This window comes from Neofelis nebulosa, chromosome 3 (genome assembly GCF_028018385.1).
Source record: "Neofelis nebulosa isolate mNeoNeb1 chromosome 3, mNeoNeb1.pri, whole genome shotgun sequence".
NCBI lineage: Eukaryota > Metazoa > Chordata > Mammalia > Carnivora > Felidae > Neofelis > Neofelis nebulosa.
The window spans coordinates 175,389,402-175,653,488 of NC_080784.1; the positions used below are offsets into that span (position 1 = coordinate 175,389,402).

General features: G+C 44.2%; 1 protein-coding gene and 1 long non-coding RNA gene across 7 annotated transcripts; one reads left to right on the forward strand and one right to left on the reverse strand.

Annotated features, from left to right (window-relative positions):
* Window positions 1-4,005: 4,005 nt before the first annotated feature.
* On the reverse strand, window positions 4,006-220,865 carry TBC1D1 (TBC1 domain family member 1). Of its 5 annotated transcripts, none has more exons than XM_058722868.1 (21): window positions 220,364-220,863; window positions 124,653-125,171; window positions 121,708-121,797; window positions 118,260-118,364; window positions 117,144-117,276; window positions 111,275-111,366; window positions 104,878-104,988; window positions 97,802-97,930; window positions 96,297-96,383; window positions 92,376-92,656; window positions 90,283-90,444; window positions 89,370-89,489; window positions 88,285-88,424; window positions 51,265-51,450; window positions 44,792-44,953; window positions 38,717-38,875; window positions 24,380-24,624; window positions 22,223-22,382; window positions 15,142-15,311; window positions 8,425-8,598; window positions 4,006-4,507 (listed from the first exon to the last, which is right to left on the reverse strand). In XM_058722868.1, exons 1-21 carry the CDS (start codon window positions 220,778-220,780, stop codon window positions 4,304-4,306), a joined length of 3,846 nt encoding a protein of 1,281 aa, XP_058578851.1. In that variant the 5' UTR covers window positions 220,781-220,863; the 3' UTR covers window positions 4,006-4,303. The 5 variants fall into 5 exon arrangements, with proteins under 5 accessions (XP_058578851.1, XP_058578854.1, XP_058578852.1 ...); XM_058722871.1 differs by lacking the exon at window positions 220,364-220,863 and adding an exon at window positions 156,941-157,139; XM_058722869.1 differs by lacking the exon at window positions 89,370-89,489.
* On the forward strand, window positions 157,252-229,544 carry LOC131507701 (uncharacterized). 2 transcript variants are annotated; one of them, XR_009259638.1, is made up of 3 exons: window positions 157,252-157,420; window positions 209,933-210,025; window positions 228,705-229,544. It is a non-coding gene; the product is annotated as an uncharacterized LOC131507701 (long non-coding RNA). The 2 variants fall into 2 exon arrangements; XR_009259637.1 differs by lacking the exon at window positions 228,705-229,544 and adding an exon at window positions 217,431-218,639.
* The last annotated feature ends 34,543 nt before the right edge of the window (window positions 229,545-264,087 follow it).

Sequence of the window (264,087 nt, forward strand, 5' to 3'; positions counted from 1 at the left end):
ATATGCATCCAGCAGTGTAAATTCAAACTTTCCCAGTAAGGGTTTACAACCAACATAGTTGGTTACTCAGTTTAGAGCTATACAGGCAGATAGTATGCAGTCTGGAGACCAAGGATATTCTGTTTCATCTTTTGTTATCAGTTTCAAATTGTCCAAAGAACAGACCCTTGTGGCTGTTCCACAGCTCTTCCATTTCCCTAATTGTTCTAATCCTTTCCAAAGATGGCAGCGAAACCCTTTACATAACTGGTAAGTTTCACTTCTATAAAACCAAAGGCAATTCTCTGTTGTTTTAAAAACGTTACAATGCAAGGGTTTTCAAAAGTCTGAAGATAAAAAAGAAATGGCTATTGGGAGCAAATACTGTACCTAATTTAGATGCTGGTGAAGGAGGATTCCTCAGCCTACAAGTCCACAGACAGGAGTGAGCTGGAGAACTCCCCCCACCCAACCCCCTTGGTTTTAACTCATGAAAAATCAAGGCCCCCTGAAGACCCTGCATCTTAGGAGAGAAACTGATTTGGGCTCCTAACTAATACAGATCATCCTCGTGAAAATGAAGCAGAACTGGGGCACCTGGGTGGCTTAGTCGGTTAAGCATCCGACTTTGGCTCAGGTCACGATCTCACAGTTCGTGAGTTCGAGCCCCGCGTCATGCTCTGTGCTGACAGCTCAGAGCCTGGAGCCTGCTTCACATTCTGTCTCCCTCTCTCTCTGCCCCTTCCCTACTCATGCTGTGTCTCTGTCTCAAAAATAAATAAACATTAAAAAAAAAAAAAATGAAGAAGATCTTTGTGGCTCCGGATCTTGCTTGATGTCACCAGAAACGATTCCCAGAAACCACTGGAATTAAAGGTGTTGACTATTAAGCAGTCAGGAGACTGGGGATCCATTCTGATCCTGCAGCTGACAATGAGGTGATTTTGAAAACCTCTCTTCACCTTACGTAGTTTTTTCCTCTATGAGGTGAAAAGTGGTTTTCTAGTATGAAGTAGAAGCTTCCCTCTGGCTTTCTCAGGCCAAGATTATTTTGAGCTATTCCAAACCCTTACAGCGGTGTCAGGGGCAGACAATGTGGCCTGTAAATTGTTTTATACCACATAGACTTTCTGGATCTTAATCCGTAGGACCATTTGGTAACACTTGACAGAGGCCAGCAGATGAAGGGGGTGGCTGTCCCGGATGCCAGCAGTGATCTGCTGTACTTTTTAGTCTCCCAAGATGACACCACCAGTGACTTCCACAGTCACAATCAACCTATGAATCTGAACTCTATGGATCACTAATCATAGATACTTGGATGGAGGGCCTTTGTGAAATGCCCACACATACATGCTATCTTTCGAATCAGGTGGATTCCACAATTAACTGTGGCAGTTTATACCAGGTCAACTTGGTTAAGCCCGAGCTACCTTTTCCAGGGCCCCCTTCCCTAGTGGTTCTAAGTCAGACATGGCTTAAAGGCATGCATGTGTGAGATCTGGAAGGCAAAAGTGAAGCAAGGGCCACTGTTCTCTGAAGGTCATCATAGTTAAAAGTGACAGACAGACACAGGGGTGCCTGGCAGTCTTCTGCTCCACCTCTGCTTCTCAAGTGTTGACCTTGGGTGTTGACCTAGAGTGGCCCCAGGCCCATACTAGACACCTGCCTGCAGATACAGCCATTCCTCGTGTGGCAGAAGAGAGCCCCAGAGAGCTCCCGTGTGCCACCTTGGCCAGGCCCAGTCTGGCACCCGAGTGTGTGTTGCTTTTCTCAGATGGACCAACTGGTGACCCCCCCTGATTCAAGTACCTCCCTCTGCACCTTCTTTTCTCCAGCTCCGCACACAGCAGTGTTTGGTGGGATTCCTGTAACCATCCTATAGCCCATGGAGCTTGGGGCAACTCTTCTCTCCTGATTCACCAACCAAACCGAACGACGGACACTGTTATTCTAACCATATGTAACTCCTAAGAGCCACCCGAGACTGAGTGCTCTATAAGTCGTGTGTTTCTGAGGGCTCACGATGCCCCAAGTCCAAGAGAACATAAATGGCATCAAAAGAAAGACAACCTTCAAGTACACACATGTGAGCATCTAGCTGGGTGTTGGGGAAAAACAGAACATGACATTTACTTGGTTTAAGAATTTGCTTCCACAAATCCTCACGCGGTAACGTGAATTGGCTCTGCGGATGTTTCTGGCTGAGACTCTGTCCAATCTGTATCCACGGGCCTGTGTTCTGTCTGCCCAGTGCAATCTCACAACAGCACTGGCTGGCACCTGCAACTCATTCCTGTTACTACTCACGCTGGTGTAGAGGTGCTACAATATAACGAGCACTTGGTTCACAATACTGGAAACAAAAGAGGCCGATACCAAAACCTCAAATGATTTCACTTCCGGTTAGGTGATCATTCCCACTTTGACCCACTGGTGCTCACCAGGCATTTTTTCGCCCAGGCTGAGAAGCAAAAATCCGAAGTTTACAAATAAAACAGACACCATAAAGCGTGGGCATGGATTTATTGTTGTCTTGTTTTTTATTGAACGCAGAGTCCATGTTTTTGAGGAATAAGACATCCAAAATTCAACATTATTAAATATTTAAACAGTAAAATATGTGGAAAGAAGCCCTCAATTGTTAACTCCTCGAAGTTCTATCTGGTGGAACGACTTGGGACAGAGGCTCCTGGGCTGGTCATCTTGGTTTGTGAGGAGAACTGCTATCCCCTGATACGGGAAAAGGACAGTCCCCAGTGTCAGCCAACTGTTAGGCACTGGGGACAGCATGTTTGTCACCCTTTGAGATGTCTGGGGAGATCTACGATGATCTCCAATGCGAAAATCCTTCCTTTCACCTCAGGCTTAAAGAGATGCCTACCACTGAGAGAGTCACTAGAAGCTTTTGTGGACTAGAAGGGGTAGAAGGGCTACAATGCCAAAGACCAGAGTGACCCTGCCCTCACAAAGGGATATGTGCCCACAGAGCTCCTCTCTCACCTGACAGCCCGTTCTGAGAGCGCTTGTGAAGAGGCCTCGCACGGTGACCAGACGAAGCCATGCCAACCGTGAGTGGTCTCTGCTTGTTGAAGGCACAGGGCCCTCATCATCCCGAGGGAAGGGACTGTGAGTTACATTCAAAACACACCTCTGGGGTGCCTGGGTGGCTCAGTCAGTTAAGCGTCCGACTTCGGCTCAGGCCATGATCTCACGGTTTGTGTGTTCGAGCCCCGCGTCGGGCTCTGTGCTGACAGCTCAGAGCCTGGAGCCTGCTTCGGATTCTGTGTCTCCCTCTCTCTCTGCCCCTCCCCTGCTCATGCTCTGTCTCAAAAATAAATGAAAACATTAAAAAAAAAATTAAAAAAACACACCTCCTACCTCTGGAAAACTTCTCTCAGCTGCCATGTATTTGATTACAATTTTGGGCTGATTGCTTTTTTGAAAGTCCCAGAATCTCTGGCACCCATGAAAATCCCGACGTGCCCAGCTACTCCTGCAGGGTATACAATTCCCAAGGGTGGAGACTCAGAGGGACACACAGCTGCACTGTATCATACAACAGCAAAAATAAATACACGGCTATAAATGGCGATGAAAACCCGCAAAGAAATAAACATCTCAGAGTCTACAAATGCAGGCCGCTTGCTAGTAACACTTGGTTTGAGCCTAAAAACTGGTGATCTGCCCATAAAACATTTATCTATAGTGACTTGATACTTAAGAACGAAGCAAAAAGTGAAAACTAATTTTTTTAAAAGGCAAACTTCATTAAATACCAAGGACAGTGATAAAGTCAAGATGTCCTAATGGTTATCTGGGGCTTCCATAGCCAGGACAGACAAGGGCGAGCCACACAGCCCGCCGGTGACGTGGAGGCTGCAGGCCCACGAACCTGCTGTGGAAGAGCGACGGGCCCACATCTGTGTCAGAGGACTCCTCTCCAGCCCTTCCTTCCGCCTCTTGAACTTGACAGCACTAAATGCTCTCTGCGAGCACAGTGATACTGAAAGAGGAAACAACACAGAAACAGAAAGGTGCATTTATTCACGTCCATGCCATCTAAACCTATCGGGTACAGTAATCAGGACTGGAGAAGGACGAAATACAACCTAAACGACAACAGAAACACCGGGACATCCATCCCCATGACTTGCAAGTTTTAGTTCAGGCCAGTCTGCAGGCTGGCAAGCCAGTCTCCTCCCTGAGAAGCACGCGTCGTGCCTCGTTCTCTCCCTCCAGCATCTTCTGTCCCTCTCAGTTAAGGCCTGGACAGTGTTGGGGCAGGGCCACAGTGTCTCCTCGGGAGCCGTCTCCTGTGCAGTCAGTCCCCGGTGGGCCCGGGCCGCGCGAGGTCAGGCTCCGGGCCGCTCGGCTCTGCCGCCGTCTGCCTCCGAAGCTCCCCCACCACCTGCAGCAGGGCGGCCCGCTCCAGCTCCAGGGCGAGGGTGGCCTGCTTCAGCTTGCTTTCGCTGCTCAGAAGCTTCTCGACGGTGGCCTCCAGGCTCTGGATCCTACTGTTTGCCACCTGGGGAACAGAAGAACAGAATGTGGACTGTCCAGTGATAACATGAGGGGATCCACCGAATGCTCTGCTGTCTAGCCTTGAGGACACCTCAGAGGCCTATTTGGACAGAGATAAGTCTATGTGTTTGTCATCAGTTCTTCTGGGCACACAGGAAAACTACATTTCCCAGGTCCCCTTGCAGGAAGCCTGGGCCACTCTGCGAGCCTCCAGCATTTTCTTCCCCTGCTGTGGTGACTCTGAGACAGTGGCTTCACGGCGCAAAGGGAGCCTGATCCCCATCACTGACGATAGGGAAGATGGTCTGATATGGGCAAAGAACGCTTCGTGAACAAGAGGTGGAGTTTCGGGGACAAAAAGACTCCTGCTGTGCCAAGCCACTGAGATGTTGAGCTTTCTTTATTACTGCAGCACGGCCTGGCCTATTTGTACGGATACACATACTCATACATAGACCGATTTCACCCTGATCAAACGGTTTCCATGTGAAGGCCCCAGCAGCATCAGTCCTCGAATCCAAAACCCTCTCTGTCTTCCTGACAGGAACCAGACACCAGCACATCCAGGAACACGGGCATTTCCCCCAGAACTCGTGCGGAGTGCTCAGAAGGTCCGAGCATCTGTTACAAGGTCCACGAGCGTGGTCTCACTGCCCGGTCAGCACCACCAAGATCAGCGGTGTCCTCACTCGCACCCAGTCTGCATCCTCGGCACCTGGCACCCAGTGTCAGCGAGGCAGAACTTCCCAGGTGCTTCTAACTACCGTCCCTCCTCTTCCCAATCCAGCAGGGCCGGCTTCTCCGGCACCAAGGGGTCTCCAGTGAAGCTGAGGGGCTTCCTGAGAAAACCACAGGAAGTCCGGCCTTCACCTGCTGCCGTCCCCGAGGCCTTCCCGGCCCATCCCTCAGCTAACAGCTACATCCTGCCGTGCTCAGGTCACGAGGTCCCTAAGCTGCTGCTCTCAGCCCAGCCCCGCACACGCTCCCCTTTATTTTGGGTGGGGAAAATGGCACATGTATTTTTTTTTTCTCTCATTTTCAAAACAAGGGAAACAGGTTTTTGAACAAGACAACACTTGTGCCAGACAGACAACTCACGACTCAAAGTCTAGCTCTGGCTGTGCCGTTGAAACACTCAAAATAGAAAGGAGAAAGGACTGAGAGCCTAAGTCTGTCTGCTTACTGGGCAGGTGCTCACGCTCAGTGCGCACCTGCAAGGAGTACTCTGCGATCCTCACATTCCCACCCAAAGTCAAGGCCTGGGACAGGTCCACCTTGTTCTTCAGGCCGATGGCATTCCCAAGTGTGCCACCCAGTTAGCGGTGAGCGGTTCTGCCTGACCCTTTATGTTCTACGTGAACGTCGGTCTCCTCAGTGAGACTGAAGCACTTTCATGGAAGGAAGCACGTCTCTTCCTGCACATGGGTGCCCCAGCACCTAGTTCACTGCCACTCGATGACTCATAGCGGCCTAGTATAACAAACGTGCATCCATTATCATCCGGCACCATTTGTATATTAATGCAATCGTCTTGTATGTGCTGCTGGACAAAGCGGGTTGAACACTTTGCTCTCCAGCAGCTAGATAACATCAAACGTTTACCAAGAAAATCAATGGGACCTTGGTATGTCTGGAAACTATATGAACAGAGCAAAGCTAGAAAACAGGTCAATTTTGATACTCTGGCAAAAAACCCCAAAGATTTATGGTCAAAAACTATTATACTGAACACCTATCCACACCTATGCTTGGACTCTGAAAACTGTTTAAAAAAAAAAAAAAGGAAAGGAGGTGCGAGTCTTACAGAGAATGTGTAGTCTAGCTGCACGACAGTAAACCCACGTGACTCACACATGGCAACGGGAAAACGATCTTCAAGCACCCCCAAACACCGCAATCCCTGCCCCAACTCTTGGACAGCAGCGTCTTCTGAACCTTGGTGGCCCCTGGCACGCCAGCAAGGCAAGGACCCCAAATGCTGGGGGGCGGGCACCTCTGCAGTCTTGAATGATACCCCCAGAAGTGCAGAGCCACTTGCTCAAAGAAAGACCATTCCAAGGAGGGTGTCAGGCATGACAGCCTGATGCCTTTCTTGAGGAATTTAGAGATCTCAACAACTTTTCACAGCTTCCTCTTGTCACGAAAGGGGTATAGTATCACAGAGGCAAGGTGAAATTACGTGCACCCTTCACCACAAAAAAGATCACATGGGCATTAGCCCAATAAACTGAATCTTTTATTTCCATACTGCCTATCTTTTTTTTTTTTTTTTTTTAATTTTTTTTTCAACGTTTTTTATTTATTTTTGGGACAGAGAGAGACAGAGCATGAACGGGGGAGGGGCAGAGAGAGAGGGAGACACAGAATCGGAAACAGGCTCCGAGCCATCAGCCCAGAGCCTGACGCGGGGCTCGAACTCACGGACCGCGAGATCGTGACCTGGCTGAAGTCGGACGCTTAACCGACTGCGCCACCCAGGCGCCCCATACTGCCTATCTTAAGGAGCCGAATGCTTCAAATGCAAATCTGAGCTTTGTCAGAAACATTCCAGCAGGTTCTATTTCAGAGACATACTGTTTGTTTGGAAGTCACTTAAAATCACCACTTCAGCTGCAGACCATTACAGGCCAGATAAGGCTCTTTATCCCCTGGAGCCTCCCGTCAGGTTACAGCTGAGACACCCTGGAGACACTGTATGCAAGCACATTTTTGGTTAGGACATCTCAGTCTTAGGGGGAGAAAAAGCAGCCAAATTTCAGAATGTGCCTGGTAGTTAGGACTGGTTTCCCTAAAGCATTTTTCTTTGTTCCTCTACAGTAAATAGCCACCGGGGTCTCCTGGGGTAAGTCCCTGCTGGGAGGAATGCATTTTGGACAAGGGTTGATTTATTAAGCTCTCAAACGCTGGCCTTTCTCATATCACTGCCAAGCCTGTGTCTGCAAAGCGGCAACTTTCTATGGAGAAAAATAAGAGGCTTAGGTCAGGATGGAAAGCTTATTATAAGGACAGCCCAGGAACACCATAAGGTACACACTTTGGGGAAAAATATGTATTTGCCTTTCCAACAGCTCAAAAAATTTTTAAAATACCCCCCCCCCAAACAATTCCTTAGTATTAATAGCATTACCACCCATTTATGGCTCTAAAGAAGTACACCATGTGGTTACTTTGTCCCATTTGATTGGTAAAGGGGCTGTGCTAAGCAGTTAGGGATTCCGTCTACGTCGTACAGATGAGGGAATCGGGACACAGCAGGTCAGCAGTGCGTGCCTTGTGGCAGTCTGGGCAGGGACAACACTGGACCTAGCAAGAGCTGGCTTTCTGGACTGCAACCCCTGGCCTGGCCCATTTCACCCTTCTGTACACATCGTCTGTTTGCCTTTCCGCCGTATGTCCTCATGCACATTTATCCATGCTAAAATGGAAGCTTCTAGAGGGAAGAACAGTGTCCTTCATTAATCCAATACTTGAAGTACGGACTCCCAAATCATGACCACATGCTCTGGTTTATTTTGTAGGTAGATTTCTGCGTTACTGCTCTCCACGACCTAGCTGTTTCACTCACAGAAGCCCAAGCCTTTCTCTGGTTATTACTCAAAGCACAATTGCTGGCATTCAGCAAAGAGTCCCTCGGCATCCTGGACCCAAGGTCGTCGCTGTCCCTCTCTCCTAAAAGGATCAAGTGCAGAGACAGCCTCTCAGAAAGTTCCAGGACTGTCTGACCCCAGCACAGGATAATCTGTCTGCTTCCTAATAAAAAGGCCCAATTCTCCTGGGGTACCTTTGATCCCAACTATAAACAGACCAGGGGAGGGAGAGAGGTCCTGTGGTCGTGGGAAAACCCAGCCGGCTGGTGCTTTGGCGCGCTAATGATCTACTGTGCTTTCCAGGCTCAGGAAGCTGCTTTATACACGTGCTCACCTGCAGTTGCTCCAGTAGGTCAAGGTTCTGTTTGCGCAAGCTGCTGTTGGTCTTCTCTAATTTGTCCATTCTTTGGTTGTCACTGAGAGGAGAGGAATCGATAAGTTCTTCTTGAAGCACATGGTACTCGACTTCATAGGCTTGTAACTGCTTAGAGATATCCATCTCAAACACCTGTTATACACAAAAAAGTCATCAGGCACTGAAAATGAGAAAAATACATGTGCACACACATGCAACCATGTCGACAAGCATCCACTAAGTACCCACTCTATGCCTGGTTCTTACGATTAGTCATTTAAAAAAAAAAAAAAAAAAGGAAAACCCTCTGCATTAGTAAGGAAACAATTTTACTTGGGAAGAAAAAATAAAAGCAGCATTTAGAAATAAACCCAAGGTAACAACAAGTGTGGGTCTCTGATACTCATTTTCCAGAAGCCAAAACTTTATTTTTCACAAGGCTTATAAAAATATATTTTTAGTTCTTATTTCAGTACTTATTTCCTTTTTCTCTGAAAATTCTATTATGTTAGATACATCAGCTATGGGTCAAAGAGAGAGGAAAAAAACAAAACAAAAGAATCATAGCCCTATTTGCCCAGTCACCGAGTCAAAGTTTAATTATAGTTCAGTTGGGTTTTTTAGAGTTACAAGAACAGCTAAGTAATGGAACTGTTTACTAAAAAACCCTCCTTTGCACACAAGATATGCAGAAATGAGCCAAACCCCAAATGCCGCCCACACAGATGAGTGCATGTGAAACATTGCCTTCCTGCCTAGAATAGTGACAGTGATCAAAACACACCCGTGTGAACAGCAGCCCCAAAGCGCGCAAGTGAGTTGTTCAAGTTTGTACTTTCTCCTGATGAGTGAGCTGCATGGAAGCTGGGCTCAAGAGGGGGTCAGGAGGCAGACGCTGCGGCCGCCCAAGGCGCGTCCTCTCTTCCCAACCTTTGCTGTGGGATAGCCCCACGGGCCGTGCCTCTCAGCACACAAGTGACGTTCCAACATGACTGTGTGTGCAGGTCTGAGCCTTTAGTCACGTTGGGACCACAGATGGCCAGCACCATCAGAACACACATTTAGAGGACAAAGTTAGACTTTAGAAGGGCACAAAAGGACTCTTCACTGTCTTTCCTTAAGAAACGCCAACATAGTTAAAATCAATGAAAACTCATTTCCCTTGATGGCACCCTATCAGCATTCAAACACAGATGAATCCGACCTTCCCTGAAAGCAATTTTCAAAATCTAGGTTTACTTTCACACCATTCCCAACAATCTTCTCTTCCTTGTGATTTAGTTTTTTACCTTCCTGCTTTTCAGTTTAATTCAGTGGACAGTACCAATTAGGCACAAAAGTCATTCTATGCCGAGAAACTAATACACGGTGTGTTCGTGGCATGTGTGTGTGTGAAAGTCTGCTGCGCTGGTCGGAGTCTCTGTTGTCCCTCAGAGTACCTGTGAGGTCAGCAGGGATTATCGTCTCTATGTTACAGTCAAGAAAACGGACTCAGCCCCTTGAAGCAGGGCTCCACTGGCGACGCCCTGAATGACCTCTCCCGGCCTCAGTTCCTGGCCTCTGACATGGGGGTGACAGCACCCACCTCCCGGCATCGCTGCGGGAGTTACGTGAGACAACTCGTGGAGGTGCCCGGCACATGCTGGCAAGGTGAGCAGGTGCTGGCTTAGCTAAGGAAGCTGCTTCCACATGCTTCACATTCAACCCTGGGCTTCAGCAAAATCGCAAAGGATGCCGCATCACGGAACCTCTGAATAGCTCAGAGTAGAAACCACAAACATTAAAACCGAGATTGCTGTGGCACTGTGTATAATTATAAATATGAGGCAGAATAAATGTCATACCCACACTTTTTTTCTTCCACAGAGATTTTTTAAATGAGCTACTAATCTGGAAAACCTGGGAACAAAACCTGTGGCCTTTAATGCAGATTGACGACCTGCTAAGGTTAATGGCCCTCAGCTGGGCCCAAAGCTGTAAACTCTTTCAGGACTCCATCAATCCCCAGGAGCCATCCTGGGTCGTAATCACTGCTGCTTAACTGCACCATTATCTCCTGGCGGCTGAAACACTTAGAGCCCTTGATTCTGCAGTTACGCCCTAGAATTGATCTCAAACCATGGCAGAGTGTGACTGGTGGAGAAAGGAGAGCCCAGGTCCTCGAACAGTGGTTTTTCAAGTTGCTCTAGATTCTGCATTTCTGTAATTACCAATGGCTTCGTTATTCTACGTGCTCGACATGTCATAACCACGTGGACCCATTCATCAAACACTGGATATCTAGTTACTCGCAAAGTTTCTGTTGTTTTAAATGACAACCCTGAACATCCTTGTACATATGGCTTTTCCCATATTTTGGATTATTTCCTAAGGATACATTCCAAGAAATGGGATTACTGAGTCAAAGGGTATGAATATTTTACCGGCTTGTGATACACATTGCCAAATTGCTTCCCAAATGGGAATCATCAACTCACAATGCCATTAACAACAACATACCAATGTGCCAGATACAGTATGGCCTCCGCACTGGCTACTGGCCTTAAGATTTTTCATTTTGTTAATCTAGTAGGTAGAGCGTTACGTGTTTTTTAAATTATGCATGAAGCGAAATATTTTCACAGGTATTTGCTTATTAGATGTATCTCCTTTTTAGTGAATTGTCTGTTTATGTTCTTGGCTCATTTGCTATTGGAGACCCAGTGAGTTTCTCTTTGCAGTCTGTGGACATTCGGTAGAATGAAGCCATTAACCCTGATGTCTGCAGAACCAGCCACATACTTTCCACCTTCCCAACCTCCAGAACCCTTCGCTCCCCACAGCTGTCTGTCTGTCCGTCTCAGTGGCATACCAAGGGCTGGAGGGTGGAGCAGTGTGCCCGGTATCGGCAGTCAGGGAGTACAGTGCCTGTAGTGAATTTAAAAATAATAAACCCAACTAAAAACCGGTCTGCTTTTTATTATCACCACATGCAAGCAATTCTTAACAATACCAGTGGTAAAATATTCCTCCTCACTGTACCCCACCCTTTTGGTATGGCACTGATTGGCCTTTTAAAAAGTGCTCATTTTCAACAGTAAACTGCCTAAGCGGTGAAGGCCCCTCCCGGTGCAGAAGGGGCGGCCTCAACACGGTGATTTTGAGGAGCGTCTTCTGAACAAAAGGGACCTTGTTAAGATTCTGGTTTCTATCCTACAAGCTCAACTAGAACAGGGAATTGTCTAGTGTGTTTTTAATGAAGTTGCCCATAGCAGAGCTTTTCAAATGTTCCAGTGTGTGTGAATACCCTGGGGATCTTGTTAAAATGCAGATTCTGACTCAGCAGGTCTGGGGTGAGGCCCCAGATTCCGCGTTTCTAACAAGTTCCTACATGATACAATGACACACGGTGCTGGTCTGGGGCCACACTCTGAATGTAGCCCAAAGGATGTTGAAAACAGGCTGTTTGCTCTGTCTCCCAAAGTCCCTCTCCAACTCTGTTGTTCTTCCCTGCACGGCAATGAGGCTGCAAAGGCAGACGGCACTCACCGTGACAAGCATACAAACCGGACCTCCTCCTCTTCGCTTCTGTTTATCCCCAGGGTTTCCCCCTTCTTGGGTCAGAGGATTTTTATAGCTCACATATGACAGACAGTTAAGTCACACTGGGGAACTGCCACAGAGACTTTAGAGACCCTTGTCCTTCTGCCCTGGACACTGTCCACTCTGGACCTGCCCTGCCGTGGCTGGTCCCCGCCAACCCAAACTAAGCCAAAGCTACAGAACCCTATCCTTAGCGGCCTTCCCCACCATGTCCTGGATGCAGGCTGCATCCCAGGGGCTCAAGCTGAGGCCACCTGTAGAAAAGGTATGTAATGAGATGGAGCCATTAGCCATCACAGAGGACCACCCAGACTCTGCCCATTCGTACACAGGACCGAATGCTCTGTCATGTGCAGTGAATAGGTCTATCACTTCCACCCTGTGGACCTCCAAGAGTTGAGCTTGGGGGTCCTCTGAGGCTGCAGGAGTCACACTGTACCCCAGGCCTCATCTCTGCGTAGAATTTGAAACCAGAGCACCCTCTGGAGGTGAGGGGCAGTGAGCTGCCTGGCATTCTAACAGCTTCCCGTCAAGACTTCTGGCAGGTTGAAAATCCGGGCCCAGAAACAGATTTTGTGTTGTCTGCCCTGCTGCTCCCAATTCCCAAGCGCCCTCCCCTTCAAAGCTCACTGCAGAGGCATCTAGAATTTCTATTCTCACTCCCCTGCCTGTGATCAGGCATCAGCAAAGTGCGGCCTGTGGACTGCATCTGTCCCACTGCATGTTTTCATAAAGTTTTATTGCAACATAGTCACTTCACTCATGTACATATTATCTGGTTGACTTTGTGCCTCAAAGACAGAGTGACTAGTGACTGCAACAGAGACCTTCTGGCTCACAAAGCCCGAAAGACTCCCTACATGGCCCACGACAGAAAATGTGTGACCTCTGTTCTTAGCTGATTCTTTGGGCCCAGTTGAATTCAACTCCCCCAATTCTCAATCAGCAATGTTCACTCCACCAGCTCGAGGCCCGGCTCCCATAAGCCCTTGCACAGGCACTACTGTGGCTCTTACCACATTTGAAATTACTGGATTACATGTTTATTTTCTGCACAGGATGGGCTCTGGTGTCAGAGACACCTCACATTCTTGGCTTTGCCACTGCATTGGGCATGTTACTCTTTCTATGCCCAGTTTCCCCCCCTATAAAAATGGGGATTATAAAACATGCCCCAGGGTTTTCAAGGAGTCAACAGAATAAAGGATGCCAAGTTTAAGACAGTTGCCTAGAACGTATCTCTCACACTCTCTCTCTCTCTCTCTCTCTCTCTCTCTCTCTCTCTCTCTCTCTCACACACACACACACACACACACACACACACAATGTTCTCTCTCCACGCTATGTCCATTTCTATTCTTTCAATGTTTAGAGAGAACTTGATACTGTGAATAAATATTCTTTACAGAAAAGGAGAAAAAATGGGATTCTTTTCTGGAGCTCAATATCTAGGAGGTAAACTGAATGTCAGTTGAGACTGCCTGTCTTAGAGCCTGGAGCCAGGTGCAAAGTGAAGGCATTCACTGGCACAGACTTTAGGTAGCCAAGGCTTTATGCCCCAGCAGCCATAAAGTAGACATATATGCAACGAAAGCTCTAACAGGGAGTCCGTCCGTGCACATGAATGCCAAAAGTTAAAGAATCAAAAGAGCTGAGAATTCAGTATTAACACACTGGTGAAATAGAGAAAAATTCTGTAATTAAATGACACCCGGAGACACTTGGCGGTGTTGAGTAGCTACTAAACCACCTGGAGGCAAGAGAAACCTCCCGTCCTGCTTTGCAGCAGGGCGACTGTGGGCCAGTGAGTTTACCTCTCCAGGCCCTGAGATCCTCATGGGTTAAGTCCATCTATCCTCTCAGGAATTTGGTCATGATTAAATGAGATCATGTGTATATGTAGATTCACACAGCATCTGGCAGAAAGTAGGGCCCGAACAAGCCAAAGCTATTCACATGGAGAGAAACGTGCCAGGGAAGCAAAATACCGAGAGATGCAGAGCCTATCAATTAACTAAAAACGGAAATGCAGAGTGGAAAGGCAGGGAGTGCCCTCTCACACAGGCCCAGGAAACGTGTGGAGACCCAGAGCCACACGGCTGCCACCTGCCCCCACCCCACCCCAGGTCAGGACTGCTGCTTTCTCAGTGCTCAACACTGAAGGAGGAGCAGCCAATGAGACCACAAACACGCCATGTGGGTGCAATCCACTGGGGTCGCATCATTTCTCTGGGACTATCAGACATCCTCAGAATAAAGATTTGTTTAAAAAAAATAGCTTTGTTTCACTACTTGTTTTTACCTGACTGCTCTATGTTTTCATCGTATTTTGAGCAGGTGAGATAAGTTCTAGGCTTAGAAGGGGACTGACTATTGGCCCTGATGCAGAAATCCCTTCCAGAGCATTTTCTAAGCCATCCGGCCTCTGGACACTTCCAGTGGTGATGTACCCTCTGCCAAACAGCTCAGTCCTTCAGAGTCAACAATCATTACTAGTAGATTCTTCTTTATACACAGTCAAAATCTGCTCCCGCCCCTAGCCCAGACCATTTAACAACTGGCCTCGGTGTAATTCTGGCTCAATCCACCCTCACCTCATGGTTCGGCTATCTACTACAAGTGCTGAGGTCACAGATGGGGAGCTGACTTCTATCTTAAAAACCACATCATGGAACAAACTTCTAGAATATATATTCTCTATCACAACTTTGCTACCAAAGGGTTGTTTTTAGAGAATTCCAAATAATACCACGCAGCAGAAAAAATCAAAGCATGCGTAAGAGCCTACATTGAATAGCACGTGTGTTTCAGAAGAACAAGCAACTAGGGGTGAAGCCTCTTGACTACAAGAAACTACTGGTGGCTTGCGGTTATCCACCTGAACACCGTCACCGTGTTTCCATGTGGCGTACCCCCGTCACATTCACGCACCGAATCACTGAACACACATCCGGCTATGTGTTTCGTATGTGTACACATGTGTTTCCCACATGCCGGGCATCACACAAGATACTGCCCAGGATACAAAGTGGTAGGAAATAGGTCCCGATCAAAAGAAAATTAAGCTCTCCGTATCCAGGATGGCTTAAGCCTGAAGGTCGGATCGAATCATACCTGACTGATGGTCTTTTCCATTTGCACCAAGCCCAGGTTGGGAAGGGTGTTTTTTATAAAGTCAACTATGGTTTCTAGGTTTTCATGTTGCAGAATCAAGGGCTTATGGCTTCCCAACAGACTTAATGCCACTTTAAATATGACCTCTGATCCCTGAAGAAAGATCATATCTGGGAAAACACAGAAATGCAGAAAGTTAAAGCAGACCAATTTCTGATGAACTAACATTGCATTTTCTTTTCCACACATCAGAGCAGGATGGTGGGAAACGTAAGTCCAAATTGCAAACTTTATTTCCTTTTTAAGTGCCTGATATTTCAGATAAGGTTGTCAAGACAATATTGCAAATAATAGAAGAAATATAAATAAACATACTGCTAAGATTTTGTCATAGGTTAAGATAAATCTTTTTTGTTGTTGTTCTAAAAACATATTAAATTCAAACATGCTTCAGAAGTTAAACTGAGAAAAAGAAAACTTTTTATCACTCTTTTTCTAGAAATGCTCTGGATTTTAAAGGAGTTACTAAAACACATTTTTATGGGTAAAACGGAAAGGTTTTTAGATATAAAACATGAGAAATTTTTAAAAATGCTCCTCTTTCCTGTTTTGAAATAAAGAATTGAATTAAAAGATCTCTAAAATCTATAAAATGTCTGCAGAGTTGCAAAAGTACATTATTAAATACTTGCAATACACTACATTTTAGCATAATAATGGAGTGAAAACCATCTTTGTTCAGAGAAATTCAAAGAACTTTGTCAGAGTTATTTTCTAGTTCTTGTCATAGCTTTTTCTTAGAACAGCTGGCACATGTTAGCAACCCCTACATGGGCTGTACACGGTGCGAGGGAGGGCAAGTGGCCCGGGGAACTGGGCGAGCAGCCAGTCCAGGCCTGGTGCCCCCTCCTCACGAGCTGAAGCCACTCGAGAAAGAGTCAAATTGTTCTGAGAATAAAACATACAGCCCTACCAACGAACTGTTCGGTGACTATATTCAGGCAAGTTACCTAACAACTGGAGTTAACAATACAAGAAAAAAATACAACTTTAATGATGAGAGCCAAAAATCTAATTAAAGGCCACCTGTCAATTTGGGGGGTGGGGTGGTGGGGGTGCTGCAGGACAATGGAAGAGACAAAGAAGTTGTCCATCCCATCAAGTTGGGGAAGGCATTAGCAGGTGAGAGGAGGAGTCCCCAGCCTTGCTGGGTGTCTCTAGGTGGCTCAGTGCGATAGCACACAAAAGCCATCAAGAAACAGGAGAGGCTGGAAGCTGCTGCACACACAGGGAAGATGTCTGAATCGGAGAGGTCTGTGCACAGTGCACAGGGCACACCTAGGTGCCAGCCGGCCGGGTGAGCCCTGGAGATGCTCTGTGACCTTCACCGAGGCCTCAACTGCAGAAGCAGACTCGGTGCCAGGGTGCGTGCCACCTGCCGAGGTCCGCCCCACTCTCTCACAGAGCTCAGAGGCACACTGTTTCACAAACATCACAGTGCTCACGGCTCAGGAGGCCCCAGGAAGCTGGAAAGGACGGAGGGTTGCCTCCTTCTTAGGTGTGACTCTAGAGGATGGGAAGATAAATTAGCGAAGTGATGGGATCTTTGAAATGTGAGCTTCTTAGGGGAAGTATTACGGGTATCGAGACCGCCCTGTGGAAGAATATTCTTGTGAAATGTCTGCTTTACAAAATACACAGTCTAACCATGTAATTCACCACTATAGAAAATAAAAAAGATCTAAAATAGCACTATAACTAAGATGTATTTTTAAACAGAAATGACATTTCCCCCAAAACAAAACAAGGTAAAGGTGAAGCTGCTGTGGTTTAGCCAGCGAGACCTCCTTTCAATACATCAACATTTATAGCCGAACAAAAATTGACAGCATCTATCAGAATACCAAGCCATCCTGTGCAAGGTCCTAGAAAAGGACTATGGCACCGGACCGAATGCCACAGCTTAGTGCCTTTAGTCTCTGAGAGACGCGTACCTTAAAGTTAGAGTGCTGCATCTAAGCCAATTAAGATACATAATTATTGGTGAAGTTTTAGGACCATTATCAAATATGCAATCAATATCAGCAATCTCTTTTCCTTTAATGTTTATTTATTTTGAGAGAGTGAGCAAATGAGCACGGGCAGGGGAGGGGCAGAGAGAGAGGGAGAATCCCAAGCAGGCTTTGCACTGTGAGTGCAGAGCCCGATGTAGGACTCCATCCCACAAACCATGAGATCATGACCTCAACCGAAGAGACTCTCAACCGGCTGAGCCCCCCAGGTGCCCCATATCTGTGATCTCTTAAGGTTGACGTCGGGTCTTCCAAATTTTGTTCTCCTAGGATCTTGGTTTTTATAACAAATCTACTTAGGAGAGTGCTCCCTAGCATTATAAACTTAGACTTTTCTGGACTATATGAAGAAAACAAAGCAAAACAAAAAGTTGGGGGAGGCACTTTTTTAAAACATTTTTTAATGTTTATTTATTTTTGAGAGAGAGAGGGAAGGAGAGAGTGGAACGAGTGGGTGAGGGGCAGAGAGAGGGGAGTGAGAGGATCCAAAAGCAGGCTCTGTGCTGACAGCAGACAGCCCGATGCAGGGCTGGAACTCATGATCCTTGAGATCATGACCTGAGCCGAAGTCAGATGCTCAGCTGACTGAGCCAACCAGGCGCCCCCCCAAATTAAATAATTTTTAAATAACAGTAAAGAATTATTTTCATTTTTGTTCATCTTCCAATCTTTACATGTTTACATTCTAGAAATTTTTATTTTTATTATTATTATTTTTAAAATATTTATTTATTTATTCATTTAATTTATTTATTTAGAGAGACAGCATGAGCAGAGGAGGGACAGAGAGGGAGACACAGAATCCAAAGCAGGCTCCAGGCTCCAAGATGTCAGCACAAAGCCCAACACAGGGCTTGAACTCACTGACCGTGAGATCGGTTGGCTTAACCAACTGAGCCACCCAGGCACCCCCATTCTGGAAATTTCAAACAAACAAACAAAAAAAATCCAAAAACAATAATCTCCTTGAAAAGTGAATTAATTTCCTGCATCTGAAAATCAGATGCTCAAGAAAGTGAGCTGCGAGAGCCACCCAGCAGCCCCACAGAAGCCCTGCTCACCACACTGCAGCCAACTTCCCTTCTCTCCTGTTTCGAGCCACCCAGAAGCAGGCAAAGGGTTTTATCAGGCAGGAAGTAAAGGGGGCCTGAATTTCGGCTGACTCCACCACTTTGCCAATTATTTGCGGAGAGCAAGGCAAATAGCTACTACTTTCCTTTGAAGACACTTCCCTGTTATTGTGTTAACATGTGTTGGAACTCTATTTGAAACCCCCCGTGATATAAAGATGCAGTTTCCTACAGGGGGAAACCATCAATGCAAAGTGTGTGGCCAGTAAGCCAACTTCTCATGCATTTCTTTTCCAGCCACCTTTGTCTTTTTGTCAAGGGCAATCCCTCTCCTTGACTTTCCCCTGGGAGCCTGGAGTCCTCCAGGTATGAGAGCCCTACCTTCCTCCCAGGACCAGGTGGGGGGAAAATGAAGGATGACGGCAGACACAGTACAAGCAGATTTGACAAAAACTCACTTCCCTAACTCTGTGTCACGTTCCCTGGGGAGCTTTTTTTTTCCTGGCCATTTAAACCATCTTGTTTTCCTAAATCTTAGTCCTAAAGCCTCTCTGAGTCCTTCCCTGTAGTACAGGTGGCTTCTGTGTGTGTGTTTTTTTTTTTTTTTTGCAAACCCTTCATTTTTACACTCCCACCTCCTCCCTCCTCTACTTGGCAGTGTCTCCCTCAGCAAACACCAGGAGCTGAGCACCACAGCCGCCGCCTCCAGCAGGCGCGAGCCGGTCCTGTTTCTCAGATTTTTTTTTTTTTTTTTTTTTTTTTACAAAGGTAGATGTGATTTGAAGGTGAACAGAGTAAACAGCTCTCCCAAGCCCCCTCTACACCCAAACTGGAAACATACAGGAGGAGGCTATTTTACCTTATGGGACACCCCATCAGAAGACAGACATTCAGGAAGTGTGATTACCATGTGAAGGTTAAGGCACATGCATCGCTGGCTGGTGTGCCTCCAAAGAGCATATACTTAATGTGAAGCAACCTGTTAATTAACATACGAGCTATGCTGTCCGCAAGCTGAGAATCCTGTACTTACATATGAAATGGTGAATAGTTGACAAAGGTCCATTTGTTTTTATGGTTTATTCAGGCCTAAAGGCTTACAATGAAATGGGCTTCAGGCCAAAAAAGACTAGCGTATGAATGGCAGGTTTGGGCAATTAAAACTAAGCTATCGAGCGTCACGGAGCTAAACAAACACGGTTTAAGTCGCCGACCGACGCTAAGTACAGAAGTGGTTTCTAAAAAACCTTTCTATGGAACCTACTAATAATAAAACGGTTTGGTTTTAAGTACTGATAAATGGAACAGACTGTGCAAAACAAAAACAAAAACCCCAACAGTTGTTGCAAAATGACATAACACAGTCCTGCCTCAAGTTCCTACTTCCTGCCTACAATCTGGGGAGCCTCAGCCAGCCGGACATGCACCCACTTAGTACGGCAGGGGTCTGTGGGATCCAGGAGTTACAGACACTGGCATCATTATGCATAATGTATAAGAGCCTCTGAGACTCACCACTGATTACGTAATATAAATACCCTGCTTTTGATGGCTTTAGCTTCTAACTTATGAAGTCGTCAGAATGAGCTTTAGAGATGCGAATATTCTCCAGGGGGAGGGCTGTTTCCGAATCATTTTGTTTGCTGTCCTCTTACCTAAGCAGCCTAAAGGAAGACTTTTCCAGACACAGTTCTCTGGCCAGGGTACCCCAGAACTACTTGCAAGTGGGGGCGCGGGGCAGTGGGGGGAGAACTCAGTGCTGACCCTCCCATCCAAATCCCCTTGGCGGAATGCAACGGTTTCTCACAAATGGTGTAATTCGGTTCTTGAGCTATTTTCAAACCATTAACATCAACTCTCCCCACCCCCACTCCCACCTGTTTCAATCTTCACTCCTCTCCTGTTTGAAAAAATCAGGAGAAAAACTAAAGTGCACTAATTATTTTAAGTTCCAGAGTAAGAAAAGTAAAAAGAAAATATAGACATTTTTGGCAAGAAAGACTACAGCCTACAGCTAGAGATCGTATGGTTTCGGTGATTCTTTCATTAGTAAACTAAGCAGACAATTCTGAGGTGGTTTGTTTTTTTTTAATTGAGGCTTTTAATTATCTTCTTTTTAAACTATGGTATAAATATAAATAGTTCATGAAATCTCACTAATGATTTATTTAACCAGGAGAGATTTTTTTTTTTTTTTTTTTAAGTATCTCTTTCGTTCCAATGATTTTTTTTTAAGGGACATAAAATAAGAATCAGTTTGGGGAGGGAGTTATGCAAAAGGGGATGCAGGTAGAAAATATTTTCAGAACATGGATTCTTCTAGTAAAGCCAAATGGTAAATAAAGTCTTTAGAAGTCCTTGTGGATAGGAGTAAGAATAAAAATCTAGTACCCTGGGGAAAAGAGGAGCAAAGACCAACTCAATGCCTACCGATGTTAAAAAGCAAATTTCAGGCATCTAGAATTTGCATCTACAAGTTGTCTTTCCCAAGCATGCCAAAGGAGTGCTCTTGCAATGTTTTTGGACATTCTCTTTGAGATGGTCTCTAATTCTAGAAGCAAATCTGAAAGAGTATGAGAAGACTACAGATTTTTAAGCTATCAAGTGACTGAACATCAGTGACACTTTATTTTTTATAATTTTTTAAAAGTTTTATTTATTTTTGAGAGAGAGAGAGAGAGAGAGAGGAGGGGAGGGGCAGAGAGAGGGAGACAGGATCTGCAGTGGGCTCCGTGAGCTGATAGCTGAGAGCCTGATGGATGTGGGGCTCGAACGCACGAACCATGAGATCATGACGTAGGATGCTTAACCGACTGAGCCACCCACGCGCCCATCAGTGACACTTTTAAAACACTCGATGTTGGGCGCCTGGGTGGCGCAGTCGGTTAAGCGTCCGACTTCAGCCAGGTCACGATCTCGCGGTCCGCGAGTTCGAGCCCCGCGTCAGGCTCAGGGCCGATGGCTCGGAGCCTGGAGCCTGTTTCCGATTCTGTGTCTCCCTCTCTCTCTGCCCCTCCCCCGTTCATGCTCTGTCTCTCTCTGTCCCAAAAATAAATAAAAAACGTTGAAAAAAAAAAAAATTAAAAAAAACACTCGATGTGTGAGGATTATCAATTTTTTAATAACCTCCGCAGTAAGAGAAGAAAATTAAAAAGAACCTGAATTCTCAAAATAGTTCTTTCACTCTGAAGCAGGGAAAACCCAGTGTCTGAGAGCTGCCCAGGCTCATGGGGGTCACTGGGCTCCTGAGCCTGAGCAGATGTGATTATTACCTCTGCCATCTCAAGGCCACTTGGAGACTTTGCATGTGAATAACCGTTTAACTTTGACAGAGACAATCTTCTCAAAAAGTAAATCAAGAAAGTAGGAGACATTTGAAATGTGAGCTGCCTGCGGTCCCAGTGGGCACAGTGGTGAAGGGCTGGGGGCTCTGGGAAGATGAGGCGGGGGCCACGTGAGGTGCAGCAGGGAGGGGCTTCCACAGTGAGTGGACAAAGGAAATGCAGAGCCAAGGGCAGGGAAGAAGAGACACGGGAGGAATGTAGAAAAGAACAGGAGCCCAGAAGTCATGGGACAAAAAGTTCCAAGGAGCCATCAACGAACAGAACCGCAGGTCAGAGAGGTTGCGGAAGATGATTCATGAGAGACACACGCCTGGAATACAAGCATGGGGCTCCCTGGCCACGTCTTTAAGACGTCTGCTCCGGGGACGGCTGGCAGTGAGAAGAGTGGGTCTAAACCCCACCAGGTAAGTATCAGAGGTGAAGCAGGTCTTGAAATCCACAAAACCCAACACTGACTAGATTCAGAGCATCAAATCACCCCATTCTTGTAGAAGATGCAGGTATACAAATGACGAGACTCCCCACAGGACGAGACTAAATGTTTCCCATCTGACAGGAGAAGGCTGGTTCAGGCAAACAGATTACACACACTTACCGAAGACTCTGGCTACAAATCCCAGAGGGAACTGTGAGGCAAACACGGTGAGAAACCAGGGGGCGGCATAGAGGCTCGGGCCGATCTCATGCTCCTCGAGGTGATTGTAGAGGTCTCTGTGGTAATCGTGAAGAAGCCTCGAGAGCTGGTACATCTGGATCTGTGGGGACACACATGCACAGGTGTCACAATCAGATTCCTGCTACGTGTGTTCAGTTACTCATCCCACTCAGGCTGTGAGAGATTTATCACGGTGTCAAACACTCTATTTGGATTGTGATAACCACTGATCTCCACTACCCTTATCCAACAGGCACATCCTGGGTGCCCGGTGCCTGCGAGGTCCTGGCCAGGTGTGGCCCAGCACACTTACATCCGGGCTCCTCCTACCACTGCCTTTCTACCGTTCCTTGTGTTCCTTGGCTAAGAGAATCGAAACATCTGTCTGCTGGGAACATTTCAAACTCTCTTATAAATACACATTCCTAGCAAAACTCAAACCCAGGGGAATCCGAAATGTAAAGCCAGCCTCTCTGCTAAGAGCAAAGGGGGGCACATGATGGCACTGTGGAAAGGCTCTATTACACCCGCTCACTTAGTAAATTCACTCTAGACCCCGACTGCCCCCTGAAATATACACAGATCCCAGGCAAGTTAAAATAGGAAGACAAGTGTTTATCTCAAGATGGAGAAAATAACTTTTCCAAAGGGTCCCCTCTTCAGAGACTGCTATGGTTCTGGCAGGAAGCTCATGATGGGTCCCACGGCTCACAGGGGTCCTAGCGTCAGCCCAGATTTCTGCAGTCGGTGATGGCTGAGCCCAAAGAAACAATCTGGAAAGGGTCAGAACCCCAATCAGATGCTATAGGTTGGACACATACTTTCCAAACTGGCAAAAACAAGTGTTTCCAGAGGCCCAGACCACACAGCCATCTTCAGTAGTAGCTGTGGCTTTTTTGGATCGAAAGGAATCTAGTCACTAAGGCCCCCAGCCCAAAGATGGCCGTGTGCTTCAAGTTAATGCTAAATTAACTTGAAAATTCTGCTCTCTCAGATGGGAGATGCGCCTATATTGAAGCTAATGGGGAGCACATAGAAAGAACCTGACTGTAGCTGTGGGCAGTCTTCTGTGGGTCCAAATTTTTTAGTGAAATAGCTTTGTTTTGTGGGAATTTTATGTTCATGTGGTTCGTATTCACAGGTGGAGGCGAAAGCATTTTTAAGCACCCAATTTGGTGCTCCAAAGAGTCCTTGGCTCTCACGTATCCTGTCCAAAAAATACTTTCTAAGGCTCTGATATCCGAGAACTTGCTGGTAAGGGAACGTGTATGCATGTGCTCCAACGTTTCGGAATAGTCCCGCAGCAGGGCCCGGAGCTCTCCCTACCTCTGAAAGGTTGCAGTGGCAGCACTTACACACACCGCTCTTTGGTTTTCTTTTGCTCTGGCCTGCCCCCTGCCACTTGTCCATTCAACAAATACCGACCAGGTGCCTACTTCATCCCAGGCACTGTTCTAGGAACTAGGGATGAAGCTCCAAGACAGGTAAGATCCCTCCCTTCTCATGGTATGTTTTAAGAGAAGTCAGAAGATACACAGGTCAACAAGTAAGGAAACAAGATAGATACTTTCAGGCAGTGAGTGTTTCATGGCAAAAGAAACGAGGCGGCATAACACAGTACATGTGCCTGGGGAGGGGTGAAGTGTGGGACACAACATCAGGTGGTCAGGAAGAGCTTCTAGCAGGATTCGGTATTTGAGCTGAAGCCTGGGTGTGCTGAGGGGGATCCCTGGCAGAGGAAGTGGCTGACACAGTGGGAGGCAGAAATCAGATCTCCCGAAGGGGGTGTGATGGAGGGTAAAGGGAGGGCCCAGAGTCAGACAGGGCCGGCTTTAAACCCCAACCCCGCCACTCGCTAGCTGGGTAACCTGAGCCTCAGTCTTCCCATCTATAAATTGAGCTGATGAATAGCGTCTCCCTGAGGGCTGCTGAGGGGAGAAGGGCAATATGAAACGCCTAGCACATGGGCAGTGCCCGGCAATGACAGCTACTCTGGTGTTAATGGACGGTGGGGAAAGTTCCTCACAGAGACCTGGAAAGGGATCGTAAACATTTTTGGCATTTGTCTCTGGCATACGCGTAAGGAGCGCTCTCTACCTGTAAAATAATCATGTCCGGCCGGTACTGTTTCCGCAGTCCCATTTCAAACATCAGGAACTTGAGCATGTGAAATGCCTCTTCCTCACCCATGTGAAGCAGCAAGATGCCCGCTACAAAGCTGAGACCCTGGCAGTACCCCACTTCCTGGTCGAGAAGCGAGTAGGCCTTCAGAATGTTGTAAAGTGAGAGCTGGCCCGCCCCCAGCTGCGCCGAGAAGTACGGATGTGTTGGAAAGGTTCGCCCTGCAAAAATAATACACGTTAGTTATAATAATCAACAAAAAGAAAAGAAAGAAAAGAAAGCAAGCTTATTGAACCAGAAATCCGATGTGCTTCAGGTTAAAGAACAGATCTTTGGAAGGTGGATTACAAACCAGCTCTGTCAACAAGAGTAGGTGGTTGCTCTTAGAGTAACGTTAGCAAGTAAAAAATCGGCAATGATCCGTGCCTTCTTTGACGGTGCTTCAGGTGAAAGAAATAAGAACCACCTTTGGTCCTGCAGTTATCTGGATTTCAATGTACAACAAAAAGAAAACTGTCGATCCTCTGAACGTACCTCTACTCTCACAAGGAGGGGACAGCTGTGGCTCTGTTACCAGCTTGTCCCACCTCACCCACCTGCAGCCACAGGCCTCGCCTTTCTATGGACACGCCCCAACCAGCTTTTCCATGTTCTGCCTGCAAATGCTTCACGCCACATGCATATTTCTGTACTCTTAAACCACAGGCAGCGCTTTGAAACAGACCGAGAAGCAGCAGGTGTTTTCTTTTACACAAAACAGTTACCTTCCAGAAAGAAAAAGAAAGAAAAAAAAAAAAAAAAACAACCCAAACCTTCAACATCCTGATTATTTTCATAAAAAGCTGGTATTCAGATAAGGTTTAAGGACTTCTTTTGTCCCGTAGGCTTTTGTGGCTGATACCTGTCAAATACCACCTCACCCCCCTCCTTCTGGAATGCGCATGACAGGGAAATGTGCTCCCAGGGAGAAAAGTACTTGATTGAGAGAGGAAACGTCTAGAGCCAAGCTGAGGGCCAACCTTGGACCCAGGTGAGAATTACAGCCTTGTCTGGATCAGTAAAGGCAGAAGGTGCATCTAGGCCACAAGTTCATTGTTCACCTTATTCAGCCTCAGCAAAGGGAGGATGCATTTATGTGTTCTTCCTCGGGCTCATGAGAAAGCACTTAACTAATCCAGATCGGGTTGTCTGAACTTGACTTAAGAGGACAGCCACGGCCTAACTACTTTCCTGATCTCTTGTCCTGCATTCATTCAGTGCCCGCTCTACCTCTTCCCCCAACAAATCGTCCCCAAACACACCCTGAACACGTCACCCCCCACTGCTGGAAAGCAATCAACAGCCCCCCCGTGCTCAAAGAACAAATCCTACCCCCCCAGCCTGGGAGCTCTGCACACCTCCTCACCTACTCTCCCCGCCTCATCCTCTACTCCAGGGCATGGCCGGGGAGCAGGGAGGGGGTGTTCAGAGGCTCTGAACCTCCCTGGGCTGCGCGCAGCCCTGCAAGTGTGTGTGAGAGCATGAGAGGGTGTACTATGCCTCCTGTGCATTTTCCTAGTCTACAGCATGTAACAACTGTGGTGACAGGCACACATGTAATTAAAAATTTTCCTTCAGCCATATTAAAAAGCAACAGGTAAAATTAATTTTAAGACTGTTTGTTTAACCCAACATAAACAAATGTTATTTCAACAGATAATCAATACACAAATTACTGAGACATTCCGCGTTCCTTTTTTTCATATGAAGCCTCTGAAACCAAACTGTACTCCTTGTACTGACAGCACATCTCAGTTTGGAGCTGCTGTATTGCAAGTGCTCAGTAACGCCTGTGCCCATTGTATTAACAGCGTGAGGTATCGCTTTCCCTGGATTCTCAAAGGGATCAGGGCAAAAGTAGACAGGAAGCTCTTCACTCCGTTTCCCCCACCTGCTTCGAAGCGGACGGGGCTCTTCCCACCTCTGCGTATTTTGCGCGTGCCCCTGCTCCAGCCCAGCATGCACCCTTCCCTCCGACCTCCTCTGGGTCTCAAACAGGTACAGGAGGCGGAACACACAGACCTCATGTGGCATGCAGGAACGCCGGGGAAGATCGGTCACCTTTCAATCTGTCCGTGCTGGCGCTTCTGCTAGTCGGGCCGCCCTCTCGTGTTAGATGCTACCCCTCACAGAAACAAGAGCCAGCACTAAATGGCCTGTGTGTGGAGGGGGCATTTTTAAACTTACTTTTATGATCACAGTTGACATACAGTGTTATTTCAGTTTCAGGTGTACAGATTTGACAATTCTGTACCTTACTCAATACTCAACACGGGAAGTGTAGTCACCAGACGACGTTATTACAGTACTGACTACCTTTCCTGTGCTGTACTTTTCATCTCTGTGACTTATTTCATAACTGGACATTTATACCCCTTCTTAATCCCCTTCACCTATTTCACCCACCCTGACACCCCTCCCCTCTAGCAAACACTGGTGTCTCTGTATTTATGAGTCGGTTTCTGGGGTTTTTTTTGTTTGCTCATTTTTGTTTTTTAGATTCCATATGCAAGTGAAAGCATGTGGTCTTTGTCTTTCTCTGTCTTATTTCAGTTAACATTATACCCTCTGGGTCCATCCATGTTGTAAATGGCAAGATCCTAGTCTTTTTTATCGCTGAATAATACTCCATGTATATATACCACGTATTTATCCATTCATCTATCAATGGTGGACATTTCTCATTTAATCCTTGCAAAGACTCCTACTAAGATGAGCCCAGCAAGCCAGGGAGTGACTTCTGGCAATTAGAGCACTCAACAATTATCAGATTTGGGGCGGGGCATTCACAGGCATCGTGTCCCGTGTGATCACAATGGCTGTGTGCTTAGAAAGGTCTCGTGCTGGGTTTAATGCTCTGCTGTCCCACTGTCTTGAAATTCTTAATAATTTTTGGACAAGCGATTCTGCATTTTCATTTTGCAACAGGCCCTGCAAACTGTACACCCTGTTTGAGGCAGGCGGTCCCCTAGGAAGCTTCAGGGATTGCTCCAGCCGCCTTCCCCGCAGCTTTCCCCCCAAACAGTATGTTACGAGAAAGCAAACCTTAGGCCAAATTCCGCCCAACACATGACCTTTATCAGCATGCTGACGTGAAAAAAAGAACCACATGAGAACTTCTCATGCTCTATCTTCAGGCCTCCAACAAGCACCTCTTGGAAAAGGTTCAGCTGGAGGAGGGTCCCGGGACAGTCTGACGGCAGAGCCAGGCCACCAATGGTGTCACACCAAAGCTCCATGGAGCGCAGGACCCAAAGGGCGCTGGCCTCAAGCTCTGCTCCGCAGTCGCTGGTGGCAAGGCCCGAACACTTTCTGATCAACTACAGATCTAGAATGTTATCCAATTTCACCAAGAAAAACTTCCACGTAGCATCTCCTCTGCTAAGAACAAGCCCTCAGATGCACACTTGGAGAGCATCTGAAGTACATATGCAAACACCTCTGGACTGTGGGTCCCTGACTTAGGAAACTTCAAAAAGCCATCCACACACTCTACGTGGGGACAGGACTTATCTTAGAAGCCCATATATCACACTGATAATACTCCATGGAGCGATTTAGGAAGTCACCACGCAGACAGTAACATTACCCGCATTTTACTGAGAAAAACGCGGTGGGTGAAGGCCCTTCAGTAAAATCACCCAGCTATTAAGTGGCCAACCGAGGATCTGAACTCCGGTCCCTAACTCCGGAGACAGAGTTCTCACACCGTAGATGTCAAAGGAAAAGGTATGGGAATCGGGGAAAAATAGCTATTACCACGCACAGTGTCCCCAGCTCACAGTACGAGTTGCCAGGAGAGCCAAAGTCCTGCCTTCCTTTTTTTCATGGAGACTTCGAGTCCTCTGCCGCCTCAGCATTCCCCTGGGGAGTCCCAGCTCCTCCAACTCGGTTGGTGTTTTCTGCTTTACTTCTCACTCAGCACTTTCACACAGTCCCTTGTACCAGGCACTGTTGTCTCCATTTGTTCCAGCTGTGTGACCTTGGGCACTTGGTGGATCCCTGAGAGCCTCCCCTTCTTGCCCGGAAGGAGGGAGTGTGACTGCACTCGCCGGGGCTGCCGTGAGGACTAGACACAAGAGGGTGTGCGTGCCTGCTGTGACGCCACACATAGCTGGCACCGAATAAATACCCGCCACGGGGGCGGGGTGCCCCACGTGACCACCAAGCCTGGGTTCTGACGACGACGGTTATTCATGGGAAAGGTCTGTTCAAGCAGCAGCACACATTAGGCCTGCTTCGTGCACCAAAGAACACGCAAGCTAGATGTGGGCTTTCCAAAGTCCTCATGTGAGCACGCTAACAGAATCCTTCCCCCAGCCCGGCCTCGGTGCTCCCCTGGGGACAGGAACTGTGCCACGGAACTGAAAGATGCACCTTTTTTTTTTTTTTTTTGCCCTTAAGAGACTCACAGTCTGGTAGGGGAAAAAAAAGGGGAGATAAATCCAGAAAACTCAAATATTCAGTGACCACAGGTCTTACACAGGGTGCTGAGGACGGGAGGTGGTGGTCCTGCCTTCATGAGGCTGTCACCTGAGAGAGACGATTTCACATGACTGAAGATACTAGCGGTTCTCTGCCATCGCATGGGGACAGCGAGCACTGGAAGGACAGGCACGGAAGGACAGGCACAGAAGGACAGTTTATAGAGATGAGCCCGAAAGCCAAGAGGCCTGGCCCAGGCCCAGGCCAGGAGTCCAGGAAGGCTGTTTGGAGGAAGTGACTCTTCAGCGGAACCAAGCAGGGGAAACAGGTGTGAACCAAGCAGGCCGGTGGGGAAAGCACACAGGCAGCAGTGATCACACAGGCAGGACCCCCAGGTCTGGGGTCGGCCCATCAGGAGAGAGGACGGGAGAGTTAAGAGCAGGGCCTGTAAGCAAAGGGCTTGGAAAGCAGGCTTAGCCCATGGGCCGTGTGAGGGCCATGGAGTCAGCACAGGTCACTGAGGGGTCAGAGACATGATTCCTCGCTAAAGAAAACTCCAGGAGCCGGCCTGCAAAACAACCCAGGGCAGGCAAGGGCCAGAGGACGTCAGCCTGGACATGAGCCAGGGAGCGGTCACAGGCCCTTACCCGGGAGAGCAGTGGTGGGGCAGTGTGACCAGCACTGGACTCTGGACCTACTCTTGGGACAGGCTTAGACTGAGGAGAGAGGGGAGAGCAGGCCGCGGCGTTTCTAGCCTGGGAAACCAGGTGAGTCATCAAAATGAAGAACTAATCAGGAAGAGCAGACAGGGTAGAGGGTGGGGCAAATTCCTGTTGGGACCTATAAAGCTTGGAGAACCTCATAAATGGAACCAATTCAGTATAGTTCTGCAGTCACTCGACCAAAACCCTTGAAGGAAATGCATTTCACAATTCAGAGTCTGAATTTTAGACAGGTGACACATTGGTTGTATGTTACGTAACCCTAGCAAGCGGGGCTGAGGATCGCAGCGTCATCACACTTACGATTCTGCAGCGATACTAATGCAAAGCCACACTAAGGAGAACAGCAAAGTCTATGAAAGGCCTCATGGCAGTTTGAGTCAAACTTTGCCTCCAAAGAGTCCAGGACTCATGACGTTCTGCCAAAAAGGAGTTACAGAAAAACTTTTGGTTTTCATCAGCCTTTTGGGTTTTGGAATTACAGATCTAGGACTACAGACCTGTGTTAATTTCTATCACAATTTACAACAAATTAGGTGAGAGAATACATCACAGAATATTTTTAAGAGAAAGTACCCTTCTGCTTCCAAATGCTTGAATTTGGTTTAGCAAGCGCTATTCACTATTCAACCTTGTTCCCGGAGGACTCACTTTTAAAAATGTTTTTAAATGTTTTTATTTATTTATTTATTTATTTATTTATTCATTTATTTATTTATTTAAAGAGAGAGAGAGAGAGAGAGAGAGAGAGAAAGAGAGAGAGAGAGAGAGAGAGAGAGAGAGAGAGAGAATATCCCAAGCAGCCTCAACACTATTTGCAAAGAGCACAACATGGGGCTCGATCTCATGAACCGTGAAATCATGACCTGAGCCAAAATCAAGAGTCAGACACTTACTGACTGAGCCACACAGGCTCCCCTGGAGGACTCAATTTTATGAAAGTGAAAACAGGGTAATTACCCATACAGAAGGGACCGGGTAGGAAGTAGAAAGCTAGGGGACACTTGTGAGGAACAATTAGGTTTTATTTTAAGCCCTCGGAAACTTCACAAAAAGGGAAGGAAAGGAAAGGTAACACGTGTGTGGGGTAGGGTGCACATCTTGGACCGGGATGGACAGAACTTGGTTCTCAGGCTCAGTCTTAATTCACCCATGCAACCTCAACAAGAGGTGTTATCCTTCCCATTCTTAATAGTGGAGAAAAAACAAAACAAAACCACCACAATGTAGAACTTAGCTGAGCGTCTTACATAAAACATGACAGATGAGCTCTGATGAATGGAGAGAAAATCTTCCTATGTGGATCTGTCCACGAGGCAGCATGGTCAAGTGTAGAGGAGTAGCCCACAATTCCAACCGCAGCATGTGCAGCTCGGAATGGACCACCAAACCCGTCTGACACATATTTTCCTCTTCTTTAAAGGGCAGAATGCATACTTTGTGGGGCTGGGAGTACATACACGTTCAATGCCCCACACAAGTGGGTGCAATTAATGGTGCTCAAGCATGGGCAATGGTCCTCAGATCTGCCACACGGAAAACATACAAAAACCCAGCTTCCAACCAAGACAGGAGGAAAAAAAAAAAAAGAAAAGAAAAGATACACACAACAGCTCTGTAGCAAAAATGCACAACTTCTCTTTCAAGGTAGAGGCACAACTTTTTCTCTGACTATAAGGTCCCACCTAAGTTTGAAAACCTCATGTTCTAACAAACTTCTGAGGCAAAGTATAGGCCTAGCAACTGATTTCCATGGAATTTAGAATTTCATCAACACGTGGAACTGAACGCTGATAACAATTCCAAATAAAAACAGTAATAAACAGCATCACCATCTAGATTCACCAAAACACCAGTGAGCCCCAAACTTCCAGATCTTCAGGAATTACCCAGACTGGTCTAGTCTCCCATGTTGCAGTGTCAGAAGCTGTCATTGATTTTCTTTATGCAAGAAACCTGTCCACACAAACCTGACTGAGCTGCAACAAACATCCCAGTGTTACCAATGCCATTCCCAATGCCATTTCCTGTCTCACAGCGTCTGGGACTAGGCACAGCAAGAGAGGCCCCTGCACCGACTCCTAAGTAGGGACAGTCACAAGCTTCTGGTCTTAAGCTCTTGACTAAAGGGACAAGAAGAAGGACTGCCCATCTGACTTTGTAGTGCAGTCTATGTACTGAATTCTATTTGGGGGGACGCTGTTTCCCTATATTACATGTTTCTAGGTCAATAGTTCTCAATGTATGGTTGGTCTTTCGAGGGTCCATGTGGTCCTTCCTCCCTTCTCCAGCTACGTATCTATCTATGCAAGGTTGGCTTTGTCTTCATGTATTTCAAACAACATAAACGCAACAGATTGAATGCAGAAACAAAAATGAGAATCAGTTAATTCTATTTATCCAGACGTTAAAACGTAAAACAGTGCCTCTAAATTTCTTTTATTTTGGAAAATGCATTGTTCATAATGGTATGTTTATAGGTATGTGTTTATCATAGTTCTTTTAAAAGAACACCGCAGCTCACCCACGCTCTTGAGTACACACCCAGGAGAGGGAGGGAAGGGAGGAGGCGAGCCTGGTGAGCAGAAAATGGACCAGGCCAATTAAAAACGTTCTTGGAGAATCTGCATCTGCATTCACGTAATCCGGTACTGAGTGCTGCAACCCTCCAACCCCATTTAGAAGGTACTAAGTCAGCGCCAGGAAAGAGCCCTGCATTTTATAAAGACCACGTATCTGCATGTTAATCTGCCGCTGGTGACTGGAGTCTTGGGCAGTGCACACATCAGGACTTGTTTAGCCCCTTGGACCTCACTGCTCACTACGCACATTATTAACTACAAGTAAAATGCTGCTTACCATGCATGTTTGTTCAAAGTCTGTGCAGATTCTAGAAGAAGGGTCTGACTCAGTGAGAAGGGTAGAAGCTGCATAGTGAGCACTGAAAGAAAGACTCCGGCTTGGGAAAAGTACCTTGCTCCTGCCAACCCTGAGGGAAACGGGGTAAAAACTGTGAAGCCCTTCCTTCCTGCATATGCATCAGGCTACGGTACCTGCCTCTTTAAACACCATTTTATCATCTGCTATGAAGTAGAGAAACGTAGGCCTTCAGATTTCTCTCTAGGGCAGGGTGTCCCTCACATATAGAGCGAGGAGACTGCTGAGTGACCAGAGTCAAATATGAACAGAAAGAAACTCCTTATTTGTATTAAAAAGACACGGAATGATTTTGTGTCTCATACGTCTACGTGGTGACGTGTGCTGGAAAGACCTAGAAGGAGACCCACAATTCAGACGTATTTCTAAATGACCTACAACTTAATTTCATGTAGTGCTCAACAGTCTAAGTGTTGACCCTGCCAAGGGATGGTTTTCCAGGATGAATCTTTCCTTCTCTGTCACTTTGAGGGTGAAGATGGGCTTTCTCCCAGCAGTTTCCAAACACTAATGACATCTGAATCACCCAAGCACTTGTAAACATGCACACTCCCGGCCCTCATCTAGAAAAGTCTTCTTCAGTGGCCCATCGGGGATGGTGACCTCAGGAATGTGTTTCTCACAAGGCCTCCAAGGGATCCTCAGGTGACCCGTGCCTGGTTCCGGGAGAAATACCATTCCAATGTCAAGAGTATCCTGCCCAACTCTCTCCACAGCTCACTTGACTTAATCCTGGGGAGACCCATGAGCCCGTCAGCATTGGTTTACTTCGCTGCAGCTGCTACGGGAGGCCAGTGGTCTCTCACACACCAGGCCACCTGCAAAGTTATTCGGTCTGCAATTGACAAACAAGTTTCTTTCTTCACTGCTTCCACGAGGGACCTGGCGACTCCTGCGTCTCCAGGGGGTGGTACTGGCAAACCAGCACTCTGACGTGACCCTCTGCCTCTCAGCTTCCTCATCTGCACAAGGAACAGTAACCCTAACAACTGAATGATCTCCAAGGCTCCTTCCCTGATGACAGCTGTGATCCCAAGGTCTTCTGAAATGGTTGCGTTTTAGCTCTGAGCCGAATTTGAGAAATCCTGGAGAAAAGATATGCTCTCCGCAACTCCTCACAATTTTAATGAAATAATTTGGTCATCGGTTGTTTCGTGTTGGTCTTCCCCGCTAGAATGTGTCTTTCTGAGAAGGCATGGAATGTACCAGGTGCTCAAGAAGCATCTGTGGAATGACTACTGAATGACACGGGGGCAGAGTGGGGAGAGTGCATACAGAGTGCATCTTCTGTATGCAGATTATTTTTAGGAAACATTTGGCTGGGTCCAGTGACCGTCGGAACTGGCTCCTCCCGTGTCTGTGCACATCTCTGCTAAATTCCACAATCAGTGACCTCAAGTGGGTGGCTTAAAATTAGCCCATTTACACTGTGGAAATCTGCAAATTCTATCATCAGGCCTCCTTTTGACGGGCTTGGGGGAGCTGTTTGCCAGCACACCGGTGACTGGCTTGAAGAATAGAGGGAGACATGAAGCCACCCTGCTGTATCACATCCACATTTAGTCCTGTCACTCTGAGGTTCAAGAGTGATCAATATGCTATTTCGGGGATCAATACGTTCCCATAATGTGGTCTTGATAATACCAGAGCCAAGGACAGACCTGCTGAAATTATGCATGTAGCCGTTGGTGCTGTGACTGTTCAGCTGTGACTGTTCATTTGATCTCCATCCTGCCCAAGTCCCCAACTGGACACAGAGGAGTGTTACATAGCAAGACTGCTGTGCAACAAATTCTAGCTACTTTTCTGGGTTTTGCCATCAATGCTTTTTAGCTTCTCACACAGGACTTCAACCCAAAAATGAAAAGGCTACCAGCACCCATCCTCTGCTAACAAACAACCCCATCTCCTACCCAAAGCGCACAGCACTCAGCTTTTGTGGCACGGCCAAGTGAGGCAAATACCAAACAGGGAGGGAGAAGGGAAAACCCTGTCTGCCCTTCTCTATTTAGTCTTCTTAAACACTCTCGGCTCATCCTTCACTCTGGAGGCTCTTCTCCTCCTCATCTTTTATGGATTCTAAAAAAGCAAGGAGAAAATTCTTTTTTATAACACTTGGATTACAGCTCCTTTTCTTCAAGATACCAGGCAGGCTTTACACCTTTGGTTACAATATGTTAAGTGGAAGCAAAAATCAGTACGACAGCTCCCATGCTGGATCGTGGACCCCACCATGTCCGTGGATACCTGCTTTGCCTCTCGCTGCAGCACGGGCATGGCTAACCCCGTGTAGGTGTCACTGATGAAGGGTCTCTAGAAGTCCTTCAGGGGCACCTGGGTGGCTCAGTTGGTTAAGCGTCTGACTCTTGATTTCAGCTCAGGTCATGATATCATGGTTGGTGGGACTGAGCCCCATGTTGGGCTCTGTGCTGAGAGCATGGAGACTGCTTGGGATATTCTCTCTCTCTCTCTCTCTCTCTCTCTCTCTCTCAAAAAAAAAAAAAAAAAAAAGACTCGAAGTCCCTCAAAAATACTATTACTGGTCACCAAAGACTCACTAGACCTCTGTGGAGTATATAAACTATGCCACCGCTTTACTAACCTATAGAACACAGATTAATAAAACAAGTAAATGATGTGGGGGAGGATCGGGAGCAGTTTCCATCTGTGTTCTCAGATTACCTGTTCACATTTTGTTCTGGCTAAATCCCTCCTATCAGGGGAGAGGATGGAGAGCCTCGTAGGTGCAAGTTCTGAGTGCTGAAAGGTATCCAGGCTGGGATGCCAGGGACAGGAGCCCTGAAATGGTAGAAGACCGAGGAAGGGAGCGTGAAGGGGGTCTCCAGCTAGCTGCTCACTGTCACCGGCAGCTTTTAAGTGTGGCCGTGACCAGAGTGAGAGGCACAGCCAGAAGGCAGGATGTTGGTTGTCATGTGGTCTACTCAGTAGGGAGAGCCAGAGAAGAGAAAAGCTGCAATTACCTGGGGGCAGCATGAATTATTGTAGGTGGAACCAGGCTTAAGAGGCTGGGGCAGGTTCCTGAACTAAGAATGAGTCGCTAAGCATCCTCTGCTCTATTTTCCCTGGGCTGGGTGTGGTTATCCCTAAGGTGGGGAAGCTGTGTTGGCAGGTGGGAGGCAGATCCAAGAAAGACAGAAGCTACAGGGTGTCCTGGAAGGGACACGATACAGACACTAAGATGACCTAGGTTCCAGAACTTTCTGCCACCGAGCAGCTTGTAAGTTGGACAAAGCACACTACCTCTCTGGGCTTCGTTTATCATCTCTAAAGTGGAAATAATATGTGTCCACATTCACATAGTGTTGTGTAAAGTTGAAACCCGACAAGGCTAAGCAATATGTTTTATAAACTATGAAACTGCCTGACTACCTATTATTCTTACTCTTTGCAGGGAAAAACCTTATAAAAAGCTGATTACATTAGCAGCTCATTTCAGAAAATAAAGCAAGCGGCAGGAAAACAAAAACCCATGAAGTTCCAAAATACCCCAATCAACAGGCATTCTGTTGTGGCCAGGATAAAGATGCCGCCTTCTAGGAAAAACTGAAATACGGATTTGGTTTTGGGCAGCACTGCACACCTTTACTAGGCCTCGCGTTAGCCACAGTGCAGACTAAACAACTAGGTGGGCACACGCTGCCCCTTGGCGAGGAGTGAGGGGGAAGCAGTGGCAAAGTCTGCTAGAACTCCCGCGTGAGCGCTCCCTGAAACCCGACTGAGCAGAGCCCGTGGGCTGCACACCGGGGCCCACTGCTGGGTGGTCTTCCCAGCTCAAGTCAGGAGAGCAGTCTGGCTCTGAAGGCTCCCTGGATAAAACCCGGAGACACGCACAGAGGTTTCTTGAAGATGCACTGCTGGAAAGAGCTTTTTCAGGCCTCGGGCGTGCATTCGGAGGGCCCGCAGTAGAGGCCAGGCCAGGACTGGGAAAGAGGTGAGGCAGAGAGGCAGCCAGTGCGGTTGGGGAGGGTGGCTGCAGCCGGCCTCTGGGGGTGCGAGGGGGTGCTGGGAGACAGGCAGGGACCAGAGGATGTGAGTGCAGCCTGGCCCTGCCCATGAATGAGAAAAGGCAGCATCTCAACTCTCACGAGCCCAGTGCTGACCGGAGGACAGCCTGCAGTGGGCTCACAGCAGGGGCGGCACCCCCACCCCAGGCCCTTGAGCTGACCTGGCCTTCTCTTCCCCATCTGCAGAAAAGTGAGTACAGGAGAGCAGCAGGAGACAGAGAAGGGAACATCTTTACTGAAGAAGGGAGAACATGGTCCCGCCTCCTCCTCCCACCCCACCGTGGAGTGGGGGGCAGATGCAGAAAACGGCTATGCCTCCCACCCCCTTCTACCTCCTACTCTCAACTTATTTTTCACTTCATTTCACGTGATAGGAACACAGTGTCATTTTTTTGTTACTCATCACATCAGCAAACACAGCTGCCAGGTCACAAAACTGCTTTCCTTGGGGTCAGTGGGCCAAACGGGCTCCAGCCCCACGCCTTGTACACTGTCCCCACGGAGTCATCATGGTCCGTCAGCATCACCCTTCACCCGGCCAGCCATTTCCACGGGAACACATGGGGATCATGGGCTCAGAGGGCCTCAGGACAGAGGGGCCTTACTGTGGCACACAGCCACAGCGGGGTGAGGTCCTGCCAGTTAACTGTGTGTCTATGGTCGAGAACGGACCTCTCTGTGCCTCAGTTTCCTCATTTCTTAAGAGGATACAGGGCCCATTTCCCAGGGCCGTTACGGGGGTCATGTGAGAGTGGCACGCCAGTGCGGTGGCTCCTGTTCAGCAGCTCAGACTTCTCAGCACCTACTACGTGACGGGCTCTGTCCCAGGAGCTGGGGGTAGGAAGGTACATCAGCCCCAGTCCAGCCCGCAGAGCACGGCATTAGACAGAGAAGGGCAGTAGGAAGGCGCTGCCCATTCATTAAGGACACTGGCTGGGGAGGGAGGGGTAGAGGGCACAGGCCCTGCAGCCACACTGCTCAGCAGCACACCAGCTGTGTTACTTTAAGCAAGTTACTTAACGTCTCTCAGTGTTTCAATCTTCTCAACTCTCAACAGAGATAGAACAATAGGTAGCTGGTCCTGGTGTGAAAACTAAAAAAGGCGAGTTAAGTAACTTTACACGGCATTTGGCTCAAGGTAAAGTTACATAGTAGCTTTAAGTAACAACGGTAATTGGAACAATAATGAATGTGTAAGTATCATGGAGCGGGACAGAGAGGCTTAGCAGCAGCACCTCATCGTCTGAAGACACAGTTTCTCAGAGGTGACATCTGAGCTCGGACCTAATGAAGAACTTGTATGCAGTTGACCTTTTAATCTGCTGTGTGGCCAGACAGATAAGACTCGATGCTGTCTGATCTAGATCACACCCCAGATTACTGGGAAATATCCTCACCTCCCGGCTGCTGCACGGCCACTGCGGGGCCCAAAGCACAGACGGACCCTCGGGCGCCCTTGGTGGCAGCAGCAGCCGGGATGGACGTTCCAGAAGCAGGACCATGTCCTCTAAAAGCCACAGGGCCGAGCTCCTGCCACGTGGGGCCAGAAGAGGATGCACCCCACCTGCACCCACAGCCACGGACAGGTCAGGGGCCCTTTCAGATACCACAGCTACATCCCAATTCCACGAGTCCTTCACCGGGGCACCTGCGGATACAGCCAATACACTATGTCCATCTTAGCATTTTTAACACTGTTCAAGAGACCAGTGCCACCCCGTTTCCAAAACAAAATGGCCCACAACCCACCCATAAACTGCTTTCCACAATTTTTCTCGTAAGTGCTGTTTGTAATTAGTAAAGACCAGGGGGCGGCTCCTGTGATTAGACCAAGCCTTGGTATGGACACTTCTGTTTTCCAGGACGTTCCTTTGGTTGACGATAAAACTGCCTATCAGTATCTGAATTACTGAACTGAACGATGATCACGAGCGGAGCCTTCGTGCGGAGTGGAGTCAACAACAGAGAGAGAGACTTTTTATACACTTTCAAGTACATGACTCCAGGCAGCTGTGATTACTCCAGGGCTTTTCCATTTGAACGTCTCAGCAGTAAATTTTGATTGCTAAACCTAAAGGCGGATCACTAAATAACTCAGACAGTCTCTCCAGACTTTTCAAGTGAGTGGACCTTCCATTTTCGTGTCGAACCAAATGCAGACTTACCGAGGTCAATAAGAATCGCGTGCTGTTGGGAGGTGAGCCGTTTCAAGAGTTCTTTGTATGGCGTGTCCTTTGGCTGCTGCTTACTGGGAAACTGGTGTTTGAGGTGGTGCTGCTCTGCTAGGAATTTCCAGATCTCCCCCCGGTGATGACGTGGCACACCTTCAGGAGAAGGGGCAGGAAACAGAGAGATTTTATGCTCAGAGTACGACATAATAATAAAAATGAGTTAGGTTTCACTCCACTGACAACCTCTTGTTTCATATGAATTAGCAGCGTCGAAAGGGAAAGGAAACAACTAAAATTTTGTCCTGCCTGCTCCCCTTCCTTCCTTCCTCCACACCCCCGTCCTTCCCCCCACCTCCACTGGCCCCTCGCACTTTCCTTACGGCTTTCAAATATATATGATGTTCGGACTGTGCTACACTTGGGCGGGGGGGGGGGGGGGGGGGTGGATAAGCTGAATATGAGCCCCCATCTGGTGCCAATTAATGTTCGAGGGAAAGACTCCCAGGTGTGTAAAACTACAATGCAAAATGTTGTCTCATACGAGGGTTCAGATGAAGGATGGCAAGATTTCACAGAATCCTTCACTTGTGCCAAGATGTAAGACTGTGGGAAGGGTAAGGGAGAGAGAAGACACGTCGGAGGAAGAAAACTCTCCGTGTTTCTCTGCCTCGGGTGCAGGGCGCATGTGTGGTGGGGGCAGGTGGCAGTGGGAAGGGGGAAGGGATTTATTAGAGACGAAATAAAAGGCAAGCTACCTGCACTTTATGTGGCAGCTCTGGGGAACCCCGGAATGTTTCTGAGCTGGGGAGGGGGCAGCCTAATTGGGGAATACGGATTAGACACCGTCTACAAGGTGGGCTAAGAAAGGGACAAGAGGCCGGACTGGCCGCCGTCCACACAAACGTGCCTCGGGCAGCATTCAACTGGGACAGGAAAACAAGAAAAGCCACCCGAGAGCCTCTACTCCACGTTTTCAGTACAACTGATTTGACTACGCAACATGATTAAAAATGTCCTCTGAGGGGCACCTGGGTGGCGCAGTCGGTTAAGCGTCCGACTTCAGCCAGGTCACGATCTCGCGGTCCGTGAGTTCGAGCCCCGCGTCGGGCTCTGGGCTGATGGCTCGGAGCCTGGAGCCTGTTTCCGATTCTGTGTCTCCCTCTCTCTCTGCCCCTCCCCCGTTCATGCTATGTCTCTCTCTGTCCCCAAAATAAATAAAAAACGTTGAAAAAAAAATTAAAAAAAAAAAATGTCCTCTGAAACTAGGAGAAGTTCTCTTAAAGCCAATGACGTCATTTAAGGCAAACTTTGCAGGAATATTGACGGTTCTGATTCAGAACTTTTTGGTTCACCATTAAGCTGTTACAAGGCCCGAATGTAGAAATGGGGAGACAAGGGAGCCTGCAGAGTAAGACACCAAATCTGTCTCGTCTCTGACAGGAGTCCTCTGGAGAGAAAAGGAGCCTCTGATTGAGGGACTGAGGTCTCCTTCCTTCCACGAAAAAATGGGACCGCTTTGAACACTTTCCTGCTCATCAGAGCGTCTGCCCAGAAAGACAGTTTTCCTGGTTTTCCACTGGCCACATCTGACGGAAGTCTGTACCCTTGGCAAGACAGCAGCGGCAGGTTAGACCAGCACGAGGTTGCCAGGTGCTGTCGCCATCCTAAGTACTGCATCGTTGTCCCCACGACCCACTGAGGGACGCTGGATGATGGCCCTTCCTGGTAAAGACAAGGAAGCTGAAGCCCACAGGAACAGGTCCCTCAGCCGAGATCACCCAGCTGGGTAGGAGCAGAGCAGAGGGAGGGACTGTCGTCTCTGTCAGAGCAGTCAGCAAGCTGCTACTCGGGTGGGGACCAGAGAACATGTATTTTGTGTTCTTCTTGCCTGGCGGTTAATAATGAAATCATCATTCGTGGATCTGAACCAGATAGTGGTCAATTTCATTTATTACCAGATCCACAAGGAACTATTTAGAACAATCACTCAGCCATCTCCTAGAAATATCCTGGGTACGGTAAGCAATTTGACTTTTCCCTTACACAGCCCAGTTGTAAAAGAAAACAAAAAAGGCGAGCCTGTGGGAGAAATACAGGGCCACACTTCACTGTGACCACAACTCACACCCTTTCTAAATGCTGGTCTTGGCATTAATCTCATGATCCTGTGTAGTGGGTTGAATGGTGGCCCCCAAAGATGTGTGTCTGCATCCTAACCCCTGGAACCTGTGAACATGATTTGGAAAAAGAGTCTTTGTAGACATAATTAAGGTCTGAAAATGAGATCAGCACCCTTATGATACAAGTGGGCCCTCTATCCAATGACATGTGTCATTACAAGAGACACAGAGAAGACGAGAAGAGCAGGCAATGTGATCATGGAGACAGAGAGCACAGTGACGCAGCCACAAGCCAAGGGATGCCCAGTGTGTCCCTGTCCACACCCTGACCCCAGACTTCTAGTCTCCAGGAGTGTGAGAAGAAAATTTCTGTTTTAGCCATCAATTTTGTAATAATTTGTTACGGAAGCAATAGGAAACTAACACACCCTGACATCTGCCTTTTTAGATTACTCCATTCCTCTCTCCCCGCTTCGAAGAATATCATTGTGTGTGTGTGTGTGTGTGTGTGTGTGTGTACACACGCACACACAAGCCCTTAACATTTCAAACTATAATAGAAGTAAATGTGGCCTGAGAAACAGTCACCATGTTAAGTGATTTATAGTGGGGCTTTTTCACAAACTATTTTTTTAAAACTGGGATATTTTCCCAAGGTATGAGATAACCAATTTCCTCTTATTACTAAATCATTCCCATTATCTTATCAGACGTTTATTTTTTGGAAGAAGAGCATATCGCTTGTGTCATTGGACAGTACCACATATTCTCGTATTTAAGAGAGCTTAGGTTTTGTGATTTAAAAACAAAGAGTCATGCGAATTGGAGCCAATGTTTTTGCTGAGAAGGACTGGAACAGCCTTCCCCATGCTCAGTTTGCCTCCACTCGTACGTACCCTGGGCCTGCAGGCAGGGTTCCGGGTGGACAGGAGGCCACTCTCCCCCTGAATATAAACACCTTTTTATTTTTACTGACTTCAAAAGTAATTTGTGCTCACCACTTAAAAAAAAAAAAAGCCCTTCTAAAAATGCAAAAGGTATAAAGAAAGTGAAAAACCACTCACTCATAACTAGAGTGAACACATAATTCACCACGCCAAAGCAGGAAGCATTTGAAAGCAGAGAGGAAGGCTATTTATTATTTCACTGGGACAAGCTGTAAACCAGGGCTGTGCCAGGCAAACCGGATGTATGGTCATCCTATTACTCGGATATCTGCAATTGTGTCATGCATGTGTCACACACTATGTGCATACAGAAATATACAACTGTACATGAGACCACACAGTATTTTTTTTTTTCATTTACTTATCTCAGACATCTCTTACACCAGTAAATACAAATCCACTGTGTCATTTTCGAGGACTATGGCACAGGGCAGTCACATGGCAGGAGTTTCTGGTTCTGTTTTAGCTACTGGCTACACAACACCATAATATGCATTCTTCCTACTGCAGTACATTTTTGACTGGTTAATTTCTAGAACAGGTTTCTATATGTGGCATTGCTGGATCACAGGTAAGCAGTGTTTGCATCTGGCCTGAACTGCCAACTGCTGAGGTGCCCTCTTCACAATCTCAATCCTAGAAAAGTATACTCCGGTTCACAAAGCTCTACCTTGCTATCTTCAGTGAAATCATTTAAACCCAAACTAAGCTTTGAGTTATTTAAAGCTCTACAGAATTATTCTTCCTTCTCCTAAGCTGACACACTAATCCTGCTGCTCTGATCCAATTTTAACTTGGAAGGCTTATAGATCCCTTTTTCCATCACTTAGGGGTCCTCAGACCATTAAGAGGAAGGGCCTCATCACCCACACAGGGACTATCTTCTCTTTCAAAGTCTCTGTAGTAACTTGGCTTCTACCTAAGAGGCCAAAGGGGTGGTTCTGACCTCCCCCCCCCCCCAAACTTGTTTTTTATTCTGAGCTACAAGATGAACTGTGGGCATTTGTTTGGAGTCATTACATCTTATGTGTTAAAACCAGCCGAATAACTGAAAAAGCCCCTTGTGCAGTTAGAAATAGAGTTTCTGCCACAGAAGGTATGATATGACCATGTCAGTGGACACAAGAGGGTTAGCCTCAGCTCATCTCAGTTTACAAACTGTACAATCACCTATCCCAAACTTCACTACACAGGTTCCAGATGCCTGGAGTGTTTCCATCAGTTCCCTCTTGTCAAATACATAATGGAAACCAGTATCTCCAGGTGCCAGTTTCCAAGAAACTCAAACATTCAGAACAGCTGTCACAGACCCATGCGATTTACCTTTTGTACAAGCAAAGCCACCTGAAGACCATCATATAGTCAATAGTGAAAAGGGAAAGAACAGAGTCCTTCTTTTTTCTGCTCTCTCCCTTTTCCAAATGGCAATCTGGGGCCACTTGGTGCAATGGTAAGCCTCCAGCAATCACCAGGGGCAAAAGAACGTGAGAACTGGAAGAGAGTTGTGAGACCCTCTGTAGGGTCTATGCCTCTCACTCTAGCTGCCAGAAGGCTGGAGCCCAAGAGGGCGAGGACACCTGCCAAAGGTCACACGGGAAGCCACTGGCCAATTAAGAGTCTGAGTCCTCACCACCCACCACACTTCTGCTCTCTGAGAAGAGCACTGCCGAGGCAGGTCCAACCACAGGTAGTGCTGTGTGGTGGTGAGAACTCCAGGAGATGGGTGTGTGAACAGGCCCTGGGACCATTACAACAGCGTCATGTTTCCTTATCCATAAAAAGGGGAAAGTCGTAACTAGCAATCACTACATATTATTACTGAAACTGACACAGTCAAGTTCAGATAAAGGTTAAATAATGCCCACAGACTACAGTAGGAGTAAATGCTTTGGCCCACTCACTCTCTTGAGATAAGTAACACTGTGCAACTTCTTCTGCTGAGCTGCTAACAAAGTCCACGGAAGAAAACTAAGCTTCATACATATTTGAACTGCTTTGTCTGAATTCTTGGTTATTCTTGACTAAACTGACCAGAACGTGATAACCACTAAAATTAGACTCCAAAGGTCTCTGATCTTGCCAGCAGATGCTAATATACATTTATTTAAAAGAAATGGTTGTTTTACTTGAACACTAATAATCATCAAAGTTAAGCTGTAAAATGGAACTACTCAAACTATTTGTGAAGAACCAGTTTTTGTTTTCTTTTAAAATGTTCCAATCCACTGCTGATACTGTTATAAAATACAGTAAAAATGAATTTATATAAAAATGAAACAGAAAAAAAAAAGACTGATAAAAGACAAGTCCACTTTTTTTTTTTTTTTTGGATCTCCCTTGTCAAATTACTGGAAAAGTTTCTAAATGTTTAGTCCCAAGTCCTATTCTTAGGCCAGTAGCAGTGTGGACTGTCACACTGTCAGTAAACCACACTAAAAACCCACAAACACCGCCTACCCACCCGGGCCCTCCAGGGTAGCAGGGATGTGCAGTGTGCTTCCAGGTATCAGCTTTTTTACTGCTCACAGCAATCACCGTCATCGCCCACACCTCACAAACAGGGAAAGTGGAACTCAGAGAGGCTAAGTCACTGGCCTAAGATCACATGGCAAATCAGTAGGGCTGGGATCTAAACCTGGGACGACCTGTCCGAAGTCTGTGCATAAAACTGTGTTGTTTCCCCAGAGAAGCCATGCAATCAGTTTTTGCTTTACCATCTAACTTAGATATGTCATCATTACCCAGTTTGTAGGCAACTAAGCCCTGTTTTCCTATCTTCTTCCTGCCTCCTAGGCTTCTGGGCATTTTAATTAATTAAGAGGAATCATGAAAGGTGATGAAACTCACACAAATTAAGATATGTGGAAACAGACCAGAGAAAGGTGTGGTAACTACGAGAGAAACAGCCACCAAAATTGGGCCTTGATGTTTTTTTATTCCATACCTCTTCCCAACATCAATGGGAGGTAAGGATGGCGGGATGGATTCCCCATAAAGCTTACCTTGCCCAACAGCCGAATGCATTTTTTCCATGTCAAACTTAATTTTTGATCTTCCTGGAGTGCTAAGCATCTTTTCCCACACTGTGGTCACTTCTTTAAGACAAGGAGTGATTTCTTCATAATCAAGCTTTAGGCGCTTGTTCAGCAAATCGCTTTCAGAGGCTAGAAGAGATCATGCAAGAGCATGTTAGAGAATGCTATGGCTACAAGTCTTCATTTCCTAGCATCTAGCATCGCTACTGGAATGGTGAGCAGTTACAGCCAAGCTGACAGGTCCAGACTAAAGTCACTGATCCTGCGCCACCCCATTTTCCTTACCTTAGAAAAAGCTGAGTATGCCTAGTAGGTGTCCTTGATTTATTTCTCTGACCCCTGCACAACGCCCCGCCCTGCCCCAAGAAACCTGTTGGCTCCACTACTAAAATATATCCCATACCTGTCCAGTTCTATCAATCTTCACAGCTACCCTACTAAACTGCAAACATCTTAAGGACAGGAGCTATGCGTTAAGATTCCTGGTGCCTGGCATGGTTAGAGATGAACACAATTTCTTCATCTGAACCGGGAGAGCCTCTCCAAGGACAGTTCCTCCCTATTTAGAGCCAAACCTTCTTAGGTAGCCTCTACCTCGTCATGTTTCTGCTTCCTGCAGCTCAACAGAATAAATCTTCCCTTTCATATGACATCGCCCCAAATGTACGAAGGTAGTTGTTATTTCCCACCAACTTTATTCAGCTTAAACTGCTTAAGAATTATACCTGGATTACCAAACTGGGGTTGGGCGGGGGGAGAGGCAGGGAATCGATAAAGGAAAAGTTTAAATTGACGATTCTCAGGATTAAATCTGACAACTTCACTCCCACCTAAAACCATGATATTCTATTTCAACACAGTGGTGATGTCGTGAGCCCCCAAATCCATCCCACCTCAGGTCTCAGATCTTGACAATACATAGCATTGCCCAGCTAAATGAGCCAGTACACAGGCCTCTGCAGAGACGATCAACTGTGGTCTTTATGATAATAATAAACAAATATATGTCCTAAGTACTTTATATTCAGCAGCAGTTAATCTTAATGACTCTCTGAGGCAGGGTGCTGGTTGAGAAAACCAAGGCCGAGAGGCTGACCAGCAACTCCCAGGTCCCTGAGCAGGAGGTGGGGCGGGCCTGGGGCCCTTGCCCTTCTCCATCGCACTATGGGGCTTATGGTTACACATCTTTTTTCTGCGACTAGGCATGTATCCATCAGGGGCCTGAAATGTTTGACAGAACCCAGGGGAACTTTCCAGGCCTAGAGTTTTTTCGAGTGAAAGATTTTCAACACAAATGTGATCTCTTTAACAGATACAGGGCCATTCAGATCTTTTTCTTCTCATTTCAGTTTTGGCAAACTGTACCTCTCATGCAGTTTGTCTATTGCATCTCAACAGTTAAGTTTACTGACATACAGCCATTCATAGTCCTAGAGAAACTGCTAAGTCAATGCAGACATCACATAAGTATGTCTTCCCCAAGCCCCCTGAGAGTCCGCATGCTCTCCCCGCCCCCAAGTGTGTCCTCCCCCAGCTCCCTGAAGGTCCCAGTGCTCCCCCCACCCCCGCTCCTCCAAGTGTGTCCTCCCCCAGCCCCCTGAAAGTCCACACGCTCTCCCCACCCCCATCCCCACTTGATTCAGGAGTAGAGGAGGGGCCACAGAAGTCGGAGGTGTTGGAGCAGGACCCAAAGTCCCCCTCCCCCCCATACCTTCCTCCAGGTCCAACCACTACACCGAACTCCAGTGCCTATTATTTTTAAAACGGGAATTACAGCTACCTCATTGAGTTAGTCTTGTGAGGATTCAGTGAGATGAAATATACCAAGCATCCAAAAATTTCTGCTAATCAGCAAGTACTCACAAATTATCAAAAATATAAAGACAAATAAGGAAAGGTCTAAAATGTTGCTTTACAAACTAAGTGCTGATAACATGAAATAAAATATTTTCTTTTTCCGTGTTAGAAATTGAGCAAAGGCTAACTCAGTTAATCTAGTTAACTCTACCCTAATGGTAAGACCTTATTCTTGTGATGCATGGATTATGTACTTAATGGACTCGATTACTGCCTTCAAGTACAAATGCAAGAAAAGATGGTGCTGAAAACGTCCCTCATCCAGCCTCTCACTTCGCGGACACAGAAACTGAAGTTCAGAGCAAGTACAGGGCTTGCCCTAAGTTATTTACTGGCTGGTGGGTAGTCAAGTGACTCCAGGCCTGGTGCCGCCTCTCTTGCGATTTTCTACCTACCATCTTTATTCTTTTCCTTCTCACTTTGAAGAACACATTTTTTTAAGGTCCCATTATACCACCTTGTGGCAAAGCAGGTTCAGGACTAGCCTTGCTGGCCAGTGACTGCAGGTAGCACTGGGCTCTCAGTGCCAAGGGACATTTCTCTGACAGTGAGCTCTGCTGTGAGCCTGTCTGGCTGCACTAAAGAGCCCAGCAAGCTATGCAAGGAGCCTTCTCTGAACTCAACAGGACAATAACATCTAGCCAGAAGATTCCGCTGAAAAGGCTTAATCCATGTATTTTACTGTTGGCCTAAGCACCATCCTGCAGTTTGAGTATCCTAACATTGCTGCCTAAAATCCAGAGCCTCCAAAATGTCTTATTAAGCAACGCGGATGGTACACGCTTGCAACAAATGTCAAAGCTCCCAGACAAGGCCTTTATGTACAAGACCAAACTGTTTAAAATATTAAATAAGGGTCTACAAACCCACGATTGAGTATTTCTGGGGCTATGGGACACCAGGACTACGTGAGAGCAAACGTAACCTTACAGAAGATTCATCTAAAACACTTATTACCATCTACCATGAATGTATGAGCCTACTCAGACTTCGGACTAATGACGTTCAGGTCTGATTTATGTCTCTTACACAGGGTGGGCTGTAGCTGCCTGTCCCCAATCCTGCGTCGCTAGTGACTGCCTTCACAAATAAAATGTTCTTCCAACTACCATCACCTCTTTTTTTTTTTAATTTTTTAAATGTTTTTATTTATTTTTGAGAGACACAGAGAGACAGAGCATGAGTGGGAGAGGGGCAGAGGGAAAGAGAGGGAGACACAGAATCTGAAGTAGGCTCCGGGCTCTGAGCTTTGAGCACAGAGCCTGACACGGGGCTCAAACTCATGATCTGCAAGATCATGACCTAAGCCAAAGTTGGCTGCTCAACTGACTGAGCCATCCAGGCGCCCCAATTACCATCATCTCTTAAAACTTTAGTAAGGAAAGGCTAAGAGGCTGGAAGCATCAGTGATTAAGTGACCTCCAAACTTGTAGGGATGTTAGAAGAACCACAGTCTTTATTTATTTATTTTTTTATAACCAACACAATGCGTTTGCTTAACCAGGAAAAACCCTTTAAAAAAATATCAATTACATTTCAGTTAAAATACAAAATTCAATGTGTTATCATACCATTATGCAGATATAGTGTAACACTTTAATCTGAAGCATGAAATTTTGAATTACGTCAGTGAGATAAGCAATAGTGTTCTGACCCCAAACCATGGTTGTACTGAACCACACATCCTGTCCTGCATTGGGCTTCTCACATCTTCATTTGTAATAGGGGAGGAATGGCCTTGCAGAGGGACATGGTGGAGACTGCTGGCTTGGGAGACAAGCAATGTATTTTGGTCCCAGAACCATTAAAAGTTATCTGGGGAAATTAGAATTCAGCTTTCAACTGCCTATAAGGGACTGAAGAGAATTTAGATGATGTGGTTTGGTTCCTGCTCAGATGCAATGCTTCCCGAATAGTAACAGATACTTAATCCACATATTCAAAATCTAGGATGGGGCGCCTAGTGGCTCAGTCGGTTAAGCATCTGACTTTAGCTCAGGTCATGATCTCGAGGTCCGTGAGTTCGAGCCCTGCGTCAGGCTCTGTACTGACAGCTCGGGAGCCTGGAGCCTGCTTTGGATTCATATTCTCATTCTCATTCTCATTCTCATTCTCATTCTCATTCTCATTCTCATTCTCATTCTCATTCTCATTCTCATTCTCATTCTCATTCTCTCTCTCTCTCTCTCTCTCTCTCTCTCTCTCTCTCTCTCTCCTGCTTTGGATTCATTCTCTCTCTCTCTCTCTGCCCCTCCCCCACTCATGCTCTGTCTCTGCCTCAAAAATAAATGAACATTAAAAAAAATTTTTTTTTAATCTAGGAAATAGGCTTAATTAACCATGGAAGAACCTCCTCACACGTTCTTCTCATTTCTTTCTCAAACAGCATGCAATCTAGCTTAAACACTAGATCAATTACAAGAACCACATCCCACACCCAGCTACAATTTAACTTTCCTTTAAAAAGAAGTTAAACAAACAAACAGTGTAGCAGAATGACTGTCTCTCTAGTACATGGTATACTCCTGGTTGGTTCATGTCAAATCTTGCTTCTGTATTTAATGAGAAAGTTCTGCCCCCATCCCACCCCAACAAAGCTTACAAGATGTTTTTTTAGGCAATTCACGGTCAGGCTCTTATTGATGATGAAGTGTCTTAGCAATATAGGTACCGTACTCACAGAAACAGTCAATGCTTTCTGAATTAAACAATTTATTGTGCTTTCACCACAATGGTGAACACATATGTTGAACTTTATAGAGACAAAAAGAGAAATTAATGCGAATAGCAAGAATGCAAGACCTCACAGGATGGACCACCGCCAGATGGAATGAGGAAGCGGTGGCAAGATGCTGGCAAGGCCCAGTGAACTTGATGCAACACCTGGCCAGGTGTTCCAGGTCACCTTAGGGAACACTTCCCTGTTCACTCTTGTCTGTAATCATCATTTACACAGCTTCACAGAAGCTTTGCTCTCGTGGCACACTGATCAGTCTCTTCGATGGCAGCCATGATGCCCCCCAACGTCCCAAGAAGCCAGCCGGTGCGATGCCCATTTTACAGCTATGCCCTGATTTTCCGTGGCTGTCATTTGCAAGCAGACTGGCCCGGAGAAGTGTTAGGACTTACGGCCTACATGATGAACAGAACTGCCTCTCTGCTCTTCAACAAAGACCCCAACCCAATATATGCATGAATATGAGTCCTGTGCTCCAAAGCAGTCATGTAGCTGATGTACCCTCAGTGATGTGATCACTGTCAAGTCTCTTTCAAGCATCTGCTTTTAGAACTGCCTTCAAGAACACCCAAGAAAATGGTAGAAAAACCGAGTTGGAAGAAATCTTAGCAATCACTGCAGTAAACTCCCCTCACAGTGGCACCCTCTCCCACAGCACTTCGAGGGTCTCTCAGCCTCAATACCGGGTACAGGGAGAGCCCACAGCACCTGTAAGTAGCCCACGCCAAATGCTCAACTACTTTCATATTCAAAGGTCTTATTACTTTGTATCTGGCTTCGTGTTTTTGGTCAAAGATGACATACGCTGGTGGACTATGAACCTTACCAGATTTGGTGCCTTAATAACCTTCAGCTCTATATGCAGACATCAAGATAAAAGACGAAGATCTGCGGCCAAGGAGTAAATTCAATGAAATGTGCTCTAACTGCCAAACTGCTCTGGGCTGTGGCGGCACAAGTGAACCGCCTGCACAGCCTCCTTTGGAAAGAGTATGTTCAGATTTCCCCATCAAAATGGCCAGTATTTTATATCCAGTCAGCTCTCTATACTCCGGGACCCACGTTCTTTCCACCATACCACCCACTTCACTTAGCCGCTATGAAGATAATATTTTTTGGTTCAAGCAACAGTAAAGAAAACAGGAAATGAACAAAATCTAAACTTTCAAAGTTCAAGTCGTATTTTGATACTGACATAACCCCAGGCAAGAACTTGGCTGGCGTGAGCCTCAGTTTCCTCTTCAGGCTAACACCTGCCTTCTGGAAAGCTGTCGGCAGCATTAAAAGAGTCTGTCTATAAAATATCTCAATCTGGTTCAGTTAGAACTCAGCTAATGCTGAAGCTTCGTCCTCTTTGCTTTAGGTTACCTGCAACCCACTCAAAAGGCACATAGAGTGAGGTTATGAATTTCACTGATTTGTGCAGGATTAGTTCACACCTACCACCCGGCACAGACTGTAGCTGGGGACAAAGTAAGGAGGGAAAGAGAAAACAAAACAAAAAAACACTCTTCAGAGAGTTGAAGCTTACATTTGAGGGTTGTCTCTTGGAAGTTCCAGATGTTATGCCGCAAACGACCATCCAGGAATAATTTAATGCGCTGGGTGAGGTTATCATGAAGCCTCCAGAAAGTAAAAAGCACTAACTCCACTTTGAAAAAGTAAACAGATATTTTGTATATATGTGTGTATGTATGTATGTATGTATGTATGTATGTATGTTAGAGCGTCTTGGTTTGTTTGTTTTTTTAAAGATGGCATTCTTATGTGTGATGCGATTCACTTCAGAGCCAAGACAAATTAAGATTATCAGCCCTGTTAGTTCTAAAAAATATGGCAAACCAACCTTGCAGCTTCTGATTTTCCTTCTCCATTCTGAGCAGCAGGATCTGCTGTAGAATAGCCTTTTGCCATAACTCTCGAAGCTCACGAGATGTCCTTTTCCTCTCCTCTGGGACAGGGCCAGCGGGCCCATCTTCACAAACCGGTTCTAAAGGAGATCGTGGCGGTAGCTCTCCCAGCTCAGAGTAATCTGGGGACAGAAAAGGACATTTCAGAACGGTAAGACTTATATTTAAACATAGTGGCAGATCAGAAAATTCTGCTCGCTCGCATATCATGAAATGGTATCACCAGATTTAAAATTCAAGTTTTAATATGCATTGAAATAAATTGGGTGTGAACTACAACCATCAAATTATACATCAAACAGTAAGCAAAAGTTGTAGGAGCTGAAGAAATGTTCAAAGATACCTACTTTCAAAGGTGTAATATTTCTATTTTCTTCTGAGTTAATGACTGTATTATTGGTAACAGCAAACGCTCTAGAGTGCTCACTCTGTACCAGATCATCCTGGGGGCTTTATGGATACTAGTTTATTTAACACTCAACCACCCTCAAATGTAGCTACTGTAATTATTCAGTTTTAAAGAAAGAAAAGCAAACGAGAGCACATCTGACACTTGCCAAATGTCACACAGCCTGGAAGTATAGAGCCAGGACCAGGGGCCCAAGGAGTCTGGCCTCCACGTGCATTCTTAACCACTATGTTACAAGGCTAGGTATTTTGGAAGAAGATGAAAGCATATTTAATAGCCAATAATAACAGTGACCATTAACGGATCCTCTACCAAGTGCTGGGCACCACGCCAGGAGTTTTATACAGACAGACTCATTTAATCCTGATGACAACGCCAGAGGCAGGGATTAATCAGCCTGAAGAGAAAACTAAGGCTCAGCCAAGCAAAGTAACTTGCCCAGCGTCAGGCAGTGAATACACAGGTGTGTTGGGATCGCAACCGATGTCTGCCTGATTTGGAAGTTCACGCCTTCTGCTAGGTATCTCTACAATTCAGGTTTCCTATGTCACCGGTTTCCAAATTTATAGTTAATCTCTTCACATTTCATGAATGTGTATCTTTCTCAACTGCAGACCCCACTGCTACACAAGGTTGTTATAACTCACAGATACCTTACAGACCAGCAGAAAGAACGCCCCACCTGCTCACTCTGAAACTAGCCGAGAAGAGCAAAAGCTCCTGTGTGAGCGGACCTCACCTGAAGCGAAGGATTCGTGGGAATGTCAGTCTAAACTGAATCTAAATAAAACCATGGTCTTTAACACATGCTGTGAAAAGCCGTTCAGACAACTCAAATCTCACAACCACCCAGATCACAACATTCAGTCTCTTCCAGTGTTCCAGTGCTCCAACACAATGCCACATGACAATTAATTTCCAGAACAGCTGTTAGCGTTGACTTCTCATTATCTTTGTCTAAGGTTGGGTTTGATTTGCTGCTATGAAATCTAAGAAATCAAACATAAGCTACAAAACATTTCATTTCCTAAAGTCACTTGTCCATCTTAACTCCTCTTAAAGGTACTGGATTAAAATAATTTATGATAAGCATTAAGAATGCTCTGTGGTCTCTGCAAGCACTTAAATACTTATCATCACATTTCTATCTGTTTATTTATGATCCTATTAAACAAATGAATACATTAAAATTCTTCTCTTCGAGGTAGTCTGTGCACATTTGTTCTTATAGAAGGGTGCTCACGTGTAATGGTCAGTATAAAAGCAGGAATCACACTTGTCTGTACAGAATGATCTCTATCTTATAAATATTATGAGAAGCAGTATAGTTCAGAGATTAAAAGGTCAGGCTCTGGAGCCAAGCTGTTTGGGTTTTCATCAAGACTCCACATTTTTTGATTTTGTGATCTTCAAGCTGCTTAACCTCTTTATGCCTCGGTTTCCCAATCTGCTGGGCAGGAATAACAGCACCTCCCTCACAGAACTGTTACAGGGATTGAGTTAATACATATCACATACACTACCTGAAACAGGGGTGAACACACAGTAAGAATACAGTGAATATTAGCTATGTTTGCTATTTTTGCACACAAAAAACTATTGGAAGGAAACACATCAAGATTTAGCCACTCAACTGTAAGCTCTAAGAAAGCAAGACAAGGCCACCTTGTCCCTGAGGGTTTCCCTGGCATCCGGCATAGTCCCTGACACCCAGCAGGTGCCTGGCACACAGCTACTGACTAAAAGAACAACTAGATGGGTACGACGTCTGGGCGTGCTTGCTGTTTTTGTCTGTATTTCCTACATTTGTGACAATGAATAATTTTCATAATTAAAAAACTGAGGAAAAATAATGCAAACCTGTGATGATGTAAATCAGAGATTGAAAAATGTTCTGCAAAACACTCAGAAAACAAACCAATCCCCCCCAACAGCTGTTAGCATTAGTCGTTCCTGAACACAACATAGCTCAAGTTCTTCCTTTTTCAGAAGGAATTCTGGTCAGTGTTCTTATTTCATCTTATTCTGCAGCCTCAAGTCTTCCATTCGAGCTCTTGTCTTCCCTTCTTTCTTTTACCATCTTGGCCACTGAAACTCCGCTGAACAATGCGGTGGTGATTCAAGTTCTGCTTCGTCTCATATTGAAGGATTTATACGCCCACTGGCTGGCAAGGGTCTTGTTTCCAAAAGGTGATTGCTGGGAGACGGACTCACTGTGGGGCGGGGGGGCAGGGCAGGGAGGGGGGCAGGCTCGCCACACATGATTTCACGTGCACAGAGCAGGCAGCCAGGGACCCACCTGGTGACGGAGCACAAGGAGCAGTCGGTCTAGAAATTCTTTCCCATTCTCAAACCCCGCTAATCAGTCAAGGGCTCATTCGCGTAGCCTCCTGCCTCCAACCTGCCCTCCCCTCTTCAACGCCTTTCTCCTCTGGAGCATCTTGCACAGTCCTACTGACTTTCAGACGCTGCAAGGTAATGAACAGAGCATAGCCCAGGCTGGACTTGATGGAACACGTCTGGGAGTTTCGGCTGTTTGGTCCCCAGGTCCATCACTCTCTGCCAGTTGGGTTGCTGACAAAAACCAGAGTCTTTTGAAGCTCCAGTGTTTGCTATTTTCTTCTTCCAAAGAAGTAGATCTGCAAGGAGTACAGGCATTGCCTGGCGATGAGGACACGCACTGCCTCCCTAATGTGCTCTCCTTGAGCTTGGTTTTCTTATTATCTGTCATGGCTCAGCTTGGTAAGCATTTACCATTGAGTCCTCAACACAAATACGCACGTCTGGGTCTCACGACCATCTCACGAACCAGGTGACATTGTCATCCCCATTTTACAGCCAGAATAACTAAGGTGCAGTGAAGTTTTGTAACCTGGGCCAGGCCGCATGGCTGGCAAGGGTCAGGGCCACGACGTGAAGTACAAAACGTTCACCCAGGGCTCTTCTGACTTCCAGATGCGCAAGCATCACGTGGGATCTTGCTAAAACCCAGATTCTGGTTTAGCAGATCTTTGGGGAGGCCGAGAGTTTGCATTTTTCAGAAGGAATTCTGGTCGGTGTTCTTATTTCATCTTATTCTGCAGCCTCAACTCTTCCATTTGAGCTCTTGTCTTCCCTTTTTTCTTTTACCATCTTGGCCGCTGAAACTCTGCTGAACAACGCGGTTCAAGTTCCCAGGTAATGCCGCTACCGCTGGCTCTCAGAGCTCCTTCTCCACAGGCAGCTTTACCCCTGGCCCTCCCTCCCACAGCCCCCTGTACTGGGCACATCAGCTCATCTCCCTTCGCTGCTACCACTAGCAGCTAAAACTTCGTGCAGGCACTGTTGTCATCGACTGCGTGAATCGAGGCGTTCACACGTGCCCACGGCTTGTCCCGGCCTCAGCCGGGGTGCCAAGGCCAAGCGCAGCATACAAAGAAAAATGACCAGTCCTGGTGTTACTTTCACCTCTGAATTCACGAAATAAAAGCTAATCCACTGTAAAGGTCACCAAATAAACCTAACAGCTGACAGCAGGCTTTTCGCAGCCTCAGCACGATTGACATTTTGGGCTGGATAATTCTTTGTCACGGGGGACTGTTCTGTGCATTTTAGAGGATTTAGCAGGTTCCCTAGGCTCTACACACCAGAGGACAGTAGTATTTGCCCACCCCAGGAGTGACCATCAAAAACGCCCTGACATTGCCAACTATCACACCTGGGGAGGAGAAGGAAAACAAAATCATCCTCAGCAAGAACTCCATGCAAAGTATAACTCCCCATCACTTAATCCTCTCCTAAACCCTGGGAATGGGTAAAAATATATTCCCCCTCACCCAAATTCTTTTTATGTGGTAACAATTACTGATGTTATAGTTTATAATTAACAATTTTTAAACATATTATCCTTTGTTCTAAATCTGGCCTGTATAATTAATCCTAGTGGGCTGTTTTCTTATCAATGCAAAAAGATCTAGATTTGGGTCAAGGGCATAGCTTTCTAACAGTCTTTTCTCATGGGTGCATGCACACATGGGCTTGAGGTACAGTCCATGTGTATTCACATGCATGGGGTTGAGTGGAATGACAGGGTCAGGGCAAGAATAATATTAAGATGTTGGACAGTCAGCTGAGAGCCTTGTTCTAAGAATAAATATGTGCATTATTTTTTTGAAGTTTATTTAGTTTGAGAGAGAGAGAGAGAGAGAGAGAGAGAGAGAGAGAGAGAGAGAGAGAGAATCCCAAGCAGGCTCCTCACTGTCAAAGCAGAGCCCAACACAGGGCTTGATCTCACAAACCATGAGATCATGACCTGAGCCAAAATCAAGAGTCAGACACTTAACTGACTGAGCCACCCAGGTGCCCCAGTATGTGCATTATTTTAACTTGGATAATTCCTAAGCCATTTTCACCAGTATTTACTGAGTCACTTATATGTACCTGGGATAGGGTATGCTAGATGGTCTAAGAGAGGTTCCTTTGATGTTTCTAACATTCTTTAGAACAACACTGGGGATCTGGCTTCCTTTCCTGACCCACACTCTTGCTGACCCGCTGCTGCACAGAGGCTGACAGGGAGGAGTACGGTCGAGGCTGGCCCGGGGGGCTCTTCCACCCCCAGGCCAGTCTGGCGGTCCCTCTTTGAAAACCTCTGTAAACACTTACACCTTTTGGGTGCCAGTCCCTCGGTACCAAATGTGAGAAATGAGATTTGCCCCTGACTGCCCCAACTGTGGTGCCCACAGGCACTGACAGACATACTTATGAACTCTGCAAGGCCACAAAACCAAGGGCCACAATAACACACTAGCAAAGGATTACACTTTACTATTTTGACATGTCCTATAATGACAGGATGTAGCATGCTTAAATCATAGAGATTTGCAGAAACGATGGGTTTCAATGGGTTCTGAGAATTTCAAAACCAGCTACATTTCAGAGGCCTTGAGAGACAATCACCTCTACTGAAATCCTTGCTGTGACCTTCTCAACAGAGCCACAAATATGATTTATGTTGGTGTGTCAATATTTTAGCTGCCAAACTGTTTTCCTGCAACCGCACTGCCACATTCTTTACTCTCTCTCTGCACACAGATGTGTGCGCACCATCGGTATGCACACAGCCGAGGCCGTGACAGGGCAGGGGAGGGGAGACAGGACCACGCACGCATACAGCCTCGCATCTGCCCGGATCCCGACTCAGTAAAGCATGGAAGGCAGGGCTCCTCGCTGCTACTTGCAGAAGACGCTGTTGTCGGGCTTGCGCTGCAGCTCTCCTCCTTTTACAGACAGAACATTAAATCACACATTAAGTGCCTTGTAAGACAGGGGAGCTCCAGGAAGAACATGAAGAGATGGGCCCTTATTCTCCAGTATTCTGGATTTTTGTGTTGCCCCATCAACAGAGCACTTTATAACTCTCTCCATCTCAAAACTCCTGATCTGCCACACCAAAAGAAAAAGAAATGTTTAAAATTCCAGTGTTTCTGAATCCTCTGTTTTAACAACGTGAATAGGCCTTGGAAATGAGAATTACAGAAAAGTTAACAACAACAGGGATTAGCGTCTGCAGCATCTGTTGTTACCAACAGCTGAAGAAAACGTCTTAAAAAAACAAAGTAAAAGAACCGTGTAGATTTAAGAAAGGAACAGGCAGTCCTCCATGAATGCTGTCAAACTGTTTACAAAGCACGAGCTGCTTTACCCGCTCCTTGGACAGGAGGCAGCTGCCCGGGGGGCGGAGGCTTCCATGTTCCCTGCTCTGCCTGTGCGGGCTGACACAGCAGGTGCACGTGAGACAGTCACCAAACAAAAGAGGTCATTTACCCAAGGCTGCTCTAAACCCTACCATGACTTCTTTGGATATTTTATGGAAAACAGTAACAATAAAAAGGATTTCATCGTTTTCTCCAGTCACATTATATAATGGTCTACCAGTAAGAAAACAGGATTTAAAAAAAAAAGACAACATTTGGCGTAAAGAAATGTTTCTAAGTTTTTTGCCACCTGCTACGTGGCAGATATGAATGGGACACAGTCCCTCAAGTTTCAACAGGGTGACTGGGAGAAGTACATGACTGCTAGGAAAGACAGAGAAAGTGTTCGAGAAATTTAGCAAAAGAAATGAATCTCTCCTGTTTGTCAGGTAGAGCGTGAGCTCTGGGGGCACATGTCCGGGAGGCAAATCCTAGCTCCACCACTAACCTAGCTTCGCTATACGCCTGTTTCAACTACAAATCTGCATAACGGTGTCTAGGTCTCTGGAGCAGTGTGAGCGTTAAATACGTACCTATGCCTGGCACAGAGCAAGCATTCCATAAAATGGCAACCAACATTCTTCCTACCACCATCATCAGGATCAGGTTTCTGGAAGCGGTGGTGGTTCTTGAAGGACAGGAAAAGTCACACGGGTGGAAGGGACGGGAGCCATTTCAGGCAAACAGGGTGGCAGAAACAACGTGTACAGGTGACTAGCGATTACTCAGCCAATGACCCATTTCGGCCAATGAGCAGATGGTGTGTATGTGACAACAAGACAAGAATGGTTGAGCCTAGATTACAGAAAGCATTGAATGGTTAGTGTATTAATCAGTAAGGAACTGGGAATCACGGAAGATTTGAGGTTTTTCCAGTTTTTAAGGACAGTGTATTTCATGTATGCATTCTTCAGCAGGGGAAGGTACCACGGCTGTCAGGGGATGCACAGCTTAGTGAATCAGAAAAACAAAGGGCTACTGTAAAAAACCATGTGCAAACTGCTGGGGCCGAGGGAGCTTTGAAGACTCAACAGTGAGCCTAACTCTCAGCCTGAGATGCACTGCAGGGGAGGGAGGCTGTGTGCTGAGAAGTTGGGCACACACACATTATAAAAAAGCAGCAGACAAGATATGCAGAAACTAGAAACAGAAGCAAGGATCCTGCAGGCCTCTGGCTCTATACCCTTCTGTATTAACTCTGTGGGGGGAAGTCTCCAAGACTCTATGAAGAGGACTTGGGAGTCGAGGAAGCCAAAAGCCCTGAATGAATCCACCCGCTCAGGAACTGCGAGGACAGCTCCAAGGAGCAGCAGTGAAGGCGGCATGGTGGTGGAAAATCCAGGGAAGAGAGCCAGGCGGAGGGTCCAGGGCTCAAGGCGGACAGGGGGCTCCTCCTGGACAGGCCACCGCACCCCTGGCCGCCCCCTTCCAGGCTGAGCTCTGAGAGCAGAGGCACACAGCACCCAGGTGGCGGGGAGGTGGCAGCAACGAAAGTTAAGGCCCACATAAGCTTGAAAAGAACGAAGAAAATGCTGTAGATGAATTTTTATATTTAATGCAGGAGATAAAATTATCCTTTGAAATAAATAGCATTTGTTTTTGCATCTGCAAGGAATGACACGGATACTTTTCAAAGGGGCTGAAGGTCAGGCCTCTTGTTTCTGGATTGAAGTCAATAAGACTATAAAGAGGAACATATATCCAGCCTGTCGGAATACAGAACACTGAGCTTGGTCGTAGTTTGCTCTCTCCTATTACCACTTACAGAACACTGGATTTCAAATTGTGGTTCTTGCGATTTTCTGAGACCTCTCTGAGTGGAAAAACACCAGCACCAGCACGAAAGGTCAGTGCCAGTCGGAGGGGTGTCCTGGGACTGTCCACCAGCAGCCACTGCATTACGACTGCCCTAGACACCCTTGCTTGCTTCCTGCCTTCTTCTGGACGATGAGGGGGAAACGGTCAAGTTCACAGGAACACAAACTCAGGGCTGAAAGGGGCGCTATGAGCTGACTTAGCTCAACAACCCCCTTCCCAGATGGGGAAACTGAGGCTCAAAGACATACAGACTCACATCGTTTTGAGCAGTTACCGTGTGCCAGGCACTGTAAGTACCCAGTGATTTCATCCTCACAACCACCTGGTAAGCGAGGTCTGTTTTTAACCCCCTCAATGGCACGGCCCGAGATACAGAACTGATTAGCTGGTGGAGCCAGGACTAGAACTCAGACTCCAGGGGCTCAACATGCTGGGAATGAATGCAGAGAGCAGAAAGAGAAGGCACCTTATGGCATCGGTGCTGCCACTTACTACCCAGGAAAGAAGCCCCTTGACTCCCTGTGCCTCAGTTTCCTCAACCAGAAATCACAGAAAATAACAGCATCCACCTCCCACAGCTTTGTTGCACAGACTAAATGAAAAATCCTTGTGAACACATAACATCGTACTTGGCCAGGGGTAATACTGAATTTCTATTATCAACAGTATCTATTTTACTCTAAACCTGGCAAAATCCTTCTTTTGCTTAGACTTCTCCACAATCAGACTAGGGCTGGGGAAATCCGGTTTCCTGAAGAACAGTGGGGAAGACAGACACTTATTCTATGAGGGAAAGAACAGTGTTGCCCCAGGGGCTCCCCCCAACAATAGGGGGCCCCTGGTCACTGTCTTAGTGTATCCAGGACCGTGCATGTGAGGCAGGGAAGCGCTGGAGAGGGATGGCCACCCTTACAATGGCTGGGATGCCCTGTTGGCCTTTCTTTGTCTGGCTGACTCCCTCCTCCTTCAGAGCTCAGCTCCAAGGTCACACCCTCTGGGGAGACTCCTCCTGCCACTCCCTGCCCTGCCAGACCTTTATGTGGCAAACCTCAACCGAGCTCCCATAATTCTGAGAATGGCATCCCTGGGGTTGATGATGACAGTCCTGAGCACAGACAATAAATTCAAGAGGAGCTCAGGGAAGCAGGAGATCAAGCAGCATGGAGCATCTTAGGAAAAGACGAAGCAGAAGGGAAAGAAATAAAAGAGGGACAATCTGGATGGAGGGGACAAGGACACACGTGCACAGAAGGAGAAACAAGCAACTTGCGTGGAACCCACAGTTCTGGTTCAAGTGTCAGCCTCAGCTCTTCTCAACAGTTTTAGTCTTAAATTGCAAAAACTATAATAAAATTTTACATAAACTTTATACATCTACACGTGAGTACAGATACCTGATATGTATACATATAACTTTATTTATAAAGCTTTATAACAAACATTACAAAGAAGGTGTTAATCACTCCTGTGACCAATCTTTTTATCCCAAGAACAATGAAATGAAACCAACCTCTGTCCCCAAGGAAGGAGCAGAGTAGGCCACCGTGACAGGCCAGTGTGAGAAAGGCCACCATGGAAGACCGACCTCCAGGAGAGATGATCCCAATCTGACCCTTCAAGGGGGCGGGGGAAGGGACAGCATTGGAGACAGCAGTCAAGCGCTAGGTGCCGAAGCATGACCAGAAAGGTCAACTGCCAGAGCGGGAAGGTCACTCCACGCGAAGGGCAGGAATGAAAACGTCACGACGAATTTGGGAATTTCAGGTAGTTCCCCATGCCCCTGGGAAAGTGTGTATGTTGGGGAGGGGGAGTCCACGCAGATGGCAAGAAATGAGTCAGGTCCAAGGGTGAGCGGCCGCCTGTGCTAGTAAGCAATACCGCCATCCTGACACCAGCTCCAGAGAAGTGAAAAAATTACAAGCTGCTGGGTTCTGTTTCAGAGAGCCAGTGGGCATTTAACGTGGGGAGGCACTCTGCCACCCACACTTAGCACTCTGATCTCGGCCAGACGGAGCCTTTAAAAAGTGTCAGGCCATCCGACATTCATCATTGACATCCATGACGACTGCCGGCCAAGACCACCTGCTTGGACTTCACTGTGGGTACAGAGGACAAATGTCTCCCCGACCCTTTCTCACAACAGCACACACAGTCACCATCCACAGAATCCAGGCCAGGGGTTCCGTCTATGGGACCAGATCTGAGTGTGGTCTCCACAACAGCAGCAACCGTATCATTTGACTGCTTGGCAGAACTGTAAATTCTCGGCCCCACCTTAGACCTACTGGTTCACGATTTCCAGAGTGGGACCCAGTGATCTGGGATTTAACGTCTAGAATTCTACACACATTGAAGTTCAAGGATGTCTGGTCTCGCATTCAGCATTTTTTTTAGCCACTTAAGTTGTACTTTTACCTTAATTGGTGGCTTCACATTATACGACACAAGGAAACGGAGTTACCTTTTAAATAGATTATTTCAAATTAATTAAGGACTCTATCCATTATGGATAACCTGACCATTAAACAAAAATTTTAGATACAACATATCTTGATTTTCAAACGCCAGTCAAACCTCATTTTAACCTTTGTCAAAGGTAATGGTTCAAAATAAAATACCAGTTTCTCAAGAACTGCATTCAGAAAGTCATCCCCCTCCCCCACTGCTGACCCAGATCAACTACCCACACTATTACTGTGATAATAAATTTCCTTCCAGAAAACTTCCAGATATGAACAGAAATAGTCAGAAACATAGGCTGATGAGTCACCCAGCAGAAACAGAAAACTGTACTACTAAAAGCTAAGATCGCGACTTCTCAATTCGTGATATTTGACCATCTGCAGAAAAGCAGCTCATCTGTTTACAGCACGGCTTCCAGCACCTTCTCCCTGTGAGCCTCCCTCAAAGAGGAGAGTCCCTGCCCCATGCCCTGCAAGGAAGATGTGCTCAGTCTCGGGGCGGAGGGTGGGAGGGGGCACTCTGCAACTGTTCCTACTGGAAGCCTGGAGAGGAAATCCCTCCGCCTCCTCCCAACCACAGCACAGGGTGGGGGGGGGGGGGCGGTCAGAGTTAGACCTGGTACGGGTTAGTGGCTAACTGTGGAAGGAGAGCTCTCCAACTACACCCCGTGGAGCTGACAGCAAAGCCCGTGCAGGGGCCAGGGCAGTGGTGGGGGGTGCAGCAGTCTCGGCTCAGCTGCTAAACAACACAGCACCGGTTGAGCGGCCACGACAACAAGCATCTGCTGCCTGAGGTTCTGGAGGCTGAAAGTCCAAATTCAGAGTGCTGGCACGATCGGGCCCTTGGGGAAGGCCCTCTTCCTGGCTTGCCTCCTTCCTGTCGGGCCCTCACATGGTCTCCTCCTCCTCTCACTTATAAGTAAGCCATTGGTCCCATCACAGAAGCGCGACCCTCACGGCCTCATCTAAACCTAACTGCCTCCCAAAGGCCCCACCTCCAAATACCAGCACATTAAGTACTGGGGGAGTCAACACGTGAATTTTCAGGGGACACATTCAATCCATAGCAGGAGCCAGCGTCTTTCTGAACTACCCCTTCCCTCCAGTTCGGCAGAGCAGTTGGATTTCATGTTTTTTAGGGCCTCTAAAAACTTTCCTTTAAAAAGAGTTCAGTCAGGGCCACTGGAGTGCCTCAGAAGGTTATGCCTCCAACTCTTGATTTCGGTTCAGGTTATGATCTCAAGTTCCACTGAGTTTGAGCCCTCCATCGGGCTCTGCACTGGCAGCCTGTTTAGGATTCTCTCTCTCTCTGCTAAATCTCTCAAAAACAAATAAATAAATAAATAAATAGAGTTCAGTCAGGGAGCACCTTGGTGGCTCAGTTGGTTAAGTGTCTGACTTTGATTTCAGCTCAGGTCATGATCTGGAGGTTTGTGAGATGGAGCCCCTTGTCAAACTACACTGACAGTGTAGAGCCTGCTTAGGATTCTCTCTCTCTCTTTCTTTCTCTCTCTCAAAATAAACATTTTTTTAAAAAATTAAAAAGTTCAGTCATTAGCTAAGAAAAAAGTTTTCAAGGTACAGGTAACAAGGTTTTATTATGACTGGAAGAACAGGATGGGATGGTGTTTTGAGTCTTGATGGACTGGCAGAAGTCAGAACATTTTTTTTTTTTTTTTTTGCAGGGCAAGGGGAGACCTGGAGGCAAGAAGGAGCTGCTTGGCAGAGGCACCGAGGCACTCCAGCTCAGAGCCACCCTTCCTCCTGAACCCACAGCACCTGCTACTGACATCAGTGTGGCAACTGGCTTGTGCTGCCAGGTGACCACCTTGTACATTTCATGTCATGGCATCTCGTATAACCCAGGTCACGGGACAGGGCTTAGAAGTGGACTCCCACTCCCTCACCCAGCCTGCTTCCTTGTCAATGCAGGACAACCTGACTTACCCCCGAAGGAAGAAGACTGCAAATGGTACTTCCAACCCAACCTGTTCCAGGGCGCCAACCAGGCACCGAACAAACGTGCCTCCATGTCCCCAGACTGCCTGGCGTCCTACTCCAGTGTGCGGGTGATAAGCCCAGATTTCAGTGAAAGTCACTTGAACACTCGTACGATGTTGAAGAAAAACAGAACAATTCCACAGCCTCAGGACATGAGACAAACAATCTGTTGACATAAAATCACAGAAAACAGCTGATCCTGGAACAACGCAGGAGCTAAGGGAATGACGCCCATGCAGTCGAAAATCCACACATAACTTTTGACTCCCTCAAAACTCAACTACTAACAGGCTGCTGGTGACTGGAAGCCTTACTGATAGCATAAATGGTTGATTTAACACACATTTTGTTATCTGTATTATATACTGTATTCTTATAACAAAGGGAGAGAAAAGAAAGGGTTAAGAAATTCTTAAGGAAGAGAGGATACATTTATAGTACTGTGCTGTATTCCTTGAAAGGAAATCTGAGAAGTGACTGTGTGGTTCAACCCCATATTGGTCAGGGTCAACTGTACATTCAAGGTGAAAAACATTAAAGTTTTGTGAAGGAATCAAAAAATCAAGATACAGTTTCTGCCACACAGACATTTACAATATAAACAGGTGGATTTAATGTATTTAATTTGTACCTAAATAATATTTATTAAGTTTGGCATGGAAAAAGACCATTTTATCCCGACAAAGTGGTAGACCCCCAAATTGTTGGTGTTTACGGCACAAAAGAGCGTTTCGTCACTACAAGACCACAGCAAAACCCTCCGGGGAGGGGTCGGGAAGGCTCTTCCCCTCAGCAGTGCAGCTTTCCAACTCAGAACCTTGAACTTGGCTATATTTGCACTCAGCCCTTCTCCTCCTCTCCTCTCCCTTGGTATCTGTCATGTCTCCCTTACTGTGCTTGCACACCCCTTTATCCAGCCCCAATCCACTTTCAGCCCGATTCTTGGTACAGTGCTTCACATACAGCTGTGCACTCAGAACATTTACATGTTAAATAACACAATAAATCTACCTCAGTGTGCCAGGGGTAGGGACTGCATTTTGCACGCAAATTTTGGACTTTGGTTAAAGCCCGTGTCACTGTACCCTGATGATGTGAGATAAAGTCCGAGGCATATAGAGAAAGGGCCATGCTGAGAGGCAGAGGAAAAGCTGCTGCGGCCGTGCAGATGGGACCCTGAAGGGCAGCAAACGGTGCCCTGAAAAAAGTATGCTAACTTATTACAGGGCAACTGGAAATACCGAAAAATAGGACAGAAGATGAAGACGACTATAATCCCACCTCCCAAAGGTAAGTTCTTTTAATATATTCACGTTTCCCTCAGGTCTTTTCTTGGATGTGCGCTGCACATATAAAAGTGCCTTCTACCTGCAGGAATTTGACTACAGTTCTGGGTTTTTGTCCGCATGGCACGATCTCTCTTCGGTCCACAACCCGCCTCCCTCTGAAAGCAGCATCACAACGGGGCACGAGCATCTGAAGTGCCTGGCACACACCAAGCAGGAGCAAGACACAGGAGACGGTGCGATCGTGACCCCAGCCCCATAGAAAGGGGTCAAGGTGGGCAGGCACACTTAGGACTCCCCTCTGGAGAGGAGTATTTGGAGCTCTTTAGCCAGAAATAATATAAAATGAGGTCACATCACAGTCCCCTAATGCCCAGAGAAGAGCTGGGAGACCTTTGGTGGGAAGTGGTGGGAACGGGAAGCCCTGTCACGTAAAGCGGCTCAGGAGAGGGGCACCTGGGTGGCTCAGTCGGTTAAGCGTCTGCCTTCAGCTCAGGCCCAGATCTCATGGTTCATGGGTTTGAGCCCCGTATCTATCTATCTATCTATCTATCTCTCTCTCTCTCTCTCTCTCTCTCTCTCTCTCTCTGTCTCTCAAAAATAAATAAATAAACTTAAAATAAAACAACATGGGGGGAGGGGGGCGGTGAGTTCAGGAGAGGGGACTGTGGGGATTGTAAGGATGAAATCTATGACCAAAGAGGCAGAAGAGAGGAAGGAAAGGTCCCAGAGGCACACACAGGTGACCTGCACAGGCAGCAAGGAAACCTCGATGGGGCTTTGCACGCAGGACAGCCCTGCAGGAGGACTGTGACTTAGCCCCAGCTACAAACTTTGCTGCCCTCCCCTCCCCTCTTCCTCTCACGCATCTGTGGCTAAAAACTCGAACCCCACCCATCCCATTACACAATGCTTATCTGGATATGATCTAAGGTCAGACTCCATGAAAGGAAGCCCATGACTTAAAAGTTAGGAAATACTTTTGTGCTTCGCTGGGGAGAGGGGATGGGGAAGTCCACACTGTGAAACAAGAAGTTTACGGCAGCGACCCCGGTTCTTCCCCCGACTTGACACAGTGCTCAGTGGGCTATATGTGGAAATGTGACCTTTCCACCTGGAAAACCCCGGCCTCGCAGCCTTCCTTATAAGGGCCCATATCCTGAAGGAAGCCAGCTCAGAAAGCAGCACTCTTTTCGGGTGTCCATGACTGCTGGGAAGCTGGGAAGCTTGGGCTTTTGCTGTGTAAAACTTTGGGCTTTGTCTTCCATGAGAAAATGGAAACAAACTGTGTGATCGCTGAGACGGCTTCCATCTCTTAGAAGTCAGTACCTTGATGTTCATTCAAAACCTTAACAGACTTCAACCAATCTGGTTTATGAGTTAAAGTGGATGTGTCAAGTTCGAATGTTCTCTGAAAACTGTTTTTGTAGTAAGCAAATTTTTTAAACATTACCAGAGCTGACTTCACCCCAAAAACTCATTAAAGAAGTAACGTGTCCTTTTGAAAGTCTCTCCTGACCATAACTGAACATGGCACATCCCAGGATTCTGAGCTTCCATTTGGAATTCATAAGAAGTAAGAGGTATTATGTGTGCGCGGGACAAAACAAATGTGAAATATTGGCTGCTCTGACTGAACGAACGAAAGTAATTTGCTAAAGACTCACACATCTCCACTCTCAAGGATGGACACTTTTCTAAACATCTGGGCACAACACAGGATACCAGGTGCTGTGCACACAGCCCCAAAGCGGCATCTTAAATTCCAAAGAATGTCAGCACGGCGGGAATTGACCCTTGGAGAGCCTGGGAACCGTGTGCTTAGCCGGCCAGGTCTCAGCTCTCTGCACTTGTCAACCCCTGGACATCTGGAAAGCTGCTGGGATGATTTTAAAGAGTGCAACATCTAGGACATTTCTTGGCAATAATTCTGGTCTTTTGTCTCTCCCCATCAAGGGACTGAAGAGAAACCACTCCCTGTGTCTGTCAGCACTCTTGGCCTCCGTGTGGCTTTTCTACCTGTGAATCCAGAGCACGGTGTGGCTCGGCAAGGTGGGTCCTGTCGCCACAGGTGTGCACCTGGGGTGGGGCGGGAGCAGGACCCAGGTTCCTCTGGCTGTGACTTCAAGTGATGACATACACTCTGCCAGCAAGCTGAAGCTATTGTGCAAACCACGGGCACCCTGCCCAGGAGGCTCACGGAGGTTCTTTTTGGCAACGTGCATGTCCTCTATGTGCCCGAGTCTCTGATTGCCCAAGAACATCCCTGTGCTTGTCCTACAGTCCAGTGATGATAAAAGGGAAGGTGGTGGGGGATGGAATTAAAGGATGGCTGCCATCTGTGGTGGGGACTGAGAAGGCAGCTGTTTCTGTTTCCTTCGAAAACCTATTAGGAACAGACTGTCTACGCTCTTTTATGTAGCCTCCGTCTCTTTGGTACTTTCTCTCTGGTTGCCCTAACATCCCGGATTCCATGAGGTGGGTGCTATGACCACACCCGAGAGACAGCAGAGGACTCTGTGGCAAGTGCCCTTGGCTAATGGCTCACAAATGGAGGAGACAGGACTTAAGCCCAGACCCAGTCTGACCTAAGGATCCATACTCTTCAACTCAACAACAACAAAAGAACAAACAACTCCATTACAAAATAGGCAAAGGACTTGAAAAGACATTTCTCCGAAAATGATCTACGAATGACCAATAAGCATATGAAAGGATGCTCGCCACCACTATTCATTAAAGGAATGCAAATCAAAGCCACAATAGAGATATCACCTTTTACCCATTAGGATGGCCACTTTAAGAAACCCCAGAACACAACTACTGGTGAGGATGTGGAGAAGCTGGGGCACTTGTGAGTGCTGGTAGGAATGTCAGTGGGGCAGCTGCTGTAGAGCAGTCTGGCAGCTCCTCCCAATTACAAATAGGATGACCACGTGATCCCATGATTCCAGCTGTAGGTACATATGGAAAGGAACTGAAAGCAAGATCTCAGGCAGTTACTTGCGCACCCATGTTCACTGCATCATTATTCACAACAGCCAAAAGGTAGAAACAACCTAAATATCCACTGACATGTGAATAAACAAAATGTAGTACACACACACACACACACACACACACACACACACACACGAATATTATCCAGCTTTAAAAAGGAAGGAAATGCGGTCATATGCTGGATGACCCTTGAGGGCACAATATTAAGTGAAATAAGGCATCACAAAAAGACAAATACCATACCGATTCCACTTACATGAAGTAGCTAAGGTAGTCAAACTCCTAGAAAACAAAGTAGAATGGTGGTTGGCGGGGGGGAGGACGGCAATGAAGGGTTAGTGTTTAATGGGTATCGAGTTTCAGTTTTAGTTCTGCAGAACCACTGCACAAAAATGTAAATTTACTTAACACTACTGAGCTATACCCTTAAAAATGGTGAAGATGGTAAATTTTATGTGTTTTTTTACAACTAAAAATTTTTAAATATTTTTTTAAATCCATGCTGTTAACCAAAATGCTGCGCACTGATTCTCCAGTTGATCATGCCTTTCTGCAACTCTGCAGGACCCTTTTCCTCTCAAGCAGCCAGAAGCCGAAGCCATTTGCAAAAATATTCATTACAATGGGAGCTACCAACTAGCACCGAATTTCAGTCTATTTCTCCTCATGACAAAGAAAAACGAGGACCACAGGTTGGAATGAGGCGATGAAAAAAGCTCCAAGGGCCCATTTTTAAAACTCTGGCAACTCAGAAAAGGTGGGTGTGCAAGGAAAGAGTCTTGATGTAGATGAAGATCTGACATTCCAGGATATCCTCCCAAAGGTCACTCCAATTCAAAACATGAAGTCAGAACATTCCCAAGCTCTGTCTCTCTGCCATACAAACACGTGTCTCTCCCTGGGTCTGAGGTTTTCCAAGGCCATGCACTTTTGCCTTATTCGGGCCTGAGCTTTCGTTCATTATGCAATGCTGCCTCTCATGGAAGGGGACAGTTACTGCCTACCCCATGTTACAAAGGAGGAGACTGAGATAAGGCAGCAGGCCCAAAGTCCCAGGGTTGGGCCCCCCCCCCCCCCCCCCCCCCCCCCCCCGCGCTGGCACTCCACACCCAGACCCACCCACCTCCACAGCCCCTAAGCACCTGCTGCCTTGTGGTTGGCCAACACTGGGTATTCCTAAATACAATGCAGATGAAGGCCCTGTGGGTCATATGGTCCTTGAGATCCAGTCTTCTCATCTGTAAAATGAGGCACTGGGTAAAGAATCCCTTTTCTTTCTAACATGCAAAGCTCCAGATCATCTAAGTTGTCCACTATATCCAAGAGACTTTACTGAGCTCCACAGACTCAGGGTACCATAATAGGAGCATGAAACAGAGATATTTAACATGGGAAAAAGTCTTGAACCCCAACATCCAAGTCCACCATCTTGGGCAAGAACCAATACAGATATACGTGCCAAAGACTACGGAGACAGACTTGTACTATCCCCAAAATAATGAAGTAGCAAAAGGATGATTATGAAACCATTTCTGACCCACAGCAGGTAAAACGGTTACCGGTTACAACCAAAGGAGTTATTGTGACACACTGAGGGCAGGACAACCAGGCACTGTGGCGGAGAACCAGTTTATGTTAATATGAGCAACCAGAAAAGGCAAAAAGCCTCCAGGGCTTTTTTGAGAAGCATCCAGGGGCAATGACCTGGGTCATTATACCACTAAAAATAGACACCATGTGTTGGTAAAACTGGACAGCCACATGCAAAGGATGAAACCAGGGGCGCCTGGGTGGCTCATTTGGTTAAGTGTCTGACTTCGGCTCAGGTCATGATCTCACAGTTCCGAAGTTCGAGCCCCATGGCAGGCTCTCTGCTGTCAGCACAGAGCCCGCCTTAGGTCCTCTGTCTCCCTCTTCTCTGCCTCTTCCCCACTCGTGCTCGCTCACACACTCTCTCTTCTGTCTCAAAAATAAACAAACATTTAAAAAGGATGAACGTAGGGGTGACTGGGTGGCTCAGTGGGTCGGGCGTCTGACTTCGGCTCAGGTCATGATCTCGCAGTTGGTGGGTCTGAGCCCTGCATCGGGCTCTGTGCTGGCAGCTCAGAGCCTGAAGCCTCCTTCGAATTCTGTGTCTCCTCCTCTCTCTGCCCCTCCCATGCTCATGCTCTGTCTCGCTCTATCTCTCAATAATAAATAAACGTTAAAAAAAATTTTTTTTAAAGGATGAAAGTAGACCGCTTTCTTACACCATATACAAAAATTAACTTGAATGGATTAAAGACTTGAATGTAAGACTTGAAACCATAAGATTCCCAGAAGAAAACTTAGGCAGTAAGCTCCTTGACATTGGTCTTGGCGATATTTTTCCGGCTCTGACTCCAAAGAAGAGGCAAACAAAAGCAAAAACAAACAAATGGGATGGCATCAAACTAAAAAGCTTCTGTACCGTGAAGGAAACTGCTATCAAAACGAAGAGGCAACCTACTGAACCAGAGAAGATATTCGCAAATCACATATCCAACAAGGTGTTAACACTCAAAATACAGAAAAAAACTCATACAACCTAACAACAGAACACAGTCCAATTAAAAAATAGGCAGAAGGGTGCCTGGGTGGCTCAGTCAGTTAAGTGGCCGACTTTATTCAGCTCAGGTCACCATCTCCCAGTCTGTGAGTTTGAGCCCCACATTGGGCTCTGTGCTGACAGTTCAGAGCCTGGAGCCTGCTTCTAATTCTGTGTCTCCCTCTCTCTCTGTCTCTCCCCTGCTTGCTCTCTGTCTCTCTCTCTCTCTCAAAAATAATAAACATTAAAAAAATTTTTTTTAAAAAAATAGGCAGAGGATCTAAAAAGACAATTTTCCAAAGATGACATACACATGGCCAAGGGGGACATGCAAAGATGCTCAACGTCACTAATCACCATGGAAATGCAAATCGTCACAATGAGCTATCACCTCACAGAAGTTAGAAGCGTTCTTAAGAAGACAAAAAATAAAAAGTACTGATGAAGATGTGGAGGAAAGGGATCCCTCAGTACACTGTTGGTGGGAATATAAGCTGGTGCAGCCACTATGGAAAAAGCATATGGAGGTTCTTCAAAAAGTTAAAGATAGAACTACCCTATGGTCCAGCTCTTCCACTTCTAGGTACTTATCTAAAGAATACAAAAACACTCATTTGAAAAGAGATGTGCTCCTATGTTCATAGTAGCATTATTTACAATAGCCATGAAAAGGAAACAACCTAAGTGTCCACTGACAGATGAAGGAATATGGAGTAGGTGGTACATGCACACAGTGGAATACTACTCAGCCATAAAAAAGAATGGAAGCTTGCCATTTTTGACAACATGAATGAACCCTGAGGGTACTGTGTTAAGTGAAATAAGTCAGAAGAAGAGAAACAGAATGACTTCACTCATATGGAATCTAAAACCAACCAACCAACCAACCAACCAACCAAACCAGACTTCCAGAGTGATGGTTATCAGAAGGGAAGGAGGCTGGGGTGGGCAAAATGGGCAAAGGAGGCAACTGTATGGTGACGGATGGTAACCAAACTTTTGGAAGTGATCACTTTGTAATGCATACAGACACCGAATTATATTCACCAAATGGATCTTGTTCTTTCCCTTTCCTTTTGGGATCAGGCTTCCCCCCACCTCCCTCTTATTTCCAGGTTGGGAGGGGGGGTGGAGTGAAGAAAGGGAAACAAACCACAAAAGACTCTTAACAACAGAGAACAAACTGAGAGTTGCTGGAGGGAAGTGGGCAGGAGGATGGGCTAGATGGGTGATTAAGGATTAAGGAGGGCACTAGTGATGACCACTGGGTGTTGCACATTACATGATGAATCACTGAATTCTACTCCTAAAACCAACAGTGCACTGTATGTTAACTAAAATATTAAAAAATAAATAAAAGTAAAAGTAAGATGAATTTTTAAAAAAGACACCATGATACGTTTGCTTTTTCTATTATCACTGATGTGACTTCTTCAGAAACAATAAAACATACTGTCGGGAACCTTAGAATGACTTCAACTAGAGTTTAAACTTTAACAAACTATGTTAATTTAGAAACAGAACATACTGACTTGGACTAATCTATCAATTACAATTCAAAAAAAAAAAAAAAAAAAAGGTTTTTAGTTGTACAGCCAGAGCAATCCATGAAGACAAAATGTAGGATCTTTGAAGCTACAGAGAAAAAGGTTCCATGGGCTTTTAACTTTCTTAACTTTTATTTATTTTTTAATTAATGGTCAAACCATTCTCTGAAACAATAAGCATAATGTATTGCAATTTTATTTCTGCTGGAACTAGAGAAATTTGGAATCTCAAAGATCATTAGGCATCAAAGTGCTTTGAGACAACTGTGCAACTTTCTTGGGACGGCGAGCAGGTAGCGAGTGGCCCTCGGGAGGCAAAGGCATCTGAAACACCAAAGATGACAGTGGCTGGAGAGCAACAAGAACACCCTTCAAAGAAGGGTTATGAGGCGCCTGGGTGGCCCAGTCAGTTAAGCTCAGGTCACGATCTGACAGTTCGTAGGTTTGAGCCCCACACTGGGCTCTGTGTTGACAGCTCAGAGCCTGGAGCCTGCTTTGGATTCTGTCTCCCTCTCTCTCTGCCCCTCCCCCGCTCACTCACTCACTCTTGCTCTCTCTCTCACTCTCTCTCTAAAAAAAATAAATAAACATTAAAAAAAAAGAAGGGCTGTATCTCTAACTTTTAGGCTAGATTTCTCCAAATTAAGGCTGTCATTTTATTACTAGTTATGCCAAGTTTAATAATTCCATAGAAGAAAAAGGAGAGGGAAAAAAAAAAAATCACCAAATGAGCATCTGTAGTTCAAGTCCACGAGAGAGAAATGATTTTATAACCAGGCCCATTTCCAATGAATCTGAACACTTGTTACTATCATGATCTGTGACAGGAATGTGTTTCCATTATAACCCTCTATGAGACTAAATATATTTTAAACATCTTTTTTTTTTTAATGTGTATTTATTTTTTAGGGGGGTGGGGGAGGGAGAGAGAAAGAGAATCTGAAGCAGGCTCTGCACTGCCAGCGAGGAGCCCAATGAGGGGCTCGATCTCACGACCACAAGATCATGACCTGAGCTGAAATCCAAGGACGCTTAACCTACTGAGCCACCCAGGCACCCTCAGCAGAGGAATTTTTGACAGAAGGTCACCAACTTCTTTCCAAGTGCTTCTAGTAATAAGAAATATACCTGCCAGACGCAATTTCACCTACTTCCAGACAGCCATCAACTGTAAAAAAGCTAGTGAGCTCCAGTCGGTTTCATGGTTCTCCCTTTGGTTGGTAAACAACATAGTTAACAAGAATACACGGATTTGTGGTAGCTGGAGGCTATGCCTCCCCTCCCAGCGCAGGCCCCACCCTCTTCCCTCACGGCTGGATACAAACTTGAGTAGGTCCCCTCTGCCATGCTGGCACCACGCCTCTCTCCCATCCCTCCTTGGAGGAGCCTCCATGAGTTGGGCCAATCAGCTCCCAAAGGTCTGGGAGTAAAGCAGATTGGCAGTTAGGTGACTGGATGCCTCTGGAGCTAAGAGGTCATACAGACGTGGAGGCTGGTGTGACCCTACAGAGTGATGAGCCAGCTGGGAAAGCTGGTGTGTAGAATAAAGAGAAAACCGGACGAAAGAAGAAAAATTACATGGCCCCAAAGAGAGGGAGCCAGAGAGACTTCCTTGGTTCCTTACAACTTCTAGTTTCCAGCTCTTGCCCTTATTTTCATTTCTAAAAGCCTCCTTCTGATTAAGCTTGCTTGACTCATTTTCTGTTTCTTGCAACAAAACCATCATTGACTGACTAAGGCTCATCTGTTTCCTGAGCATTCCCTGAGCGCCGCCTATACGCAGTGGGCATCTGAGGACAGCTGAGCGCTGCAAACAACTTCCTCTCTCAAGAAACTAGAAGCTGGTGGATCGGCAAGAATAGAACATAATTAGGGAGAGCAGGTTGGTGATAATCAGGGCTGGTTTCACGGACGCAGAAGCGAATGCAGCTATGACAACCAAGAGTCGAGTCCTCTTACCACCGACTGCCTATATGACCTTACGGAGGTCCCTTTCCTTCTCTGAGTCTCCGTTTCTTCATCTCTAAATGAGAAATTTGAAACGTGACTTTCAAAGTCCGCATGTGCTTTTATGATTCCTTAAAAGCAGTGGACTCAATACCTCTTACATATCCAGTAACAATATTTTTAGAAGCCATGTTGGTTGTGGAATGTCTATAACCCCTGCCCAAAGTTTACAATTTCAGTTAGGAGACGACACAACACAAGCACCAACCTCAACGCTGCACTTCCGGTTCTGAGCGATGGAGTCAGGGCAAAATGAGCCCTCAAAGAGCTCATCATCTAGAGCAGTCAAGTGCAGGCCAAGAGAATTTGACGGAGGGAAATGTCCTAAAGCCAGCCACTGGCCACATGTGGCTCTAGAGCACTTGAAGTGGGGCTAGAGTGAGGAACTAAATTTTGTACCGTATTTAAGGGCAATTAGTCAACATTTAAGGTTAACCAGCTTTATGTGGCTAGTGGCAATTACCAGCACAGATCTAGAGGTCCAGATAGATAACCCGAACACAAAGTAGCTCTCCAGCAGGGACAAGCATCAGAGAAGGAGAGGCTGATTATGTCCAAGAGAAAGAGGAAGAGACAGGGACACTGAAGTGGCCTGGAAGGAGTAGGAGAGTCTATCAGTGCTGATGTGCAGTATGTTGGGTGCAGAGGGGACAAGAGAGTGAGAGGAGCATTCTGGGCGAAGGACACCATCCATGAGAAATCATGGCTGCAAGAAGCACAGCACATGAGTGAGCAGTGAAGCACTGTGCACGGGCAGTGCCACCGTCGCCCTGGCTCCCCACCCCATACCCATTCTCCCCTTCGTCCTTACAACAGGGGATATTGCATAAGGTAGCAACATGCTCAGGCATAATTCAACGTCTCCCAGCCTCCCTTGTGGTGATGAGTGGCCCCTGACACAGTTCAGATAATGAGACCAAGTGGGGCTCTACTTGGGATTTCTGCAACAGCCTTGCTCTCTTGATATAGAGGGACCACCTTTTTCCTCCTTGTTGGTTCCCTCTTCACTCAGCTTGGAAACATAGGGGAAGCTGAAGGTGGGGCAGCCATCTTGTGACCATGAGCCACGCAGGAGGATGAAACAGGAAGGATCCCAGATCACCGGTAAGATCATGGAGCCAGTGAACTAGCCTTGTTCTAACATTACCCATACTGCTTTTGTGTGTATGTGTGTGTGAGAAAAATCAGTCCCTCCTCAGTTATGCCAGAGTAGCAAGATTTCTAATACATTCGGTCAGACAGTCCCTAAATGACAATAAACGGCACCGAGAAGTGAGGAGCTAAAAAAAATGTGCAACTGGCAGGGCAGAGAAATCGGGCAGTAGGAGATGAGGAGGAACCCCCAACAAATGAATGGCAGCCCAGTGACTTTACTACGAGCCAGTAAAACCTCTGGTCTAACTGTACGCACCCAGTTCTGCACTGGGACCTACACCTGATAGGACACACTGCAGTGTTGGGAATAGTGGAAGAAAAGTTCCAGAATGCAATACGTACAGATTTCTCTAGGGGAGAATGATGAACACATTTTGCAAACAGTAATAGGAAGAAAGACCACTTTGTTAAGGCAGGTACTCCCACCTCCGACCCCTAAGTTCCTCAGTCTGAAGCCTTGCAAGGCTGAACAAGTCAACTGCCTCCATGACCCGCCCCAGCCCCAGCCCCCCAGCACAAGGCCAGTGCCAAGAAGAAAAAGAAAAACTTCCCCTCAGTAACTGTTTGGGGAAAGGTGACGCTGCAAAAAAAAAAAAAAAAAAAAAAAAAAATCTAAAACCCAAACCCACTGAGGTAAGACTACAATCTCTCATCACCAGAACTGTCCTTAGTCAAAAGTTCTCAAGCTAACACACCTGCTCAGGAAATGAACCATAGTACTTCAACTTCCTGTGAAAAACCTATGCTCTCTCAAGTACAAAATGCACAGTTTAGTACTACAAATTATTTTCAGAATCATAGAAGACCATAATGTAGCATTTCTAGATCAATAAGTGAGGCTTAAAATCCTGTCAGTATCCATTCCGCAAACATTTTCATTCATACGAAAGTCATAAAACAAATTTACTTGAGGAAAAAAATCCATTTAGAAAGTAGTTTAATGCGTCCCTTGGCTTTATCTCCAGATTTTACAAAATCAAGAACTCACCAAGTGTGCCAACAGCTGTAATTCTGGAGCCGCCAGCTCATGTCCAGTGGGGACGTACGGCTTTGCCACCTCTAGGAGATACACGTCCCTTCACTTAAAAAAGTGAGATTAGGGGCGCCTGGGTGGCGCAGTCGGTTAAGCGTCCGACTTCAGCCAGGTCACGATCTCGCGGTCCGTGAGTTCGAGCCCCGCGTCAGGCTCTGGGCTGATGGCTCGGAGCCTGGAGCCTGTTTCCGATTCTGTGTCTCCCTCTCTCTCTGCCCCTCCCCCGTTCATGCTCTGTCTCTCTCTGTCCCAAAAATAAATAAAAAACGTTGAAAAAAAAATTTTTTTTAAAAAAAAAGTGAGATTAACAGAAACCATTCAACCAGGAAGATTCTAATTCTGTTTTTGAAAAATATGATACAATAATGCCTAAACTGGGTGCTGTATTAGGGGCTAACGGTGAATTTTAGAGTCCTTCCAGACTAAGAATTGCTTTCACCTATCACACACACAGATTTAAGCAAACATTCCTAAAACGCAACGGTTCATCACTGAGTTTAAGAGACTGGATTTAGAACCGACACGGCTTGCTTCGTAGCTGTGTGAACCAAGTGCCGTGGGTGCCGTGGCCATATGGCCCAGCATTTCCAGCCTCACCTCCCAGGTAGCGGGCAGTGCCACCTACAGCACAGTCACTGTGAGAATTACCACCCAGCTGCGTAAGAATGCAAACACCACGTGTTTAACACACGATAAGGAGAATTATAATGGCTAGTATTAATATTTGATTACCTTTATAGCAAAAAAAAAAAAAAAAAAAAAAAGGATCTGTTGGCTGTTTCATAATCTGCCATTGAACACATTTCTAATTCTCAATCTTCTCTTCATTTTACTAAGAACCACTGAGGGCTTTTTTGGTTGGAGTTTAAATCAGAATAGGATGAACCCTTGCCTATCAACCACTACACTGTGAGATTCGGAGGGCTTCAAAGTGTGGTCACTAAACCCACAGCATCAGCATCACCTGGGAACCCGTAAAAAACGCAAATTCTCAGGCTCCCCCAAGAACTCCGGGACCAGAAGCGTTAGACCTGAGCAACAGTAATGTGTGTTGAGTCCTCCAAGGGGGTCTTGAGCACGTTCATTTTGAGAACAGCTAAAGGAAATGTAGTCTTGGGTCAATACCACTAACCTGTGGCCCTCTGATGGCTCCTGGGAGGGGATGAGAGAGGCTCCCCTGATCCCTCACCTTTCCAGGTGCTGCTGGGGGCAACACCAGAGTCCCCCGCACCCTCTCACTCAGCCTGAAGCAGAAGAAAGGTAAACAAGGCCAGCCAGGAGAGAAGCCTGCTCCTGGGGCATCAAATCCCACTGGCCCCCACTGGCCTAACAATCCTAACCGTCAGAATCACAGGTGACAACTCAAAGCCCCTCCCAGAGGAGGACGGGTTGACACCAGCTCATCCATAAAAACCCTTACCATGCATCCACACAAAAACACATCCCTGAATGTTCACAGCAGCACTGTTGCTAACAGCCAACAGGTGGGAAGAACCCAAACCCCCCCCCCCCCAGCTGGTAAGCAAACAAAATGTGGCGCATCCATACAAGGGAATATTAACGGACCACAAAAAGGAACGAAGCACTAATACATACTATAACACGATGAACGTTGAGAACACGCTAAGTGAAGAAAGCCACAAAGGACCACGGAGCATGTGATTCCACATCTATGACACGTTCCCAACAGGCAGTCTAGAGATACAGAAAACAGATGAGCAGTTGTCTCAGGTTTGAAGGAGGCGTGGGACGCATGGAAGTGGCAGCCATGGGCTTCCTTCTGGGCGGACTAAAACGTTTTAAAATTAGATGGTGCTAATGGTTGTACAACTCCATGAGTGTAGGGATAAAAACGATGAATTGTGCACTTTAAATGGGTGAATTGTACAGTATATGAATTATAGTGCAATAAAGCTGTTTTTTAGACAAAGCAAACCCTTCCTGCCAAATGCGTCCTCAGGGCTAAGCTAACCTGCCTGGGAGAGCTGTCCAGGTCACACGAACAGGCCGTAGGGTAAACCGCATAACCGTAGAAGGACCAAGAGGATTATGAGGGAGGCAGGCACCTCAGGTGCAAGATTCAAGGAGATGCTCATTCTTAGGACTGTGTAGGTGGAGGGCCTGTACCTGCGGGACCTTGACATCGAGTGCCTCCTTGAATTTTGCACGCAGCTCACCTGCTTGCCTCACCCTAGTCCTGCCCTGATTTTGAGGCTGTTTCATGTTCAGATAGGTCTACAGATTTTACTCCCCTGGAAGTATTTTCAAACTTCTTACCATTCCCTTGCTCTATAAACTTCAATGGCTCCCTAACACCTACAGATTAAGACTGAAAGGTGACAGATCAAGACCTTCCACTTTGGACTTCAATCCTGCAGGCACACAGGCACAGGCTCTGGAGTAAGATTGGCCCTGAGGGGGAAATCTCTGCCAGCTAGGGTGCTGGAAGCAGGGACTCAGAACCAGGCCTTCAGACCCCAGGGCCCCCAGTGCCCAGGCCCTTGGCCCTCTGCGTACCGCAGCCTTCCTACCAAGCAGCAGAGGCTGAGATGGGATGTTTGTCTCATCAACCTTAGCTCTAGGCTTTGCACCAAGTGTAAGGACCGACTGTTTAAACACCAATGGTTAATTAGGAAAAGCTCTGTCAGAGCTAACTTGCAATTGTTATCATGCACAAAAACAGCAAACTAAGGCAAAATCTTGCCATTCACTATGGCTTCCCAATGTCAGTAATGACGTGCCAAGAAGCACAATAAAGGGGAAAAATTCTAGTAGCTTCAAACTACAGGAATCCATGAACAATCAGATTTCTGGCTTACAATATTTTATCTTGAACCTGGTCTTTATTCACTACAGAAAAGCAAAGTTATATGGAGAGTAAATTAGTAACTATTTTAAAGAACCATGGGACTCTGGAAATCAGATACTATTTTTTTTCTTTCTTATTTTACCCACGCCCTAAAACTCTGTAGAAAAAGAAAAACATCTCAATTTCAGAAGGTGGCTCTCCATTCAAAGGAGCTGTAAATGAGCAAGGAAGATACATACTGTAACAAAAACAAGACCAAAAACAAAATCACAGGGAAGAAAAGGGATTTTTGAGCTTGGAAAGAATGTAGGACCATAAAGACACAGGGAACAACACTGCCACCAAGTGGTGACAGCACCTCAAGTCACCCTCTGAAGTCTAGACCAGTAATAACTGGGACAGCAATCAAAATCCTTTGTGGGGAGTTTTGGGGTTTTTTTGTTTTGTTTTGTTTTTTTGTTTTTAAGAATTCATGCCCAGGCTCCATATGCAACTGACTCGTGAGGTGAGGCAGAATGCAGAGGGGCAGGTGCAACCCATATTTTAAAATCTCCCCAAGTGACTTTGGTGCACACAGTGAAAGCTAAGAACCAGGGATCGTAACAAAAGGTCATACAGATGTCACTATGATGCTCATATTTTCAGTAAAGTTTTACCTGTAGTCGTTCCGCTTACACGATCCATTAAAATTTACTAATGGTATATAAATTCTTGAAAATTTGGCAATGTACAACACAAATAAATCATAGTTATACAATAGTTTCTATATTTTCACGACATAAAGTAATCGTTATAAAGATTTAGATTATATTCCTTAGTCTTGCCATTACTGTTTACATCTAACCCAACAGACTTAAGCTTATCATAAACTAGACACAGCTACAGTCAAACACAAAACTCTTTGAACAGTAGTTTCACTGGACTATTTATGGGTTTCCAATCAATAAATCTTATCTAGATTAGATGGGTTTTCCTATTTTCTCTTTTAAACGAGGCACGCAAAGCCTGATGGCTTCTACTGGTGGTCAAGTCTGTCAACACACAATGTAATCTGAAACGCTTCAATGAAAGGTATCAGACTAACACCAAAATTGTTCCTTTGCACACAGAGGTAATTCAGATGATTTTTCCTCTTTCCAGAGTCGAGAGTTACCTAAAAAAATATTTAACACGAAAAAATTATCTCTCGTATGATACACAATGAGGCAAAACCACGCAGTGTTTCTACTACCAAGTACCTGGTCGGAAGTTGACTTTCTGCATTTTTTGCAGTCCTGACAATTAGGTCAGAGCCCACTGCTAAGAAAACACCTGCACGGTCTCTGTGCCCTGGGGGCCACCCAAGACACAAAGCATCCCTGGAAACTAAGGTGGCAGGAAAGAGGCAGAGAGCCATATGCTTGGTTTCATTTGGCACATATCAAATTTGTCTTACCCCTTTTAGCACATGTTTATCACCGCATTTTTCCCACCAGACAAACTCGTTTCTTCTCCAGGCAGCACAAACCTCCTCAAAAAATGTCACTGGTGACCCAGATCTCCTGGAGGTCTGAGACTCGTGGGTGACTCCTTAGGGCAGCGTCAGTGACGCACAATAGCGGGAAGAGGCACGGGAGCCCCCATTCTAGGTCTAGAAGGTCTGGGCTGGATTCCCCGTGGTTGCTCGTTCTAAGCCCTTGCTACCCAGAGTGGACCAGCACCGTCAGCATCACTGGGGAGCCTGTTAGGAAGGGAGACCCTCCGGATCCATATGGACCCCCAGGACCAGAACCTGTCTCTGTACAAACACCTCAGAGGATCCTAAGCACATGAACATTCGAGACCATGTCCAGAGGAAGCCATTCAATATACAGGTTCATTCCTGACTTCGCGGGGATGAGAGCAGCTCCCCCACTTTATCTTCAGTTCAGGCCCGTGGTGGGATCACCCGTGGGAAGGCTCTAAAAATAAGAAGGCTGCCATCCAGACCTCAGCACCACCACCCCCTCAGAACAATTATGTCTGCGCTCAGCCGTGCCCGACAAATTCAGCCCGAAACACTTGCAACCCTCAGCAGCTTTGCCCTGTGGCAGATTTGACGGCATCCCCGTGATACCACATCTGTGGAGTGTATAGTCTACCAAGTGGGGACCTTTTACAAGCTCACCATCTCACCAACTCCTCAACCAAAGAACTCAGAACACGGAGGAGAGAGCACGTGCTTTCCTGGGGTTTCTGGGGCAGTAGCCATAAGTGGTCACCACAAACTTAAAGCATCACTGAAGAATTTTGCATTAAATTTAAGCAACCAGGCGGCTTTCTGTATTCTATTTTATGACCTACCTGTGTTTGTTTCATTACAAAAACATTTGCCTTGCCAAGTCTTCAAGTACGAATTGGTGGTTCCCCCACTTACGGTTTCCCTTCAATGCATTCATACACCTGACCTGCCTCTCTGAAGTTCAGAATGGAAACCATCCCTCCTAGACTTTGCTTAAGTCAGGCAGGGACTCCTACAAGAATTACAAAAATAAAAGTCTGAGATTTGGGAACGTTTGTGCTGGTCCTCCTAGACATGGGTGGGTAAATTTCTAAATAGAAATTGCCTACCTACTCCAGATGGGTCTCCAAAACAAAATTCAGATTCTTGCAACCTAATTATTTCACAGAGATTTTGTATATAGACAGTGAAACACCCTGAGTAAATGGCAGGCTGATATTGTTGGAGGCAGCATTTGTCCAGTTCTGTCTCCACCTCTGTCCACACTGCCTTTATAGTTTCCTCTCTTTTAGCACTATAGATAGTTAGAGCCACATTCCTCACTAACACCCATCTTCTCCAGGTTTTAGCCCACGTATTAAAAAATGAGAACCCCAAAGTTACAGGAAATTCTATTTCTCCTTCCCTTGTATCCTTAACACTACGCAAACGGTTTATAAGTCACTGGTGCTTTATTAGTATTTTGTAAGTGGGATGAAATGGGCAGCATGCTACAAATATCTGCCTCACTTTTTCAGCTCGAAAAAAAGGCTACAAAGGTTTCCTGTCCATTTAAGTTTGCACTGCCAGAATATAAACACAAAATAGTCACAGGCAGTCACTCTGAGCATCTGAAACATTTTAAAAGGCACCATTCAGGGCTCCCTGCAAACACATTTTTATGTTCGCCATGCCCAAGTCAGGGAATGAGCTCACAGTGGCCACCTGCTGCAGACAGCCGGGCTGCCCACGGGTCCAGCCCCCAGGGAAAAGCAGGAACAGAGGCCACAAGCCACCTCTAGCAACACACAGTCTGCGGGGACAGTCTATCCAAAGCAGCAACCTTGGGGCTGTAAGGTGTCTGAGGATCTGGAGGAGTCTCAGCTGCAAGGGAACACACAGAGAGCCACAATGTGGGTCCAAGCAGAAAGTGGTGGCATCGCTGTACCCTAAAGATGGGGAGCAGACAGTGGCAGAGGATGAAGATGACTTATCTGGGAGAAGAAAATTCACAGACATATACTGAGAAATCTCTCCCCGTGCCCTGCATACTCCAGACCCAATATGGACATGGAAGAAGAGATGGCTGACCAAAGGCGAGTCCATACATTAAAAGACTCAGAAACATGTGGATGCCCTGTGGACAGACAGGGAGACCCGTGGAGAGACAGAATAGATGTCCAGGGCAGGTGCCTGCAGGGGAGCTCACTCCCGAAGAGGGGGCATACCCGGGAGTGATGCTGTGCATCCCCGACTGCAGCCAGGCTTGTGTGCAGTTCACAGCATGAGCTTTGGGGCATAGACCCATGTGCTCCAGTCCTGCCTCTGTCTCCCACTAGCTCTGCGGTTTGGGGAAAGTGATTTAAGCCACTCCAAGCATCTGCTCCCTCATCTGTGAAACAGGTGTAATAAAAATGCCAACCTTCATAAGGTTGACTGGGAATGAAATAATTCATATAAAGCACTTGCCATTAATGATAGCATAAGTGATTATTATTATACCAATTCAGAGTCCTAAATGCTTTTATTCTCTCTCTCCTCTCTTCCTCTTTCATATAAAGTACCTACAATACAACCCAAAAATCCATACAGTATTTAATTCTAAAAAAAGAACATAAAGGACAAGTTCCTATAGAGGAGGAAGGGAGAGTCTGGTAAGAAATCACTAATGAACAAGTACTAAGTTTGTAAAAATCTGAGCAATTTACTTGCCTTCCTTTAAAAGTCATCAAACCCACAAGGGTTAGAGAAACCAATGATAGAAATCATGAATAAGTGACTGCCAAAGCACTCTACAAGGAGATAAGTGCTCCGGGAAAGTCAGGATAAGGAGGTCAGGAATGTCTGGTGGTAGGAGGGGAAGGTGCAGTGTGAAACAGAGTGGCCAGGAGAGGCCTTGTTGAAAAGCTAATGTTAAGCAACGATCTGAAGCAGAGGAAGGAGTGAATCATGAGAATATCGGGGAAGAGCATTCCAGACCCAGGGAACAGCTATGCAAAGTCCTCAGGTGGGGCATGGGTGGCAAGAGCGAGGGGCCCCCGCCGAAGCCTCCATGAGAGCAACCAGGTGGCCGATGTATTGTGGCGCTCACCTGGCATTGCATGGGGGCCTCTCAGGACCCTTCCTGCAGGAGAGGGAGGAAAATGGACAGTCGCTCCATAGCTGGGGAAGACTCAGTGATGAGTATGGACTGGGCAGGCAGGGCAGGAGCAGCGTGCATGCAGGGCTCTGCTGTGTTCAGTACTTAAAAGCCCAGAGGGCATGGCCCGCCAACTTCACATTGCTCTGGACAACGTACTCATCACGAGAATCAAGCTTCAGAACCATCCCAAGAGGAGGGCCTGAGTGGCTCCATTGCCAGCCTACCAGCACAGAGCCCGCTTAAGATCCTCTGTCCCTCCTCCATTTGAGCACATGCTCTCTCTCTCTCTCTCTCTCTCTCTCTCAAAAAATAAATAAAACGTTACAAAAAAAAAAGAATTAAAGAAAAAATTTCCAAAAGGACTGGCCAAAACCAATGCTCTAGCACTTCACAGGTACAAGGTGCTTGGGAAACAGCTTTTTAAAAAAAACCTCTTTCGAGTGCACCAAGAGAAATCATCCCAATTTTTAAATAACAGCTAATGCCCCAAAGGACAAGATCTAGTAAGAGCCAGGAATGTGAGTCAATTACTTAAAGCAGAAACAGATTCTGTAGGGGAGGCCACATTAAGAAAACACTGAGTGGCCACTCAAAGGAAGGAGGAGGCGCAGGGGAGGGCCTGGCCGAGCCAGCAGGAGCCCCCGGGGGGTGCAGGGCCCCGCAGCAGGGGCAGTGTGCGCTCAGAGGACAGGACTTGGGCTGGACGGGACTCAGCAGTCACCCGTATGAGCGCCAAGGAATGAGGGCAGTTAGGCTGGGGAAGAGCTGTAGAGGAAGCGGTGGTCTCCATGACCCCCTGCCATCTGAAGAACAGGAAGTACAAGTATGTTCCGTGTGGCCGCAGAGACCAGGGATGGAAGGACAGGGAGCAGGATGTGGCTCAATCCAAGAAGTTCATCTGAAAATTCAGAACTGTTCTAAAACGGGGCAGGCTGCCATGGCCTTACTACGCTCCCAGCCACCCAGCACCAAGAGTTTTAAACCCATTACTGTGGCACATTTCAATACATTAAATACATCACCACAGGCCTGTCTCCACAATCCCCGCGAGGCACGGCCACTACGATACTGGGGCGCTATTGTGAAACCTCGAAATCCCACTGCTGGTGTTACTGCTGTTCTCTTGTTTCAGCCACAAATCACAGCTCAGCGCCCCCTCCTGGGTCTCCCTCCAGTCCCTGCCCCTTCTTCCCCACCCTCCCCAACCCCTCACAGGGCGCTGCGAGGACCTGGGGGGGAAGAGAGCTCAGTGGTGGGCGGGTCTCTCCACCGAGGCAGGGGAAGAGTGAGGCAAGGCCATCCCGCTCACACTGGCAGTTAAGAGAAATCCAAACCCCTGCCATTAGGCAAGGCAGCTCCCCCAGGGGCTCCACGCAGCAGGAAGGCCCCACGGCGCCCCCATGCAGAGGGGCTGAGGCAGGAGAAGCAGGGGGCCCAGAGTACCAGAGGGACCTTCCACGCCACAGGAGGGAACTTTACACCTTCGCTTCACTGATTTTCTTTCTAATCTACGAATTCTGAAAGCACCTGGGTGGCTCAGTCAGCTAAGCATCCAACTCTTGATCTCAGCTCAGGTCATGATCTCACAGTTTGTGAGACTGAGCCCCGCGTACGGCTCTGTGCTGACAGCATGAAGCCTGCTTGGGATTCTCTCTCTCCCTCTCTACCCCTCCCCTACTCATACTCATGCACTCTGGCTCTCTCTCAGAATAAACAAACATTTTAAAAAACTGTCAGTAGAAACATCATGCTCCCTCACATCAGTCAGTGTGGTAACAGGCATAATTAATCCTGTATCACAGGGGAGAAGTTTCAACAGCTTCCAGTTCACGGCTCTTAAGGGGGAAAGCTGGGATTTAAGTGAGGCCACTTTGCTCCAGCCCTCGGAAGACGTCCTTCAATGAGCTCTAAATTCCTTCCCTAAGTGCACCTTCACAGCCACCCCAGGCCCTCCCATGCTGACAGGGGAGCTCTCTGCTCTCCATCAATTTGCGAGCGACCCTCAGCGGGCCGCCAGGTGGACTTTCAGGTACTCCTGAGCACTGTGTCCAGTGGGGGCGATGAAAAATACCATCTGAGAGCATCAGCCCTGTTCTCAGGTCCTGGGAGACCATGCTACCCAGGCTTCGGGATACTGGGGGGATCCGCTCAGCGCTCCAGCCTCTGGCGGAACAATCCATCGTCCCATCCATTCACTACAAACTTTTGCCCAACAGTGTTGGCTAGCCCAGAATTCATCAAGGAACCCTGTCAACTGCAAACGCCACAAACAAGAATGCAGTTTGGGGTGAAACATCCGTTTCGTACAGTATCTCCAGGCTTAACCAATTAAAAACAGAAGCTTCCAAAAAGAGAAGCTGGACACCCACGGCGGGGCTGGTGCTTCTACCTGCTGGGCCACACAAGGCCATGTTCTCCTGTGCTGCCCACGGCTCATTCCACTCGCCCATTTGACCTTGGGGTCCCCCCAGAGAAGCAAACATTTGCCAGCACTGACTAACCTTCTGACTCCAGTTCCTCAGACCCCGACTGGGAGACACCAGTGTCCATCTGGGAACTCGCCACACTTCCTCACACAGGCAGAGAGCAAGCAGTCCCGGGGCGGGGCCTGCAGAGCTCACTGCATTTCCTCAGCGGTCAAAGCGCACCCACGAGGAGTACAGCCCCCTAGGCTGCGCACTTTACAGGCCTGGTGTTTTCCACAGCTACCAGCCCAGCAGACCCCTTTGGCTCAGAAACGTATAGAGGGAACTAGGTCACACCATCTGGCTGTTGGACTTTACCAGACAATCTGCAAAAATGAAAATGAACCTTTCAACCTTCTAAACCGATACGCACTGAAATAACTCCATTTAATGACTTAAAAAAATCTCACTGCATTTATAAGGCCAGTCTTTCCAGCGTTCCTTTAATCTTGCTCCTGCTGGGAAACAACAGTATAGGAAGCTTAACACCAGTGCTCCAATCTCAATAACGGTTAACAAAAATAACTGTATCACTTTACATTTGTATGTCTTTAGGTTTCCAAAGTATTTTTGCATTTATAATTTATTGTCATCCCATGAGCCTGGAAAAGCCAACATTCACTCTAACCATTTTATGACTCAAGGTAAGTGAAGTTATAGGATTTATATCACAAAGCTGGTGGAGCCCAAACCAGGCTCTTGTTTAATTTGGCAAAGGAGGGGCGCCTAAGTGGCTCAGTTGGTTAAATGTCTGACTCTTGATTTCAGTTCAGGTCATGACCTCATGGTTCATGAGATCGAGCCCCGTGTCAGGCTCTGTGCTGAGAGTGTACAGCTGGCCTAGGATTCTCTCTCCTTCTCTCTCTGCCCCTCCCTAACTTGCATGTGCACTCTCTCTCTCTCTCTCTCTCTCTCCCAAAATAAATAAACTTCAAAAAAAAATTAGCAGAGGATGTGTTTTTTAAATTACATATTAAGGAGAGCTCTGAGGTAAGGGTAGGGGAAGGAGGAAGAGTGGGAAGCAGCAAGAAAGAGGGCAGAGGGCAAGGGGCATGAGGAGTGGGCAGGGGTCCTCCCCCAGGGCAGCAGTGTGGAAAGTACTCTGGAAACTCTCAGGGCAGCCTGTGCTGCTTCTTAACAGATGCACAGAAGTGCATCAAGGGGCAAGAATGAATCTGTGCTACACGTGGTCTGAGAAACTCAAGTAATCTTTGAAAGTCTACTGTTTTGCTTTGCTTTTCAAAAGAAAACAAAAGCTTTCTGATTAAAGAACATTACAGAAAAGAAATACCTGCTGTTGAAAAATCTGGGTCGAGAAAAAGCTTTCAGTTTAGAACTGGATTTAAACTCGTTTTTTACATTGTAACTCAGCATAGGAAGGCCCAGAGACAGACGGTCCCAGCACACTCCGCCTGGGAGACACAGGCGGAATGGGGGAGGGGGGGCACAAGACGGTCTTCCCCCGACTCCAGACCGAGGGGCAGCAACGGAAGAGGCACGGAGGTTCCGAGGGGAACCAGAGTGCCGGGTCGGGGAGCACCCCTGCAGCCAGGCTGTGCTAAACCGACACTCGGACTGCAGCCAGGGAACGCGGGGGCAAGGGAAGGAGGCAAGTGGGGCATCAAGGACTCCCACCTGCAGCTAAGCAGTCACCATAGCTCACAGATCAGACATCCTGACCCATCTGCCACAGCCATATGCTCACCATCCAGAAACACTGCTACCACTGAGAGAACCGGTTGAGACTTTCTTGAGTCTTCTGAAAACAGGGCCGAGACCCTCCACATCCCCACGTGCCCCGGGTGAGCAGTCGGCACAGCTCAGCAGAGGCGCCCTTTTCCACACAAGGTGCCGCAAGCTGCCGGGTCCACTCACAGGCTTCCCTGGAACCTGAGGATCCCCTGCAAACAGCGGCAGGCCTTGTCATTTGAGCTTCTTAGCGAGGCAGCTTTAAACTCGGGAGAATTCTGACTTGAAATCTCACTTCAGCTCTCCTTTCACCGAACGCACTGCTGTGACGCACGCCAGCATCCACCCGGTTTGTTTCCAGGGTGTACGGTACCTTCGTATCTGCTGGGAGAATCGCACGCTTTCTGTGGGGTCGCCACTCGGAGGAATATCTGCTGCCGCCAGGAGTGTCTCCGCGTCTTCACGGGGGTCCCGCGGACATCGCCAAGGTGGTTAGCTTTGGAGTCAAAGTCCCTGAAAGCACAAGATGATGGCTTTATGACCGACGGGGAGATATAATAAGGTATTTTAGCTTGACTTTTTGTTCTTAAACAAAACACTACATTATAAATTATCTTTGTATAAGAGGACATAATCAGATAATCACGGATGTTGAATCAAGCCCACAGGGGGTCAACGCTCCGAAGGCACTGCTTTCTCAGAGGATGCATTTCATGAAAAGAGCAAGATTACGTGCCCTTAATTCATTTCCCCTGTAAAAGGCATTAAGAAATACGCTCCACAGATCATTAGCTTCCCATTTCCTTTCTTGGTGCCACTTGAGAAAAGAGAAAGTGCTGACAGGGGCACTGGCACCAGGATCACCTTCCCCCCTGGGCTGCGGATGGGAGTGTTTTCTCGGCACAGGTGTGTACCTCCACAGATGGCCACAAACATGAGTAAAGTTCAATTACACAAGCCAATCCAGGCAACGATTACACGGTTACTTGACAACGACAACAATCTTAACGTTTATATTTTTAAAAGTACAAAAAAAGTATGTTTATCAACACAACACTTGTAGTCTAGTCAGTGATTTTCTTCCCCTTTGCAGGATACCGTGGGGAGCCTGGTGACTTCCACCTGCAGCTAAGCAGTCACCACAGCTCACAGATCAGACATCCTGACTCATCTGCCACAGCCATATGCTCACCATCCAGAAACACTGCTACCACTGAGAGAACCGGTTGAGACTTTCTTGAGTCTTCCAAAAACAATGCATTAATAAACTAGTCCTAGTCAAAACTGGAGAACAAGTTGACTTTTTTTCAAGTGACATTCGGTAAGAAAGCATAAGAAAGAAGATAACAATCCTTTAGCTAAAATGATTTAAGTGTCAAAAAAAACAGCTGAAAAATCCCTGTATATCAATAGTTCAACACTTGTACCCAGGCTTGATATATCTAAATTAAACCCTACCTTTTTGTGCTCATAAAATCAGAGGTGTTATTTTCATCTACAGGAGCCAGAAATTTTAGAAAGTTTGGCACAGAGGAAGAAGAACGAAGTTTTTTCCGCAGGGCATTACGGTAGGAGATGCTGAGAGTTTGGTTGCAAAGAGAGTTTAGGATAAAGAGATACAAACACAAAAAGTATAAAATATAAGCTTCAAAATAAACACTTCAGTTCTCACGCTAAGAAAATTAAATCAGGTAAGAAATTTAAGTTTACAAATGAGATTTAACTTTTGTATTCAGTCAATAAAATTCTATTTAAACGAGTGGAATCTACGAGTGACTTTGAGAACATCAGTCCATTCAGCCATGCGCGTGGATAAGCTCTAGAGACCTGCTGTACGACACCGTGCCTGTGGTTAGCAATGCTGGGCTGTGCACTCTAAAAATGCACTAAGAGCATCTCATGTTAAGCATTCTTATCAGAATACAATAAAACGTAAAAAATCAGTCCATCTCCCAAAATGACTTTTCCTTTCAACTGGAAAAAAATAACTTTGCTAAATTAATGATGAAGTTTCTGATTTGGCACAAACCCCAGTACATACGATCAAATGCAGTTGCTGATTGTGTGTGTGTGTCTGTGTGTGTACAGCAGGGCAGGGGCAGGTGAAAATAAGTATATAAGAAATGGCTTGACATCAAGGCCTGGCAATAGTAACTAATCCATAGTAAATTAAGTCAGTTCAGATGACAGACTGAAAATAAAATCAAAAACAGACCAGTGCGCGCACGCGCACACACACGCACACACACACGCGCACACACGCAGATGCAGTGGCCCCGGGTTCTCTCCCACATGCCATGCAGCTCATCCTCTCTGTGTGAACCTCCCGGGAAGACAAACCACACTGAACTTGCCGTGTGAGTGTGCTCACCTCTTTGGCACAGCATTCCCACTTTGTTCTCCGCTCGAGCTATGCTTTAGGTACTTAAAAAAATTTGGCGAGGAGGCAGAAGGGTTAAGACGAGGTGGAGGAGCAGGAGCTGAAGACTGACCTGAGCAACTTTTAGACTCGCCAACGGGTGGATGATTCACACTAAATAGCAATTAGAGAGAAAGCAGGGCGATTAGCGGGAAGAGGAGGGGACACCGGTGGGGTGGGGTGGGGGGGGAGAGACACAGAGGGATCAGGCAAGAACGGGCTAGGCTGCCGGTGTCCCCATATGTAAACACCAGCTGTCACGGAGCCAGAGGGCTGCTCTTCACTTCTCTTCTGCGTCCACTGTCTCGTTGGCAAAGGTAGTTTTCAGTTTAAAAAAAAAAAAAAAAAAAAAGGAGCATTCTTGACCATTCCTCACAAATGTGCGCACCCAACAGTACTTTTTCCTCTGTTCCCTTTTGAGGAACTGACAGCAATTTTTTTTGTTTTTTATTTAAACCAAAAGCAAAGGAAAGCAAAACAAACTCCAGAGTTTTTAAAATACTTTTCTTTTTAAAATGAACAATAACTGGCCTTGAGTTCAGTGTCTCATTTCTCGTGTATAAATGAGGGAAGAGTTCACAAGGGAGCGGAAAGCAAAACGGGTCTGCTGTGGGGGGGCAGGGGGAGGCGAGCACTTCTCCATCGTCTCCTCACCTCTGGCCAGCAAGACGCATCAGGAAGCTGCATTCTTGGGGGAGCAGGGAAATGTACTGTCAGGGACACACATTTCCTACCACCTCGGCTCGTGTGATAACTTCAAGCTTAGCAAGAGAACTAGGAATCTCTGGACAAGGATGTTTCCATGATCGCTGAAAATGCCAGAAAGAGGGCTGGGAAGGCAGCAGGGGGGCAGAAGTAATGGGTATACAGGGTTTTAAGAAGATGACAAGAACCCCATAAACCCTCCAACTATGCTTGTCTCTAAAATGTCTTATGTTAAATACTACCTTCTGCTGTGCCTCCTGCTTTGGGGTCATATATGCAACCAAGTTCTCAAAAACCATCATAACTATTCTCAATGGCCGACTGGAAAAAAGCCGAGAGACTTTGCTACGTCCTTCAAATACTGTTTCATTTCTGTACTCATAACATTTCAAAGACCTCTGTACAGACTCTGACTCTGCATTACCCGTGCATGACCCTCACGGACACACGTCAGTCCAGGGAAGGCAGCAACTACATGTAGGTGTGGCCCTTATATATATTATGAAGTGAAGGATTTTAAAAGATTTTTAGTTTTTTAAAGATTTTTAAACTCTATGACCATCTATGGTCTCTGACAGTTAGGGTCAAATTAATTGCCAAGGGACCCCAGAAGGAACTAGGAGAATTTCTACTACCACATTGCTTACCCATCTCTATCACCAGGAAATTCAAAACACTCATGACAGCCAAATTATTGAAATTAGTAAATCTGGTTAGCAAAATCTAGAACTCTCCCACGGAAGATTTCAGAAAGCCTCTGTTCCAACTGTGTCACCCACAGAAGCTAAGCGAATTTGCCCAGGTCACAAGGCCTGCCCGGTCGGGACAGAGCGACACCCAGAACCCAACACCGTGCGTCTACAGAGGCATCCACACCGCCTCTCGCGCTCTGCTGGGAACTGAACGCTGCCTCTCCCTCCCACCACAGAAATGTTCCAGGTTTACAAATGAGCGGACTCACCTGCTCGCCCCTTGGCCGTTTTCCGTCACAGCCAGCAGCTAAGCTCCAGTACTCCTGCCTCGCACGGTGCTGGAGCCGTGATTACTACGCGCTTAGAGGGCCATTTCTGCTCCGTTTTCACCTGCTTCCTCCTGATCCCTGTACTTGCTACTTGAACAAGTAATAAGGGTCTCTTACATCTACACGTTTCCCATGGGAGGAAGGTGGGGGGAGGAACAGAACACGCCTTCAGGCTTTGGCTTTTTAAGGCAAGAGCAGAACCTGACTCAAGTCTCTCTCTCACCCAATAAACCTACCTGGGCTGCACATACCTGGTTAACAACAGATATGCCCCAGCTATTTTTGCAAAAACAGATTTACATTTTTAAACAAATCTTACTTTCGTTCATGAGGCGTCTCTGTGCTCACTGAGTGATACCTCGTAAGTTTCCTCTGGGCGACCCCTGGAGACCCCTGTGCCGGTTCTGGAGGCTCCTCGCATTGCACAGGGAAGTGACTCAGGGTGTTCGCCCGCCTTCTGAAGCCCTGCTGGGGCGTCAGTGGGGCAGGCTCTTCAGCGGGCCGGCTCTCCGAGTCACTGGACAGGTCATCCGAGGAGCCGAGGAGCCTGAAGGAGCTGTCAGAGGCGGGCACGGCCTCTCTGTCACACCCAGATGGCTCCTGGTGGTGGGGGGACAGCAGGTCAGACACATCACAGGGAATCTGTGAGACTTACAAACCTCTCATCCCAGTGGCAGGAAAACATTTTGATATATAAGCACATCTGACTATAATGCCACCTAGAGGCCACCAAAAATAGAAGGAAATGAAGGCTCATTAAGTGCCAGCTCATCAGAGACAAAATGTTATTAGGCTGCTGGACCACTAGGGAGACTGCCCCAATGCAAGCTGACGGAGGGACTGTTGTAAGCAAAGCTGTAAATAATCCCGTCTCCCTGTAAAAGACTCTACTGTGCTTTCAAGAAGCATGTGGAGTCTTGTAGAACTTGTCTGCCCAATTTAAACAAATCAAGAAGTTCTTTATCTCTGCCGAGTGTGTATTTTATACCTGCATTTTAAGGCTCTCTGATTTTGATCTAATGTTGACATTCAACTTGGTAATCCTGAGGTTAAAAACTATATCCTATATTATTCTCACAATATGAAAAATCTCTCCTTAGGCACTTCTTGCCACGATTCAGGGCAAATCATTTAACTTCTTTCTGTACCTAAATTTTTCTCATCTATAAAAGGGTAGAATGAAGATTTATCTCACTGGGTTTCAAGAGGTAAGCAAGATAATACAAGTGAGAGTTTGCTGTAAAATGTTATACAAATATAAGTTACTGTACCAGGAATTCAGTGGATCTACTGAGTGGGTAACTCACACATCTATTGGGAATCATGACAATATTTTAATACCACTGCCTTTCAAGATTCATACTTTTTCAAAGAGATGTACCACTACTCAGGCAATCCTATGCTTAGTGCGGCAGCCAAGACATGGTTGGTGGCCAATATATTCTTTTCCAGGCAAAAAATGTAAAATAAGGGGAGGTATACCAGTTTGCCCCTGAGGAAATTGCTAGAAGAGATAAATAAATCAACATGAAAAAAGTAAAATGAAATGAATGCATGTCATGATGGACTGGAGAATCTAAATTCTATGTGTTCACTTAATATACAGTGGAGTACCTTCCAAATGGTAGGCACTAAAGATTTTCATTTTTAGAAATATATGTTTATTGAGAGGAGAGATTATATACATTTAATTCTCAAGGAATTAGATAGGAAAAACTTAATTCCCAACATACTATGAAATATTAATTACCTTTAAACATGGCAGAAATTTTCCATTCTTTAAGACCCTGTAGTTCCAAAGATCCTTTTAAGGATTTAAAATTTTGTCTAAGGGGCACCTGGGTGGCTCAGTCGGTTAAGCGGCCGACTTCAGCTCAGGTCATGATCTCGCGGTCCGTGAGTTCGAGCCCCACATCGGGCTCTGTGCTGACAACTCAGAGGCTGGAGCCTGTTTCAGATTCTGTGTCTCCCTCTCTCTGACCCTCCCCCGTTCATGCTCTGTCTCTCTGTCTCAAAAATAAATAAACGCTAAAAAAAAATTTAAAAAAAATAATAAAATTTTGTCTAAGACAATACATCATAGCAAACAATCTCCATTATGCAAGGCTGTTCATCTCAACTTTTATTAATATCCCTCCAAATTACAGGAAAGAGCTAATCCTCAGCTTAATCTTACACCTAAAAGGGCCACTCGGATGTTCCTCAACTCTTAGATGATCAATTTCTGGGTTAAGATCCAATTACATAAAAAAAGTATCTTTACAATAGTTTCTCAATCTCAGGATAAAAAAAGATGTAAAGAAGTACACATAAAGATCCTCCCACACACAACTCAAACAGCTGGCTTCTGAAAGTTGTGTTTCTCTTAAGATTACCTAGAAATTCAAGTTACATGCGTGTTCCTAGATCTGGGCTTTGGAGAAGAATGCAAAACAAACAATAAGACTTCCTGGAAAAGTCACTGGAGTGACATGAACGTCACGGTTATCTTTATTTGCACTGGTCTGGAATGCTTCTCCCTGTCCACTGCCACAGGTAGAATGCCTATACTTGAAAATGAAATTCAAAAGCACCACTGCTCCTGCTCCCGTGCTTTCTGTGCTTCCGTTGATCAAAATAACTTCCCTTCCACTTGTTCCCGGGACTGCTAAGTAACCACCCTGTCTTATTCGAAACTCTCAGGGCTCCTACTATATTCTGCTTGATGCTGGTATTGAGTATCTGTCATCTCCCAGATAAGTTCCTCAGGGCAGGGGCTTTGTCCCACTCATCTGTATGTGGCAGATAAACCATAGCATTTCCAAACTTGAAATAAACTGTGGGGTAGAACCAGTATGTGGTGGATGGAGGTCAGATGATGCTCTGTCCCCCTAGATTTTAACTCAGAAAATCATATTCAGAAGACTGGTGTCTAGGGCCTCGCTCCCCAGGGGGGAGAGCGGTGCACAGACCTCGGAGCTTGTCAGAAATGCAGCATCTCAGGCCCCACACAGGTCTACTGAATCAGAATCTGCATTTTCACCAGAACCCCATTAAAGGTGCACCTGAGAATCTGAGAAGCACCCTTTCAAGGCAGTGTTTCTCAAGTAATAGACTTTTTGTCCCAAGCAATAGACATTTTTAAAGTAAAAAAACAACTGAAAATAACATTATGTATCAGGTTGTCTACAGCAAATACTGTTTTGTGAAATTTTAATTTTGGGTATAAGTGTGTATGTATGTTTGTGAATCATTTTGCTACATTAAATGAGTTTCTTGCTGTTGGCTATGGTCTAAAAACTTTGAAAGCCACATGCGCAGGAGGAAACTCAGAACAACTTAAGAGTTCCTGTGGTCAGGAGCCGGCCTCCACAAAACTTCCCTCTCATTTGCATCTGTCAGAGCTCTGGTAGCAGAAGGAAAGCTGGCCTCCCTAGCACAAACCCCAAATTCACTTTCTGGTGGTTAAAAAAGCTGAAAATGCTTAAATGTCTAGAAAGTAAGAAATTAACACAAGGACAGAGACACAGGTTTGTTGCTGAACAGAACCACAGGCTTGCTCACTATCACAAAGCCGTGCTTGGTGACGGACGCGAGGGGTGGAGCTCAGCTATTTATGAAAACAGTAGTATTTCATTATAATCACAGAGCTAGCCCAAGGGTAAAGTTCGTTCAGGAACTCAGGTTCCATATTTCATGGAACTCCCAGACCCACTCTTGAGGTGTTCCCAATTTCAATTATTTTCAACACAGGGAAAGAAGTCCATTGGCTGCGTTGTGATAAATTATCTCTTAATGGTCTAAAATTGACATCTTGTTGGGGCGCCTGGGTGGCTCAGTCCATTAAGCGTCCGACTTCAGCTCATGTCCTGATCTCGCGGTTTGTGAGTTTGAGACCCGCTCAGGCTCTGTGCTGATGGCTCAGAGCCTGGAGCCTGCTTCAGATTCTGTGTCTCCCTCTCTCTCTGCTCCTCCCCCGCCTGCACTGTCTCCTCTCTTTCAAAAATAAACACTAAAAAGGATTAAAATTAAATTAAATTAAATTGTCATCTTGCTTCTTTGCTTACAGAACGGCCATCTGCTTTGTTATGTGAAACTTCTAAGTTACAGAATTGCAAGACCAGCCCTCCCCCTGCACCAAGAAGTCTGCAGGCACCAAACTTTTCATGATTAAAGACAGGAGGCTTCCTTCATTCCCTTTGTAGGCTCTGCAGGTGACAGATGAGCATGAACCACGTCACATAGAGGGAAACGCGCTTACTTTGCTGGTGTTACTTAATGTGCTAGACAAGGAGCTGTCCAGATCCAGACTGGCAGAATGTTCCTGTAGGCCTCTGGCTTTATTACCCTACAAAAAGAAAAGCAGTCAAGTTACGCTCCCTTAGGCTTTTGCAAAGGCATCAGCTAGAAGCAGCATGGTCTAGCGAAGCATCTCAGGAAAAATGCATCTAGTGAGAAATGCTGCTGAGCACATACGTGCATTAAGATAACCAACACTGCTGTCTTTTTTTTTTTTCTTAACCACACATCAACCTAAATGTTCTTGAGCACCTCGTGGATTAGTCATTTGGCAGGGACGAGGGGCAGAAAGAAGAGAGAATCTGTGAGGAAAAGCAAGAGCTAGAGCAAGCACACTCAACACCTCTCTCCCAAGTCACGAGCTGTCACAACCTGCCTGCTGTATGACAATCAGACAACATTCTACTTGGGGGGCTCCCAAAGGTGGCCACCTGGTTTTGGAAATGGATGTTTTTGAATTATCTCTAAGGATGCTGCAGAGTGCTCAGAAATATCTTCAAACAAAATAAAATTCAGTTTTCTTTCAAAAACAATTAAGTATGACTTAAATGGATTCTGTCATGAAATTAAAAAAACAAAAACAGAAACAAAACTATCAGACAGTGCAAGCTCCAGAATGATGTGAAATGTTGAAAGAAAATCAAACTCTGCTTTCTCAGGAGTGCCATGAAAGGTTATCTGAACCCGTTGGGATGGGGAACACAGCAGGTAATTTCTTAAGGAACTCCCACATTGGTATCTACGTATACTTCATTCTTCCTGTAGAGCTGCAGTCTGCAAACTTCTCTGTTTTAAAGAGCCACACAATAAATCTCTTATCTTAGGCTTTGTGGCAACTACTCACCTCTGCACAAAAGCAAACTAAGGAAACAGGTAAATGAATGGATGTGGCTGGGTTCCAAAACTTTATTTACAAAAACAGGAGGTGGGTGGCATTTGGCCCAAGAGCCACAGTTCACTGACCCGCCACAGAGAGTTCCAGACACATACCAGCAGCAGCCGATGGTAAATGGCTTTCTAGGCTGTGCCTGGTGGCACTTAGGGAGAACTGGACCCACACTTTACCGTACTCTGTGCCCTTCACAGAGGCCGGCCAATGAAGAACATCCTTTTGGGAAACAAAAAATACCATGGAGTATAAGAGAATTGGTTTTAACCTAAACCAAGTTAAAAAGTGTCAGTAACATTGCTGTAAGACAGAGAAGACATTAAAAAGCTTTTACCCTCCTAGATTTTATAGCAAACACTCAATGGCACAAAAGCAAAGATTTAAGGGGCGCCTATCTGGCTCGGTGGGTAGAACATGTGACTTGATCTTGGGGTCAAGTTTGAGCCCCACGCTGGGTGTACAAATTACTTACTAAATAAATAAATAAACAAAATTTTATTTAAAAAGGCAAAGAACTGAATCTTATGTTTTCTTTAAAAGTGATTTTCACTTAAATTAGGAGAGATTACGCTACTTACCCGGGACAAAATACTTTCTAAAGACTCTGTTAAAGATCTCTTTGCTTTGTTTTTCAGCATATCCAGCCTCAGTCGAGCGGCACTAGGTGGTAACTCACTTCCAATATTCTCCGCTGAAATCTGTGATGTCTAAAAAGTGAAACCATGAAAAGTTAAGTAAGTCACTTACAGCTTCCTTCCTTCCTTCCTTCCTTCCTTCCTTCCTTCCTTCCTTCCTTCCTTCCTTCCTTCCTTCAGGAATGATAAGTCTCCAGGATGCATCTTTTTGCCCCAGGCCATGATTCTGATCCTGTGCCCTCATCTGCTCCTCCACGGCATGGCTGCAGGTCCAGGAACTAGTTTGCCTCAAAGAGTTGCTCTGACCGCTCCAAATGAAAGGTGCTTGGAAACCACTCATTTAACAAAGTTCGAGAGCTCAGGCTCTGCGGTCAGATCAGAGATGTGTCACTCACTAACTGGCCTTGTACAAGTTACTTTCTCTCTCCTAGCCTTTGTTTCTAGAATCCTCTGTCAACTCAGAACCACCTGAAGATCTAATCATAATGCTGTGTTGTGAGATTAAAACAGGTAAATCATATAAAGCATTGAGCAGAGTTTCTGGTACAAAGGTGGCCATTATTAGCTCTTCAAAGTACATTATAATTTATCTTTGGGGGCATCTCAGAGGTTGAAACAAAATAAATTTTATCAACTGAAGAATCCACTCCATCACCCTAAATTAATGCCCTCGTTGCTTTCTGTGGAGCTCTGTCTCCTCCACTTCTTCCTCTCTCCCTCCTAACTGTGTCTGTCACCCTTTCCCTCTGTGCCCAAGCTTGTCCCCCTAACTGATCACAAGATGAAGCTGACAATGTAATGGCATTTGGATGCCAACCGCTAAATGAGGTTTAATGTTACTCATTAACAAAGAGGTATATTAAAAAAAAAAAAAAAAAAAAAAACAGGGGCGCCTGGGTGGCGCAGTCGGTTAAGCGTCTGACTTCAGCCAGGTCACGATCTCGCGGTCCGTGAGTTCGAGCCCCGCGTCAGGCTCTGGGCTGATGGCTCGGAGCCTGGAGCCTGTTTCCGATTCTGTGTCTCCCTCTTTCTCTGCCCCTCCCCCGTTCATGCTCTGTCTCTCTCTGTCCCAAAATAAAACAAAAAAACAAAAAAACAAAAAAAAAACTACAAAAAACCTCTAGATTAAATTGCTTCCTACCTCTATGGAGTCTTGCCTGATTGCTTTCTGCTAGACAATGATTTTTTTTTTTTTTTTTTTTAGGAAAACCACATGAACGAGCCCATCCTCCAATACTCTAAACTCCGACCATTCTTTGTTGTTACACATTCAAAGCATGCAGCAAAGTGTACAGACTAATACAACAAATCCCACCCCCACCCCCAGCTCTGGCCAAGTGAACGTGCAGGTGTCGAGAAGAGTGAGGAGCGCGGGCTCTGGAGCTCTGCCTGGGTGAGATGGTCCTCTGCCGCTTCCTAGCTCTGTGGCCTTGGACAGGTAATTACCCGCTGCCCCCTCGGGTCATCCACCTGCAGACTGAGGACACACAGGGAGCTCTCCTCACAGAGTGCTCACGAGCATTAGATGAATTAATGCACATGAGAGCACTCAGAACATGCCTGATACTCTGTAAATGTCAGCAATCGTGATTATTAGCTACTGTTTTCTACGTTTAATAGAAAACATGACAGACATCTCTGAAGCCTCCTGGAGCCACTCTCCATTTTTCATCTGCACAAATAAGCCCTCTCCTGAGTCTGGTGTCCATCAACTCATTTTTTTATAACTTTATATATACATATGTATCCATAAAACATATATGATGGTTTACATATAGTGGAAGCTTTACATGAATGTATCATCCTGTACATACTCTTCCATAATGACCTTTTCTCTTTCAATGCTGTTTTTGAGATTTATCCACTTTGACAAATGTTCTTTGATTCACTCACTTTAGAGTGTAGCAATTCACCATATGACAACACAATGTGTTCATGTTCCTGTGGTTAAACACAGATTCCCTTCTGTTTTTACAAAGGAGACTGCGCTTATCTCTCTTGAACAGAGCTCCCTACCACACAGGTGAAAGGTTTTGCAAGGGGAGTACTTAGAAATGTCCTTGCTGGGTCTCTACGTCTGTGTGTCTTCACATGTACCAGATACTGTCAAATTTTTCTCCCCTAAATGGTACTAATTCATAGTCCCAGTACATGACAGTTCACTTTTACATGGTATTAGGGGATTTTTGAATTTCTACCGACTTGGCGGATAGAGATGGTCTCTTAATTTGTCTTCCCCTGATTCCTACGTCATCAAGCATTTTTTTATTTTATTCAGTTATTTGCTGGTCAAAGACTTCATGTCTTGTTTCAAACAATGAAATCCTAATTCACCTATGACTGTCATATGTTTTTCAAGGCATAAATGAGAAAGAAAGGTTCTGATAAGAGCTACCTTTTGGCTTTGTCTACTCATCAGCGTTTTACTTCTGTAAGAATTAGAACGTGCATTAAAAGAATGACGACCAGCTTAGGACTTCCCTCAGGGGAGACCATCACTTATCTTTGTGTTTTCATAGGGTATACTGAGCACGCTCTGGATACTTCATGCTTGCTCGCCGAAGAATGAGTGAATGAGCAGTGAGCACCAGGCAGGCCCATGGGAAACACGTGCCTGAGGGAACAGACCCCCTCACCCAATAGTGACTAAGTGCCCGCCAAACATGAGGCACCACGGGCAGGTGCCTGACTCATTGCAGCTGGTCCTGTGCGATCATTTACCAAGAAGGAGCCTGTCCACACTTGAGGCAGCCTCCAGTGCAAAGGGAAGGAGCCACACAGGACCCTCAGGGGCCTGTCCTGGACTCACCGCCGGTCCTCCCACAAAGTTACGAAGCGGTGGGCTTGCTTTCAGACTCCACAGGTTTCCATGAAGTAAAAGCATTTTGAGTGGATTGTTCTGATATGTCAAGAAAACACTGGCTAGGAGACCAGTGACATGTAGCAGAAAACATACAAGAAAAACTGCACTGGGGTCTCTCTTTTTTAAACGAGGTCATACGGATGTCTGTTTGCTTCGTTCAGGGCGTCCTTCCTCTGCCGTCTGACACCATGCTCTTCTAGGTCTATCATATACCCAGTATAATTTCAGTTTAGAAATTATTTAGAAAATAATATAGTTATTATAGTTTATAGTTTTTCTATAGTTTAGAAAATAATATATTCCTGGTTTATTTTAATTTTTTTTTTTTTTTCAACGTTTTTAATTTTTATTTTTGGGACAGAGAGAGACAGAGCATGAACGGGGGAGGGGCAGAGAGAGAGGGAGACACAGAATCGGAAACAGGCTCCAGGCTCCGAGCCATCAGCCCAGAGCCCGACGCGGGGCTCGAACTCACGGACCGCGAGATCGTGACCTGGCTGAAGTCGGACGCTTAACCGACTGCGCCACCCAGGCGCCCCTATTCCTGGTTTATTTTAAAATAAAAACCTGGGGCGTCTGGGTGGCTCTGTCAGTTGAGCATCTGACTTCGGCTCAGGTCCTATTTCACCTGAGTTTGTGAGTTTGAGCCCTGAGCTGGGCTCGCAGCTGTCAGCACAGAGCCTGCTTCGGATCCTCGGTCTCCTTCTCTCTCTGCCCCTCCCCTGCTCTCTCTCTCTTTCTCTCTCTCTCTCAATAACATTAAAAAAAAAAACCAAATAAAATAAAATAAGCATCTAGAAGTTTCTCCTTCAAAGGTGATGCTGGTTCATAGATAATTTGGGTCCCCAGAGCAGACTGCACCGCATCATACGGCCCAACCCACGACAGATGGGCAAGCTCTGGGCACGAGAGTCTGGAGCCAAGTTTTAAATTCTGCGGCTACACTAAGTTCTCAGGTCAGAACCCAGCAACCTGTGGCGCCACAACATACCTACTAGGGGCCTTATTCGTCACAACTAGCACCTAGAAGGGGCTTGAGCGTCCGTCAAAAGGAGGATGGACAAAAGCTGTCGTGTTGGCACAAGGAAGGAAAGGGAAGCGCTGACACATACAACAACGTGGATGACGAGCAGGGACATCAGGTGAAGTGGAAGAAGCCAGAAACGATAAAGCACGTACTGTATGATTCCATCCATTAAAGTCCTACAACAGGCAAGATTAATCTATGGTAAAAATAATCAAAACCATGGTTGTCTGCAGGGAGGAGTAGTGAGGACTAGAAAAGAGGTCCGGGGGTACATTGTGCCATCCACCTTGATGGGAGTCTGGGCCACCTCAATGTATGAAGACCTCAAAACGCCACAAATGGTACACTCAAGATCTGTGCAACTTACAAGATGTAAATCTCCAAAAACTTATGAACAAATACTGAGTACAGTTAAAAATGTAGCTACGGACTAAGGTATTTGGGAATAAAGAGTATTAATATCAGAAACTTACTTTAAAAGTCACCAAAAACAAGGTGATATAATAGATAGACATACGGGAAAGTAAATATTACAAAATGCTACAAACAGTATAATCTGGATGGTGGGTATGTGAATGTTCACTGTTCCTTTCAACTTTCCTGCATGTCTGAAATCTTTCAAAATAAAATGTCAGAAAAAAACTCTACTGGAAAACGGACCCGGGCAAATCAGTGAGTACTTACAGAACATTTAACTTTGTTAGGTAAGCTCCTAAAAAGCATCATGATTATGATAATGTCCTTGGACCTCAGACACAATGGCTCCGCCATTCCCTAACACGCTGCTTTACTTTTGTTCCCACGTCCCCATCCCTAACAACGGTATTAGACCACCCGCCTCAAAAGAGCTGAAGAAGAAATGGAATCATTCATGCAAAAAATTAGAACCTTGTCTGGTATATGGCAAACATTCATTAAGTGTCAGATGAGTGAATACTGTAAGTTTTTTCACCAGCTCTATATATACAAGTGGAAATAATATGTTCATCGACTAAAATGCAACACCTTCTAACTTTATTACTTTACAGGTCTTTGCCCAAACTGATTCTACCTTTTCCATAAGAACAAAATCTCATTCAGTTTGTTTTCTATTTTATGAAACTGAGTCCTCTGGCAGCTATCCAACACTATCACTTTAGTCACTGAAAAGCACAAACAGATCACTGGCTCTAATGAAGTGCAGCCTTGAGCCTGTGCTCAGTGTCTCTCTCTGCCCACTTTTGAAGACCGGTGGTCAGAGAAGTTCATTGTCAAAGCCATGGTTCTACTCCTCTCTAGGTCAAGTCATGACATGTTTTCAAAGGGTATGGGGATTTTTAGGTGCAAGAAGAATGTAATGAAATCCATGTAGTTAAAGTACTCCGTAGCATAAAGAGACCAGGAATGCCCTGGTAAATCTCAGAGCTTCATCTGATTCCTCTAAAAGCAGCTGCTGTTCTGAAAAGCCTGATCCTCAGAGCCCAAGAGGGTGTCCGGTCTGGGGGAGACCCAACCACAACTGGGAATCGGGGCAACATCTTTACAGGCACGGATATGAGGGCATGGGATAACAGAATGTTCAGAATCCTCTACACAAAGTGCTGACAGTTCTGTTTTTTATATTAAATTCTCTGATGTTCCCAAATGGAAATAAAATTAATTACATGTCTCCTCTGCACTCAACTATGCCCAAATCAAAAAGACACTACTCTGTTCCCTAAATATGAGTCTGTACTTAGGTCAAAACTTTCCATCCACCATAAATGCTTCATTCCCCTCTAGCAGTTATAAATTATTTCAAAATTATCAATTTCCTGTTGGAACAAGTTAGGGAAAAACTATTAATGGAACCAAAAAAAAAAAAAAAAGGAATGAAAGCGAGACGAGAAATAGGTTGAAAAAAAGTAGAGAATTAACTGTGAGCTTAGGCTGGGTGGCCCACCCGAGTGAACCGGAAGGGCACAGAACTCCCAAGACTTCCCGTCTTGGGAAGGGAGGAGTGTCAACACACGAAGGCCAGACACATACGCACAGTGCACTGGTGTCGGGGTCCCTGCCAAGAGATGCTACAGTCGGCCAAGGAGATTAAAAACAATGTCAGACACTGTACGTAAGCCTTGTGAGCTCAGGAAAGGTACCTGATTGCCAGAGCCAACTGGAAGGTAGAAATCTGGGGAGAGCTGCCATGTGTGGGTCCGCGTGAAACTGGACACACAAAGGCAGGGGTGTCATAGGGAAGAGGGCAAGGGAGGGGGCAGGCCACTGAGCGCTAAAGGACCTAAAGGTGCCTTTAGGACGTGTCGGTTACGTGTTTGTTTTTTTTAAAAGGCAATATACTTTTGGGAAATGAAGGATGTTTTGAACATCCTTCAGTGATTTTTCTCTAGATTTCCTGGCTCACAAGGAACTTTAATACAAAATGCACATCTGAAGCTATAACAGTTACCAGGAATTGACTTACATAGAGTCCAAAAGACATAGGAAAATGGTCTGGGGCACCACGTGTACGGAATCCCAGACTTGGAGCACTTCAAAGACAGAGACCTGCAGGTAGCCCCAGCTTCTGACCCAGCACCCCGAGACAGATAAGCTAAACGATGCTTGTGGCCAGGAGAGGAAGGAAGGCAGGCAGATTCTGGACCTCCCTCAGGTGAAATGGAATCAATGCAAGTTCTAGATCTGAAGAGCACACATGCCAGGGTCTCTAACGTCATAACCTAATTTGTCTGAAGTGTTCTCCCTGCATTCACGTAGCATTTATGTCACAAAGACCCTCCAGGGACTTTACAGGATTCTGAAGGTGACCCTGCAACGTCATTCCCATTTTACCAGGGAGAAAGGGGAGGTGACAGAGACTGGCTCCCTCTCTGCAGGTCACGTAGCCTGTTGTAGCAGTACCTACTCTTAAATTTCATCCCGGAAGCTCTACACCAGCCCTCCTGTGGAGGCGCCTGCCCCACTCCCACCACGAGGCCGACACCTCCTCTAAGCATGGTCTCAGTATTCCCAAATTTCCCTCATATGTGCAAGAAATAAAAATAAGATACAGGGAGAAAAAAAGTTTCAGAACGTGAGAAAAAAACCTCAGGATTTTGTTTTACACAGCATCCTGGTAAAATTAAAAGAAGAGGAAAAAAAAAAAAGCCATACCTGCTTTATCTCCCCAACATGGGTGTGAACTTTTTGTTTCTCTTCATATAAACACCTCAGGAAAGAAATAATCAATTCATTCTCTCGCTGCTCATTCCTTGGTCGCAATTTCTTTAAAAAAAAAAAAAACCAATATATCACATTTATTTTTAACTGTTAACAAAACTGCTAAACCACGCCTTTGAAAATACAGCTTCCTCCCATCCATCAATGGGTGCTTTTACCCAATCATCTCACCAGGGGGCACCAATGATCCTAGCTAGACAGGGAGACACTTCCTAAAAAGAACAATGGAGCCAGTGAGCCCAATTCACTTTTGACCTCTGATGTCCTCATACCGAAAATAAATATTTCACATCCGATAGAGGCACAGTGGAAATATTTAAGAAATAAATAGTCTTGAAAACAAGAAAAGAGTAAAAACTGTGTAAACATCCAGAGGTCGGAGCCGTAAGGGCTACATGTTCATAAACTTTCATGGTTAGGGAACTGGAAAGGAAAATAGCAACTGTATCCAGGGTCATGGTTCCATATGCATCAAATGTGATGTTCACCGTGAAGCACTTCTTGCAAGGCCAACAAGTCGTGAACTTGCACACAGTATTTTATGGCATGGATTTCTTTTCCCCCTTTCTTTTTTAAGAACATTCTCCCTACACCTTTAATTCTTCGTATAGGTAGTAGCAAAGCAGACCGGACTAGAAATCAGGATATGCAGGTTCTAGGTACTGCCTATAAGTGTGACCACAGGCAAGTGATTAGCTTCCTCATTTGTTCAAATGAAGATTATGCACAAAATAAACTCCAAGGTCCCAAATTCTCTGGATCTGAAATATCTGTGTTCAGTTTTTAAAGACCATCTAATTTAGTGTATTTGTTTCTCTGAATATGAAGAAAAACCTGACTTATTCTGAAGACACACAAAGCGTCCAGTCTATAAACCTTGAAAATATGTATTTTTCATAACGACGATTATCCATTTTCCTGCTCCTCCTCTCTCCCCCCATCCCAAACTTCTAGCCTGCCCTTCAAAACAAAGTTGGGGTGTAATACATGAATCAAACATACAAGCATCCAGTCTGGGTCAGCTACACTCTTGGCAAACTCCTCCCCAAGTTAACCGAGAAACAATGATTTTACCCTTTGTGCCATAGCTTTTAGAAGCAAAGGTAACACTAACCCAGACCTTCTGGTACTCCCTCTCTTAAGAAAAAGATCATTTAAAATGATAAGTTGTTCCTGTAACTCAAGGAAAAGATAGCAAATGATTAGAAGGGGTTGTTTTCACTGAGGACTCCCTGTTCTTTCAAATTTCAGATTAAAGGATTAAATATCTTGGAAGCTAGAACAGATGCTCTCAATCTCAATTCCAAGTCATGAACCTTCATGTTATGAAGTTGTACGTGTTTTACGAAACAACTGGATTTTTTCCAAAGAAAGTTCCATCAGATCTTCACCAAAGGAAAGGCACGGTCAAGCACCACAATCCCAACTTTATACCCCAAGAAGATGAGCCGTGGTCCATAAGCCCAGGACGCAAGAGGAACTCATTGATTGCCAGTGGGAAGGCAAAATGATACGGCCACTCTGAGAACCAGTTCGACAGCTTCTCATAAAAAACTAAGTATGTTCTTACCATGCAATCCAGCAAATCACACTGCTTAGTATTTACCCAAACGAGATGAAAATTTATGCCCACACTAAAACCTGCACACCAATGTTTATAGCAGCTTTATTACTGCCGAAACTTACAAGCAACCCAGATGTCCTTCAACAGTGAATAAACAAAGTGTGATACATCCATAAAATGGAACACTATTCAGCACTAAAATAAAAAGAGCTATGGAGCCATGAAAAAACACGGAGGAACTTTAAATGCATGTTGTTACATGAAAGCCAATCTCCAGCACACCGTATGACTACAACTAGATGACATTCTGGGTAAGGCAAAACCATGGAGGCAGCCAAAGATCAGTGGATGCCTGGGGACTGGAGGAGGGGGAGGAATGAACTGATGGAGCAGAGGATTTTTAGGGTGGTGAAAAACAATTCTGTATAACCCTATAATGATGGATACATGCTGTTATACGTTTGTTAGAACGCACAGAACGTAACAACACTAAAAGTTAACCGTCATGTCAACTAAGGACTTCAGTTAATAATAATGTATCCATATGGACTAATCAGTAGTAACAAATGTACCACACTAGGACAAAATATTAGCAACAGGGAAAACTGGCCTGGGGGTAGGGCTGGGGTGTGAGGGGTCATATGGGAACTCGATATTTTCTACCCACTTCTTCTATAAAACTAAAACTGCTGCACCAAAATAATAATAATAATAATAATAATAATAATAATAATAAAGTCTTATTTTTTTTTTTAGAAGAAGTCCACGAAAGAGGAGCAGACAGGAATTATGAGAAGCCTCTGAACACACAGCCAAGAAGTGGAACCATTTCTTCTTCCATATCTTTGGTTAAATATTTGAAGCTGTTCTCAACAAGAAAAAGTGTATTCTTCTTAAAGAAATTCTGTGCAATAGCTTATATCAAAAGTATCAATAAAGGCTTAAAAATGAGTAAGAAGGAAACTTTTTTCCCTCAAAATACACAAGAATTTGTTCAAAGGGACAGAACATGAGACAGCTGAGCACAATGTACAAACACAGTCACTGCCCATTAAAAACTGAAAGACTGTGTCCGGGGCTCGTTAACCACCACAGAGGGAAGCCACTGTTCACGATGCCCTACAAGGTCAAGAAATAAGTTCTTCCTTAACATAATTGAAACATGATTATGGGCTACTCTCCTACTGAGTGAAAGTGGTTAGCAAAGTGCCTGCTCCTTAATACCTCTCATGTGATTTCACCACCCTCCACCGTGGCAAATCATTACTTTCCACAGGTGATTTAATTTTACCAAACTTCATTAGTCAGAGAGACAAGCCTGAGGAAAATGACGGGGAATTGAGCCGGATGACATCACTTTGTAGTCAAAAATTAACTTAGTTTTGACAAAACCAATCTGCAGTGTCAGAAGTGAGGACAGTAGGTACCTGGGGACAATACTCAGGGGGGATTCTGAGGGGCTGGAAATGCTCTATGTCTTCATCCTGGTGCCGGCTGCACAGGTGTATTCATCGTAGCACAATTCACTGAAGTACACACACCACCGATTTGTGTTTTTCTACAGTTATATTTCATTAAATACAAACCAACTGACTGTCAAAAATAACCAAGCCAATTCTGCTACATGCTTCTTGACCTTATTTCTACGAGAGGGCCTATGAACTGGTGGTAAAAGTCACTGAATTTCCAACACTCACTAATGAACACCACGATGCTGAGAAAGTCTGTGGTCTTCTGAGGGTACTCCTTAAAATGATGCTCACTTGGGACGCTACATTCTGACATCTTTTCAAAAAGTTATAATCAAATCTTAAATGAAATCATTTTAAAGCCGTGGAAAATCCAAAGAAGTTGATATTCTTTACAAAGTAGAGAAAAAGTTCTTCCATTCCTCTTTAAAACTTGTGAAAAATCATGTTCTTTAATCCATTACTGACATCTCTGAGTAGGAACCTACTCGACTTACCTACTCAGCATTAACTCAGCCACTCCCTGAAATACACTCACTCAGATGAGAAGACTTGGGCTTCTGAAGCACTTCCCTTCCTTGCCTTATTTCCTTGCCCTACTTCAGCTTGAAAGCCCTCTGGGGGACCGCCTGATCCGGCTCACTCAGCCAGCAGCAGGGCAGCATGGGAAGACGGCAAGACCCCGTGGGCCCCCTGCTCAGGAAGATATGCGGGAAAATTATACGACCTGTCTCATGAGCTCATAAATTAAAAAGTGGCTCTCCGTGTCATGAGTCTTCTCACAAAGGGTTAACGGGCCAGCACACTCAGGGGGCACAAAGCTCTCTCAGCGTGCTCACGGTCAGCTCCCTGCACTAGCGACCATCTCCTGCATCACGGCCATTACTGACGGCTTGCTCTTCATGTCCTGTGTGCTCTGCACTTCTTTCTTTGCATTAAGCATTTATTTACAAAAACACTGATTATGTATGCTTTAACAACTACATAATCATGTGCCACTAATTTCAATCGTAATTCCATTTGTCTTATGAAAATTTGCCCTTGGAGAGTTCTTCAGAAACAAAATTACTCTCCAGGAAAGACGGTACAAAGGAACGTATTAACCACTCTGTTTACAAAAGGGATCCTGACATTGAAAAGCCACCTTTTTTGTTATGATCGTTCTGAAATGTACGATTTTCAAACACATTAGCCGGCACTCCTACCTAAAAAGAAATCAATGACTTGGTTTATAAAATGTCATTTCAGAATCAAGAATGGTCATTGGAAATAATTCAATGAAACCTTCAGGCTGTTAGAGGAAGACATCCATGTCAAATTTGTATCATTCAAGGAAAAGCCACACTTACGACGATGGAGGACATAGTAAGAGCTGGCTTTTCACAACAGTGACCTTCCTTTGGTCTGTAAGCTAATCAACTTACAGAGCCTTCTAGAACAACACCTGGGGACCCCAAGATATTAACTACAGGCATTTTTAAAAATAAATAAACCTTGTTTCCGCTCGTCTCTAAAATCTCTTTTCCATATGTACTGGGTGTCTAAAAACTGACACGGGCCAAAGAGAATCTCAGAATCACATCCATTAGGAATTTCTCATTGCTGGACAATATTTTATTACCTATGCTGGTTAATCACACTGTTTTTGGTCAGATGAATCAGCATAGGTAATAAAGTGCTACATGGTGCTGTCTAAATAACAAATAAAACTCACACTGGGGGAGGAATGTGCATCTTCTAAGCTTGCTGCAAAGACATTCCCTGAAGTGGCTTTGATAGCACCAGACCAGCAAGCAGATAGACCAACACCAGAGGAAAAGGCCCGGCCTCCACTGTAAATGCATTAACAATCGGAAGCAAACTGTCCATTATGAATTCCAAGTAAAAATCACACTAAGTTTTTCTGAGTACTGTGTACTCAGAACTCTAAAGATCCTTTACGTAAAAACAAGGGGGCACCTGGGTGGCTTAGTCAGTAAAGAGTCAGACTTCAGCTCAGGTCATGATTTCACGGTTCAGAAGTTCAAGCCCCACGTCAGGCTCTGCACTGACATAGCAGATCCTCTGTCCCTCTCCCTCTCCCCCACCCCCCGTTCAGTTTCTCTCTCATAAAAAAACAAACATTTAAAAAAAAAATGTCATGTCTCAAGTCGATTCAAAAGAAAACAAAATTTAAAGGCAAGTGGAAATTGTGAAAATTACATTCTAAGCTATTTATGAAAGTAAAAAACCTCCCCGTGCTTTCCTTCTACAAACATGTCCCAATCCTACCACGGGAGAACAAGGGTGATGAAGAGAATTCTAATGGGATTAAAGAGAAAAAGACAGGTCTTCTAACTCCTCACGCTAACAGAAAACAGATCATGGGCCTGGTGGGTGGAGTCCTACAGCCAGTGTGGAGACAGACAGAACCTGGAACCCAGAGCTATGGGTCTTCTGGATTGGTTTACTGACTGCAAGGCCCTTTCACTCTGCTCCCCACACAAAAATATTTATCCTTTGTTCTGATGTGCCTTCCTCCCTACAAAAGTGCCAGGAAACCATAGAAAATGCCCCTCAGCTAAAGCAGACAGGAAATTTTTGATGAGCTCATTAAAGATTCAGAACGAACACACTACGGGCATGCCAGCACACACAGCACGGTTTCCCGGAGAGACGCCGCATCTACGCGCAAGGACAAGAGCGAGTTTCCAGGTTTAACAGAAAACTGACGAGCTGGCTTTTTTTGCATTTTTTTTTTTTTACAGTTAGGTTTGATATATAGCTCTAAGTAGATAACATCATCTAAATTTGTGTCCAACACTGAGTAAGAGGGGAGGAACGGTTAATGACCAAGTTCACGTACAAAATACTGTCTCTGCTGACTCCCACACTTCGGGGCTGAAACCCCGAGCAGGAAGGGGCTGGCAGGAGTTTCTTGTAGAGCAGAGAAACTCTTGTAGAGCTTGGGGACCAGAGTCCAGGTCTTCTGTCCCCTGGGCTGAGGCTCTTTCCACTCTAGAATTTCCTTTCTTTATTCTAAAATGTTTTTAAGGGAGTACTCTTTCTGGGTTAGTTGCATTCACTGTGGAAACCAAGACCTGGTGTCAGTCTGCCATCCGACCTGCCCCCACCCCCCTCACCTACCTCCCACCCCATCCTCCACCTCTGAGTGGGGCTTAACTTTAAAGCAAGAGGAACCCAGGGCCACTTCCTCGGAGCTGTGACAGCTCTGGTTTGCGATTTTTCATAAGTAACATCTCTCAGGTAAGCTGCTTACCTTTTCCTTCAGTCTAGAAATGAAAAACTGGTACTTTACCTGAACCTCCTCAAAAATAGTTGCTTGCTCCTGATTAGTCAATGTTGTCAGATGCTTCTGGAGTTCTAGTTTGGTTTTGGAAGAATTCATTCCTATTAAGAAGAGATACAAGAAAACACTCTAAGTACAAGTTATAAGGCAGAGTAAAACTTCCATACTCGAGCTCTTTATGTTCTGAGCCACCTACTTCAAGCTTTTGACATTTTACAGACATTCTACTTGGTAACAATGTTAATGACGCCGATGGGGACAACGGACATTTTTTAGCTGAGCCCTCGTGCCAGGCACTGTCATAAACATTAGGCCCGTATTATATAACACTGGAACAATCCATGAAGAGGATTCAGTTATCCCCATTGTACAGTTAAGAAAACCGAGACCCAGAGGCTTATGTGATTTCCCAAGACCACCACGTTGGATTCTACCTTGCATCTGTGTGGTTCCAAATTACTTTTTTCTCCACCAGACCATGTTAACACACCTCACACAATCAGAACCTTGTCCTCAGAAAATAAATTCTTGTGAGTAATTATACATAAACCCTGATGATTCTTCTCAACGGAAAACAACTATGGCTCCGTGTGAAACATTTTCCTCTTCCTTGGTAGACTCCTTCCCAATAAAATGGATTATTCATGTGGCTAACAACTTTCATTTTATCACCACTGCCTTAGTAACAGTCGTAAGACCATCAGATGACCATCACAGAGGATTAGGAGGAAAAGTGACAAAGTCACAATTTTAGTGCCAGTGAGAATGTGATACTTCACAAAGTGCTTTCTCCACACATACATGGCTTAGATCCTATTTTGCCTTTTCTTGGTGCCGGAAATCAATGTCACACATGCTGAGAAGATCTGGAAACAAAGGCTGACCTAACCACCGTGGGAGAACTGCCGCCCTGTTACTTTGATTCCAAGGGCAGCCCTCGCCTCACCCACCTGCTGCAACTCCCTCCCCTCCTCCTGAGGCTGGGCACCCGGCAGGTGCCTGGCCAAGGCCACTCACTCCGGAGAACACTGTGAATGCATCTACACAGCTAAGGATGGCTGGGAGAGGACACCTCTGAAACGTCAGAAATCAAGCCTCTGTTTTTGTTTTTTTTTTTTTAATTTTTTTTTTTTTCAACATTTATTTATTTTTGGGACAGAGAGAGACAGAGCATGAACGGGGGAGGGGCAGAGAGAGAGGGAGACACAGAATCGGAAACAGGCTCCAGGCTCTGAGCCATCAGCCCAGAGCCTGATGCGGGGCTCGAACCCACAGACCGCGAGATCGTGACCTAAGCCTCTGTTTTAAGAGACATCTGCTGAGGTCTAGAGGAGCAAGGCAACTTGTCAAAAGTCAGGAGGCCAATTAGTAGCTGCCCTCCCTCCCCCCAACCCCCCCACTGCAGCTGGACGCAGAGCCCCCCCCCCCCCCCCCCCCCCCCCCCCCCGCTGACCGCTCTGGTGGAAGCTGTTCCTCAAACTGCAGGGGCTCTCTCAGCTTCCAGGATGTCCTTCCTCCCAGCAACACCACCCCCCCTTTTTCTGCCAAGAAAATACTCTAAAAATAAAAGCCAAGGTTTCCTAAGTGATTGCCACGCCACCACTACGCTCAACATTACGTGTATCACCTTCCTCAAAATACTCCTGAAGTGGGTACCATGTTTAGTAATCCCAACGCATAAATGAAGAAACTGAGGCACAGGAAAGTCCAGTATTTTGCCCTGGGCCATCGGCTAGGTCGGGGACAGAGTCAGACTCTGAACCATGTTTTTTGCCTCCACGAGCAACTCTTCAAACTCTCCACTGCCTTCCTTTGCCCAAAGAGTCAAGTCACTTGACACACAAGTAGGTTCGATACCAAAGTGAATTCAGAGGAAGGTGAGAGTATAGAAAAGACAGATGGGTTTTGTCAGGGCACAATTCAGGTGTTCTTCCGGCAAGCTGAGAACACAGAGATGCTTTTACTGTGCTGTAACTACTTAAATGTTGAATCAAAACGGTATTTAAACTTAGGAGTAAAATAAGCAGTCATCACTAACCAAAAGCCCTCCCTGCAGGCCTTGGACACAATGTAAGCATCCTATTTTGGAAAAATGTGGATTGTCCAATGAGACACTCACACGCAGAGGGAGCCCCTGGGCTCCACGAAGAATTTAACTAATTATATGAGAGACTAAGTCCACACTTCTAACAACTGGGCAGCAACACAGACTATTCACATTCGGCAGGTATGAAGAGATGCCTTAACAAGTTTTATCCTTGCGTCCAGGATGCCTCAGTGCATGCCCCACATCAAACCAGAGGTGAGGTTTCTCACGCACGCAGGCCCCGGTGCCTGGCTGTCTACCCCATGTTCACAGCACACTTTCCACAGGGCTTCTCAACACCTTGCGCTGCCCCGGGTGGTTCCAGCAGCACGAACGTGGCACCCTCGACACGATGCTACAAGGCTTTACTGGGTTAAACGGACACGAGGAACAACACAGAAACAGGGAACCAGAGTCCAGGCATTCGAAAGCTACGATCCCCCCGGCCTGGTTGTTAGTGAGGCCACTTTCACACTGCTGACGCAGAAAAGGCTCTTATTAAGGGAGGTCTGATGAATGACTTTGCTTTGCCAGAGGCAAACCTGGACAGCAAAGGAAAACCTCAGTTCAACCTTTTTTCCTTTTCGGTGAACACACAATTCAGTCTAGCAATTCCCAAAACGCTCCGCTCAACTTTAAAATGCACAAGATGCTAGATCCGCACCACTAGGACTCGTGTGGAGTTCCAACCCAGACCTGCTTACACGACGTGAGCGGCGCGTCCGCCGTGGTTGGTGTGCACAGCGTACGTATTCTTGCCGAAATCCCGGGGCACAGACTGATGATTTCAACCGATCAAGAAAGCAGCCTTTTAAGTCCTTCTTCTTGTGGCCATGTCACTGGTCCGTGAACAGAGTGCTCAGCCAGAGCCTGACTTCCTATGAGAACTACTCTTACGGGAACCTACAAGGAGCTTTAATAAACCGCTTCATTCTACTTATTAGGAACACAATATAGCAAAAAGCACGGGCTTCCAAGTGTTCCTAAAAGCATCTCCCGCCTAAGGATGCCTGTAACGCTGTGTCATCTATACTTAAGAAATGCTTCCCATCAGGGTACGCACTACACAGCCTCCCAGCCTTCTACCTGTGCTACTGAGGATGTTTTTGCATGAGCAGAGCTCTCTGCTTTGCTTGGATTTTATCAGGTAAAAAAGACGAATTAAATAATAATTCCAACACCACAGCAGCAAAATCCCTACCTTGACGGAACTTTTCAGCTCTCACTTTCTGAAAGCTAGGCCAGACCACAGAAAGATTTATCAGGTGTAACTCTGGAATCCTTCCAGCTCCTGCAGATCTCGGTCTGCTTTATCTTCAGGGCCAGAGTCCTTGTTGGCTTCTTAATAAGCTCTCAAGGGACATTTCTGTCATCGTTTACGTTATCTTGACAACCACTAAGGGAAGGGTTAGGGATCCTTTCAGATGAGATCTCTAGGTAAAGCACAACTTTTCTCATTTCCAGCTCTATTTTGCATAATGTCAGGAAACAGTAGCAACTAGGAAAGCACAGTTGAAAATATTAATCATTTTGATTTATTTTAAAGAGCACTACAATGTCTGTAAACGAATCTTGGAAACTTAAGATGATAACTGTCAATCCATCTCACTTAAAAAGGGAAGTCAAATACCACTTCACACCCACTGGATGGTTATCCTAAAGAAAGTAACACACGTGGGCAAGGATGTGGAGAAGCTGGAACCCTGTGCACTACTAATGGGAGTGCACGACAGTGCAGCCACTGTGGAAAATATAACGGCGGTTCCTCAAAAAATTAAATGTGTAATTACCATATGATCCAGCAATTCCACATGTGGGTATATTCCCAAAAGAATTGAAAGCAGGAACATGAACAGATACTTGCACACCAACTTGAGAGCAACATCACTCACAACAGCCAAAAGGTGAAAGCAACTCAAACGTCTATGGACAGATGAATAGATAAATGTGGTATAAACACAAAATGTATTGCTAGTCAGCCTTAAAATGCTATAAAATCCTGACACACGCTACAACGTGAATAAACCTAGGAGACGTTATGCTAAATAAGCCAGTCGCAAAAGGAAGCATGAGTCCACTCAGATGATGCACTAGGGCCATCACATTCACAGAGGTAGAAGTAGAGTGGTGGTGGCCAGGGACCAGGGGAGGGGGAGAGGGAGTTACACTTCAGTTGATGCTCCACTTGGAAAGATGACAAAGCTCCAGAGACAGAAGTCGGCAATGACCACATAACAACGTGAATCTACTCAATGCCACTGAACCGTACACTTTAAAAAGGCTAAAATGGTCAGTTTTAGATCACATGTACTTTCACCACAATTATGCAAAAAGGGAAATGAAATCTAAATAGCAATTGTGTTCTTCTCTACACAAGTAACGCTTATTAGGAGTATTCTAGGGGCGCCTGGATGGCTCAGTCGGTTGAGTGTCTGATGCTTGATTTCGGCTCAGGTCATGATCCCAGCGTTGTGGGATCAAGCCCCGCATCAGGCTCCACGCTGAGTGTGGAGCCTGCTTGGGATTCTCTCTCTCTCCCCCTCCGCCCCTTTTCCCCGGATCATGCTCTCTCTCAAAAATAAAAATAAAACAAAGAAGTATTCTAGAGACATAGGAAATTATCACATCTGTTTTGATGCTTACAAAAACATAGGCCGTTTAAATCCTGTGACTCCCCTCAGAATCGCAAAGTTTTAGAAATCCTCCTATAAATGGAAAAAAATGCAAAAGCAAGGAGAGAGGGGAAATGAACCACTTCAATGGCAGGTTCCCTCAGAGGATCATCATCAGAGGATTACCTTGTTCTCTGCCCCTCGCCTCCCCCTCACCGCAGGCCCAGAAATGGAGCATCTCTCTTCCCACCTGAGGAAGATTCCCTCTCTCATTCAGGAAGGGTCTCGTCTGTTCCACTCTGACCCACCTGGCCCTTGTGGCTCTGGATGTGCTGAAACCTCCCCAGCTGCACAAAGCTGGGCAGCTGGCTCCCCCCCCCCCCCCCCCCCCCCCCCCCGCCTCCCCGGCACAGCCTTCTCCTGAGGTGCAGCTGAGGGGCAGGTAACAGGGAGGGCTTTCCCTCGCAGGAGGACTCCCGGACTCACACACTAGTTTACCCCTACACTTCACTCATCCTTGATTTACTTCCCCCTAAAATGTGCATACGACCAATCCCCTTTCCTCCCACAATGCGCTAAAGATCAAACTGGTAACAGTGAAAGTTACAGCACCTTGCACAGTGCCTGGCACACCTTAAATGCTCAACAAATATCAGCTGCAAATGGTAACATTTACCACAGTTTCTCCTGACACCAAATTTCTAGAAACTATCGTCCACACTCAGTCCTTTTTACTCTTTCCCTTCAGCTCAACTGCAACCCTCCTTCTGCCCCCTTCACTCCATGAAAACTGTTCTGGCAGAGGTTACTGATGACCTTGTAATTGAAACACTCGGTGGAAATTCTTCAGCTCATATCTTAACTAGATCTCTTCATAGCAGCCAATAGGGCTGATCACGCACAACCTTGATAAATGCCATGCAGCCGGTATGCAGCTTCTGGCTCCCTACTCAGAGCCCCTTAGAGGGGCGATGGTAGACCGGGGAGTGGATGTTTATCTTCAAATCCTGAGCACCTAGCACAGTACAGAAGACACCCTCAGCATACTGACAGTTCACCTGTAATCCCTGTAACTAACATGAGCCTCAGGCAGAATCTTTCAAGGAATGCAGATTGCCTAAGGTTTTCCTGGGACCTTTAAGTCCCGAAATGTTAAGGCTTGACGGGGGCCCCTACTCACCCTCTATCCGCTCACACAGCTTGTGCAGGCCCTGCAAGGGGCAGCCCTCACACAGCTGGGCAGGTGTTTTAGCCGTCTGCTGCACCGCAGCCACAGTGAAAGCCTGCTTCAGGGTCATCATAATCTCATCAACCTGATCAGAGAGAAGATAGCAAAAAGCCCATTTAAGATGAGTGGAGCTGGGGCCCCTGGGTGGCACAGACGGTTGAGCGTCAGACTTTGGCTCAGGTCATGATCTCACAGTTTGTGGGTTCGAGCCCCACGTCAGGCTCTGCACTGACAGCCTGGAGCCTGCTTCAGATTTTGTCTCTCCCTCTGCCCCTCCCCTGTTCACGCTGTCTCTCAAAAATAAACAACAACAACAAAAAGATGAGTGGGGCTGAGGGGTGCCTGGGTGGCTCAGTTGGTTAAGCCTCCGACTTGGCTCAGGGCATGATCTCATAGTTTGTGATTTGGAGCGTCACGTCAGGTTCTGTGATGACATTGCAGAGCCTGCTTGGGATTCTCTCTTTCTCTGCTCCTCCTCCGCAGGGAGGGAGAGATAGATGGATGGATGGAAGGATGAATGAATGAATAAATAAAGACATAACTTAAAAAATAAATAAATAAACTCAAAATAAATAAATAACTTTAAAAAAAAGATGAGTGGGCTGAGATTTCAGGACTCTGCAAAGACTGGGTATTTGAAGATTTGGGGGGGACCACTAATCACTGACAAACATAGTCATTATCGTAATATCTGCTAAGATTGTAGTCTTAAAAACACTACCTAGATGTTCAAAACGCTTAAATGAGCTAAGGTAAAAACTAAAACCACAAATTAAATACTGACAAAAAAGCCAACTCCTCTGGACCAAAAATCCAAAATGACATTTTTTAACGCTGGGCCAGAGGGCAAAGTGAGCAGATTCCACAAAAACAATGAAAATTGAAGACACATGCCCAAATAAGTCTTGTATGTATACTAGCTAATTGTTGAATAGTCATGATGAATAACTGAAGCCAAATAATGACACATTGATGAAGCTATATGGTTTGCTAAGGGAAGAAAAAATCAGTGAGGTTGAAATTCCACATGAATAAGGTTTCCAGGGGAGAACTCACAGTCGCACTTACCAGAGCTTCATTTGTGCACTGAAACACGTAACAGACGAAATGAAAGCCTCCGCCCCCTGAAGCCTCTCGGCAGATAAACCCGAAATGGTCCACGTGTCTAATACCCTGTTGAAGGCAGGGAAAAGAGGAAGGAACACTGAGCTGTATCCACAAGACGCACAACTGTCAGAGGGCAACTTAAGACTGACACAGCACAGTCTGACTGACCAGAGCACTATAAAATTAGTTTCTCAGATTTTTTGAAGCACAGTTGATACCAAACGTTACATTAGTGTCAGGTGTACGATGCAGTAATTGGATCAGTCTGCATGTTATGCTATGCTCACCACCAGCGTAGCTACCATCTGTCACCATCCAGTGCAATTAGGATACCCCTGACTAAGCTGTACCTTCCACACCTGGGACTTATGCATTCCACAACCGAAAGCCTGTATCCCCGACTCCTCTCCCCTCTGGCAATCATCAGTTTGTTCTCTGCATATTTGGGTCTAGTTCTGCTTTTTGTTTACTCATTTGTTTTTTAGATTCCACATATAAGTCAAGTCATGTGGTATTTGTTTTTCTTGGACTTATTTCCCTCAGCATAATACCCTCTAGGTCCATCCATGTTGTCACAAATGGCAAGAGCTCCATCCTTTTCATTGCTGTGTAATATTCCAGTGTGTGTGTGTGTGTGTGTGTGTGTGTGTGTGTGTACATCTTTATCCATTCATTTATGCACACTTGGATTGCTTCCATATCTTAGCTACTATATAAATAAAGCTGCAATAAAAATAGGAATACACCTATCTTTTTGAATTAGTGTTTTTGTTTCTTTGGATAAATACCCAGTAGTGGAATTACTGGATCACATGGTAGTTCTATTTTTAATGTTTTGAGGAACCTCCATACTGTTTTCCACCATGGCTGCACCAATTTACATTCCCACCAGCAGGGTACCAAGGGTTTCTTTTTCTCCACATCCTTGCCAACACTTGTTTCTTGTCTTTTTTATTTTAGCCATTCTAACAGGTGTAAGGGGATAACTCACTGAGATTCTGATTTGCATTTCCCTGATGACTGTGATACTGAGCATCTTTTCATGTGCCTGTTGGATCTCTGTATATCTTCTTTGGGAAAATGTCTATTCAGCTCCTCTGCCTGTTTTTCAATTAGATTATTTGTTTTTCTGGTGTTGAGTTGTGTTAAGTATTTTACCTATTTTGCATATTAACTCCTCACGGGATATATCATTTGCAAATATCGTCTCTCAGTAAGCTGCTTTTTTCATTTTGGTGTTGGTCTCCCTCTCTATGTAAAAGCTTTTTATTTTGGTTTAATGCCAAAAGTTTATTTTTGCTTTTGTTTCTCTTGCTGGAGGAGATACCTGGAAAATTCTGCAATAGCCAATGTCAAAGAAATTACTGCCTATGTTTTCTTCTAGGAGTTTCATGGTTTCATGCCTCACATTTAGGGCCTTTGTTCCATTTTGAGTTTATTTTTGTGTATCGTATAAGCAAGTGGTCCAATGTCCTTCTCTTGCATGTAGCTGTCCAGTTCTCCCAGGGCCACTGTTGAGCAGATGGCCTTTTCCCCACTGTATACTCTTGCCTCCTTTGTCACAGACTAATTGACCATACGATTATGGGTTTATTTCTGGGCTTTCTATTCTATTTCACTGATCCATGGGTCCATTTTTGTGCCAGGACCATACTGTTTTGATTACTACAAGTCTGTAGTCTATCTTAATATCTGGAATTGTGATACCTCCAGCTTTGTTGTTCTCAAGATTGCCTTGGCTATTTGGGGCCTTTTGTGGTTCCAGACGATTTTCTCAGATATTTTAAATATCTAAAAACATCTCTCAAATATGAAGATTAACAGTGTTCTCCTAAAATGTTATTCTGATTACCCCTATAATACAAGAACAACTGAAAACCAGAGTTTTTAATGTTCGTTTTAGTACTAAAAGGAAGTGCAGAAAAGTGGACACAGAAAGAGGAGAACTTTTCTTAGGTATTAAAGAAAAACTACTTCAAAAATCCAAAGTAGATAAGAGATTAATGAAGAAACACAACTACATGCGCACACGCACACATGCAAACACAGTCACAGAGGTTAAAAAAAAAGTTTTAAAACACATTTGTACTCCTAAAACACAAGTACTTCACTGGTATTAAGAATGAGTCACAAAGCGTACACACAGAGAGTAGAGAGGCTTTTAAATGTAAGATATTAAGGCCAGGGTTGTACACTATTGTTTCTCAAAAGCTCTTCTGAATAAATATGTAAACTTGTTTTGAAAGTATCAGCTAAGAGGGACCTTGATACAGATAAGACCTAGAGCATAATTATTAATACGTGAGTATCTCCAGAAAGCACCAGCATGCAGAGATACAAGCGCTATGAACTTGAAGTTCGGGTCATCATGTAAACTTGTAAGCTGCACCCTTAAATAATAAAATAATAAATAATAAAATAATAAAACTGTCATACGAAAAAGCAAACCTTAAACATTAACATTTCAATAGAAATAGCAGCAAATTGAGATTAAATTCTGTGGATAATCTCAGGCTGAACATTTTCCAATAAATGGGCAATCACTGACGTATCTCAATCAATGCTCCCCAACAGCAAGGTAAACACATGCCAGGCATTAATTCTCTGGGGAAGAGGATTTGGAAAAATTTATTTTGCAAATGGTTCCCTATCCAACTACAAAAGGAACATTCTTTATTTTCACATTTTGGGAAAAGGGTTCGAAAGAGAAATTTTTTTTATGTAGATCATGTTATAAATCAGCAATGAGATTTTTGTTACATCTAGTTATGAGAAAATGGAAGTGAGGAAATGAGAAGCCGGACTTTTTAAAAAAATAGCCAAACAATGACTTTAAATGACCTCATATTTGTTAGGAAGATCCTGAGTACAACTGACATAGCTTATTATAACTGATTCTCCAGAATCTCTCTATGAAACACGCCTAGGGAGACTATCAAGAAAGAATCAAGTAGGCATTGTATTCTGAGGAAAACATCCTTAAAGATAATCACTAATTCAAAGAAGAAGAAATAATGACTGGCACCCAAAAGAAGTGAAGAATTTTTATACAGTAGAAATGAGCACCTATTTAAAAACATTTACATGTATATATATGAATACATTTGGTAAAACACGCACACACACATCTGGAAATTGTGACTACAGAACGTTACCACCAATAATTGAAAAAAGAAAAGTAGATGTATTCTCTCCAGATTACCGTTGCTGACAGCAAACTTAACTTCAAAATTATATGTAAATTTTGCCTTAATACACCAAATTGAAGAAGAAATGCAAGATCACAAATCAAGTACACCCAGAAAGTGTACATCTTTGCAAACTTTTAGCACTTCTGTTGAATGACAGATAATAAAAGAATTAATGAAAAATTCAAACGCAAATGAACCAACAACCCATCTCCATTTACCTGAGAGCAAAAGGATATTTCCTTAAAGTTTTTCTCCAATGCTATTTTTTTGGTGTCAGGACTGATGAGGTAAACTTCAGACTGGCCAATCTTAAAAGACAAAAAAAAAAGAAACCAGTTTTTCATGAAAATTGAACTCAAATTTATCATACAAACATTCTCGTGTTGTGACCTATGGAAATGCAGAAGAAGAGGGGCAAGCTCTTCTAAGGTTCAAGTTCACTGCAAGTTCAAGTTGCAAGTTCACTGCAGAGGATGAACAGCTCCCAGGGCTCCGGTTTACCTGGGGATTTCAGGCAGCACCTCACGTGTGTGAGTACATCCACCTGTGTAAGGCAGCGGTCTTCTTTTTTTTAATGTTTATTTATCTTTGAGAGAAACAGAGAGAGAGAGAGAGAGAGAGAGAGAGAGAGAGAGAGAGAGAGGCAGAGCATGAGTGGGGGAGGGGCAGAGAGAGAGGGAGACACAGAATCGGAAGCAGGCTCCAGGCTCTGAACTGTTGGCACAGAGCCCGGCGCGGGGCTCAAACTCACAAACCGTGAGATCGTGACCTGAGCCAAAGTCGGATGCTTAGCTGACTGAGCCACCCAGGCGCCCTAAAGCAGTCTTCTTTGAGATGAAAGAACCAAATATCCAAAAGTTAGCAACCAAACCTCAGATGCCACATCTCCCCTTTGTAAGAAGTGAGGTGTCTATAAAAGCGAATCTTCCAGAAAGGGTTCTCTTTTGAAACTTCCAAAACACTTTCTAATGACATTTTTTTTTTTAACTGCAAAGTCTTTTAGAATTACTGTTAAAATAAGCTACCATGGTTGAGTACATGCTATTTGTTAGGCGTTCAAATACCACTTACTTGACTTTTTAAAGTTAGAGCATTAGGGCCTCCTGGGTGGCTCAGTTGGTTAAGCATCTGACTTAGTCTCAGGTCAGGATTAGGATCCTCAGGTTAGGATTCTCTCTCTCCCTGTCTCCCTCTGCCCCTCCATAGTTCACTCACGCACACGCTCGCTCTCTCTCTCTCTCTCTCTCTCTCTCTCTTAAAATAAATAAATAAACTTAAACAAATTAAAAAGAATAAAGTTAGAGTATTAGCATATGTTAACACTGCCTTACAGCTTTGGGTCAGCACAATAAACGCCATTATAGCAGAGGACTGTGTTGCCACAACCCATCCCTGCCTCAAGGACCTTCTCATTTGCTGCTCCCTGAATTCATGATACTCCTACTAGAAGAGTATCTAGTTGGCCACACTGAACCTCTGCTCAGTGGAAAATCCCTTCCTCCAAGCAGCCTTCCTGGAATCCTCAGATATTCTCACAGCATCCTCTACTTCCTTCTCCTTTGTGGCATTTATCACAACTGTAATGAGGCCATTACTTGTACAATCAGTTGTCAGTCCCCCTTACTGGAATCTAACTTCCGTGTGGGCAGAGACCATGCCTGCCCTATTCACTGCTGTGACTTCTAGCATTCTGAAAGGGACCCTACACACAGCAGTCACACACTAAGTACTTGAAAATACATGCGCTGAGTAGCTTTCACAATGACACCACTATCTTTTTAAATACAGATCACAGACTAAGATGCAAAAGCCTGAATACCAACATAGCTCTTTTCAGTACACTGGTTAACAATGAAAACAGCCCTATTTACCCACTGACACATCGTCTTCATCTTAAACCTGCTTACATCCAACAACCCATTAGCCTAAGTGGCAGCCTCCTTACCTGTCGGCCATCTCACTGCGCTGCACAAAAACATTACACTTATGGTAATTTTGCTCTCACTAGAATATCAGTCGTGACATTCTAGAAGGGGGCTGAGAACAATCAGTTCCCTGTACCATCAGAGGCCAGCTCCCTGCTGGGACAGCCCCGAGTCCCGTCAGCTCAGACCCAGAGACTCCCAAGGAGGGCAAGCCCATACAGAAGAGCCCAGAGCAGCACCGAACCCAGGAATCCCAAGCCGAGGACAGCTTCCCTATCCATTTCCTTTTCTGGTACTTGTCTATTAGTTTACCAAACCTCTTCTAGAAAACAAGGGAGTAAGCAGTTGGCTAAACTATTATTTCAGTTTGGGTATAAATTTTAAATATCATGTTCTCCCCAAACCAATTACTCTGATTAACAAAGGATAAATATTTTATAATTTAACAGAAACAGTAAAGAGGGAGTAATTTCCAATTAAAAGATTTTGTTGAAATATATTTCTTGAAATTAATGTAGATTTTTAAAAAATTCTTTTGGAGTCTCTTACATGTGTCACCTGTTCCTTCCATTGAAAAGGTACCTTTCAACCAAGAGGGTGGGGAGTGGGTAGAGATAAGAACATACCAGTTGGTTAAGCGTTTGACTTTGGCTCAGGTCATGATCTCATGGTTCATGAGTTCAAGCCCTACACTGGGCTCTGTGCTGGTGGTGCAGAGCCTGCTTAGGATTCTCTCTCTCTCCCCGTCTCTCTCTGTCTCTCTGTCTCTGCTCTTTCCCCACTTGTGCTCTCTCTCTCGAATAAACTTAAAACAAAAAAATGATTGATTCTCTTTAGGTTTCCAACTATAATTTTATATGTATCTTTTTTAATGTTTGTTTTGAGAGAGAGAGAGAGAGCACAGAGGAGGGGCAGAGAGAGAGGGAGACATAGAATCCGAAGCAGGCTCTGAGCCGTCAGCACAGTGCCGGACATGGGGCTCGAACTCACAAAATGTGAGATCATGACCTGAGCCAAAGTGAGATGCTCAACCAACTGAGCCACCCAGGCGCCCCTCCAACGATGATTTTAAAGGTCTAAAACTAAAGGATTTTATCCTGAGAAAAGGATTATTTGCTCTAAAATTAGATTCACACATAAATCCAAAACCAATTTACTAAGAATCCATTCTCCATAAAGATTTCTTTTGAACGTGTATCTCACACTGGGGATGAGCCCGGGGCTTGATGATATTTTACCGTGAAGAGCATAGTTCGATTTTCCTCAATATCTGTCGGCTGCACAATATTGTGCCCGCTAATTAGGTGGTTCTCAATGTCGTTTTCCTCAAAGGACCTGAAGAGACTACTACTTCGAAGGCTTCCATCTTGAAATTCCTTCTTAAAGGCCAAAGAGCGCAGGCCGGGCTGGGAGAAGGATTTGCGCATGGGCCTCCCACCCTGCTCCCCATTCCCCACCGGCTGGAGCACAGATCGGAACTTATCCGTGAAGGAAAGCCCTCCCACAGGATTTGAGGTTTCAGAATCCTGGGAGACCAAGTCAAATTCGGCTTTCCTGCTGCAGCTGACGTGATTGAACTTCTCGATGCACTCGTCGATCAGGGCTGGAGGGGCCTTCTTGTGAGCCACTGTCACCCGGCCACAGAAGAGCACCTCAAACTTCTTGGCAAACGTCTCATCGAACTCAGACGGGCAATGCAGCTCCTCCTGGCGGGCAATCTTCCCGGCCTGTCGGATGGAGCTGATGATCTCAGGCACCTGCCAAGAAAGGAAGAGTGTCACTTGGAACATGCGGTAATAGGTATGCCCACGCTGGTGCGCACGCACGTGTGTACACACACACACACTCTCACACACACACACACACACACACACACAGCAGGAATATGCGACGAACCAACGCTATGCTCTCCACAACCACTCCACTGCATACTCCATGGTACTGACGTAGGATCCGTGGGGAATCCAGGACTGGAAATGTCTTCCCACGAGACGCACAACTTTCAGAGAGGAAAAGAGGAATACTGAGGAAGCACCTCTTATGTGCCAGGGCCTACGCTAGGGGACTGACATGCCCACAACAGTCCACAAGGTTGAGCGACGAGCCCACGGACACACAACCCAGTGTGGCCGTGGAGTCAAACGTGGCTTAGTCCCTCTTCAAAGCCACAGTCCTCTCTGCGGCAGCTGTCACCTCCCAAAGAGATCTGTCTCTGATGTGGCTCCACCAAAACGTTCTCCTGCATTGCGGTAGACCTTGGAGTGTCTTCCACAATAAATGGGTGGGATGACCATGACAAGTGAGGATGGCAATTATCTTATCAAGTACTTCTTCAAATCACAACACCATTATTTTCTTCAAAGACAGCTGACAATGTATTACTCGGTCCCATACTTCCTCGCAGTTGAGCAGTGCTGACTGCAGAGCTAGAAGGTTTTAACCAAGGAGTGAGTAACCAAGGCTGTATCATTATCACGGCAACACACTGGGGCCTGTTCCCACGGAGACTCCAAGCCTCTGGGTTCAGTGCAGAGTCACGATCAAGAGAACGAACAAAAGGGTCTCCTGTGCTATCATCATTCCCACGGCAACATCCTCTCATCGTGAGCTGCCAACAAGAGCCTTCAAAGCAGCAGCAGATATAAATCTACGACCACAGTAAGCACCTGTGTGGTCACTTAGATGAAGTATGGCCACGACACTAACACAAGACAGGCATGAATTCAATCTTGCTAAGGAAGGACCTAGTTTTTGTTATGACCTAAACCCCAAAGCAATTTTTTTCCCTTTTTTCTATGTAAGAAAATTCAATTTAAGGCCCAATACCCATAGGCTCAATATCTTCCAACAACATTATAGAGGAGAGAACAGCAACAACAAAAAGCCTGTTACAATTCAGGTCAAAGATCAGCACATACAATAAAGGGAGATGGCTGCAGGTTTAGAATGTATGCTTATATCCCGTAAGGCCCAATGGCTTCAAAGACTTTTCTTTGTGATTTCATATCAAGCACATCTTAAAGACGGAATCTCTGCCATAATGATATACCCTTCCAAGGTATTTTATCATGCAAGGAGTTCAAATAGATCTAGGTATATTCTATATTTTAAAAATTGATTCCTGAAGCATAAGAGCCAAACAATACTAAATAAGCCAACATTGCAGCATATGTCAAGCCTCTATTTGCACCGAGTATGTGCTTGTGCTGTAGCACAGGCCACTATTGCCAAATCGCATAGCACACGGAAGCCTTAACACTGGTTAATGTGAAAGACGACAGGACTGAGAGAGAGGAAGCCCAGGTTCCATTCACACCTTTGCCAATGAGTCACTACAGGCCCTTGGCAAAAACCGCCTCAGTTTCTCTCAAAACAAACAAACAAACAAACAAACAAAGCTTATAAGATTTTTCAGGCAAAGTTATTTTGGCAAAGAATTTTCAAAGGAAAACAGCCAATTCCTGCAGTAAAAAAACTTCGCCGCATTTCTGAGCAAGTGTATGAAATTATTTTGTCAGGAGTCACATGAATCTTTCCCATTGTTAAACTTACTCTCTGAACAGAAAGGTCAAAGTTTACACGGCCTTGTGAGGCTTGTTAGAATAACTTCATTTCTGTACGCTGGACCTTCCACTGCCTCTGAGGTGATGGCGTTTTTCATTATATAATCAAAGGACAGAGAAAATGTGTGAAGTCTCATGAACTTACGGTGACTCAGTAGCAAACAACACAGACACAAGTAAGACACCGAGTGGAGAACCTGACAGGGGTCCCTCACTTCACAAGCTCAGAAGAGGCTGAGGAACTCATCACAACCTCGGTCAGGGTTGAGGCTGTGAAGTTTTTCCGACCGCCATTCTCTCCCACACAGTAATCACCATCCTCTCGAGGCGGGCTTTAAGTCCAGGACCAGAGCCCTCCTCCTTGCTCCGGTGAGTTGCAATACGAGTATGAAGGAGAGGACTGGGTTAAAAAGAATCACTGTGATCCTGACAAGAGCCTAACCATCTCAGAATATTTGACAGAATACCGCCAAACATAATACAGCATAATACAGCAATACATTGTGAACACTTACAAATCGAATGTTTCAAAATCACCAGAAGTAAGATATGAGACTTTTTAAATAAAAAATGGGCTCCACCTGTGTGTAAGTTTGTAAATCCGTGGTTCACTTTACCACAACAGGTCTGGAGCACCGCTTTTCAAGAAATGAAGGCACAACATCCACTTGTGATGAATCATGAATTCTCCATCCTTTATGACTCTGTCCTGGACCCACCTACACTGTTAATTGTTACAGGAGGGAACTGAGTCATGTACCTCATTTTATTTCCAAACCTTTTTCTAGGTATCACTTGATGCCAGGAGGTAGGGGTCCAGAAGCAGGCCAGTCCTGCCCAGGCAGGGAGTGGGGCCCAAGGATCTTTAGCCAGAACGTGTACAGTCCTGAGATGGGGTCTGCTGGGGGCCTGAACGCAGATGGGAGTCAAGAGCAAGACCGGGTAAAGGATTCTGGAAGACCGCACACACAAGAATCAGCAGCTATCTGGGTGGGGGAGTTGAGGGCATGAAAGACAGCAGGTGGCTTGGAGAGACTGCCTTAAGCTGCGAACACGGGAGGAGGTTGAAGGAGACAGGAGGAGCTTGGCCTCCGTACAGGCTGAGTGACAGCAGGAGGGCTTGAGAGTAAAGGCATCTAGTGGGCAGTTGGGCAAATGGGCCTGGAGTTCAAGACAGGACACGTAGACTGGGACATCAACGGCTCACGTACAAGCGGCGGCTGACACCCCAGGAACAGAAAAAGGGAAAGCAAAGGAAGAAGGCAAGGATGGGACCGTAGGCTACACAGATGTCTCAGATGCAAAGAAACTGAGGGAGTGAAGGCAGAGGAGGAGAAAGGGAAGCCGTCAAGGATGACATCAGAGATGTCAACCGAGGGAGAGGAGGCCGTGGAGAGTCAGCAGTGGCTGGGGGTACGTAAAAGTAAATAAAGGGGGGATGCCAATTCTAACCCCCAAAATAAACAAACTTAACTGAAAAGGGTCTCAAGGTAAAACTTCAGGCTATCAGAACATATACTTCAAATTATAATATTGACCGCAAACACAGTGACCCTTTTAGGGCGAATACACCAGGCCAGTGGGGTTTACTTCCATTGATACAATCTAAAAAATACTTTTTTTAGCATAGCCACAGCTGTAATATCTACGTCATTTCTGACCACAGATCAGCAGCAGAGTAAATCAAAGCTAACTACAGTAAAAACAAGAATCTGAAAAGCATCATACTGCAATAAATTCAATAATGGTTTGAGATTTTATTTCCTTTTACACTGGGAATCACAACAAAAAAAAAGTTAATTAAAATGATCCCCCAACAATGAAAAAAAAGGCCCTGTTTAGATATAAAATTTCTTAAACTGCTCTTCTGTCAGCCTATTTGAGTTTATACTAAAGCTCCTTCTTAAAGTAAATCTGCACCTTATTTCACAACCACAACAACTTTCTCCTGAATTCACAGTAACAAATGCAGAATTCACACGGTAACACTACATATATATATGGTTTCTGCAGCAGGCTTAAGGGAGTATTGTTTTAGAAGTCACCAGAGGGGCGCCTGGGTGGCGCAGTCGGTTAAGCGTCCGACTTCAGCCAGGTCACGATCTCGCGGTCCGTGAGTTCGAGCCCCGCGTCAGGCTCTGGGCTGATGGCTCGGAGCCTGGAGCCTGTTTCCGATTCTGTGTCTCCCTCTCTCTCTGCCCCTCCCCCATTCATGCTCTGTCTCTCTCTGTCCCAAAAATAAATAAAAAACGTTGAAAAAAAAAATTTAAAAAAAAAAATAAAAAAAAAAAGAAGTCACCAGAAAACCATAGTATAAGACAGTCAGAAACATTCACTTCCGTAAATAAAGTCCTCATTTAAACATCTGGGTCAACTGTTTTGGTAAGGATTTAGGGATTTTAAAGGATGATAAACACATAGCAAGTGTAATTTTATTCACAAGGACTTAGGAAAGAGCTTCTAAAACAATATTTGGAATGAAAAATCATTTTACGTTACATTTATACCTGTGTTTTGCTGCCAACTAGTAACAAATAAGTATTAACTGAATCTGAAGAAGCCCATATTTGTGTTTAAAATTGTAGCAATTTTTCCTATTATTTAACATTAAATCCTTCCCAAACTGCAAAAATACAGCAGGCCACACTGTGCTTTGTCCCTTGGATGAAATGTCCTCTCACTGCAAAAGTTAAAACAACATGCTAAAGGAAAATTATTCTGCATAATTATTTTCCAGAAGGAACAGACTTGTGTTTCATTTTTGTCGGTAATGAGTGTTTTTTTGTATTTGTTGGTCAGAAAGAAGGTAAATAGGGGAAGAAAACTAAATTAAACCAAGTACTTCCTCTAGCATATATGCCTTGAATTTTATACAAAATACTTAAGAAAATATCTTCTTACGAGTGCTCATTACTTAAATTATTCAAAGAGAATAAAACACCTGTCCCACACCATCCAGATAAGATATACATGAACACTCATAATTGTCCAACAGCTTGGCCTGTTGAGACTAGAGTCAACACAGAGATGTGAATACACTCCAACAATGAATAATAAGACAGGACTCCTCCTGACCTGAGAGGCTCACAGTCTAGGAAATAAGAGACACTCTAAATATATGATCTCCAGTACAATGTGACAGATGCTAGAATACAAACATGAGCAAAGTGGCTGAATGTGTGCTAGACAAGGCCGGTCCTGAGTAGAGGCCTCTCTTATCTGCCTGTCGGTCATGGAGCCTCACGGTGAAGGCCCCAGCTCCTGCTTTATGCTTACAATTAGCCCAAAGGTCAGACTCATGGGTTCGGTCTTCCTGAGAGATCAGACTTGCTCATTAGCTGACTGAGGAAGCAGCTGGCACGTAAGAAATGCTAATGACCGATGGCCCCTAACACAGGGCCACCCACCTCATTCATCCCATCCTCTGTCCTTTGGGTCTTGATCTTTCCTCCTGTGTAAAACAGAGGTAGTATTCAGCTTCTCTAGTTCTGAAATGGCAAAGTGGACAAACTCTTAGCTTTCAAACCCCATGAAAAGAAGTCTCTGCAAACACAAAACCCAGCATCCTACTCCAAAATAATCATTTGAAAGGTTCACTACAACCTTCTGACCAAACCAACAAGTTTCTACAAATGTTTAAAACAATGAGACAAAAACCAACATAAGTGATTTAATGGCTGCAGGGGCTGAGGAAAGAGGGTGGAGAAGGTAAGCAAGGAAGAGTAAGAGAAGGGATCACTGTTAGATTGTGAAATTATTTTGTAAATTTTCTAAAACAATATTTAAAAGTCTTGATTGGCTAGCATAAATACTGGCAGATCATTGCAGTAAATCACTGAATGCTCAACTTGGGGAACAGAAGGCCTCAAAATCCAGTCCTCTTCAGCTGATGCATTGGTTCTCAACTCAGGATTTAAAAAAAAAAAAAAAAAAACAAAAAAACAAAAAACAATGTCTAGCCCCACCCCAGCCTGGATGAAGCAGCCTGTTTGGAGGTGGGGCCCCGGCACCTGCAGTGTTCAGAAGCACCGGGCAGCTCTGATGGGCAGAATCCCTGATGTATCTGTCACCATCCTTCCTCATGTCCCAAGGTAAGAAATGTTCACTCCTCACCCTGTCCCCCACACCATCATACCCAAAACCTATGGACTATTAAGGTCCTAGGTGAGCTGTGTGCTTTAGCAGCATTGAAGCAGACCACCAGCACAGCCCCATAGCATGCTTGTAGCAGACATGAACAAACTAGTGAAGACAAACAAACAAAAAAATAACCACACAGATATTTGACCAGCCATTTATACCATTTAAGGACAAATTTGATTTGCAAATAAATTCACCACATCTCCAAGGTCTCAGCTCTTTAAATGCATATGTGTTAATGTCCTATAAGAAATGCTACTCTATAATTCTGATCAAAGTTTACTAACTTAATCTCTCAAAGATTAAGAAACACTCACAAATATAATAAACTAGCAGTTAATCACAGCAATCACCCAATGTTAATATGTATGTCACATAATCTTTGAAAAGGGACACTGAGATCCCTTTTCTACAAGGCAGGAACTATAAACATGTAAATGTACTGAGAGAAAACATTAAACAAAGCTCCGGTTCCTTCTCCAGGATGAATGCCACAATCAGTTTTTATAAATGATGCCCTTTGGAAATTCTGCCACTGACAAGATCATGAATAAAGGAACATTTGGTCATATAGTGTATATTTATAAACAAAACAGCAAAATCAGCTAGAGGACTGGGCACCACTACAGTTTGCTTCTACCTAAAATCATCCATGACCAAATACATTGAACTTATTAAAACCGATTTTCAAGCTAGCAAGTGCCCATGTATTGTCTTTTCGTGTCCAAATCAATCTTAGATGAAACACAGGAGATATGGACCCTCTACCAGGCAACTGACCCACGAGCCTTTCCACCTGTTCCCGTTTATACCTCAAAACAAAAGTCCTTGAGAATCTCAGGACAGTTAAAAGCAGTTAAAGCCCTAGTGCAGGAGCCGATACCCCAGCCCAGGGCACCCCAAGCAGAGATGCATCCTGACTCACCAACAGATGAGTGCAAGGATGGTGACAGCATTACTAACAGTCAAAAACTAGAGACAGAACATTGCCCAGCTACAGCAATGACAAATATGCTATATTCATATAATCAAAAACACGTAGAGGGAGAATGAACAAGCTATTCTATGTGTAACAACATAGGCAAATATTCATAACGGTCATGTTGAGTGAAAACAACAGGTATAACAGAAACACATGGCAGAATTTCACTTTTGCAAAATTTCAAAAACAGGCAAAACTAAACTATGAAGACAGAGGACAGGACAGTGATTATCTCTAGAGGAGTGACAGGGAGTGGGCCTGTGGGCTTCTGGACTGTTCGGTTTCTTCATCCAGGTGCTGACTGTACAAGATTTTTCAAACTTTGAAGGCCCCGAGTACACGACTTATATATAATTCTGTTCATATAACATCAATGGAATTTTATGAAAAAATTGTATTTTCACAAGCACAATAGAATTTGATTGAGAAAGGGTAAAAAAAACTAGCCCAAAGTTACCCTGCTAATGAGCTGAAGAGTCAGGACAGCACCTGCCTGATGCCAAGACACATCCTCTTACTACCCAAGACTTCGTTCTCAATTCAAAAAGACTTCCCAGTTCCTGCAGTGGTCCACATGTTTTGTTGTTGTTGTTGTTGTTGTTGTTGTTGTTGTTTTTGCTTTGGGAGTTTGTTTTGTCTACGTAGAATCCAGTGCCCTCTCCCCTAATAATAAGTAGTACCTCTCATTCCCACGGTTAGGTCCCAGTCCCACCTCATGAGGGGACTGGCAACCCCAGACTAAACCAACCAGCATATTCTATCACCCCACCCCACCATATAATTAGTTCAGGGTTGGTCACCCAATCCAGACCAGGACTAGGCCCATGCATTTTAAGGAACTGGTATGAAAAAAAAAAAAAAAAAAAAAAAAAAACATGCTGTGGCTCTAGACCAGTGGTTCTCCAATCAGGGGCAAGTCTACCCACCACAAGCCCCCCAGGAGACATTTGGCAATGTCTGGAGATACTGGTTTGTCACAACCAGAGGGTAACATAACCGGCACCTGATAGGTAGAGGCCAGGAATGCCGCTGTGCATCCTACCAGGCACAGGACAGCCCCACAACAAAGAACTATCCCCCCCCAAATGAAGTATTGCCCAGGTTGAGGAATCCTGCTTTTGGACTTAGAATTCTGAGGACTAAGCCTGGAATTGCTGGTGCCATCACAAGTACAGCCATGCTAGACAGTTCCAGAGGAGGTGAAACAGAGACAAGGAGGCAGAAAATGCAAGAGAGAATGATGGTTCTGATGTTTGAGGACCTGGATCCAGCCATACCTGAAGCAATCAACTGGGATTCTTATGACAATAAATTTTAGATTATGCCATTTTACACTGGGTGTCTGTCATCTGCAACTAAGAGTCCTGTTCACACTCCTACCAGATAAAAATCTATGCCAAATTCTATGGTGAATACAAGGATGAATCGCATAGATCCTATTCTTCAGGGAACCTACAATCTAGACAGAGGGGATAAAAAATACACAAATGACCAAACCGAGTAGAACACCAACACTACAGGAGAGGTGCTAGGGAGGGTAGGAAGATAGAGAAATGCAAATTCTCAGTACGGAGTGCACTTCAAATTATTAAGAGCAAATAGGAAGATTTAAATATTTACCAAAATTCTGCCCTTAGAATAAAAGCAGCCACCAAAGACGCTCAGGGAGTCCAACTGACTCATTTTTTTCTCTATAAAAAAAGGGAATATATAAAATTTTAGATCACATCAAAAAATGTTCAGAAAGAGCCGAAGTAGGTTTCACGTGTGAATGACTTGATTACACATTACTCCCATGCCTCTCCACGCCCTGCCATGCTGAACGAGAAAGGACTGCAATCATATGTGATACACAAAAGGACCAGAAACAGGAGCGAAAAAGAGAAATTTACAAGGTATGCACACACATATTACACGGAGGTCTTCATGTATAACACACAAAAGGACCAGAAACAGGACTAAAAAGAGGAGAAATTTACAAGGTATGCACATACGTATTACACGGAGGTCTAAGTGAGCCACTGGGAGATCAGCAGGCTCCTACTGAGAAGAAGGAACAGAGAAGAGGAACACCTTGCACCTTCCAAGGGCTGAGGGCAGGGCTGGGCCCCATCGCCGACCTGGCCAGGCTGAGGTGTGAAAGGGCCAACCTCAAAAACCATGAAAAACCACTTCTCAGTAATACAGCCTCCTTTTTAAACACAGCAGCAGGATGTATTCTGCAGTCATCTTTTATTTCAAGTTTAATACACATCCATATAAAAGAAAATACAGCAAAACTTAAAGTTGCCCATATAATCCCAAACCCAGAAATATCCACAGTTAACAGCTTGTTTTTATTCTGACAGGAGGTGGTTCTTTGAGCACACTGAATGCTAATTTCCCTGACCAAAAACAAACAAACAAACAAACAAACAAACGTGAGCACAGGATCAGTGTTCTGCAACTAACTTCTACTGTCATGGACATATTGCACTGACGTGCCATCCCTCAGAGAAGCATCTCATTCATTTCTGATAACCTCAGCATCAATTCCATTCACTGCAAACGCTGTACACACAGAAACACACGCAAATTTAAACCTACTCAGGATCCAATTCCAATGCGCCTCTGTCAGCTGTCACAAACTCTGCTCAATAATACGTCATTTTGGCAAACGTGTGATGAACATCCCAATCTCTGCATAAACTGCCTGGAGCTCTAGCTGTTGTTTGAGTAGCTGGGTGTTTGTGTGCATGTTGTGAGCGGGAGGTGAGTGGGGGCGCAGGAGAGGTGGAAACGATGAGAAAGAACCCAGTATTGCTTACTAGACCAGAGAGAAGCATTCCACTGGAGGGAAAGGGCTCTTTAGGAGCAGAAAGTGAAACAGAATAACCCCTAAAAAGACAGAGATAAACTCTTACAGCTGCAGGTCACAAGGCTGAGGACAGAGTCAGCCCCAACTCCTGCCCCAGCTGCAGCCATGCACCTGCTACACTGCCAGATCCTAAGGGCAATTCTGTAAGTGGAATGCTGAAATAGGGCCCCCCAACCTCGGCAGCTTCAGGTGCATGTCTCGGCAGGTCACCCACTTCTTAGAACCTCGGACTCTTCTTCTATCACAATGAGGTATTGCCAGCTAATTGGAGGTTGTTTTGAGGATAAAATTAAACAATGAATGGGACAGTTGTTAGTATAAAGCCTGGCACATATTCACTCCCAATAATTGCTAGCCGTTGCCATGTTTACAAAGAAAAGGTCAGCTCCCCAGGAAAGTGACAGTACCTGAGGAGCCCGAGCTACTTGAAGCAGCCCTGGGGTTTGAAGCCCCAGCTGGACAGTAAGAGAAGTACAGGACCACTGAGACACCAGACACCTGAGCAAAGACGCCACCTTGGAAGTGAGGGTGCCTCGCTGCCCCACAGGAAGCCAGGCAGACCAACAGCCCAGCGGAGCCCTCCCAAATCCCTTACCCACAAAATCGCATGCATAATAAATGGTTGTATTAAGCCAATTGAAAAAATTTTTAACTAAAGCAACAGTACCTAAAGGAAATGGGCTTGTATTATGCCAAGGGCCTTTCAGTACAGAGCTGACGAAGATTTATTCTATACCAGCCAGCAACAGATAATGTCAAACACATTAAAAATTTGATCATCTTTCCAAACATCCAGTAGGCAACACAACTCTCCCCCACCTCACCCCACCCTCCAACCTTCCAGCAATCCCACATGTGTAAAAGCAGGAATGCTCTGATTCAAATGGAGCTGAAAAAGCAGAACACTCCCTTCCCCTCCTTTAGCCAGACCTGAGGGAGCACAACAACCCACAGGAACAGCGTGGAAACTGCTACCTACAAAACACACAGGTCTGTGGGTGGCAAGCAGTTTTTCTGGCGTTCAGGACAGGCCTGCAAACTTTGGAGCATAGGACACCAAATGCCTGAACATCTGCTCCAAGAGTGAATTATTGTCTGTTTTGCTCACTGATGCAGCCCAAAGTGCCTGGGATGGTGCCTGGCACAGAGCAAGTACTCAATAAATGCTTAATGTATGGTGGCAATTGAAAATAAAAATATAGGGACTTCAAGGTTTTTAAGTGATGAGAACTATCTCAAGCAGATCTTAGAAGAGAACCATGATAACTCTGTAATATCTCTAACACGATGTACGAGCGTATGCATGCAACAAGTATTTGCAGAGGACAAATGCTGCAAAAATAGTAAACCGGAAACAGCGGGACCAAGTCCTTTTGGATCATAAGATTTTTCTAGACAGCTGAAGGCCAATCCCTTTAAACGCCTAAGCTATTTTTATTTTCAGATGGGAATTTTCAGATGGGAATCACTGAGTGCATTTCTTTTCAAAGACCACAGAGAATGAAGTTTAACCTTTTCGTTGCTGCGATGAGCTACGTGTATGGCACGAGGGCTGTAGTCGTGCTGAGCTGTGTACTGCCGTGGGCTAAAGCAACAGGCAAGACTGTAATGGGATTAGTAGACGTCTTGGGTGAGAGCCGGCACCCCAGCTTTCCATCAACATCCCACATTCCCAACTCACCTCCCAAAGCCAATGCTGGCAGGCTCTTCTCTCAAATGCATTCACCCCAAAGGAGAGGTTCCTAAATTTCTGTCTTGACCGCACGGTGAAGCCTATGGGCCCTTCTCAGAAAAAAGTTTTTACATGCACAAAATAGAACACAAGGGAATACAAAAGAACTTAATTACACTAAAAGGGAATAATCCAAATAATTATGACACAGTATGTGCTTATTCCCATATTTGACAAGATCTAGAGGCAAGTCAAATAAATGCTGTAATTCAAAGTAATGATAAGCATCCAGAGTATTTTTTAGAAATGTGTAACTATTATAATGCCATATGAAAATAACTGGTTTTGTCGATGTTACCATCACAGGAGCTGCTAACGCTACTGCATCTGATGACTGTGTTAATAATTGAATAAAATGTTAAATTTTAGTTAGAAAGAAGTTAGTAAAAATAAAGATGTAATTTTTTCCCCAGTTCACGGACAGCCTCCCCTCAGATCCCAGGTTAAGGGCTCTTGGACTACTGAAAGCCCAGCGGGTAAGGGAAACCAGCTACCTACAACTAACTCAAAGACAAGATCACCACCACCACCAGGCATCTGTCTCGGGGCCGTAGTGTGTTTGCACTGTATATATGAATAATGCAACAACACCAGCACGCCATTCCACTGCAAACATAAATCCAACTGGCGATGGGGAAGCTCCACCAGAAGCCACAGCCATCAGACTCTACAAAGAGAACTAAAACGGCAAGGGGCCATCAATATGGAAAGCAAATTCTAACTGGGTAAAACTCAAGTGTCCGTAGTTAGAGTTACAGAATTAATTTCTACATAATGTACATTCTTCATCAGTATAAAAAGATTACAACTCTTGTCAAAGATTACCCAGATCCAATTTAAGTCTAATGTGATCTACTGCCCAGCTAGTCCCTGAATATGACAATTCAGTTTAATATCAGATGGAAAATTATTTTCTACTCTAAATTTTATGTTATCCCTACCATTGGGAGAAGAGGGAAAATGTGACAAATGCCTCTGAATCCTCATTTCAGGAAACTTATTTGGGCTGCAGCTCACCTGTGACAACCTCAGACAGGCAGAGAAGCCTTTATTCTAGAATGTCCTTCCGTCCACTCTCCACTACCATCTGCCCATTCTTCTAGATCCAGTTCAAACCTCTCCTCTGCTCCATTCCCCAGGTTCCCATGGCACCTGGCCCTCTACTGTCACCTAGGTCACAAGACTGAGTCTGTCTCCCACACCACACTTTGGTTAGGGGGTGGAAGGGTGTCTAACTCATCATGTGGACCCTGCAGACCTTGTCCGAGCATTTACTTAACACACAACTTGAATGCAAGAGGCAAATAAGTGGCAGTTTTCTGTTTCTCCACCTTAATGTGCAACGTGGATACTGTAATACTAATTAAACTCAATTTAAATATATTTACTTGAAAATACACCAAAGTGCTGTAGGTGAACTCTAAACTGAAATGAAACAATAAGGGCTTTATTTTCTAGCCTTACCTAAAATCAGGTAGAGAAAGTATGACCCCAGTATTTTATATAACCATCTGCACACTGTCAGGAGGAAAAACCAAACTTCTGACACCTCCACTTACGTAGAGTTAATACGGCATCTCAGGCACCACCACCACCTATGGGGGCTAACTGCCAGACACCGTGCTGTACACAGATACTCTCACTGAATGCTCACCCCAAGCCTCTGAGAAAAACATTTCCGTTTTACAGAAAGGCAGACTCTTCTGGATGGAATCTACGCCGGTGCTGGGGCTGCACACCAACGTGGCACCGTCTGGGGACGGAGACATGACACTCTGCAGGAAGCAAGGTGAGGGAGGCCGTTGGGAGCAACAGGAGCCTCACTCAGCAGGTGAACAGAGCAGAGGCACCCACTGCTGAGGGGGCAGCGGGGCAGGAGGCGGGTCAGAGACACGGCCCAAAGGAGCCACCCTGAACCCTGCTTGCCCAGGCCAGCCCGCAAGCTCCAGGGCCCGGCAGGTGGGGCTGGGCCCGTGTGCCCTCCAGGGGACCACAAGGGCCCTGTGAGGGAGGTGGCTTGGGGGGACAGAGCTGGAGGGGAGGACAACGGGCAGGGGGATGCTGAGGGAGTTACCCAGGGCCCGCCCCATCCCCATGATAAATACCCCCCGCCCCCATGATATGTGATGAAGAACCCAGGAGGGAGAAGCACCCGCCTCCTGGTGGCAGTGGCTGCGCTCTGGCTGCACACGTGCAAGAAGAGGGGAAACGGACCACATCCAGAAGGTAATACTGGGAGAGCTGAGACCAAGCAGATCCATCCACCCACAGACTCAGACACCCCCAGAAACCTGAGCAGCGATTACAATCCAGTATTTATTCACAAGTTCTCGCTCTTTTCAAGGACGTTTTCTAGCCCAACCAGCAGTGGGAAGGGTGCGGGCCACAAAGCCGGGTGTGCCCGGGCTCAGCCGGGGGTCCCCACCCACTGACCCTCAGTCCCCGGGGCACTCTGGCCACAAGTTCCCAGAGGCTAAACAAAATGCAGCGTGTGTTCAAGAGCTGCTATGTCTACTTATTTCCAGCCAAAGAGATAACACAATTTAAGAAGATCTGGAAGGGACTGCTGTGGTCTGTAGTCTCTGGGTAGCAGGAATGCGGTGGTTTGTTATCTTTGCTTATCAGTAGGTTATTGTTCTACAATTTTCATGTACTGTATTGCTTTTGTAATCTTAAAGGTTATTTTTCACTTTTTAATTTTTTTTAAGTTTGTTTATTTTGAGAGACAGAGACAGCGCAGGTGGGGAAGGGACAGAGAGAGGGAGACAGAATCCCAAGCAGGCTCCCCACTGTCAGCACAGAACCTGACCTGGCTCTAACCCAGGAAACCCTGAAGTCATGACCTCAGCTGAAACTGAGAGTCCACAATTAACCAACTGAGCCGCCCAGGTGCCCCTATTTTTCATTTTTTAAAAAGTACATTTTTCTTAAACTTTAAGGAATTTTAGAGATTATGGTCTACTGTTATTAGGTGAGGCCTTCCAGAGATGAAATGATTTAGAGTGGAGAAAAAAAATCTTTAAATATATGATGAAAAATTATTTCAACAGTACAAGTGAAATGGCGTACAATTCTAAGTGGCTCCAAATGTTTCAACTATATTAACATACAAAAAGTCTTTAAGTCATGAAATACAAGCTGAAAAACAAACATCAACGTCTATAGAAACTAAAAACTTTAGATGGCAGTCTAAAAAGCAATATTCAGAAGACTGTCCTTTTATATGCCTAGGTAATTACTGAAGACAAAAATTTTAGTTTAAATCAAAATTGCGTTAATAGTAAGAACTGGTCTATTTTATGAAGCTGACAGTTCAAACTTGAGTTTAGATAACCATTAACCTTGTGAACCAGATAAAAATTCTTGCTACTTCCTAGGAACCGCAGTAAAATGAATGTAATTCAAATTATGACATTTGTGGATACAGTACAAATCACCTTGACAACAGTATTAATTTTTTTTTTTAAATTTTTTTTTTTTTCAACGTTTTTTATTTATTTTTGGGACAGAGAGAGACATAGCATGAACGGGGGAGGGGCAGAGAGAGAGGGAGACACAGAACCGGAAACAGGCTCCAGGCTCCGAGCCATCAGCCCAGAGCCTGACGCGGGGCTCGAACTCACGGACCGCGAGATCGTGACCTGGCTGAAGTCGGACGCTTAACCGACTGCGCCACCCAGGCGCCCCCTACAACAGTATTAATTTTTTTTAAACACAAAGTTTTTGATAGCATAGGGCTACCCCTCACATTTACAGTGCCTTTTTTCTTAATGTTTATTCTTGAGAGAGAGAGAGAGAGAGAGAGCGTGTGAGCATGAGTGGGGGAGAGGCAGAGAGAGAGAGACACAGAATCTGAAGCAGGATCCAGGCTCTGAGCTGTCAGCACAAAGCCCAACACGGGGTTTGAACTCCCAAACCGTGAGATCATGATGTGAGCTAAAGTCAGACGCTTAACTGACTGAGCCACCCAGGTGCCCCTACGGTGCCTTTTTTAAGGCACCATTCAAATTATTCAAAGCCAAATCTCTGTCCTCCTCCACCTCTCATCCGAAAGCCCATGTGTGGTAGACTTCGGTAAGCCAGGTATGGGCTGGATCTCAGGCTCTGCCTTTCTGCAGTATGTAACCTGCACAACCATACACAGCAGTCTAGTCATAGCCCTGTCACCAGCATCGGGGAGGTCCATGGTAACTGCCAAGCAAATGTTAGAAATTTAAAGTCACTAATGCATGACTGCCAGACCCAATCACAATCTGGTGTATCATAACTAAATCAGTTATTTACAGTTTTTAAACATACCACACTAGCTTTTAGAACACTGATTACATTCTTGAATAAAACCTATCACATATGTTCTAAAACCCTGAACTTCATTCAGATCAGTGGTGGAAACAGGACTTTTCCCTCAACTCATTTTACCATGAAATAAACTCTCTTCACCAAGGAGTGGTTCCTTTTCTTGTATCTTGATCAACAGGCAAATCAGAACTTTGGCCAGTAAAGGATATTAGTTAGAAATGGTCTAATCTTTCCATTTAACATATTTTCACCTTGTAAAATACCAACAATACTATTTGTTGCTCCTTGGCTTTCTCAGAAGTTATAAACGTGGATAACGTCAATAAATGTTTACAAAACTCAGATTGTATCCCAGCAAAATACCGCAAAAGGAGAGTACATGTTTAACACTTTCTTCCTGCTTTAAAGAGATGAAGGAAATCAATAAAACAAACACACAAGACAAAAAAGAGAGAGTAAAATTGCACACAGAATAAAGCAGCCCAGGCCTGAATTCATAACCAGTGAATGTTAGCCCTCGGCTAACATTTCTCACCCTCCCTGACTCACCCTACCCTCCTAGAGTGTGAGAAAGAAAATCTGATCTTGTCCTAGCACCTCACCAAAGGTCCACGCCAGTGTCCCTAAGGCGGTTTACCCAGGTGTCATAGTGAAGGGAATGAACTGCGGTACCCTCAAAATCACTTCCAGTTCCAAAATTCTACTATTCTATAAAAATAAATTAGAATATAGAATGAAAACCAAAAAATCCCAACATCAAGAACATATGTAAAGTCTGTAGTATTTGTAAACTGCAAAACTAACAAAAATCCCCAAATACCTCAGGCAGGTAAATAAGTATCCGTGGGGCAGACCCAGCTTGCCAAAAGTTCATGTGAAAAAGATTTAAGGATTTTAGTTGATCATAAGCCCAGGATAATCCAGCAGAATGGCCTGGATACCAAAAGAATGAAAAGGAAAAAAAGCCTACAGCATTAGGAGAAATGTCATCTTTCCATTAAGAGGGGAGTCATAGCCTCACCATCCTCCCGCAGACTGGGCCACACTGAGGTTTCATTTTCGATTTCAGCAGACTCTAAAAGCAGCAGCAGTAAGAGTCACTAGGTACCTGAAATTCCATGAATGGAGACCAGGGCTTTTGGTGTGGGAAGGGGAAGACGGGAAGCAGGTCACTGCCTTTACAAATCTGTCGCAGGTTAGAGGCATTAGTGCCCTCCCACCATAAAGGGGAAGGGAAAGGGGTGAGACACAAGGCGAGGAAGATTTCTGCTCAGAATATAAAAATCTTTCAGTTAGAGCTATGTGCGATGGTATGGATACTGAGCATCCCTGGAGAATACTTGAACACAGACAGAGGGGGCAAGTCCCCAGTGCTCAGAGTCAGACTTTCAATTCCTCGAGTCTAGGGCCTTATTTAAAGACAGGCACCTGCTTCCACCTTTGAGGTCGTGCTGAGTAGTCAGTGGTTCCCACCAAGCAGGAGTTTGAAAGCACAGTTCCTTCTCGGGCTCAGCCTCCCTCACGTGTGGGGGTGGGGGGCTGACTTCATCTTCATGAGAGGAGATATTTTACAATCAGGAACATTCCTAGAGAGCCAACACTGAAACCAAGGCTGACAAGAGATAAAGACAGGCTGCTCCAGCCAAGAGCTGCTGCTAGGAATGTATTCAAAGCTCCGTTGTTTTTCCCATGCCAAGGGAATGGCTAATGTGTGTCGAGAAGCTTCAGTGACTTGCTAAAACTTAACTCTGCTCTACTCCAGATTAATTCTACAATCTACCCAGTGGGAACTGTCGTCTCTGAATCCTGGTATTTTCAAAAGTGAGACTTCATCTTGATTTACAAGAGGAAAAGAATAAAAATAAGCCCTAAAGGAAGGAATGGGGTAATGAAATCTTCTTGATGTAATTAGCTCCTTTAGAAGTATTTAGTGAAATGCACTTCCATTTCTCAGATATCCTGGGGACAACTCCATATGGTCTTCTACTTTTCTCTCTACTCTCTATCTCTCTCCAGGGATCTCAAACCACTGCCCCAAAACCGACAAAGATAATTTCTTAATCTACATTTTAGCTCGGAATTCTTTCCTCAACTTGACTCAAATTTTCAGTTACCCCTAAGGATCCCCAGACTTCAGGCACCATGACGTTAAAGCATCCAAACCAAGCTCATGTCTTTGCCCTAAAATAGGCCCCTCTCTTTACTTGTTACCCAAATGCCTTCCAGGTAACCAGTTTTGGGGAAGTGTCTTTCACTCTTCTCTCTACTCCCTCTACCTGCCATCAGCCATCAGAGTGTGTGTTCTATCACTATGAGCCCCAAACCTCAAGCGTTGGCCAAAGCCTGTACGCACCCCCAAGGACCTGCCAGGCCACAGCAGGAGCCCCAACGCTCAGCTCTGCCCAGCCTCTCCCAGGATAGATGCCCATCCATCCCCCTCCCCACGGACAGCCCTGATGACGTCAGCACAAACCTGCCAGGGCTTCTCTCTAATCTCTACCAAATACCAACACTGTGGCCAGGACTTTAGAACCCTCCATGGGGAGGCTCTGATCATCTCCTTCTGTGAGTTCACCGAGGATGGGGGGCATGGGGGTTCATGCAACTCCACTCAAACCTATCCTGGGCTTCTGCTCATTTGGATTTCTACCTCATGCCTTGGCTTAATGCAGCTTCTTCCATCTCAATGTTCTCATCCCCTGGATGGGACCCTCAAACCACGTACTCAACGTATTCAATTCTATCAGGAAACAAAGCCTCACAGAGCCTAAATGACTGGCACCTGGTCATCAGGCTGGGCAGAACTGGACCACCCCATTCAGGACTCTTTTTCTAGGCCACACCAGGTCCCCATGATCTGTTTTTAACTAGGAGGAAATAAAGCCTTTGGTTTGAAATTTCCTTATTAGACTAAAGCCTCTAAGCCCATTAAGTTAAAAAATAAACACACACACACACACACACACACACACACACACACACAAAACCCAAAAACAAAACAAGAGAGCACCAGCTAGTGCCCACATTTCTAGTCTCTGAGACTCACAAGATTTATTCGGTTTGCACTTTCACGTTTCACAGCAGGCACTGTGTGTGAAAATGAAGGCTTTGGTGCCCATTCTGGGGTCTGCATGAAGGGCTTTGAGGGAAGACTTACTCCCCCACATACAAGGGCCAAGTAGGCTCCCCTGCCTCTATTTATTCAATCAGGACCAAAGCAAAAAATTATTAGATCTAAAAAGCCCCCCAAAATCTGCAGAGAGGTACTCCAGGGCACTGTAGACCTCCTTAACACCCACATCCAAACTACATTACTGGCTTCCAAACTGAAAACTATTTTTTTTTTTTTTTTTAGAAAGACAACATTCGAGTTAAAAGTGTACAATCAGTCCTGACTATCCCTGCTGATTAAAAACAATGAGATTGTCAGGTGGGATTTACTGTGTGTGGAAAATTACTTCCGTGTACCAAAGGCTACTCAGAGGTTTTACATTTCCCTCAGCCCACTTTATTGCAGGCCTATGGTGTAAGCACCTTCGAACACAGTCTTCACCTCCACAAGGGCACGAATCACATCTTTCTCCCCTTGCATCCGTGTCCAAGTGCCCGGCACAGAGAAGATGCGCAATTAATGTATCATGACCAACAATGAACTTGAAGAAGCTGAATTTCTTGGCCAAGATGTCTGGAAGTAGCACAAGACTACCCAAAATGGTGTGGCGACTTCAAAACAATTAATACAGACCTGTATGCTCTGGTGATCTAGCACACTGAACTCCCTCCTCAGGGGAAAACAGCCGGAGATCCCAATCTCAGCTAGTTTCAACACTACCGAAATAACGACATCAGACCTTAGTATGATGCTCTTTCGGCTAACAAATCCTGGGTGGTACAGACTCAAAGAGCTGCTTTTACTAAAACTGCAGTGTAATATAAATTCCTAGATAGTTCCTTCACATATCTTCAAATAAGGGCAGAGAATCCCTCACATTCACCTAGAAATTCAGTAAAACGGCTATTTCTGGAACTGCAAGAGAGTTATAACCCCTGTACAAGTATTGGCAGTATTTCATACTCATACAATTAATGAATAATCAATGCACAAAGGGCCACAAAGTTATTACTCATAATCAGGCTTTTGGTTTGTGTTTCTAAAGTCAATTTTTACAATGAAACCTCTAATATTTTAACTTTGGAAACTTACACATAAAAGAAAAAACCTGACACAATAGTGACCTTCACAATAGACCTATGTAAATATCTCTAAGCAAATATTGTCTCACAGATCTTACAGTTTATTTTCACCTAATGACTGATTTCCTCCGGGTCCACCCTGTAGAAAGAACTTCCGCAAAATACCATTCGGCCAATTCTCTGCCTTCGGCAGGCCTACAATTATGAACTCTGCTAAACAAATAAGCTTCCTTCCTATTTTTAAAGTTTTCCAAAACTGGAGAATCTACATCTTTAGTTGGCACACTATTTCCTGGACTTACAGCCCAGGCAGTGAAGAAACTCTTCACAGTATTTGGAGAGAGAAAAAGGACCTCAGAAGTGGCCAGTCAGCTGCCCCCCACCTCTATTTTAGGGAAGGAGAAATCAAGGCGAAGTTGTGACCTTCATCAAGGTCACACGGAGGGGACAGGGGGGGTTGGTGGCAGAGGCCTGTGTAATTCTCTCTGCCCCATTTTCCCCTTATCTGATCTGTGACCTGACAAAAGCATTTTGCTCCTGTTCCGTACTACTAAGCCAAGGCTTACATTTAATTCATGAAGAATGCGATACAACAACAGAAACAATCTAAATATCATAGCGAGTACAAGGTGACACAAAGAACTCTGGGCTAAAAAGTCAGAACACCTTAATCTTAGATGGGACTTTGGGAGAGCCACATCACCTCTGGAGGGCTCAACTTCTCATCTTCAAACGGGGGAACAGAACTAAGCAACCACAAATGTCGTCTCCACCTCTGACTTCAAATGATGAGGATGGCGATGTTTCACCCCCAGTAAGTGCTTCATCTGAGCCAGGCATTGTTCTAAGTACACGATGTGGGTAAATCCTCCGCAGCCTGGAGGACAGCTACCATCCCCATTTGTGGATGAACACATTCTTCCTCCCAGAGAAGGGACTTGTCTGCGGTCACACCTCCACCGGTAAAGGTGGAGAAGGGCTCTATCTGTCCCGGGCCAGTAGCTCCACGGGACCTCTCTTCCTTATCAGAGGCGGACAATATAGGATGATTGGCCCAACCTGCAGTAATACAGACATAGAGTCCAAACTGAGAGCAATTACAGCAATCAGTCAACACAATGTTCTCATTTTACAGATCAAGGACTGAAGTATAACTTGAAGTATAAGTCAGGAAATTTAATGGAAAGGTACACCCAACCTTCTTCCTAGGTAAGCTTATCCTAAAAACTGCTTCAACAGTTTACATCACTTACATCATCTCACTTGACGCCCAAACATGACCACCTGATGGCACAGGGCAGTGATCACCACTCCCATGGCATCTAGCCACAGTTAAACAGCAAACTCGGGGCAAACTGAGACCTCCAACTCCAGCCTTTAACTTCCAGTCTTGTGTATATTCTAAGCTTGAAAAAAACGTCCACTGTGATAAGATTCTCTGGACAGCCTATTCAAAATAGTCTCTAAACACAAAGAGAATTTCCCAGAGAGGCTGAAAACATGCTTCCGTGGTGCTTTGAGGAGAATATCAGATAAGTGATAATATTCTAAAGTCCGCCACTTGACAAGAAAATTAAAAATCAAGCTATGGTCACCTCAAAGCTGACCTCTTTCGGTCTGTCATTTAATTGCCCTTAGCCTCCCTGCCAATCTTGACCCATGTTCAATCTTTCTGCCAGTGATTTTCCTCTTATTTCCTGTTGTCTTCCCTCTCTAACCAAGAACATCATGAAATTCAGGCCTTTAAAAAATTTGTTCCGCATCTCATGTAACTTCAATCTTATACACCTATTTTTATTTACTTTTTTTATTAAGTTTATTTTTTTTAGAGAGAGAGACAACATGAGTGGGGGAGAGGCAGAGACAAGGGAGAAGAGAGAGAATCCCAAGCAGGCTTGACACCCATCAGCACAGAGCTAGAAGCGGGGCTCAAACTCATGAAACCGTGAGATCATGACCTGAGCCTAAACCGAGAGTCAGAGCCTTAACCGACGGAGCCACCCAGGTGCCCCTTATACACTTATTTTTAAAAGCAAGTTAGTTGTACATTTTATGCCTCTTATCTAAGGAGCAAGAAAAATTCAAATCCTTGGTGTGACAAAATATTTTAAGTTCTGACCAACTCTGTTCCATATCTTGAACATGTGCTGTAATCCCTTTATTACAGAGATCTCACAGGTATAACAGATAAAATGTGAATTTACAGCCAAACAATTCAAGCATTAATCTTAATAGCTCTGACAAATTACCTAACCTCTCTGAACTTCAGTTTCTTCATACTATTTCCCCAAAGTAAAAGGAGGAGGAAATAACACCCCTACTCCACGATGATTTAGAAGGGGACTACTCCCAACACAACAGCTGGCACATATTAAGTGCTCAAAAACGCAATCATCTCTTCCTTTCTATGGCTGCATTAACACTAATGTAGTCTTCTCCCCTGTTAATTCCGCTTTGCAAATGATGTTTCTCTGAACAAAGTCAATCTCCTGTATTAGAGGAGAAGAGACCGATTATACGCACCTACACTCTCTCCCACAGGACGCCCTCCAAGAAACAGAGCACTGAGTGAATCAGCAGGTCACTGGAGCCCAGCACCAGGGAGCTGTGTCGCCACACTGGACTTGGGCAACTTCCACTCTCTTCAAATCCTCAGGCCCTGGGTTCTTCCTACCCACAGTTCACACAACTGGGCCAGCCTCCCAGGCCGTGGAGGATTTAGAACACCCTTCACAAGTCAGAGGATCTCCACCCACTCCAGCAGACTGCTCACCTTCACACTTCCTTTGTCCATTCCTCTGCGGGTACTGGGACCTACTGTGAAATACACATCTAAAGACTCGGTGATTAAATAAGGTATTCTAAAATACAATATATTGACAGACATACATACTTCTGATTTTAGCAAAATACCTTAAGGACAAAAGTGCAAACAAATCAGCAGGGCAACATCAACAAGGTGTGCAAAATCCAGGGGTCCAAGATCTTGGGTTTAAGTTCTGCCACAATGAGCTATGTGATCTTGTTCAAACTAAGTTACTTCCTGGCTCTGGGTCTCGGCTTCCTCACGGAGAAAAGGGAAGACGGAATAATATTCTGGTTGCAACAGAATGACCACCTCACCAGCCTCCATTACTGACAAGGGTGTGTAAGCCCTAGGGCATGCCAGGGTGAAGGAAGAGGGCTGCTCTTATTTCAGAACCTCCTATATCTGGGCATTTGTTTAAAGTGACTGCCTTCCCCAAGGTTAAAAATCATTGGTTTCAAAAACAGGCAACAGAGTTGGAAAGCAACCCTGAATGATTCCAAGACATGCTGGAAAACTACCACAAGCATATCCTAGCAATTCTTTTTCATAATCCCCCACACATCAATGACCTACGCCTCAATCATCGTTCCTTAAAGACTTACTTCAGACCTCATATCCTCTAAAACATCTCCCCGAATCCCCAGCCTAGTGACTCCCTGTGCACACATCTGTACTGTTACATTAAATTACCTTCACAGGTGGACCTCTCTCTGCTAGGCTGCAAGCCACTCTAAGGCTGGGCCTGTCTCTGGGTCCACGTGCCTAAGCCACTCTTGCACAAAAACCACTGACAAACTGCAAACTCGACCGTGTTTCAAAGAGTTTATACTTGCAGATGATCTTCACAATTTCCTATGCAATTTTGACATTGTTCAGTTTTAGAACAGGATCTTTAAAAAGATTAATCCAGACTACATTATTATTTTAATAGACGAGAAAGGCTCCAAATTAACTCAGCTAAGCTCAACCAAAGTAAATGAACAAGGCCTAGAAGTCTAATCATTATAACACATGACCAACATAAAAATAATTTGCAAACAAAGTACCAAAGTACATAAAAACTAAGGAAATCCGGGGTGCCAGGGTGACTCAGCCGGTGGAGCATCCGACTCTTGATTTCAGCTCAGGTAATGATCTCACAGTTTGGGAGATTAAGCCCCCTGCGTCGGGACACCATCCATACTGTCAGCAAGGACTAGGTCTCTCTCTCCCTCTCTCTCTGCCCCTCCCCCATTCACACACTCTGTCTCTCTCAAAATAAATAAACGTTAAAAAGAGAAAAACCTAAGGAAATTCTTTTCCATCATGTCTTTCTTTTAAATCTAAAAAAATGTCAGTGGCTGATTCATTCTACCAACAGCAAAGTCAGAAGCAAGAGAAATAATGGGAAAATTAAAGCTACTTAAGTATACATACACAAATATAACCATTTAAATTTTTGTCTTTCTATAACCTTTGTACGTGTACCTGAATACCACCATATATTATGAAGTAAAATTCAAAAGGAAAATTTTTTTATTTCTACTGCCTAAAAGTTAACAGTCAAAAGGAAGGGGGGGCCTCTACATTATGCCATCAGGGGAATGCAAATTAAAGCAACAAGATACCATTACACACCTGTTAGAATGGCCACACCTGGAACAATAACAACACCAAGTGTTAAACGAAGATACGAAGCAACAAGAACTGCCATTCACGGCTGGTGGGAAGGCAAAAATGGTACCCCCGTCTGGAAGACAGGTTGGCAGCGTCTTACAAAACTAAACATACGCTTACCATATAATCCAGCAATCACTCTCCTTGTGATGTTTACCGAAGGGAGCTGAAAACTTACAGCTGTCTGTACATAAACCTGCACAAAAATGTTTACAGCTTTGTTCACAACTGCCAAAACTTGGAAGCAGCTAAGACGTACTCTGGACAATGGAATACTGTTCAGAGCTAAAAAGAAATAAGCAATCTAGCCATGAAAAGATACAGAAGAAACTTAAATGTACGTTACTACATGTGTGAAAGAAGCCAATGTGAAATGGATGCATTTCATGATTCCAATTATAGGACATTCTGGAATGGGCAAAACTATAAAGATCTGTGATTGACAGGGATTGGGGAGAGAGGACAAGATGTGTTAAAAGTCAGATTACAGTGGTTTTTTAGGGCAGTGAAGTTATTCTGTATGATAGTAAAAACACATACCATTATACATTTGTCCAGACACACAGAATATCCAACACCAAGAATAAACTATAGCATAATCTTGGACTTTAGGAGATAATGTGTCAATGCAGGTGCATCAGCTCTAACAAGTAGTTGGGGATACTGATAATGGGAAAGGCTATGCATGTGTGGGATCAGAGTATATGGGAACTCTCTGTACCTTCTGCTCAATTTTGCTGTGAACCTAAAAATTGCTTTTAAATATGGAAGTCCAGGAGCACCAAGGTGGTTCAGTCAGTTGAGTGTCTGACTCTTTGATTTTGGCTCAGGTCATGATCCCAGGGTTGTGGGATGGAGCCCTGTGTGGGGCTCTCTGCTGAGTGTGGAGCCTGCTTAGGATTCTCTCCCCGCCCCCACTCTGCCCCCTACATACTCTCTAAAAAAATAATAATAAGTCTATTTAAAAAAAGAAGGGGCGCTTGGGTAGCTCAGTCAGTTGAGCGTCTGACTTCGACTCAGGTCATGATCTCACGGTTTGTGAGTTCAAGCCCCACAACCAGCTCACTGCTATCAGCACAGAGCCTAGAGCCTGCTTCGGATTCTGTGTCTCCCTCTCTCTGCCCCTCCCCTGCTCATGCTGTCTCTTTCTCTCAAAAAATAAACATTAAAAAAAAAAATTTTTTTAAGAGAAAAGATAGGAGGGCAATGGAGTCAATTTTTCAACGATAATCTGATTCCTAGTCTATTATAATATCCTAATAGTCTTTGAGGCAAAGTTCAATACACTGAAAAAGATGAAAGGCCGAAGTATTTTTTAAATCTGATAAAATGAATAGTTAACACATAAAATGTTGAAATTTTTAAAAGGTACAAGAGTACTCAGTGCAAATTTTTCCTTCCACTCCTATTTGCCAGACACTTTATTTCAAGGTTAATTCTTTTTGTTGTTTTATTTCATGGGATTCTATTTCCACTACTATCCTCCCAGATACAAGTGACTAATCTGAAATCCTGGCATTTATTCCAACAACTGTAAGCAACTCCTGTGTCTAATGGTAGGTATAACAGACAACTTGGCTACAAAGTGTGGTCCCCAGGCCAGCACCATCAGCATTACCGGGGAGCCCGTGAGAAATGCAGAATCCTGGGTTCCATCTAGACCCACTAGAGCAGAACTATATTTTAACAAGATGCCCAAGTGATTGGTAGGCACTGGTATGTAAGACAACACCACTCCTGTTTTCATAGAGTCTACAGGCTAGTGAAGGAGACAAAATAACCACAACACAAGGCATCATACAGACTGGACTATGCGGCTACAAGAGTTTGGGGAAAAATCAGCTTTGGTCCCTAGGGGGTCCCCACTGCCATCAGGATAAATTGCCAGCCCTGGGTCTGTATGCCATGTGCCCTCTGGCCACTGCCCACCTGTCCAGTTTCATCCTCTACTGATCCCTACAACACATTCTGCAGCCAGCCTGACCATCCTGGGGCTGAGGTTCCTCCACTGTGGCTCCAGGGCTCCGTGTCTGCTGCTCCGGCCACTTGGCAGGGCGTGCGCGCCCCCCCCCCCCCCCCGAACTCCTCCGCCTGCTTCAGGCCGGAGCAGCAGCCACTCCCTACAGCCACCCGCCCCCCCAGTCCCACACCCCCATAGCTAGTGGTCTACCCTCCTCTACCAAGAGGAGCTACTACGAGGCAGAGGAAATGCCTTAGGGGCTATTTTTTTCTATATATTCACCTCCCCTTTAATATAGTCATCCAAGGAATGAATGAACAATCACAGATGTTTCAGGGAGGGGGTGAAAGATGCGAAGGGTTTAGAGAGTCAGAAATGGAAGACCAAGGCAGAGACATACACTGGTTAAGATCAGTTTAGCGAATTTGTTTAGCGGGGGAAAAAAACCTGCTTTTCTGTCATTATGAGATCCACTCTGGGCTCACTATTCTGCTGTGGATGAGGCGGGATTCTATTCCTGCTTTTCTCCATTCCCTTTTAATAAAACCAACCTGTGCCCAAGGTACTGTCACTGTGAACAACCAGAGCTCCCAAAGAGGGGCTCCTGCCCCCAGCAGACAAACGAGCCCCACAGGAGCCCGGCCGAAGCCTTGGTCGGGGCGACGACACCAGCTTCACTTAGCAGAGGCAACAAATGTTTCAAATTCAAGGAATGGTCTGACTCTGACAAGGAGGTCTTCCCTCTTTATTAAACTCAAACATCCACTAATTAAACGTAATAGAAGCCTACCGAAGGAAAAACATTTTATAGTTTTAAAGAATCCATCACATTAACCTAGGACAAGCCAACACTGAGCCGACTGTATCCGAGAAAGCAGACCTGCCCACTCACAGCCAGTGGCTTCCTTACAGGAAGGCCACCCTGTGCCAGTGAACAGGCAAGCCCGACTGGTCAGAGGCACCCAAGGTGGGCTGGGCCGGGCTGCAGGAAACCACAAAGGTAAACAAGCAAGGCCCGCATCGGGACACAAGTGGGCCTCAAAGCCATGGTAAGCCGCAGCTAACCAAGGACAAGCTGCATTCCACACAGAAGCAAGGAGTTTCTCATCATTTGCTCCAAGATCAGACGAACAAGCTCATTTCAGAAGATAAAGAACAATTAGGTATCCACAGGCGTCCTTTCCCTACTACAGAAGCTACCACTATGGCTGCCCTCTGCTTCTGCCTGAAGCATACCTTAGCCTATGTCACCCCTCTGGTTGACGCCCCCTAAATGCTTCCCACTGCGCTTAAATGCAGATCCAAACCCCATTCTGTGCTTACAGAGCCCTAAAGGGCTGGGCCTGGTTACCGCTCTCCCACTGGGCCCCAGCTCGCTGCATTCCAGTCACTCCTGCCTTCTTCCCACTGCTTTAACGAGCCCACCTGGGCCACCCCCAGGCTTGGTACCTGCTGTCCCCTCTGCCTGGAATGTGCTGAGCACCCTCACTCCCCAGATGAACTGCTACCTCCTTGCCACCCCAGCCCCTAGTCACTCTCTACCAGACCTCGTTGCTTACTTTTCTCCCCAGCACTTAGCACCATCTGGAATGGCCTTGTTTACCTATGTGCTTGCTGCTCTGCAGTCTCTTCCACCTCTTATTCGAGCTCCATGAAAACAGGAGCCTGGTCTGCCTCAGTCATCGCTAAACCCTCAACTCCTCAAACAGTACCTGGCACACACTACGTGTTCAATAAATACCTGTGTTGAACACATTTGTTAAATGACTTGCTGAATGAATAATAGGCACACCCCTAGGTTTTCAGCAAGGCCAAAATATGGAAAACCTGGTTTCACATAAAATATTAATTAGTGACTATTTTACAAAAGGATTCCTTACCTAATGTATTTTTAAATATCTGGCTTACAGAGTTTCAGCGTGCACACTTTTTTTTTTTTTGAGATTTTATTTTAAAGTAATGTCCATACCCAACGTGGAGCTCGAACTCACAACCCTAAGATCAGTAGTCACATGCTGAGCCAGCTAGGCAACCCCAGTGTGCACACTTTTTAAAGGATAAACTTATGGTCACCTGGGTGGCTCAGTCAGTTAAATGTCTGACACTTCGTTTCGGCTCAGGTCATGATCTCATCGTTCATGAGTTCCAGCCCCGTGCTGGGCTCTGCGCTGACAGTGCGGAGCCTGCTTGAGATTCTGTCTCTCTCCTCCTCTCTCTCTCTCTCTCTCTCTCTCAGCATCAATAAACTTAAAAAAAAAAAAAAAAAAAAGATTAAAAATAAAAAGGATAAACCTATTGTGCAAACTAAACTCACTCCTCCAGGGTATGAACAGTACCTGGTACACAGAAGGTACCCAATAAACATCCCCTGCATAATGAGCACTGGGAAATAACACAAGGCATGAACTATATGAAACTGCATATATGAATTTGAGAACACAGCAAATCCGGATATATTTAGGTCCCATTTTCCATGTTATCTGACAGAGTAACACATACATTTAAAACCCACTACTTTGAGACACTAGCAATAATCTTAGCCATTACCTTTACAGGCAGGTGCAAATTCAGATAAATTCAGAAAATTACCCAACAGTTCTGCAGTTTTCGCTAGCTGCTGCATGGGAGACACAGAAGCAGTGAGCAGAAACACTCAAAACTGCCAGGTTGTTGAGGACATCTGTGGGTTTAGTATAAACATCACGATTCTTGAGAAATTAGGTTTTCTTTGTAATCTACGTAAAAACTCTTGTGCCCCAATGAAAGACTAATCAAGAAACCACACCTCTCTAAAACCTGCCCCACTGGTAATACAATGCACACCTGCACCCCTGCTCCATGTCATGTCCAATTTAACAGAAAGTATGTCTTAATTTTTCCTTCCTTAACATAAAATTCTTCCCTGTTTGGGCTGTATTCCTATACCATGAAACTGCTCACTCCACATATTCAATATTCATACAATATTAATGCAGCACCCAAGAAAAACAAACTCCCATTCAGGTATCCACCTGCATCAAGTGATGTCTACTCCCCTTCTCTTTCCCTACCAGGTATCGAGACACAGTCTACAAAGGTCAAGACAGAAAAGTAATTAGATGTGCAAGTGTTTGTGTGAAGTGTGTGTTCATAGTCAGCTGTGTGTTCTTGAAGAGTCATTCTAAAATCAAATATAAATGTACTCTGAGATTATACACATTGTCTTATTTGCAGCTCTTGTTTCTGCTTTTAAAACATTCCCTGGTTTATAATGCCAACTGTGTTAATGCCTTATCTCTTAACAGTAAACCAAAGAGGTTCCAAAGAAACTCACTCTTACAATCTATAACCCCAAGAAATGATTTCAGATAGTTTCACATTCTAAAAACTCACAACATATCGTCTATACGAATCAATTTCAGGATGCAATTTATGAGTACACCATGTAGAAGACATGAAACATAAAATAGCTACACTTTCTGCTGACAACTGATAAATTTGCTCCAAAAACATTTCATAGTTTTGCTGTTGTTCTGTAGTTTAAATAACTCTGGAATAACACGATTCAGAATTTACAGGAAGTTACAATATACAGTTCATTTACATCACCTTTTCAAAAGTACTGCCAGTTGGAGAAAGCTGACAATCCTTAATGTTTTAAGTAAAGCTTTAGTCTGGTGTTTTCACTATCATCTCATAGGTCAACGTGAACAAAAGTCCACCTCACTCCTATAGTGAAAAGCATCTTTATTAAATGTTTTGCAAAAGTAAACAAAACTATAAAACAGTACCAGGAATAAGGTTGTTGATAGGTTTTTCTTTTTGGTTTTTGTTGTTGTTGTCGTTGTTGTTTTAGATTTACTTCTTACCAATTTTGGAGTAAAAAAAATATATACTAAGTTTTTGTTTTTTGTTTTTTTGGTTTGTCTCCCTTTGGCCTTGTGGTACAAAGTCGAACAGTATAAAAGGTGGACTCGAATCCTCAACCTAAAATAAGTAAAATATAATCAGACAACACACCCTGAATTACTTTTTAAACTATGTAACATTTTTTTAAATTTAGCATTATTTATAAAAGCCAATAAGGTATCACTTCAAACCAAAAAATCTGGACTTTATCATTCTTTGTATTCACCACAAAACCACAAGGGCTCAAAACTTTGTTGAAAGTCATTTCATTTTATCACAGCTGTGTTTCAGGAAGTGAAAATTCTGGTGAGAATGAGAAGATAGGATACAGTGCCTAATAACTAATCTGGTTTCTGTGTCTCCATTTTATTACCACTTAAATGACAGGCCAAGCCTTATGTGGCTCACAAACAGGTATTTATTTATAAAACCAGCACTCTAAAAGCACTACATAACTAGAAGATATAACAACCACCTAATTATTATTTGTAAAGGGTCACATAATGGCTAACAGATTCTCTCAATAAGAGTTTATTACTCAACCTGTCAAACTCCAAGAGTGAGCCCTGCTAAGGGCTAAGAGGAATCCCTGGAGTGTGAGAAAGGTGCCCAGTTGTCCTGCCGGCCTTTTAGAAGCTGAGAGCGATCCATCACTCAAAAACACCTAAACGGCTGGTACTCCGCCAGGGTATTAAAATAATTCTATGTTCGCAAACTGGTGGGAACTCTAGAAATCTACTCCCATCCCTTCGTTTTAGCGATAGTGAAATTGGCAGGGGTTTGCAACGCTCAGTTATTCTGAAGGCGCTAATGTTCTGAAAATAAAACTTTATGGAAATAGAAGGTAAACATTTTGCATTCAAAACTCAGACCACCGAACCCTCTGAAACAGGGAGTTTAAAACAAAGGACAGACACCCTCCGTGTGCACCAAGTCCAGCTTTTCGGCATCCTCGGCGCCCTAACCCAGGCAAAAAAGCACAAGCCGGTGGCAAGAAGGATGCCACCCAAGCTCCCGCCGCGGGGGAAACACCCGGCGGAGAATCCGCGGCGCGTGGTGAGCTGCGGGGGAAGAGAGGCAGCCGGCCGCCAGGTGCGGACACCTGGGTCCGGCGCCGAGCCTCGCTCTCCCCACCCGTCAAATGGGCGTGACGCCACCTAGCCCGTTAGGCCAACTAATGAATGAGAACCGCCGGGGAAACGACCCCAGCCGCGCCCGCCACTCTCCGGTCGCTGTCCCCAGTTAGCGGGGCGTCCCCCGCCGCCGGCGGTCTCGGCACGGTCAGACCCCCCCACCCCCCGCCGCAGGCGCTCCTCCCGCGCTCCGGACCCCCCGCGGCTCGACGGTTACAAACGTCCCCAGAACCGCGCCCGCCGGGACGCCGGCTCCCAGAGCCGTCCGCTACGGTAACGGGCGCCGGCCCGACGCTGCCCCGACGCCGCCTACCTTGGCCACCCAGCTGAACAATGGTGACATCGCGGGCCGGGAGGCGGCTCCTCGCCCGTCGCTCCCGCTCACTCCCGCCGCCGGCCCGTGGGACGGTGGACAGCCGGGGGCGGGCTCAGGGCGCGGCGGGACGCGGGCATGGCTCCGGCGGCGGCGGCGGCGGCGGCGGCGGGCTCCTCCCCGCTCGTCACTGCTCGGAGAGGTCGCGCCCGCAGGGCTGCCCGGGCGGCCGAGAAAGGGAAGTGGGTGGGAAGAGCGCGGGGAAGGGGAGGGGACGGAGGGGGAGGGGACGGAGCGCGGCCGACCCCGCCCACCCCCACCCCACCCCCCACGCTGGGCTCGCGGCGGGAAGTTGGGACGCGCGGGGATCGCGCACCTCGTGGCTGTCCCCGGCTGCGCAGCTCCGGGAGGAGGAAACCCACACGCCTCGGACGTCCCTTTCGCACAACTTTCGGAGAACCGGGAAGTCCTCTCGCTCAGGTTGGATACAAGCCCCAGAGTTGAGAAAGCCCGCCCAACTTAACCGGGGTTGCCCCCACCCCCACAGCGTTTCTTTCTAAGCGCTCGAGATGGCGGGTAACAAAAGGACTAGTGTTTCCCTAGCCCCTAATACCTTTATATAATCAAAGGTGGTTTTCTTGGAGTCAGGAAACTAAGCTATTGAGACTCGGGGTGGGGGTAGGAAACGAAGCTCCTGCCAGCCGGCAGGTTTCAGCCACGTGAGAAATGGTGACTTCACCGGTTTTCTTCTCTCCCAAGGCAAGACGATAAGACAGTGTAGTCAGTTTATAGCTACAAAGGTTAAAGCTGAGTTTCTAACTCAAGACACCCCACAGTTCCACATTGGGAGAAAAAAAGAAAAAGTGCAAAGGTCTAGTAGCCAGCGTGTAAATGTAAGTCATGTTGAGCCACTCAGTGTGTGAATCAGGCCAAATAGCAACCCCAGACCGAGAACTGTGCTTCTCTTTCCTTTTGTCATATTGTGTATTATTTTCATGATAGGCCAATAGAACATTTTATTCAAACAGTTTGGACCGTCTCCAAACGTCTGGAATCTGAGTCAGGTGGGTATATTATCCATTGCTGTGTAACAAATTATCCCCAAACTGAGAAGCTTAAAACACCGGTTTCTGGGGGGTCAGAAATCCAGAGCATCTTAGCTGGGTGCTCTGGCTCAGGTCTCTCTTGTTGAGTTCAAGCCGTTAGCTGGGGCCGAGGCCATCTCAAAACTGGAGTGGGACTGAAGGATCCACTTCCAAGCTCACTCCCATAGTTTGTTCCATACAGGCTGTTGGACTCAGGCCTTCGGTTTCTTTTCTTTTTTTCTTTCTTTTTTTTTTTTTTTTTTAATGTTTATTTATTTTGAGAGAGAGAGAGACAGTGTGAGCAGAGGTGGGGCAGGGAGAGAGGGAGACACAGCATCTGAAGCAGGCTCCAGGGTCTGAGCTGCCAGCACAGAGCCTGACATGGGGCTTGAACTGGTGAACCGGCTTATGACCTGAGCCAAAGTCAGACACTCAACCGACTGAGCCACCCAGGTGCCCCAAGGGCTTGGGTTTCTTGCTGCATCATGTGGTCCTCCCCATAGGGCTGCTCATAAAATGTCAGTTCGCATCCCCCCAAGTACAAATGATCTGAGAAACAGCATGTGTCCAAGAAGGAAATCAGTTGTTTTAGAAACTGATCTCGGAAGTGACAGGCCACAACTTCTGCTGTATTTTCTTCATTAAATGCAAGGAAATTAGTCCACACACAAGACAAGGGGTATTACGCACAGGTATGACTGCCAAGAAGAGAGGATCATGGGGGTGAGGGACATGTCATCCTCTTGTTTCTCCTTCCAGATAGAGTGCATGGGGAAAGCCAAGAGTGACAGCATTCTAACAGAGCCTACCTGGGTAAAAAAGGTCCTAAGAGCATCTTAAGGAAGTGCTGTTCCTTCATTCTTTTAAACAGTGATTATTATTCCCTAAGAAATTAGGAGCTAGGGCACCTGGCTGGCTCAGCTGGAAGAGCATGCAACTCTTGATCTTGGGGTTGTGAGTTTGAGCCCCACATTGTGGGTAGAGTTTACTTAAAAAAAAGAAAAAAATCAGGGTACCTGGCTGGCTCAGTTGGAAGAGCATGCTGCTCTTAATCTCAGGGTCATGAGTTAAAGCCCCACATTGGGTGTAGAGATTACTAAAAAAAGAAGAAAATGAAAAGCTAGAAAAAGGGAGTGCATTGGCAGCCATTTAACCAAATCCTTCCCTGTTATCAAATCACTTCCTCCAAATAGAAGAGATTGAGTCTGACAAGTCCATTACACCAAGAGCCCTCTGTCCTCCACAGCCTTGCTACTCAAAGAACCAGCAGCTTAGACACCATCTGGCAAGTTGTTAGACATGCAGAATCTCAGGCCCTGCCCTAATCCAGACCTACGGAGTCAGAACTTTGATTTTACCTTGATTCCATATGTCTAGTGTGCACGTTCAAGTTTGGGATGCACTAGTATGTGAGAGTCATTAACGTGAGGCTTAAAATGGGTTTCTGGCCAACAGCCCCTAGAGAGAACAGCTAAAATTGTCTGGTGTCCTGGGAATGGTATGCACTAGGTCAGGTAGAGAGAGACCTGGAAGATTCCTAGGCAGCAACACAGTTTGATGGGACTGGATGGGCAGCTGAGGACCAGGTGGGACAAGCTGGGCCCATGACAGTCATCACCATACTCTATCACTCCAGTCTCCAGACTGAGCTCTATAAAAATACCCCAGAATTTAGAAGCAACTCTAGGGTTGAAAGGACGAAAGGAACCTGAGATTGATGAAAGAAACCTGAGTTACTTCTGACCAAGATAAATTTTCTGCAAATTGGGCAGGAGATCTAAAAGAAATTAGATTAAATTTAGGAGATAAAATCATACACTTCTTGCAAAAAAGAAAAAGACCAAATCCTGGATGTAACACTTACCAACGGGAAAGTGTGCTGGCAGGTGAAAAAAGGGACATCAAGTCCTCATTGTTTCAACCTGGATCCAGTTCTCCAAATATGCACTTCTGGGTGGAGGCTTCTCAGAACCTGGTTTGGACTTGCCTAAAGCTTATATATCCTTTAGACACACAGAGGTCTCCCTCTGCCCCAGATCTCTGCCTGATCCTGGACTGGGCAAAATCACTCATTTCATGGGAATATGGGAACATAAGGGCCTTTCCATTGAATAGACTTGATAGACCGTAAAATGCAGAGCTCTGCATATAGTTTAAGAAATACAGGAGAAAGGTCTTATTTTAATTCACTGCCAGCATGGAGCTTGCCAGTCACACTGCAAGAAAAAATTCTATTATAATTTGGAATTTCACAAAAGGGAAACCATTAACATCAGACAAGCTACTGGTTCCACATTCAAATAAAACAATTTTCATTAAAACACCACCATCTGAAAAAAAAGTATCCTTCCCCCCAAGAAACTGTATATTCCCACAGGGAAGGACTATAGATATCCCAGGCACTGGTTTTTTGTTGTTGTTGTTGTTGTTTTTAATGTTTATTTTTGAGAGAAAGAGCAGGGGAGGGGCAGAGAGAGGAGGACAGAGGACCCAAAGCCGGATCTGTGCTGACAGCAGAGAGGGCAATGCTGGGCTTGAACTCACAAACCATGAGATCATGACCTGAGCTCAGAAGCTTAACCAACTAAACCCCCAGGGTGCTCCCAGGCATTGGTTATTTTTAACAGCTCCCTGGTGATTGTCTCTCCGTCAGAATTGAGAACCCCTATGACAGACAAATCATTACTCAAAGGTGCTGATGATTCCCAGCCCTATCTATCACAGTTACCTGTGGTGCCCGGGGTGGGGGGGAAGAAGGGCAGATAAATTGGGGGTAGGGTCAGATCCGCAGAGATGTCAAAGGGCAGGCAGGTCACATAAATGTGTGAAGAAAGCCAGGTGTGAGACAATTAGGACTGAATGAGCTGTGGCATCTTGGAGAAGGGACACCCAATTATTAACAACTCCACCCAGCCCAGCAAAAATGGGTCACCCAAATGAATTCAGCCAGAGGTCAATACTGGTGTTGACCTTTAATTTTGCTGAAAGCTTGGAAGAACATGTGTGTCCCACGTCGGATGTAGAGATTACTTGCATGAATGAATTGAATAAATAACAATTTTAAAAAATATATATCCAAATAGGACTTCTGAGATCTAAACAAATGATTTATAGAAAATTCAAGACTGCTTTTTTTTTCTTTAATGTTTATTGTATATATTTTGAGAGACAGTGCAGGCAGGGGAAGGGCAGAGAGAGAATCCCAAGCAGGTTCTGTGCTTTTAGCACAGAGCCCCACTTAGGGCTTGATCCCACAAACCCCCAGATCATGACCTGAGCCAAGATGACAAGTTGAACACTTAACTGCCTGAGCCATCCAGCACCCCTATTTTTTTTTCAAGACTGCTGTCTAAGTAACTGCGAGATCGTGACCTGAGCAGAGGTCAGACGTTCAACCACCTGAGTCACCCAGGTGCCCCTCTAAGTAACTTTAAAAGGATGATTTAATCTCAGTTTTCCTGAGACATTACAGGAGGACTTGAAAAGAGATGGTGGGGGGGAGACCCAGAAACTGGTAGGGTTGCTTCCCTTTTAAGTCTGACCGGAACCCTCCGAAATAACCCCAACACTGCTCCCACTCTTCTGCCAGGTACTTCCTTTGAGGAGAAGCAAGAGGCAAGGACCGCAGAGTCTCCTCTGAGAATTCCAGAGGAGATGAACCTCCTCGGCTGTGCTCCACCAGCTCAGAGGTGGAGGCAGAAAGGGGGGAGCCTACAAAAGCCTCACCTCACTCTGACGACCCATTCCTCCCCCATAAGACCTGGCTAAAAATAGGGCAGCCGTAATAGGAGGAAACTCAACTTGGTTTCAAGTGAATCAGAACCACTGGGCAACTATGATCCTGATACCAATGACAATATGGGTCCCCGCCCCCCCCCCCCCCCCCCCCCCGCCCACACACACCATCAAGCAATTCTCTGACACCAGCTGGGTACCCTACAATTCAACTCGATTCTGACACCATCAACCTGAAGTTAAGGGCTCAGTCCCACAAGACTGCAGCCCCCACACACACTTCCCATAAGGCAATCACAAGGCCAAGTTGTCACCTGGGCTTCTGACCAGCCGGCCACAGGTTCTCCCATCCCCCTCCTCGAGTTCAAGTCCTATGTTAGTGCGGCTTACAGAACTCAGAACATTTTACTTACTAGATAACTAGTTTATTATAAAAGGCTGTAACTCAGGAACAGCCAGACGTCAGAGAGGCCTAGGGCAAAGTGTGAAGAAAGTGCACTTGCACACTCTCAGAAAGTGCCAGTGTCCTGCCATCTCTAAGTGTTCACCAAACTCAGAAGCTCTCCGAACCCTGTCATTTGGATTTTTAATGCAGGCCTCATTACCGAAGCATGATCAATTAAATCATTGGCCACTAGTGACGAAACTCAAACTTCAGCCCCTCTCCCCCCTCCCACCCCCCCAGAGGTCAGGGGGTAGGACTGAATGTCCCTACTCTCTAATCCTGTGGTTGATTCCCTGGCAACCAGTCTCCTTTCTTAGGTGACCAAGGGGCTTCCAAAAGTCTCTTGATTAACATAACAAAAGGACACCTTCATTGCTCTCTTCACCGGGAATTCCAAAGGTTTTACGAGCTCTGTGCCAGGAAAGGGGACCGAGATCAAATGTATGTTTCTTATTATAAATCACAATATCACGGCAACTAATCAGGGAGTGATTCAGTTCTAGCATATTCATCACCTATTGTGTAAAGCAACACAAGTCTTGGCAAGGAATAGAAATGTGACAAGGCCTGAATCTTGACCTCAAGGGAGATACAGGGTGGCTGGTAAGATTGGAAAGGGAACACCATGGGAGAGGCCCAGGTAAAGCTCCACGGAGTTCCCAGAAAAAAAACGAAAGGTAACTTAAGGCTGCAAAGGAAGCATGAGCTTCCTGGCTGGAAGGTGACAGGACATTTTTTTTTCTTTTTTTAAGTAATCTCTACACTCAATGAGGTGTTCGAAGACATGACCCAGAATCAAGAGCCACATGTTCTACTGACTGAGCCAGCCAGGTGCCCCAAGACTTTACAACTTTCACAGATGGTGATGAGGGAGTGGGCTTTCTAGGAAGAAGGATCAGCTGGACAAAAGCATAAAAAATTGGTGCTTATCTCTGGAAATCAAGCCTTACTAAGATAAGGCAGAAAACAGAGCTCACATTGTAAAAAGAATTTTTAGTAAATTTTAGTTTGGAGGTGTGCAGTTATCCCTGTCTGGCATAAAACTTTGTTTCCAAAAAAAATATTTGCTGGGGGTACTATCAAGTCCAAAAAAATCATGCAACAAAATCCCTCTGCATGAACTGAAAACATATGCCATGAAAAAACTTGCTCATGAATGTTCACAGTACTAGTATTCATAACAGCTCTATAAAATAGAAACAACCCAAGAGTCCATCAACTGATGAATGGAGAAACAAAATGTAGTATCCCACACAACGGGGTATCATTTTGTCGTAAAAAGTAGCGTGCTGATACATGCTAGGTGTAAATGGACCTTGAAAACATTACGCTAAGTGAAAGAAGCCAGACACAAAAGAGAACATATTGTATGATTCCATTGATAATATATATCCAGAATAGGCAAATCCATAGAGGCAGAAGGTAGATTCATGGTTTCCAGGAATTGGAAGGAGGGAAAAATGGGGAGTGATTGCTAATGAGTATAGGGTTTCTCTTTGGGATGATGAAAATATTTTGGAATTTTTAGTATATTCACTATACTAAATATACTAAAAAACTTAAATTTCATGGTATGTGAATTCTGTCGCAATTTTTTAAATCCTATGTGACAATGGCTAAATGACTTCAGGTAAGTTAATTCCATGAAGCTTTATATTAATGGAGCCCATGCTTTAGAGGGCTAGTTTTAGGATCTTTTTTTTTTAAGTAATCTCTACACCCAACGTGGGGCTTGAACTTACTACCCCTGGATCAAGAGTCTCATGCTGTACTGACTGAGCCAGCCAGGCGAAGAGGGCTAGTTTTAGGATTAAATGAGATGCAAATGAAGCATTTCCGCCTAAATCCTTGCATATAGTAGGTGCTCAAGAAACATTAGCTATAGTAGTAGTAGCAGTAGTAGGAAGAGTAGTGCCAGCAGGGATTGCTGTTGGTTAATGATGTGATTCATTTTATGTGTCCACTTAAAAGGGCTAAGGGATGCTCAGTTGGCTGGTAAAGATTATTTCTGGATATATCTGTGAAGGCGTCTCTGGAAGAGATTAGCATTTGAATAGGTAGACTGACTAAAGAAGAGAGCTCTCACGCACAGCACATCGGGTTGGTATCATCCAATTGTGGAGGGCAGGAATAGGACAAAAAGCTGAGGAAGGGCGAATTGGTGCTCTCTACTTGAGCTGAGACATTCATCTTCTCTTGCCTATCGGCATCAGTGCTCTGGTTCTTGCAAGACGTCTTCTCCTTCAGACCAGGACTTACACTATCAGCCCCCAAACTCACACCCACTCCACCAGCCTTCCTGGTTCTCCAGCTTTGCCGACAGCAGATGGTGGAACTTGTTGGCCTCCGTAACCATATGACCCAATTCCTGTAATAAATCTCCTCTTACATATACGTATATCCTATTGGTTCTGTCTCTCTGGAGAACCCTAACATAGTATATGGTACAAATGCAAAAATAAAACAAATGACGGGCTGGAGGTCTCAAGTTCATGACTGAGTTTATAGACAGGACAAACAGTCGAGATCAAAGTGGAGATTGTGTGTTAGCCAAAACTAATTCCAGAATGAGTGGGCCTCCCCAATTCTCAGTATTTGCTTCTCCCTTTTTATGAGTTGCTAAGTCTAGCAGCATGACTGCGCTCCATTTGTTACCTTAACTCTAAGGCACACTGTGAATGATTCCAAGTTTCTTTGGTAAATTCGTACAATTCTCGCTGGCCAGAGACTTGGAAGGCACGCACACACTTTCAGGCACCTCAGAAATTCCTACTTCAGCAATAAACCCTGCTCATTCCCACTACTACTATTCCATTCCTCTTCCCACCCATCCCACCCCTTCTGTCTACATCTCTCACTTTCTCTCAAGCACATACATGCAGTCACATTTTAAATCATGCTAAATTCAAAATGGAGTCTCTGGGTGGCAAGCCCAAGCACCCGAAGACCAGCTTCAGAACAAACGATGCTCAACAAATTGGTGAGGGAGGGAAGAGGAAAGATAAATTTGGTGAAGACTTATTTGAAGGTAGATAATAAATTCAGGTTATTAGCTAAAGAACATTCTACTTTAATGCATCCATATCAACGTTTAAATTTAGGTCTCTAATTTTGTTTTGATTTCCGTTATCAGGTTATAGTTTCTTGTTAGAATAACAGCAAACAGATATATAATAACATTTTTAATGGCTCCAGTCACCTTCAGTACATTTATCAAAAAGCCTTGCAAAATTAAAATCTGGCTGCAGCCCAATTAGAAATCGTAAGACTTTGCAGTGTAAAAAAGTGAGCCATTCAATTGTTAACTCTAGAGAGGACCAGTCTGTGACAGACCCCCTCAAGAGTAAAGTTCACACCAGTTTCTCTCTACCCTCAGCAGTCTTTTTAAAACAAATTCAGTTTATGGCAGATTTATCTCTTCATTAAAAGTAACAATTCATGAAAAGGCTTATGACATTTCTAACCGGCTAAATTAATATATTTGCTATTTTTTTAAATGTTTATATTTGAGAGAGAGAGAGAGAAAGAGAGACCGTGTGTGAGCGGGGGAGGGACAAGAGCGAGGGAGACAAAGAATCTGAAGTAGGCTCCAGGCTCTGAGCTGTCAGCACAGAGCCCGACGTGGGGCTCGAACCCATGAACCATGAGATCATGACCTGAGCCAAAGTCTAACATCAACAGACTGAGCCATCCAGGCGCTCCTATATTTGCTATTTTAATATCTGTTCCCACCTCAGTATTTTTGCTTAATATGTATGGTCATTTTGTTCATTTTCTAGTTGGTAAGACATTCCAAAAATAGAAACAATGTTTTTCTAACTTTAGCTCAGTCTATAAAGTTTAAGCAAATAATCTTTTTTCCAAAGTACTGTACACACACGTTTCAAAATCATGGAAAAACCCAGCAGCAATTAGCTCATAAAAGAAAACACTGAAAATTTAGTCATAAGATTTTTGACATCCTCACCCTGTGTTATAACTAAACACGGATGTTCAGCTTTAAGCTCAGATATTTTTGTTATAATTTATAATAAAAACATTAAAAACACCACCTTGCACAGCATTAATTTCACCAAAAAATAACTTTTTCTAAACTGAAAGTTATGTTTCTCCTAAAAAATGAGACTGAAAAATATTAATTCCCAAATCCATTAGTGAATAAAAATTGGACCAAAACTCCCCTTTCTCCCTTATTTCATAGATTACAATTTCCTAAAAAAAAAAAAAAAAAAAAAAAAAGTGGCTTAGTTTACCTCTAACTAGCATGATTTCCCACTTCTAAAACAATTTCTATTTACCCACTATCATCTAGTTCTTTAAAGTCATCAACTTTGAATCCAGCAATCGTGCTTCTTGGTATTTAGCCAAAGTAGTTGAAAACTTATGTCCATACAAAAACCTGCACACAGATGTTTGTAGCAGCTTTATTTAGTTACCAAAGCCCAGAAGCAACCAAGATGTCCTTCTGTAAGTGAATGGATAAATAAACTGTGGTCCATCCGGATAATAGAATATTATTTAGTGCTAGAAAGAAATGAACTGCCAGACCATGGAAATACATGGAGGAACTGTAAATGCACATTACTAAAGGAAAGAGGCCAATCTGAAAAGGCTACATATATATAATTCCAACTATATGACATTCTGGAAAACGTAGAACTATGGAACCAGTGAAAGATCAGTGGTTGTCAAGCGGTTGGGAATGGGAAGAGGGAGATGAATAGGTAGAGCACAGAGGATTTTTAGGGCAGTGAAAATTACTTGTTATGCTGTTATAATGATGGATACATGTCATTCTACATTTTTCCAAACCCACAGAATATACAACACCAAGAGTGAGTCCTGATGTAAACTATGGACTTTGGGTGATCATGTTGTGTCCATACAGATTCACCAGTTGTAATAAATGTATTACCCTGCTGGCGGATGCCGATAATGGCAGAGGCTATTTATGTGTGGAGGCTGGGTGTAGGGGAAATCTCTATACTCTGTGCTCACTCTTTGCTGTGAATCTAAAACTATTCTAGAAAAATGAGGTCTTAAACAAAAGCATCAGGTTTGAAACACAATGGATACTCTTCTTGTAAATGCTCTCACTCTTTTCAAAGCCTAAATTTGTATATGTTGGTATTTTTGGATCACAATAGTTTTGGAACTGCACAGCAAGCACCTAAAAAGCAGAACAATGTCTCTCCCATGTTGGTAACTTGTGCCTGGTACAGAGCCACATACCTCTATAGTCACGCAAAGCAATTCACATCTGTTTCCTCGCTATAGCTTGAGATAGATACCTCCAAAACGTCCACCGAGCCATGTACGCTTGCATTTCACCCAGAGGAGAGTGCTGGTTATGCTCAGTGCAATTTTTAGGTGCACAGAGCAAGCACATTTCCCAGAAGTTGAGACCCAAGAGCCACATTCCTGGGTAAATGCCCCTCTCGGAACTTGAAGATAAAGGGTCCCTCTGGGTTCACAGCTTAGCAAAGTAATACATAGGTTATAAAATAACCCATCTGCCTCCCAGTCTCTATACACAGCTAAAGCAGGTACATAATTGGAAACAATTTCTGCTGGCTTTGACAGGAGGTGTTAGGGACGAGAAGGTACAAGAAGGGAATGGCTTCCCTTTTCCCTTGATGTTCGAGTCTCCTTTGATTTCTCCAATGCTTCTAACGTAGGGAGGTCTGAGACACTGCCCTCTTCACCTGGGATTTTCCAGACTTGACAGAGGCCATGCTCAGGGTAAAGTGAAGATAAATCAGCCTGAGTCAGAGGAGGCTCAGAATTCATCTGAAGTGATCTGATTGATCTGAACACAGTCCTTTGGAGTCTTTCTCTCTGTGGAGGCAACACATCTCCAGAGACCGCCGAGGAGGGACGCAGGGATGGGCGTCCAATGTGCACTGCCAGCTTCCACCTACTCAAGACCGGCTGTGTGGTCTCAGGCAGCTCATGTCGCATCTCTGGGCCCATTTCCACCTTGTACATTTCAGAGGTTACACTCAAGATCTCCAAGGTCCCTTCCAAGCTTCCCTTGGGAACGCTATGAAATAAGTGCTAAATGAAATGCCCGTGATGGGTTCATGCCTGGAAGCCTTAGCTCAGGGTGAAGGCAGAATTAAACAAACCTGCTTACCAATCTCAAGGTCCTGATGTTGCAAGGATGCCAAAGCAGCCCTTGGAACTTTTCAGGAAACCTAGAGTTGGTTCCTTATCTCAGGGGAGAAGCTTGCAAGAATGAGTGCCTACAGCTCAGTGGTAGGGTGGGTCCCCTGCCTCCTGTCTGCAGTACCCCTTCTTCACAATCAAGGGTCAGGAAGGAGGGAAACAACATCTACTGAACATCTGTTGCATGCCAAGTATTTTCATATATTATCTCATCAATCCTTACAACAACCCCAAAGTCTTGTGGGCCCAACCACTGCCCTGCAAAACTGCAGGGTCAGGACCTCCATCCCAGTGTGTCCAGAAGGTGGGACTCCTGTCCCAGTGGGTCTGGAAGGCAGAGAATCAAGGCCAAGAGGATTTTTCTTAAGCCTTAAGATCTGATGGAGTTTTGCCTTGTAGTTGGGTTTTGTTTTTTTTTTTTTTTTTTTTTGAATGGGAACATTTATTCTATGCCTGTTTCATCACTGTGTTTTGGAAGCACATAATTTGTTTGGTTTCACACATTCACAGCTTAGAGAGGAATTTGTCTCCGTGTATGTCAGCATGAATCATATCTCCAGTCTCACCCACATCTGATTTAGATGACCTTTAGATGAAATGCTGGACTTTAGATTTTTGAGTTGATGCTGGAGCAAGTGAATACGTTGGAGGGTTTTGGAATGGAATAAATGTGTTTTGCATGTGAGAAACACATGAATTGGGGGGGGCAAGGACAAAATGCTGTAGGCTTCAGGTTCATAGCCTCCCCAAATTCAGATGTTAACACTGAGTCCTCCACGTAATGGTAGTTGGAGGTGGGGTCTTTGGAAGTAATTAGGTCGTGAGGGTGGAGCCATGGGGAATAGGATTGGTGTCCATGTAAAAGAGATCCCACAGAGCCCCTTGCCTCTCCCACCATGTGAGGAGACAGGAGAAGACGGCCATCTATGAACCGGGAAGTGGTCCTCACCAGACACTGGATCTGCCAGCACCTTGATCTTGAATTTCTCAGCCTCCAGAACTGTGAGACATAAATTTCTGTTGTTCACAAGCCACTCGGACTGGTGTTTTTTTTTGTTTTTTTTTTTTTTACAGTAACCCTAAGGAACTAAGACAAGTAAAAATAATAGTAATAGAACATGATGTGTATTGAGCGCTTACTATCTACCAGACAGTGCTTAAAACAGCAAACCTTTGGAAAGCACTCATTACAGGCCAGCCGTTGTTCTGAGCATTTCCAATGTGCAGACGGACCAGGAAGGCCAGATTTTGGATGGGGAAACTGCAGGGGCAGAACCAGGCTTCGGGCCCAAACACTCTGTCAACTTAACCACTTTATCACACGTAGCCCCTAATTATCATCTCAAAACTCTGCGGCAAAGATACTATTTATTCTATTTGGCAGACAAAGAAGCTGAGGGTCAGAAAGGTAAAATACCTCACCCAAGGTTGAGCCTGGGTAGAGCTGATGCTCTCTCCACGGTGCAGGAAAGCAAATGGTCCTCAGTAATATTAACACTGGGCTTCGTGCTCTAAGACTTCAGGGATCTATTCTCGTCAAGAAACGTTCTGAAGACACTCACCACCTTCCAACCAACATCTGGCTTTGTCGGGGGGGGGGGGGAATTCTGCTGCTTTCGTGGGGCTGGGGGATGAGGCAATAGCAGCTAGGCTACATGGGGGTGGGCTTGAAACAGGAGCAGATTCTAATGAATAATCAAAAGAAAGAGAGGAAGAAAAAGAAAAGGAAGCAAGTCCTCTCTGGGTCTGAGGAAGCAGGGCGCTTCCCCGAGGCTACAGCTGGCTGGGGGCTAGTAAGAAGGAAATGAGGCCTCCAGCAGACTCCCCGCTGAGGCCACCCTGGGGACTGGCAAGCCCAACCCAACCGGAACCTGACCAGGGACAAAGCAGGGGCTGGGGCTCCTGGGTGTGGGGCAGGTGGCAGCAGTGATCCTCCCTAGGAAGAGGTGGCCTGGCTAATGGAATGAAAGACCCTGACCTCACAGTGCCAGAAAATTGGCTGAATGGGGTATGTCTCCTGCCAAAGTTTAATGACAGCCTGACTCTTTCAGTTAGAGGAGTCAGTGGGTCTAAGACAAGGTTTCCTCACAGGAAGCAGCCCATCACTGTTCCTCCTCTCCAACTGCGATGTTGTGCTACAAGGGCTTAAGGGCGGGCCAAGTACGGTGCACACAGATGTTGCTATATAGTTTCAATTCATAGCTGATACACAGTATATGTAGTTGGTGATTTCAGGCATCCAACTGTGGCCTCCTGTGTGCACAGCAGGGAACTTAAACCATGGAAGCATCCATGAATTCTTCGTCTCTTAGTAAGTATCTGTTGTACAACAGTACACACCAGTCCCTGGAGATGCTACAGCAAATAAGCCACCTGCCCCCAGAGGCGCGTGCTAGGCTCCAGTGGGCCCGCGCAGCAAGTAAACAGGAAACTGCACAGCCGGGTGAGGAATGTCGCAAGAAGGAAAAGAGGGTGCTATGAAAGCACGCAGAGAGGGCCTGGAACCCAACGCTGAGGCCTGTAAACCCACCCAAAGGGCCTGAGGCTTAAAGATGCACACCAAGTCAAGCAGAAGTTAGCCACAAAAGGAAAAAGGAGTGAAATTATCCCTAATCTACAAAAGAGCAGAATCTGATGCTGGACTTTTTATTACATCCAACATTCTTGTTTTCTAAGTTTTGTTTGTTTGTTTGTTTGTTTGTTTTTTTAATTATAAAATATTTCCAGAGGCGCCTGGGTGGCTCAGTCGGTTGAGCATCTGACTTCGGCTCAGGTCATGATCCCATGGTTCATGAGTTCCAGCCCCATGTCAGGTTCTGTGCTGACAACTCAGAGCCTGGAGCCTGCTTCAGATTCTTGGCCTCCCTCACTCTCTGCCCCTCCCCCACTTGCACTCTGTCTCCCTCTCAAAAAGAAATAAACATTTAAAAAAATGTTTTTTTAAAAAGAAAAAAAAAATTTTTCCAAAAAATCAGATAGAATAATATGACAGATACTCATGTACCTTCTACCCAGTTTTAACAGTTTTAAATATTTGCGCATAGGTACATAAATGTATTTTTTTAAAAGAAATAAGATGTTACTTATAGAGATCTCCCTACAGGCCCAGGAGTACCCACCATCTAGTGCTAGGTCTATCTTCCCTCTCTGTTTTGATATGTTATCCCCATGAATAGTAATCCACAAACTATATTAACTCGTATTTTGTGCTTTTCAATTTGTTCCTATATGGTATCACAGTGTATACTATATTTTTGGCAGTTTCTTTTTTATATTCAACATGGTGTATTTTAACTGCTGACTGAAATTCAGTTGTAATAAATTGTATGACTATCCCATATCTGTTCCATTTTTTCTTTAAAGTAGGCTTCACGCCCAGAATGGAACCCAACATGAGGCTTGAACTCATGACCCTGAGATCAAGACTTGAGTTGAGATCAAGAGTCAGATGCTTAGAAGACTGAGCCACCAGGCGCCCCTACTCCAATTTTCATGGATATAGAATTTTTCCTTTTTAAAAAAAACATTTTGGGGGGGCACCTGGGTGGCTTAGTCGGTTGAGCGTCTGACTTTGGCTCAGGTCAGGATCTCGCCGTCTATGAGTTCCAGCCCTCGCCGGGCTCTGTGCTGACAGCTCGGGGCCTGGGGCCTGCCTCCGATTCTGTTTCTCGCTCACTCTCTACCCCTCTGCCACTCGTGCTCTGTCTCTCTCAAACACTAAATAAACATTGAAAAAAAATTTTTTTAATTTTTTTAATGTTTATTTATATTTGAGAGAGAGAGAAAGAGAGATTGAGAGAAACAGTGTGTGAGCGGGGGAGGAGCAGAGAGAGAGGGAGACACAGAATCTGAAGCAGGCTCCAGGCTCTCAGCCGTCAGCACAGAGCCAGATGCGGGGCTCGAACTCACGAGCTGTTTGAGCCATGAGATCATGACCTGAGCCGAAGTCAGACGCTTACCTGACTGAGCCACCCAGGCACCCCTTTCCGGTTTTTTTTTTTTTTTAACCATAAGAACAACACCTCTTCCTTGTCTCCTTGTGCACATGTCCATCACACATGCCTAAAAGTGGAACTGCCGGGCTACAGGTGTCCACATCTTCAACTCTGCTGCACATGGCCATACTCCTCTGCAGAATCACTGTGCCAATTTAGACTTACACCCGCGTGCATGGGTTCCTGTTGCTTCACATCCTTGCCAATCCTGATGTTATCAAGCTCTTAAATTTCAACATTCTAATGAGTGTGATGTTATTTTCTTACTTTAATCTGCCCTTGACTGGTTGCTAGACTGTTGCCTATCTTTTCAACGGGGGGCTTGAACTAACAACCCGGAGTAGCTGGCACATGCTACCTACTGAGCCAGGCTGACGCCCCTGGTTTGTATTTTCTTTTTTCTTTTTAATTTTTTTAAGTTTATTTACTTATTTTGAGAGAGAGAGAGCACAAGCAGGGTAGGGGCAGAGAGAGGGAGAGGAGAGAGAATCCCAAGCAGGCTCTGCGCTGTTAGCACAGAGCCTTATGAGGGGCTTGGACCCATGAGATCATGACTTGAGCTGAAGGCAGACACTTCACCAACTGAGCCACCCAGGCACCCCTGGTTTGTGTTTTCTTAATGGTTTCATATCTTCTGCCCTTGGGGATATGCAAAGAGATATCTGAAATGAAGAGTTCATGTTCATTTCGTGTAGGAGATACCTACACTAAATGATTAATCACCGCCCTGGAAACGTTGAAAGACCTTCAGAGAAGATGCGAGCCCCGTTCTGACCACAGGCACACTAAATCAAAGACCAGCTTACTGTTGGATTAGGGTGCTTTTTAAAATATTTTTTTGTCCAATTTGTGGTTTAATTCGTTTGATTTATTTCAGTATAGAATTTGGCTTTTTATCATTGTTTATAACAATCCTGAAAAAAAAATCTATAGTCACATAACAACAAATTATCATAATGACCAACACCCTCATAGCTAAATCCATAGGCTAACAGACTAGAAAGCTATCCTCTAGCCAAAGCTCTTTATTTACAAGTAATGAAGCTGAAGTCTGAGAGACTAAATTATTCATGTTTATTCACTCAACAAATATCTACTGAGCTTCTATACTATGTACCAGGCATTAAGCTAAGAATTTCACATAAATGTAAACATTAGACATTAAAACAAAATTTAGACACGTTTGAGGTCTCTAACGACAGCTTCAAGAGGTAAAATCTGAGAAGTTAAACAGCCTGCCTAAGGGTTATGAGTAGAGGAATGCAGGGTTAAGACGCAAAGATTCTGACCCCAGCAATACTTCCAGTCTTGTCATAAGATACACTAGTGATGCTTGGCCTAAGTTCAAAACACAGAGATATGAACCTTACAGGAGAACAGGGCCCTAGCATTCACACAATATGAGAAGAGATCCAGTTCCTTCATTGAAGAAGGCAATGGATGGGTTGGGGCTTATGCCCACATGTTATAGAAACTCTTCACTGGCCTGTGTGTCCAATGAGCCAAGACAAAGAGTACTTATGTGGAGAACCCACCGTACAGTCAGCTCCAGGGGAAGAGTAAGTACTGGGACATCACGGTGAACAACAGTCATGGTCCCTGTCCCTCATGGGGCTCACAGTCTGGTGGAGCAGACAGACATTAAGCAAGTAAGGAAACCAGTGAAATACATAATTACAAAGTGCTGAGTGCTATGAAGGAAGGAACAAGGTAATGTGAGAGAGAAAGTCTTGTGGGCAAGAGACTTACTTTAGAATGTGCAGTCAATAAAGACCTGAATTAATGCTAAAACTGAGACCTGAATGAGGTAGCCATGTCACAAGTCAGGAGAAAAGCATGTGCAAAGGCTCTGAGAATGGAAGGGAAAAAATATCTCTGTGAATACAACAGAGAAAGTGAGTAGAAAGTGGCTCAAGATAAAGCTAGAGACATAAGCAAGGGACAAACCAGCCAAAGCCCTGAAGGCTGTGTTAAGGAGCTGAACTTTATCCTAAATGTAATCGGGAATATTGGTGGGTTTAAGGAAAGGAATCACATGGCTCAATCCTTTATTCTGGTCACTCTGACCACCATATGGAGAATGGAATACTTGGGGAGGATGGGAGGAACAAGAGACCAGTTCTCCAGTTAGGAGGCTATTGTGGTGGCTTGAATTAGGCTCGGGCTCGCAGTGAAAATTACATAGGAGCTGACGGATTAAAGATATGTTTTGGAAAAAGAACCAACAGGGCTTGCAAAAGGATAGAAAGTATGGTATAAGTGAGACAAAAGAATCAGGAATGACCTCTAGGTTTTAAAAAACGTGAGTAAGGAACTGCCTACAATTACTTCTCAAACATTTCATGATTTGTCTTGAGTTTTTAAACTTAATAAACACTCTCCAGTGGGAAGTGTGAGGGGGAGAGAAGGTCACATGATCATGACTCTTCTATAAGGAACTGAATGGCAGCCTGACACTGAGACTTTATCTTTTCTGGAGGTTACTTCTGAGCATCCTTTGACAGGGAAGGAATCTGGAACCCCTGGTCTCTGGCTGCCTCAGATGGTTCTTAAATAGCCACATCCAGTTGGCTTTTTATGGAATAAGACATTCAGAGACATAACTACCACCCACTGTCAGTAGCCACAGCAAACTACTAACATGCATGATAAATACCAACTCCTGATCTAGAAAAATCACTATATCCTGGAATTCATCAACCACAGAGGAACTCCTAAAGCCTCACAGGTCATCTAGATGGACATCAGATGTCTGTGAGTCCAAAAAAGCTTTGTACAGAACCGAAGGCACGGGCATACGTTGCCTTAAGCAATAAGACGTTAGAAGCAAAATGAGAGTTCATAAATACTATTTAACCATTCAGACATTTTAAGATCAATGTTAGTCCAAGCTGCAAACGTGTTTCCTCTTTTTTCAGCATTCCACTTAACTCTCAATCTTCTCTTGATTACCGCCTTTCACATCTAGGATCTCCTGAAGGCTTTCATCTGGTTTGTGCTAGACTGGGGAGAAGGCGTGGGAAACTCTTGACCTGACCCTGGCCTCTTCTCTTTTATCCTTTGCTATTTCCTGTCTCCTGTTTCTCTGCAGGAGCAAATCTCGTTCATATATCCTAAAAAGGAGCAAATCTTGTTCACATATTTCAAAACGTGGGAGCCTTCGCACGGAAGGAGTGTAGAACCAGGGGATAGCGGAAGGGAAATAAGAAGGAACACGATCCACCTTATATTCAAATAGAATGTTCATTATGGTAGAGATCATTGTTGTGATCATGAACTTACATGCCTTGACTGTTGATTTTTCAGGCATTTTGAAATGATCGAAAACCACATAGCTCAAGTGCAGAGCAACCAATAAAGAAAACAGCAGCTGCCTCCATAGCCTTTCCTAATTTATAACGTACTTTTGCATACATGATCTCACTTCCTACCAACCTTCAGTAAATTCAAGTCCTCCCCTTGTGACTAAAGCAGCTGCAAGATGCCAAATATACCTCTTTTACCAGCATTGTTCTGTTGGTAGTAGAAATACACTACACAGTGGTGGGTAGAGTCGTAAGGATCTGCTAGACTCAGTAGTCACGTCCTGGGCAGTATGAGTACTAATGATGTTTGCCATGGGCACAGGGTACTGGGGTGTTGTAACAACTGCACACATTTGCCAACCCCACTCCAACCTAGTCCTAGTCCTTTACTACTGATGCACAGCAGTAAAGGGTCACTTCTGTTTCTAAGTTGAAGGCAGTTTTACCGAGAGTCCTTTCAGTGCAAAGATAAATATGCTTGTTCTCCAAATCATTCCAGGAACTTTAACCGATAGCCATGGGTATGTCTGCATTTAAGTTTGTATGAAAGAAAGAAAAGGAAAAAGAGAAAAGAGAAGAAAAGAAAAATCTGTTTATTTGCAAAAGGACCACCTCAAATACAAAAGGCCGTTCAAATGAGTGACAGAGCCATGATTTGGATCTGGTGTATCACATGATTAATTTAACTGCTACAGGGAGCTTGTGAATTCAGTTACCATTAGGGGTCAGGCAGTCAATGTAAATATGTAAAATGCCAGGTGGAAGGCACAGAGAGTGGGAAGACTCACAAAACAGGCCACGCACACCAATCTGCAGGCATTCAATGAATTGCTTTTCTTCTTCTTAAAAAAAAAAAAAAAAAATCTGTAGGCACCTGTCTGCAACCTTGCCCCATTATGCCATTAGCAGAAACTATTGCTAATTGCCATCTTCCCAAGTGTTTTGGCACATTCATCCCTTAAATGGGCTAAATGGTACTCTGAATCTGTGCAGAAATAAAGTAAAAAATGTAGTTTAAGTGTCCTAAAGAAGGGATAAACAAAGACTAGTGGGGTGTAGAGATGTGAAAGCAAATCGAATCCAGGAAAGCTTTCTGGAGGAGATGGCATTTGAGCTGAGAGAGATGGAATGCTTCTCGTAGATTAAGGAAGAGAAGAACTTCTCCAGATAAAAGAAACAGCAATGAGCAAAAAGGAGGAAAGCTTGGCTATTTCAAGAGAATAAACAGGGCACCTGGCTGGCTCAGCCGGGGGAGGACGCGACCCTTGATCTTGGGGTTGTAGGTTCGAGCCCCACATTGAGCGTAGAGATGACCTAAAACTAAATTCTTTTTTTAAGGGATGCCTGGGTGGCTCAGTCAGTTAAGCAACCAACTCTGGCTCAGGCCATGATCTCATGGTTCATGGGTTCGAGCCCCACGTCGGGCTCTGTGCAGACAGCTCAGAGCCTGGAGCTTCAGATTATGTGTCTCCCTCTCTTTCCCTCTGCCCCTCCCCCACTCATGCTCTGTCTTTCTCTCTCTCTCAAAAATAAGTAAATATTTTTAAAATTTTAAATCTTTTTTTAAAAAGAAGAATAGACAGTTCCATTTTGTTGGAGAATAGGATACAAAATCTTGGAATTTGAAAAGTATGAAAATCCTCATGGTCAAGGCCCTTGACAGTCAAGCTGAGGAGTTTGGCATTTATTGGTTGGGGTTGGAAGGTGGACAGGTCAGAGAATGGGTTTTCTAGGAGACAAATCTACTATGTTGATCTTACAGACTTTTTTTTAGTAACTCTATGCTCAATGTGGGGCTTGAACTCATGACCCCAGGATCAAGTGTCACATGCTCTGCTGACTGAGCCAGCCAGGCACACATGATCTAATAGGCTGTTTCTTAAGCATACTTCTTTACTAGACAACTTCAATCTGAAAAATGTCATTATTCCTAGCATATGTTTTTAAAAGTAAACTTGGTCACCATATGAGAAAAGGGGCACAAAACCAGCAGCAAATCCAGCAAATGTGGCCATCTGTTTCTGTGGTTCTAAGTACAGATCAGCAAAAATAGCATTTTTAAAACCACAGAACTATAGCTGAAATCATATCTCCAGTGCAGGATTCCACCAGCGACTACTTAAATTTTTTGGTCTGGCATTTTCAATAAAACATACCATCCACAGGACATCGTGGAAAACCATCATCTGTTGCATTTTTATAAATGCAAGAAAAAAGGAAGGAAAAGAGAAAGGGAGGAAGAGAACGGATATGTAGCTTGTCGGAAATGTAAATCAAATGTCAGAAGTGACCTTTTTAAAAGTAATGACGAAGGAAAAGAAAAACATCAGACAATCTGTTCTGAACTTTTACAAAAGAGCAGTATAGGGTAAAAGAAAAATTGGAATTTGGAGTCAGACAGGCAATGTTGGAATCTCAACTCTCCTCTCCCTTTACTGTATATGCTTGTGATGAGCTAAGTTTCCTCACCTCTAAAAGGATAATATTATTTATTGCTTTAATGGTCGTGAGGGATAAAAGCCTTGCATGGTATCACGTACCACGTATACTCACGTCTTTCCCTCCTGTGGAAAGGAAGGGACATGCCTGCCATCTGAGCCTGCGGCCACGGGTATTATACCAACCCGTGGAGTCTAGTAGATTTTATATATCATATTATGTAATGGATATGTTCTGCTACAGTAATGTGGGAATTTCAAACTACGTGAACAGTGTTCTGTTGCCAGTTGTGACATGCATGTGCCCCTCCTTGATTAAGCCCTAATTGCACATAGCACTCCGATATTTTTTTTAAAAGTCTGATATTAATATGCATCAGCTTAAAACGGTGCTCAGAGGAATTATTCATGATCACTCCCAGATTAAAGACACTACCCCTCTCTTATCTAAGGAATTCCTACCTGATTCTAGTTCATTAATTAACAGCATGCTTTTCATACCACACTGTGTTCCCATGTATCTTTTAAAATATTATTCCAAAATTCAGCACTCATGCTTTTCATCCCAAACTTGCCAGAAAAGGAATCAGATCACCTGACCTGAATGCAACACGTGTCTGTGCGCCGGGGTGAGAGAGAAATGGAGATGTGTGTGGGTAATGAGTCTCTACAGCTGTCAGAGACCTTGCACATCAGTCAACACATGGTGAAGACTTCACAAACTCAGTCAAGTGAGTGGATTTGCTTTGATTTCCACCGTAAATCAGCACACTTTTTCTGCAGCCCGGATCAACTCAAAACCATCACATCTACCCTGTCATCAGAGAGCCCGATGCAGGGTTCAATCTCACGAACCATGGGATCATGACCTGAGCTGAAATCAAGAGTCAGATGCTTAACCGTCTGAGCCACCCTGATGCCTTCAAGCCACAAGAACTTTAAATCACATACTGTGAAGGTTAAAAATCTGAAAACACTCTGAGCCATCTGAAGACCACAACACAATCTCAAAAAGCAGCATGAAGATTCAGGAGAAATCATCTAAGGCCACTGGAACTGGAAGCCCCTGGGCTTTGCCGACACCTGTAGCTCAGCGCTGCTTTCTGGTTGGGCTTCCCCACCTTTGCCTTCATCTCCTTCAAGGTCTCCTACAGTAATGAGAGTTACTACAGTCAAGGGAAAGGCTCATTATAGCCTGAGGACTCTTGGGCATTAATCTGTAGACTGGTTCCACTCACAGAGTGGGGGCTATGGTATAACCCATGTCCATTGTCAACTGAACTTCAGAGTAATTTTCTAAAACCTAAAACTCTTAATGACTTCCTCCTCTCGGCAAAGACTGTGACCCTTTTCTAGATCTTCAGTGTTTTATGCTCCCGGGCAAATACTATCACCACTTTGTAGATCCTAAGCGTTTTACTGAAAGGATACCCTGATCTCTTTAAAATATTTGCTTGGACATCTTTTTCAGATATTCTTTTTGCAGTTTGCTAATTTGTGACCATAAGGTCCACTTTCCCATCCTTGCTGAGTGTTACCGGGACTCGTCTTCTCCACCTGAGTGTTGTGAGGCCCCTTCCCTTGCTGCTGACCATGTAAGACACCCCCTTGCTGGGGGTCACAGGTATACTTAGAATGAGAAAGACCCTGGGGAGCCTGGGTGGCTCAGTCAGTTAAGCGGCAGACTTAGGCTCAGGTCATGACCTCGTGGTCCATGAATTTGAGCCCCTCATTGGGCTCTCTGTGGACAGCTTAGAGCCTGGAGCCTGCTTCAGATTCTGTCTCTCCCTTTCTCTGCCCCTCCCCCACTCGTGCTCTGTCTCTCTCTCTCAAAAATAAACAAACACTAAAAAAATTAGAATAAGAAAGATCTTGTACTTCTGATATATTGACAATTGGGGTATAGTGGTACCCAGACTCTAGCTGGAGATAATCCCCCTTCTTCCCTCCTACAGTGCAGTCCTTATAACAGCAAGGTTTTATTTTTAAATTCTGAAACTGTGGGGGTTTTTTGTTAATTTTTTTAAATGTTTATTTATTCTCGAGAGAGAGAGACAGAGACAGGGAGCACGTGCACGCAAGGGGGGAGAAACAGAGAGAGGGAGACAGAATCCGAAGCAGGCTCCAGGCTCCGAGCTGTCAGCACAGAGCCCGACGCAGGGCTGGAACTCACGACTGTGAGATCATGACCTGAGCCAAAGTCGCATGCTCAACCAACTGAGCCACCCGGGTGCCCCTGAAACTGTGGGGTTTTAATTTTTTACTTTATTTTTATTTTTTTTGAAACTTTCGATTTTTTTAAAAACTTAGAATTATGGAAATTTTCAAACAGGAAAGTAGAGAGAATATGATAATAAACTCCTAGGTCCCACCACCCACCTTCGACAACTGTCAACTCAGGACCAATCTTGTTTAACTTATATCCATGCCTACTTTTCTCCAACAGATTATTTAAAAAATGATCCATGACGTACTATTTCATCCATAAATATTTCAGCATATAGCTCTAAAAGATAAAGAGTCTTTGTGCTTTGTGTTGTTTAAACATGATGGACGACAGATTTTCAAATAAGCAAGGTCCAAACTGGGTATAAATGCATACTCTTGGTCAGCCATTTATATGTCTCACACATGATAAATAACATATTTCCATCAGTGCATTATAAAGCTTTCCTGCAAAGAGACCATCAAGGCACTTTTCCATGAATAAAAAAAAAAAAAAACCCAACAACAACAACTTGATAAACTGTGCAAAAGTTGCTATGCTTTATAATATCTAAATGCACTATATTAGGCCCTCCACCCTCTCTTACAAAGATTAACCTAAAATCTTAACAACACTTTGTGGTAGGTTCTGTGATAATACCCATTTTACAGATGAAGAAACCAAAGTACAAGGAGGTCAAAGCATTCATTCACCCAGGGCCATTCAGGCACAGAACAGCAGCTCAGACTCACTCCAGAGCCAGTGACCTCTTTACATGGTTTGCCCGTCAAAAGATCATATTGAGTAGCGTTGTCCTGGCTTCTCAGTTTGGTTCCTCCCAAAACAGCCCTAAGAAAAGGAACTGGGGGCAGGACGTTTGTCTGGTTAGAAATCCCAGGAAGCACAAGTGAGGATGTGCAAGTGACAACACAGGAAAGAAAGACAAGCCCAAAGCGTGTGGTAATGAATGGGTTACCTCTGGGGTCAACCCCACTGGGGAATCAGAGGAATCACGGAGAATAGGGGTCAGCACACTTCAGCCAGCAGGTCAAATCAGACCCACCACCTCTTTCTGTAAATAAAGTTTAACTGGCCCCTAGCCAGGCTCATTCCCTTAGCACGGTTTCTGGCTGGGCTTTCTGCTGAAAGGGCAGATTTGAATAGTTGCAACAGAGACCGTTTGGCGTGTAAAGTGGGAAATATTTACTATCTGTCCTTAAGAGAAAAACTTTGCTAATCCCTCCTATAGAACATCCGGAAGAAAAATGGGAAGCAGAGTAGGTATTTACCTCATCAGTTTCGGGTTGCCCTGGGGTCACTAGATCCCCAGCCCTGCAAAGCTGCTCTCAGGCAATCTGAGCTCACCCCTGTGGCTCCTGAGAGAGCCTCATGGCAGTGGCTAAAATGAGAAGCTATCTGCATACAGCTGCAGGTGAGCTCAGAGGTGGGTCAGAGACCCCTGCCACACATCAACAGCACGTGCTAGGTACAACTTCTCTGGGCCTCAAGGCCTCTTCCGTAACAAAAATAATAATCCTAGTTAGCACAGAGATGACTGTAAAATTATACTGGAAAACACACTCGCAAAATTTTAAAAAGGGCCCAGTAAATGTTGTCACTTATTTTGCAAATAATTTCCCTAAACATTAGTATTAGGAAACACTATCACCGTAACCTATACAGCCTAAGTCTAAATTCTTTACCACGTGGGAAAATATTTCAGAAGAGTCCCTACATGTTTTGTTAACCGTAGGGTAAACCAGAAGCCTGCAAATAAACAGGCTTCTGCTTGGATGGTATGTGTGCCCATGATTGATACCTGCCTCTCCCTATATCACTTAAAAATCACCATCAGTTGTTTAAACTGATTGAGAACGACAGCATTATCTATAATCACCAAGAGTAGAAGCAGTCCAAATGCCCAACAACTGATGATCAGATAAACGGAATGTGGCTCATTTGTACAGCGGAATATTATTCATCCATGAAAAAGAATGAGGTGTTGACACACACTACAAGATAGATGAACTGTAAAAACATTATGCTATGTGAGGGGTGCCGGGCACAAAAGGCCACACATTGTAGGATTCCATTTATAAGAAATATCCTAAGAGGCAAAACTATAGGGACAGAAAGTAGACTAGTGGTTTCTAGGGATGGGGGGACTGAGTGCGGTGAAGGGGAAGACAGAGAGTGACAGCTGACAGGTACAGAGTTTCTTGTGTGGCTGCCAAAATTGTTAAAAAAAAAAAAACAACTAGCTTATGCTGGAGCACCTGGGTGGCTCAGTCAGTTAAGGGTCTGACTCTTGATTTCGGTTCAAGTCATGATCTCACACCTCATGGGTTCGAGCCCCGCATCAGGCTCTGCGCTGAGCGTATGCAGCCTGCTTGGGATTCTCACCTTCTCTCTGCTCCTCCCCCGCTTACACTCTAAATCTCTCTCTCAAAATAAATAAGACATTTAAACATTTTTTAAAAATAAAAATAAAACTAGCTGATGCTGATTGCACAGCCCTGTGACTATAATAAAAACCACTGAGTTGTATACTTGAAATGGTGAATTTTATGGTGAGTCAGAAACTGAACGAGAAAAGAGAAAAGGCAGGCTCCTGTACACAAGAAAGAGTGCCCACGAGATGCTCTCAATGGATGTTCTTCCCGTGCTCTTTGCTCTCTATTGCCCCTCGCTGCCTCACTGGCATGTTGCCTCTTGCAATCTTCTTTCTGGGTCTGCTCATTCTTCTAGCTCTGTCTTCACACTTCTTTTCCTACTATGGGGTTCAGATCTTGGAGTCGATGGCATTCTGGTCATACCACCAGTTGGCTGCATGACCTTGGGCAAGTTACTTACCCTCTCTAGGCTTTAGCTTCCTCATCTATAAAACAGATACTCTTTTACTATTGTTTTGGGGTTTTTTTTAATGTTTATTTTTAAGAGAGAGAGAGTGAGCAGGGAAGGGGCAGAGAGAGGGAGACACAGAATCCAAAGCAGGCTCCAGGCTCTGAGCTGTCAGCACAGAGCCCGACGCGGGGCTCAAACTCGTGAACCACGAGATCATGACCCGAGCCGAAGTTGGACGCTTAATCGACTGAGCCACCCAGATGCCCTTCCATGTGCCCCCTTGTAATCCATCCCACCCTCTACCCCATCCACAAGCAGCCACTGATCTATTTTCTTTGCTAAAGATGAGTTGGCATTTTTTAGAGTTTTACATAAATGGAATTATAAAGCATATACTCTTTTCATTGGGGGTAGGGGACTTGTTTCACTCAGCATAAAAATTTTGAGACTTTCCACATCACCACGTGCATCCTTTTTACTGGTGAGTAACACTCAACTTACCACCTGTTGACGGACATCTGGGTTGTTTTCAGTTTCTGGACTATTTTCCATTTGGGGCCATTCTGGATAGAGCCACTAGGAGCCCTGGTGTTCCAGACTTCCATGGACACGTATTTTCATTTCCGTGGAGAAAGCTGTGACTGTACCAAAATTTTGTAACGCTCAGTAAAGCACCTGGCTTCTGGCCCAGAGACTGAAAGGGAAACCAGAATCAGCACTGCCACAGAGTCCAGCCCCAAACCCCCTCTCCAGGCAGCACTGATCCCCTGATGCTGCCACCACAATCATCATCGTGGCCACCGCTGCGAAGCTTGCTTTTTCTGCGGCTGATGCCTCTAATTCTTTTCCTTGGGCAGTTGCTGACCCTTCAATGCCCCGGGCATGGTCTAGCCTCTCTCTGGGGACACAGCAGAATTGTTCACTTCCTGTTCAGACAAAACAAGGGTAGTATTTTAACAGATACATGTGATACTGAGTTTCCCAATGTTTCTTGTCTACTGAGGATTGTTTGTATAACAGTCAAGAACACCAAGGCAAGGGCTAAATTTAATTTCAACTGAAAACATCAAAGTTCATTGCTTTCACCTCTTTTTAAACGTTGTCACTTGACCCGGTACCTTATTTTTTAAAGAGCCAGTGTTTCTTTGTAAAATATTATGGCTTTCTGTCATATTCACCACTGCTTTGCTGTAATTATTTGTTGTAACATGGTATTTTTAAACGAAGACTGTTCTCTGTTATCAACACTCAAAATGGCCCCCAAAAGTGGACTTTTATTTTGGCTGAGATTCCAAGCTGGCATTATCTCAATTAACCCACATTTTAAAATCTCAACCCATATCTGCTTACTAGATTCTATCAAGAAGACCTAAAATTTAGCCCGGGTGTAAAACAGAACTGCTACCTGTTTAGGTACTAACACTGCAGGAATTTCAGACATAAAGGTTTTGGGTGGGAATCCTGAGATCTCATCTAAATCTTAGCAGATCTGCTCCCGTCCATGTGGAAATACCAAATATTACCAACCATTCTTCGGTAGAGAAGCAGCACCTGGCACCACTCAGAAACTATATATGCAACATCTTCCGTTGACATAAACCTAGTCATGTGACAAGAGAGCAAAGCAGGCTGGAATAAAGTACTAGATTTGCTTCCAGGCTCTTGAGAGGCCCCATGGGATACCACCCTGGATACTTATTTGGGGGCTAATCTCACTGATTTGGGTCAGCCACGTGACAACCCGAGACACATCATATCCAACCTCACTTAAGCATATTATTCAGTTTCCAACTTTGTTTCATGTATTTCTTACAAATATGATCTTTTAACAACCAGTTCTGCTTTGTTAAAATTCAACTTGCTTATCTGAGCAACCCTCTGTGTGAAATGGTCTCGAAGAAAAGAGTCTGACGTTTGCACCGCCCAGCCACAGTGGGGCACCTGAGTGCTGCTTCCTGGGTACTACGGACCAGCCAGCCACGAGCACCACAAGAAAAATTAACAGCTACACCCCCAGAATAACTTCACTGGAGGTTAGTTGAAGATGGCTTCATTCTAGAACTTTATTTCTTAAAAATCCCAGCAAAGCATAATTTCAGATAATCTAGAGAACTCTCCACATGAGACATCCTGAATAGGAACTTGTCTCCTTGGCAACAGAAATCAAGTAAGGCAGAGCGAGGACGTTCCCTCCAACAGAATTCAAATTGTGCTCACTCATCAAAGTGACAGATGCCATCACCAGGCATGAGGCTCCAAGCAGCCACTTGATTCCCAAGGAAAAAACATCAGCCAGTAAAGCTCTATATGTAAATTACAAGCACCCAGTAATAGCTATGGAGTCCAGCCCTGTGTGGTTTAAGAAACAATTCTTGGGGCACCTGGGTGGCTCAGTTGGTTGAGCATCTGAGTCTTGATTTCGGCTCAGGTCACGATCTCATGGTTTGTGGGTTAGAGCCCGGCATGGGCTCTGCCCTAGCAGTGCGGAGCCTATTTGAGATTCTCTCTCTCCCTGTCTCTCTGCCCGCCCCCTGCTCTCTCTCTCAAACAAACATTAAAAGAAACAATTCTTAGCCAAGAACCTTCTTGAAGAAGTGTGTAAGAACATCTTCCCATCTGACAGTGTGGGTTACTTCGTGCAGCGAGATGGAGCTTGGGAAGTAGGGAGGAAACATACATTTTATACTTTACAAACTTCTGAACTGATTGTGTTTTTAATAGTGAATGTTTACGATTAAATAATTTAAATGAGAAAATACTTTGCTTGGTTCTCAATTTTTCTGTCCAGTCCTCCCACAGTGAACACTTAAAAGATTTTTTTTTTTAGGCTGCCCTGCACAGAATGTCTCATTTAGGGAGGAATCTCAAACAGGTGGTGACATGGCCCCCTCTGCTGACAGGGGACAAATATTTACTCTCTTCCTCTTTCTGGCAGCCACTGAGCAGGCAGTCAACCTTGGTTCAGCCTGTCAGGTATTGCTGTCCGGGACTTTGAATCTTGAAGGAGTCAAGTCAGGTCACAGGGTCGGTGAGACCTGACTCACAAAGAGGGCAGTGGCATTAAGAGTCCAGTGGCTCTACAGCTAATGATCAGTGGTGGCAGGGCCAGGGACAGCCGTGTCTGCCAGCAGTGGTGCCAGTGGCAGCTCCTTAGCAGGTATTCCTGTGATGGAAGCTTGGCCATGGTTCCACCTGCTCACCTCTTCTTGGTTGCTGTTCATTTTCAAGGCTCGATTCTCTGGTCTTTACATTGATTCTGTTAGTGACCTATGTCCTTCTATTAAATTCCTTTTGTGCTTACATCAGCCACGGTTGGTGCTGGAACCCAAGGACCCTGATCCACAATTTGTTCGTTCGTTCATTCATTCATTCATTCATTCATTCAATAAAGTAATTCTTAACTGGCTAATATGTGTTGAACACTGTTCTAGGCACAGGGATTTTGCAGTGAACAAAAATCCATTCTCTTGAGAAGCTTCTATTCCAGTGGATCTCACTTCTTCCCGACCCTGCTTTCCTTTACCTTTCTCCAGAGGTCTTTTTCACTTTGATACTGTACCTCTAGCCCTAAGCCCAGTTAGCCTTCCTCAGCTTGCCTTGACATTAAGAAAGCAAACACCTTTTCATGTCTTTCTGGCTTTGCTCTTGAGCTCAGGCCAAACCCTACTGTTTGACACCATGAATGGCCATGTACTCTTGTACCATAAACACTTACTAGCCCCTAGACTATTCAAGGCACTCTGCTAGGAGTTGGAAATGTAATGGTGAACCAGTCACTGCCCTTAGAGATCACCGTGTAGGAGCAAAGACAGCTTAAGTAAGCTGTAAGCAGGTGATCTGTGACACAGAAAAGGAAATATGGTGACACAGAAATGCATAATAGGAACATCTTACCTAGTTTAGGAAGGAGCCAGAGGCTTCCTGGGGGAAGTGATGTTTAAGCTGAGATCTGAGGGATGAACTACATAGCCAGCTGAAGAAGAAATAGAGCCCAATAGTCAGCAGGAACAACACACACAGTATTCTAGAAGTAAGAGAGAGCAGGGTGCATTAGAGAAAATGGAAGGGGCTCATTGTGGTAGGGGCATGAAATGTAAGCAGGTGTGAAGGGTGGGATAATGGTTTAGGAGAGACTGGAGAAGCAGACGAAGAATCGTATTAGTGTTCCACAGCTTTATTCTCAATCACAAGCCACGCAAGGGCTTATGCAGAGGGGTCAAGAGAAGGGCGTGTCGTCAGATCTGCAAACCAGAAAGATTGCTCGGATATTGGGTGGAATGAATTGGAAAGGAGAAACATGGAGCCATTGAGATTTTTAAGAGCTCACCAAAGTAGTCCAGAATAGAAGGACTATATCCTGAACTAGTAGGGGTAGGAGAAATGAAAAGCAGCAGAAATATTCAAGGGACATTTATTGGTTACAATCAAGAGGACCTTCTGGTTGGGCTGGAGATGGGGTGAATACGGAGGGGAAGAAGTCAAAGATGACACCCAGGTGTCTGATTTGGGTGGGCAGGTGGACAGTGGGTCATTAATCAAAAAGAAATGAAATGCTAAAGAGGAAATGACTTCAGTTTGGTCATATTAAAGTGACCAAGGACAGCTGCCTGATTGCAGCTGTGTGTGTGGGTCTGGCTTTCAGCACAGAGATGTGAGGTAGACAACAGAATCTAGGATCACACAGACAGTCACTCTGACCACAGGAATAGTTGAGATGACACTGAGGTCAGGACAGTCATGGAGTGAACTGTTACTGTTACAAAGCTTCACTGCCCCTCCCTGGGGAAGTTTAGATTTTACCATCTTGTTGATGTCACGTTTGGTCACGTTACTTGTTTGGACCAACGACACGCGAATGGAAATTATGTGTGTCTCCTCCCTTCTGTGCAGCTCTGAGGTCCAGCTCAAGGTCCTCCATGGTCTTTTCCACCTGCTCTGACAAGCAACAACATCCCAGACAGAGGCCGCTCAGTCGGTCTGGGTTTCAGAATAAAGACTACAAGCAACCAAGCAATGGTGGTAATTAAGTGTTTATTGTTAGAAGCCTCTGAGATTTGGGGATCATGGGTTATTGTGGCAAAATCAAGCCTACTCTGGCTGATACGGGTGGGGAGAGAAGCAGGTAACCCCGAGGAAAAGCAACATTGAAGGGTCAGCAGGTAAAGTGGAGCCTACAAAGAAAGTCTGCTCCTGCCCCAGTCTCTGTAGAAACTTCTGCAGACTAGCCTTTCTCAGACTCCTCTGTGGCATTCTGTCCTGACAAAAGCAAACCCCTTTTTTTTATCTCTGCTCACCCTGCTCCTTTTGCCTTTGTCAGAAGCCATTTGCGTAAGTTTTCAGGCCTACGGGCACCAACCCTCACAGGGAGCATGCGGGCACAGATGACAGAGGAAGCAACATACCTTCATCCCCTTCCTCCAAATGACAACAGTTTGTACATCTTTTTACTACGAACACGTGTAGAAAGCTCGTCAGGTGGCAGTGTGCCAAACGCTTAACACACTGTCCACTCTGTCCCTCGCAGTCTAAGAGTGGTTTGTTTCTCCTCACTTCACAAATGTGAAACTCGGGTTTTAGGACTTTACAGAATGGCCTGAGGAAACACAGCCAGTACCAGGAGGGTTGTAGGTTTGCCGAGTTCTCCAGCGCCCTTATTTTCTATTATTCTGTCTGTGTGTGCACGTGCACATGTGTATAGCTGTAAGCGTCAAAGTTTTCCAATCTTTGGTTAGATGGTAGGTGATATATTGTATTTTTTATTTATTTTGAAAGAGAGCGAGGTGGGGGAGGGGCAAGGAGAAAGGGAGAGAGAGAATCCCAAGCAGGCTCCGCACCAGCAGGGCGGGGCTCGAACTCACAAACTGTTAAGACCATAACCTGAGCCGAAATGGAGAGTCGGAGGCTTAACCAATTGAGCCACCGAGGCACCCCTATCGTGTGTGTGTTTTTTAATGTTTTTTTTTTTTAATTTTTTTTTCAACGTTTTTTATTTATTTTTGGGACAGAGAGAGACAGAGCATGAACGGGGGAGGGGCAGAGAGAGAGGGAGACACAGAATCGGAAACAGGCTCCAGGCTCCGAGCCATCAGCCCAGAGCCTGACGCGGGGCTCGAACTCACGGACCGCGAGATCGTGACCTGGCTGAAGTCGGACGCTTAACCGACTGCGCCACCCAGGCGCCCCTTTTAATGTTTTAATTAGCTCTACGCCTAATGTGGGGCTTGAACTCATGACCCTGAGATGAAGAGTCACATGCTCTACCGATTGAGCCACGCAGGGGCCTCTAATACACCGTGTGTTAACCACCTGGTATCACACCTAGTACCATACAATGTTCCAACACAAGTTTTACGACTCTGAAATTTATTGAGCTTTAAGTGTATTGAATAAACTTTTTTTTCTTTTTAATGTTTGTTTATTTTTGAGAGTGTGTGCGTGTGTGCACGTGTGCTAGTGGGGGATGGGGAGAGAGAGGAGGGGACAAAAGATCCAGAGCAGGCTCTGTGCTGACTACAGAGAGGCCAACTGGGGGCTCGAACCCATGAGCCGTGAGGTCATGACTCGAACTGAAGTCGGACGCTTAACTGACTGAGCCACCCGCGCGCTCAAATAAACTCTTCTGAAGTTATATTTCATGTGACACTGATTTAGGAATTGCTCTGTAAGGGTAGGAGGCCCGGAGTCCTGGGTCCCTGTCCCACCTCTAACATTGCCTAGCAGCACATACCTTCAGGGTTTCATCTGTAAAATGAAGGAATTTGACTTGATGTCTCATCAGAGCCATTCCTGTTCTACACTGCCACAATTCATGAGACATGAAATCTCAAATCAAATCCCTCTTATAATAACAGCTTTATAAAGTAGATTAATGCTTGCTCATAACGGTTACTAGTATTTGCACTTTTGATGTTCTAGTACCGTTTTCCATCCCGAAAGTTCTGTAAAATCATTTTCCCCAAGTATCAATGAAAACAGTAAAAGCTGATTTCATATGACCTCCAATCTAATGAATACATTAAACGTAACAATTATGGAGCACCAGTGGTAATTCTTATTTTCCCATGTCGATTAAAAGCTCAAAAATGAAAAACATATTGCATATTCTAAGTTTAGTGGGCTCCACAATGTACCATGCCAGGAATCAGTTATAGAGAAGCTATTTCTGTAAAGGGCAAACTCAAGAGGCCCCGTCTTGACCCATCCTGTAGAAATGGCTGGGAGTTGGGTTTCAGAGATCTCACTAAAGATTCAGACTGTTTATTCTGGCAAAACCCCATGAATGCAATCTTTAGCTGCCACTGGGGAAAAAACAATGACAGATGAGTTTTAAAAGTTCCTCAGATGATTCCAAATTTGTTAGTCAAAATCCTACGAACTGAAGCTGATGGGGGGAAAAATGGAATAGATACAAGGCTTTTATTTATTTTTTTAATGCTTATTCATTTTTGAGAGAGAGAGAGAGAGAGAGAGAGAGAGAGAGAGAGAGAATGAGCAGGGGAGGGGTACAGGGAGAGGGGGACAGAGGATCCCAAGCAGGCTTTGCAATGACAGCAGAGAGCCCGATGCGGGGCTCGCACTCATGAACCATGAGATTGTGACCTGAGCCGAAGTTGGATGCTCAACCGACTGAGCTGCTCAGGCACCCCATAAGGCTTTTAGATCCAACTCATTTTTTCACAGTTTATTTCTTGATTCTGCTCAGATACTACCATTAGGACAAAGGAAGTGAGGTAAGAGGCACAAGGAAGAGTAAGTTCTTTTCTACTGAAGGATGAGATAGAGGAACATCTGGTGTGGATGAGGGTGAACAGAAAGGAGAATGAGGACAACAGAACAGGTTTGGGGGCCTGGGGAGAACAAGGCTTCATTCTCATAAATTTGGGGGACAACTGCAAACAAAATACATAAGTACCTATTATGGAGAATGGCACGAAAGAGTACCATGGCAGTGGCCATCACTCTTCTTGTATGGACTCAATCCCAGCAAGTGTCCGAATGCATTCTCTGTCCGTATGCATGTGACAGGTAGAGTACTCAAAGTACAATCCAGTATGATTTTCTCTACCTTTGTTGAGGCGAGTTTTTACCTTGTGCATGTACCTTCACTTTTCAACCTTTCATTATAGTTTTACATAATTATTTATTATTTTAATATCTGACAATACTCCTCCAGAAAAATAAAAAATACGTATTCATTTCATTCGGTATCAAATCTTTGGATGCCTAGAGCATCTCAGAAGATGCTTAGAAGTGCTACCTGTCCCCCTGGAAACGTGTTGACTGTAGAGCTCAGCATTTTATTTTAATTTTTTAATATTTATTTATTTCTGAAAGAGAGGGAGAGCGTGCAACTGGGGGAGGGGCAGAGAGAGAGAGGGAGACACAGAATCTGAAGCAGAAGCCAGGCTCTGAGCTGTCAGCGCAGAGCCCGACACGGGACTCCAACTCACGAACCGCGAGATCATGACCTGTGTCGAAGTCAGGCACCTAACCGACTGAGCCACCCAGGCATCCCAAGGCTCAGCATTTTAAAGAAAGATTTAAAGAAATCTTTAAAGAAAGAATTAATAGTTTATCCTACTTTTAAAAAGTTTAATTACTCAAAGTCTCAATTTAATTAGCTAAATACTTGGCACTTATAATTTCACATTAGTTTGAATTAGATCTGATTCTAAGAAATAATTTTATTTAAATTTAACTGAGTGGGGCACCTGGGTGGCTCAGTCGGTCGAACATCTGACCCTGGGTTTTGGCTCAGGTCATGATCTCACGGTTCGTGAGTTCGAACTCCACATAGGGTTCTGTGCTGACAGTGTGGAGCCTGCTTGGGACTCTCTGTGTATCCCTCTCCCTCTGCCCACTTCTCATTCCCCCTTGGCATGAAGGATTTCCACACTTCACTGTGAGAGGGTTTGGTCAGGACTGTTCCATTACATTGGCATTTCTGACACCTTATTTGTCTCCCCTCAACATTTTTTTAACACCCTAATTGAGGTATAATCAACAGGCAACAATCTGCATATATTTAACAAACACACTTTGATAAATTCGGGCCTTGCTAACTACCTGCAAAATCATCACCACCATTATGATAATGAACATCTCCATCACTCCTGAAATTTCCTTGTGCCCTTAGTAAACTCTCTCTCTCATTCCTACTTGGCCCAGTTCCCAGGCAAGCATTGAGCACCTTTCTGCCACTACAGAATAGTTTCTACTTCCTAGAATTGTATGTAGATAGAATAATAGATTATACCCTCTTTTTAACTGGTTTCTTCAGTGTAATGATTTTGAGACCATCGATTTGTTGCTTGTATCAATAGTTCATTCTTTTTTGTTCCAAAGTAGTATTTCATTGTATGGATATACCACCATGTGTTTATCCATGAACCTGTTGATAACATTCCCTCCACATTTAAAAACCTTTGTTATTGTGAAAAGTAACACACATACAGAAAAGTACAAAAAGCAGCTTATCAAATTATATTAAAACAGACACCTATATAACTACCAGCCAAGTCAGGACATGAACAAGAACCACCATATGATCCAGTTCTACCTCTAGAAATATATCTGAAGGAAATACAAACACTATGTTGAAGATAGCTGCACATCCATGTTAATAGCATTACTCACAATAGCCAAGACACAGAAACAACTTAGCGTCCATCAGTGGATGAATGGATAAAGAAGTTGTGGTATATCCATACAGTGGAATATTATTTAGCTGCAAAAACTGAGGAGATTCTGCCATTTGGGACAATACGGATGGACATTGAAGGCATCATGCCAAATGAAATAAGCCAGACAAAGACAAATATTACATGATCTCATTTATATGGGGAATCTAAAACAAAAGCAAAACAAACTTACAGAAAAAGAGATCAGATTTGTGGTTGGTTACCAGAGGTGAGGGGAGGGGGACTTGGAAGAAAGTGGTCAAAAGGTACAAAGTTCCAGTTACAGGATAAATAAACGGGATGTAATATATGGCATGATGACTATGGCTAACCCTGCTGTACAGTATATATGTAAGTTAAAAGTGTAAATCTCACCCCAGGAGAGACACTGGTTTTCTTTTTCTATATCTATATGAGATGATGGATATTAACTAAACTTACTGTGGTTATCCTTTCACAACACATGTAAGTCAAATCATTATACCCATTCCCCTTGAACTTATACAGTGCTCTATGTCAATTATATCTCAATAAAACTGCAAAAGAAAAAGAAATGAATGACCATCATCTGCCCAAGATCTCCATATGCCCCCTTCATGATCCCAGCTCCTTCCGTCCCTGGAAAGGTGATGACTCCCGACTTCCGACTACGCACCTTTAAACAATGGGTCAGCTCTTTTTTTCCCCATTTGAAATGTATACGAATGGAATCATACAATGTGCATTTTCCTCAATCTGGCTTCCTCTGATCAGCATTATTTTTTTTTAATGTTTATTTATTTATTTTGAGAGAGAGAGATCGAGAGCGAGCAGGGGAGAGGAAAAGAGAGAAGGAGACAGAGAATCCCAAGCAGGCTCTGCACTGTCAGTACAGAGCTCAACACAGGGCTCAAACCCATGAACTGTGAGATCATGACCCGAGCCAAAATCAAGAATCAGACACTTAACTGACTGAGCCACCCAGGCACCTGAGCATTGTTTTTTTAATTAATTCATGTTTTTGCATGTAACTGTAGTTGATTCATTTTTGTCACCGTTTAGAAATCCATTGTATTCCATGGTTTCTCCCTTCTACTGTGGATGAGTGTTTCAAATTTTTAGTTATTGCAAACTCTGCAGCTTTAAACTTTCTGTTCCTGTTTCCTGGCATTAGTGTGCACAAATTCATAGGTATTCTCTTAGTAAGGAAAACGCTGGGTTATGGGGTAGGCAGTAGGTTCACCTTTTGTAATTAAGACCAAACTCTTGTCCAAACTGGTGGCCATCTGCATTTTTCATTCTCTCACTCCTCTTCCTGTTTCGTATTTTTCCATCCCCCCATTCCCACTTTTTTTTCCATCTTTTCTATTCTCCCTAAGCGACTTTGGTACATACCCCCTAAAAGGTCAATTAATACCATTTAGTTGAATACAACAGACTCATTGACATACTTTATGTTAGGGAGGGTCAGAGAAGACATTTCTTTCCAAATTCCTGTGCACGTCAAGATTCTATTTAGATATCCAAGTTAATATAAGTACAGTTAAACCTTTATTTATTCCTAAGCCAAAGATGGTATCTTCTGCACACTGAAAAGGCAATCTTGCCTTTTCATGTTGAATGCCAGAAAGCTTGGAGCCATACTTCCCATTTGCAGCAAGTACATAGGTCAGTGCTGCTTGAGGTGGTCCTACACAGTCCGTCATAATCACCTGGAGGCACGTGTTAGCAATGCAGGGGCCAGAGTTCATGGGGCAAGGCCAAAGAACCTGCATTCTTAACAAATACTCAAATACCCAGGTCAATGCAAGCTAAATTTAGAAACCACTGGTATAATATAATGTTATAGTATGGTATTTTAACTTGTCTTTCTGACTCCATAGTTTGTCCTTACTGTGTTTCTTTCCTCTGTCACCCAACTTTTAACACACAGGATATTGTTATATTCCATATGTGCTTGTAAATCACCTATGATCATTTCTGATTCAAGAACTGAATTGATAGGGGCGCCCGGGTGGCTCAGTCGGTTGGAGGTCTGACTCTTGATTTCAGCTCAGGTCATGATCTCTTGGTTCATGAGATGGGGTCCCGTGCCAGGCTCTGCGCTGACAGGGCAGAGCCTGCTTGGGATTGTCTCTTTTTCTCTCTCTCTGCCCCTCCCCTCCTCTCTCTCTCTCTGTCTCTAAATTAATTAATTACTTAATTACTTTAAAAATAACCGAATCAATAGATAAATGCTGGACTAGATATATTGTTCTGGTATCCCTTAACTACAGATACCACTAGTCACTTACGAAATTATCAAAAAAAAAAAAAAATCAAGAAGACACAAATTACTATATGTGGTTTTACACTGAGCCATTTATCCTTTCATGACGACAAATTTAAAGCACCAACAGATAAAGGGAGACATCAATGGGCTCAGACTAGCAGTGCAGAAGTAAATTCCTTGTTTTCTACCCACAGTTCCCAAACCCAGACCAGACACCTTTCAGGAAGATCTTGCAACGTTTCAGGTAATGCTGCTCATGGTGTGTACGACCTCGAATTTCAAGAAGTAACTTGTTAAAAAAAACAACAACAGTGTAAAAAGGGAAATTAAGTGGCCACCACAAATTTTTCAGTTGTAATGATATCCAAATTTGTGAAAGAAAAAATTAGATTGAGGTTGGCTCTCTTGTATTTTAGCTCAGCTCCTAGCCACCCACTGCGGAGTACAGGGCATTCCTGCCCAGCGTGGCCAGTTGTCCTTCCTCTGCCTGGAAAAAGAGCCTGGAAAAAAACTGGCATAGGTTGACTGTTTATTGTGCACAGACAAGCTGCAAAATTGAGATCTAAATTTTCTAAACGGTACCCACTGCGAGAGCTGGCTGCCTTACAGTGAGTAAGAGAGAAAGTAAAATCCAAACAAACTGTGCAAGAAGCAAAACAGAGCAGAGTATCTGGCCACAGGGGATTACAAAAAGTAACAGAGGAAGAGATTCAACAATCAGATGTCAAAACAACAAACAAACACAAAACCCAATGAGATGTCAAAGAAACATTCAGATTCTTCTTCTTACCCTTACCTTGACTCTGATAACTCTGTTTCCCATCTAAGGTGGAAAACTCCTGGGGTCACTCAATTATCAAAAGTTTGCAGAATAAAACAGAATTGCAAAAATAAAACAGTTCTCTGTTTTAGAACATTTAAACATTTGGTATTTATCACGGTTGAAATCACAATTAGCTTAGCCAACACATTTAAAAAGTAACACTACACTACAAAAATGCATACCTACATTTTGTCTGACTTCCAAAAGATCCTCATCCAGTGTTTTTCATATACTAGCTAATACTTACACAGTAGTAAGTATTCCTACTTACCCACCAATTATTACCCACCGATGTGCTAGCCCTATTCTAGCAGTTTACGTATCAACTCATTTAATCCTTGCAACAACCCAAGACAGTGGTACTATTTTTATCCTCGTCTAATAGACGAGGAAACTAAGGCACAGAGAAATTCAGTAACTTTCTAAGGTCTTTAAGCTAATAAGTGGCTCTAGAGTGCAGCTTTTAACCACATTTGTCATATATCAATCATTACTGTTTGGGAGAAGGGACAAAAATGACCTGAATTCAAGCCACCAATATTTTTGAAGTTGCATTAACCAGATAAAAACCTACGGATTTGTGTCTAAGCAGCTCTGCTTCACACTGTATCACATATTTCCATAAAATTACATTTCATTTGCATCGTGGCACAATGATTGTTTCTAACACAAAAAAATTCATCCACCACATCTAAGACAATATGATTGCTGGTTTTGCTTTAACACACACATCACTGTGGTAAAGCAAAAACTAACGATGCCTCTTAAAGCTGGAACCATGGATGTGGCCCCTCCAGACCAAAGAAAATACGAGTTAAGTAGTAATATTTGTAAGAGAGACTCCTCAGGAGTAGCTTAAAAGAGAGAAAGACTTGAGACCAAATATCCCTGGTAAATTTAAGAACAGAGACCCAAAGAAGAAACAAAATTTGTTTTAGCAGAAGGAGAGTGAACTAGCTTCAAATGAAAAAAAAAAAATTAGAAATGAAGAGAGTTTTAGATGGAACCATAGCTTTGGAAGATCTCGCTGATGTGTTCCTGACTATATTAGGAGTCTGTGTGAATCTGAATCGCTACTAATAATTACAAAATGATAATTCAAGCACCTGGAGGCAAAACTACTTCAAGTAAATTCAGCCAGGGCTTAGAGGAGTTTGTTGAAAATACTAGCCTCTAAAAAAACAGAGCTGGTGGTGGCAGTGGCCAAAGAGAAGGCAGGATTAATGTCCAGATCCAAGTAGCTTTCCGTGGGGACTAGGCTTGGACAGAGCTCAATAAATGCGTGTTGAATCGGGGACCACATTGCCAGGGCTAGAAATGGAGCCGCATCACCTACATCTGGACTATATACAGCCTCCATGTCCCCAGAAAGAGGCAAGCCTCAAAAAGGCAGAGCCAAGGGGCGCCTGGGTGGCTCAGCTGGTTTAGCATCTGACTTTGGCTCAGGTCATGATCTCACAGTTCGTGGGTTTGAGCCCCACGTCGGGCTCTGTGCTGAGAAGTCGGAGCCTGGAGCCTGCTTCCGATTCTTTGTCTCCCTCTCTCTGTGCCCCTCCCCCACTCACATTTTGTCTCTCTCTCTCTCAAAAATGAATATTAAAATTTTTTTAAAAAGGCAGAGGCAGGAACATTACATAAAGCTTCACGTGTTGCATTATTTACAATAGTCAAGATACGGAAGCAACGCAAGTGTCCATCAAGAGATGAATGGATAAAGAAGATGTGTGATATACATACGCACAATGGACTTACTACCCTAACACAAAAAGAACGAGATCCTTCCATTCGCAACAACATGGATGGAGCTGGAGAGTATAATGCTTAGTGAAATAAGTCAGGCAGAAAAAGAAAAATGCCATATGATTTCATTCATATGTGGAATTTAAAAAATAAAACAAATGGGGCGCCTGCATGGCTCAGTCGTTAAGCATCTGACTTCGGCTCAGGTTGTGATTTCAGGTCGTGATTTCACTGTTCGTGAGTTCGAGTCCCACATCAAGTGAGTCCAAGCCCTGCTCCGGGTGAGCCCCTGCTTCTCTCTCTTGCCTTCTCTCTCTCTCTCTCTGCCCTTGCTCACTTGCGCCCTCTCTCTCTCTCTCAGAAAGAAAGGAAGAAAGAAAGAAGAAAAGAGAGAAACAAAAGAAACCAGATTCTTTTCTTTTTAATTTAACATTTATTCATTTTTGAGACAGAGAACGAGCAGGGGAGGAACAGAGAGAGGGAGACACAGAATCCGAAGCAGGCTCCGGGTTCTGAGCTGTCAGCACAGCCACAAACCGTGAGATCATGACCTGAGCTGAAGTCAGTTGCTTAACCCACTGAGCCACCCAGGCGCCCTAGAAACCAGACTCTTAATACAGAGAAGAAATTGGTGGTTGCCAGAGGGGAGGTGGATGGGGAATGCAACGAGCACTGAGGAATGTATAGAATTGCTGAATCATTATATTGTACACCTGAAACTAATAGAATACTGTATGTTAATTAGACTGCAATTAAAAAAGAAAAAAAAAGAAAAGACAGAGCCAGGACCATTATGTAGTTTTACGTGTTGCTCACCGAACAAGGGTGCCTGGCCAAGGAAAACAAGTCAAGAGTGAACTCACCACTGCTCCACTGGCCAAGTTGTAGAGCAGGGCTGCCTCCTCTCAGAGGAAAGAAGGGATGACTTTTTCTATGCGGACAAAGGTGCCATAGGACTTTAGCAGCCCTGAAGAGCAATGCTAAAGCTAGGAGCATTTAGCTCCTAAGGAGCTAAATGTGCCTCATAAGGAGGCACAGCAACCTGACCTAAGGGATGGGGGGCACAGGGTATCCTACAGGGGGCACAAAGGGAAGGAATCTATGTCCTGGGGTATATCCTGTCACCTGCCATTTACATTCTCTCTGCTTCTGGCATTAGAGTTTGGATATTGTTTACTGCTAGAATTCCCCATCTTCTCTAGAAATGTCTCCCTGTGCATTTTCCTCATGTAGTACCTTTCTTCCCAAGCACACGCATGCCTTTGAAACAGTTTAAAGTTAATGTAGGCAGATTATAGAGCATTTCCTTCTAATGATGATGGATAATCATACAGCCATAGCAGGGCACCATCTGGCAAATTCTGTAGGATGAATGTCCTCCAAACAGAAAGACATAAATCTTCAGTAACTGAATTGAGTAATTTAAACATATTAGAGGTAGATGGGGGGACTTTTAGGGCCAATTTCTCCCTTTAGTTTTACAGAGTAAATGGATGCCAAAATACTTTGATCTTTCCTAATAGAGGATAATATAGCATCTTGTTCATTTATTTTAAACTTTCATCAAAAACAATTGATCTCCAAATAGCATAATTTTAGGGTAGTTTCTATTTTCTTTGCTATATGTTTCTATTTTTTTCCCCAAACCATCTGCAATGGTCATGTCTCATTTTTTTTTTAACCTCAAGAAACATGTAAATTTGTTTTTAGCTTGTTTCTTTGTTCCCTCCACCTACACACAGGATTAGGTTCACAAAAGAAAGCAGCTGTACATGCTCTGAAAGGGGCTGGCCAAATTGGTCACCAGCTAGGCGAGAATAAAGCCCAGCAATGCAAATGGAGAAGAGAAGACAGCATCACGAGAGACGGGCCAGGCACCTTCCAGTCTGTGCTATAAGCTGTGGAGTGACTGCCCTTCATCTCGAGTCACTAAAGAGCACCGTGGGCACGATGAACACGCGGCTAGGTCCTCCAGCTTGCAGCCCAGCATCTGGCACTCAGGGTATGACACGTGTTTCTTGGAGGCCTAAAGGGCCGACTTTAGAGCAGCCAAGCATTCTGATGTAACAAAGGGGTAGCCTCTGGAGTCCAACACGCATGGCTTGTTCATGGAAAAGGATGTGTCCTTGGGCATGTTCATTTCCCTGAGCCTCAGTTTCCTCAGCTGTAAAGGCGTAACAATAATAATACTGCCTCATAAAGTCGTTGAGAAACTTAAAGAAAATAATGAGCATAAAATACACCGCACAGCAGTGCCTGGCACATAGAAAGTGCAGGGTTGACCCAGCAATTTCACTTCTCAGGATAAACCCAAAGAAGTGAAAGCAGGGATTTCAACACACACTTGTGTGTCAGTGTGCATAGCAGCATTGTCCACGATAGTCAAAAGGTGGAATCAACCTAAATGCCCATGAAGTGACAGACAAATAAACAAAATGCGGACTATAACACTCAATGGAATGCATTCAGCCTTAAAGAAATTCTGATACATGCTACAACATGAACTTTAAAAATATTCTGCTAAGTGAAATAAACCAGACACAAAAGGACCAATGTTACAGGATCTCCCTTCTTTAGGATACCTAGAGGGGTGCTTGGATGGCTCAGTCACTTGAGCGTCAGTTGATTTTGGCTCAGGTCATGATCTTGCGGCCTGTGGGTTGGAGCCCCGCTTTGGGCTCTGTGCTGACAGCTCAGAGCCTGGAGCCTGCTTCGGGTTCTGGGTCTCCCTCCCTCCCTGCCCCTCCCCCACTTGTGCTCTGTCTCTCTCTTTCTCTCAGAGATGGATAAACATTAAAATAAAATAAAATAAAATAAAATAAAATAAAATAAAATAAAATAAAATAATTAAAAAGATACCTAGAATAGGCACATTCACAGAGACACTAAGTAGAATAGAGGTTACCAGGGTCTGGGGAGAAGGGAAATGGGGAGTTACTTTTAATGGGTACAGAGTACATCCTGTTTGGGATGATGAAAAAGTCATGGAAATGGACGGTGCTGATAGTTGTACAACATAGCGGATGTACTTAATGCCACCAGACTGTAGCCTAATAATGGTTAAAATGATAAATTTTACATGATACGTGTTTTACCACAATAAAACAGTACAGCATTAATGGTAGGAATTTCTTCTGCCATTATTAATAACAGCAATAATCAGTTCATACCAAGCACAGGCTGCTCATAAACTTATAAACTCTGACTCATAGCACAGTGATGAGAAAAACAGCCCAGGAAAGGGTTTGGGGAGGAGGGAGGGGGGACGGGGCAGGAACCAGCAAGTGCAGCCTCTTTAAAAAAGCCCAGAGTAAGAGGATAGGTCCGAAGCAAATCCTAGAGAATGCAACCATCAAACCCAGTGGGTCAAGTCAAGACATGGGGCAAATGAGCTAAAAAAAAAAAAAAAAAAAGAAAAGAAAAGAAAAAGGAAAGAAAACAAGAAAAGAATTATTAAAGTTCTTGTGGTTGCAACTGCCACCCACAGGGATTAGGCATAAATGGGGACTTTCCTGGCTTGGACACCTGCATCTGAAAGTGCAGGGAGAGCTCCAGCTCCCAGGCAGGCTGGATCCCAGTGCGGAGATGACATCATCAGGGCCCAGCTACCCCATCCATCACTGTGCTGCCTCCATGGTGGCTTCATTCACACAGGCTCTTGCCAGGCAGTGGCCACGTGGTCCCCAGCAGCCCCAGCAGAGAGCTTGTCTTTCCAAGATCGACTCTGACTTGCTTGCCTTGGATCATAAACTCACCCCTGAACCAATCATTGAAGCCAAGGTAACAGAATATGCTAATTAGCCATGGGTCACTCCCAGTGGACCAAAGGAAGAGGCTATTGATAGATTAAGTAATAGAATACTGCCCAGGCAAAAAGAACAAATTCCAATAGTAGGGGACATGAGCGGGAACACAGTGAGGGAAGCTTAGGCAATTAACACAGATGAGGCTGGAGGGTCTTTGGTTTAGTTGCCTACAGGCAAATGGCATTAGAGTGAGGGAAGATGGTTTAAATGTACAGGATCTTAGCTGGTGATGGGTCAAAGCTTCTTTTGTACTGATTGCTAACATGGTTGCCTGAACCTCACCAATGTCCCCACCCTATAATTAGAATCATGCAATGAAAATCAGGAGGCTGGTCTCTGATGCGAGGACCCTCCAGAGAGGGGTGACATTTGACATAAGGCACTAAGTCTCTCTGAACCTCAGTTTCCTAAATATCAAAAGGGGGGTTGAATTACAAGGCATCCAGGACCCCATGTGTGTGAGCCTTCACCCTAAGTAACTATAAATCACTTACAGTATCAACTCAAAAGGTGGGTGAGCATATCAAATACAATGATGTATGTAAAAGCATTTTGTAAGTTATAGAGCCATGCAAATTAGTTGTGGCCATTATTTTTACAGTCAAAAGGTGGGGATGGTAAAAAAAAAACAAACAAACAAATGGCGTTGAGATAAAAATAGAAAAAGGAAGAAAAATTAGGTCAAGCAGAATGAAAATTTTGTCTATCAATCTATCTGTGTGTGTGTGTGTGTGTGTGTATACACACATATTTTTTTCCTGGGTTGGGTTAGAAGTCACAACAGCATCTCAATGTCTTTGATGTGCCATCTTCGATGGCATCTAGCATTGACCTGCTGCTACTCCACTGAAACAAAGGTCCCCCTGTAGGGAGCACACCCACAGGGCTACAACTAGGGAACATTTGTCAAGCTGTTAGCCATCCAAACTTCATTACTGTTCTTGACACTGCTGTCCTTGTCCTTATTCTTGAAAATCCCTATTGTCTTGGCTGTTGGGATACTGCTTTCTCATGGGCCTCCTGTCTTGATACTCCCTTTCGGACTCCCTTTCCCCTGCCCACCTCCTAAAATACCCACCATGTTCCCCGATGTTCCTTTCTCCTTACTGTTGTCACCCACTCTCATAGTTTTAACTACCATGCACAGGCTCCATTCATGTATCTCCAGTCCTGACTACTCATCTGAGCTTCAGCCCATGGGGCGTCCCTCAAACAACTCCAACACCCCACAAGCCCCAAATGAAAGTCACCACCCTTATTCTTCCAATTCCCCATCTCAGCCAGCCACTAAGGCCAAACACCTATTCATTCATCCTCCCTCCTCTTTTTGGCCATTCCCCACCTCACGCTTCCCATGGCTCTGTGCCTTGTATCTTCACCTGGTTCTCATACCTCTTTAAAGATTCAGATTACACATCATCTTCTCCAAGATAGCTTCCTGGAATCCCAGGTGGAGGAGAGTTCATCTAGTGCCGTGGATACAACTGATCCCCACTACCCCTTACCAGGTTATACTGAAGCATCTGTGACTGTCCTCCAAACTCTCACCCCCCCTTTCAGGGCCCCCGGATGCTAAGTTCCTCAAGGGCATGGACAGTTGGTTGGGTTTTGTACCCCTTAGGCCTAGCACAGTGTCTGACATATAGTACATGTTCAGGTAATGTTTCCTGAATGAAATCAATCCGCACCAGTCGTAGCAAAGCTAAATAAGACCATTCTGCTTGTGATGAAAATGATTTGTTAACTTCCAAAAGTCAGTATAAATGGGGCACCTGGGTGGCTCAGTCAGTTAAGCATCTGACTCTTGGTTTCAGCTCAGGTCATGATCTCATGGTTCGTGAGTCTGAGCCCTGTGTTGGGCTCTGCACTGACAGTGCAGAGCCTGCCTGGGATACTCTCTCCCTTCCCCTTCCCTGCTCCCCCCCCCCCTTTCTCTCAAAATAAATAAGTAAACTTAAAAAAAAAAGTCCGTATAGATAATTTAATGTAATCACTCAGCACTGATAAGAGTCAAAAGAGGGGGAAATTCACATATCTCAACTATGAAACAGATGATATAGCAGATTTTGAATTTACATTATTGTATTTATTTTGAGAAATATGCAATGCATTTTTAACTAGTGATCACATTTTGAGTTTCAAATAGGAGTAGATGTTCTTTTCGCAGTATAGTTAACTGTATAGAAACTGTCTGATCAAATTAAAATCTATGGCCTCAAAATTCTTTGGTCTGTTTCTTCTTTTTAACCTTTTATTTCTAAAATGCACATTTCTCATTTAAAAAAAGGTGTATGTGTGGGGGGTAAGGAATAAGTCTTCAAGCGTCTAGATAGGAATCATTTTCTTTCACATCTTTTCTCCCTGTTTGACATTTTGTTACAAATAAAATATCAACTAAAACCTTAAAGGAAAAGTTTTTTGACAATTACGTTGAATTATACTAATTAACATTTTTTAAAAGTTATATATATGAGGATGTAATAAGAAATTTTAAAATAGCATATATTGTGTACTTATAAAAATAAAAGCGTCATTTACAATTAGTTGATAGATGAAGTATGCTTTTTGTACATCTGGGTTTTGGATACTGATCAAAAACTGTAGGCTAGCCTTACAAAGAAGACGCCAGAACCACTCCACGATCACATTGGTTTATTCACTATTGAAGACATAAAAGCCAAGAAAGAAAAATATAAAATCTTGTTTAATATAATTTTACTTGCTTCATAAAGCACAAATAGAATATACAGCTTTATCTCCTCTTGTAAAAGTCAGTGGTAGTGACCTCATTTATTATAAGCAATCCTCAGAAAATCCATAATACCGTGGAAGGAGAAAGGCAAGAACAGGTTTCAGAAGTCCAAGTGTCATAAATCGAGCTCTGAGAATGGAAATCACATGGATGTGACATTTATTCACTTGCATGTGCGACTTGTCTCCAGTTGTTTTTCAAAGCTCTGAATCTCATCAAGACATGCCATCATAATTAAAATGTAATCTCTGGTTTGAAATTTAGCATCACAGAGGTAGCACAGGGCAGCTATGGGCTCCAAGCCATGACTGCTGCTAAGGGGATCACCAAAAACATTTTTTTTTTTTTTTGAGGAGGCAGCATAGTTTCTATTAATCTCTATGAATTAACTATTTCTGTTTAGAAGCAGATACAAAGCTGCACAAGGTTTTTGTTGCAGAAAAAACTATATAATAAAAATAGGGAAAGTCTAAATGACTATTCATAAGGGCTGGCTAAATTATGGTACATCCATATACAGACCAGATAAGCAGCAGGGTCCATTCTGCCACTTGAGAGATTAAAGAATTGGATCAAAATCTCTTCTGGTGGGGAAAGAGAAGGCCAGCATCCATCGCAAACTCTCCAGGGGGTTCTTGAGAGTCCATGGCTCATTCTGCTCCCTCTGTTCTAGCTTCCAGACCCCAGCAACCACTGGCTCTCTTTCCTGTCCTACCTCCAATCACTCTTACCACTCATCCCTTCCCTGCTCACTTTGTGCAGACAGACCACATAGCCGCTGTCCTTTGATTTCCCCAAATGATATTCACACGACCTCTTCTGTGTAGTAGATGCTAATAGTTATTTGGGGATATCAGCAAGCGGAGGCCATGGTGAGAGAGGAGTGAGATATATTACTGCAACATAATACACCACTGCGGCTAACTAAAAACTAATATCTGAACTCCTGTTCTTAGAAGACTTTGGCCATTCCCCCAATTCTTCCACTGAAAATTGGCCTCAGCTTCCCATACTTCGGTGTTGAAGCCTGGCTTTCTCCAAACCCTTTGTGGTTCCTGTCTTGTCTTTTATTATTTTATTTCACTTTATTTTTTCATTGTTCTCGTGTATCTTTTTGTCCCAGCATTACAGAGATATCATTGCCATTTAACACTGTGTAAGTTTAAGGTGTACAAGGTATTGATTTGATGCACTTATCTATTGCAAAATGATCACCACCATAGCAAAGCATAGCATCACATTAGTTAATACCTCCATCTCACCAGATAATTACCATTTCTTTAGGGGTGAGAACATTTAAGTTCTACTCCATTAGAATCTTTTAAGTATACAACACAGTGTTATGAACTGTAATCACCATGCCATACATTAGATCACTAGAACTTACTCACCCTATAACTGGAAGTTTATACTCTTTGACCCCATTTCCCCATTTCCTCTACGCCCAGCCCCTTGTAACCACCATTCTATTCTGTTTCTATGCTTTTAGCTTTTTAAGATTCTATGTAATAAGTGATATCATATACCATATGGTATTTGTCTTCCTCTGACTTAATTTCACTTAGCATCATGGCCTCAAGGTCCATCCATGTTGTCACAAATGACAGGATTTCCTTTCTCATGGCTGCATAATATTCCATTATATATTATGTGATACATATTATATATGTAATATTCCATTACATATTATATATGTATACACACACACACACACAACTCTTTATCAACACATCTCACAACTTCTTTATCCATTTACCCAATGGAGACCTAGTTGTTTCCATGCTGCTTCCGTGCTTTGGCTATTGTGAAGAATCCTGCAATGAACACAGAAGTGCAGACAGCTCTTTGAGATCTTGTTTTTATTTTCTTTGTGTATATATATAAATGTATATATACACATATAAATGTGTGTATGTATATATATATATATATATATATATATATATATATATATATATCTCCAGAGGTAGAATAGCTGGATCCCAGGCAATTCGATTTTTAATTTTTTGGTGAACCTCCACATGTTTTCTATAGTGGCCGTGCCAATTTACATTCCCACTAATAATGTTTGAGGAACCCCTTTTCTCCACATCCTTGCCAACACTAGTTATCTCTTGTCTTCTTGATGATCGCCATGCTAACAGGTGTGAGGTGACATCTTTAGGATTGTGTTTTGATTTGTACTTCCCTGTACATTGAGTACTTTTTCATGTTGTTGGCCTTTTGTATGACTTCTTTAGAAAATCGTCTATTCAGTTCCTCTACCCATTTTTTTAATCGAATTGGTTTTTTGCTCGAGTTGTAGGAGTTCATTATATTTTCTAGATATTAACCCCTCATCAGATATGTGATTTGCAAATACTTTCTCCCTGTCCACAGGTTTCCATTTTGTTGTTAGTGGTTTCCTTTGCTGTGCAGAAGCTTTTTAGTTTGATGCGGTCCCAACTGCTTATTTTTGCTTTTGTGGCTCCAAAATCTTGTTTGTTTCTTATGCTAAGCAGATTAGACATCTCTGAGTCACTTGCAGCCCATCCTGTCTATGTTCTCTTTTTATAATGACAATGGCTCATCAAAGCTAACCAAAGATGATGCTGTCACCCAAGAGCGGCTTTGCCACAGTTATAAAACCAACCCTTCCTTTTTCCTTGCTGATACAACTGTGCAATCACTCAAAAGATGTACTTTAACTGCCATGAAAAGTGTCTAAGGTATATCTATATTTATAGTTGTATCTGTGTGTGTATTTATTTCTATTATATATATATAGAGAGAGAGAGAGAGAGAGACAAAGAGCACAGAGTTAAAAAAGAAATGGTCAAAATGAATATATAAATTAATTCCATATAGAAAAATTTTTTATGTAATAAAAAATAATATCAATAAGAATATATGCCAATCTGTTCATATTGGTTTCTCTCTAGGAGGTAGGATTAAGAGGAATCTTTAAATTTTAACACTTTTGTACTAATTTTTTTTTTTTTTTACATTTCACATTATTGCCTGTATAATCGGAAAAACTATTTATTCTGGAAAACAAAGACTTATACAAAAAAATGGGCTCAAGTCACTGCTAAAAGGATTTACCTTACACACAAGCAAAAGTTTCTCAGTAATAGACTGCTCAATATTCATGAAATCTTTCCCACAATAGTGACCAATAAATGCCAAGAAAATTTTGAGTTCATAAAAAGCAAGGATGAGAACTACACAGATTTCAAAGAGCTGAGAGCGAATGAATACCATTTTATGAACAAAGACTGGGAGGAAAGAAGCTCAGGAGAGCTGGGGAGAGAGGGACAGTATCTGAGAACAAAATCCTGACCGAACAAAGAGAAATCTGTCCTCATGAGAAAGGAAAGGTGAAATAGGAAAATAAACAAATATGGCTGCACGTGGGGTTTCCAGAGGAGATTGGGTTAAAAAATCAAAAACAGAAAGGAGAATCACATCCCCAAGAATAACCACAAAAAGATAACATTCACTCACTCACCCATTCATTCACTCACTCACTTCATTCATTCATGAAGTTCCCATTATGTACCAGGCACTGTTCTGGGTGCCCAGGTCTGGCAATGAACAAGATAGGCAAAGGCCCTGTCCTGTTCTCTTAGGAGTTTAGGCAGGTGAGGAGATGGCAAACAAGGAAGCCTATCAACAAACAAGATAATTTCAGATGCTAATAAGTATTATGAAGACATAAAAAGCAGATGAAGTCACAGTGATTAGTGTGGGGGTACTTTTAACGGGGTGGCCAGAGGATAAGGTTTAAACCAACTCCATCATGGTCTAGGGAACTAGCAGAATCTTCCAGGCAGAGGCAACAATAAATGCAGTGACCCTGAGTGAAGAATTGGGCTGTCATGTTTTAGGAATACGAACACCAGGGTGGCTGGGGTCCAGACAGCACTGGAAAGAATGTGAGGAACAAGGCCCGCATGGTACGCCCCAGCAAGGACACGGGATTCTAGTTTATATATAGGGGAAAGTTACAAGAGAGGTTTTAGGCAGGGAAGTGTCATGAATTCATAGCTTTTCTAAAAGTGCTTCCAGGTTCTCTCTGGATGACTGGCTGGTGGAGAAAGCAGCAAGGACAGAAACAGGGAGAACAGTTAGGAAGTACTATAGCAGTCCAGATGAGAGAAGATGGGGCCTGGAGCTCAGGGTTAGCAATGGAATCAGAGAAGTGGCAGATTTGGAACAGGTCCTGAATAATTCAAAAGAGAATGTGAAGAAAATTGAAAAAGACAACTAGATTTTGGCTGGAGCGACTGTCATTGCCACATTCGAACGGCAGAAGGCTGAGGAAGCAACAGGTTGGTGGGGAGGAAAGTCAAGGGTTCTTTTTTAACCAGGTTGAGTTTGAGATGCCTATGCAACAGCCACGTAGACAAGTCAAGTTGGCAGCTGGTTAGACAAGTCTGTAAGTCATCAACGAGTTGGAAGCAATAGGTTCACTTTTGGGAGTCAGCACCAAACAGGTGATATTTGACACTATGAGACTGGATGAGCTCATCCAGAAAGAGGACCGAAAAGAGAAATGTAGAAGACTGAGACTTGGGGAACATAAAACTCAGAATTGAGGGGTGCCTGGCTGGCTCAACCAGTAAAGCATGTGGTTCTTGATCTTGGGGTTGTGAGTTCAAGCCCCATATTGGATGTAGAGATTTCTTAAAGATAAAATATTAAAACAAAACAAAACTCAGAATTGAGAAGCAGAGGAAGAACAAACACAGGGGTCTGGGTGGAAACCACTAATGAAGTGAAAGGGAAACAGAAAGGTATAGTTCTCCAAAAGCCAAGAGAAGAGAGTGTTTCAAGATAGAAGAAATGCTATCTTGCCAACGATGCCAAAAGCTACCGAGAAATTGGATGACAGAAGCAGTGACGGGATCACCAGATCTCAGAAGCTGGAGGTGGCTAGTGACTTGATATGAGCCTTTTTAGCAGAATGATGAGGACAGAAGGCCAATTGGTAAGAGGAGAAAATGGGTGAGTGAAAGTGAAGGCACCACGACAGCTCTTAACAAACAGAGCAGAAGGTGCGCTTGGGTGGCTCAGTTGGTTGGGCATCTGACTCCTGACTTTGGCTCAGGTCATGATCTCACGGTTCATGAGTTCGAGCCCCGTGTCAGGTTGTGTGCTGACAGCACAAAGCCTGCTTGGGATTCTCTCTCCCTCTCTCACTCAAAATAAATAAATAAACTTAAAAAAAAAAAAAAAAACTGGAGCAGAAAATTGGGCCAGTAATTGCAGGAAGTTGGATTGGGATATGGGGTCAGTAGAGGGTTTGTTTTTAAGATGGGAGAGAGGAGGATACATATTTTTAGAAGTCTAAGCACAACCAGATCAAAATTTTACTTCTATGTTACTCTTCTTATCATTCCTTAGGAACCAGGCAGGTCAGCATCAATAGGACAGCAAATCAGAATGTGACTGACTTTCTCGTCCAGGAGAGACCAATAAACTATTAAATTAAACTATTAATTTTTCTAGGGCCACCTGGGTCGCTCAGTCGGTTAAGCATCCAACTTCAGCGTGGGTCATGATCTCGCAGTCTATGAGTTTGAGCCCTGCGTCAGGTTCTGGGCTGACAGCTCGGAGCCTGGAGCCTGCTTCGGAGTCTGTGTCTCCCTCTCTCTGCCCCTCCCTCACTCACACTCTGTTTCTCTCTCAAAAATAAATAAACATAAAAAAAATTTTAAACCATTCATTTTTCCAGAGGGGGAAAATGATCGAAGACATCAACTTGGTTCCACCAGAACAAGTCCCTTCACATCATACTTACGGATCAAGACACTTCTCATTTATTTGTGTGAGTAACCCCTCTGCCCAGTGTGGGACTCAAACTCAGGACCTGAGATTAAGAGCTGCAAGCTTTGCCGACCAAGCCAGCCAGGCTCCCTGGGTCAAGACATCCTTTGAGCCTTCCCGCTCACTATGGCGATAGCCTCCTTACTGATCGGCTTCATCTCTCATTCCTCCGCCCTTCCTCCTCTCCAAAATCTAAAAACAAGCCCAGTCATCTCACTTTCCCTGATCAATGCCTTTAAATAGCACCCTTCTCAAGAAGAATATCCAACCCCCTCAGCACGGTATACAAAGCCCCGTAAAATCTGTCCCCAGCCTTTCCTCCCAGTCTCATCTCAGACCCTGCAACTTGCAAAACTCTAATCACAGCAGCCCCAGCCACAGCAGGTGCCTCCACATTCCCTTGTCCTGCTGTGGCTTGGCACACCCCGTATCCTCTACCTAGAATGTCCATTCGATCTGTACCCAATCATTCGCCTGGAAAACTCCTAATGGGTCTTTAAAACCCATTCAAATGTCCCATGGAAAATACATTCACCCGGAGTCCTTCCAGAAGACAGAGCTATGACAAACAGACACTATAGGGAACAACTTCACTGCAATGTAAAATAGATTTAGGAGCCAGTCAGTTGTCTGAAAGGAAAGGTGAACACTGTCAGGACTACATTCCTCGTAAACAGGAGGTGTAGAAACCGAGGAAGAGCAAGAACCAGACTTGCCAGGTGAAATCTCCTTGGGACAAAATCCATCCACATCCATTGCTCAATACAGACCCTTTAATAATTAGTTGCCTATCGGGACACCCGGGTGGCTCAGTCAGTTAAGCATCTGATGTTGGCTCAGGTAATGATCTCACCATCCATGGGTTCAAGCCCCATCTCGGGCTCTGTGCCGACAGCTCGGAGCCTGGATCCTGTTTCCAATTCTGTGTGTCCCTCTCTCTGACCCTCCGCACTCATACTCTATCCGCCTGTCTGTCTCTCTCTCTCAAAAATAAACATTAAAAATAATTAAACATAATTAGTTGCCTATCATTACTAGGAAGGGCCAAAGATCTGTCTCTTTACAAATATCTACTGTTCCTACTTCTGCCCTCCAGAGCAATTCATAATTTGTCTATTTCTTTTTGGATATATATGTTAGCTTTTCAAATAACTGCAGGCACTTCCACTAGACCTCCTCCTGATCTCCCCCCATGTTGTCTTCTATAACTTACAGATGTTGTGAACTCCTGGCAATGCAGCAATCAGAACAGAAAAATATCCTTATACCTCTTGAGGGGGCAATCTTATCTTACTTGATTTTGTACCAGAGCACCCGGCCAAGTACATGACATATTGGGAGCCTTCCAGCACATGGATTAATGTTCCATCTGCAACATTTCAAATACCTACATCACTCGACCACAAGAAATCATGGCTTCTGACACACTGCCCGGAACTAAAGCAACTAAGAGTGTTTCTGCAGGACTGGTTGTCAAGAAGTCACATTTAAAGTGCTCGGCCAGACACAGGGTCCCACCTCAGTGATGGCACCACTCGAGGCCGCCTCTTCTCTCACGTGTCCTGTGTCAGCTCCTCCCCAAAGCCCCACCTGCCCTCTGGCCTCTTCTGAGGCTCTCAGAGCCAGGCCAGCTCTACACGTGGCCTGCTCTGGTTGTTGGTTCAGGCTCACAGGCAACAATTAGTGGAGCAGACGCCTGAGTATTCAGAGGCAGGAAAAGTATTGAAAAAAAGAAAAAAAGAAGAAGAAAGAAAGAAAGACAAAGTAGAAAGAAGAGATTTATCTCTTCCAGTATGTCCCATACTCATGGCTCACAGGGCTCTTGTTCATTGCAATACACGTCTAGAGTTAAAAATAGATACAGTTTTTCCAAGGGACACATGCACCCCCATGTTTATAGCCGTACTATCAACAATACCCAAAGAAGGGAAAGAGCCCAACTGTCCACTGATAGATGAATGGATAAAGAAGATGTGGGATATATACACAATGGAGTATTACTCGGCAATCAAAGAGAATGAAATCTTGCCATTTGCAACTACGTGGATGGAACTGGAGGGTATTATGCGAAACGAAGTTGGTCAGTCAGAGAAAGACAAAAATCATATGACTTCACTCATATGAGGACTTTATGAGACAAAACAGATGAACATAAGGGAAGGGAAGCAAAAATAATATAAAAACAGGGAGGGGGACAAAACAGAAGAGACTCCTAAATATGGAGAACAAACTGAGGGTGGCTGGAGGGGTTGTGGGAGGGGGGATGGGCTAAATGGGTAAGGGGCATTAAGGAATCTACTCTTGAAATCATTGTTGCACCAGATGCTAATTTGGATGTAAATTTAAAAAAATAAAAAAATTTTTAAAAAACTATGATGAGATACCACCTCAAAAAAAATAGATATCGTTTTGAATATGATTTTTTTCAGAAGAACTTTGAGCAAAATTCTATCATTAAAAAAAGAAGGCAGCAAAGAAAAGGGGGAAACTCTGGAGTCACTCTGTGATGAATGTTCAGATTATTTCTGGCAATACTCCTAGGTAGCTGGCCTAGTCCAGTGCTGACTAGCAGAAAGGGTACAAGCTACATATGTAATTTTAATGTTATTTATTTATGTTGAGAAAGTGTGCGTGAGAAAGAGAGAGAGAGAGAGAGAGAGAGAGAGAGAGAGAGAATCCCAAGCAGGCTCCACACTGTGTCCGCACAGAGCCTGACCCGGGGCTCAGTCTCATGAACTGTGAGATTATGACCTGAGCCCAAACCAAGAGTCAGATGCCGAACTGACTGGGCCTCCCCGGTGCCCCATATGTAATTATAAATTTTCTAGTAGGCATATGAAAGAAAGTAAAATGAACAGGTGAAATTAATTCTAGTATAATGTTTTGTTTAACCAATGTATTCAAAATATTATCATTTCAACATGTAATCAATATGGAAAATTATTGAGATATTTCAAGTCCTTTTTCTCAAAGAAAGTCTTTGAAATCCACTATGTTCTGACACTTACAGCACATCTCAATTCAGACCAGCCACACTGCAAGTGCTCAAAAGCCACATATGGCTACTGATTACAGCACTGGACAGGAAAGGTCTAGGCTATAAATAAATCCTTTTAAGACACCAGTCAACTTTAGGTTCAAGATACTTGTAAACTCTATTCTTAGGAACAGGTTTATATTAAAAAGTAATTATCAAACTCAAAGCCATGTGGCAAAAATGCAAAGCTATCTAAAGTGATATGCATTGAAAAACAAACAGTTTTTAAAAAATTAAGCATCCATCACATGGTGGATGCTTCTGAAGCCCTCAGACTCATTTTTCAAAGTCAAAAATAAATTATGTAATCAATCCCGTGTCATGAACCCAACCCCTCCAACAAATACTTTGGAGTTCATGCAGTCCGGGACACTCTTTTTATAGACGAAAAAGAATCCTTGCCAACCTTTGCACCCAGCAACCGACTTCTGTCTAGCGTGACGGACGGTCAAGTGTTGATTAGCTGGCGGATACGCTGTTCCAGGCAACCACGCACTGAGTCATAGCTGCCGAGTGGGACCCCAAATGAAACCTTACATAATAAACCAGAAGAGGATTAAAGATGCCCGGCAGGAATTTAACAGATTAAACAGTCCTCCAAAATCTGCACAACAAAACCTGCTCAGAACCATCCCCTGAGGAGCAAAAAAGACTAATGTCTGAAATTTAGAAATTCTGAAAATCAGATGCAGGAAGGGCAACAGATAGGAATATCTTGAAAGGAATCCTATGTTGAATCATCACCCTCAGGAACAAAACGCTCCAGCTCAGTGTCGTAATTTCCATCGTCACTCTAGCAAAGAAAGAAAGTCATGAGCTGGCAAATCCAATAGCCATGCTGGAGACACGATGGAAGCCGGACTCGACTGAAAATCCTGAAGTCACTGAGGCCGATTTTAAACGATTAACGTGAAACTCCAAGCAGATGGGGAATTACGAAGACAAATCAGTAATGGACAAAATGCAACCAAAACAAAGCTACAGTCAAAAGTCAAATTCCGACAAAGTATTAGACTAAATCATAAAACTCAGCCAAAGCAACTCTGGCCCTTTATATAGGGGACTGAAGTCTCAGTCCTGCTAATCACAGGAAAGAAAATGCAGGCCGCCTCTTCACTGAACATGTAACATAAGCTAATCCAGACAGGCTGGGTGAGGTGGCTCTGAAACCCACGGGTTAGTGAGAGAGCCAACATCCTCACAGGGCATCATGGAAGAATACACTGGTTCTTTACTGGAAATTTTAAAAGGAAATATGTATTGCTCTTAACTCTGCAAATAGTTAAGTATTCTTAATATTAGTGGTAAGGGAGTCCCATGGGGTTCAGTCTCTGGTATGTGTCACAGTCAAGAAATGCAGTTTAGGGGTACCCGGGTGGCTCAGTTGGTTAAGCATCTGACTCCGGCTCAGGGTCATGAACTCACAGTTTGTGGGTTCAAGCCCCGTGTCGGGCTCTGGGCTGACAGCCTGGAGCCTGGAGCCTGCTTCAGATTCTGGGTCTCCCTCTCTCTCTCTGCCCCTTCCCTGCTTGTGCTCTGTCTCTCTCACAAAAAAAAAAAATAGACATGCAGTTTAGATGCCAAAAATCATAGGAAAGGAAACCCATTCTCTCAAAGGACACTGACCTCCTCTCAAATACATCTTCCTCAGCAATATTTAATGAAGTCTTCTTCTTTTTTTTTTAAGTTTATTTATTTTTGAGGGAGCAAGGGGCAGAGAGAGAGGGAGACCGAGGATCCCAAGCAGGCACCATGCTAAGTGCAGAGCCTGAAGCAGGGCTCGATCTCACAACTGTGAGATCATGACCTGAGTTGAAATCAAGAGTAGGATGCTTAACCCCAATAAAGTCCTCTTCTACAAGCAAACTTCATTCTAGAAGTCTACTTTTTCTACACTTCTACTTCTATAAGTTCATGCAATTACTCTACCCCCAACCTCATGCTCCCTTCCCACACTTTCCCCCTCCTCCTCACCCATAGAGTTTTAGCACTTTATTACGGGAGATCAACTTGGCCTGTCTCGCAGTAAGAAATAACACTTCCTCTTTGGAAGAGTGAGGAATAAGGCTAGCAAGATTCTGGCAGATTCTCTGAGGCAGGGTAGAGAAGGGGAAGTCCATGAGCACTCCTGCATTAATGATATGTGTCCCGTCACAATTATGAAACACCCATGCTGGGCCCAGACAGGACACAGCATCCAGAAGATCAGAATCTGAGGAGAGTCAAGAACAGTGTTTGAAAAGTCAGGAAATATTCTAATAGAGGAGGAAAATCAGTCAGAAAAACAAACAAACAAACAAACAAAAAACCAGTGGGCACTCAGCAAAACTGCTCTCATGCACCCAATCACTCACTTACTGTGGGTCCCACACCAGCTGTCCTCTCCCTTCACCTGCACACCAACCTACACTTCTCCATTTATTACCATCTCCATAGTCCCCACCATTCCCCTCTGAAAATCCATTCTTTCTTCCTATTGACATAAAACAGCAACAGACCATTCAGAAGCCCCAGTACTTACACTACCTGTAACTCAGTGATGGAAAGTCTCTTTCAAGGAAGCAGAGTTTTTTCACCCCATAAATAATGAAAAGGATAGAAATAAAAATATTCTAATGAATGATCTCAAGTAAAACTCAAGTGAGTGGTGAATCTTATGTTCTTCTGAGTACAGATTTTCATAGAAGAGAAAGCTGAAGAACTGGAAGAAAGAATCTCGAGACAATTTTCCTAGACTATGTTTTTTCAAGGGCTGAGTCTGGGCAGAACTCTTGATTTCTTTGTGATGTGGAGGGGGAAAGACCTAGCGAGGGTCATCTATGGCAACCACCTGTTTTCCAGAATGGATGTTTTCATTTCCTACCATGGGCCCCATCTCAAAACTATACTTCAACCCAGAACCTATGCCACGGTGTTCACATGTGTTCTGAGGGATGTTATGAAGAAAATGTAATCTATGGCCCAATAAATTTGGTGATTTAATGGACTCATGTACAACTTGAGAGTGAAATAGAAAAGACAGCTTTCCTAAAAGCCTGGTTCTCAGAGTATGGTCTATATAATTCAGTGAACCAATGTCTTCCAAATAATCAATGCGTGATATTACATAATCATACATTCTTAAAACATTCATTAAAGTACAGGACAGACCAATGGATTTTAAAATAACAAAGTACAAAACTGCTCTGATACAGTTTCAGATATCATATTGCATCTAACCTTTAAGAAATTACCACTTGTCAAGTTTTGGTATAGTAGTAAAACACACGGGGGCGCCTGGGTGGCTCAGTCGGTTTAGTGTCCGTCTTCCGTTCAGGTTATGATCTCATGGTTTGTGGGTTCGAGCCCCGTGTCAGGCTCTGTGCTGACAGCTCAGAGCCTGCAGCCTGCTTCGGATTGTGTCTCCCTCTCTCTCTGTCCCTCCTCCGCTCACACTCTCTCTTTCTCTCTCCCCCCAAAATAATAGAACATTAAAAACATATATATCCACAATTTTCTAAGAAGGGTATAAAATGTTTTTCCATTTTCCTACCACATATCTGCATGAGGACAAATTTTCTTTATATACTCAACCAAAACAACATATCACAACAGAATGAATGGAGAAGCAGCTGAGAATCCAGTAGTTTGTCTATTAATCCACACAAAAAAGATTTGGGGGGAAAAAAAGAAGTAAAACTATGTCACTCTTATCATTAAATATTTTTGGAAACCATATAGTTTTCACAAAAATATTATTTTTATTAAGTTTATTTATTTTGAGAGACAGAGGGATAGAGAGAGCAGAGGAGGGGCAGAGGGAGAAAGAGAATCCCAAGCAGGCTCTGTACTATTAGCACTGAGCCCGGTGTGGGCCTGAACCCACAAAGCCACAAGATCATGACCTAAAGCAAAACCAAGAGCCAGATGCTTAACCGACTGAGCCACCCAGGTACCCCACAAAATTATTATTTATGCTAACACACAAGGGGCTTATTACTTTTTACGAAATTAGTTCCTTTATAATTTCTCAGTTTTAATTTCTAACACAGTAGTTATTAATAGAAACCACATTCATCCTCTTTGGGATCTTCAATAATTTTTTAAGACTGAAAAGGGGTCCTCCTATCAAAAAGTTGGACATGCTACCCTAACGCATTTTGATCGCAGAAGCATTTCTCTGTGGAACACGTTGATTATATTCTTATATTCATTCTAATATGTATTCATATATATTCATCTTGTGTTCTAAAAATGTTTCCTTTATATGCCTCTTCTCCCTAGACACACTTCAGCAAGCTAATTTATATGCTCTCAAAGGGTTTTCTCTCAAATAGTGGTTTTGTGCTTATGACCCTGGCAGTAAATGCACATATCTCTTCCCTGGCAGGCACAACCGAAAGTGATCTCGTCTGTTTAGAAGAGGCCTTGATCTCAAGAATTATTTCACTGAGCAAATGTTACCAAAAATCACGAGAAACGATGACATAGGTTAACGTGATCCTACAGCAGATAATCCTCTACTATGAGATTCAGTGCCAGAGGTGTCCCAAGAACATAAAAGCTATCAGGCCAGATGGAGAATCAGGGCTAATCTCGCTTGCCATTCAGTTTCCCACAAAAGCGGATCGCTGATTGAGGTACCTCTGGTACAAATTACCCTTTCACAAAAGGAACAGGGTGACAGCAGTCTATTACTCTGAGTACTGGCAATCTGTGTTTGGAAAAATGGGAATGCAAGCCAAAAATAACTCAAGAACTAATTCATATTTCTACCATGGCTTTTCAGAACACGGAGTCAGGCCAGTTGTCTACTTTCAGCAAGACTGGAAGCTCCAATTACGGAATTTAGTTCTAAATCTCTTCTTCCCGTCAGGTACCTGAATGACTGGCCAGAAGCCTGTTCTCAGATGGCTGTAAAAAAATTTGGGAAAGAGTCAGAAGTGTGAAGTGCTGAACAACTCCTCCATGAGAAAACTCTCCCCAAGGAAATTCAGCCCTTATATAGAACTGGCCTGGGGTACAGGCTGTTCAGTTCTTCAATTTACATTCTGGAGTCTGCCCAAATAATAGGAAGCATTAAGTTTATTTATCCCATTTTTAAAGTATCCAGTTTATAAAAATGTTGCTCATGGATGACCAGGATCTTGGGAACTGAAGACACTCATCTCGGTCTCCTTTTTCCCGTTACCTAAGACTTGAAGTGAAATGAGCATATAAACTGCTTCTGGTAAAACTTTCTTCAATGAAAATTTTTTATGGCCGTGAGGGCTAAGGTCCTCTTCTAGCTCATTTGGTCCCCCCAGCAATTCGATGAGATAGACACAATAATTATCCCCATTTTACAGATGAGAAAACAGGCTTGATGTTGCCTATGGTCACCGAATTTATAAGTGGCAGATGGGACTGGAATTTGGTCCCCTCTCAACCTCTGTACTGGAATGCCGTCCTGTCTACCTGAAATGCGTGGACAATAACATGAAATGATTTATTAACAAGGAGATATCCAATTCTGTGGGTAAAATAGCGGATGTAAGCTACAAATTAGCCTTTATTGACAAAGACCTTCATTACATGCCGGCGTGTTAGGTTCTGTTCTGTCGCCCACCATGACCCGTGCACCGGCCACATGGTATTTACCAATCGCTCCTTCTGCCTTCCTTCCAAACTGAACTAATACCCTCTTGCATGGTCCCTGGAGCAGCACTCACCGAATGAATGAGTGAAAGAACCAAGGTGTGAACAAACAAAAGTGAATCTCTACAAATCTACTTAGTCACCAAGAATATTAATTTCTAAAGGAAGTTTCTACACTCTGGAGGGTGTGCAGAAACCCCCCCCCCACCCACCCAAATGCAAGACAAACAAAAGAAACCACACACAAAACAGAACAAAACAAAACAAAACAAAACAAAACAAAACAAAACCCAGTAGGGTGCAGGGAGAAAAACATTAGCATTTCTATTTCTATTTCCTGACATTTAGCACATGACTGACACCGCAGGCCTCCTCATTCGGTGTGGGTGGCAGACAGCCACACAGGGATGCAAGGCCTGCCATGGATACTCCCCAGCTCACGGGGTTACTCAGCACTGGGATCCTCACCTGTTTGCTTTCCATAGGCTATACCCAAGTGTAGCTCATATGGGCCCAACTGAGAAAGCGGCCATAGGGATTAGATTTTCAATTTTACCTAAACTGACCCTCACGAAAAGGACAAGTGACTTTAAGTGAGTCCTGCACAGGGCCGCAAGACATAACGACAGCACAAGCTCCAACACGCAGGAAGGTTACAGACCTGACAATATTGTTACCATATCTCATAGGACATTTTTCTCAGCCACGTTGCGAGATATAACAATAACCAGTTGACCAGCTGCCATAAAGTTGGCAACACACACGCACAAAACCTGAAAGTAGCAAAACTTGGATTCATATCCACTATTCTTGTCAACGGTCTTTGCCTAAGTGAACGTTAGGATACCTTGGGAACGTTAGGATACCATTTGCCATTAGTGATACTTTGGGAAATTGGCTAATATATCCTTACACAGTTTCTTTTTTTTTTTTTAATTAACTTATTTATTTCTGAGAGAGCAAGAGAGAGAGAGAGCGAGAGAGAGCGCTTGGGGGAGGGGCAGAGAGAGAGGGGAGAGAGAGAATCCTCAGCAGGCTCTGTGCTGTCGGTGCGGAGCCTGATGCAGGGCTCAAACTCACGAACCATGAGATCATGACCTGAGCCGAAATCAAGAGTCAGACACCTAACCGATGAGTTACCCAGGTGCCCCTATAGCTTCTAAATAAATATATTTTTACTAATAGGGTCAACGATGTGGAGCTCACTGATCTAGAATTTGCTACTCAAACTGCAATCTGCAAAGAAGCAGCATCAGCATCACCTGGCAGCTTGTTAGAAATGCAGTCTCACGGTCGGTCCATCCCAGACCTCCTGGACCTAACTTTGCATTTTAACAAGGTCCCAGGCAATTCATGTGCACATTTCTGTTTGAGAAGCACTGCTTTAGAGCACATACCTTAAATGATCTGAAGCCTAACATTTCAGCTCTTATTTATAAGTTGAGACCGAGTTCTCTGTTGAATTTTTGAACTCATAAATTTATAATTCCTAATATCTGTTATCAAATGTTCTTTAAAACCGCAAAGAAATGATCCCCACAAACGAAAAACCCGATGAAATAATCTATGTATAACCACCGCGTTATCGTGTTTATCCCAGTCTATGTAAAGTAAGTGTCCTGATCCCCAAACGATGAAAACCCATCTAGCGACCCCTTCATCGTTTTCACCCCCACTTCCACTTACTTTTGTTTGATCGTCGGCCTTGAACACGTAGCAGATACTCTGCTGGCTGCCTGCATTGTCCTTAATCAGACAAGCAAAGTAACTTGGATCGTGGCTGTTGTGGATCAGTTTGTGAACATGCTGGGGCTTACACTCGAAGATGCTGGAACAGATCAGCGGATCCCACTGTTGACTTCTGCCCGGCTCGGGTTCACATCTCAATCCGGAGGGTGAAACACAAAGCCGGACCTGCTTGGTACCAGGCTCCTTTTTGGAGGACTGCCCGCTGAGCCTGCGCACCTCGGCCACGACCCACGGCAGCATCGGCATGGTGGTCAGAGCGTGCACAGGCAAGGAGCCGACCAGCTGCAGGCCGAAGTCCACTGAGGCCTCGTTAGGAAACAGATGTCTCCTCGCCGTGAATGTTATTGGTTCCATTTTGGGAAAGGTCTGGAAGCTCAGCAAAACGTTGCCACTGTTTTCTACTTTAGAACGAGCAATCTACTTTATGTGCTTCTGAGGCAGAATCTGCGGGAGAAAAATAGAGGCATTAGAATTTAATGAAATCACAGCAATAGCTACTTTCAGAGAGTTATTATTTCAGAAGAACTTAAAAGCCCGAAACCCAAACGCAGGCAGAAACGGATATTAGTATGAACAATCTGCTTTGCCTAGAAAGAGGTGCCCTGAAATTGTGCTTCATATAGAATCTGAGAAGGCCATAACTGTCACACTCAATACGGGTTACAAAGAGCCCACCGGGAAACTCCTGTGAAACGAAAACCTCATAGAGCCAGCAGAAGCAAGCAGGACAGAAAGCAATACAATCCTGCTCAGATACTTTTAAACCCTGTTCTAGCAACATATATTTCAAGGAATTTTTTTAAAGTAATCTCTATGCCCAATGTGGGGCTCGAACTCAAGCCCCCGAGATCAAGAGTCACATGCTCTATGGACTGAGCCAGCCAGGGGTCCCTAAAAGGAATTTTTTAAAGATAATCAAATTCAGTAGTGGTAATTCTACCCCCCAAAAAAGTAATCTGGAGAGAAAAAATATCAGCTAACCATTATCATAGTCTACTGAACCAGACCAGTTTTCAACAACTGACCTTTTCAATTATGATACCGCGTAAGTTTTAAAGGGCTTTCCCTGACATAGTCCAGAGGTTCTGAACAAGAATTCAAATTCCATTAACATGTAATTGGTGCCAGTTATGCTCCAAATATCGCCATAAATCTTTTGTTTCATTTAATTCATGTATTATAAGCCATCATGTGCACACTCTCCTCATCAATAGAAGATGCTGTTTCCAGGGGCGCCTGGGTGGCTCAGTCGATTAAGCCTCTGACTTCGACTCAGGTCATGATCTCAGCGTTTGTGGATTCAAGCCCCTCGTCGGGCTCTGTGCTGATAGCTCAGAGCCTGGAACCTGCTTCGGATTCTGTGTCTCCCTCTCTCTCTGCCCCTCCCCCACCTCTCAAAAATAAAGTAAAACATAAAAAAACATTAAAAAAAAAAAAGAAGGAGACCCAAAGTCTCTCACCTGCTTCCCCCCCACCCCCCTACAGGTGATTTTCAACAAACACATTTGATGCTAACGCATCAAATGCTAACGCCTTCCTGTTCCACTGGTAACAAAATCCTTCTGTACAGAGCTGACTTGTCTACAGGATCTCAATTGTCATCCTTCCTCATCCGCTCGCTGGATCTTCTTCTCTCATGTTCTCCCTGAGCACCTACACACTGCATCTGTCTGATTCACCATTGTTGTCCCCAGTGCCTGGCAGTGTCTGGCTCAGAATAGAGGCTCAGTAACATTATAAACAAGGGAATGAAGTCTCCTCCATCTAAAAAAAAACCAACAACAACAAAAAACCCACAAAAAACATTTTCCCTTGACCTCAAACCTCCAGCCCCAACTCCTCCTTCCCTACACAACTTTCTTCACAGTAAAGTCTACACTTACTGTCTCCACTTCCTACTGCCCATCTATAATCTGGATTTTGACCAGATGTACTGCCTGTGCATTGAAATTACTCCCATTAAGGTCACCCGTGTCCTTTGGCTGTGAAATCCAAAGGGGCCAAAATAGTCCTTAAGTGTCTTGTCCTTTCTGATGAATTTCTCATTGGGGACCACTCCTTCCTGCTTGAAACCCTTCTGTTTCTCATCTTACTTCTCTGGTTGCTTCTTTTCAGGTTCCTTGATAGCTTTTTCCCCATTTGACTCCATCCCCTCTCCCCATTCCACCTGCTTTCTTTGGACAGTCTTACCTAATGGCTTGGTGTCCACAACCACATTCTAATATTCCTGCTGCTGCTAACAGCTTACTTTTGCAACCCAGGCACATTGCAGGGGTGATCTCATTCCGTCTTTACAACAACTTTCATCTCCAACCTTAGTCTCAGTTACAGACTACTAGTATTGCCACCGTTATGGCCTGGGTCACTGAGACCTGGAGAGCTCGAGGTGCTCATCACAGGTGGGTGTGGGAGAGTTTGCTCCTGATTCTCCACCCATCCCCTTGAATGCTACACAAGAACATCATCTATCACATATGCATTGATGAGCCCCGTGCGTTTGTCTCCCATTGAACCTCATTCCTGAGATCCAGATGAGGGCAGGCCATTCAATATTCCTATCTGAATAGCCGAGAGGCCCCTCAACCACAATTTATTATTTTTAAACTGACTCAGTCTCACCTCCCCCCTTCCCAGAACTTCTCTTCCTTCCCATAAACTCTGTCTCTATAAACAGTATCGCTATTTCATTGGCCAAGCCAAAGGCCAAGGGGTCACTGCTACAGACTGAATGCTGAAATTGTAATCCCCAGTGTGATAGTATTTGGAAGTCAGGCCTTTGAGAGGTGATTTGGTCATGAGGCTGAAGCCCTTATAAATGGGATTGGTGCCCTCATAGAGACTCAGAGTGCTCCCTTGCCCCCTTCCACCATGTGAGGAGATAAGAGAAAAGACAGCTATGTATGAGCTAAGAATATTCAATATTCAAATGCTAAACCTTTCCTGACATAGAACTAAAGTCTATTCTTTTAACTCTATCTCTTTCTATGTGATATATATGCATATACAATGACTGCACTTTTGTAATAGGATTTGAACACAGTTTGGAGCTAGATTTTTATGTTAAATGTTCAAAAGTTCAGAAATAAACTCATACTTTAGAGCTCTAACATAGTTCATGGAAATGTATTCCCTTATCTCTTCTCTTTTAAAGTAAACCTTCTGTTGATGAAAACAGACTTGAAGTCCATATAACCCCATAAATGTTTTCTCTCTCTCTTCTTTTTTCTCTCTCTCACCTGGTGAGAGATTAAATGTCTGGCTCGACTTCACTCTTGTAACTGAATCTGGTTCAAGTTCTAACTGTTGACAGCCGCTAATCCCAAGACATGTTTAAAGAAGTACTAGAATTATTACAAAGGAGAGACCTGAGATCTATCAATTAGTGTAGATGAGGCAATTCTTAATATGGTGGCAACAATATACAAAATTATTTTTAGTTTTCTCGTAGGGCAATATACACCTAGTGTAAAAAATGTACACAGTGTAGTCATTCCAAACATTTAGTAAATAATCAGTCATCAAATTAGTTCTGCCAAGTCATTGACAAAACTATTTGAATGTTTAAAGTCTTCATTGTTGAACCAGCTATGGCACATTCTTAGTTTCCCTGTAAAACATAGATTGGTCCTTAATACCATTTGTAAACTATCACATAATAAGTTCTACCCCAGGGAGCACTGGCTGGCTCAGCTGGAAGAGCATGGAACTCTTGATCTCAGGCTCATGAGTTCGAACCCCACACTGGGTGTAGAGATTACTTACATAAATAAAACTTTAAAAAAATAAGTTCTACCCCAGAGATGACGATAATTATTTATAATCAATTCAAATTCTGCTGACAGAAGATTCATGATAACTTAGACTAGGTGAGTAATTGCACTTCTTTTTAATAAAAAGTTCCATGAAACAGATGAACTATTCAAATTATATTAATCATGTTTTAAACCGTATCAGTCCACATCATTTGCATGCCATGTGACTGTAATTCCCAGATAGAACCATCTATTCTAAGAGGGCTCTCTTGTGCATCTCATTGTGCATCGTACCCTCAGTAAGAAATACTATGATCTGTTACTCCAGGGGACTTCTAGTTACGTTTTTGTTCGTAGATTCATATGTAAAAGCTCTATCCCTGACAGAGACCATGTGTATTCTACACCACTCCTACCTACCACAGTCCATAAACATGGTGGGCACCCCAAACACAAAGATACTCTTTTATTAGAACAGTTGTGATAATCTTCTTAGTGAGTCCTAGATCAAATATCCTACATCAAACATCCCATGCACTTAGTATTATAAAATCTGAGAGCTAGGAATGTCCTTTTAAGCTCTTTTAAGCTCTTATATTTGAACTGAGGAAACTTGGTTCTGGAGAAGTTAAGTGGTTTGTCCAAGTTGGGTGACAGAATTAGGACAATCCGATCACTGACTGCCATCCAAGTACTGCAAGAACCTCAGTTTCCTCATGAAAATGCTTTCAAGCGTGAAGTTGTGAAAGCAAGTCACTTAACCTCCAAGTCTCAAATTTATTCTTGTAAGAGAATGGAACAAGATCATCCTCAAGTTGTCTTCTATCTCTAAAATCTGGTAAATCTAATTTTCACAATGTATAATACCAAATGTCCCGACATTGTGTGGGGATAGAAAGCTGCTTCATCTTCCTGTCAAGAATACAAATGTGGGGGAGGTACATGAAGAAAGAGTAGGGTGTATCGATCAGGAAGCGAGCAAAGAGATGGTGGGAGTGAGCAAGCCGCCATTGGGAATGCTCTCTTTTCCCAGCCCCTTTCCACGCCCTCCCAGCAAACCACAGCGGGTATGACGGGGAACTTTCCAGAAGCTAGCAATGCCACCGCCACTGCGGACTCAGCCCCTACCTTCTCAGTGTGCTGGTGGGAGGGGAGGAGGGTGAAGGAGAGGGATAGAGGGAGAGATGTTGAAGCTTCTAGCTCCAAGCCAGGTTAGGAACCAACCAAGACTGGGTAGCTGTCGGAGACTCCTAGGATGGGCAGAGTCCCAGATAGCTATTCATTTCCCCTTACAAATCAGTTGTTTAGTTTTTCTGTTCTTCACCCCAGATAGAGTGGGAACACGGCTGAACAGAATTATTCTGCTACCCAAATACTCTAATCTCATGCAGTAAGATCACTGTGGCGTGGCTCCACTATTTGTCCCCGAATCCCGCCCAATCAGAGCAGTGTGCTGCTACCTAGGAATTGCCCTTGGGCTCCAAAGATCTTTTGCGTGGTAGGCTATTTTTCACACAGAGCCATCACACAGAGCTCCTGGAGCTGGCGGATCCAACCTTTTCATCACCAAGGCTGCTCCAGCCCCGGTATGCACCTTTCTAAATTGACACGTAAAGTACTGATGTTTTGAATGACTTCCTTCCTACATGAAACAGAGCCAATTTAAGACTAGACTAGTCCTTTAGAATGCCATGGCCACTTCTTGTATTCTCTGCTACTTTACGGAAGAGGATGAAGGGGTGAGAGTGGGGGTCCTAGCAGCCTTCAGGGATTATGCATACACTTCCCTCCGGCATGGCTGCTTTAACTTATTCTCCCAATAATAATAATAATAATTGTTAACACATAATAGCACTTACTGTGTGACTGTTAACTGATTTAGCTCTTACAACAACCCCGGACAATAAAGACGATTAGTATCATATGTAAATAAGGACTCTAATGGACTTTTACCATTATCACCTCCAACTTAAAGACAAGAGATTGAGACAGAAATTGCTGGCACAGAGAAATAAGGTCACTTGCCCAAGGTCATACTAGCAACAAGTGGCAGAACCAAGTTTTGAACCCAGATCCTTCCACTCCAGACTTCGTGCTTGCTCTTAACCCCTTTGCTAGAGGAATACTTACTGACCAACCACCTCTTCTGGGACATTACATATATGATCTTCTGTATTCTTACAACTCTGAGAAGTATGTTTTATCATCCCCATTTTCTATAAAGGTCCCCTGGCTAATGGTGAAGGTAGGATTTGTCTTATGCCCAAATATCTGTTCTTTGTAATATAAACATCTCTAGAAGGGAATAACTCTAAAATATCTCTCTATCTAAATTTTGCTTGGTCTCATTAATCCAAATGTAATGTCAAAATTATACCTTATGTTATAATATAGGTATTATATACATAAGGTATCATATAATAGTAAGCATAATATAACAATATATTATATAAGGTATGATATAATAATAGCAATAAGTAATATGCATTGTGTGCTCACCATGTATCTGGCACTGTTCTAAGAACTTTACATGTATAAATTCATTAAGTTTGACAACAATCTCATAAGTACTTACCTTCTTTGGAAGCTTAGATTTACTGATCATAAATAATGTATTGTTAAATAAGTAGACTCTCTTTTTTCAAGATATTATTTTTAAGTAATCTCTATGCCCAACATGGGGCTCAAACTCACAACCCCAAGATCAAGAGTCACATGCTCTTCTGACCGAGTCAGCTAGGTGTCCCAGTACACGCTCTTTTTAAGAGAAAAATACTTCTGCCTGTCACAAAGGAAACAGGCATACTCAAAATTAAATGCCCCTTTATTGGTGCTAAAACGTATTTCCTACATTCTGCACAGCTTTACTGAAACCCAAGTGTCATGATTTTTCATATGGCCCAAATATGACAAATTCTTTTCTAAACATTCAAAACCTGAAAACCAACACTTGCCCTTAAAATCTAAGAACCCATCAAATGGAAATCCCAGCTTGAAAATGTCAAAAATTGTGAAAATAGAAACCTTCGTGTCTCTAAAAAAATCTTTTTAACCAGACGTGGGGAATGTGGGGTTGGAAAAGAAAAAATGAAGATAAAAGTTAGCAAAGGCAACAGTAAGGCACCAGTTCTGCTCTGAAAACCTAAATCCTCTGCCATCACCAGGGGGCTACAAACCCAACACTGCTTATCCCCCGAGTGGACTCCCTGTCACTTTAACAAACAGACTCTGATCCTCCAAATTTTAATGTTCAACAAAAGAAAAGGGCTGAAAAACATGTCACATGTTGGGACTAACGTGGCCATTATACTTAAGAAGTGCAGCCCAGCAAACAGGGAAAAGGGTAAAGCAAACCATGCCAACACATAAGCAGACTTAGGTCATCTGGGGAGTGTAAAGAACAGAGGCTGGGGAACTTGGAGACATGCCGCCATGAAAAGAGGAAAAGGGGCCTGAGGGAGTTGTCATTTTGACAAGATAAAATTAAAGGCATATTCAAAGACAGAATCCTCTCAAGCAGGCATCCCTACTCCTGGCGCCATAATGATTGGACAAGCTGGTGTGAATGGGGGGCTTGGCGCAGCACTGCTTACCCATGGTACGTCCTAGAAGGTCCTAGAAGATCTGGCAGAAAGGAGGCGCCCACCCACACCTGGCTCCAACAGGATGTATTTGAGTGTGAGGCAGCCTTTCTGGTCAAGGCTGCCTTTTCGGGAAATGGGCGACAAAGACTGTCTGTTGACAGGTGGATAATCAGGGAGAAGAGGCAAGCTGAGTTTCCTCAGAGTCACTCACTCCTTCCTCATAGCCTCCCGTACTGTGACAACAATGTCATGGGGAGAAAAGTCATCCCAATACTGATACAACTGCACCCAACCAGAAATGCTATCATGGTGAAAGGGAAATCCCCAGAGCTCTCAGTGGGAAAGACAGTGGTAGACTATGGCAGGAGTCCCATCTGCAAAACTTTAATTCGACGTTAATAAAACTTATAACACACCAACGAATTTCCCCCCATTTTACTGGTTTGCAAATGCCTGGAAAGATCAATATAAAGACATTTATTTTAATTATCACCTGATGATTTTATTTACTGATGTAAGCCACACTTAGTCCCTTTTACATCTCCTTGCACTCAATTAATAGTCTCAGGATACTCCTCTTGTGTTCACTTTGGAAAATATCCCCTAAACATTTCACATGCACCCTTTAATTCACAACTGTGTCCACAATCCAGGAGCTCATATTATGCCAATGGTTACTTACAGATAAATCTCAGGAGAAAGCCCTTTTTATGGTCTAATTTCACTGGTAAAAGAATGAAAGAAAGAAAGAAAGAAAGAAAGAAAGAAAGAAAGAAAGAAAGAAAGAAAGAAAGAAAGAAAGAAAGAAAGAAAGAAAGAAAAACAGGGAGATTCAAGACTGTGATAAGCATTCCATTTCAAACAGTTGTTACAACACTTGTTTGCAAAGCAGTCAATCCTTTTTTATACAAACTGTTTCATGCAATGTTCTTATTCCTTCAGACAATCTTCAGGATTCTCAGGAAAGAGCTGATCATGAGGAACACCTCCGCCCCAAGCAAGAGAAGGCATCACAAGTCTAGCTGCTTCGGGGATCCCTAACCCAACAGAGTAATAGAACATGAAGAGCCCGGAAACACAGGAGAGTCATTTAGCAAGGTGGATACCCAGGCTCTTAACCACAGGTCTCCAGTCAGTCTTCCACCCTCTGCCCCTCCCACCCAGAGCAGGCTCTGAAAACATAACAAAACCCAGGGGTGGCTATGCTTCAACTCTTACCAACTGCATCAAAACTGGGAAGGGAATGAGAGTCTGCTTTCCAGAGGAAGGGGTTTCTGTCAAGATCCCTGCAGTTCAGCTTAAGTACAGTGCCAAGAGTTTTGAAGTCTGGATTTGTAGAGATAACAGAGTTTCCTGGCGTGAGCCATTTAAACCAGTTCATCCCAAAATGCTCTTTTAAAGTCTGAGTATATTAATAAGTGCAATCATCCAACCATCTAAAAGGAAGAATGAGACATCTACACATATCCATTAATGTAAAGCACTCTGAAAATTAAACTGTTCGGTGGGAGGAACAATCACCACTTTCAATTTCTTTTCCTTTTTAAGCCACTTTCAGAGAATAACATATTTTAAATAAAATAACAACAACAGGTAAAGCCACCTCTAGGTGGATTTCAAAGAAAACAATCTCTTAAAACAACAACAGTGTGTGCTTAAGTTTGAGGAGCCTCATAATCACAGACCCATCAGGAAGCTGCTAGAAACAATTAAGCAGGGTTTCAAAATGACTGGTACAGGATGTGCCCATAGAAAGAAATGTTGTGCGCTCCGGTGGAGCTGCCAAAGTTACTACCGCAAAGTACCCTGAACTTTTAAAGGATGATATGGGGTCACTTTGACCACTCTCCTCCTAATCCGGTCACCCTACAAACACAACAGCCCCAGAGATATTTGGCGGGAGGGGGTGGATACCGAGCCAGCAGGAGTGAAAGGAGGCAGGAGGAAGGTGCCCGTGGGAGCTCCTGGGTGGTTATGAACTTTAAGGTTTCACTTTCGTCCAAGTAGGGGGCGAGGAGGTGGCAATGAACCCCACCCACCCCGGAAGCCCCCGGTGCGGCGAGCGCGGCAAGAACGCCCTTGGGCCGCTGAATTCCAGCTTCGCCGGCCGGGGAGCTCAGGCTCTGGGTGCGGGGGGGAGGGGGGCGAGATACCGCGGGCGGTGCGGGAGACCCAGAAAGCACCTACCTGTGCCGCGGCGCGCTCAGAGCCCGGGGCCCCTCCGGGGCGCGCAGGTGCTCGGGGGCGGCGTGGGGCCGGCCTGCGCGGGCGGGGCGCCCATCGTGCCGGGCCGGCTGCGCTTTTCCGCCGCGGGGGGCCGGCCGGGATCCCCTCCGCTCGGCTCCCGCCTCTTCTTCACCGGGCTGAGGACCCGGCGGGTCCCGCGGCGGCCGCAGCAACAGGCACCGTGGCGCGGGGGCTGCGCCGGCGGCGGCGGCAGCGGCGGCGGCAGAGGAGGAGGAGGAGGGGGAGGTGTCTGCGCGCGGCTCGCGTTTCCTCCTCCCCGGGCTGGGCGAGCGCGGGGGAGGCGAGGGGAGGGCAGAAGCCGGGATCTCCCAAGTCGGTCCCCAGGGACCTGAGAGGGGGACGCGGTGCTCCCTCCCTCCCCTCTGCGCCTTGTGACTCTGCGCGAGCGGCACGGCCGGGACAGGCGAGTCCCACGCGGGCAACAGCTGCTGCACTGCGGGTCCGCCGCGGCCTCCCTCCTCTCTGTGCCTCTCCCCTGCGGGACGGCCCATCCTCAGCCCGCCAGTCCGGAGGGTGGGGGGCGGGGGTGTCGGGGCGCCGCCCCAGCCAGCCCCGACGCAGGGTCCTGGCCCGCCGTCCGCCTGGGCTCCGGGGATTCGGGGCCCCGCGCGTGATGAAGGCCCTCGCGGCGGGATGTGCGGTCGCACACCCTGTCCTCGGCAGCCTATTTATAGCAGGTGGTGCTGCCAGCCGCTCGCGTCCCGCTGCGCTCTCAGCAGGTGGCACCGCCAGCCCGCCCTTCGCTGCCCCGCGCTAGCGTCGCCTCATCTGCACCCTCGCTTTCGCCTCGCGAAATGGACACAGTGAAAACCGCGCGGAGCACAGGAGGGCGGCCAAGCCACCTGGCCCTTCTCCCCATCACCCCTTCTTCCTGTCCCAGGGTTGCACACAAAGGCAAGGAGTGAACCGAGGCAGGGCCATTTTGTGGGGCGCTGGCAGGCGAGACAGGAAAATCAGCGGCTCAGGGAAACAGCGAAGGCTGAAGTGTCGTCCCCCAATGAAACCCCAGTCAGCCCCATTTCTGAACTGCGCGGGTGACGCAGCCGCGCGATCCGGCGCCTCTTCCCTCCCGCCGGTCCAGCGCGCGCAAGCACGCGCGCGCGCGCGCGCGCACACACACACACACACACACACTCACACACCCCTCGCCTATCCTCTCCTCCCCTCTCTGCACTTGCCCTAGAGTGGGATTCGGGGAAGTTCCCAGCGGCCTCGGGGTGGAAAAAGAGACCCGGGAGATGGAAGAGGGGGGCGGGGGCGGGGAGTGGTCTCCCAGGATGAGGGGATGGCAGGGAAAGGGCAAACCTGCCAAATTCCTGTCCCAGCAGGTAAATCGGGGCAGTTTCACCGGGGGGGGGGGGGGGGGGGGGCGGAGAGGATCTGAGGGAAGTAGGGGACGTGACATCAACCCCAGCGACAAGTAATCAGGAACGGGAGAGCGGGAAGAGAGTGGGACGCGGCGGGTAAGGCAGCCGCTGAAGGGGGCGGCGGTGGAGAAGCCAGGCGGCCTCTTGCAGGATTGTTTGAGCTCAGTGTAGCTGGAAGCCGACTTTAGGGTAGTGGCTGAGAGTTTGGGCTGCAGGGTTGGACTTAAACCCCAATCCCGATTCCACCACTGGGGTGGCTTAGGCAAGCTGCTGGACCTCTATTCTTCATTCTCTTACCTGTGTAATGGGACAGATACACGCTTTGTAGGACCACTGTGAAGATAAAGTGGGAAAGTGCATGTAAAATGCTTAGCACGCTGGTGTGAATGTAGACCTCAACTACTGGCCATCTATACCGTGGCTCCGGAGACAAATAGAAATCCAAGGTTCTCGCCTGGTCCCCAACCCGAGCCGTGTGTGCCTCGAAGTTAACTGAAACTCTTGAAGCCTTTTCGATTAGAACCCTGGGATTCCTTGATCCCATTCCTCTGAATGCTCCCTTTCAGGGAAGGTATATTTAAGTGGGACACAAAAGTTTTATCCACGGCTTGATTTAAAATTCTTGTAAGAGTGGTAGCAGTTATTTGTAGAGGGGCCAGGCTACTTGGGACACTGTGGTAGGCACTTTGCATATATTGTCTCTGATCCTAACAAATATTCTGCTGTATAGAGATTATTAAATCCTACTTGACTAAGGAGGAAACTAAGAGGTTAATGCCTCATGGTAGCGACAGAGCTAGTAGGTACTGGGACCTCCCAAGATCCAAAGCCACTTGTAACACACTTTCTCTCCTGCCACCGTGTACCTCTCTTGTAGCACTCAGCTCATTCTTTGTTATAGCACAGTTATTTGTGTACTTAGCCTCAAATTTTTTTTTAAGAGTAGTGAAGAGTACATACAGGCTTTAATACTTTGATGATTAGAACATTTATTGGGTTGTGGAAATTATTCTTCATTAGGTTACAAGACGAGGTAAACCAGTTAAGCCATATTGTTGTCTCGTGGATCACACCATGATTATTTCACATCTTTATCTCCAATGCCCTGTACAGTCTCATTCCCTCTCTGCAGCAGCCTTCTGAAGACACCTACCTCCAGAGTGCTGCGATGTCAAGACAGGTACACTCTCATCCATTTCACTGACACCCCCAAACTGCCTTTCATACATATCCTGCCAGACGATGGTTGAAACAATGACCTAACAGCCATGCCTGCCAGCCACTGCCCCTGGGAGGTGGGGTCAGGCCAAGACTGGGCACTGCACACAGAACATCCTGGATGCTAGAACCCACTCCCGTCCTGCCACTCCACTCCCTTTTCCCTTCCTCACTAGCCCTTTTCACCCCTACTCCATCCACACCCCAGGTCTAGAGTGCAGGAAAACTTAGTCCACATGGGGTGCTCATCAGGCCACCAAGGTAGAAAGTGAAGGGGTGCGGGGAGCAGGGGGGTACCTAGACCCAAGTCTCTCGTATTATTGAGACGTGGAGGGGAAACCTTCCTTCCCCCCACCCCACTGCTGAAATCTAGCACATTACAGCTCAGAGTTACAACTTAGTGGCAAATTACCATTTGCCCTGACCCCAACCTGGGTTAGGGAAGGGCCATGGCCTTGTGAGAAGCAGTGATTTCTGTATCACTTTTCCAGTTTCCAGGGCCATTTGGTGCCCTTGAAATGATAATGAGGAATTTTATACTTTTAGCTTCCTGGATACAGAACCTCCTTATATTATGTGATTAAGGATTTTCAATTTTGTTTTTTTTTTCTGTAAAGCCTTGTCTCAGAGAATGGGGATAGCCTGCCATCAACCTCATTTGCACTCATTTCTAGCAGATCTGGAGAAATAGTTGAAGGGACTTTGGAACTGATGGTGACACCTGGGATAGCAGAATGAAGACTGTCAAACAGGGAAGGGACATCCATGTTGTCCCAGTTAGAGCGGAAAGGCAAGAGCTAACCACCCAGCTTGTACTTGCCAAGTGCAAGGAGCTCCTTGCCCTTGTGGTGCAGTTGCACAACTCCCAGCAGGGCAGGTACAACACCATGCCTGAAGCTGGGGCCACAGGGCCTTGGTGACAGCGACAGAGAGCTCTCTGGCTGCCCAGGAAGGTGTTCTGTTGATAGTGAAGTCACCAGTAACAACACTAAGCAGGGAGTGGGGCTAAACATGGCTGTGACTTTGTTCCAGGCCCTTAATTTTCTTGACTGATGTGACCCAGGAACAGGAGTGTAGAGCTCTTCCCCACGTGGGGCATTTACTGGCCTTTTGGCTCAGTGAGTGAAAACCCTGATGGGAAGGCATCAACATCACGGCTGCCACCATTCCTTGTGTGACAACCTCCACTAGCTCCTGAAATCCTGCCAGGAATCATTCTTGTGGGGCATCCCCTAAAGATACTTCCTAATTTAGTCATTTGCAGCCTATTTAATTGTTCGTGGTCAAAGGCCAGGAACATTAACATCAACTTTAAGATGGCTGCGAGCTCTAGACAATGAGCTGTTAATGCCATTAAATCAAGTGGGAAGCCCAGGGGCTGAGAGAAAAAACAGAGGTCACGTTACTTTTAAAAAGGTAAGGGAACCATATACAAATCTAGAATGAAAAAGTCTTTGGTTAATGTAGAAAAGAGAACTTTAATAAAATTACTCATTATTATTAAATCTATCAGTTGTTTAAATCTTCATAGTTGTTAGGAACCCAAAGGATTATTGCTATGATAAGTTTTCACCTAATTTCCAAATATGCATAATAAGGTTAAGCGTTCTTCATCAGTGGGCCTATTTCCAAAACTGGCACCCATAAAGGCAAGAAATTAAGATTATACTGGATTGAAAGAACCCTAGGACAGTAAGGTGGTTCACTGAGTATGCTTGCTCCCAGAAATTGGGGGTGACTTTCTGGAGCCTGAGGTGGAGAAAGTCTCTGAGGCAAGTCCAAGGTCGGTGGAAAAGGGTGCAAGATGGAGAAGCAGCATCTAAAACATGGAAAGAGGCAGCAGCAACCCTGGGGCATCTCCCAAATCCTGCCAACCCGGGCGTAACTATTAGCATGTAAACAATACATTAAGTCATTAGCTTTAAGAAATATTCCTCATTGAGGAGAAAATGGATTGAAGTTAAATCAGAGAGCACATTACATTGTCTAGCCTACAATACTAGAGCCTTATGATTGCTTTTTCTGAAAGGCACAGGGATGATAAAAACACACGATAGTAAAAAATAAAATAAAATGAGCAGACAACCAGTGTGGATCTCGGAATTTCAGAAATTTAAACAAACAAAAATTGCACTGCATGGCAGACTTGTGCTTACAGTGGATGAGACAACATAAATCTATGTGGAGTCAGAGCAAAGTGAACTGTATAGAGTAGGTTTCTGCGAAATGTCCAATTTCCTTTTATGGACAAAGCAGATAAAACTCTGCGTACTGGTTCCATTTCCTTTTTCAGCTTCCTCTTCTGTTTGTTAAATCATTACTTTCTTTACGCAAGCAGTGGTTCCATGCAGCTCTCTGACAATATCCAGCCTTTACTTGGGGTCCCCACTGCTCGCCTGAGCTGGTTTTGTGGGTCTGGGTGTCAAGCACCAAGTTAAGCAAGTGTCAGATAGCATATGTCACCTTTTGTTATGACATCTGAAGTTGTCTAAAGTCAGTGAGCATTTCTTGGTATAAATTGTAAGAGTTATGGATTTCGGGGATTTTACCCAGACCCGAGTGGGTAAAATGACCAAGCTTCCAGCACGGCAAGATCCCCACTTGAGCCAATCCCAAATGCCATTATGACATGGCTGGGACACAATGTGTAATCTCACCCAGGAAATGCAGTAGCTGGCTAACTGGTCTCCCTGCTTTTGTCCTTGCCACCCTGCAGTCTATTTTTAAAACAGCAGCCAAATGAATCTGCTAAAATATTAGTTGGGCCATGTCACCGCTCTACTTTAGAACCCTCCCATGGCTTCCCACGTTTCCCAGAGTAAAAGTCAGTCATTGTAATGGTGTATAAAGCCCTATGGGACCCTCCTACTCCCCTCCCCCCTCCCCCTCCCCACTACCTCTGTACTTCATTGCCTGCTACCAGCTTTGGGTCACTTGGACACATTGATCTTGTGGCTCCTCATACCTGCCAAGAATATGCTTGCCCCAGGACCTTTGATTCACTATCTTCTCTGCCAGGTGTGTTCTTTCACAGATATCTACATTAGACCTACTTAGTTTACCTTCTTAAGTCTTTTTTTTTAAATAGTATCTTCTCCATGTGGCCTTCTCTGGCCAAGTTTTTGAAAATAGAAACCACTGCTACCCCTCCCCCTCCACACACACACACACTTCTTATCCCTCTTCCTGATCTGTATTTCTCCATAGCATTTATTGCCCTGGAATATGTTACTTGTGTATCTTTTTTGGCTGTTACTTATGTATCTTATCTGTAGTGTTTCCCCACCCCCCAAACCCATGAGGGCAGAGAATTTTTTCTGCTTTGCTCACTGCTATATCTCCAATGCACAGAATAGAATCTAGCATGTAGTGGACATTCAATAAATAGGTGCTGAATGAATGAATGAATATAATTTGTAACACATGACATTTATGATTCATTGAGTTCCACATAATACTTCCCTTAGATTAGAAACTTTCAGGGAGGTGAAAGGGGAAAAAAAAGTTACAGAGAGGGAAGGAGGCAAACCATAAGAGACTCTTAAGGACTGAGAACAAACTAAGGGTTGATGGGGGGTGGGTGATGGGCATGGAGGAGGGCACTTGTTGGGATGAGCACTGGGTGTTGTATGGAAACCAATTTGACAATAAATTATATTTAAAAAAAAAAAGAAAGAAAGAAACTTTCAAGGTTTCCCTCTATTTACTCCTTTGTGCCCTCATCCAGTTTCTCAACTGTCCTAAGAGTTCAGTCCTCCCCTCCAGGTGAGCTGAATGGTAAAGCACATTGTTTAACCACGTTTCACTATCAACATAGGATCTGATTTCCAGATATACTGTAAAAGGGTTGTAAAACCATGGAACAACTAGGAATTCAATGTTTGTCAAAAGTTTGGTTAAGAAAAACACCATTTGGTGAATTGTCTGAAAGATACACCGTCTGACTGGCCCTCTAGAATCTGAATCCATTCAAATCAGTTTCTATATCAGGTCAATCCAGGCAAAGAGCAGTTTGCCTGGACTGTATCAAAAAAAATTCCTTTCGTTGAATTGCATTGTCACATCCATTTGCCCATATCATGGGAATACATTTTATAAAAATGCCCTATTCAGTCTGAGGATATTAATACCTAACACAATGTCTTTTTAAGGTGAATCCACGAAAAACAATTCTCTTAGGGTTCTACAAAGAATAACTTTTCTTGAGCAACTGCTTGTATCTTCCTCCTTGCACTAACTAATGCTCTCATTAGTCAGATTAGGGATCTGTTGCTTGGCAAGTATTGAGGCCATTTTGCATATGAAGTCATTGATTCACAAATACCTTTTCTACCCTTTGCCAGCTTGTGTGTTTCATCCATTTGAGACAAAATATGAATAACAATGTATAATCTCATAAAACTAAATTAGACTATCTTGTATTCTGAAATCACGTTATTCCCACTTTGTCAGTATTAATAAGAGTCTTTTATGACATGATGGTAAGAGTCAATGGTAGGAGTCTTTGTTGGCCTGTTTTACATTTTAAAATTAATTAATTAATTTATTTTTTATTATTACTTTTGTTAGTTAATGCCTTAACCTGGCAAAAAGAATATCATAGCATGCTTTTGTCATTTCCTAGTATTTGGGAAAATTTTACTGGTTCAGAAAATCCAAAGTCTAGGAAGCACTGGCTTTCTACCTTGCTCCTACCTTCATTCAGCCTCACCTATTTTCCCATCCTTTAGTCTTATTTTCTTATTTACTTGTTTTTAAATTTTTTGTTGCCTTGTATGCATGTAAGACACCTTCAAGGGGCACTTGTCTGGCTCAGTCAGTAGAGCACCCAACTCTTGATCTCGGAGTCATGAGTTTCAAGCCCCACATTGGGCATAGAGATTACTTAAAAAATAAATAAAAATCCCAAGGGTTTTTGAATGTAAAAACAAAAGACACTTTCAATCATTTCTTGGATGTGGCAGACATGGATGAATGTATGAATGAATGAATGAATGAATGAACAGGCTTATACAAAGCAAAGAACATATCAACATGCTTAGCATGGCCTCTGACTCCACACTACACCAAACACTCTCATTCATCACCACCCTGAGTATTATCTGCAAGTATACATTGCTTTGTAATTGACATGTCTCATCTTAATTAATCCTCCCAGGAGCCCTCAGAGGGGTTATCTTCCACCTTTCTCTCATTGGCAGAAAACTTGTCAAGGGGGAAATTGGAATTTCATCCTAGATACTCTGCCTCCAAGCCTAATTCTTTTCTTCTATGTCATATTACCGCCTTTGATTTTATTTTTAAAAATTTTTTTAATTTTTTTTTTCAACGTTTTTTTATTTATTTTTTTTGGGACAGAGAGAGACAGAGCATGAACGGGGGAGGGGCAGAGAGAGAGGGAGACACAGAATCGGAAACAGGCTCCAGGCTCCGAGCCATCAGCCCAGAGCCTGATGCGGGGCTCGAACTCACGGACCGCGAGATCGTGACCTGGCTGAAGTCGGATGCTTAACCGACTGCGCCACCCAGGCGCCCCTATTTTTAAAAATTTTTAAGTAGACTTCACACCCACCATGGAGTCCAATGCAGGGCTTGAATTCATGACCCTGAGATCAAGACCTGAGCTGAAATCAAGAGTCAGATGTTTAACCAACTAGCCATTCAGGCACCTCTATATTACCACCTTTTGAAACTACTGTTTTTGAGGATGGTAATGTACAGAGGTTTTGTTTTTGTTTTTGTTTTTGTTTTTAAGGAGATTATCAGGAGAGTCTAGCTATTTCCTTGCCTTTCAGCATAACCTTCTTTGTTGTGAGCTGTTCTGTGGGAGGGCTGTGTGTCCCCTTGGCCACTCTGATCCTTTAGCTTGAGGGAGCATCTACTAAATTGAATCAAGGTCCCCTTGATCAGCACATATTGAAAAAATGGGCTGTAGGGTAGTCTCCTTCTGATCACTTTTTCTATTGAATCACCATTCACATTGTGCAATAGCATTATAGTGGGAGCTTGCTTCATTACTTAGTGATTTCCTTTAACAGTAAAGCTGAGCTAGAGACATTTGGCCCTCTTCTCATTTTCCTATTGCTAAATATAAAACATAAGCTGATGGTATCCTATTATTCAAGGGAAAGGAGCGTGAGTCCTTGAATGTGAAGCTAAGAGAAAAATTGAAGACGAAAAGATTAAGAAAAAGATAAGATTGAAAATACCAAGCCTCTTAAACAGGCAGGTACATACTACAAGGGGCTTAGTAGAATCTTTTGACCTGTAGAGTTTTGTTGTTGATCAGCGATTCTTTCCATGGACTTGAGCTAGGCACTGAAGTAATGGAAACACAGAGGAGACCTTGTCCCTGTCCTCAGCACTCTTACACTCTTCTAATTCAGGGTCAACAAATTTCTGCTAAAGGCCCATTCAGTAAATATTTTAGCCTTTGTAGGCTATTTGGTCTCTGTCTCAACCAGCCATTCTGTCACTGAGGGCAGAAGTCACCATAAACAACATACACACACATATGTGCTGTGTTCTAGTGACTATGGACACTGAAGCTCGAATTTCACACATTTTTGCATATCATGAAATATTTTTTTGTTTTTCATTTCTTTTTCCAATAATTTAAAATGTAAAACAACTTCAGCAAACTGAAAAGCTTCTGCACAGCAAAGGAAACCATCAACAAAATGAAAAGGCAACCTATGGCATGGGAGAAAACATTTACACAGATCCAATAAGGGTTAATAGATTCTTCTTTATTCACATATTAAGTAACGAGATCTGGCCACAGGTCTAATAACTACCACGACTTTGAGGTAGTGATGTATATATATATGATTTTCTGAGATACTGTGACAACTAAAATGTGACTTTTACTGATGACAAAGTCATGAGAATGGATAAACTTTTATGGTGTGTTGTTATATGCATAGAGTCGTTGAAGAGAGAATCTTAAGCAGGCTCCATGCTCAGTGCTCAGCGTGGAGCCTGATGTGGGGCTCCATCCCACAACCCTGGGATTATGACCTGAGCCGAAATCAAGAGTCAGATGCTTTAGCAACCGAGCCACCAGGTGCCCCCATCAGAGAATCTTTGATCTCAGCTTAAGAGCTCCTGAGAAGTCAAGGAGAATGTGGGCTGGGGAAATTGGGCAATTAGAAGGCCCTCATCTTTGAGAGCACAATTTGTTTAAATTAATTTATTTTATTATTTTAAAATTTATATCCAAGTTAGTTAGCATATAGTACAACAATGATTTTAGGAGTAGATTCCTAAATGCCCCTTACCCATTTAGCCCATCCCCCCACAACAACCCCTCCAGCAACCCTCTGTTTGTTTTAGGAGTCTCTTATGTTTTGTCCTGCTCCCTGTTTTTATATTATTTTTGCTTCCTTTCCCTTATATTCATCTGTTTTGTATCTTAAATTCCTCATGTGAGTGAATTCATATGATATTTATCTTTCTCTAATTTTGCTTAGCATAATACTCTCCAGTTCCATCCACGTAGTTGCAAATGGCAAGACTTCATTCTTTTTGATTGACGAGTAATACTCCATTGTATATATATATACCACATCTTCTTTATCCACTCATCCATCAGTGGACATTTGGACTCTTTCCATACTTTGGCTCTTGTCAGTAGTATTGCTAAAACATTGGGGTTCATGAGCCCCTTTGAAGCAGCACACCTGTATCCTTTGGATAAATACCTAGTAGTGCAATTGCTGGGTTGTAGGGTAGTTCTATTTTTAATTTTGTGAGGAACCTCCATACTGTTTTCCAGAGTGGCTGCACCAGCTTGCATTGCCACCAACAATGCAAAATAGATCCTCTTTCTCTGCATCCTCGCCAACATCTGTTGTTGCCTGTGTTGTTAATGTTAGCCATTCTGACAGGTGTGAGGTGATATTTCATTGTGGTTTTGATTTGTATTTCCCTGATGATGAGTGATGTGGAGCAGTTTTTCATGTGTCGGTTGGCCATCTGGATGTCTTCTTTGGAGAAGTGTCTATTCATGTCTTTTGCCCATTTCTTCACTGGATTATTTTTTTGGGTGTTGAGTTTGAGAAGTTCTTTATAGATTTTGGATACTAACCGTTTATGTGATATGTCATTTGCAAATATCTTCTCCCATTCTGTAGGTTGCCTTTTAGTTTTGCTGATTGTTTTATGAACTGTGCAGAAGCTTTTTTTTTTTTATGAGGTCCCAATAGTTCACTTTTGCTTTTCTTTCCCTTGCCTCCAGAGACGTGTTGAGTAAGGAGTTGATACGGCCAAAATCAAAGAGGTTTTTGCCTGCTTTCTCCTTGAGGATTTTGATGGCTTCCTGTCTTACATTGAGGTCTCTCATCCATTTCGAGTTTATTTTTGTGTATGGTGTAAGAAAGTGGTCCACTTTCTTGCAGGTTCATTTTTCTGCATGTCGCTGTCCAGGTTTCCCAGCACAATTTGCTGAAGAGACTGTCTTTATTCCTTTGGGTATTCTTTCCTGCTTTATCAAAGATTAGTTGGCCATACATTTGTGGGTCCATTTCTGGGTTCTCTATTCTGTTCCATTGATCTGAGTGTCTGTTCTTGTGCCAGTACCATACTGTCCTGATGGTTACAGCTTTGTAATACAGCTTGAAGTTCAGGAATGTGATGCCTCCAGCTTCAGTTTTCTTTTTCAAAATTGCTTTAGCTATTCAGGACATTTTCTGGTTCCATACAAATTTTAGGATTACTTGTTCTAGCTCTGTGAAGAATGCTGGTGTTATTTTGATAGGGATTGCAATGAATATGTAGATTGCTTTGGGTAGTATCCACATTTTAACAATGTTTGTTCTTCCTATCCAGGTGCATGGAATATTTTTCCATTTTTTTGTGCCTTCTTCAATTTCTTTCATGACCTTTCTATAGTTTCCAGTGTATAGATTTTTCACCTCTTTGGTTAGAGTTATTCCTATGTGTTTCATGGGGGGTTTTTTTGGTGCAATTGTAAATGGGATCAATTCCTTGATTTTGCTTTCTGATGCTTCATTATTGGTGTATAGGAACACAACTGATTCCTGTACATTGCTTTCATGTCCTGTGACTTTGCTGAATTCATGGATCAGTTCTAGCAGTTTTTTGGTGGAATCTTTTGGGTTTTCCAAATAGAGTATCATGTCATCTGTGAAGAGTGAAAGGTTGACTTCCTCCTGGCTGATTTGTATGCCTTTTAGTCCTTTGTGTTGTCTGATTGTTGAGGCTAAAACTTCCAATACTATGTTGAATAACAGTGGCAAGAGTGGACATCCCTGTCTTGTTCCTGACCTTAGGGGGAAAGCTGTCAGTTTTTTCCCACTGAGGATGATATTAGCAGTGGGTCTTTCATATATGGCTTTTATGATCATGGGGTATGATCCTTCTATCCCTACTTTCTTTTTATCAAGAAGGGTGCTGTATTCTGTCAAATTCTTTCTCTACATCTATTGAGTGGATCTTGTGGTTCTTGTCCTTTCTTTTATTGATGTGATGTATCACATTGATTGTTTTGTGGATATTGAACCAGCCCTGCATCCCACGTATAAATCCCACTTGGTTGTGGTGAATAATTTTGTTTAATGTATTGTTGGATCCAGTTGGCTTGTATCTTATTGAGGATTTTGAGAGCACAATTTAAAAAAAAAATTTTTTTTTAATCCGGAGCACTTGGATGGTTTAGTCGGTTAAGTGTCTGACTCTTGATTTCAGCTCAGGTCATGATCTCATGGTTTGTGAGTTTGAGCCCCATGTTGATCTATTAGCACGGAGCCTGCTTGAGATTCTCTCTCCCCCTCTTTGTCTGTCCTACACTGGCATGCTCTCTCTCAAAATAAATAAACAAACATTAAAGAAATTTTTAAAGATTTTTAAATCTTTCAGTAATCTCTACACCCAATGTGGGGCTGCAACTCACAACCCTGAGATCAAGAGTTGCATGGTCTTCAAACTGAGCCAGACTGGCATCCTGAGGGCACAGTTGTAATAGAGAGGAGAAGACAGAGGCTACAGTGACATGAATTGACTCAGCAAGGAGAGAGGAATTCTAATTGCCATATGCAAGTCTGTCCCCATCCATGTGGCCTGTTCCACTACTCCTTTAAGAGAAGACTATGCTGGTGTCACAGAGCTCTGTAGTGGAGTTCTTATGATATGGTAGCACCATCATGCAAACCAGGCAAATTTAAAGTGTTCAGATAGAATGTTGTCTGTCATTTGGACTCTTTAAGGAATCTTATTGGAGCATTATATGGGACAAGTGGTTTGGGATAGACTTACTCTCCCCTACGAAGACACTCAGCTGGAGCATGGAAGTTTTCTGTGTGTCTCGCGTCCATGAAATACAGCCAGACCAACACTAAACCATCCTACACACCTAGAAAACTGACTGGAGGATTAACACAACAATCTTCACAACCTGAACCACGGAATTTAACAGGTACGCGGCGCGGACAAGTGAACTGGGGAGTGAGAAGGCGCAGGAAGGGAGGTGCTTTTGCGAGTGGAGAGAGGATGGAGAGGGTGGGGGGGGGGAGGCGGGGAGAATACGGGAAAAGCACCCCTCCCCAAAAGCAGCTGGAGAGAAAGTGGAAAATTGGAAACAGCTGCAGGGACTAGACTAAAAAGGGAGAAAGGAGAAAGGAGAGGGTTTACATTCCATTAAGACTGTAAACAAGGGGAGCGCAAAGGCTGCAACTTCGCAGCTCGATACCTGGCGGTGCTCTGGTGGGAAGGGCGAATCCCCAGGAGCAGAGTGGGGTCCGGAAGGTTCTCGGGCTACATGGGGAAAAGCGGTTCCACTGCTGGAAGGACATTTGGTAGAGACTGTTGAAGCCACATGGTCCCAGCAGACCCCAGAAAACGGCCACATTCGCTGGTGCTGGAACAAGGTTGTTAAGGGTGAAGCCTGGTGCCAGATGTGTGTTGTGATTTTCCATAATCCCTGAAACGTTGCCGCTACACTATCTCGCAAACTTTTTCTGGGGTGGGCTGGCACCTGGCCGTAGTCTCGGGGCACCAGCAACAGCAGGGTCCAGCAAACATTCCTGGGTGCAGCTGATATTCGGCCATTGCTCATTCAGCCATTGCTTGGTGAAACCCTCCGGCAGAGGGGCGGAACAGGTCAAAGCCGCAGTCCCTCGGAAGTAAGGGGCCGGGGAAAACAGCTGCATCTGAGACAAAACTCGGGAGAGAGGTACTGCCTTGGGCCTGGTCACAGAGAGTGAAAAAGCGGGGAGTGGACGAGCGCTGAAGACAGAAGGACGGGTGTGCGATTGCTGACCCGGGAGAACAGACTGGGTGGCCGGGTGACGCCATTTTACACTGCTCCCACGCATGCGCATACGCACCTACGAGCCCCGCAACAATCCACCCCAGTAGGCTAGCAGCGCCATCTATTGGAGAGAGGAGCTGTTACACTGAGCCCCGCCAAATGGGGCCAACTGTGCTCTTCAGGAACACAAACCTCACTGCCAGCTTAATTTATGAACTATAAAGAGCTAAATAGACTGACTTCTAGGGGTAAACAAAGTAATTTCAGTCCTACTTCAATCTCTTAGCAGATCCATCTATTCAATTTTCTTTCTTCTTTTTTTTCTCTTTTACACTTCTTTTTCTTAAATACAGAAAGAGAAAAAATTCATTTTTATTTTCAATTTTTATTAAAAATATTTTTCTTTAACTTTTATTACTATATTTTTACTTTTATGTAATTTTTCCAAATTCTATTTTACTTCCATAATTTTATTTTAGTCTACTTCAGTGTATTCACCTTTTCAAATTTTCAAACAATCTCCTTTTTTTCTTTCTTTTTTTTTCTCTTTTTCTTGAGCGAAGAAAGAGAAAAACTTCATTTTTACTTTCAATTTCTATTAAAAATTTTTTCTTTAATTTTTTGCTTTTATTTAAATTTTTCCAAATCCTATTTTACTTCCATCATTTTATTTTAGTCTACTACAGTGTATTCACTTTTTCAAATTTTCAATTTCTTTTTTCTTTTTTCTCTTTTTTGTTTCTTTTTCTTAAATATAGAAAAAGAAAAAATTCATTTTTATTTTTAATTTTGATCAAAATATTTTTCTTTACTTTTTTCTACTAAATTCTTTACTTTTGTGTATTTTTTTTTCAAATTCTATTTTACTTCCATCATCTCATTTTAGTCTACTTCAGTGTATTCATTTTTTCAAATTCTCAAACGATTTCCTTTTTTTTTCTCCCCCTCCTTTTTTTTCTCTAATCTGCCAAACCACTTTCAACACCCAGACCAAAACACACCTAGGATCTAGCATCATTTATTCTATTTGTGTGTATATGTGTTTTTAATTTTTTAATTTTAATATTTTTAAAATTTTAATTTTTCTACCTCATTAATTCCTTTTCTCCCTTCAAAATGACAAAATGAAGGAAAGCACCCCAAAAGAAAGAGCACAAAGAAATGACAGCCAGGGATTTAACCAACACAGATACAAGCAAGATGTCTAAGCCAGAATTTAGAATCATGATAATAAGAAAACTAGCTGGAGTCGAAAATAGATTAGAATCCCTTTCTGCAGAGAAAAAAGAAGTAAAAAATAGCCAGAATGAAATTAAAAATGCTATAACTGAGCTGCAATCACGCATGGATGCAGCGGCGGCAAGGATGGATGAGGCAAAAGAGAGAATCAGCAATATAGAGGAAAAACTTATAGAGAATAAAAGAGGCAATTAAGGCAAAAAAGCACAATTTAAGAATTAGAGAAATCAGTGACTCATTAAAAAAGAACAACATCAGAATCATAGGGGTCCCAGAAGAGGAAGAGAGAGAAATAGGGGTAGAAGGGTTATGTGAGCAAATCATAACAGAAAACTTTCCTAACCCGGGGAAAGACACAGACATCAAAATCCAGGAAGCACAGAGGACCCCCATTAGATTCAACAAAAATCAACCATCAATAAGGCATATCATAGTCAAATTCACAAAATACTCAGGCAAGGAGAGAATCATGAAAGCAGCAAGGGGAAAAAAGTTCCTAACCTACAAGGGAAGACAGATCAGGTTTGCAGCAGACCTATCCACAGAAGCTTAGCAGGCCAGAAAGGAGTGGCAGGATATATTCAGTGTACTGAATCAGAAAAATATGCAGCCAAGAATTCTTTACCCAGGAAGGCTGTCATTCAAACATTCAAAATAGGAGAGATAAAAAGTTTCCCAGGCAAACAAAAATTAAAGGAGTTTGTGGCCACTAAACCAGACCTGCAAGAAATTTTAAGGGGGACTCTCTGAGGGGAGAAAAGATGAATATATATATATATATATATGTATGTATATCAAAAGCAACAAAGATTAGAAAGGACCAGAGAACACCACCAAAAACTCCAACTCTACAAGCATCATAATGGCAATAAATTCATATCTTTCAGTACTTGTTCTAAATGTCAATGGACTCAATGCTTCAATAAAAAGACATAGGGTAACAGAACGGATAAGAAAACAAGATCCATCTATATGCTGTTTACAAGAGACCCACTTTAGACCTAAAGACACCTTCAGATTGAAAATAAGGGGATGGAGAACCATCTATCATGCTAATGGTCAACAAAAGAAAGGCAGAGTAGCCATACTTATATCAATCTAGACTTTAAAATAAAGACTATATCAAGGGATGCAGAAGGGCATTATATCATAATCAAGGGATCTATCCACTAAGAAGACCTAACAATTGTAAACATTTATGTGCCAAATGTGAAAGCACCCAAATATATACACAACATTTAATTAATCACAAACATAAAGAAACTCATTGATAGTAATACCATAATAGTAGGAGACTTCAACACCCTACTCACAGCAAGGGACAGATCATCTAATCAAAAAATCAACAAGGAAACAATGACTTTGAATGACACACTGGACCAGATGGACTTAACAGATATATTCAGAACATTTCATCCTAAAACAGCAGAATATACATTCTTCTCCAGTGCACATGGAATGTTCTCCAGAACAGACCACATACTGGGACACAAATCAGCCCTAACTAAGTACAAAAAGATCGAGGTCATACCGTGCATATTTTCAAATCACAACACTATGAAACTCGAAATCAACCACAAGAAAAAATTTGGAAAGGTAACAAATACTTGGAGACTGAAGAATATCCTACCAAAGAATGAGTGGGCTAACCAGAGGTTAAAGAGGGAATTAAAAAGTAGATGGAAGTCAATGAAAATGATAACACCACAACCCAAAACTTCTGAGACATAAGAGGGTCATACGAGGAAAATATATAGCAATCCAGGCCTTCCTAAAGAAGGAAGAAAGATCTCAGATACACAACCTAACCTTACACCTTAAGGACCTGGAAAAAGAACAGCAAATAAAGCCCAAAACCAGCAGAAGACAGGAAATAACAAAGATTAAAGCAGAAATTAATGCTATCGAAACAAACAAAAAAACAAAACAAAACAACAACAACAAAACCCAGCAGAACAGATCAATGAAACCAGAAGCTGGTTCTTTGAAAGAATTAACAAAATTGATTAACCACTAGCCAGTTTCATCAAAAAGAAAGAGGAAAGGACCCAAATAAATAAAATCATGAATGAAAGAGGAGAGATCACAACCAACACAGCAGAAATAAAAACAATAATAAGAGAGTATTATGAGCAATTATATGCCAATAAAATGGGCAATCTGGAAGAAATGGACAAATTCCTAGAAACATGTAAACTACCAAAACTGAAACGGGAAGAAATAGAAAATTTAAACCGACCCATAACCAGTAAGGAAATCGCATTAGTAATCAAAAATCTGCCAAAAAACAAGAGTCTAGGGCCAGAAGGCTTTCCAGGGGAATTCTACCAAACATTTAAGGAAGAGTTAACACCTATTCTCTTGAAGCTGTTCCAAAAAATAGTAATGGAAGGAAAACTTCCAAACTCTTTCTATGAAGCCAGCATTACCTTGATTCCAAAACCAGACAGAGACCCCACTAAAAAGAACTATAGACCAATTTCCATGATGAACATGGATGCAAAAATCCTCAACAAAATCCTAGCCAACCAGCTCCACCAATGCATTAAAAAAATTATTCACCACGACCAAGTGGGATTTATACCTGGGATGCAGGGCTGGTTCAATATCTGCAAAACAATTAACGTGATTCATCACATCAACAAAAGAAAGGATAAGAACCGTATGATCCTCTCGATAGATGCAGAGAAAGCATTTGACAAAATGCAGCATCCTTTCTTGATAAAAATCCTCAATAAAGTAGGGATAGAAGAAGCATACCTCAAGATCGAAAGCCATATATGAACGACCCAACACTAATATCATCCTTGAAGGTCAGGAACAAGACAGGGATGTCCACTCTCGCCACTGTTATTCAACATAGTATTGGAAGTCTTAGCCTCTGCAATCAGACAACACAAAGAAATAAAAGGCATCCAAATTGGCCAGGAAGAGGTCAAACTTTCACTCATCACAGATGACATGATACTCTATATGGAAAACCCAAAAGATTCCACCAAAAAAACTGCTAGAATGAATTCATGAAATCAGAAAATTTGCAGGATATAAAATCAATGCACAGAAATAGGTTGCATTCCTATACACCAACAATGAAGCGACAGAAGGAGAAATCAAGGAATCGATCCAGTTTACAGTTGCACAAAAAAAAAAAAAACCATAAAATACCTAGGAATAAATCTAACCAAAGAGGTGAAAAATCTATACGCTGAAAACTATAGAAAGCTTATGAAAGAAACTGAAGAAGACACAAAAAAAATGGAAAAAGATTCCATACTCCTGGATAGGAAGAACAAATATTGTTAAAATGTCGATACTACCAAAGCAATCTACATATTCAATGCAATCCCTATCAAAATAACACCAGCATTCTTCATAGAGCTAGAACAAATAATCCTAAAATTTGTATGGAACCAGAAAAGACCCTGAATAGCTAAAGCAATCTTGAAAAAGAAAACCAAAGCAGAAGGTGTCACAATCCCAGACTTCAAGCTATGCCACAAAGCTGTAACCATCAGGACAGTATGGTACTGGCATAAGAACAGACACTCAGATCAATGGAACAGAATAGAGAACCCAGAAATGGACCCACAAATGTGTGGCCAACTAATCTTTGACAAAGCAGGAAAGAATATCCAATGGAATAAAGACAGTCTCTTCAGCAAGTGGTGCTGGGAAACCTGGACAGCGACATGCAGAAAAATGAACCTGCAAGAAAGTGGACCACTTTCTTACACCATACACAAAAATAAACTCGAAATGGATGAGAGACCTCAATGTAAGACAGGAAGCCATCAAAATCCTCAAGGAGAAAGCAGGCAAAAACCTCTTTGACTTTGGCCGTATCAACTCCTTACTCAACACGTCTCTGGAGGCAAGGGAAAGAAAAGCAAAAGTGAACTATTGGGACCTCATAAAAAAAAAAAAAGCTTCTGCACAGTTCATAAAACAATCAGCAAAACTAAAAGGCAACCTACAGAATGGGAGAAGATATTTGCAAATGACATATCAGATAAAGGGTTAGCATCCAAAATCTATAAAGAACTTCTCAAACTCAACACCCAAAAAACAAATAATCCAGTGAAGAAATGGGCAAAAGACATGAATAGACACTTCTCCAAAGAAGACATCCAGATGGCCAACCGACACATGAAAAACTGCTCCACATCACTCATCATCAGGGAAATACAAATCAAAACCACAATGAGATACCACCTTACACCTGTCAGAATGGCTAACATGAACAACAGATGTTGGCGTGGATATGGAGAAAGAGGATCTCTTTTGCATTGTTGGTGGCAATGCAAGCTGGTGCAGCCACTCTGGAAAACAGTATGGATGTTCCTCAAAAAACTAAAAATAGAGCTACCCTACGACCCAGCAATTGCACTACTAGGCATTTATTCTCAGGATACAGGTGTGCTGTTTCAAAGGGACACATACACCCCATGTTTATAGCAGCACTATCAACAATAGCCAAAGTATGGAAAGAGCCCAAATGTCCATTAATGGATGAATGGATAAAGAAGATGTGGTGTGTGTATATACATACATACACACACACACACACACACACACACACACACACACACACTGGAGTATTACTCGGCAATCAAAAGAATGAAATCTTGCCATTTGCAACTATGTGGATGGAACTGGAGGGTATTAAGCTAAGTGAAATTGGTCATTCAGAGAAAGACAAAAATCATATGACTTCACTCATATGAGGACTTTAAGAGACAAAATAGGTGAACATAAGGGAAGGGAAACAAAAATAATATAAAAAGGGGAGGGGGACAAAACAGAAGAGACTCCTAAATATGGAGAACAAACAGAGGGTTGCTGGAGGGGTTGTGGGAAGGGGGAATGGGCTAAATGGGCAAGGGGCATTAAGGAATCTACTCCTGAAATCATTGTTGCACTATATGCTAACTAATTGGGATGTAAATTTAAAAAAATAAAAAATAAAATAAAAAAATGAAAATATTAGATGCCTAATAAGAAATAGGAAAAAAAAAAAAAGAAGAAACTCAGCTGGCCAGAAGCACTTGCTACTTCCTTATTACCAACTCCATTATTGGGAACAATGATGATTATTTTCATTGAGCTTTTATATTTTCATATTTTTCTAATTATCTACAATAAGTGTGTATTATTTTGTAATGGGAAAAGTCTTTAAGGTTTATCTCTGCTCTTCATTTTGGGATATCTCACCTGCAGGAGAGAGTCAGCCTTGTTCCTCAACATTAAATTAGAATTTGATGAAGGAAGAAAGGAGGAAAAGATGGAAGGAAAGAGGAAAGGAAGAAAAGGAAAAATGGGAGGAAGGAAAAGTAAAGAAACTACTAGGTTTCTATACAATTCTCAACCTTAACTAGGCCCCACTACCTGTTGGTAATCATTTTATTCATCTCATATCCGCTCGCCCTGCAAACACTGGAGTGAGCCTCAACCAAGTGCCCCCAAACCCAGCCCAGGGCAGAACTGCCTATCTGAGGCCAGCTCACACTGGCAATCCTCAGGTTGTGCTAATAACATGGCTTTTGCCTTACGTCACTTGTGGGGGGGGGGGGATGGTACGGTGGGAGGAGGGTGGTTCTTAAGCAGTAAAAATTAATTTATACAAGTGAGTCACATGTTTTCCAAATCTACAGTTCCTGGCAATTTCCCCATATTCCACAAGTTCTCCGACATTAACACACTCTGTGTTAGGATAATATCTAGAGATGTTCTCAATACGCAGAGAGGTTCTTCTGAGTAACCAGTATTTTTGTGTGTGTCTCATTACCCTCCCGGGGCTTCAAATTCCAGTTACTCTTGGCAGGCTACAAAATCACACCTGGACTCGACACTGCCTACCAATCATCACAACTCACATCGTTTTGTAACCAGTGACAAGACTCCCTCCACAAATCCGTGTTGAATTCCTCTTTGACGTTGCAGAACCACAGAAGCTCCTATAGGTTGGAATGCTCCTTTGAAGAATGACCCCATACCTGTCACACAGACCAGCATTAGATAACCAAAGATCACTTCCCAGCTTTGTAAATTTAGGCAAATTACTTAAGTGACTTTTTTTTTTTTTGAATGTTTATTTATTTTTTAGACAGAGAGATCGGCAGAGCGTGAGTGGGGGAGGAGCAGAGAGAGAGAGGGAGACACAGATTCTGAAGCAGGCTCCAGGCCCCGAGCTAGCAGCCCAGAGCCCAATGCGGGGCTCGAACTCACAAACCTTGAGATCATGACCTGAGCTGAAGTAGGGCGCTTAACTGACTGAGCCACCCAGGTGCCCCTACTTAAGTGACTTCTATTGGTTCTCAATGACCTCACCCATAAGCTGGGGATAAAAATAATAGTACTTACCAACAATGTTGTCAACGGGATTAACGAGTTAATAAAGGTAAACTACTTACAACAGAATCCAGCATGTAGTAAAGCATGCGATTATCATTATTATTATTATTCAGGGCTGCAATATGCCTTTACTCTCTTTGGATCTTATCAGCCTTCTTTTCTCTCTGTAGGGGCAAGATGCTAACCTAACACACTGTTTCTTTCAGGTGAAAATTAAGCAAACTCTGATCTTTTGGGAGTTCTTCAGAAATTCCGCAGCTGTGCTGCTCTCAAACAGTATCATGATTACTGTTAAAAAAAAAAAAAGTTTGGAATTATTTTCTCTTCTAAATGGTCAGGATTTTGCCAGGCAAGCTTATCCAAAGCCTATAACATTTTATCAAGTTAAAATGTAACAACAATTTGCAAAGATTTCAGAATTCTTTCAAGCCCTGTTCCCCCCAAATGAGATGTTGTCCGGGGCTGGCAGGGTGTGCGGGAAAGGACCGTCAGGGGTGAGAGTCAGTTCCGGTAACATGCAGGCCGGTGCAGGTGTGGAGAAGCCTCACAAAGTGCATATTAGTCCTAGATAAGATATTTGTAAAATGCTCTAAAATATATAGTTGAACTCCAGAGAAAGAAAAAACAAGCTTCCTAGGTGTTGAAGAAAAGTTTCCTGGGTGAACGGAGAAGTGCAGAGAAACAGCAGCTGAAACATCCATGGCCTCGAGGGCTAGGAGTCTGTCACCCCTCTCTCTCTCCCCCCTCCTCTCTCTCTCTCTCTCTCTCTCTCTCTCTCTCTCACACACACACACTGGGGGCCCCAGGCTGGTAGCAGGCAAGGAGTTGGAACTCAGTGGCTTTTGTCCCTCCCGGCCCCCACAAAAAAGTTCTTTGTTTTTAAGTTTTTATTTATGTAATCTCTACACCCAACGTGGGGCTCGAACTCATGACCCTGAGATCAAGAGTTGCATGCTCTTCTGACTGAGCCAGCCAGGAGCCCCAAAAAACTTCTACTGGATTCTTTTTTCAAATCTCCTGTTCCTCTAAATGGTGTCCTATCTTATCCCTTAGTGTCCAAGAAACCTGAAAGGATGCTCCTCTGTGAGAGGGAACTCAAAACAAAAGTACCCCTGATCCAGGATCAGGGAAGCTGGTAGTTTGCTTGAGATGCTGGGTGAGGGTGGGGGTTGGGGGGAGATAGGGTTGGGGGAGGATGGGCAGGGGCAGAGGCGAGGAGAACGAGTTCATGACCGGAAATCAAAACTCCAAGCCTGAGTGGATGAAGTGTAAATTTATGCTCACAAGTTGTTATAGGAATCCAAAGTTAAAACAAAACAAAACAAAAAACAGAAACAAAAAGAAAGAAAAAAAAAAAAAGGAATCCAAAGGTAATAAAAGTCACATAAAAACTCATCACTAGCATTGTTAGAAGAGTTGCAAATATCTTCTCCCAGATTGTGTGTTGTCTCTTAACTCTGTTCGTTATGGCTTCTATTATACAAAAGTTTTAAATTCTAATGTGGTTGGATCTGTAATAGCTTGGGCTTTTTGTCCTGGTTAAGAAATCCTTCTCTACCATGATATCATAGAGAAGGTCTCGTACAATTTCTTCTAAAATGCTTATTCACATTTAGATTTTAAGTCCAACTGCAATTTACTTTTGGATATGGTTTTGGATATGGCTTGAGGTGGGATCTAACTTTAGCTTTTCCATCTGGATACTAATTGTCCAGCCTTTTTCACTCAAAAGTTCTTTCCCTACAGACTTATGATGTCATGTTGGTCATACACCAATTTCTTCTACTTCTACATACATGTGCTCACTTGTTATTTTTTTTCCCATTGGTTTATTGCTCTCTCTGCCACACTTACTTAATATTTCATTACAGTAAATGTTAATATTTGGTAGTACGATTCCTCTCTTCTTGTTAACTGAAGAGTCTGAGAGTTTATCTCATTTGCGAGCGAGGAAGTTAGCCTGTTGCTGGTCCGTGTATACAAGCCCAAGACCTGAGAGGCTGACAGATCAGGGGCAAAGGACTTCAGCACTTACAGTGTAGCAGATAGTGCACATTTCAGATTCACCTCAGCTACCCTGGTCTCCAAGTCCCATGCGTGACCCAGAAGAGCTGAAATCAGTGCTGCACACATCACCGGGAGAAAACCAAGGTTAGGAAACCTGAAACTTTGAAGTCGGGGGTAATGCTAGCAAACCTATCCTTCCCTTTACCCAGGGAGAGACATTTCGTAAATATCCTGTACGTCCAACAAATCTGCCCTATGCCCTGGAGGGAGACATTATCTCTGTCTTCCAAGGCAATTTGCCATACAGATGTCCTTGAAATTCGAAAAAAAGCTGTCAGTGCCTGTGTTCAGATGTAGGACCCCAATGGAGCATTGTCCTCCAGCATCCGTTCTGCTTTGGTATTATTTTGCTTCTTGTGGCCCTTTATTCTTCCATATGAATTCTATTTGATTTTATTTAAATGTTTATTCTTGAGAGAGAGAGTGTGTGTGTGTGTGCACAAGTTGGGGAGCGGCAGAGAGAGGGAGAGAGAGAGAATACCAAGCAGGCTCCAAGCTGTCAGCACAGAACCCAACTCGGAACTTGAACTCACAAATTGTGAGGTCATGACCTGAGCCCAAGTAAGACACTTAACTGACTGAGCCACCCAGGCACTCCCTTCCCTGTGAATTTTAAAGTCAATTTGCATGGGCACCTGGGTGGCTCAGTCAGCTGAGTGTGTGACTTGGGCTTAGGTCATGATCTCGTGGTTTGGTTAGTGAGTTTGAGCCCCACGTCAGGCTCTGCGCTGACAGCCTAGAGCCTGGAGCCTGCTTCGGATTCCGTGTCTCCCTCTCTCTCTGCCCCTCTCCTGCTTGTACTCTGTCTCTTTCTCTCTCTAAAATAAATAAACACTAAAAAAATTAAATAAATAAATAAAATCAATTTGCATAGTTGTTTTGGATAAACTGTTGCAAGATATAAATCTATACAAATCACTTAAAAATATACTTTTTACAACCACATATACGTAATATAATTAATTAATAACCATAATTATATGCATGCAAAGCAATTAATAGCTTAAAGTGAAACCACAGGGGCTCCTGGCTGGCTCAGTCAGTAAAGCATGCAACTCTTGACCTCAGGGTTCTGGTTTGAGCCCCACTTTGGGTGTAGAGATTACTTAAAAATAAAATCTTAAAAAAATAATAAAAATAAATAAAGAGAAACCACAAATTAACAACAAAAATAGTTTTAAAAAGCAACAAAAAAACAACAGTAACTATAGCAACAAAACAGAGAGCCCTCTGGGATCTTGCAGAAGTAAATACAGAGTAGCCTTTTAATCACATTTCTCCAAATAGGGCACAAGGGACTCCCTGAAGTTTAAAAACAAAACAAAACACAAAAAATGAACTTCTGTTGAAAATAAAAACAAGCAAATTCACAAACACAAGAAAACCATCCGCTGCAAGAGACAGTCAACAACCCAACAATCTGAAGAAATACCAGAAGAATTTTAGATGATAGAATTATCTGAGAGAATAAAACAAGCATAATGAAAATTTATTTTTAAAAACTCATAAAGCAAAAATGGGAACCCAGAGAATGGAATGGAATAATGAAGAAAAGGAAGCTTTTGTAAATAGATCGAACAGAACTTCCAGGGAAAAAAATAATTGAAAACTGAAACTCAAAGAAGGGTAAAAGAGCAGATTAGGAAGAGCTAACAAGAGATTAGTGAACTGGAGGACAGCTCCGAGGAAATTGCTGAGATAGCTCAGAGATAAAGAAATGGAAAACAATACATGTATTCCTAGAATTATAAGGAAACTACAAATCACCAAGCACGAAAAAAGTCTTACAGGCAAGCAGATAGTGAGCAAAAGATACAATCTCACCTGCATGAAGTTCAAGAACAGGCAAAACTAATCCTATGATGTTAACTATTAGAATAGTGGTTATCTCGGGGTGGTGGGGCGGGAAGGGCGAGAGGGAAGGGTTCCCATTGAAAAGGGCACAAGGGTACCCTTCAGACACTGGAAATGTTTTACGCCTTCATGGTTACATGGCTGTATAAACACGTAAGAAGTCACTGAGCTTTACGCTTACAATTTTATGGACTTTGTGTATATTATTCCTTAATTAAAGTACTTTTGGGCACCTGGGTGGCTCATTGGTTAAGCATCCAACTTCAGCTCAGGTCATGATCACGCGGTTCATGGGTTCAAGTCCCCTGTAGGGCTCTATGCTGTCAGCGTAGAGCTTGCTTTGGATCCTGTGTTTCCCTCTCTCTCTGCCCCTCCCCATTCTCTCTCTGTCTCAAAAATAAATAAACATTTTAAAAAAGAATTTATTAAACAAATAAGTAAATAAAAATAAAAAAAAAATTTAAAAAAGGCAATCAGAAAAGAGGGGGAAAATTACCTACAAAGGGATGACAGCTAAATGAACAGAAACACAAATGGCCAAGATATAATTCAATGGTGACTTCAAAGTGCCAGGGAAAATAAACATCAGCTTAGAGTCCTTTACCCAGCAGAGCTATCATTAACAGATGAAGGGGACTAAAGACATCTCCAGGTCAAAACTAAAACAACCTCTAAAATGTGTGCTTTAGCAAGAAGCAAATCACATTAGCAAACAAGGTTAGTGAATATATATAAGCACTAGTTTCAATAATAATTATTTTGAAGGGTTTTCAAAATTAGGTGGGTTACACCGTAGACACACACACGTGCACGCACACAAAAGGACGCGTGACAAGGTTATTCACTGCTGTGTTGTTTGAAACAGCAAATTAGAGAGAACCTCAATATTCATCCATACATTGAAATACTATTTGGCCATTAATTTTTTGAGTATGGCATAGAATAAATGTATTTCCATATGAGTCAGATTTTTCCGACTCATTAACAGCTACAACGTGTCAGTTGGTTATAATGATGAACATGGATTTTTCATAGTTTCATACACTCCATCTACAGGGAAGGAATGAGTAATTGCAAACATTAAAATACAGGGGCACCTGGGTGACTCCTTTGGTAGAGCAGGCTACTCTTGATCTTGGGGTCATGAGTTCAAGCCCCACATTGGGAATAGAGCCTACTTAAAAAAAAAAAAACACTTTGACAATTGCTCAGTTTAAAAAAAATGCAGGACAGAGTGTACAATGTCCTACCATTTGGGTCAAATCAAAACAAAAGAATCCATCACATAATTGTCTTAGATACAATATCTCTAGAAGAATCAACTTGAAACCGGCAAAGGTGATTGCCTTCACGAAGAGGAAATGACTGGCCATGAATACTGGTAGACTAGAGACATTTCACTCTCTATATGTCCTTTTATACCTTTTGAACTTCCTATCATTTGGATATATTATCTAAGCAAGAATTCAATGTCCTGTGTTGTTTGGGTGGAGACTATAGATAGTAACTTCAGACATGTTTCAGGAGATATACATGTTAAGATTTTAAGAGTAAACACACACACACACACACACAGGGAATTGAACATACAACTACGATGGCACAGGATACAAAAAGGGATAAAACAAATTATCCTGAGCCTTTAAAAAAAAATGATTTGAAAGTCACATATGTTTCCTTTTCTGTGAACTGTCTTTCCACACATTTGCCCTCTTTTCTATTAGATTGTTGATCCTTTTTGTTACTGATATCCAAGGGCTCTTTGTACATTAGGGAGAGAAGCCCTTTATGATAGAAGTTGTAAATATTTTTGCCCAGTTTGTCACCGATTTTATTTAATGTGGACAGCTTTCAATACTTTCTTTTGAGTCTTAGAAAGGCTTTTCTCACTCTAAGGCTGCAAATGAAACGATCCCATATTTTCTTCCAATGCGTCCCTAGGTCCTGCATGAGTTTCCCATTTCCCCGGGCAAACTTTTCTTACAGGCAAGAGCAGTAGTGGATACATCTGCATGTCAGTCCATGGGGCCTAATGTCCTTTGTGTGATTTCTCCTGTAGTTAATAAATTTCTCCTGAAATCTTCAATTTCTCTCTAATCACTCATTAGTGTCCTATATGACCTAGACAATGGAAAAGTGTCAACAGTGAGTTTGAAAAATAATTTGGTTTCATCCCCATCAGAGATAAGGGGATTGAGGTTAAGAGATGTTAAGAAGCATCTCACAGTTAGAAAGTAATGGGGTTGGAATCGAAACTCAGGTAGTTGCTACAGAGTCACAACCTTAACCCCAAAGGTCATAGTGGGTACAACCTAGAAATACTGATTTTCTTTTCTCTTTAAAAATTGCTGTCAATATCTGGAAAATGAGGGCAGCAAAAAGATAAGTGATTTTCTAAAACAGACTTACAAATACTAAATGGGTGAATTATGAAACATAGTTTATAAATCTGATTTGTTCATTTATCCACTGACAGTAATACTGAACACTTTGCAATTTATAGTGTTCTCACAAAGATCACGTAATGTTACTCTTTCAACAGCAGGTATTTTAGCTGTTAAAATAACATTTATCCTATAGTAGAATGAGAGGGAAAATGCTGTATGTACAATGTTATTCACTGTTGTTATATCAGCAAAGAATTGGAAACAGCTTAGATGTCCTTCTTCTAACTAAGGGACTGAAAAGCAGAGCAGAACAATGTGCGTATCATGCTACCATTTGTGAGCAAATGCATATTTCAACTTCTTCATCCATCTGAGGTTCTAAATTCAGAAAATGGTCTGTTCAATATTTCTTTCATCATTGTTATAGGAAAGACTGTCCCATTTAAGACATACACCTTGGCCACACTCAAGATGTGTTTCATTCATTCACAAGGTCAGTCGATTCAACCGCAACTATACTTCTCTATTCTTTTAGGTGTCCGTTCATCAGCCCGCCTCTGGCTTGTGTGGTGACTGGTGATTCTCAAAGCAGAACAACCCTTTTATCTTAATTTTGGTATTGGTGATAAAGACGATACTGATGATAGAGAACAACATTGACGAAATGCGATGGCTTCACAGACTTCTTTCTTTCAGAATTTCGTTCTTTGTCTTACTTTGTGAAATTTATTTTTGTTGCTTGCTACACAAATGCATACTCTAAGGCAGATTTCATGGCATTGCATAATTTAACAGCTTTCTGTCCAGCATCCTTTCCGCAGCAGGTGCTAAATGCATACTCTCTGAATAGACATAGAATGTAGATCTCAAATGATCTCATTTAAATGCTCATTTAAATCTCTTGATATCTTATACACAAAGATCATGGTTGCAATTCTGGTTGCACACCAGAGTACACACCGTCTGAGGGAAGATGATCATATTTCCTGACTTGTGGATCCATCCACCATGTGGCTGGTCCACTCAAGCAAAGCCTTCATTGGATCTCTTTGTGGATTCTTACACCTCATTCACACTCCTCCCTTTCTTTGTTGGTCTTCATAACTCAATTTTGTTCTTTAACAGGCAAGTCATCTATTGAAAGAAATCACTAAAGGTGTGCCTGGCTGGCTCAGTCAGTAGAGCATGTGACTCTTGGTCTTGGAATCGTGAGTTTAAATCCCATGTTGGGCACTGAGTTTACTTAAAAAAAAAAAAAAAAGGAAATCACTAAAATCCTTAAGGGGTGCCAGCTCACTTGTGTGTGTGTGTGTGTGTGCCATTGGAGCCCAAGAGAACTGGGGGCAGTGCCCCTTCATTCAAGGTTGACATAAGCTGCCAATCCCATCCGTGATCACTTATCAGCAACTCCCGCTCCTTCTGCGGGAGGCTGGCCTCCACCAGTCTTTTGGCATTCTGTGTAATACTGGATACATCAACTCATCCCTCTTCTTCTGCTCCTCCTTCTTCTTTTTCTTCTTCTTCTTCTTCTATTAATTTATTTACTTTGAGAGAGAATGAGAAAGGGGAGGGGCAGAGAGAGAGGGAGAGAGAGGATCCGAAGCAGGCTCCAGGCTCCAAGCTGACAGCAAGAGCCCGGTGCAGGGTTTGAACCCACAAACCATGACATCGTGACCTGAGCCAAAGTCAGACACTTAACTGACTGAGCCACCCAGGGGCCCCAATTCATCCTTGTTTTTAACTAAGCCCCATTGTCCTTTCCCTGGTGACTCTTTCATTATGCAGGGCAGAGCAAGGGTCAGGCAAACTGGCTGATGACAGCTAATCCAGGGAACTTGGAAAAAAGATGGTATGAGTAGCACCCCTCTTCCACCTCTGTCAAGTATTCTTGCCAGAAAATCAAATCTGAATCAGCTCATGCCTCTCCATCCTCTATATCACTTCACAGGAAATGTAAGGCACAGAGAAATATGTGAAATACACCATAATGAGGCAACTAGCAAAATCCAAAATATGGGAAATCCTACAGGACAAATGATTTGGTCGGTGGAAACAAATTACAAAAAGGGAAAAAAAAGAGATTAAGGATTTATAGATTTAAAGATATTGAAGAAAGAATAGAGTAGATGGAGAAAGGAACTGTGAATGTCTTTAGTTGTGACAACAATATAACTATGGGTGTAAGTAAGGAGTCCTATCTTTTATGGTACTATTTACAGATGTAAGGACAGGTCCGGGATTTGCTTCAGAATGGGACATGAGGGGGCTGTGGATGTAAGCAGATTGGCCACGAATGGAAAATTGGCCATGAGTGGAGCTCAGTGATGGATGCGCCAAGGTCCACTGTACTAATTCTCTATGTTGAAGTTCTCCATAATAAGTGTTTAGAAAAAAGATTGGGTTAAAGTCAGACATTAAAGTCACTGAAGGTTCTGGGCAGGTGTTTGAAGCCGAGGTGAGTTGAGTGGATCAGAAGGAGCGCAGCTGGTGACCTGAGTGGGGAAAACTGACTTGGGGCAGAGCTGCACCGAATGCAGTCTGAGACCCCTGAGTAGGAAGGTTTAAGTAGACAGATGGGAACCCAGGGTCGGAGCCTGGAAGAGGTCTGCAGTCCTATACTTAGGACAATTACAGCCACAAGCACAGAGAAGCTTTCAAGAGTGCAGAAAATCAGTGATCACACCCTAGGGAATGAACCACCTTAGGGTTCAGAAGGAAAAAAAAATAAAAGGAAGTCTGCTGAGCCAACAAGGCAGATAATTAGCCCAAGCCTCCTCCTAAAGTTTCCGTTAGTTGTACTAAATGATAGGAGCACTTGTCAGACAGATGAGCTGCATTTCACTCTTGCCGCCCAGAGATTTTCTTTTCATTTTTTTCCCCCTGGGTAAGAGAAATAACTCAGGATATGTATTTTAAGGACACAATCAGGCTCATCGTCTCTGAACTGCAACCCGAACTTCCCTCTGGGAGTTTCACTGTGCCATTTTGAAATGGTTTCAAGAGTTACTTAGACTTGGAACTGGCTCTTTAGTCTGTGTGCCCAACTCCATTCTGTACCACGTTCGGGCCACATACCTAAGCCGTTTTAACTGGACCAGAATGGGAAGAGACAGAGAAACAGTTCTGTCTTCCACTGTGTATTTTCAAGGACTGACAAGGAGGAGCCAGGTCAAAATAAACCTGGCCCCTGGAACACTGTTCTCCATCCTGGTGCCCATGTTCTGGTCCTGGAGGGTCAGCCCGAGGGTCTCACCTCTCCAGACAGTTGTCTTTCTCCTCCAGTTCATCCTGGTAGTTATTGCACTCTGCTTACAAGAAGTCTATGGAAGTGATGGTATTTTAAATGTTTATTTTTTTTTAATGTTTATTTTTGGGAGACAGAGATAGTGTGAGTGGAAAGGGGCAGAGAGAGGGAGACACAGAATCTGAAGCAGGCTCCAGGCTCCAAGTTGTCAACACAGAGCTGACACGAGGCTCGAACCTTGAGATCAGGACCTAAGCCCAAGTTGGCGCATAACCAACTGAGCCACCCAGGTGCCCCGGAAGTGACAGTATTTTAAACTTCGATGCTCACCTGCCCTGGAGACACCTTGCTTTCAATGGTTGTCATTCTACACAAATGTGTTTGGAGCAAGGATGGAACAAAGGATGATGCAGGGAAATGAGCTGCAAATAGCCTCGCAGAATGAAACCGTTTTGAACAAAAATGTTAGGGATTTGAATTTGGTGGTGTCGAAAAATACAAGTCCAAAAGGGGGCGTTACAGAACTGCTTGCCCACGGTTGGGATAGTTGGCTATTGTGGTTCCACACACCCTACCGCGGTGATCTGTGCATGTGTGTATTTCCCCTGCTAGACTAAGTCTGAATTCAGGACAGCAAGTGTGTCACCAGTGTCCAGAGAAGTGGCTGGCTCACAGCAGGATTCTAACGTGACTCAGTGAACATGTGAACGAATGCACAAATAGCTCTGAGGATCCGGTCTTTTAGAACGTAGAAATTATGCAGTGAAACCTTGGACTGTGGGTAACTTGTTCCGTGAGTGTTCTGCAAGATGAAAAAATAATTCTACTAAATTTTGAGAAACAAATGATGTCTTGCAATACAAGTAGTACGTGATACCAAGTGTCACATGATCACAAATGAGCCAATGGTTCTTGATATATGAGTGCTTTGGTTTAGAAGCCTGTTTACAGAACGAATTATGCTCGCAAACCAAGGTTTTACTGTAAATGTGATTTAGATGCCATCCTTTCAAAATTCCTCCAGAGTAGGACATACACATTTGTTCCATCACTTAAAGCATTTATTTATTTTTATTTTTTTAAGTTTATTTTCTTAGTAGTCTCTATACCCAACATAGGGCTTAAACCCATGACCCCAGGATCAAGAGTCTCATGCTCTTCTGACTGAGCCATCCAGGCGCCCCAAAGCATTTTAATTTTTAGTCGAGTTTCCAATGTCAGAAAAGAACGGTACTTTCCCATGATAGTATGATGATTGAGGTAAACTGATGAGATAAATGAAAGGCACTCCCATTTTTCCTTAAAGAGTAACAGCTGTTATTTCCGAGCCCACAAAGAAAATAAGAAGTTGGCCTGCATTTCCTCCTGCAACTCAGTCTCTCGGACTAAACTTGGGATCTGTCCTTTCTAGGCACCAAGAGAAAACGATGCCACCACTCCACTCCAATCAGACCACCTTCCCCAAGCAGGTGTAGCTGTGACAGTGGTCACTCCCAATCTTCCCCTTAGTCCCCTGCAGAACTTTCCTGGCTTCCCAGGCCACGTGGTGCCTTGCTTGTCCCCAGTTTCAGCACACACCCTTCGGGCTGCGAGGCAAGGCAGGATGTGAACACGAGGCTGCCTGCCCCTCTTTGCTACCAAGTGTGTCCTCCCCGTCTCCCATGCTGGGTCTTGTAAGAGGACGAGTTAAGCATCCTGCCAAAGAGAATTGTCCATGATTTATTGTTGCTGATAGTGTCCTTTATGTATTTTACACATCATCTGAAGACTTGCCGAATGAAATGACCTCAGACATCGTTTAATAAAATCTTCTAATTAAAATTTTTTTTTAATGTTTATTTATTTTTGAGAGAGACAAAGCGTGAGTGGGGGAAGGGCAGAGAGCGAGGGAGACAGAATCAGAAGCAGGCTCCAGGCTCTGAGCTGTCAGCACAGAGCCCGACACAGGGCTCGGGCCCACACCATGAGATCATGACCTGAGCTGAAGTCGGACGCTTAACCGACTGAGCCACCCAGGCGCCCCTAAAATCTTTTAATTTAAAAACTGACATGGGGGGCCTTGATGGCTCGCTTAATGTCCGACTCTTGATTTCTGACTCTAATGTCCGACTCACGGTTCATGAGATCGAGCCCTGCGTTGGGCTCTGTGCTCTCAGCCCAGAGCCTGCTTGGGATTCTCTCTCTCTCTCTCTCTCTCTGCCTTTCCCCTGCTCTCTCTCTCAAGGTAAATAAACATTAAAAGATGATAAGAAAATAAAAACTGAAAATTATCAAAGCCCACGGTCTACACTAGAGTTCACTCTTGGTGTAGTACACTGTATCGATTTGGACAAATGTAGAACACACATCCACCATTAAGATGTATTTTCACTTTCCTTAAAATCCCCTGGGCTCCACTTCTTCACTGCTCCCCTCCCAACCCCTGGCAACCAATGATCTTTGTCTCCACAGTTTGGTGATAACATACCAGTGTATTCCATCAATTACAGCAAATGCACCACTCTGGTAGGGATGTTGATAATGGGGGAGGCTACTTATGCAGGGGAGCAGGGGGGAGATGGGCTGTTTCTACACCTTCTCAGTTTTTCTGTGAACATAGGATTGCCCTAAAAAAAAAAAAAAAAAAAGTCTTTTAAAAGAATAACAAAGTTGAGGGGCGCCTGGGTGGCTCAGTCGGTTAAGCGGCCAACTTCGGCTCAGGTCATGATCTCGCAGTCCATGAGTTCAAGCCCCGCGTCGGCTCTGTGCTGACAGCTCAGAGCCTGGAGCCTGTTTCAGATTCTGTGTCTCCCTTTCTCTGACCCTCCCCCGTTCATGCTCTGTCTCTCTGTGTCTCAAATATAAATAAATGTTAAAAAAAAAAATTAAAAAAAAAGAATAACAAAGCTGAGACTTTGAGAGGTTAAGTGGACCAAGGTCACAAAGATGGTTCACAGCAGACCATCATTAGAACCCACAGGGATCTTATGTTGCAAGCTTTATGCATCACACATTAGGCTACCTGGCATCCTGTAATAACATAAAAAACTCATAAAATAGTGTGCATACATGGTGTGCTATTTCTTTTCTTTAAAAATTCTTT

What these genes read in the sequence shown, in the direction of transcription:
- TBC1D1 (XM_058722868.1), bottom strand. Translation starts at nt 220,780, where the DNA reads ATGGAACCAATAACATTCACGGCGAGGAGACATCTGTTTCCTAACGAG. An exon ending in CTATTTTTGAGGAGGTTCAG is followed by an intron (nt 104,989 to 111,274) that starts GTAAAGTACCAG and finishes TTTTTTTTAAAG; the next exon opens with AAATTGCGACCAAGGAATGA. An exon ending in GATTTTATGAGCACAAAAAG is followed by an intron (nt 88,425 to 89,369) that starts GTAGGGTTTAAT and finishes TTGTGCTTTCAG; the next exon opens with GGACTTTGACTCCAAAGCTA.